This window comes from Athene noctua, chromosome 1 (genome assembly GCF_965140245.1).
Source record: "Athene noctua chromosome 1, bAthNoc1.hap1.1, whole genome shotgun sequence".
NCBI lineage: Eukaryota > Metazoa > Chordata > Aves > Strigiformes > Strigidae > Athene > Athene noctua.
The window spans coordinates 18,699,160-18,936,529 of record NC_134037.1 but is presented as its reverse complement, the minus strand read 5'-3'; the positions used below and the strand labels follow the sequence as shown (position 1 = coordinate 18,936,529).

General features: G+C 38.2%; 3 protein-coding genes across 8 annotated transcripts; 1 reads left to right on the top strand and 2 right to left on the bottom strand.

The window, feature by feature from the left end:
- Window positions 1-1,198: 1,198 nt before the first annotated feature.
- ID2 (inhibitor of DNA binding 2) lies at window positions 1,199-3,460 on the top strand. Its single transcript, XM_074922189.1, has 3 exons — window positions 1,199-1,671; window positions 1,936-2,000; window positions 2,677-3,460. Exons 1-2 carry the CDS (start codon window positions 1,324-1,326, stop codon window positions 1,990-1,992), a joined length of 405 nt encoding a protein of 134 aa, XP_074778290.1. The 5' UTR covers window positions 1,199-1,323; the 3' UTR covers window positions 1,993-2,000; window positions 2,677-3,460.
- A 22,226-nt stretch (window positions 3,461-25,686) lies between these two features.
- Window positions 25,687-106,425, bottom strand: KIDINS220 (kinase D interacting substrate 220). 4 transcript variants are annotated; one of them, XM_074895676.1, is made up of 31 exons: window positions 106,297-106,425; window positions 98,990-99,137; window positions 92,593-92,691; window positions 89,442-89,540; window positions 87,922-88,020; window positions 86,867-86,968; window positions 86,310-86,408; window positions 85,174-85,371; window positions 83,083-83,181; window positions 80,565-80,663; window positions 79,748-79,846; window positions 78,577-78,754; window positions 77,819-77,983; window positions 76,264-76,443; window positions 75,726-75,891; window positions 74,641-74,792; window positions 71,986-72,275; window positions 70,685-70,825; window positions 69,790-70,033; window positions 69,533-69,621; window positions 67,484-67,628; window positions 64,860-65,022; window positions 47,780-47,958; window positions 46,175-46,401; window positions 41,476-41,586; window positions 40,528-40,584; window positions 37,136-37,168; window positions 34,103-34,249; window positions 32,220-32,318; window positions 30,845-31,093; window positions 25,687-28,081 (listed from the first exon to the last, which is right to left on the bottom strand). In XM_074895676.1, exons 2-31 carry the CDS (start codon window positions 99,095-99,097, stop codon window positions 26,813-26,815), a joined length of 5,385 nt encoding a protein of 1,794 aa, XP_074751777.1. In that variant the 5' UTR covers window positions 99,098-99,137; window positions 106,297-106,425; the 3' UTR covers window positions 25,687-26,812. The 4 variants fall into 4 exon arrangements, with proteins under 4 accessions (XP_074751777.1, XP_074751776.1, XP_074751778.1 ...); XM_074895675.1 differs by lacking the exon at window positions 37,136-37,168; XM_074895677.1 differs by lacking the exons at window positions 37,136-37,168; window positions 40,528-40,584.
- Window positions 106,426-111,511: 5,086 nt separating this feature from the next.
- On the bottom strand, window positions 111,512-210,063 carry MBOAT2 (membrane bound glycerophospholipid O-acyltransferase 2). Of its 3 annotated transcripts, XM_074895671.1 has the most exons (13): window positions 209,772-210,063; window positions 192,091-192,236; window positions 187,490-187,567; window positions 150,893-150,988; window positions 147,149-147,204; window positions 138,198-138,252; window positions 137,200-137,383; window positions 130,947-131,139; window positions 126,761-126,864; window positions 126,362-126,426; window positions 121,610-121,742; window positions 118,981-119,132; window positions 111,512-118,420 (listed from the first exon to the last, which is right to left on the bottom strand). In XM_074895671.1, exons 1-13 carry the CDS (start codon window positions 209,841-209,843, stop codon window positions 118,198-118,200), a joined length of 1,557 nt encoding a protein of 518 aa, XP_074751772.1. In that variant the 5' UTR covers window positions 209,844-210,063; the 3' UTR covers window positions 111,512-118,197. The 3 variants fall into 3 exon arrangements, with proteins under 3 accessions (XP_074751772.1, XP_074751773.1, XP_074751775.1); XM_074895672.1 differs by lacking the exon at window positions 150,893-150,988; XM_074895674.1 differs by lacking the exon at window positions 118,981-119,132 and having other exon boundaries at window positions 118,216-118,420.
- Window positions 210,064-237,370: the final 27,307 nt, after the last annotated feature.

Below are 237,370 nucleotides of genomic sequence, written 5' to 3'. Positions count from 1 at the left end.
GGTAGAAGCTATGTCGAGGTGTTTACACAGCCGTTAGTATACGCAAAATATAGAAAAATACAATGGAGCTAAACTTGAAAAAAAAAAATCAAAGTCACTTCTCCAGCTAAACACCCCACACACACACACACACTTTTTTCTTTGGAATGTTTCTGGAAGATGTTTCATTGGCTGCAACCAAAAGCTGCAAAAAGTACAGCGTGTAGTAAGTATTTGCGTTTGTCACCAGAAACAATCTATGCATAATTAATGACAGTACCGTGTCACAAGCACTGAGAGGGTGCGGATGAGCAGCCTTTCAAGGGCAGTACATGTAAATGCACTTCCAATATGCACGTTGGCTTAATGATCACCAATTAATAGCATCATCTAAAATAGCCCTGTCCTCCTGGAGCAGGGAGCTGGCGGTGACGCCCGGCTCTTGTCAGGGCTCTGATGCCCTGTTCTCATCAGAGCAGAAAGTTGCAGTTGGTTTTATAGGTTTATTTATGGTTATTCTCGGTGCTTACACCTCCTGCTCACATCTGCAGCCCGCAGCGCTCTGCCGCTGGCCCGGCCTTTGATTTACGCCGCCGCGTTTTGGCGAGGGGCGCGCAGAGCCCCCTCGGTGTGGTACTGCACAGCGACTGCGGGGAAGGCCCGGCCTCCGCCAGCCCCTCGTGCGGCCTCAGCCGGCTGTCCCACACCCTGCGCCCCTCGCTCCGGCACCGCCAGCCCCCGGAGGCGCTGACCGCTCACTCCCGCCCCGGTCCTTCGACCCGCCGCGCTCCCGCGCCTTTACGGAGAGGGGACCGGCGGGGGGGTGGGAGGGGCGCAAGGGGACACGACGCCCGCCGCCCCGGCAGAGCGGCCGGCAGGGGCCAGCCCGGGAGCGCCGCGCTGGCGCTGGGCTCCGGGCTCTCCGCTCGGCACTGCCCGGCCCGGCGCGCCGCAGCCCCGCGCCTTTGTGGCGGGCCGGGCGCCAGCGGCCGCCGCCGGCCGCGCACTATTTACTCCCTCAGCTGTGCGGCGCGGCCACGCCCCCTCGCGCGATTGGCTCTGCGGGCGGAAGGCCCGCGCGGCCCCCGCGCTGCCCGCCCCGCCAGTGAGGGCGCCCCGGGGTGATGGACGTGCCGGCGGCCGCCAATGGCAGCGAGCGCGGGCTGGGCTCGGCGGCGGCGGTATAAGAGGAGGCCGCGCAGCCCCGCGCCTCAGTGCGAGCTCCGGCAGCGCCCAGAGGGGAGCGCAGCGCCAGCGCCCCGCAGGCTGCCCGTCCCTCCGCCCGCCCGCTCCTTCCTTCCTCCCTCCGTCCGCTGGAACCGCGCTCTCCGCCCGCCTTCCAGCATGAAAGCCTTCAGCCCGGTGCGGTCCGTCCGGAAAAGCGGCCTCTCGGAGCACAACCTGGGCATCTCCCGGAGCAAAACCCCCGTGGATGACCCCATGAGCCTGCTCTACAACATGAACGACTGCTACTCCAAGCTGAAGGAGCTGGTGCCTAGCATCCCGCAGAACAAGAAAGTGAGCAAGATGGAAATCCTGCAGCACGTTATCGACTACATCCTGGACCTGCAGATCGCCTTGGACTCGCACCCCAGCATCGTCAGCCTCCACCACCAGAGACCCGGGCAAAATCCTTCCTCCAGAACTCCTCTGACCACCCTCAACACAGACATCAGCATCCTCTCGCTACAGGTAAGTGCTTTCCCCGAGCCCCCCGGCTCTCCGCTGACCCCGAGAGGGCAGTGTCAGTCCGTGTTAGACAGGTATCTTCACGCAGGGCGCGGTGGGCGCCGAGAGGACCGCGGTAGCTGAACCGGGCCCCCCCTCTCCCTGCGGGCGGGTCTGTAGCCAGGCGTGCCACGCGTGAAGCGCTTCGTGACCCAGGACAAGTTTTCCCCTGCTTCCCTGGGGGCTGCGGCACCTCACCCTTACCCTTGTGGTGTTTTCTCCTCGCAGGCGTCCGAGTTCCCCTCAGAGCTCATGTCAAGCGACAGCAAAGCACTTTGTGGCTGAATCAAACGGTGAGTGCAGTGCCTCTTATTTCTAAACTTCAAGTAAAAAAAAGTGCCTCCCTGGGGAACAGGGGGCGTGATGGCTATTTCTAAAAATCGGTTCTAAAAGTTGATCAGGAGATGCCTTTTTATAATCAGTAAGAAATTAGATTAATAACTGACTCTTAAAGTCCAAAGTGTATTTTGCTGCTAGGGTTCATTAAGCAGCATAGGCTGCTCAGATACTACTCGCTGCTTAATGCAAATTCTCTCGCTATCTGTTCTTGGAGTCTTAACTTCCTGGGCCAAAAGTGACTGATAAAGTTGGGAATCTTGGCACAATTCCTTAAATTCTGTGATGTGGGATTGTCTGCGCTATCAGTTAAATAAGTGACTGCTTTTAATAATTGCTCTAAGAAGCAGACTGGCGCCTCTGAGCATTGCATTTACAGAGATCTAAATAGCGATTTGACTGAGAATCCTCTTTCTACCCTTTCCCTTGAGTGTATGTTATTTTAATGTTGAATTTGTGATCTTTAGAGCGAGTGTGTGAGCGTGTATGTGTTGCATCTGGACGCCAGGGTTTGCCCAATCTCTGAGTGTTTGGTTAAATGTTCAAACTGTGGCTTCCTCTCTGGCGCCAGTCTGTCCGGATCTCTGCCCTGTTAGCATTCTCCTAAATATGCCTCTTTTCAATCTCTTGCAGGTGTTCCGCTGATGATTTTTTTTTTGCACACGAAAATGTCTACAAGGATTTTTTTTTGAGGTGCTGAATTTATTTTTCAGCTGTATTTGGAGGGGGAAAATCCACATTAACTAAAAGGACCTTTTAAAATTAATAAAGAAGAAAAATCAAGATTGATCTTTATCCCCACCCCATTCTTCAACTTGGACTGAACCTAGTTATTTATGAAGAGACTCTTAAATAACCCTTTCTCTAGTCGGAAGGCTTCCTTTATATACTATTCCCAACGTGGGGAGCGAAACAAAAATCTCACAAGGAGTTGCCCATTTTAAAGCAGACTTTGCCTTTTTTTTCCAAAGGTGGAGCGTGAGTACCAGAAGGATCCAGTGTTCAGTTTTTTAGGAAAGTCTGTGGTCAGAAATTACCTTTTTGACACAAACCTAGGACTGAATGCTGTGTATATATTTATATATAAATATATATATATGAGTGAAACCTTGTGAACTCTTTAATTAGAGTTTTCTTGTATAGTGGCAGAAATTTACATTTCTGCAAAAAGTGTAATGATGTACTTAAATCATGCTAAACTTTTTATAAAAGTTTAGTTGTAAACTTAACCCTTTTTATACAAAATAAATCAAGTGTGTTTATTGAACTGATTGCTTGCTTTGTTCTTTGGGGACCAACTGTTTGCTGGCTTTGATTTGTGTTGTGGTTTTGGGTTTTTTTTAAATACTTATACATTCTGTTATGACTTTACCAAGTAAAAATTCAAATATGTAGAGAATATAAAGAATAAAATTACCTGAAGTGAATAATAATTCTTGTAACTTGGAAAATCTTATTTGAGTGTATATGCTAAACTTCGAGTGATCTGCTTGTAAACAGTGTGAAAGGAACTAGAAAAGGAATTTATTACAGAGGGGATGCTATTGACAAAGTGTTTGGAAACGTACAAAAGCAGTTAATCCTGAGACATTCCCATGGAGTATTGCCTTTTTTTCTCCCATCCCTATGGGTGATTCAGTTCTCAGTAGTAATGGCTCAGATCTGTTAATTTGTGTTTAGAATAATCACTCAGAATCAAGGGTTGTGGGTGGGTGTTAGTCCCCCAACTATTACATTTCTCCAAAAAGGCTTTGAATGTGAGAGTTGGTGATGCGTTAACATGGGATCTAGAATGATGAAGTGACTGTTGCCTTTCCACACTGGAATTTTCATGCTTCCATGCAATATTTCAATGAAATAGGGTTTCTAATCAGTTGCAGCAGCTTCTCCGTATGACTAAGATACTGAGAATTGAGCTAAATCGCTCTTGTGTTACTGATTAAACTTTGGCTGCTCCTAAAGGGACTCTTTCTCCATAAGAATTAAATTAAGTTTGAAATGGGAGTCTAAATTCCTGAAAGCCAGTAATAGTTTATTTCTTCTTTTGCCCTTAGAAGCGATGTGCTATCCCTTACTTATCCAAGGGATGCTTACTGTACCCTCTGAGTCCATTAGTTCTGGTTAGTTGTCATCAGACAGTGGATGTGGGAACTGTGCCTTAGCAGATGACATTCTAATTTCGGTCACTTATAAACTTGCCTGAAATGGGAAATGAAGTTTTGGAGTCCTACATATGAATTGAAGGGAATCACTTGCACTGGGAACGAAAGAAACTTCCCTGCTGCTTGGGGTATGTCCAGTGCCCCGGCTTTGGGCCCGTGGGAGCGCGTTTAGGGGTTCTGTGCTCTGGAGGCTCCGGAGTGAACGGCAGGAGCCTCACCTGGGGCCAGGAACACCACCAGCAACCGGGTGGTGCTCGGGGGCTGCGGCAGCTGCTTCGCCTTGCCCTTGACACCAAATCCCCTCCCGTAGGCTGGGAGAGCCGGTTCTGCTCTCAGTGCAGAAGCTGCCCTGCGCCGGCAGAAGCGCACCCTCCCCGAGGAACAGAGCCATCAGAAGGCGAGAAGCGTTAGCAGAAGCCGGGACGGGGAGGGGGGACACGCGGGACAGAGCTGATCTACCGCTTCTCACCATGCCCCCCCCAAACCTGCGGAGATTAAGGAAATCTCTCCAAACAGCACACGCTGGCTGTGCCTCCTGTGGCCAAACCTCGCTACTGTCTCAGCACCCAGAGCGCACGGTTTGTTCCAACTTCGTGCAATGTGAACGCTTAACCCTGACAGCCCAGCAGTAAAATATTTCATCACCGCAAATCATCACGCCTCAGTCCCTAGAACACCCCTTCTCGTGCATATTTTACCTAACTCTGAACAGTAGTAGATCTGGGGTTTTAATCACAGTACTGAAATCTTTGTCCTTCCAAACCAGTAATGATCGAGCATAATCGCCACCCGCTTTCTCCCACAAAACTAATTTTTCACCCTATTGCTCATTTTAGGGTGAGACCACAATAACTTTAACCCCACAGCCCAGTTTATGAAAATAAAGAGCTGCAACAGTCAGATCATTGCAATTATTTTAAAATAGACCCCTTCAGAAACTAAGGCACTTGCATTTTGATATTTTTAAGCTACAGGATGATTAACACACTTGTAGAATGAAACGAATTTCCTTATCATGCATAGCCAAAAGAGAAATTCACAATTTACAAGGCGTGGGGAGCCGAGTAGGAAAACAAACAAACATGCTTTTAAAAATGTAAATTAAGAAAGGAAAATTTTTCTCTCTCTTTCAGGATTAACTAATTCATTGTCTCAACAATGCATTCCTACGAGCAGAACTAGGGGCTTAAGATAGGTGCTCTACTTAGACTCTTTGGTCTCACTCTTTGGTCTCTTAAGATTTTGTCATTCAAAGAGAAACAGCAAGGTCAAAGCTGAGTGCCCAAAGCTTTAACATTCATTCTTGAAATTTCCTTGAAGATGTGGGATTTCTTTGTTCTAGAGCATTGTCACTGTGTCTCTAGAATACATCAGAAAAATCTGTGAAATTTTCACCACTTTCCCTGGCCCATTTACTCTGTCTCTGAACACAGTTGTTACCAACAGTCCTGTTAACTGACTGGCGGAACACAGTCGAGAGGACCCGTACTCAACTGCGTGATAGCAGAAGAGTTTTGCCAACAATCTTACTTAAACAGTGTAAAATCTTTTCGCGTAGGCCATGCATAAAAGTTGTAAATGCACCTATAGACACCTCCCCACAAGAAAAAAAAAAAAAAAAAAAAAAAAAAAGAAAGGAGCCAGCAAGGATACTCCTCTCTAGAAGAGAGGTTTCCAAACCTGGCTTTGCTTGTGTATCGCCCTTAACAACACGTGGACCAGCCCAAGCCATGAATGTGCCCTGCAGTGTCTCATCGGGCATTTCAGGCAACATCGGGTATTATAAAGCATGTAGGGGGCTGCTGGTGACAGGAGTGCAGCAGTGATGCGTGTCACACACCCGGCTGGTAGGAGCGGGTCCCCCCAGCCTGCCCGCCGGTCCGGGCGGCGCGGGGCGGCCGGCTGCCTGCTCCTCACCCTCCCCTGCGGGACGGCGCCGTGCCTGCTGCACCCCAGCACCCACGAGCCACTGGCGGGGCCGGGGCCGCTGACGCCCAGCGGAGGCCGGCGCTGTCCCGGGCGGGGCCGGCGGTGCGTGGAGGGCCACTGCCACCCGCCGGCCCGGGCGGAGATGGCAGCAGCCGCCGCTCCGCGGCCCGGCGCGCCCCGGCCGCGGGTAACGGCGCACAGCGCTGGCGCCTCCGCCCCGGCCTGCGAGCGGAGCGCCGGTCTTCCGCGGGTTGTCTAACGGCGCGTTTTGTAGCGCACCCGGGAAAGGATGCCTTAGCTAAGTCGGCTCTGCCGGTGGGAACTGCGCGCCTCAGACGTAAAGTGGTTTGCAAAAATCTGAAGAAAAAGTTTCATTACAACATAAAAATGTTGTTCCTACTGTTACGGGAAAAGCACCACCTGATTAGCACTAGTTTGTAGTTGACCCTGGAAAGTAAAACACGTTCTCTAAACGATTTTTTATGTGTTAAGGATTCTCCTACTCAACAGTTTGCAGTCTGGATCAATTCATGCAGTGTGGGACAGATAAAATAATTCGCTAATGAGAATTAGTGTATTTGTGAGTAAGCATCTTTTCCCGTTTATCACTGTCCTTGCTTACTTACACGCAACAAGAAATGATTTACCCAGCTTTTACTGGAAGTCGTAAGGAAGAGGGATAACAGAACACAATGGTCATGTGAGAAAACCTGAGTAAACTACACAAACACTGGTACTGAATTTTGATCAGAATAAGGTTTTCACAAATGTAGTCTTTAAATTGACTGTTTTGCAACAGGATCAGTATTTTCTGATTCTACAGATAAATGAAAAAGTTTGATCTTTGAAATCCAATTTGGTTTATCCACATCACCGTTTTCCTCTCTAGAAAAACCATCTAAGTTATCTTAACTCTGAAGTGCAAGAGCCAAATGCAAACACTATTTCCATAAAATAAAGCTGACATTGTACAGCAGTAATCACTGATGGTGTGAGCCACTTGCTAAAGTATATTGAAGGAGGAAACAAAAGAGGAAACAAATTAAATTACTTTTGGAATCAATCATAGTAACAGAGAAGAATTCATATTTCAGTTGGTTGCTTGCCTTGACATTAAAAATAAGGGGACACGGGGCAAAGACTGTAAATGGGACCAAACTGAGAAAAATTAGTTGCACAAAGTGCTGCAGTGGCCTCACTGCTGCTAGCCACCCTACAAGACAGCCCTTTACTTGCTATCTATCCTCACAAGGATGTGATGAATGAATGGGTAACACGATGAAGTTACAGGACCTATCCAGATTTGAAACAATTTAACTACATTACTCACCAAAAAGAGTACGTTGTTATAAATTCCAGTAAATATCCCCACAAATTACACCATGTCTGTGGTGAACAGTTTTATGAATAGATCAGGTATTTCTACTTAAAACTAAGAGCTTGAGCCAGCTCTTAAGTTTTACTACTGATGGCAGAACTTCAAAAGCTCACACAAAGCTCTTTTTTTAATTTTTTTTTTTTTTTTTTAATAAAATAACAGAACTGGACTGTAAATCTGCTGAATTTCTCTTTCATTCGCAAGAGAACAAATTATTTTGATACTTACCATCTTGCATTTGAGCAGACACCAGCGCAGCAGTACTGCCTCACTGAAGCCCACCTGGTGCAGCCCTCTCGCTGACAGCTGCGGTAGCCAGTGCCTAGGGAAGAGCGCAAGACCAGCGTTAGGTGGTACTGCCTCCATGGACTCTCAGCATCTTGTGTTCCCTGAGAACAGCCTTCCTGATATTTTTGACATGTACATTCACTTTGTTGTACTGTTTGTCAACACAGAACCTGAATATCCTACCTGAGCTATACCTGTCATCTTATTTGTTTCTCATCCTGAGGTGTAATGCTCTGAAGGGGAGAAAGGGCAGGAAGAAACAGGTGGGACAGACATAATGTAAGACTAAGTATCTCCAGCATATTAAATGGAACAAGGTGAAAGCAGCATATCTTGCCTTAAAAAAGCAATGAGGTTGAAGTTTGAGTTGTGTTGTCAGTCTTGTGCAAGTTTCTTTCACCTGGAGTAGAGAGCCCAGCCTCCTGCCTAGACCGACCATCTCACTCAAGCAGAAAGTTTCTTATGCTCCACAGAGCTGTTTTAGCTGCATCCAATACCAACACCCTAGGGAAATGCACTGTACCAGAAAACCTCTGGAAGTGTCCTTCAGCCATAGTTTCCATAAACTCATGCTCATTCACAAGCTCTGTGCAATCTTTTAGAAATTTGTGCAGTACTTGAAGAGAAGGAATGTGATCAGAGTCTATTGGATACCACTGCAGACAGCAGGAGAGCTTGTGCTCACAACAGATGCTGGTGCTGAAGTTTCTGCCATGTTCAGACCAGGAGCTTCATACCCACCTGTAACAATCTAGAAAAGACATAAACTCATACAGCATCAGAACGGCACAGAGACTTACTGCACTGGACATGGGAGAAAATTTTACTCATGGACGTTTTTATGCAGGAGGTTAACTACAAAGATGTGGAAGATGACAGAAGATACCTATCCTACATTTGTTAAGGGTAGGAGGGAGCTGCTCCCAGAGCAAGAGTATGCAAAACAAGACTAAGAATGTGAACATTTAAATACTTTTTAAATGTTCAGATTCAGTGTCAATATGAGTTAATATACAGGAATAAATTGATGGGAAGACAATTTCAGAAAAAGTGGTTAAGCTACATTTCACAACTTCTTGGAAAAGTATCTCACTTGTGCTTTTGTATTTCTGCTCATAAGTATATGAAAAACCCGTGCCACTGATAGGGGTTTGCTTTTTTTGATTAAAAGTTTGTGTAAAACACATTAAGTAAACCTACCATTAGTACTTTTCAAAAGATGTAAGAGCTAGAAAGCTAAGTTACATGCCAAATCTATAAACTCAGTCTAGCTCTTGTTACAAAGCTGTTTTACTGCACATAGATGTGCATACCTAACAGATATGAAGGTGCTACACATGTGGACACATGCTGTTTACTAATCCTTACTGATTCCCATTTTGCTCAGACTATCCCACCATTGCTTTTACCGCTCTTATAGAAAAAGCTGGAAGTGTTGGTTGGACCTCATCCTGTAAGTATTAAAACTTCACAGTACCTATAAAATTAAATTTCTAAATTCCACTGTAAATCTGCTGCTTCAGTCTTTCAAAAATTTTAAGAGTTCCTTGGAGACTGAACTTTTTGACTGAATTCGTTTGATTCGGGCACCTACCTAAGGATCATTATTCTTCCAATCTAAGTCCAATTTAGAAAAAAAGCTATGCCTAGAGGAAAAAAAAAAAAAAGTTTAGTTGTTCAGAAGTTTAGACCTTTGTAACAAATAAATACATAAAAACTGTGTGTATTATGTACATACCACATCCAATATGCAATTAGCAGTTTATTGACAGCATGACGAAAATGCTCGTAGTCTGAAAATCTGAAACAGATTGTCACTAATATTGAATGGTATGTTATAATTTGGCAGCTTTGGCGTCTCTCAGGTCAGCAATATTGTCCAAAAAGATAAAAGGAAGGTGGATGAACAGGACTTGCCAGGGGGAAGGAAGCACTTGTGGAGAGATATCCAAAGGCAGAAACATATGCCTGGACTATGACAGACCTGGAGGAAAGCAGATTTGTGAGTTATGAGCCTAAAAATAACTGAATTTTTTCAAATGGAAAAAGAAACTCAGAAGCCAGGCATAGAGTGAGAAAATTTAGAAGGTACTTTAGGATTTATTTGAGTTCTACTGGAAAATGTGAAGTGGCAACAATCTGTCACAAAACAATGGAAAGGTGATTAAAAGTGGGAGGATGAGACAAGAAGGTTACATGGGACAGAAAGAAGGAGTGATATTGTATTCCCCCACTTGAAGAAAATGTGAGGGGAAGGGAAGAAAAGCAGGTTGTATGCAAAGAATCATAGGTAATGAAAAAGTGGAAATACAATGAAGGAGAACTGTCCAAGTCAGAAAGAGGCAGAACAGAAGAAAGTATTTTTACAATATCAAAATAAGTGCAGCTGCAAATTCTACAAGAAAAATAAAAATCAGAGATACTAGAACAAAGGTATGGAAAACTTGCTTGTCCTCTAAACTAAGGAAGAATATGGACAAATTAATCCTCCAGCTTCACTGAAGAGTTCTAACAAAGAACTAAAACACCTACAGTAATTGCACAGTATTTTAGAAATATAAAATGCTAGTTCCAGTTGGCCTTGAACCTCAATCAAAATTTTTTTTCCAGTTTGTAGATTATTCACACTGCATAACCTACGGAAGATAAACTAGGATTTTAGCCCTTGATTCTTATGCCTGCCATAATTGACCAAATTTAACTTTTTTTTTTTTTTTTTCAGGAAAAATAAAATAATAACCCATAAAAGTAGTTCTTTAAAACTTTCTTTTGTAAGTTCAATTGTTAGGAAAATTATGAATTGATCATATTTGGTATCTCAATTCCTGCCAAGTGTGCTGTAACAACAAAATATTATCATAGGATGTAATTCACTTAAAACAGGGAGAGGAAAAAAACAGGTCAACCCTGAGAACTTTTTTTAGATTGCATACTCAGATTCATTGAATAGTGTTACTGATGAAATCCTATGTATTTATAATATCCATGACCTCACATATGATTTCAGGGGTTTATCAATAAATGTGTACATAAATAAGTAATCAGGAGGGGTTTCTATATTGTTTACATAAGAAATAAAAAGTTGATTTTTTTTTTCCCTTCAGATCTATATGCAGCAAAGGATAAAAAGGACTATTATTATATCAAAAGCAATAGATATGATGAGCAGAGTTCAGTAAATGACAGAGAGGAAAGGAGGGCTGACCCTAAAACCAAGAGTTCTGTGATCTAAATTTCTCTATCAATTAGAGCTGCCAATGAAAGTCATTCACTAAGAAACAGTAACAGCAGGTTCTTTTGATATACAATTTTCAGGTTTACAAAGGTGTGAGAGACCAAAATGTTAAATGATTGTCTCAGAGCTTGCTTGTGTTTGTGCTTTGAGTCACGGGGTGGTGTCAGTAACGCCTTGAACATTCATCAAGGACCAGCTGTGGCCTTTGTAATTAGTGTAAGGAATGTCGCCCAAGGAAGCGGGAGTGGATCGAAGGACGCACCCTCCCACTCCCTTGCAGTTGCATTGACAAACTCCTTAGATAAGCCTCAAAGGAGGGAAAACGTGGACTGAGTGAAACCAGGTGTTTCTCATCAAGCACAAGGACCGCTGATCACTGCCTCCATTGTGTAAGCCCGATACTTCGTGGCTCTGTTGTGTACGCCAGATGGCATGCGTGCCTTGCAAACGACTTTGCCACTTCGCCAGTGAGGAGGTGATAAGAACTGATAAGAGGTGATCATTTTTGTCCCAGAAGCCGGATGATTGCTCAAGAAGCACGAAGTCAGCAGATCTGTGGGAACTAAGGCAAAAATAAAGGTGGGCAGGGCAAGCACAACCACCGACTCAGCTGAACAATGGGTGGTGCACCCCATTCCCCCTTAATGTATGCGCAGAACCCACGCTTCACCTTTTTCTTCGTCTCTCATGGAAATGACTTCGTGGAATACCTGACTCTCTTTGTCTAGTATGTAAATCAGCTGATGAACTTAAAAGGCAGCAGAGAACTTTTCTGTATGTGCACCCACCAGCGGAGAACTGAAGACTGAGGACTAATGGGATGCTGCTGGATCCATGGTGGTGACTGTTCTTATGACTGTATTCCAGATGATTGTTTGATTTCTGTCTTTTCCTTTCATTCTGTCCTATTGCTACTACTCTTCACTTTTAATAATAAAAACCTGTTCTGGGTGTACAGCATTTGACCTCATTTGTGTCTTAATCTTGCTCTTGGGATCATATCGAATCCTCCCCTGACATTGGATTGGGGCAAAAGGAAAACCAACTCTGTAAACGCTACTTTCGGGGATATTAATTCATGCAGCAACCCAAAGGTTAGGGAAAGAGTGGATGTGAAGATAGTGTTTTTCCAGACCTGAAAAAGGATACATCTGTAGTACAATTGTGAAGTGTGACTGCAGTATGTGAAGATGAGCCTAAGGAAGCTTTCATCCTGTAAGGCTGGGTACCAACACAAGATAAGATTGTCTAGTACACTCTTCAGTGTAGAAGACAGCCATGGAAAATATACAAGGCTGCACTGACATCTAAATCTTCGCATCCTGACTGCTTTTGATGCTTCGGATAGCTGGTTCAGTCTTACTCATTGGCATGAGCTGACCTAACACTATCAAACTATGGTATTGACATACCCAAAAGCAAATGCTGGAGAGCTTCAGTGGAGGTATACTTGGAACCATTACTTCACATAATCAAACTACTGGATACCTGTCCTGACCTTTGAGACACAGTCACATTGCAATGTAGGACCTACAGGTAAATGTGTGGCAATTTGGTGTGAGTTATAGCAGAAAAAGGTCTCAAAAAAGAACACTTGCAAAGAGACCTTCAGATAAAGACACCTCTTTAAGTAACTGAGTATTTCACCAAGCAGGCATTTATAGACATTCTTCAGTTTCCTGGAGAGAAAATAAAGCTCTATAAGTATAATCAATTTTAGTACTTTAAAAAGTACTATTTACTATCTGTTAGTCTCTGAACTATTGCTGAAATGTATTTTGAAGTTTTTTGATCAATTGATGGCTTCCACACATTTCTTAAGCACTTAATTACAAGTCAGGAAAGAAAGTCCATTTCATTTGATGCCTATAAAGTTGGTGAATGATTTAAGGTACCCATGAAAACACTTAAAAGGTACAAACACTTCTTACCTTTCCCTTCAAAGTTCTGTTTTTAAGCAGCTCAAACAAGTAATTTATCAGCTGTTGAAGGTGATGAAACAGGGCTTCACTGACGTGGGGGAGAATAACGATCTCATGGTTAAGACTTTGAACTGGGAGTTATGAGACATCGTTCTTAGCCCCAGTTTCCCACAGACATTGTATGTGACCTCTGCAAGTCATTTCACTCCAAGCTTGGTAAAAATCTGTATTTTTATTTTATTTTATTTGCGTCTGTAAAAATGAGAAATTTATTCTCTCTCTTGGGAATACTTATGAACCAGCATGTCCAAAATGGTATGATGCTGGGCTACCTCTGTAATACTAAGCAATGGCAGTGACATTCTCAGGCATTAAAATTGGTCATTATGTCAAATTGTACCCACCACATGCTCCAACAATTGCCAGTCATGACTTGGGAGTTACACAGCCTAGACACCCTCTCAGAGTAGTCACTGCTCCTAGTACTATAAGAGAGAGTCTCAGCAGATATTCCATTACAATAGGCCAAAGAAAGGTCCTTATCCTGTTGGAAATGTTAATGTAGATTCAAGTCCCAGTTTTGCTTATATTACTAAGTAAAAAATAGCCAGGGAGAAAGCATAAGCACTGAGCACCCACACAACTCTGTGTGAGGAAAAAGACGTTCTTTGGGCCTGAATGTAGATCAGGTAACATGATCATATTGCAAAAGACACACATTCTCTCTCCTTTCTTATCATCCTATAATAGTATAAAGATGATTTAAATTTAGAAGACCCTTGAGGAATTGAACAACATAATATAAACAGTGAAGAGAGAATTCAAAGAAGAGCCTGAATAGATTATTGTGACAAAGGAGAAACAGGGCACTGAGGTGCAAAATTCCTTAAAAAGTTTAAAAGTAAACAGCAAACCCTTTTACTTGGATTCTTCCAAGATGCATGCATTTATATGTTAACAACATTGTAACATGGGAGCAAAAACCCGACATGAAGATAGGCTGGGTGTAAGGTCACTGTGCAAAATAGAGGAAGCACACTCATGACTGGAAGCCTGGCCATCAAGGGCATGAATAAGAAGCCATAAATCTGACACGCAAAACATACTGGTTTGCTCCTCTGAGCTGGCAACCACTGTACCCCTTAGAACTGGAATGGGACTGGGGTTTCCCCTGTTACTGATGCCACTGCCTCTTTGCCTCCAACCAGCTTTGTGCCCCCTGACACTTTCTATTTCACAGTCTAAAGTGTGACCTTTTGCATTTGAACTTCTATTTCTGATCTTCTGACGAGGAATTTTGCAACTCTTGCTCTTTCACAGGTATTTACACCCAGGCCTACTCCATCAGTGAACTTCCCAGGAAAACACACTGTTTGGCACATGCTGTTTTTCCTTTGGGAGTCCCATTGGTGGTGAATGCAGCAACAGCTGCTGCTTGAAACAAACTTCTGTGCATTTTGCTACGTAAAACCAAAAAGTGCAAACCGGAGTGGCAGATCATCTTACAATTCTTCTTGTTCACTTACATTATTCTCAAGCACTCTCAGTGAATGGAATTCCACAACTTCTCTAGGTAACACTGATATTACTTTATTAAAAAGCTTTTATTTTCAGAATATTGTTGTTTTCCACCACAAATTCAAAGCTGATTACTTTGTGCTCGACTTATAATAGCTTCTTATAATCCCTTTGTAACAATATTTTATGTATCAAGTAATTATGTCCGTTCAGCCTTCTTTCCTTTCAACTCAACAAATCCAATTCTTTCAATATTACATACCATTAGGTCATGTTTTCAAAGGTTTTTTTCTGCTCTCCTCCAGTTGCTTAATAAAGGTGCCCAGGTCTGGACACAGTACACCTTCAGCAGCAGGACATAAGTCTCCTGGATTGTATGATACTCCTGTTTACACACCCCTCAGAGATCTCTCTTTCTTCTCTCTACCTTCAACAGTATCACTTGTCTTGATAGATTCGTACTGGTTTACTAGCCACACTAAAACCCCATTGTCTTCTGCAGTATTTCAGTGGGTTATACTCCATTTTCTATGTCTGCATTTGATTTCACCTTTGTAACTACAGTACTTTATACCTGCTTTTACTAAATAACATCATGTTAATTTAGAGTCCTCTATCTATCAAGTAATTCTGTCTTTTGGGATAAGGCAGGTTCAGACAAGAGTAAACTTTGAAATTCCACCAAGAATGTTGCTAATAAAAATACTGAATACAAATGGAGCAAACAGACCCCCATGTGATCCTACTTTGACATGAGATTATTGATAACCACTCCAAGTCTACATTTTCAAGCAGTCTGATTTCACTTCATTGCATGATTTGCTCAAGCTTCGATGATGAAAGTCTTACTGAAGTAAAATATATCACATTTGCTGTACCCATCTTCTGCAGAAGTTACTGAGCCAAAGGAGGAAATTAGAGCAATTTGATAAGGGTCATGCTGAAAAATCCATATTGACTTTCATACTTGAAGTTTAAACACCTGATGAATAATAAAAGCTTGATGAATAGAGTTCTTGCAGATATCAAAGTGAAGATGACTTGTAATTCACCAAGCACTCCCTTTTTCCCTTAAATATAATTTCAGGTAGTCCTCTCCTATCTTCTAATAGTGGTATCTCCATACAGCTATCCTTTTCTCCAGGAAAACTGATGATGTTTACAGATTGTTTTGACTGGATCCTTAGCTTCAACAGGAAGCAGAGCTAGGTTATACTGACTTAGGCCAGTCATTTAAGGAAAAACAAGTATGTTTACATTACTATCTAGACAAAAAAGTGTTGGTATGCTGGACAGTTCTGAGTGTTCAGAACCTCCTGTTTCTGACATTAGAAGTTTTATTTTTTAAAATAATTATTCATTTCTTAGGATTACATAATTCCCCTGCCTAATTTAGCTTTGTAACATAATTGGAGAGAAGGTAATGCCCCTGATGCTGTCCCTGAACAAGGCAAACAGTTATGTGGAGTCAACTTATCTGGAATTATTTTCTGTTTCTGCCTGGTTTTCTTCAGAGAGATTAAACAGAAAACCTTACAATAGCTAAAAGTGAATGCATTTTGATGGTGTTTTCTTAAGAGTATTTTCAAATCCAAATAATTCTAAGATAACTGAATTGAATAAATTTCAGTGCTACGTAGCATGTTTGAAAGGTTTTAATAACTACCTTCAGTAATTTTTTTCTGAGATTGTTTTCTTTAGCAGTGATTTACTTTCTTATAAGTGATGTTCATTTACATATTTATATTGTAATTGCACATGTTCCCAGGCAGTTAAGAATTTTCAACCTTTGCATTATCTGCCTTTTTATTTTCTAATTTCAACCTTTGCATGTGTTCACATCACATCCTCAGCTCATACTTGAGATACAGGTGCTATGTCATCTCAGTCCTGGCTCCACTACAGAATTCCAGACTTCTCAGAAAGACTTGCTCTTCAGGGTAACACATGAATAACTTTTTTCTCCATTTCAGAATGTGTATTTAAATATCTCCACGCCTTACTCTCAGTGACCTGGAAAGAGTGTCCAAGTCCTCATACTAAGTAACAGATCAATCTTACAAGCTTAATGTTAAGTCCTAGATACCTGTGTGATGCCATAATTTGTTGAATGTCAGCTTGAAGTCTGTTGGCTCTGTTCAAAGCAGAGAAGAACTTTACAACTATCTACAGTGCAGACTCCCTCAAGGGTTGCCAGAGTTCTGATGAAGTGTGCCACTGAGTAGGTTCCCCCATAGATATGTCATATATCACTATGCTGTTTAGCAGCATTTTCAGATAGCTTTACTTGGCTATTAACATGATCTTGACTTGATCCTGTGAAGACAAACCCACTCCCTCTTATTCCTGCTCCTGGAAGAATGGTCTAGGTACAGGAGACTACATGAAAATTACATTCCCTAGTTAAAACAGAATCACTTGGGAAGAGGGAAAGCTATAGGACTTCACAGACACTTTATCCAAAAAAGTGGAAGCGGCAGAAAGAGTCCCAAGTGTGGATTTCACCTGCTTTCTTGAACAATGTTACAACCTGAAACGAAATGTGATTGTGAATGGCAACGACATAAATTCCACCAAGGTTCTGTCCTGCAGTCCTAGCCCTGATCATTACCTGGTTTGTTCCCATTGATCTTCCACACTGCAAACAGTTTAATTAAACCTAGACAAACCCTTGAGGATACTGAAAAAACACATGTAGCTAGTGCACCAATGTAACTTTGCCAAGTGAATGTGGAACAAAACTACGGCATGGCTGAGCTTCTTTGGCTCCAACAGAATGTCCAAAGACTGGTCCTTCAGCCAAGAGAGAAAACAGACAGAAGGTTTTGTAGATAACTCTCTCACAGAGCCCTTTATGATCTTGATAAGGATCTCTTCCATAGCACAGGAACATCAGTATTCCAACACTGACAGACATCCAGTATTCACACTGAAACAGGAAGGTTGAGTGGGCTAGGATAGGTAAAGAATTTTTCATCAGATCAGAAAGACATGTTATTTCTACAATTGTTACTGACAGAGGAAAAAAATTCTGACTGTGTGATGCAAGAAATCCCAGAATTGCGCATACTGATTTTCTGATAATAGACCTGGCAACAGATTGAATAGGGATTAAGGTTAAGGATACTTTAGAAACAGAAAACTCTGCTTCTTACCCTAATAGGGCCAACAGGGCTGTGGGAGTCTGCTATAGATCCCCCAACCAAAACAGTGAGGTGGATGAAGCCTTCTATAAGCAGTTGGGAGAAATCTCGCAGTCACTTGCCATTGTTCTTGTGGGGGATGTTAACCTCCCGAGTATCTGCTGGGATCACAGCACAGCAGAGAGGGAACAATCCAGGAGGTTCCCGGAACGTGTGGAGGATAACTTCCTCACACGGCTGGTGAGTGAGCCGACCAGGGAAGGGGCCCTCCTGGACCTGCTGCTTGTGAACAGGGAAGAGCTTGTGGGGGAGGTAAAGGCTGGAGGCTGTCTAGGGTGCAGTGATCGTGGGATGACTGAGTTTTCCATCCTTGGAGAAACAAAGAGAGGGGTTAGTAAAACTGCCACCTGAGACTTCCAGAGGGCAGACTTTGACCTGTTCAAAGGACTGATCAGCAAAATCCCTTGGGAGGCTGCCCTGAAGGAAATGGGAGTCCAGGAAGGCTGGACATGCTTCAAGAGAGAAGGCACAGGAGCAGGCTGTTCCCGTGTGCTGAAAAACAATCAGGCGGGGAAGGAGACCGGCCTGGCTAAACAGGGACCTTTGGCTGGATCTCAAGAACAAAGGGAGAATCTATTGCCTTTGGAAGAGGGACCAGGTCTCTCATGAAGACTATAAAGATGTACTGAAGTTATGCAGGGAGAACATTAGGAGAGCCAAAGCACAGCTAGAGCTCAACCTGGCTACAGCTTTAAGGATAATAAAAAGTGTTTCTATAAATTTGTTAACAGCAAAAGGAGGATTAGGGAAAATCTCTCTCCTTTACTGGATGCAGAGGGAAACATGGTAACTAAGGATGAGGAAAAGGCTGAGGTGCTCAACACCTACTTTGCCTCAGTGTTTAGCAGTGGAACTGGCTGTTCCCTGGACACCCAGCTCAGGAGCTGGGAGATGGGGAGGGGAAGCAGACTGAGGTCAGCACAGTTGAAGAGGAGGTGGTCAGAGACCTGCTGCACCACTTGGATGCACACGAGTCTGTGGGACCAGATGGGTTACACCCAAGGGTGCTGAAAGAGTTGGCAGATGTTCTCGCCAAGCTGCTGTCCATGATCTACCTGAAATCATGGCTAACTGGGGAGGGCCCATTGGACTGGAGGGTGGCAAATATGACACCCATCTACAAGAGAGGCAGAAAGGAGGATCCGGGAAACTATAGACCTGTCAGTGTGACCTCGGTGCCAGGGAAGGTCATGGAGCAGGTCATCTCGAGTGCCATTAAAAGTCATATAATGGACAACCAGGGGATCAGGCCCAGTCAGCATGGGTTCATGAAAGGCAGGTCCTGCCTGACAAACCTGATCTCCTTCTATGACAAGATGACCCAACTACTGGACGAGGGAAAAGCTGTGCATATTGTCTACCTGTATTTTTGAAAAACATTTGACACAGTTCCCCATAGGATTCTCATGGAAAAACTGGCTGCCCATGGCCTGGATGAGCGAACGGTCTGCTGGGTCAAGCACTGGCTGGTGGGACAGTCCCAGAGAGTGGGGGACAATGGAGCTAAATCCAGCTGGCAGCCAGTCACGGTGTTCCTCAGGGCTCGGTGTTGGGACCATTTCTGTTCAACATCTGTATTGATGATCTTGATAAGGACATAGAGTGTATCATCAGTACGTTCGCAGATGACACCAAGTTAAGCGGGAGTGTCGATCTGCATGAGGATAGGAAGGCTCTACAGAGAGACCTGGATAGATTGGATCGGTGGGACAACGTTAACGGGATGAGCTTCAACAAGGCCAAGTGCCAGGTCCTGCACTTGGGCCACAACAACCCCCTGCATGGCTGCAGGCTTGGGGAGGTGTGGCTGGAGAGCTGTCTGGAAGAGAAGGATCTGGGGGTTCTAATGGACAAGCAGCTGAACATGAGCCAGCAGTGTGCCCAGGTGGCCAAGAAAGCCAACGGCATCCTGGCTTGTGTCAGCAATAGTGTGACCAGCAGAAGTAGGGAGGTGACAGTCCCCCTGTACTGGGCACTGGTGAGGCCACACCTGGAGTATTGTGTCCAGTTCTGGGCACCTCAATACGAGAGAGATATCAAGGTGCTGGAGTGAGTGCAGAGGAGGGCAACAAAGCTGGTGAAGGACCTGGAGAATAAATCTTATGATTTATTAGTTTGAGAAGGAGAAGGCTAAGGGAATACCTCATCACTCTCTACAGCTACCTGAAAGGACATTGTAGAGAGGTTGATGCTGGTCTCTTCTCACCGGTAATTAGTGATAGAACAAGAGGGAATGGCTTTAAACTGCAACAGGGGAGGTTTAGACAACATTAGGAAAAAAAAATTCACAGAAAGAGTGGTCAGACAGTGGAATAGGCTGCCCAGGGAAGTGGTGGAGTCACCATTCCTGGATGTGTTTAAGGGTCGTTTAGATGAGATGTTGGGAGATATGGTGTAGGGGAGAACTTTGTGGAGTAGGGCTGATGGTTGGACTCGATGATCCCAAGGGTCTTTTCCAACCTGAATGATTCTGTAATTCTGTGATTCTGTAAAGGTGAAAAACATGTATTGAAATACATCAGGATATATATACACACACACTTAATCAGAACAGAGAAATTAGGATTCTGTTCCCAATCATGACCCAAGTTATCCACCAAGTATTTAAAGCATTCAAGAGAGGAATGGACAGATGAATATGGTGCTTATCAAAACCAAGGACACGCTCTACACTGATATAATACATCACTTTGGTGTTGTCAGTTGTCACTTGAACATGCCACCTCTGAATGAGAAAGATAAATGCCCAGCATGTATTTTAGACGGAATTTTTGAGATAGTGATGAACGGAATTTTTTGCTCTTCAGTCTGCGCATGTCTCTGAGAAGTGGTATGTTATGGTCTTGTACTGAAAATATGTAGAGACATCTTCTTCCACGAAGTGGTTGAGTTTCAGGGATATTCCCATAGTCCGGGATTTCTCAACTTCTAGAAGTATGACATGGGATTACACAGTTCAGAGCTAGACCTCCAAATAGGTGCTGATAGATATTTAAAAAAAAAAAAAAACAAAAACAAACCAACAAACCAAAACAAAACCAAAAAAGCTCTAAGGTTGTTTTTCCAGATATTACAGAAAGTCTAGAAAGGAGCTCATCATAATAGGAGGATGAGTGTCCAACTACTTTATCCAGCTTCTCACTGCCTAAAATAATCCTGAGGAGAAAAAAGCCAGGGGCTATTTAAATACAGGTGATTGATTTTTATTTTTAGTCTACTGACCCTTAAATTAAAAAAAAAAACCAAAAAAAACCTGAAGAAGCATAAAGAATTTTATAGAACCTGAGGAAACTGGTCTTACATTTATAGAAGCCAGTCATTCAGGCAAAGGAGTCCTGGTCCATCTCAGATAAGCTATCAAAGTCTTTGCTAAAAGACAATTAATCCCAACAAAAGTAATTTGTATTTTTTTCTGAAATTTCAAAGATTTTCAAGAATGAGAAAAAAAACCCAAACAGTCCCCTTCCTATACTGGAAAATAACAGAAGTGGGACTACTTTCCTGAATTTGAATTTTAAACATAAAAAATCTAGGATGAATCACCACTGTACTTTCTGTTTGGGAGTAAAGTGTGTGCACTGTAAATGCAGAAAAATTACTTCTACAGGTCCCAGTATTGCAAAGAACTTATCAGGTGCTTAAAAAAATTACTGTACCGAGAGGCCTGAAAGTTGATGTGAAGACTGTAGGATGTAAAAGAAAAATAATTATTGAACACTGTAGCCATGGACTACAAAATTAAAGAGTCCAGTCATACTAGCATATAAAAAGATCTGATAAAGCTGAGCTAGTCTGTCATCAGATGGAAGAGAGGCAGAAGGTAGCACAGATGGTGAAAACAGAGGAAATTATTCATGGTTCTTCATCGCACCTTGAAAGGAGCTACTGAAAAGACGATGTTGAAAATTAAGACTAGAAGGCGTCCAGGAACAACAAAACCCCTAAGCTCCTTTCATATTCCAAAAGTGTAAATATGTCCTTAGGTTTAACAGGCTTATGGTTTGAGGATTTGTCTTTTCTAGAAAATGAGAAAAAAAAAAAAAATCAAGATTTCTTTTTATATTTCAGAGTAAAAATACCTGAACACCAAAGGCTGGCTCTTGAGTCTTTAAAGAAATATAGAACCTCATAAACCCCAGAATACTAGATCAACACTCATGAACATGAGTCTTCAAAGTTTGTCTTTCTTCAAATTACTTCAAAGCAAGAGCTAAAATGTCCTTATATTACATTATTTGCAGTGCCACTCAGACCTGCAGCATCAAGCATAATTTACAGAGGTCCATGAGGAAAATTAACCCTTTCTGAATGCAGCTCTGAATTCTAGGATCTTAACAGACTACTTAGAAAGCAGATGAGCTGACAGCTATGCTTATCTTATGACCAAACACTGCCTCATTATTTATCAGGAATAATTGTAAGGAAATCAAGAAACAGATTTTTTCCCCCACTAAATAGTTTGAAGGTCTTTTCCATTGGTAGATATAAACTAGTGTACTTTTTTTTAGATAATGTCTATTACTGTCCACAACAAAAGTATCAGATAAAAAGCATTTTCAAACAGTTTTGTGAACTGTGGATATGTATATCCTGTGGATTTCCCAAGACATGAGGAAAAGAATGGAGAGATGCAAGGAAAAAAATGATTGTAGACACTACATAGGTTGTAAAACTTTCCTAGGGTAAAAAAACCAAAACCAAACCAAACCCCCAAAATCCCCATCCAAGCATAATAGACATCTTTAGTGAAAAAGTTATCTAGATGTTACATAGCTAAGATAATCTTAACACTGTTTGACAGGTCTCCATGTGCCAATTAGTCTTTAGAAAATTCTAGTTCTGTTAGAAACTTCGTTTGGTATTATTTATCCTTTATATTATTACAATTTCTGAGCACCCACCTTCCCTATTTTTTTTCTCCTTTTTGTTGAAATTCAGAATCCTGTGAGGACATATGTCAAACCCATGAAACTGTTCTGTATTCCCATGGAGAAAGATTCTAAGTAAAATTATCCCCACCCTGCCCTTATACTGATGAAATGGGTCTTAATAAAGATAACTCAAATCTAGAAAATATAATGCACATGGCTAACAGAAGAGAGTGCATAACGGTAGCACAGTCTTTTCATTCTCTGCTTAACTGGAATTTGAATTTTGCTGCAAGCCTCTCCCTACAGCTATTATTTGGTACAGAAAAAACCAACATCTGAACAGCAGGCTTTATCTTACACTGTATGTTGTATTTCTCTCATGTGTCTGAAAATTCACTACTAGGTGTATTAACAATTCTACTTTATCACAACAGTGGCTTTCAGTTAAGAGACTTCAAATATCCAGGTACTATTTTCTTTGGCAATTTCTTAGTAATGTATTTAGATGATAAAACTATCTAGTATTAAGGCCATAGAGTGCAACATGACGGACTATGGGTAACAGATGCTATTGGGATCCTCTGCCTGTGTGTCTTGTGGCTGTACAAAAAACTCCCCATATTCTTACTGTGAGGTCCAGAAAGCTTCCCACAAGAGCTGCAAAGGTAAAAAACAGGCTTTGAGGATTCTGTGGACAGAAGTGAACAGCTGAACTCCAGACCACAAGTGAAACCTCCCATCTGCAGCATACTGTATAAACTCATGCTACGTCTATCTCTGTAAAGTTTCCCAAAGATCATATGAAGAAAAAAGAAGAGAAAAAAACAAAAAACCACCCCTCTAGTATTTGAAAAGAAAACTTTAGAAAGCTAAGGACTGAAAACTTACTAATACCACAAATATATTCTGATGCATGGGCAAAGTCATACAGCGTGATCAGATATCCCACACTGACCAGGACAGGCACAAAAGGGAAACCTTTTTCCAGAATCTGCAATAATTTTACTAGATTATTACTTCATTGCAAGGTTTAGAAGTGGGATGTAAGAATTTCCCTCTTCCCCTTCCTCATAAACTGTAGCCCTCAAAAAAGCTGGCAAATATCCATAAGAGTCTCACATAAATCCTGGAATGTTATTTGCATCAAATTTTTCCTTTCAAAAATTATTTATTTTCACCCTACCATGCAAACATATCCAGGCATCAGAACACAAGGACAAGCCAAACTCTGCTGTTCAGATTCAGTGAGGCAAAGAAGTTATGATTTCAAGTTCCTGTAGTGTTCGGTCGTCCAAAATTAGAGTGGATACATAAACTATCATTACATGAGTTCTGAAAAGTGGTGAATACCAGAAATAAGTTTGCAGTTGTCTAATTGTTTTATATTCTTCATTCATTTCCATTCTCTGTGGAACTCTTGGGTTCCATGATTCCCACAAGTCACAGAGCTAACATTTAATATTTCAACACTAGAAATTGTTTATGGTTTCTTAACTCCAAGAATTGTGCAACAAACTAAGGAAGCTAGTAACCATAGCAACTGCAGTAGAGAAAAAACAAGTTTCAGCTATGAAACTGCAATGTATTTTTAATTCTTGCTAATGCTATTCTTTCATATTCTACATGTGAAAAAAAATTCAAACATGTACAGTAACTAACGTATCTATTTATTATGTACTAAAAGACACTTCTTACTGCTGTGCTGTACTAAGTACTCCATTTCTCTTTTCCTCTCTCCCTTTATCAGAGTACTACACTTTCTTCTGTTTGCTTATGAACACCTGTATAAAAAAATTAGAAATTCTTCAATGAAGAAGAAAAATGCATGCTGTCTACCTATTTTTATGCAAGTCGATTCTAAGTGTCACTTATATTTACTGTCCTATTAACAAACAGCTTTTGTAGCATACTGTCCTTGAATTGGCTATGAAGCACTCATATTTTGCTGATTCTAGGAACTTTGCTAGGAAGGCACTAAATAACAAGCCCATGAACACATCTGATTATATCAACTACAGAATGTATTACTATATAAAATGCAGTTAAAAGCAGTTAAAGGAAGCAGGGCTGAACCACTGTTTTCACCTATTCCATCCCAATTTTGGTATTTTATGAAGACCTGAGGGATAAAACTTTCAGGAAGAAAAAGATCTCAAAACCATATGAAAATTTAAAATGAATCCATTTGGGTTATTTGAGGACTTTAGTAGACAAAATGATTTAAAATAATTGGTATCTTTCATCAATACTGTGAATATGTCTAAATGAAGAAGGTTACACTTTTTGTCCTCTCTTACAAATAATTCTTTTAAGTATCTTTTTATAGAGCTTTTACATTCCAAAAATCTCAGAAAGATGAGTGATGTACCTTTTTACTTTTTTTTTTTTTTTTTAAAAAAAAAAACCAAACCAAGTACCTAAACCAAAAACCTGTTCCCAAAGATTCAGCAAATTATCATGAAAGCTTTCGGGGCTTATTTTGTTTTGGAAGGCTTTTTGGTTAAACTAATAATCTTTCTAATAGATACAGATATAGGCACACAAGTTTCCAGTATTTCTGTAACACTCTGATGAGTAAAATTTAATTCAATCAAATAATGCACCAACTTAACAGAAACCAAAACCATACAGACCATGTCTGTAGTCCTGTAAGTACAAGACAACAACGGAATGAAAAAAAAAAAATAAAGAGCCTAGTAAAAGCCAGTTTTTTTCTCTGTTGACTCTGTCATAGAAAAGCATCCTCTTGATTTGGGTAACAAAGGCCACAACCACATGCTCCTGCTGGAGGCATCTGGTTGGAGATGCACTAGGACAGAAACAAAGCTGTGCAGAACTACCAGCACATGTTAACTGCCACACACAGCAGGACCACTGCTTTGGACTAAGCAGGAGGTTTGGACCACATCTCTGCAGCTCACAGCGCTTCCTTTAGAAACGTCTGCTTTGGCAATTCCATTTATCAGATGTATTTTTATATATGATGCTTACTTAGTATTGCATTAATAAAAATATTGTTTTAATGCGTTCTTTTTAATGAAATCTGTGAAGTACTTTAACCAAAACAACATGGATGTAACATTTTTATCCAGTGAAGAAACAAAATACTGCAATAAATAGAAATGTGGACACAAATCCAACACACCAATTTATTTTTTATTCTCTCTGTACTACCAGAGTCTAGTTCGAACAATTAGTCCTCAAAAACATGCAGATTTCACTGGGCAGTACAAGTATTTGCTACAATAACATTCAGGTGCATTACTTAGATGACATAAAAATCTTCAAACAGTATGCTTCAGAAATAAAGAAGTTGGCATACAGTTCTGACAAGATTCCAGAAAGTATGCAATATTTTTAAAATGGCAAACACTGCTTATTCTTCTTTCCATAACCAAATGATAAACACTGTACCAAGGAAAGATCACACACAGCAACAGATACTCCGTAAATTCAGACATCACATTCATACCTTATCCTTACAATATTTTAATGTAGCTCAGGTGGTTGCATCTACTTAGACCACTGACTGTAAAATTATGTACCTATAATAAATAACGGATCCACTATATCAGTGATAAGGTATTACCTTATAAATAACTGCCAATTCCAATGACACATCAAGACAATGTCCCTTACAAACCTTATCACGACTCTACTCAAAGTTCACAAAGTCAACACCAATTACTGAACATACAGAGAATAAAAGTGTACATATAGCCAAACAGGTATCTTAACACTCAAATTTCAACATATGTAATATATGTTGCACGCATTAATCCACTAATTAACACAAAGTTTGATAAGGGTGTCACAGGCTATAATAATTAATCTTCTGGCACCTCTTAGGTCAAACGGCAAAGATGCAGAGTCTTTACCTGCAAGTACTCAGATTTAACTGGAATGTTCAGAAGGATTAAGTGATACATATCCCAACAGAAAAGTAAAATCACATCATAATTTTAATAATTAAACCATACTTACTTCTGCAACATCTGACCCTGACCAAACCTTTGCACAGTGTCTTAACAAAGAACTAGTTTTCCATGCTGACAAGTACCGCTTTTATTTGTGGGGAAGGTCTGAAGTAATCTTCTTGTCAAAATTACTTCTTCTCCCAAGTAAACGACTGAAAATAATCTAGACCTTCTATTACAATATTGAAGGTTTAAACTACAGAGCTTAATGTAACCACACACTGACAATGAATTCCAAGCAAGCTACAATTCATGAGCATATTCTGTGTTTTAACCTGGCTGCTTTTTAGAGGATACTCTCTCTTTCTTCTCCAAAACCAGCCCCTTCTGAGGCTGCAACAGTGTGGAGCTCAGATGAATCTTTTGAAAGCCTGGTATAACTTGAACGCTGGCTCCGCTTGTGAGCAACACTCTTCAGGTTCTCATTCTGAACTGCAGTTGAATTGGAACCTGAGCCAGGGTGCAGGATAATTTGAGGTGAATCTCTGATACCTTGTATTTCTTCAAAATTCTGATTAGCTCGATTGTTTGGAGCACTGTTATTATTTAAGGTTACTGTACTAGGGGTTCTATTTAAATTATAGACTTTTGGGCAAGCTGGCCAGTTCTCTTCTGGGCTACTTGCTATCAAGCTGCTTTCAGAAGGGCTTTTTTTATCTTCTGAGCAAATAGACATGCGAACCACGGCTGGATCTTGAAGGCCACTAAGGCTGTGTGGAATTCCTCTCTTTCCACTGTGACTGTCATCTTCAAGCTCAATGAGATTTGCCTTTTCCAGCTGTGAATCATCTGCTCCTTCATTATGGAGGGAATGATTTGGAGAACTTTCGTTGGATCTTACACCAGAGTCAGATGAATCTTTTTTATCCAGCAGGGCATCTGTCAAATACTCCTTTGCTTTGATAAAGGTTCTAATAGGTTCAGATCCATGTTCTGGAGATTTGGGCTGTTTGTCTATTTTGACATCTGTTTTCTTATCTTTACCTTCCTTAAGAAGTGGAGTATTATCTGATTCCTCAGTTCCGGACTCATCTTCATCACTTGGAAGCTTCTGATACCGGAGAGTAACTCCCTTAAGCTTTAAATCTGCAGCCTGGAAAATACTTGTTCTTTCCGAAGACTTCTTTCCTGGGAGAAGCTTAGAACCAGACTGATCAGATTTTTCATCTTCTTCAGTAATGGGATCCAAGGGAGATGCATCATTAGTAGAAACACCTGAAGTACTGTAATCAACATCATTCCTCTTCAGCAAGAAGGATTTTCTTCCATCGTCCTGTTTCTGTTCACCATCTTTTCCTTTTTCCTGTTCTGCACTGGAATGCAAGGAACCCCCTGATGTACTCTGCCCCATATAGAAAGCACTTGAGCTATGAGGGGAGGACCTACCACTTACTGTAGTAGAACTGGCACCTCCTTCTAACTGTGACATTTGAGCAATATACTCTCTATATGCATCTCTGTATTCTGCCTGTACTTTGTCAGTAAGCTTTGATATTTCAATACTAGAATCTTGAGAGTTAAGACTTGAAAGACTTGGAGTTCTGCGAGTTTGTGACTGGAAAAAAAAAAGAGAGAGAACAGTTAAATGATATTTATTTTGATTTTTCCTAATCTTTTTAAATGAAATAACTCTGACCATCAAGTATGGGCTTAAATGCATATTTTTGTTGAAAATAGATTATGCAAGTGACATTGTCAATGCTATAATTAAAATATGCTTACTATAATCATATATATTCACTAAACTTGCAAAGTATTCCTATTGTTGGTCCCCATAGCATAAGTTTTCTACAAAACAAGGATTTTATCCAGTGCATTTGAGTCTAACTTTTTGAATATACAGTTACAACAGATTTGTATCTCAAGACAGGCTTTTCTAAATACATTTTTATACAAAATTATCATAAACATTTTTTGACAATTTTATACAATTTTTATACAAAATTAGCACTTTATATTAAAAAGACAGCAAGAGTTCACCTAAATGCTGAACACCTCTCAAAAACATTTTTGAAAGACCCCCATCCTACATACTTCAGTGTACACCAACAAACTTCCATTGCATATAGCTGACTTCAGAAAAATCAGTTCTCAGACAAACATATTATTCTTTGCCCCTACCTCTGCTTTTAGTGTTCACACAGAGAAATCCACAGGCACAAAATATTAGGCCATCTATGAAACGCTAGAACTAAGGTTTAGCACAGAGCGAACAAGGCAAGGAATGGATGGTGGCTCAACATACGGCCACGTGTCGTGCATGTAACGGGCTGCTCACTACCACCAAGCAAATGATGTATGGTGCCCAATACACTGGAGCTGAGGCAATGACTTAAGCAGTATGTACTTGAGGAAATGTGTCCAACCTTGCAGTGCATGAGATCAGGTTTTGAATGACTGTTGAGGTATTATGTCTTATTTGGGGTAACACTGAAAATGAACCACATGTCAAAAACCTACATTTTACTAGAAAACACTATTAAATAAATGAACCTAAAAGGGCTTGTGTGATTTTAACAAACTAAATGTAAGCAGGAAAATCAATGTATGGATTCAAACACTGTGAATGAATTTAAGATTTGGAACAGAATTGCTTAATCATATAGATATACCATCTTGGTCCATCTTTCTCTTTCTCACCCTCTATCTTTTCTCACCTCCCTGCATAATTTTCCTGCTCTTACATGCATCCTTCTTATATTTATTGATTCTGTTCATCATCTTTACTTTTTTCTTGTACTGCACTGGAATGCAATGCAAACCAACATGCTGCTTTTCTTTTCAGAAGATGCTCCTAACACCCCCCAGCAAGCAACATACACAAGATCTGCAGGTTACCAATTCCATTATTCCTTCTATATTACTAGGCAACTACTACTGACATCTTTTTGTAAGATCAATAATGTTGTATATACACTAGAATATTGGGGAACAGCTAAACATGATTAATTAAAATAAAATGGTGTTTAAGCAACTTCTACCTGCCATGACACCTAAGTAATTTAATGCCCAAAACAAAACGCAAGAATCTCAGAAATATTAACACTTGATTATTTATGCATATTCACTATTTATCCACAGCAGTTATGGTTCCTCAAAAAGAGAACTATTTGATTCTATTGTGCATTTCCAGGAGTACTCCTCCTTCTTACAGAGAAGTAGCAATACTCTTTTAAATTTAGTATTGACTTTAAGAATTCCAACAGGTAAATTCTAATTTTTAAGCACAAACTTTCTCATTCTTTTGATTTAAGTTCAGATAACTATGTGGGTATCAGCAGCAATATTTATTTAAACTTGTAGAGAGTGTTTAAAAAGATCTTGTACATCTTTCTGTGCTTCTGACACCAAAACAATGTAACAAATATAAAACATGCCACTTCTGTTTTAAAAAACACACATTGATACTCCACTGCCTGAAACAGGCAGTAAGAGTAATCGGGATCCTACACACACAAAGTGTACACACCCCCCCCCCCCCCCCCACCCCGTCCCGAGATGTCTGGGATAGAAATCAATCTCTGGGATACATATTGCAAACCTCTTTTCAGTGACAATTTTGAATATTAAAAACATCACCTATAGCTAGTAATTTGGGGTGTCTTCCTATTTTCATGCACTTCCAAGATTTCCTAATTTAGGCTTCTAAAATCAGATGGAAGAGCTACTAAACATTTGGGTTTGTTCTGGGATTTTTTTTTTAAATTCTAACCACTATTTAGATATCAACTGATTTGTCAATTCTTAAAAAGGACAGAAGAAAATCACACACTTTGGGTGGTTTCATAAGATACAAAAGAAAACACCATAACTTATCACAGAAACCAAAGAGAAGGATGTTGGGTCTGGAGTCTATGAATAGATTATGCATTGTCAGGACAAGACTCTGATGTCATGGAGTACTGTAGTTGGTTTTAAAAAAAACCTAATAGATGTATCTGTAATCCTTTGAACAGCGTAACATCTGGCTAGCCACATAGCTAAAGTATTTCATACACAAAGTCTGAATACTACGATAAACAGAAAACTTGCAGGATGCCACCCTAAGCAAGATGAGAAAAGCATGATAGCTTTGATTTTTTTCTCTTGAAGAGTGATTACTCAAACAGAGGAATAGTTTTCAGATGGCAAAGACAAAGACTTTGACTCAGAGTGTGGTTAGTTTACATCTCTGCAAAACTGGTCTTTGCCAAGACTGAGAACCGAAAGTACTTGAACTGTCCCAGTACACTTATTGCTTGACCTCTCTGTATCAAAAAATGGAAAAACCCCTTTACCATACAGGTAAGCAAGCAGAATACATTTCTCTATTAAATACCTGCCAGCTTAAGTTACTATGGCGTGGAGGAGCTTCATCAAGACCAATTGTGTTGAGTTCTTCAAAGCTGAAGTTAAGTGTGTAGGGAGCTTGACCAGTAAGACCTGTAAGCTCAGTGTGAGGCAACTCAGTGCTATGCCCAGGACGACGAGTAAGTTCACTGTGAGGAATCGCAGTGGTAACATGCTCAGTTGTTCCACGAGAATCTTCCTGAACAGCCTGATTTTCTGAATTTCTCATTTCAAGTATCTTAACACACAAAAAGAGACAATACAAATGTAATTACATAAATAGAAAAAGTTCTCAAAATTGTTAAAGAACTCTCTTAAAAACAGGAACAAGGAGTTCACAACTGTAGAAGTGTGCTTGCATATGTGGCTGTGATCATGTAAAAACATGAAAAATCTGTTCACAGATCTAGTGTACAGTCTTTACTGTAAATCACATTTTAATATTTAAGATGTTTTTGTATTTACAAATTGTTCTCATTAGAGCTCAGACACTTAAATCATATGCCATAAAACACTTAAATCTTGTAAAACTAGGTAACTGATGAATTACAAATAGAAAAGCAAAACCAAACACTTCTATTTTATAGTTTAATCAACCTGAATCTAACAATAAATCTCATCTTGTAATTCTCAGTGTTTTCAAGACCGATTTAGCAGTTCAGAGACATACTGTAATTTTCAGAAAGAAAACTGGCAATATACTAAAAATACTTCAGAGAAAACACAGTTCTCTGTGATGCATAACCCTCACTGTAAACTGTCATTTACTCTGAAGTCAAGAGGAGGGAAATGGGGGAAATATCTATCTATATGCTTCAATAATAGTATTAAATGCAGTATTCTTGCATTATACAAGTATGTGTCAATCAATTATTGTACATCTATCTCACTGGCTTGATTTTTAGCTTAAGTTTCTTTAAAAAAATAGGCTTATGCAATTGTGTGCCATGCATCTCCAACAGCTTGGCTGTTCACTTCCCTGCACTAATATACTTTGAACTCCTTGACAAACTTTTAACAGAAGGACAGAGACTTCAAAGAGAATTAATTTCTGACAATTTAATTAAAATAGGCGAATTTTAAAAGGGAAAAGGCAATCCATACAGGAAAAACATCTTACAAAAAGAGGAGGCAAAACTTCAGTTCACAATCAATTAAGATGCAAATCCATAGGCAACCATTCTTCATAAAGTGCTCAAGATAAAAAGACAAAGCAACAAAATAATAAATGCATGCATGCTTTAAGACAATATTTATCATCTTGAAGATGATGATAACAAGAAAGCAAGAAGAAAGAAAAAAGATAAGGTTCATAATGAAAAAACTAATTTATGATGATCTGACTACTGATGAGAAAGCCTTACCATGCTCCTGAACAGGTGCCAGTCACCAAAATTCATATTCATTTCTTTTTTCAGTTCATCAATGTTGCACTGAGCCAAGACACGCCCATTTATATTTGCCTAAAACAATAAAACTAAATAATATAAATCACTGATACAAGACTTATGGCATGACAGTAACAGATGAAAAAAGGTAATTAAAATTGGATATATTGATGGGGACTAATGGTGAAATTCCCCAGCATCACTCCTAACTCCAAGCCTATACAATGAACACGTTTTTATAAAAGAATATTTATTTATGATTGCTGATGGACAAAAGAACCTATGTGTGATGAAAAAAATGAAAATATTAAACCCATCAAAAATGTGAATATGAAAGGTAATAGGACCGTGGTTCATAAACAGACATAAGGAAATAACACATCAGTGGTAGAAAATTTCACAGACAATAAACCACACTCAGCTGCCTAGATTTCTCAAGACTCAGAACACAGACTGCAGACAGAAAAGTATCCGAAGATAATCAGACAGTTAAGTCCCAGGCATCATCTGACCGCTGGCTTGAGGCACTTAAGATTAAGCACTACCTCCATCAAGTTCCCTCCTTACATAAATACAGGCTTACCTTCCTGCCATAATCAGAAATACCATGGGCTAGAGGACGAGAGACTTCTAATTTTCATCATCATTCAAAGATCAACACAGAAGTGCCTAAACACCATTTATATCCCAGAAAGGGCGATTCCTTGTTAGGCATGTTTATATAGTACTTTACTTCCAACAACACAGAATTCAGTATAGAACCATTTTCATTACATAACAGTGAGAAGTATTTCTCTTTATACCATGTGTCAGTCAGTGGATTGACAGAATGTAAAAGAGGAACCAGGCCTTAGGAGAGCAGCTACAAAATGGAAGATCCAAGCTGAAAGCTCTACTCAGTTTGAGGGATCTCTGTGATTTTGTTCCTCTATATCCCAGTAGATGGTCTTAATCAAACCAGAAAAAAGACCAGGCTGAGCCATTTTCAGTCTTCCTTTTCACATGATATCATTTGTAGTAAGAAATGCAAGAATATAAATAAGAAGAATCTCAGTACAGATAACTGATGAGCACATTCTTTTAGCACTCTAGAGACACTGAAGGAACTGGAATTTTTTGCAGCTACACTTAACAAGTTGCAATCTGACATCCTACTTCTTGCTTTAAGCAACACTATGATAAACCTGTCTCTTAATCCCTGAATCAACAGTCTCCCTGTATTTTTTAAGATACAGTAGGTACTGGGACAAAACGAGCTCAGCATTCACTAATGACAGCCTTCATATTTTTCCCTTCTTTCTTTATAGAAGGAGCACACAGAACAGTGAAGAAAAGTAGTAAGGACAAAGATGATTCTGTGCTAAGGTCTGAGAGGAAAGAGCAGTAACAGAAGAATGTACAGAGGCATTTTTCTGAAGCAAATAGATGTGGAATGTGATAAGACAGAAATGGAACCATCTTCAACCACCCATTTACAACAGAATAGATGTGCCAATTTCTCAGGTGGGGAGAAAAAAGGGTGTTGCTACCTGGATACAGAACACATTTGCAACCCTATTACCTACAGATGGCCATTTTTAAAACTTTTTTTTTTTCTTTTTTTCTCAAAATAACCAGTCTCATCAGCATTTATATTTCTGAGTCTGTTTTTCCTTCTTGAGAGACAGCATTTTCTCTGAAAAATAGACACTTGTATTAAAGTGTCCTTCAAACTTAGCACTCAGAGAAGTTAGGTTGTTGTTTTGACATTTCATATGCTTCAATAAACACTTTCAAAAATAGAGACAATTAAGTATTTCCTTCTTCTTGTTCATCTCCACATTTAGGTACTAAATACACTAATGAAATTCATCTGATACCTTTCTTATAGTTGCAGAGTACTGAGGTAGCATGCTCTGGTCCAGACCATCTATCTGCTTTAGCTTCTCACACACAGCTTCTACACTCATTGTGCTCAGAGACACATGTGATACTCCTGTGGTCGATCCTGAGCCTGCTCCCGCTCCCTGTAAGAAGCAAGAAAATGTGCACATAAGATTTGTTCAAATACTCAGTACACCCAGAATTTCACAATATACACTAACACAGATCAAGCTGTGCTCAACTACAGTTTAAAATTAAGAGATGAGAATAAGAATGCACAGGCATTTTAAATTACTATCAGAATATCTATATATTGGGAAATATTTATTATAGGTATGAGAAAAAACACAGCATCTTGAGTCCTGCTTATGTGAGAAAATAACTCTCTTAAATAATGTTATTTAAGAAAAGCAAAATAAAAATCAGAAATATTAAGTAAGTGTTAATCTATTTCAAATGCACCTTTACTCAGAGCTTCCCCCTGATTTTATCAGTTAGCTTGGTTTGGGGTTTGGTTGTTTTTTTTAATAATGCAAACACAACTTAGATTTTCCTGTCTCAAAAACTCCTGGTTTAGTATCAGACCTAAAACATAACTCCTCAATTACTTGGAATCACTGGATAATTTTAGAAACATCTGTCCATTTTTCAGAGGTTCCTTCAGCTCCATTTACACAAGATCAGCAAGGGGCCATCTATCACAGTACAGAAACACAGAGCAGCACTGGCACTGCCATTCAAGATACTATGAGGATGCTTCATATATCTCAAACTTTGGCAAGATTTAGGTAGAAAGTGTTCACAACTCAGATCTGTAACATGGAAGGTGTCCTGTTAACGTTGCCAGTTTCTGGGAATTTCAAAGAAAGCGTGGAAACACAAAATAAATGCACCTGCAGGTAGTCAGTATACTAAGACAGTATGTTCTCAGAAAAACCTACATTCTCCCTGGATGGGGACCTGTGCATTAAGTAGGAGCAAAAAGCAAAGCTCTGAACAGTTATGTTAGTGATTCCAAATTTCTGAAAGTAAAATCAGATCTAGTTCTATCAGCTATGAAATATCTGCACACCCTCCTGCTGGGTGAATGTGAAGTTCTGGGTTCAGCACTCTAGACCATGCACCAAATGAAGCTCATTTTGGGAGAATGCAAAAGAGCTTCTAAAGCTTCAGAGCTCATCATCACATGTGTAAACCCTGGTATATAAAAGTGCATTTTGACTGTCCAGAGTTCAGTTAATCAAGTTTGACTATATTCCTCAAATCACCAATGAAGACTGTTTTTATAGTTATAGTATTTTTTCAGGTTTAATTACTTCAAAGTTATTTACCTTTCAGAATTAATATAAATTAATAGATCCAAATATATAACTTGTGAAAATCAAGGATTATCACATAGAATGGCATTAACCATATCTGAATTATCTAAACCAGGATATTTAAGAATTTATTCAACTATTAGTTCCAAGGCAGCAAGCCAAAACCCCATTATCTACTACCATTTAACCCGAGAGTTATTTCTAACTTACTGTTACCGGAGATATCCTCATCTAGGGAGATAAGCATGCTCCTCACCTAAACTACTGAGTTTCAAAGTTTAGATGCTATTACATGTAATTCCCCTGAAATTCTCTGCCAGATGTACTTGAAATGGACTTAAAACTGGCAAACTATCAACTTCACTCAAGAACACTACAGGAGGTTGCAGGGAATCTAAGCCTAGCAGTTCGCACACTTGCCTGAAAACAGAGCTGGGGCACTAATCTTTGTTCCTCTGACAATTTATATTTTTTTAATGTGATGTCAACTGGACGCTAAACAAACAAAAGATATACCCTATTTTCTGGGTAGGTAGCCTACCAAAATTATTGCATGAAAATTAAGCATTATAATTCTACTACAGTCTAGGCACCTAACTTAGGGGCTTGGTATTCCGTCTGAGGACAAGACAGTTAGTTACTTTTTCAGATTCTGCAATGTCTCCCTAATTAGGTGCCTACAATATGTAATTAGTTATCATATTATGCATCTAAAGGAGGAAATTTAGGTCTTAATCTTGTCTGATTTTTAGCACAGATAAAAATCTTTATCATGTTAAGGATATAAACCAACCATCAAACGGCTGAAGATAACAGGAAGAAACAGGAATAAACTATTTATCATATACTACTTTTATATATATATCTCTATTTTTCCTCTTTAAAAAATTCACTTTGAGTTTTTCTTCAGAATACCAGTTTTGTTTATTATTTCCCCATGAACACACTATGTACTATTAGTAAGAGTTCGATAATACATCAATAAAGAAAAGGTATTAAGTTAATTCAATTCTTAATTATTTTTTGAAAGGAAGCTTATGAAATAAAATAAAAGAAACTGTTACAGCCAAAATTACATTGTGGAACTACTAAAATAAATGATCCCTAAGCAATGTGTGTAAGCAACCGCCTTTGTTCTCTGAATCTATTAAATACATTGTCTATCATACATCTACAAGTAAATGAAGAAAAGTTTTAAACATTTCTAATTTAACAGTTCTCCTTCAGATCAAAATATTTTTTTAACAATCAAGAACAAGTCATTCCTTCTGCATGCATTAAGAGTTAGTTTAGAAACTCTTCTTTCTGTGTATAAAAAAATATGGGAAAGCGCTAAAATATTTAGACTATTTTTGTTAAAGCGTGAACTGTTTGAAATAGATGCACATTAATCCAAATCGTTCTTTATAAAAAGCACTCTCCAAAGAATAAGTAATGTAATAGCTTTAGGGATACTGTCACCATGTAAGTGAATTAAAACTGTACTTAAACTGACACATTTTTCAGCCTTAGTGGTTTTGTTAGAGATGCTTAGAGAACATTAGTCTGAAAAGTATTTGCCATGCAAAAGCTAAAAGCAGCTTGTCAAAACAAACCTCAAGGCTAGTAATGAGCATTAGTTTACAGACAGCCCAGCATGAAGCGCCAGTATGATAGCTTCTGAAATGGCTCTGAAATAAGTGAATGATAATTCACAGAAAGTGGCTGTACCTGTCTGTTTTTGTTTAACCCAGACTTACACTGCTTCGAGAAAAGGACAAAACAGAATGAAAAGAAACAACAGCTTAAAGTGACATCGGAAAGGCTGAATATACAGATGACATGCTTTGAAGTAAATAGAGGAAATCAGTGTTAGGACAGAAATAGGGTATTTCCATAATGTGATGAAACTTTTAAGACAGACCTTCAGAATACACATATAGTATATGCTATACAAATACGATTTTCTTATGAGCAGACTACTCTGCTTTGCACTTGTAAAAAAGCAACACTTTCTGTATTTTGTTTGCATAAAACTTTTACGTTATGTTTCTGATGGAAAATCCTGCTTTTAAACAAATAGCTTCCTGCCATTTCAAGATCACATTATACCACCAATATAGCACTTTGAAAACTTCTAAGCACAAATCCTGCCCCTCCAAAAAAGAAAACCACCACCACCACCCACAGAACTGAAAAGGTAGTTCTTTTAAGAACAAATATGCAAAGCATGAAAATGCTACATAAAAGCACGTGAAAAATCCATATAAGAAAATTTTCATTCATGCTCAAACTTTTGAAAAGCACTTCTAGTTTCTCAGAGTACTGTATGTTTATCTATACGACATGCTCTGGGCCATGTCAGTTCTCATTTAAAGCACACATACTACATCTTAAGGTATAATATATTCAATGCAATGTAAAAAATGTATTTAAACAAAGTAATTATATTGGAACAAGCTGCATCCTAACAAGTCATAATTAACAATGCAAACTTAAAGCACACAATTAAGTTTATGACAGATAACCACTGCTAATGCTAGTTTGATTTCTAACATAATATGGGATAGATACTATGAACAGATATTGGTAACACTACAATCCAATGATAAACTCTTCAGAAGAGCACCTGAAGTTTTTGCAGTTCCTGTCAGAAATAACCACTTGTATAGTAAAGCCAGCAGAAATGCATGTTTGCCTCCACCACAGATGTGCAAAGGCTGACATCTCAAGTCAAGTCTATCTTCATTAGTGATTTAAGCCAATACCCTAAAATTTGCATGCACTTTCATACGGATACAGGCACATAAATGGTATTGCTAAGCTTCCTGGTTTGACACCTATGTTTTGAACCATTTGGTAAAGAACAATAAACTACAGTCTGAGAAAGGCAAGCTTTATGATCAGCAAGAGAATCCAAATACACAAGGTGTCAGAGTCAAATTCTTGATACAGGATGACTGCTCTCAAAATAGTTCTAAGCTTAGTCCACTAAGCTAACCTAGACTTACACCAATTTTACAAGACTAATGATCAGGATCTGAAATTTCAGAACTCGGTCAACTCCAATGTCAGACTGACAACAGCAGGGCACATAACATCCTCAACACAGCTCTGTCAACTCATGTGATGAGTAGCAGTGATGATCTGTGTAAAAAATACTGATAGTCCTAACAAAACTGTTTTTTTCTGCCCTGTAAGACTTAAACATTCAAAATAATGATTATTCTCTATTTTACACAGAATTAAAATCGCAACATTTCTGGCTGCTTGACAGTTTTGCATGAAATACAATTTTGATTCTACACACTCCTCTTTTTTTCCATCACCAATTACACCTCTCAGCATTCAGAAACTACTTTGTATAGTTTTTCAGTTTATTTCATCACTTTGCATGCACCAATCCATTTAGTAAGTAAAAGCTGTATCATTTATATAGTAGCAATGACCCATCAATTAAGAGCTACCTAAACAGCTGGATGAAATTATTGTACACATCACCTATGGGTAACTGCAGTACCTAAAACAAGTATAATGCTTCCTTTCACAGAAATTTCAATGAAGTCTACAAAATAAGTGGTTTTAGAATAGATAAAACCCCAGTGAGGCATCTTGTCAGGCACACAAAATACCATACCCTGACTAACAACACTCTTGTCAACTACCCAAGAGACTTTGAAAAATTCAAAATTTTAGATTTACACTGCAGGTTAAATATTGTTAAGTCTTAGAAAAGTATACGATCTGATGTGCTGTACTACACAGATTCACAGTAGTATAAATTAAACTCAAAAACAGATCTAATAAAATCCTCCATTATAATTTCAAATAAAATTCCTTTTTAATGTTCTAGCTCCTGTATTGTCATACCTATAGCCAAGACTACATAACTTCCATGTCTCAAAAATTTCTGTTTGTAACTGCAGCCCATGTGTGCTTAAGATACACACTCAGAGCAGCAAGCGGAAGAGCAACCAGGTTCAGGTCTGCTGCTGGAGCTCATTGTCCGGAGACTAAATCCCACTTTTGCAGGCCTGTGGCCCTTCTCACACTCAGATACACATATACTTCAGTCATCACCCTACTACTTTCTCGAAAGCCCTTACTTTCTCTCCTTGCACTGACAAGCTGTAAAGGAGTGGGAAGAAAGTGGAATACTGAGATAGGGGATCAAATACAGGGAAGGCATCAGCATCTCCAAAAATACACTACAAGGAAAACTTACTTCAAAGTCATCCCTTCACACAAGGCAGCCAATGACCTGGGAGAGAACTTTAGGGTACATTTTCCATTGTATCACCTATACACGGGTTCTCAGTGAAGGTTACGTGCAGTTAAATACAGTTCTGGAATTTGTGTGTTTTTTTTTTTTTTTCATTGCACAACAATGGAAAGACATTTTTGTAATTATTTACTAGAAGAAAAAAAAACTCAGATCAAACTATAACTGTTGCCAACATCAATCAGCAGCAAGTATTAAGAGAATGATGACAACCATATTAACCTCTCTGTTTCGGTAATAAATTATGATTTTCCATAGATTCCAAAAATTAGAGTTAAAACAGACACCCATAAAGATTACATTATATCTTTGTGTGAATATTCAGAATAAAACAAAAACAAGCCAGGACAAAGGCAGATGTTAGCGTTCTGACTCAAGAATAAGCTGATGACTGGCATTTTTTTTTTCTTAATTTATATTGAAAGTTGCTTTATCCTGTATTAACTGCAATAGCTTTATGTCACCAACTAAAAGTAGGGATCAGATGAGAGAGTTGACTAAAGCAGAAAACACAGTTACTTCATCCTAAAATCTAAGCACTGAATGACCAGCTGTCATTCTCCACTCTGTTTAGCTACCACAACACTCTCTTTACTGAAAACTCGCCACACCTACTGAGAAAGGTAAGGGAAAACTAAAGGGAAAAATACAATCCATCTTATAAGTGAAATATTAGCTCTTAAATTCATTCACGAACTACATTAGTTTTCAACTACTCTATTTGCCCACCAAAGCCACTGATGCAGTGTTAGTGAACTGCAGTTATGATTAATGCAGACTCATTACTGCTGAAAAAGCAAAGAGATGCTAAAATTTCCACACCACATGACTACTCATTTACCATTGAGGGGTCTGTGGGTGAAGGAAGCCCCTCATCAGCATCCTCCTTGATAACATCCTAACAACAACAAAATATTATGGTTTGCGTAAAACAATCAAGGGCTCAACAAAAAATATGAAGTAAACAGTGAATGAGAATGATCTCATAATAATACATAATTCAACAGAAACATTATTTTCTTTAAGTGAATAAAGATTTTACCCCCTTTTAATAGCTTTGCTCATTGTATCAATAACCTAGAATTAAAGCAATTGACAAGTGAGGCTTTTACTTTATCTTTCCTTAGTTCTTAATTCCATTTGAACAGCCATCTGTCAGTAAATACTGTTAAATAGGAATTTTATTATTTTATAGGAAGCTTGAAAACTCTGCTCATTTTTCCTTTCCAATGGGTAAAGTTGAATTATACGTACTTGCAAAACCAAGCTATAACTGATGCATATTTAAAATGTATTTTGTTTTACTTAACTATTTAAAACATTCCTTTTAACTTTTTACTTTGGCTTTCCAGTTTCTAGCATTCCTTGCAACATTAGAGGATGTCATTCTATCTTCTCCAGATATGTCACAGAATTTGTATTATTAAAAAAATGGAACATAACAAACAGTTATGTTCCATTAAAAAAATTTCTTACAATATTACACTATACCAATTTCTTGATTACAGTACATTTGGCATTTTCATTAAAATATTTTTCTGCCGGTATCACAGGTCATACTCCCTAATCTTGATACTTTAATGTTAGAATTGGTTTTCCTCTGTAAGGAATTTCTAAAGATAAAAACAAAATACATTTTACATTACATGTTAATAACACCATTGCTTATAATATTTATAATATAGAGCTTGTACTTGTCTAAGTGAATCATCATTAATAACCTTCATTTTCATTACTCACTATATTTATTGTCAAGGTTAGTATTTGAATTATCCTTCAAAATACTTACTAGGCCATTGTTCTGATCTCTGGACAAACTCGTTTTTAGTGGTGGACGTGAGATGAGATGAGAACTGCCAGGGTAATACCTTGGCATGTAAAGATATGGGGCAAAGAATGGCTATGGGAAAAAAAAAATGTAACAAAAAAGGGACAAACAATTACACAAATCAAAATGTAATAAGAAAACAAAAATTATTTCAACAAAACACATCCTCCAGTTGAGTTTAATAAAGTGAAAATAGCAATTACTAATAGCTTGCTTTACTTTTTGCATTGAACAGAATTAAATCAAAAGCTCTGGAGTTCTTCAAAATCCCTCAGCAACTGACCCCCTTCTACTCTCCTCGGAGTCAATGGATGCTCTGGTATGGTTTTCTGGAAGAACAGAGTTAGAGTGGTTTTGATAGCTACACTCTAACATCTGTTTTGAATATGGCAAAAGGGTAATCCAGATAATTTCACTCTCTCTGGCCTGCTAAAGTCAAAATCAGATGCTCAGTAAAACGTATGATTCATAATACCCAAGACAATCGTATAAAAAAAAAAAGCGTGATACAAAATAGCATCACTAGAACTTCCCATATTTGTGGTAACCCATCTGAAGGCTTCCACAAATACTAGATGTTACAAATCTTTAAATAGATTTTTATAGCAGACAGTATTTCAGCTTTGTTTTGCTGGAAATACGGTCATGCATGTTGTTCAATACAAATACCATTTTAAAGGACACTAATTATTGTAAGGCAAACATCAAAAAAGATTTTAAAAACAGAAATACATTTTTTCCACAAATATAAGTTAATTCTAATAATGATTTTTATAACTAGGTACATTTTTATCCCTTTTTACTAAAAAAGGTCAAGAGCAAACACTATCCAAGTTTCCAAAAGTCTTATCAGCACATCAGTGTAAAGGGTCTAAATGAGAACTCAGGCTTTTAACAAAGTCACTTCTACAAGATACAGAGATCTCAAAATCACACATACACTTCTATTTGAACAGATGACTGCACATGCTCCAATCTTTCAAGTGCTAAAATAAAATGTATAAACATGTTCCCTAAAATTCACATGCTACCCACTGGCACGCAAATAAATGTGTATGTGTGTGTGTGGATGAGCTTGCATTTGAGTCATGAATCTTACAAGTGGTAATGTACTTAAGAAGTATGAACTGCTTTTCCAATGTTGTGAAGTTTTATTCTGACATATCTGTGAATTTGAGTTGGGTTTTGAAACAAAGATTTTCATTTCCTTATCAATTGTCTTTTAAGGCAATGTACTGGAAAGCAATAGAGTCTTCAGACTTCAGGAAAAGCAGAATTATAGTGCTCATTGCTTTCAACTAACTAACCAGTTCTTAAAAAAACGAAACTGCAAATCTCCCAACAGTTGCTGTATTCTAGATTTCTGATGTTTCTATACATAGCATTTTCAAAACTGTATTATCCAGCTATTTAACAAAACAGAACATATTATTTGGTTTGTGTTTCTGCACATGACAAGATTCTGATTAGTCTACTGCACCAAATTCAGCACAGAGTAAATAATTTATGACTCAAGGGCCAATCTATGAGGGAGGAGTAGAATTTGTTGAAATACTACAGTTTGGATTTGTCAATAGTACTAAAAATCCTCTGCATTTAGAAGCAGCTGTAAACAAACTGAGAAATTCAAGTTTAATTCCTATGTACATCAATTACTTAGATGACATATGCTACAGTTTTGAGTCATTTATGGAAAATACAAGTAGTTCCACATTCTTAGCTGCTAGAGATAGCCTCTGCGCACTCTTTTACACACCATAAAAATTTCACATGCTCTTCCAATGTATGAAGTTACAGGATATGCTTTGTAACAGTCTAAATGGGGAAGTTTGGTTTGCTTTGTTTTAAATACGTAGGAGAACCAATACCTAGCCTTTGCCTTACATTTGTCAGTTAGTATAGGATGATTCAGAAAATTCACTGATTTAAAATTATTTCACACTGTCATAAAACACAGATTCTATAGTATTTTCTGAAAATTAAGCTCTCTTCAAAAAAAGTTCATGATATTTCTAGAATAACTAGATGCCTCAGTTTTCCACTAACAGCTTAAACCACGTGGAAAACCCCCAAGCACATGGAATGTTTAATGATCATATAGCATTCAAGTGCCTAGCTCTCACCACAAAGACTATCCTCTGAAACACATAGTGAGCACCTGTTTGTTTCTTGGTTGCGAGTCATCAAACTACAAAGCAATGAAAAAAATTTGTCCAATAAGGCAATTATCCCATAAATCTTTCATAATTCCTCATTACGCCTTGAGCCCACTTCAGCTACTCCACTGCTTCCCAACTGTGGGATTAATTCTCCATTATAGGCTTGAATGCCACAGACTCAATCTTCATTTGAAGTATGTAATACAGATATTGTGAAAACATGAGATCAATATAAATACATGTTGGGCATAAACAAGTATAGAACTGTTCTCTAAGCCTCCAGATATAAAGTGTAAATGTGGTGTTCACTATTTTTTCCAAGATATCAAAGAATTTGCTCCTTTTTTTTTTTCCAAAAAAAAAGCCTTCACATAATGTAATTTCTAGTTCTCACCCAGGAAATCCTAATTAGACTTGCCTACTGCTCTAACCTTCCCCATGAGAAACATGATCTCCACAATGATCCATGATAGCAGCAATTTTGAGAAGCTGAACTTGAATCCAACTTGAAGCCAGGTCATTACAGTGGTAAAATGTACAAGTCCATCACAGTCCTATAGTGAGAATCAAAGCACCAAGTTGCAGAGCTGCTAAATAAGACTATAATCTTTCTTTTGCAGCTATACAGAGGGATAATAGAGTTTTAAATCTAAAATAAATAGATTATGTCACTGGAGTTCAAGGTCCATAACACAGGAGGACGTAAAGAACAAAGCAGAAACATACATAATAAAAAAAAATTGTATCTCCTAAAAATAAACAGATAGAGCTTTTTCTCTAATAGCTCAAAGAGGCTTTCTTCTTAAGCACAAATGAATGCTTAAAGACAACAGGACAGGAACTATTTATTGGTCAGAATAAGGCATCTATTCCCAGAACTCAGGACGTTTTTCCGTGAAATTCAGGCATTTCCACAGAAGCGTTTGAATCCACTGTGTTCTGTCATACAGGTATCCAAGACCTCTCTCAGAAACTTCTACTGGGGAGAGCCTATTCTTCAGCTGCTGTTCCTCTTTTAAACACCATTCTTAAAAAATCTAAGTAAGTGAAACATCATTGAAAATGTTGAAGGAAACAGCCTTTCAGTCTAAATGTTCTACTATTATAAGATTCTCATCATTTATCTCAGTATGTGGTGTTCGTGACAGCACCTTTATGACTCCAAAGGAACAAATGTAGCTTTCTGTCAATATCTGAAAGTGTGAAACACTAAAACCAATTATACCTTAGAAGGGCAATATAAAATTCCAGAGAGAAGTCTTCATCAGGCAAAAAAGTAAGCATGCCTGTAAGTCTGTGTATGTACTTAATACAAATGAACAAATAACCTGATTGTAAGAACAGCTTATGGCTCACCAATAATTACTTTTGTAATGCGTATTAGAGACAAAAAGCCATACAAATGTCAACTGTATATCACCCCATACTTTAAACCTTGTCATGTACAGTAACACAGACACAAAAACAGGGTTTCCAATTAAACACCTCCTTTAACAAAGCTGAGCTGGTGTCAGCACAAAGATTCATGTTGACAAGTGTTTATCCGTGTTGGACTACTTCAAAGTATATGTCATTTTAATTTATTTTCAACAAAACAGTATATTGTCACTGTACTGAGGATATACAAGAATAATTTTAGAACAGATAACTTTAAAAGTTCTGTGCTACATGTACCCTTTTCTGCCTTGGTTAACAAACATGATTTAGGAATAACTCAACTTTCTTTCCAGCTTATTAGCTTAAACATTAACCTATGGTCAAAATCTACTTAAAGTTGAAGCCACTTCCACTACACAGAAGTAAGCTATGACTTCTATCAGCTTTCTACTTTTTTATACAAAATACTACTGCAGAAAAAAAAAAAAAAGGTAAAAAAATGAAGTTTAGGAATACTGAATACATCCCCTAAAACCAGAAAGTTTAGACTTGATCCAACTATAGTATTTCGTTCAATTTTCAAGTGAGCCATACCCAGGACTTTGTTTTCTGAGGCCCACATATAGCTCAAAAAAATTTTATGTTTTATGCAAATCATGTTAATTCCTTCAAAACAGTGCAACACCAGTTCAGGGAAAACATCCCAGAATAACTTCTAAAAGAGACAAAAGGGAAGACAGACATACATTCTCCCCACTTGAGTTTCTGTATGTTTTAACTAAATCCACCAAGAAAAAGCTGGGATCCCTTCCAATGTCTGTGAGCCTGTATGAACGACTGAGCACAGTTTACCTCACAAAAATAAAAAACAAAATCCCTGCAATATCCTACAACTGAGCAGTGTCTCAAAATTATTTGACCTTTTTTCCTCTTGTGTAATTTGTTTTTTTGATGTAATTTACCACATTTCTCCCCCAGACTACAGTGACTGAACATTATTGTGAAATCTACCAACTTTTGGACTTCTTTCCATTTCTAAATAAAACTAGGGTTTTTTGTATTTCATAGATGACATCTGCAATATTGACAGATTAAAGACTGTTAATTGGTTCTCGATTATTTACCCGATTGTAAAATGGATGCTGAGGTCCTGTCATACCACTATAGTAACTGCTATGAGGCTGCGGTGATAAAACTCCACTATTGAAAGGTCCATTGAAAGAGGTTGTAGAAGAGCAAGCCGATGAAGGCTGACTGAACAGAGACGTTCCTCTAGCAGGTGCCTCATGTAAAGGCAATGTGGGATAAGGAAGTCCTCCAATATTCATTTGATCTCTTGCTGCACGGACATCTGAAAAATAAAAAGGTAAGAAAGAATGAGATTTAGCTTGAAATATTTGAAAAAGTTTTGATTTGACAATTCATTATAGTATATTTTGGTGTATTATGTTCTCCAATCAGAACTCATCAAGTAGAACATCAAATGTCACTCTCAGCTTCATTCAGCTGATTTCTTTTAAGGAACACCTATACACAGGAGTCTTTAGGAGAGTCAGTACAAGTTATTGCATAAATTTATGTAGCATATTAAATGCCTCTAAACTTTATCTCAGAGAGAACCAAGTTACAAATCCCAACAATTCCCAAATGGGAAGAAATGCAGGAATACATCACACCAAGTATGTCTCTGATCGTAAATATGTCTGATATGATAGACCCATACTGTTCCTGAAGAGATTAATGAGACAGAGCTTGTGAACAAAGTTAGGCCATCTTACTGCAGCTATCTAGTGCAGAGAAGGAAGTTGGAAAAAAGTATGAATGAAAAGGATTCCAGCTGAGGACTGAAGAAAAGCATCACAACAGAAAAAACAGGCAGGCAGAACTATTAATGCCTGAATTAAGTTCCCACCTAGAATACCGTCATAACAAAGACTCATAAGGATGCTATTTTAAATTTAAAGTTCTGCTTTTTTTTTTTTCCAAATCTTTAGCATCTCTTATCATGATGGAAATTTCATCCTAACACAATGGAAATGTTAGGATGCCTTAGCCTTACTCCAGAGCCAACAGCAAACACTGAGACTGGACAAGAAGTGCCATACCACGTGTCGCAACAATCCACAGCCAACAGTGAGCAGTCAGATCACACATTGCTGAGCAGAGTGTTTTTGCAGAACAGAACATACCTGAACCTATCTGCATTTTGAGAATAAAAGCAAGATAACTGCTTAACCACCACTGTACAACACTTGCCCTAGGACGAATTCAAACATCACTAAAAGCCAACTAAAAAGTAATTCACTGGTACCAACCACACAGGTATCTAGCGGTGTGTACATCAAATGCAGACATTCCACTTTGTTTCACTGACTTCAGTTCTACAGGATCTTACTCACGTTATTCAAAAGTGTTAACAAAGAACTAGAATTCAACTTGCATCTCTACTACTAAAATATCATGGAGTGTATTGGTTTCCTCCATTCACTAAAGCAGTCTTCAGATCAAGAACAGTGCATTCCCCCCTCCAAAAGAAAAGCCATGGTCTAGTATGATCTGGCCTTTACAGCAAAGCTACTAAGATAAACTGAAGTCAAATCAGACAATCTGAAGGTCTGATTTGATGAAAAAAAAAATCACAGTTCTGCATAACATGCAAAGTGACTCCACCTAAAATGAAAAAAAAAGAATACAATTGTAATTTTCCATTTATTTGAAAGTATACTCACCTGCAATGATTTCTCGTAGCTTGGGATCTAAGTTTACTGTACATGGCAAAAAGGTTCTTACATCACGTGCAACAAGAACAGGTGTTCGTGAAGATAAAAATACTTCAAAGTTCCGTATGTCTCCATCAATTTCAAGTAGAGGTTCAACATCTTTAGTTGTAGGAATATTCTTTGAAATTCTGGGGGGGGGATAATTAGATAAACCATAAACCATGTTTATTACAGTATGACTTCTACTTGCATAGTGATATTCTAGGAAGAAATACTAGTACACTTGCATCGATCCTCCCTGTTCTCCAGAAAATGAAGAGAGCCCATAAGAGCCGCACTGTCTGCAGAAAGAATGAGTTAACTTTTGCTAATATGCAAAAAATCTCAAACTGCTAAGTAACCTCATCTAGTTGTACATTTCAGAGCAATCTCAAAGAAGACATATAGAAGACTAAAATCAGATCAGGAATTTATAGATCAGTATCATCAAAACCAAAATAAGGGAAGTTAGCATTTGTCAACTTTAACCTCAAACATCCACTGAAATGATGATATCCCAATCAGAAATTCCATGGTTAAAAACCTCATTTTTAAACGAACATTTCTTGTTAAAGGAACACTGGGGCATTTTAGACATTGATCAAAACCCAATGTACGTGACTTCATGGTAAAAAGTAGAAGAACAACTGCCTGCTTTCAAGTAATTCACCTTCCAAAACAAGAAGCCACAAACAGAAGTGAATAAGAAAACAATGAGACATGATCAGTATAAGGGATTGTTGATGCATTGTGACTATTGTCAAGCAGTAGTTAGGTTTTTTTGTAAGCACTAGTATAAAGGACAATTTTAGGAACGAACAAGGAGAAGGATTAAATTGTAGCCTTGTGGAGGTTTATGAAAAGCTCCTACCAAATGCAAGCAAGCGATGGAGGCTGACATGATGCATCAGATGGACCTATCTTATTTGACATCTCATCTCATAGTATCATGACTGATATCTCATTTGATACCAAATGAGAAAGTATAATTTAAACCAAAGATTACTAAAATTAAAAAATGTTCCTCACACCCAGTAAAATAAAAATGGGAACAGTAAAAGAATGCACTGAGAATGGTTGATATGGTTATAGTAATCACTATAAAGTGACTGTGACAGCACTCTGTATGGATACAAGTGAAGTAACCATGCAGTATTTAAAGTAAAAATATAAAAAAGTTATGGAAAAAAATACATATGAAAATAAAAATCTTTATGTAAATATAAAATGAATGATGCACCTCACTAGCTAATGGCTTTTCCCAAAGGCAATTGTGATCGCAGTTCCACAAAAAGGGATGACTGAGCACAGACACATTGACTGCTCTGTAAGCTTCTGTAACTTGCTAAAAAGCAAAAGTTAGCATAGCTCAAAGAAAGAGTAAGAGTTTCCTCTGATTACTGGACAATTAAAGCAGCTAAAGCAACTGCCAGTACAGTCATGGGGGAAAGGAGTGCACTGATGCATGGGTGGAAAGGGAGGAAGGAGCCCTCATGTACACTCAGTAATCTATTGAAGCGCAACCAATAATCTCTTACATTAAATAAATACACACTCGTGCCTATGAAAAGAACAAAAAAAAAAATCTGTAATTGAATTGTATTTTTAATACAACGAATAAACTAAATCTATCATTAGCCAAATGATCTTACCTTATTTCACAATTTGTTAGCTTTTTTAAAGCAATGATCTTTTATCATTATTTTTAGATCCTCCATAAAAAGTAGAGTTTTATGTACCATGGGATTATTCCAGAGACAACAGTGGCAGAATTTACACAGAATATTTAGCATTTAATATTAAGATAAATAAAAGAATTGAGAATCAATGCTAGATACTTGAAGTGCAACTCTGACATCAAAAATCTGTATTCATCATCTTTCAGTCTCATCTTTTTGAACAGTCTTGCCCTATACTAAAAGTAGAATTAACAAATTCCTATAAATTTTACCAGAAAACATCTGAATGGACCATGTACCTAACAGATGGAGGATACTGCTATACCATGCTGTCATAAGCAAGTATCTACAAATAACTTTATTCACAGTGGGCTCTTACTTCTACAGCATAGGAAAATGTATCAAATATAAAGCATAACAGCAAGTGTAGGTTATTGTAACAAAGGTTCTGATCTTGTAAATCATTATGAGCAGTCATCCAGACAGCAGTGGGATTATCCATTTTAGGGAAATTCAGTGTATGTAAGGCTTCAAAGGCTCCAGCCTTAAGAGAATAAAAGATGGTGTTTCTGTAGACAAACTTCACACCCTGTAGTTTACAGCTTCAAAGAATGGATAGGTTCTCCAACAGTGTTTAAAGAAATCTAATAGGAGCTAAAAGTGGTCCTTCACCTCAGGAGTCAATGGGTCAGAGAAAAAAACCCAAAACATTAGCAGTATTAAAGTAAAACTTGTATACTCAACAGAATCTGAGAAGTATTTTACATTAATATTTAGCTACTACCTTAGGTTCTTCTATTTTGCCTTATATAAAACTATGACTAAACTGACTGTAAATGTATATGTTTTTATTCAAACACCAGAAATGCAAAAAACCCCAAAAGCACTAATACACAGTTTTTTATATATATATATATTTACTGTAGTATTCTAGACAAGAGTTCAACACTGCCCAAATGAAAATTAAGTCACTTTTTTAAGTCAGGGAGTGAAGAGTTAAAGGGTGGCCTACTTCAACACTTAAATCTACAAAATAAAAAGCCAAGAGAATGTGACATAGATTTAAATAAAACACACAGCTGATGAATCACATGAAAGAAATTAGCTGAATTTTAATGCCAGCTCTACTTAAGTCTGAATGCGAACAGTGTTCTGAATACGATGAACAAAGCTACTGTTCAGAAGCCAATAGCCCACTGCTGGTGTGCAGATTGAAGTCTCTATTCTAACCTCCTGAGCTCAATGTCTTAAACTACGCCTCTGAAAGAAATATTTATGTAAATGATAATCTTTTGGCAAGGAGCCATAAAAATCGCATGTGCCTGTACTTCCCAGATAAAAAATAAAAGGTTAGCATGTAAAGCACTTTAGGAGTTACTTTTCTAAAATACAAGCACACAGATCTAAAAATAAAGCACTGTGAACACCTTATTCTCCTTTTGGAGGTAGATTTTCCTGAGGCAGAATAATTCTTCTTTAAATCAAAAACATCAAAAACTGTCAGAGTGTCTGTTTCCATGAGAAACTACTTGAATTTAAAAGGAATGAGCCCAAAACAGAACATTACATTGACAGAAGACAACCTTAAAAATTCATTCCACTATTCTGCACGTGTCCTTTCCATGCACAGCTAAAATTAAAAACTGCTTTCAGTGTGGATTAGGTTATATTCCAACAATGATGGATTATTTTTGGAATTTTTCTGAAATAAAAATAATTTACTACAAGTACATATAGGTACGTCATTTAATCTTCCATTCAAGAGACTAAATTTTCTCCAAATTTTTTCTAGTTTATGTTCACCTTGCACTTCCACAATTGACTTGGAAAACCACCATGGTCCAACAGTGGGTCCAGCACTGAATGTAGCCAGCACAGCTTAGATGCCAGGCTGTTGGGCTATACATGACACAGCCTATTCACCACCTGCTGCAGGAGATGGTCACCACCACAAAATGTGATCCTTCATCACCCAACCAGGTGGTAGTAAACTGGCAACAGCATCAACTACCTTCATCCACAATGAAGGCTGTGCTGTGCCCACATTCCCTGTTTGGTTGGTTACATCAGGTCCTGGAGTATGCCAACAGGCTCTATCGCCCCTTTCTCCAGCCTCCGGCCAGCGGTTTCACCGCCTGTGCTCAAGGCCAGCTCTGACGCAGTTCACCTGAGTAACCTGGATCAGATTGCTGTGATAAGAGCTCCAAGAAGCTTCATTAGAGGTTTCTCTTACTTGATTCAAAAACTGCCTTCAAGCTCAGGCCTTTCCCCTTGGTCCTTGCCTGAGCTGCATCTATATACCTTACTGGTCATGACCTTGACTCACTGGCTTGACCTAAAATGTGCCTTGTGGCTACAGACCACTGGGCCGTTTGCTGTCCCTAGTTACTGTCACTGAACCTGCTCTGATCTCCTGCTTGGCTACTGTGATACTGCACTCCTTGCACATGAGGACAACACCCTCCCTGTCTTGCTGTTCTCCCCAGGTCCCAGCTTGCCCTCTCTCATGGAGCGGCCTGCCCTGTTGCTGCTGGACTGGTGGAAAGTTAATCCTCTGCAAGTCCTCAAACCCAGAAGGGCCATTTTCCCCTGCTCTTTCCAAACCTCTCTCCATGAAGGTGAAAACAAAGAAGTTCTACAAGTTACTCTTTGCACACCTTTCCCCCCCCCCCCCCCCCCCCCATGAGTTTTACAGAAGCAAGTAACTACGTGGACAAGAGTCATTTAACTTTTGCACTCCATAAAAAGCAACAGACCTAGTTAATTGTTATTAAATAATAACTAGAGCAACAGAAGGCATGAGCATGAAGGCATGTCATGTTTTATCTTTCACATGCCTTTTAAATTTTCTTTTCAATACAGTTTAAGCAACAAGTGTTGCTTAAAACAATGAAAAAACTTATTAAAAGTGACACAAATATTTTTTTCTAAAGGTTTGATACTGAGAGACAGAAAACTAGAAAAACAGGGCTGCTTTGGAATGCAATACGAAATTCTGATGCTTAACAGTCTGCTGATTAGACACCTGATCACTAATCCCTAATAATCAAATACTAATAATATAATGGTTTGCTCTGAAGTTATTTAACCTACTCTTTGCATGTGTGGTCAGTATAGTGACAGTGTATCTTTACGCCTAAGGGTGCTTTTTTTCTGGATTAAAAATTCTCACACATATCTTGAACACATTGTTTCAAACTGAAATTTGAAACAAGTTATTTGAACACTGAAAACCAGCATTTGCTCACATACACGCTTGTATAAAGGCAGAGATAAAAAGTCATCGCACACTCAATACTAAAGCATAAAGGAATCAATGTTTTATCAATAAAGACCAAAAAAAGAGAAAGGTATAGTTTGATATATCTATCTAGACAAAAATTATATACCCCTTACTGCATATTGAGCAGCACAGAGACTTCACTGAACAGATGCAATAGCTATTTAAAAGCTCCTATTACTGTAGGTATTCAGGAAAGCTTGCTTTGCAAAACTGATTCTAACTATCCAATTCAAGTAACAGTAGATAAAGCACCTCTTCTGAGTGATGCTGCCTTTGATCATTTCAGAAAGAAAAACTATTTTGATCCTTAAGATTGATATTTAGTAAGCTAATCTCCCACACCCAGTATCACGCACTGTCACTGAGCCATATTCAATAGGTCTAATTTTAATACAACTTTCCAGAATACACCCTAGACCAGCATTCTTTATAATTAAAAAAAAAAAGTTAATACAGTTACAAATGCCTGGATTCATCCACAGCTTTGCAGTGCTATTTGAATTACAGATGGCAAAGAAATTTTTAAAAATCGGTATATTTATTACACAGATGGAAAAGCAGCAAAACAGTAGAGCAGAAGAACCTAAGACTGCTCAAAACTACTCTGTAAACAAAGAAGTAATTATGTCTCACTAGCTGACAAGTCCAACAAGATCACTCACACAAATGAAATACAAGAATACTGTATTAATTTGGTTTTGGTATTTTGATTATTGAATTTCAGTTACAAAGCTGCTTTATGGTTTTACGCAGGGATTCTTTTATCCAATATCTCCACCTGTAGGACCTCAGAAATTCAGCAAGTATTTGCAGGTCCTCTAACATTAGAAGCAACCATGGTTCATCCTAGTCTCCAGTACAAGATTCTTTTCTGGGGCTATGTTATGGCACACAGGCCCAGGCAAAAGGACACTCCTACTTCAAAAGTCCATGGCAAAAATTTCCCTCATAGAAGCATGAGTTCCATTTCTCAGAGTAAGTCAAAGACTAATCCATCTGTTGCAAATACTACCCAGAAACAGAAGGCAAAACTGCAATTGCTATACCACATTAATAGGTTAATAACCAAAATTCAAGTCAACCAGGACCAAAGACAGACTAGTTGCTTTATACAACATTCAGATTACCTGATCTTACCCTTTTGAAGAAGCTTCTTATAAAGGAGTTGATCTAATGAGGCAAATTTATAGCATGGGCATATGAGCAATCTGTTGCAAGGAATACTAGAGCATCAGTTTCCAAAGAATTTGATATTCCATGCTACTGCTCAGTAGTAGGCTTTTACAGCAACATGAGACACAAGCCTTTTCTGAATATGAAGTATTTTATCTCCTGCTTTTTCCTGAGAGACAGATTACATCACATTTATTGTGGGGTAAGAGCCAGGACACGGGCCACTAGCAGTATACAGCCAAGAGATGCATTTCCAGCTTACCATCTACCTCACAATATTTTCCCATGTTCTCAGGTTTTGAATAAGCACTCTATTTTTGACATTCAGCAGACACAAAAAGCCATAATCTCTAATTTTATTTCCAAATTTTATTAATTCCCCACAAAGTACAGAAGCGTTATGAATTGACTTACACAGGCTGAAAATAACTTTTCTTTCCTGAAATTGTTTGTAGTGTTGTTAAAACTGAGGTTTCTATGTTCTACCCCAAACTACTATCAATTGGTGCTCGGAGAGATCTGAAATATGCTCAGGAGCATTTTTGAGAGATGTCATTAATGCACATTAACTATACTGTAAGCATAACTAAAGGTAAGGTAACTAAAATAAGCTAAAAACACTCCTCTGACTTGTTTTGATTAGTGTTTGCTTCAATCCTTTTTCTCTCCCTGTTACCTTTTCATCTGAACTTCATTCTTACTTGTCTTGTCCTCTGGTACTCTCTTTACTTGTCTTTTATGCCTTGCCTCACATAGGTCTATTTAGTAGATAGTTTGGGCAATAAACACCTACTACTCAACCGGTATGTTGCCTTTTAACTATGAGACCACATTATTAGACAGTAAGAAACATAGTAACGTTGTGTCCTGCGTTTTAAGTAGGAGGCAATAAAAGGAAACTGAAAAACCAAAAGCGTGTTAAATGTTTAGAAGTAATACCTCACTGTGAGGCCTGCGAGAATATTAAATTGTCTACTTAAAGGAAGTGATTTATTTAAACCTGGCCTGGGCAAAAGATGATTCCGGAGAACATTATAACCAGAATGATGAATGTGGCACCTTCCATAGCTTTTTCATTTTCAATTTCTATAATCACTAAAAAGCTACACTTCTTAAATTAATACATCAATAGATTTTATAAAACTCACAAATCCCTTAAAAGTTAATTTTACCCTTTCTATTAAAAAGTATTCAAACAGTGTCAAAATTGGAATTAACATAATAACCTTCCAGAAAAGTTACATTTCAAATGTTCTTGCTCAATTTTAACATTGCTAGAGATTTGCTGAAAACATGCAACATACATTTAAAAAAGAATAATTTAATAGATACTTGTCTAAAGCACTGTAATGAAAAAGTAGACAGATAATGCTTATCTTCAGTTTTTATTTTACTTCTTTTCTTCTTACTTATGTATATTAACAAAAAACCCTCAAATGATTTAGACAAAAGCTTTTAGCTCAACACATAATTGCAACAAAATTACAATAATTGTACCAATTAAAATAATCCTGAATGAACAGTTTGTCATCTTAATGTTCCAATGGTTTATAGAAGGATCTACTTAATTAGCTGAAATTGCTTTCCAATGTTAGTATCAAATGTCATTTGTTAAAAGTTGAACGATTTCGAAAATAATTTAACAAAGTAATTTTACAAAACACCAAGAACCAACATTTTCTTTTCAGCTGAATAAAGCAAGCAGATGTGTCATCAAATTGCTATAAAAATAAATGAGCCTTTATATGGGGAAAAATAAATTTTACTACTAGTGCTACAGAATACTATTTTCTGATTTTTTTTTTATGAAATCAATTTCTTTAATAATTTAATATCATTTATAACTTGGTGGTATTTTTAGTATGCTGTAAATTCACGTTCATAAATTGAAGTGGTAAATAATGAAGTAGAAATATTCAATTGTACGTGAAACAGAAAAATGTTTTAATCTGCCTAAGTGATTTCCTAATTTGATTCACATGGGCATATCACACAAAAGATCGGAATTTATCAGTAAAACACAGCACCAATTAAACTACGCTATAGAACTCCAAACCAAAGTAATCAACTACTGTTCCACTTCCAACTAAGTTAGTTTTTACCAGTTTTAATCCGAAAAAAAAAAAAACCAAACCCAAAAAAACCCTAAACAAGAGAAACACAGGATGAGTTGTCTAGTAACCTAAAATGAAGTATTTCTCTGGTTAACATTACCAGAGATAACTATTTCTTTGGTTGCTTACAAAAAGAGTTAACATCAGTAGAAAGACTGGGAAAAAAGCAAGCAAAATCATGTACCAGTGCTGGAACAACTGGAACGATAACATCTAGAACTGAAGAAATGAAGAGCCACAGACACTTTCCATTACTGATAAATCAGATAGAGCAGAAGTCTTCCACAAACTGTTCCTCAGAATGGTGTAAGAGTTGCAAAAGCATTAAAAAAAGTAATAAGCTATGGCTGTCTCAGATCCTTTAGTCACACACGCACACAAAAGTATCCTGAATAAAAGAAAGCTATTATGTTATTCTTCTAAATTTGGTGTGTTCTGCTTTGACTCATCATTTTGCCATCCAATTTGACATCCATCATAGGTAGGCATGCACACATACGTGCACAAATACTTTACTGCAGAGGTTAAATTAAACCCAAGTGATATGTTAATTTTTAAATAATGGTTACTTACAACTCTAAGGAAAGCACAACCATTTTCTCATCCTGAAAGATATATATCTTTTTTTCAAAATCAGTATTTAAGATTCCTGATTTCCACAGTTTCCTTCAGCTTCCCAAAAAGCATGTTTTCAAGGAGATCAAGTAAGGGTGGAGATCCTAATGTGAACAGATGGCTCATGAGAGTTTCTTCTATCCAGAGCCAAGCTTTCATGTTCTAATATTTTGAGTGAATATATAAGAACAGCCACCCCACAGAAACTCAGAGACCAGCAACTATTTGCTGATACCCTCATAAAAAAATTGATAAGCCCTGTCTTAATACCCCAGTTTGAGCAAAGCCTGGGCAAAGAACGACAGGTAGGACTTTCACTCATGACATCAAGCACGACAAACAGAATAACATCAAAATCAGCCAAGTAGGATACGTTTGAATAGAAAGTTGTGTGAATACCTGAATTTTGTATCATTAAACAAATTGTAAATTCAGTTCTGGGGGGCGCACTCTCATCTCCCCAGTGAGTATCTTTAAGCACAGAGACAGTGAGTCATGGTCTCTCTTACGACTATCTCCCCAAATACACCAGCCTTACAATTCTCAAAGTTTCACCAGGTAATGGCTAGAATTATATTCAGAAAAAATATGAAATCTAGATACTAACCCCATGAGAAAGAGGACAGTACTTACCATGGATATATCAAATTCCTGGGTGAATGCTATACCCCAATAGTATCCAGATGTGACCATGAAGAAATCAACTTTGTACTGACTCTTTTTCCAAGGGGTCCTCCATAACAGGTAGGTCATTAAATTGTCCTGGTAGCCTGCAGTGTGTTCCCTGCCATTTTCATTTCAAAGGCCAACTGGAACTTTACTACAGTTACCGTGTCTGCCTGGACAACTCATGCTCAACGGGACTAGAAGGTACCTGCAACTTATGACAGAGCCTGCCCCAGCACTTGGTATAACAGATTTAAACACATCTATCTTCCAATTAAAGTAGGCTTTGCTGCTATGTTTTGTGCAAAACCTCATCTGCTGCAAACATGCTCAAATCACATTTATTTGTTCAGGCTTTGTAAGGGCTTCAACTACTGACTCTTAAGGACACTGAACAGGCTCTAGATGCAAGGTAAGCATCTTGAGACTCAACTTAGGCCTCGCATTAGCAATCCCGGGCATTCCCACCAGTCGAACTGTAGATGTTGCAGGAATTTCGGGGGTAAAAATTCAGACATCCATAGTTTTTCAAGTGTTTATAAGTTTAGTCAGTCATTTTCTGAATTGCATTCTTGAACTCAAGAAGCCTATACACACATGCCTGAAGTTTCACTTTCAACTCTATAAACCTTAACACATGGAACAGACTTTAGCAGTGAAGACAGTCCAGCTACTAACAGCTTTAGGAAGTGTTCTGGTTCAGCTAGGATAGGGTTAGGTTTCCCCAGCAGAGAGAGAGGGGGAAGGGATCTCCAGCTGGGTTATTCATACCATGCTGACATCAGGTCCAGAGGCAGAACCTTTTTTACTTGCTCTTTGGCGGGCTCGGTGGAGGGAACCTGTTTCCGTGACCATTTAGTGGTATTTCTCTGTATATCGTTTATCTTGTTCACTATTATTGTTGCTTATTGTTGTTATCATTGCTACTGTTGTTGTTCAGATTGTTTATCACTCTGTTGTATTAAATTTCTTCTTATTTCAGCCCGGGTTTGTGCCTAACTTCCAGCCCGACCGGCTGTGGGTGGGGGAGGGGCAACGGACACGTGCTCTCCGGTCCCAGCAGAGGTTAAACCATTACAGGAAGTGACAGGCTGGTAAATCTGCCATATCTACAAGAGAACTGGTTAGCTCATAGATGCAGAAACTCTCCCTAACACCTACAGATTTCAGAAGGACAAAGGCCCGCAGGCAAGAGGGTCACAAAATTACTTTAGTGACTCTAGGAACATCTCCCAACAGACAAAGTGCTGAAGACTTTGGTTTCTGCTGTGATCAGAAGGATATAAACAGATAAAATGTGTTCAGCAGACTATCTCATTTAGTGAGTAAACCTAATGAGGAAAGGGACTGAGAAGACATTCCCTCCCACACAATCAGCTTTAATAGCACGATTTTTAATCAACAAGGTGACAATATCAAATCACTGCAATCTACAGCCTTAAGCAGTAGAAAATATCAAGAACAAAGTAAGATGACTAAAACTCTGAGTCTCAAACTGAAATGAAAAACTAAGGCCTTGGGGGAAAAGAAACAAATTACTCAAATGTCTTACACTGAGGAAGACTTGAGAATCCAAAAAAAGAGACGAGAAAGTATTCACGCAAAACTGGAACTCCTCACTGCATGGAAAATTGGACAGTGATGATATTCACAGCAAAATCTGAAGTGAGATTAGGGCTCTCCCCATCCTCTTTAATATCTTCTCTACTTTGGTACAACTCCTTTGAAATGTGATGACTAGAATCTCAAAGTGTTTAGAATTTAGATACATTATAGATTTGTGTAACACAAGACCTTCCCCTTCTTTCCACTGCTTTGATAATAACTCCTAAAGACAGTTTCATTTCCTGACTGTTGCTGAACACTGAACGTATTTTTTCAGAGAAATCAGCAATGATTTGTGAATTTCTTTCCTCAATGCAGATCTACAGCACATTTACTACGCTAGCAGGATTACAGATGAGATCATTCTCCCTGATATGTTATGACACCTATATCCACCATGACTTTGATCTGCAATTTATTCATAGCTACTTCCACAACCCTCTGTGAAACAGCTGTCCTGGTTATACCCTCACATTACATCATCTCCCTCTGCCAGACCATTTACAGGTATGTCAACGAGCACAAGTACTGTCTCTGGAAACTTTTCCTGAAAGTTTTTCATGAGACTATTATTCCTATCTTTCACTTTCTTCTTTTGTTTTCCTGAGGCAATCTTGCCTGTTATTTACATTTCAATACATTTACATGTTCTTAGATCAAGATCTTGATTAAAATTTCTTAAATTTCAAAATATTACATTACCTTCTTCACATGTTCATTAACTGTTGAGAATTCAGTTTCTTGAAACATATTTGCTCTCTATAAAAGTCATGGTAGCTTTTTGCAGTATACCATTTATTTAGATCTGGCACTGACATTTATTCTGGTGCCATAGATGTTTCATTTATTTTTCACAAGAGAGCACTTCCCATGGCTGGCTAATTTACAAATCTGAGAACTATCAGTTGCAAACATTCAACAGAGACTTGCTTTAATCTGACAACTTAATTCTCTTATAACTTCATTTACACAAAGCCCATGTATTTTATTCCACTTCAGGGTTTTAAAAACTTGTTTTTTGCAACTTCTGCAAACCATTTTGGCATCACACAAAACTGACATTAGGAAGACTCTTTACAGCAACATGGAGAACACATACAAAAAACGTGGAGGAGTATTAACAGTATGTCACAATTATAAATAAAATTGAAAAAATAATTAAAGTAGACCAGGATGGAGAGGTCAGTAATGACAATAGTGGGCTTGACCACAGAACAACCTAAACAGAAAAGATAAAGGAGAACACAACAGACAAGAAATCAGAATTAGAAGCTGAACCTTCAAGGAGAGATGAAAATTCTGAAGATGAGAAATGACTTGAAAAGGCAGCACAAACCCAAAGGAGTAAATACCAGTAGCTAATAAGTATACCAACTGAAAGCTAACCCAAACAAAGATCCAGACCAGCAAAGAGAAAGGCTGGAAGTGAGCGAATAGAAGTGAGATGATAGAGCAAATCAGTTTAAGGATGTAAAAAGAGTAAAGACATTTTTCTCCAGAATCTGAAAGGAAAGCCAACAATGTAGACTCAGCATTTTTCTATTTTCAAAGTCTGACACAATTACAAAGCATGGACTTGTTCCTCTCTACAAAAGAATTACATAGTGTCTCTATCTGTTACTAAGAGAGAAGTCTAAATAAAGATTGTACACAGAGGTGTCTAATTTTGGTGGTCTTTTGGGTTTTTTTTAAGACCCTGGGAAAACATTGCCAGTGTAATATTCAATAGGTTTTCCCATCTCTGCATAGTATGATACAGTAAGTCACGACTCCTGACAGAACTGTTTCATAATCATCAATACTGTCTTCATATCCATCATACTATCTGTAGGAAAGTACTTTCCCAAACAATCTTACTTTCCCAACAATCCTTCACAGTAAGAATGTATTAGTTAGCTTTTTTTAAAAAGTAACAAATTGAAGCACAGAGATACAGGCACATTTATTTAGTAATCAAGTTGAGATATCCAGGGTTTTTTCAGAGTACTCCACCTACTGAAAGCAGAGCTCCCACTACCTTCAGATACAGCTCTGAACAGAGAGCTTACTAGTATCAGCCTACAGAACCATAAACTGGATACCTCCTCCCAAAGGAGACAAAATTAGTGTCCAAGCAAAACATATGATAGTCCCGTGTCACACAAACTCTGACAAATAGTTCTAGAGCAGCTTTCAGCTGTCTTAATTCAATCTTACTACTGCATTCTTTTCAAGTACAACAGACAGCACCGAGCAGTGACAGAGAGTGGCCCTCCCCTTTACTACATAGCCTGTCTATACAGTTTGCAAAATAAATTCTGGACATTACAAGACAGGAATCTTACGGAGGGAAAATAGCATATGACCATATAAATTACATATCTTAATGCATGCATAGAAGGGAATTAACTGCAGACTATTTTGATTCTTTCATTTCTTAATGCCTGACTACTTGTTTCTTTCCATTTTACTATACTTTTTGTATGTTGTGAAAGTATTGCTTATTGTTTGAAATACTGAAAAACAAAGCATCTAGCGAAAACGATCACTAACGTTAAACATGAGTACAGAATATGTTAAGACAAACAAGCGATCAGAGGCTGTGGGAGCCAAGGCTGGCCAGGCAGCCATCCTGCGAGTGCCATCTGCCGGCACAGCGCCGCCCCACACGCCGGCACCGCGGCTCGCTCCTGCGCCAAACCCCGCTCCCCGCAGCATCAGCGGTACTGATAGTCAGAGCTGCTTATAATGTGCCTCCAAAGATACAGCACTAAAACAACACACGTTTTATTACCACTTACCACACTCAGCACGCACACAAACTGACTAGGGTAACTCTTGAAGGTGCCTGTAACAGAACGATCCATTGCATTCACCCTCTACCCCACATAGGCAGCAGCTAAGAGGAAGGCAATGGAGGGTTCTCACTGGTGATTCACAAGCTTTTTAACACGGTATTTTAAAAGTTGGGAAAGTAACTATAGTATCAAAGCGTTCTGCTTATAAGGAGAATGTGATCGAACTCCTACACTTAACACAGAAACCACAAGATATCCTTCATCCAAGGGAGATGTCCAAGCAGATCCCTCTCCCCACTCACTTAAGAGTTCAGAAATGCAGCAAAAAAACCCAAGAAGAATTTGCACTGTCACAGTAAAAATAGATTGACACAAACTATTCAATACGAGGAAAATTATATTCTTGCTCCCTTTCTAAAGTACCGAAATAATAATAAAAAAAAAAATCTTTGCAGAATAAAAGGCAGGGAAGACAAACTCAGTACAGCAACAGAGGCTATAAAAGTACCAAAATCTGGTATCTATTAATGGGATTCCACATGGGAAAGATGCTTTATAGACTAGAAAACTTTAGAAAACAGAAACTGCAGTTTTAGATGAGGAACTAAAGTAAATACTCTACTTTGAACTGATACAGAAACAGATATTCAAGCCAAATAACTTCAAACAGTTGTAGATAAAAAGAGTAACAATACCACAGAAGAGATTATTTTGGATAAAACAGAATTTTTAGAGCATGAGATAATCCCAGAAAAGAGTTCACAGAGCTTTTCATATTCAGCATACGGTAAAGATGATCACCCAAATCACAAGAGAGATGAGATCTCAGCTTTGTCACTACATCAGTAGAGTTACATATTTAGTTCCTTACAAAGGTTCAGCAGAAGTGACTGAGAAAGACAAGCATCTGAGCATGTGGCAATTTTATTATTATGAACCTTTTTTTTTAAACAATTAAGTAGTCAAAGAAACTCAGCCTTGTAGCTTTATCATTTTCATATCAAATAATCCTGTTCGTATTTTTTTGCTAAAGAGAGAATCCTGAGTGTTGTTTCTCATTTCCTTTTCCTTGTTTTCCTCGTATTGCAGGTAGAATACAAACAGCTCTACTTTAAAGATCATCACCTTTCCTTGTCCAATATATGGTATAGGGTTCCTCACTGTTTCTTCACCTTACAGATCCATTTTAAACCCTGTATTTATACATTTATAACTGTCAGTTATGAATTAGCACTCAAGTGGCTGTATTACTCCCAAACACAACTTGCATAGCAAGAGGCAAAACAGCATCGCAGGACTTGTGAATCTTCTCCACACCTGAACTAACAAACCCGGACACACTCCAGTTGGCACTGAATTATCAACAGCTCAAGGGTCTGTACTAGCAAATAATTCAGAACCCGTCAGTCATTCACATTCAGCTGTGACTGTCCCTTCCTTCTCCTCATGTTGATTTATTACAGATTTAACGTTGGTTTATACTGGAATTACTAGTACCCATTTGTGAGAACAATTCAGGTCCCTAATACCTCTGGTTTATCAGAAAACATAAACATTGTTATGTCTTGAAGATAGCTTTGGACTTAGATCACTCCGAAGTGATTTGTTACTATTGATGCTAATAATCCGAAGATTGTAATGAGTTTGTTGTATAAATGCTGAAAATATTAAATTATTAAACATGACATACAGCAAATCTAAGTAAAGATAAGTTAGAAATATCTACAGCAGGAGTACTGGAACACATGATAGGAGAGGGAATCTCTGATGATTCTGAATTATTTTACTTACCTGATCAAATAAATATGTGACAATAGCCGTGTGAACTCACAATGGAGAGGCGAGTTCCCATTACTTTATCTATGATTTCACAGATATCTTACACTCACAGAGGACATGCAAAACTTGGAAACTGGATCCACTCTCTAGAGAAAAGTGTTTTCTAATCACGCATTTATTTACCTTTGAAGTTTGATACTTCAGCAACAACCATTTAACTTGAAGTCACTCCAGTCTACTATTTGCCCTCTTTGTGGATCTTCAATCCTCAGCCTCATCATGCCCAGTGCACCCTTGTCCCTCTACTTTCTGAGTTCTCCGTGTTCAGACATTAACCCCTCGACTTTCCCTTCCTAATATGATCCACTCTTGTAGTCTTTCCCAATCAATTCTATTTCTATTCTCAACACTTCAACCACTTCTAGTCTATCCCAGACCCTCATCCAGTTCTTCTCCCACTCCTTGACTCTTAGTGCAGGGCACCTTCCCAAAATTTTCTGTCCAAGTTCATTCTCCTCTCTATTCTTTCCTTGGACCCTGCAAAGTCTCTAGTTTTTCTGGAAATTTGTTCAATCAATCCCAGTCTTCCCTCTTTACTTCAGCTGTTCTTTTCACCTGATCTCGTTTGTTCCCACACAAGTCAAACCCTTCTTTCCTCTCACTGACTTTCATTCTCAGATTCTGCTTTTTTCCTATAGGCCCAACTCCCAGTGACATTCCTTCTGTTCCACTCCTCCCACTGTCATCAGGTCACTTGTCACAATCCACAAGTCCTTTCTTACAAACAGCCAGGTTCTGGAGAGGCATGTTCACTGACAACACAGGGACCATTTATTCTCAGTTGCAATGCCTAGACAGCTCTGTTGGACAGCAGCTTGTACCAGCAATGGAGAAAGTCATGCTTCACTTTCGTATTCCTTAACTGCAGCACAAGGCACTGTCATAGCCTCAAGCACACTTGCTAAGCACCAAACCTTCAGAGATCTTTACCAATAAAGGCAGTTCTTGCAGATCTTAGTTCAGATTTCTAACTAAGGAAAAAAACACAAACAACTTCTAGCTTGGCCAAGGTAGAGATGAAAATTATATCAAGAGACAGAAGCACAGCTAGCTATCAGGGAAAGAATTCCAGTATAATTCTCTTTGTTTTTAAGACATAGCATGCATTCATACATGGTACATTAAATAGCAACAAAAGTAATTTGAAAGTTTCCAAAAGTTAACAAAAGAAAGTGAGATTGTGAGAATTTTAGATTACAACTTGGTAGCTCTTTGAAAGTCATGTTATTCTAATAATCATTAATAATGACCACTTCTGTAATCATTGAAAGTGCATACCATTACCAGAATAACACTTACCTCTCATAGATGGTTTTTAAAGTCAGCTGATCTGGAACACCTTCAGTCTCTTCAAGATGCAGTATGAGCCACGATGTTCTATATGGCCACTGCTCTGTGAGATTGATCCAACTGGCCAGTCTATCCCAATTGAATGTGATCTGATTAGCTCTCAATAAACGACCTAATATAACAGTGAAGGAGGGAACAAACACAGGGGATTTTTTTGTCTTTTGAAAGATATCTTTTTTTTTTTTTTCCCTCAAAGTAACAGCTATGTAAGTCTAACTTGATCTGTGAACTTTTTTCCTTAAGAATTAAATGTTATTGCAGAAAGACATAGGTCGTATTTCTAAAAATGACGAAGGTCATTTAGCATAACCTTTTATTGCTAGTATTATTGGTAGGACTGTACTGCAGTCTTCCTAGCAATCAAATTTTATTAGGCTTACTGAAATCAGAAGTTTTAGAGATTGTATTTTCATTAACATAACTCAGAGTTTGTGATAATTTGATTAATGTTGAAATAACTAAAACACAAGAGCAGAACTCTTTTCCTTCAAAACACAGTGATATTCACTTCGTTCTCCATTTGTACAGTGCAGTACTGCCTGCCATTTACTGAGATCCTTTATCACAAAACCAGGAATTTGGATTAAAACAGTTAAAGTGGCATAGAAAACAAGTAACCTGTTTTATTCAGGAAAGAGTTATACAGCACAGGAGCTGCAGAGAATAGGACTAATGTCATCTTCCAAGACCCTCCTCCAAGTGTAATGTAGGGAGCTGTAACTAGGATCAATTTGTTGTTAGGGAAGAGCTCAAAGGTGCACTGCTTCTTAAAGGCACCACTGATATCTAATGGGTCAATGGGGAAGCTACAATTGTATGCAAGACTAGATATAAAAAAACAGAAACAAAAGAAAACAAAAGCAGAAACATCTGTATAGTAAATGCAACATTTTTCAACTAGCTATATTTCAAATTTTAAAAGCATTATTCGTCCTTTCCTAAACTCAGCCATAAGCAGAGGAACAACTGTTTACTGTCCCTTCAATCATTACGCTACTCATTATTTTATGAGCCAATAACCTTGTTTACCATTGGCAAAAAGTTCTCCTGAATTAACCTTCCTGTTTGCGTTCTATCTTATCTAATGAACCTAACAATATGCTAAATATGTGTGCTAAAGAGTATTAAATATTCTTAAGTATTAAAGACAATGCATTTGACATATCTGTGAATCCCATACATTTTCCAGTTATTCCTAGAAACTGTTAATATTGTTTCACAGAATCACAGAATAGTTGAGGTTAGGAGGGCCCTCAGGAGTTCATCTGGTCCAACATCCCTAGCTCAAGCAGGACCACCCAGAGCCAGCTGGCCAGGACAGTGTCCAGATGGCTTCTGAATATCTCTAAGGATGGAGACTTCATAACCTCCCTGGACAATATGCTTCAGTGCTTAGTCACCCTCACAGTAAAAAACGTGTTTCACTAGCACCTGGTAAAAAATGGCAGTTTTCTAAAAGGGTCCACATGCTAATCATAAACATTCAGAATACAAAGCCTGGAACAGAGAAAACATGAAAATTGATCCTTTTGTAAAAGCTGGTATTGGCTTTCACGTCAACACAAAAACAGGTTAAGGATACTGAAATTAAGCTCAAACTCTTGCCAAGATATTTTTTTCTGGTTAAAGACCAAGCCAGTTCTGAGTAAAAGTCCAAGTTGCCCAGAAGCCACATACTGTATGATAGCAAATGCTTATGTAAAAGCTTCAGAACCTGGGGAAAAAATAATATTCTCTTTTGCTGTTCCAGCCCCTGGTTATTTGTGATTCATTTCTATTAGCACTTGATGAATTTTACTTTTCAGGTATTTATTTCTGAATCCACATAAACTTCCCGCATCCATATCATACTGTTGCAGAGTTAGGCACTTAACTACATACAGTGTGAAAAGTCACTCAATTTGTTTGTTCTGAACCAGTTAGCTGTAAGGCTATTCAGTACCTTTTAGTGTCTGTAACAGAAAAGACAGTAAATAATAATTTTCCATTCACTTACTCCATGAAACATGATTTTATTAGACTTCCATAAGTCTTTTTCCAGTTGTTTCCAATTTTTAGACCTCAAAGATACCAATGGCTTGATTGCATTTTTTTGAAGGAACACAGGTCATAAAAATGCTTTCATCAGCCCCAGACAACCATTTAGGGAAGAAGGACTCCAAATACCCATAGCAAAAATGTAAAGGATACACACCTAGTTTAGCCTTGCAGTCTACCTTTTAAGATACCAGCACTACAAGCTTTGTTCACATTAGAGTATTATGAAATTGAAAAATGTATTTTATTATCCTACTTCAAATTAAAAAATATAAAACTTCCTAAAAATGTAGACTACAATCATTTGCTTCCCAACAGAAGTAATGAAACAACAATCTCAATTTTATTTTTTTTAATCCTACATAGAATACTCTATAATCTTTGCTTGTACCCTAGAAGAGTTTGCTTCAGAAGGATTTTCAAAATCAACACATGGACTGATTTGTAAATTTAGTTTACACACTAAAAAGTCTGAGTGTAACTACAAGCAACCAAAACACAACACTGTTTACCGTACACAAACACGCCACACCTACCCGTCACTGAAACAATATTTAGCAATCTTCTCATGGTCTGAGGACTGATATCACTGAACCAATCCTCTGTAACCAACAGCTTGGTCAAATCAAAAGACATCTGGCGGGTAATGGTACGTTGCATCTGGCGTCTTCGGTAAGTATCCTGACAATGAAACAAAAAAGCAAGGAATACTGATCAGTGTCAAAACCTTTTATGTATTTTAAATACTTCAGTTTTACTCAATTATAAAGTTAGAACCTTTGTGTATCATGTATCTGTGAGGTTGTGTGTTGGGTTTGTGTGTGTTGGGGTTTTTGGGAGTGGAGGAGGGGGCTACAGAGGTTGCCCCTTGTGAGAAGCTTCTCAAAGCTCCCCCAGTGCCAAGTCAGAGCTGCCTCTGGCCAAGGCCGAGCCAATTAGTGATGGTGGTTGCACCTCTGTGATGACATATTTAAGAAGGAGAACCTGGGAGGGGAAGTTGGAGTTGTGACGGAGACACCTGTGCAAGCACCGAGGTCAGTGAAAGAAAACGGGGCGGGGGGGAAGAAGGTGTGTTGGAGTGGAGACTCCCAGACTCCCCTGCAGCCTGTAGTGAGAGGGCAGACTGTCCCCCCCGCAGCCCATGGAGGTCACCAGCAGAGCAGACACCCACCTGCAGCCTGTGGAGGACCCCACGCTGGAGCAGGTGGTTGCGCCTGAAGAAGGACGGGACTCTGAGGGAAGCCTCTGCTGGTGCAGTTTATCTCTGGGAGGACTGTGACCTGTGGCAGGGACCCACACTGGAGCAGTTCATGAAGAGCTGCACCCCTTGGGAAGGACTCATATTGAGGAAAGTTTGTGGAAGACTTTCTCACATGAGAGGGACCCCACGCTGGAGCAGGGGAAGAGTGTGAGGAGTCCTCCCCCTGAGGAGGAAGGAGCGGCAGACAAAGGGTGATGAACTGACCACAACCCTCATCCCCTGCCCCACTGCGCCACTGGCAGGGAGGAGGGAGAGAAATCCAGAACAAAGCTGAGCCCAGGAAGAAGGGAGGGGTGGGGGGAAGGTGTTTTTAACATGTGTTTGTATTTCTCACTGTCCTACTCTGATTAGAAAATTAAGTGGTGGTGCTGGTGTTTAAATTAAATTGATGTTCTTTTTCTTCCCCTAACGAGTCTTGGTTTTGCCTGTGATCGTAACTGGTGAGCCATCCCTTCCTGTCCTTGTCTTTTGGCTTATTTTCTTCTCCTCATACCTGAAGGGGAAGGAGTAAGCAAGTGGCTGTGTGGTGCTTAGTTGCCCCCTTGGCTCAAACCACAACAGATTGACATGAAATAATTTTCCAGAATTTAATTTTGATTTAGCTGTATAACAGTTGAACATTATTTACATATAAGCCAAGAACTCGTAAATTACACATTCCACTTCCATGCTAATTCTGAGAGAGCAAAATAGAGTGACACAGTGAGATATTTTGTGAACATCAGGTTCCTCTGCTACAAAACTTCCCAAGTCTCTACCTATGGAAGCTCAGATACCTCAGAATCCTTAGACTGCGTTGATTTTCACTACTTCCTAGATACCTTTTATCCAACCACTTTCTAATTTCACATAAAGATGGGAAAACACAACAGAAAGCAAAAAAGAAAGTGTGGTAAAGATGCGGCAGTAAAAGTCTGGTACTGTAATATTCTAAATTCCTTGATTTGCTCAATTACTGTCCCTTGTTGCAACATCCTGTGATCAAGTGATAATGGGCTTATACACAAAAATCCAAAATATACATACATAGATCATAACTACTATGAGTATGCTCTATCATCTCAGCATTCACAGAGAGCTGAATTTAAGTATTTGTGGAAAAGAACACTTTGGTGAACAAGCAAACCTTTCCTTGTTTGATAGTGTATCAGTCCACTGATTTAAGAATGTACCTTTCCTACATAGATCATTTATATTAATTTCAAGAGTGCCTTGATAAGTCTTCCAAGTTGACATAATTAAAAATGTGAAAGAAAGAAGAAAAGAATAGAAAAGAAGAAAAGTATTACTAATATCTCCCTTTAGTCTCAAAAATCTTTCTCACCCGCCTGTTGAGAGCAGTTTTGCTACCAAGCTTGGTAACATCTCCAAGACTGTTCTGAGAAACTCTCCTGTCAACCTCTTCATGCAATCCTGTGGAAAGGAAAACGAAAGGCAGGCATTTTCTTCATTCATATACACCTGACTGATCTATAAAGTAACGTTAATGATCTGTCAATTATTTAAATAGTTTGTTCCAAACCCCAGATTTTTGGAACACTGTTTTTGTAACTTTCATATTATCCTCCAGCATAACCTTACCTGCATTATCTGTATAGGGAATATCCCCGTTAGTTGTTGAAGCTACCATCAGTTTTTTGGCATTACTAAGCCCTCGGCTATTCAGAAAAACAGGCAAATGGACTATATTTCGCATGTAATCATGGCCATTTATGTTTGAATCACGCAGAACACTGTTGAGATTCTGGTTAATAGCCTTTATAATAATGTGTGGGTCACTTGCAAAAATAGCAATAAACGGGCCTTTTGAAAACAAGACTCTCACCTGCAAAAAAAACGGACAGTACAGCTTGTCAATAATAGGACGTAGTAACTGTGGACCTTTTGAACGTCTGACTAAACATTTTATATTCATTCTATTCAAGTTACAAAGTTGAGAGGACAAGAGATGTATAGAGATGTCAGTTTCTTCAATACAAGATATCTAATATTAGGAACTTATCCACAATTAGAAATAAGCATACTTGACAAATCAGCAGTAGTAGTTACAGTGGAAGTCATCACCAAGAAGGTATCATGCAGTAACATCCTACCTCATCCCCCCCCAATTATTTAGATGAGAAATACTTAAATGCTAAAGTACTTCAAGAGTAAGTAGGAAAACTCTTCAAACATTTTAAGTTTGTTTCAACAGGATATTAATTTTCAATAATTTACATCTGATTATTTCAAAAATTTTCAGAAGTATTAACATGCACAGTCCTACTGGATTTAATTTTCAACTTAAAAAAAACATCGCTCTTAGTGTTACAGTTATGCCAATGTACACAAATGTTAAAAGATTACAACACAGACTCTGTACAGATGCCTTCTTTCTAGAGAAAATACAGGATAACTGTATGGATCTGAACTCATCTATATGGAAGAAATCATACAGATGATCCAGAGATCATCTTTATAAAATGATCCAACTCACAGTATCAAGCATCTGTAAAACTTTGTCCTGTTCACAAGCATCCAATCCATCAATAATTACAACAAGTCTTGTCTGATTCTGAGTGAAGCTGTCAATGGTTTTTGCCATTTTGGCCATCAGTTCCACTTCACATTTCAAAACCTATAAAAATGAAAAGCAAAGAAGGAAAAGACATCTCTCTAATACTTAAAACTCACAAAAATGTATATAATTCCTTCTGCAGATTGCTGCTTGTCCCAAAAATACTTCAGTAACAAAAACAAATGCTTACAAATACCCAAAGTCCTAAATTGTCACCGCCAAAATTTTAATTTCCTATTTCCACAAAAATGTATAGCAGAATTGCAAATTCCACTTTAATGTAACAGAGTATCCTTTTTCAAATTCCATCACAATGTTAATTAAAAAGAAAGTAATATTTGTGCACTGTAAATCAGTATTTCAAGAGTAACAAAAGAGTTATTTGTCATTTCAGCTAATACTCAAAAATTTATTTGCATAAAATGTATACTAAAATTTTCTATCTGCCTTCCAGCCAAGCAAATTATGTTATTACTCTAATGCTCAGCCATTCCTACTCAGGACATGCAATCCGAAAATTTTTTAAGTTATTCAACGTCAAGTTACACATTTAACAACTTAATATAGAAATAAAGGTGAAATTCACCTGCCCTAATTTCAGCAGCACAGGCAGATATTAAAACCTGATCTATTCACCACTAGATTCATCTTGAATGCACATTTAAGATGACCTAAGTCATAACTCTCCAGAAATACCCACTTCTCTCCTTTGATTGCAAAGGGTGAACCTAACTCCTAATGGCTGAAGTCATGCCAGATAAATACCACTCAAAAAACAATTGTCAAGAAATACAGTAGCAAGACAGAGATAAGGTCTTCTGTGCTATAAAAATATTGTTATATAATGTATTAGCTGTAATCTATGAAGGTAGCCATCATACTGCTGAAGTTTATTTGCAAATAGGAGTGTAAAGAATATTTGATAAGAGCCCGATGGGTATGTTTTTTTATCAGATACAACCCAGCAAAACAACAGTATTTTCTATCATTTCTCATGAAATATGTGGACTGTTTTGGAACGTTCTTTCAGTGCTATCAATCCTTTCTTAGTAAAGAGGTCTTGCAGACAGTCAAAGTTACACTTAGTTCTTCAACTTCAGAATATTTTAAAATTTATTAATTCTTACCCCGATGAAATAAATGGTGCCCCATGTTAAGAAGGCTACAGGTTTGGGGTTTTTTTTCACTTTTTTTAATGGCCAATTCATATAAATGCTTACCTTCATGAACCCCTCACTTTTCAACTTGTGAAGCTTGGAGGCAGCATTGTGAAGACGTTTTCTCTGAGAATTCAAAACTGAATCCATCACTTGCCACCACGTGCGACAATTCAAGAAAAAGGCCAAGCCAACAACACAGGTAACCGATATCAGAATAACATTCACTGTCATGTTGGCTGGTTCTACATTAAAAATCGCCAGCAGTGCAATTGCAGAAACAACGCAAGACAGTATGAAAAGGAAAATCACAAAGGATGGGAGACAGCAAGTTTTCTTCCATTTCTTTTTACCTAGGAAACAAGTATCTGCTGTTAAAATTAATGTAAAATGTAATCACAGGCGAGTACAAAATCTGTTAACTTGATACTTCTCATAAAACACTAACTTGAACAAACGGTTACTGCAATGTTACCATCCAGTCACAAACGTGAAAAAAAAATCATTAGGATCTTCCAAAATTCTTGGAAATTATGAAGAGGAGATACTCCTTTAACATGCAGTTTATTTCCACTGTTTTCAGAAATCCACACTGGATGGAAATTATTAAATAGATATCACATCAGTGGTACCACCTCTTTTGTGGTACCTCTCAGTGAAGTATACTTATGCAAGTAAATCCTAGGAAAACAGTATGGTAACTACTTGGTTTTACACAGAAATCTAACAGTAATGATGCCATTGGAGAACTAAATCAAAACGGCATGCTACAACCTGAGACTATCCTTTCTTGCATGCTAAAACATAATCAAGGGAGGACTGTAGCCTGTAAGGTTTGGACAGATCACAAAGGCCTCAGAGAGATTATAGACCTGTGACTTCAAACAGGCTGATAAGGAAGAGACAAAGAAATACTGCAGTTGGAAGTTAGCACAGCTAAAGGACTGATCAAAGAAATATATGATAGTTTTTTCCCAAAGCAGCAGCCTCCGCCTTTAGGATTTGTACATATCTAGTGGTGTACACATCTAGAAGATTCACATCTTCCATACACATTTGTTGATAACAAAGAACAGAACACAGCAATAATCTGATGCAAAATGATGACAGCTAAAAATCAGTATTTGAAGCAAAACGGAAAAATCAGATTTTAAATATGCAACATTGAACGAATATCCAAGGTTTATACATGGCCCGTGTATGATATTCTAGATTCAGGTATGAGCTGAAAAGGTCTCTCACGTTACTGACATACGTGACAGATAGGAGTATGATGCAGAACAAGCAACAGAAATGCATGGCAGGAGTGAGGGGCAAGAAGAGAAGAATGACAGCTCAGTTATAACTACACTCAGTTCTAGACATTTTGAAGTAGGGATGCAAGCCTCCTCTTGCTAGAAAGAGACAGAACTGGATTAAAGAGACACTTCGGACTCATCATCAATGAAATTACAAAGAGGCTTGTCTGAGTTTAAAGATATAACAAAAATTAAAGATGCAGGAGACTAAGAAGAAACCTATATGGAATTTCTATGAATGTCTAGAGACAAGAAACCTATGACTCTTGACCTACAAACACCTGGAGACAAGGAGAAGATGTGCAAGATCACCAAATAGATAAAATTTTTTGAAAATATCAATTAGATAGTTACAAAGAGCACATGAAGGCAAAGCCAAGGAATACAAGAGAAATGTAAGATTACATATGAAAAGGAAAAGATGATTACTACAAATAATCCCAAGAAGCCAGCACTACACTGTCATTCTCAAGTCAGTTTGGGGAGAAATTACAACATCATAAAAGCTGTTTCACTGAGTCAAGGAGAACTACAGAACATCTAATATGGAAATAAGGGTGAAAAACACCACCTCACTTTCGTAAAGAACATTCAGTGAATTTGAGAAAGAGCAATGAAGAGTGAGTTGTGTTCAGAACATAGCATGTTTTTTTTCCACCCTCTGCAAGACAGGAGAGTCTGAACATTTCATTTTGTGAGAGGAGACACCATCTAACAGATTCCTCAATTTGTGGTCAAGGTCAAAATGAAATGAGAAGTAACTGATTGTAACTGAACTCAAAGCAGAAGTCCTCTATGAATTGAAAGTTACCCTCAAGAATTGCATTTCTTCACAATATCATACTCTGTTCTGCGTATATTTTTCAGAAATCTACAGATGGGACAGAAGAAAAAAGTTTGTTCCATTTGAATCAAGCAGGAATATTTCATCACATCTTCCCAGTACTGATCACAGCAATTTACAGCTTCGGACCAATATGTTCTATACATTTATTATTTCCAAGAATAAGTGATGGTCACTCATGAAAGCTCTGAATAAAAATCTAATAAACCAAACAGAAGCTTCTCTTAGCAATACTCAAAAGTATACTTTTCCCTTTACCTGACTGAGACACAATGACTTAATTGCTATGGAAAAATACAATGCTGCATCTAAAAGTATTTAATATAAATATACATTTCTACTGACACTTCTGAGAAGTATACTTCACAGAAGATATTCCTTTATGATATTAATAAAATCAAGATAAGAAAACAGGGCGTTTTTCTCTCCAAAACAATATCAAGGGTTTCCCCTTCTGTATGAATTTCTGCATGGCTGTAATAGTTTCTATAAAGAGCTTATGATGTGAAAAACAGAACCCCTGATAACAGTGCATTGAAATAAAATAATCTGAAATGTCATTCAGGTAATAAAAACCTTGTGTATCTTCTGTCTTGAAAACTCGAAATAGCCTTGTTGCTAAGAAACCAAATTCCCTTTCACATGCATCAGAGAGGGTAGCAATCATCTCAGCCAATGAAGTTTCTCCACCTACACTGGACAGTCTATTGTAGTCCGTAAACAAAAATCTGAAAGAAAAAAACCCATATATTTTATATACTTTAGAAAGCTTTAAATATTTTTTGGCAATCAAAAAAAAATCTTCCTGCATCTCTACAGCTGAAACTTTCTTCAACTGGCATAAAATGGTATATATTTAAAGACTTCATTTTTTTTAAAGTCTACATAGAATTTAAGTATTTATTTCTTCTCCTGTTATCAACCTATTCTTTGCCCTGCTTCTTATTTTAAAACTTGATTTCTTAAAAAGGTAAAAATGATCACATCACTAACAGCACCTCAGCTGGTGTGAGGTGTAAAAACATAAAAATATCTTTATGATGTCAAAACAATACTGACAAGTATTTTTAAAATTGCATTCTGAGCTATTTTCAAATATTTATGAAGGATTAAAAAAATACAGAAGAACAAGATCACACAAAAGCACTATGAGACTAAAAATACAAGTCTCTAAACAACAGGAGTAAACAAAACTATAAACTACATGTCATAAATTTTCTTGCTTTCAGGTAAATTAGAAGCTTTGAGCAGTCTAGATGCCCTACTTAAAGTGGGGGCAGAAAGATAAGACAACCAAAAAGACGACATTTACGAAAGTAGTCAGTGAAACAAGCACTAAACATTATACCCAGTAAGCTATACCAGAAAAGTAAAGTCTTATTTTGTCTGTTACAAATTTCTATTAGTATGATATTCAAAACCCCTAATACTAAAAAGCAGTACTTTTCATGAACTTTGGCACAGAATTTTTCTTGAAAAACACTACTATTTTCTTCACACTAAAAAAATTTAACTACAATAACCTTCTGGGGCTACTGTTTTTCAAACAGGAATCTCAACAGCTTTTCACAGGAAGATAAACATGCACAGTAATACACACAGTTTGAAAACTATGAGAGCGAACCTGAATTATTCATTCAAGAATAAATGACATAACTAACCTGACAGGTAAAGCTTTAGTGGTTTGCTCTGGTAATTCTGGTGGATTCACAAACATGAGTTTAAGAAGCAACTCCAAGTATCCAATATGTCTTGCCAACCTTGCACTTAAGACCCAGGCCCAGTTCCAGCTCTCACCCTCTCTTCGGCCACCAAAGTAAATTACAGCTAAAAATTTAAAAATGAAAATAGATGTTATGGCTATATTTCAGTCAATGCTCACAACTGAAAGAACCATGAAGTCTGAACAGATAAGGCCCGGAGTTCCATAAAGGGAGCTGAATGAGAATTTTTAACAGTTATGGCTAAAAATGAGAACGGTAAGAGTAACATAATGAAGTTAATATACAAAATTATTCTTTGTTTTCAAGAATGCCGTCACAAATTACATGCAAACCACAAGAAAAGAAAGGGTCCAAAGGGATCCTATTTTCTACAATAACATTTAGTATTTGTAATGAATCACAAAGCATGTCTCTAAAACAACATTGAATTCCAAAAATAAAAACCTTCACAAACTTCATATAAAATAAGACTTACTAAAGAAAATGTAGAGAACTGCTAATAAGCTGAGTGACACTGCTATTCCAAGCTTTGCATCCACTGTGAAAGCAAGCAATAAACCCAAACCTCCACACAGCAGAAGTGTGAGGAATACAATAAGCCAGGAGAACTGAAACAGAGGCTCAATCTGCTGTCCTGCAAAAGTCTTCATTTCATCTAAAAAAAAAAAAAAAAAAAAAAAAAATCAGAAAAAGACCAGTTAACATGTTAGATTATCCTAGAACAGAAATCAAAAAATGTATTATAATGAACTTCATCTTTGAAAATAAGTTTTTTCACTAGACTGAAATGACACTTGAATTCTTCTTCAAACATTAAGGCAAAACCCTAAGTTTTCACCCATGCAATGAATGAAACTATTTAGATACATAGCAATTGCACTGTTTGCTGCAGATTTTCTACTTTTAAAGGCATATTAAAAGCCATTACATTCCCTATCCTCCTTCAGAAGTTTAGAACATTTTATGACACCAAGAAAAATAAAACTGTCATGTATGTCAAAAAAATCCCAGCACCCAAAACCTCCATCATTGAAATATGGACCATGTTCCTCAAACAGTCAGACATAACAGTACAATATAAAGGCTTCAGTATTTATTTGTTTGTTCCATCTTATTTACTAAAACAGGAAATCCCAAAGAAACTTACTTAGGATCTATTGAATAAGAAACATTAAATACACACATCCAGAAAAAGATGAATGAAGAACAGGAAGAAAATACTGAAAAAGCATTTTAAAACCATGAGTTATTCAACAATAAATATCACAGTTAAAAATGCACACCACTTTTTGTTTATGACATGAGGTGTGACTTGAGCAAAATGAATGCAGAGATCCCATTTTAACTAATACAGCTTTTAAAAACATAGAAATCACAGAAAGTAAGAAACACCAAGATGGGTAAAAGTCTTTTGTATTACACTGAAACCTCCTAGAAAAACATTCCTTTGTTAGAAAGTTGTAACTGTAAATAAGATGCTATTTCCACTGTGGAAAATACTGACTCTTTATATACTTTGTTTGCTTTCCTATGTCATTTCAGAAAGTTAAAAAGCTCCAAGTAAATAAGGGGAAAGGGGAAGAAAACTAGGCACAGAGAGAATGCAGTACAGAAAAAAGTATTAATAGCCTCAAATTTGTTTTTAAACTTAAAAAAAAATAATTAAGATGACACATGGGAGGCACAATTATACTGCAGCAAAAGAGAGCTGAACCTGATCTGACACAAACCCACGCCCAGCAAGGTGTATTTCAGCTGTCCTATTGTCAGCAGGACCTAAAGGGTGGATTCACTGCTGCAGGAAACCCACAGGACAGCAGACAGCACACTTAAAGATTGTCTTGATATTGTGGAAATGAACAAAACAACCTACAGATAACTGACCATGATAACGTTTAAATCCTTTCATTACAGAAACAGAGATAGGATACACTACATGGACCAACAGATGTTGCAAAAAGTAGTAATTCCCACATGATGCTTTCCATTGGTGGATTTGAACCTACAGAAAAGGCTAAATCAAACGTTACCTTCCAGTTTCTTGAGCAAGAAAGATTTTCCACTTCCCCACTGTGCATATAAGCCTACACAGATAGGTGGCTGCATGGTTGGTTCACTCAGAATATCAGCCAAAGCACTGCTGTACAGGTCATAACCCAGCATGTCACCATCAGATTCCGTGGGAGACAAATGTCCTGTAATATGAATACCATGTTACCGGACTTTGCTTTAAGAAATCTTTTCAATATGACAATTTGCATAAAATCATGACAGGTTCACCTATATTTGTATACATATTCCTCCCATATAATAGCTGTTATTACTGGTACATTTCTGTTCAAAGGTAAATTATCCACATATATGTTAGGTAATTATTAAAATTATTAGAGGTTACCACAAAAGACTCAAAACCCCAAATCAGAGCAAGTCAGAGAAAATAATTCCTACATAAGCAAGATCTAAGTAAGAATAAATGGTCAACGGAAGTTGCATAGTATCCAGTGTCAAAGTGTAAAGGTAAAAGGTATGTTTGACCTTTACTAGTATTTCAGAATGACAAATTTTTTGCCAACTTATATATTTTTTAAAGCTTTTCCATTAGTCGCAACATTAAAAAAAATGAACAGTTACCAATTTTCACTGCAGAATTGAATAAATTGTATTCTCAATATACAATTGATGATAAAACAATATAGAAGATTGTTCAATTAAACATTAATCTCAAAAAAAGCTCAGTTTTCATCAGTCTAAGATTAGATCTGAGGAAAATATAATTACTTATACTTACTGGCTCCAAATATCTGTGTTAAAATACTCTTCTGGTGGCTACAGTCAATATTGTAAGGTGTTTCTCCTGTTTTGTTTGGTCTATAAAGCAATCTACCATCTTTTGGATTTCTTAAGAGTAACTCGGCAAGTTTACGGCTTCTTCCACGGATGGCAATATGAAGAGGAGTATCTCCTTTCTGCAATTAAGTGAAAAAATTAGTAATATCTAACATGAATTCTGAAGATTATTAGTAGACTATATGTTCCACATTGTTTCAGATGCACTATTTACTAGAAATACATCTTAAGGTATTCTCAGCAGCATTAACATCTTACAGCAAGTGTTTTTTCCCAAAGTAAAGCATTACAACAGTTTCACAAAAGACACGTGAAAAGGCAGGTCTTACAATGCTAAATCTGAGGCACTATCTTCTTTCTTAAACGTTCAGTTTAAGGTTCATGAAAACTGCAGTCTCTATTTAGAAACAAGCATCTACGAGCAAATTCAGGGACTTGTTTGGAACAAGAGACACTCCTTGATAGAATTATTTCAATATCTGCTCATACTTCTCCAAAAAGCTTTCCAGTAAGTTTCCTTATTATGTCAATTTAACATTATTACTTATTTCCACTAAATATGATACTAAAAGGTTTAAAAAAGTATCAAATAAATATTCCTGTATTTAAAGGGTTTACTATCAAAATTATGCATAATGCATAAAAGGGTTTACTATCAAAATTATGCATAATGCATAAAAGAACAGCAACAAACCATTGTGTTCGTCCTTGGCATTACTTATGTGTAATGGCTACTAATTGAAAACAAACATCAGTGACAAATAACAACCATTCTCTAAACTCTTTTTTAAAGTGTATTAAGAAACAGTATTCTTATCTGTGAAATTCTTACTTCTGACATGGAATTTTTTATTTTCGTTATTACTGAAAGCACTCTAATACAAACAAAAAAATGAAATATTAATGGTGGGAATAAACTTACATTTAAATATTCTGATCTACTTAATTATTAAGCATATGGAAAATTAAGCAGTGAAGTATTCTGGTTTATTTAATTATTTAGCATATGGAAAGCTCTCTCCCTGTCTTAGCCCTGGCAGGTCACTGCAAAATTCTGCTGCAAAACTAAAAATGATTAAATATACTAAAGAAAACAAACAAATACTCTTTACCTTGTCTACAGCAGAGACTTTAGCTCCTTTGTCCAGAAGCAGCTCTACTATTTCAATATTTCTCATCTTGGTTGCCTTGATAAGCGGTGTTTCTCCATCCTAACAGGGAAAAGTAGGCATAATAAAAAAATCTTCCAAAAAAACCCAATCAAAAACTAGAGATAGTATAACAAATTAAATCCAAAACTTACAAAAGAATTTTCATTTCTGTGCAATTAATATTTCAGTGCATAGGTTCTCTAACAAGTATCACCAACCCTTTATCCTAGATAGATTAGTATTGCAGAACAAAATACAAGTGCAAAATACATTTCTGTTAAGAGCGTGAGAGAAAGAAAAGGCTCAGATATAATACAAAGTATTTGAAGAGACACAGGAATGAGGTAATTCACTGCTTTTCAAGCTTAGCAGTATCAGAAGCCTCTTCCCTCACTTCCCAGCATGTGCTCTCTACTCCTTATCGCTGATCGAGTCAACGTTGCTGAGGTGAAGCATCCACACACTCCCCACTAAATTTCAGTAGTCCCACAAAGGGGACATTATAATTTCTGAAAATAAATTCTGTATTTCAGAAAAAAAAAAAAAAAAAAAAAAAGAAGTTTGAGTTGGGGTTTAGTGGGTTTTTTTGGTAGTGTTTGTTGTTTTGTTGTGCTGGGGGTTTTGTTGTGTTTGTTGTTAGATTTTGGGGCGGGGCGTTTTGTTTCTACGGTATGTAAGTTAGCCACACTTCAGAAAAACTGCATTTCTGATCTTAATGTCACACACAGATGTTAAACAAGGCAAATTACGTCCTCAACTAAAATTCTAATATAGTTACCTTTGTACACGTTTCAGTATCAGGGTTGCATTGCAAGATATCCCTCACCATTGTAGCATTTCCTTTCTCAACTGCCCAATATAAAGCAGTTTTATTATCCTGAAAAAAAAAAAAAGTATTAAATGTTAACAGTACTTTCATTCAGTTGGATTAATTTTTAAAACTGTATATAAAATACAACCGCAATATTGAAAAGAACACATAACTCAGCAAATTTTAGCACCATTCAGGGCAAAGGGAAATGCTCCCAAATGCACAGCAATAGAACTTGGGAGGGGTGGAAATCTGGCCATATAATACAAATCTATTTTTAAAACCTGTGCAAAATATATTAATAGCTGTAACAATCCAAGCAGATTCAACCCGTCTTGAAATAGTTTCTAAAACTATATACGGGTATTTAGTTGGAACTCAAATACATATTTTTTCTAATGAAATAAAACAACTATTGCCTTTTTAACCCCTATTATGCAATAGTCATGTTTCTCTGACGCCTTAAATAAAAAATTGTCTCCTATTAGGAGGTACTAAACACCTCCAGGCCTTTAAAAAGAGTTCGATTTTCTTCTCAACTTTACAGCATAGCCTAATAAAAATGTACTAGGGACCTGGTTGGCTGCTCTAAAAACAGGACATGCAAGCTGGAAAGCTGTAAAAGTAGATGGACATGAAAGTCAACACAAAGTACCAGAATGAAGACCAGCCATACATTCTGTCACTGAACCGGGGGGAATGGCTGATAGCTGAAGATCTGCTTGTGTCACCTTTCATTTTTTCCACAATGTGTCTATCCCAGGAAGTCTCTATGCCTGCAATCTTTTTGTAACCTTCTGACTGTACCACGACTTTGTTTGATGTGCACTTGTGTAGAGACATTAAAGAAAAGCCTCTGAACACACACTTGTTTCTGAGCAGGAATGTCAAAGTCCTCCTTGCAACCTTCTCCCTTGCTTCTTTCATTTGCAGTTCTTTCTCTCCCACTTGTGGGCTTCACAGCAAACTCAGTTTTAAGCCTTTCTTGACAGTTTAACAAGCCTGGTCACTAAGATTTCTTTCCTCTGGTTACCTGGGCTTCATGTCCTCCGTCCTTCAGTCAAGTGGCTTTCAACAAGAGCCTGAGGAAGCTGACTCCTTGCTAGCAACATCAGCTGCACAGGCAAGCACTGGTCTACCAGATGATCCCAGCTGGGCCCTTCCCCCTTACCAGAAGGGCTTAGGAAAACACCAGTCAGAGCCCTGTAGTCATGTTTCATCTGCTCAAGGTCTCCCCTGACTAGTGTCCTTACAAGCAGCAAGGAACATAGTTGCTGGAAGGCTGGACAAGGCTCTGCAGTCTTTCTGGAACATCACAGATCTGGGCAGACTGCAAATCTCCATAGAACACGTCTGTCTGGCAGACAGGTACTGCAGTGCTGAACAGCAGGGGACTTGCTAAACACTAGCCCTCATCACCAATTTTGATACTGCTGGTCCTAATCCGAAGATCTGAATCACACAGCCAGAATCTTCCTCCGATGGTCTTCGTCTTGCTGTGTCAACGAGGCCACAAATGTATTCTCTAGATTAATCACTGCAAATGGCTAAACAGACACCTTCACACTGCCAGAAGTCACAAGTTTCCCCACTCCCAAGGAGGTTAGGTTCTCCTGCTGTTTCTGTATTGCCTTGGTCATACCAAGACGTTGAAAAGCTCCAGACTTTGAGACTCATGTCAGCAAGAAGCTGGCATGTTAGAGAAAGAGATCCAACCACTACTTCTTCTCCAAACTAAAAGTTTCTTGGCTTCTCAAAGAGGCTCTGCATCAATAGCAGGCACTGAATCTTTGCAGCTCTCAGTGACTAGTTAAGTTTTGTGTTCAAACTTGGCAGAATATATGTGCCTGTGAGCAGAGCAATTTGAACAGCTTCAAGCAAAAGAAAGTAAATTGAATGTAACAAAACCAAGTACCATGTTAAGCAAGAGTGCTTTTGGTAGAAGAATAAAACCAATACCTTAATCAAAGGAAAAAAAAAAAAAGAAGGGGTAGGTAGAAAACATGGAAATCTCTGACAACACTGCTTAATGTGAGAAAGGAAGTTAGTGAAGGAGACAAGAACCAACCAAAAGCATAGTGACAGAACTGCACTGACAACAGATGATCTAAGGTGTATTGGATTTTAATATATTGATATTAAATTTAAAATATTATTAAAATAAAAATATTAAGGGTTTTAAGTATTTCATTAATCTGTTCAGTAGTGCAGATGAAATAAGTTCAATTTACATATTTTGCTTTTCGATCATCATACAAATTTAACTGAAACAATGCCACTTAAGTCATTACAAATACATATGTCTTGTATTTTAAAAATTGCACAGCAATATGATGTATTTTTAGTGTTTGATGGGAATCTTGAGTTTCCTACAGAGTAAACTGAGAAAGTTTTTAAAGCCCTGTTTTTAGAAAGTGTAATTCTTTGGTATTCAATTTCACATCCTATTTAAGAATTACTCTAACATTTACACTGTTGTACTTACCTGACCTCTGATATCTATATCAGCATATTTATGGAGCAGGGCCCTCACAATTTCAACATGACCTCCTCTAACAGCCCCAATCAGCACTGTATCTCCACTCTAAAAAAAATATGAAAGAATACTGAAGATTAATTAGTATTATCTAGCAAAAAGAAATTCAGCACAGAATAAATTTAGCCTCAAAATATACATTATGCCTATTTACATCAAGAAATATGCACTCAGTTTAAAGATATAAAAAGTAGTTCTATCTCTGCAAAAAACAGATATAAAGAAAAAAACTGCAGGCCCCATTTTTTATTTTTTGCAAAGAGATGAAATATTATTTATGACAAAACAAACACCCCCAAAATAGATCCAGCTTAAACCACTATCCTAAAAAATAACAGCACAAGTTAATAATGAATATGAAAAAAATCCAGCTGTTCTCTATGTTCATAGGAAGACCAATCACTCACAGTAATAACCTCTTTACAATCAGACAAGTAATTACTCACAGTAATAACCTCTTTACAATCAGACAAGAATGTTGGCTGTCTCCTTTAGATGTTTCACAGCTGACAAAAGTTCTTCAAGAATTTTAACCCTTTTTTTGTGCAGATTTGACTGCTATCCTGTTTACATACACTATGCTGTTATAAAGAAAAGAAGCAAAAGGCTGATTCTATAGCAAATTGATCAAAAGAAAAAATATTTTGCTGGGTAAATGGACTTGTATATACACAAAACAAAGTTACAATTCTAAGGGATTTATTTGGTTTTTTATATAGGTGCCTTGGACTGTCTGCAGTGTCCTCTTGATAGCCAGGTTTTGGCTGAGTGTCAGAGACAGGCCTGGGGCTATAGGTGGTTAGATACCTAAACTTAGGTGCCTCTGTCAAGATCAGTGTTTTAGTTCAGAACAGTAACACAGTTTTCAGGCTGAATTCCCAATCCTTAATTTGAATTGCTTGGGGCTGCAGAGAAGACAGGAAAACCTCCTAACATTTGCCTCATAATTTTAAAAGGATTTTTGGATGCACTTTCCTATATTTCAAGTGTCAGCTTAGTGCATTTCTTAGATGATTAAGTACTGAGCTGAAGTGTCACATGAGACAACAAACTATCTCAGGCACATACCAAAGCAAAACTTTAAATATTTAAGAAAATACTTTGCAATCTCCCTTCCTACTTCTTCTCTCACAAAATCCTACAACTGTCTGCATTCCTGTGCTTTTAGCAAGGACAAATTACAGCTTTCAGTATCACTGACTGTATTCCAAAAATACATCAAACAACAAGCAGTCAGTTTCAAATGCTAGAGCAGGTTTTGATAAGGAAAATTTCTTGGTTTGCAGCCAGGTATGCAATGACTGTGCCTGATAAGGGCTCTACCTACTACTGAGCTTTCTAATGGAATTCCACACCTGTGATTTAGCTATACTTTTATTATTAATACTTTTAGGTACACTTATTTTTTTTTTTTAATGATGAAACAGGAAAAATTAAAAAAAAAAAATCACACTCTGGGCACTGCCCATACTGCATGGCTTCTACTGAACAATGCAATTACTGCTCAAGTATACAGTGCACCTTTCAACAGTGACATTTATATGTCTAACCCACAGCTGATGTCTTCCTCTAATATATGCAAGTTTCCTAGTAAAAAGCTTCACTCTAAAAGATAAAGGTAGACACTGAATGAACTACATTCTTTTTTATCATCTCCATTGTTACACAATTTTAACAGAATTACCGTGTGTATTAATACAAAAAAAACCCATCACAAACCTGCAAGTTAGTTCAGTATTAGCCTTATGTTACAGATACGACAAATATACAACCATAAATCATTTCCATGCCCTATGAAAACTCAGAATTCAAGAACCTCAAAGAAAAAGAGTAGTTTCTGTAGTTTACCCTTTACCTTCACACAGCAACATTTGCCACAACATACTTTTAACAGCAATACATAAAAATACCCCTAGGTGGCAGAAAAATCAGAAAGCTAGAAAAATGATGTACCCACAAATTTGTGTACACTGGTATTTAAATATATATTATTACTATTTCACATATACAAACCCACAATTATTATGAAAATTTACTCACTCTATCAGGAATGTTCACATAAGTTCCAGCATCAAGAAGATCCTGCACAATTTCAGTATGTCCCTCCTTTGATGCAATCATCAAAGCTGTGTTTCCATCTTTATCTGTTAAGTTTACATTTGGGTTCCTTTTCAGTATTTCTTTTACTGAGTCGGTATATCCACCCTTCACTGCTACAATAAGTGCAGTCATAGAATTCTATAAACAAAACCAACAGATTTTATTGTACAGTGGATATAGAAATCATCATTATATCAGCAGTTTAAATAAGAAAAGAACACCCACTGGCATTACTTTCTTAACTATCCAAATTTTACTTCAGTTTTATGTTTTAAAGTGCACTTGCTATGCTATTTTTAAAAAAGAAATAAACTAAGTACTATAGTAGAGAACACTTCAGATGCAAACAGTAAAGCTCAGACCAGTTTATTCTGACTCCTGAATGTCACATGCATGGTAAAATAAATTTCTTGCCATATGGGAACATAGTACTATCAGAGCACCCAGGCCTGCCAATACCACTTACAAAGAGGGTTTTTGACGAACTTTAGAAATAATCATATGAATACCAAAAGTTGTCCTAATTTTCCACTTAACTTTTACTGTGTTTTTTTTAAATTTTGACAAGCATTTTAAGTGTCTTATACAACAAAAAATTAAAATCTGTTTTGTTTAAAAACAATATGCAGCTGAAAACTTCTAAAAAATGTCCAACTTCTGAAAAGACACAACAGTCATTATTATTTTCAAAAGATGCTTTGTGTTTGATTTACTTTTCAAATAGCACTGCAGAAGAAGTTGTTTGACATATGAGGGTACAGAATGAATTTTAAGTGTTAAATAGTGTTGTCCTTCAGAGGACAATAACCTGTATGAATTTACGTTCATTAAAATTTACACTTTACATAACGTGTCAACTGTCAATACAACTTCCTAGTTACATAGTATTTTTATTAAAAGGCACAAAGAACTTTAAATAATTCTCACATGTAATTTGCAAATATCTGGAATATACTCCAACATCAACATTACATCTGTTTCATGTATTCCTTGGTATTTGTATTAAAAAAAATAAAACAGGACATGCAAATGCAGGTACCCACACCCTGTCACCAGAGAAATGAGTAGTTACTTACAGCTCCTTCTTGATCAACATCAGCTCCCATCTGCAGCAAGTATTTCACACACTCCAAATGACCTTTTCTCGCTGCCCAAACCAGTGGGGTGGTTCCATACTGAAAAAATATTTATTACATTTTATCACATTTCTCTCTGTATTTAGTATCCTCTACAATCAAGTATTCATCCTATTATTGTGTTAGCTTTTACAAAGATATAATTTGGTCTGGTGAATTAACACAAGCGTTTGAAAAGCCACTTTAACTTCTTCATTGTAGATGACAGCCGTAAGAATTATTTTTCTATGCAATCTGGGATAGCAAGGTTTCCAATATCTTAGAAATACACTCCACTGAAATGTATGTTCACAACCATTTTCAGCATACTAGAGAAAAACCTCCTGCAAATATGAAGACTTACCCTAGCACACTAATTCTAATCTCATGGGCAAAATATAACAGTGGGTGTTTTTCCAACCAAAAACTTATAGATTTTTATTTTTTAAATAAAACTTACTTTTACAAGAAATTTATCAAGCATTAAAGTAATTAAATATTACATAAATATAACTTACCTTGTCAGAGCAGTTCACTTTAGCTCCATGCTGCAGTAAGAGATGTACTATATCTGAGTGGCCCCGTCCTGCTGCCCAAATAATTGGATAAACACTGTATTGCTTAAAATTAAAAAAAGAACAAAAAAACACCATATGAAATAAAACCATAGTCTTAATTATTTTTCATTAACAGTATTGACCACAACACTCCAAGAGACTATAAACCCACAGAAGGAATATACAGAAACAAACCTACCTACATATCACTAACTGTTGCCTAGTACATTGTCTAGATGATTTCTAGGAATATGTCTATTGTTTTGCATCAATTTTGTTTTTAACTCCTTAACCAAGATTTAAAAATTCACATTCTCATCTTAATATAAACATCTGTAATGTAAGAGAGAAGCAACAGACAGCTATGCAATATCCTGAAGTGCTCAGGACTGTGGATCACTGATACCATGCACACAGAAGCTGCAGATGCAAACCAGATGAAACCGACAATCAGAAAGGTAAGTCACTACTGTTCTTCCTTGATTGTTCACTGTTGCCTCAAACACCAGAGAGCTGACAGTATAAACAAATTGCGCATTCAAGTTTCAACATGCCTACTCTTTTATAGAACACGCTTATAAAATTAAATCTCAAAATCTTAGTTTTTTAATTCTCTTACACATGTATGGTACATATTTATATGATCTAGCGCATTTGGTAGCTATTATGAAACAAAACAAATTATTGTTTCTAAATTGCACATTAGTTACTCCATTAACTTCTACAGATGCAGAAAAATGACAATTGTTACACAAGTAGCATTAGATACACTACTTTTCAATTATCTCTTCTCTTGCTAATTTGAATCTTATTCAGAGCTATACACTCTAACACAAAAATTTAAAATTAATCAAAAAACAGCAGTTGTCATATAGATTATTAAAGCATTCCCTTTATATATAAAGTATAGTGAATAATGTTACATTGCAAAAAAATGCAAAATTTTAAATCAAGATGAGTGTACAATTCAGGGATTTAAACATTTGGGAGGAGGGGGCTTTAAGACTAAAACGTACCATTCCTGTGATGTTTGGATTTGCTCCTTTCTCAAGCAGTAGTTTAGCTACTTCTGTTCGGCCTTTATATGATGCCCACATCAGAGCAGTCCATCCTCCCTGGCAAGCAGAATTCAAAGAACTGTAAAAACTGAAAAATACTCTTTAGAAACCTAATTAGTGATTTTATTTCATTTTGTATTTGTCCTAAGTCTGTTTTGCAAATGCAAAACATAGTAAGGATTGACTACAAAACCTCATAATCCTACTTATACAGAATAAGCACATGTATGAAAGTACTGATTTCCTCCTGTATGCAAAACTTGGGAGAATATAGTCCTCAATGTTCCTGAATTTGCTGTAAACACTCAACTCAGACTTCAAGTACATACAAATCTGATCACTGAATAAACAAACAAAAAAGAAAGCACTATCTTAAAACAAAAGTCTAGAATCCAAATAAATTATCGTGAAGGGTTTATCTGGCCTTCATAAAGTAACATGTGTCCTCTCAAGGGAGTAATATGAGCAAAAAATTTCAAACTACACTGGTGTGTTCATTTAAATTTGTAAACTAGAAGACAATGAGGTTTCACTACCTAAGGCATCTGACAGGTCAGGTAACCAAAATTAACTTAAAAATAACAGTATGCATCTCATAACTGTAGGGACCATTTTTATTTGATTCTTTATAATATACTTTTGGAGAGGTAAAAGATTCCTCTCAGACTGACACACCTAGAAATCAACCACTGGCCACATGGATGTACTTTACACTTACGAAAGGACACAGAAAGATGCCTCAGCCTTCAGACAGAGTGGAACTTCAATTAAAGGAAGCACTTAAACTCTCCCCTAGTGTTTTTCCATACACTAAATTAAGCAGAACAAACTTAAGTCCTTGCAGGTACCCAACTCCCTCTTCAGTCAATGGAGACAAGTCTATAGGTCTTCAGAGGCATCTGACCTTCTAATCATGGAAGCAGCTTCTGCAATTCGTTAGGTGGACTGGACTACAGTGCCCATCTTGCCATACCAAAAAATTGGTAAGATGAATATAAACAAATTACGGGATATCAAGAACAAGGACTGCTATATGAATAATCATGGCTGTCCAGAGAAAAAGTAAAATGGACAGGTATCTTATGGAAAAATAATATTTACTTTACCAGAATATTTTAAAAGAAGCCACCAACACCAAAAAATCCCCAACAAACCAACCCTCTCCCCCAAAAAAAACCCACCCACACAAAACACACCCCAAAATCAAACTATTCTTCAGTTTAGCTTTTTTCCAAAGCAAATTAAGAGGAAAAAAAGCGCAGCCCTATAAAACAAGTTGCATTTATTAACACTAAAGCTACTATTTCACAGCTGTAAAAACAGTATTTAAACATATGTTCTTTTCCATTTTAACAACACTTATAATTTAAGAATAAACAATCTTTTGAGTCATTTTACAGAACTGAAAATCTTCAGCTTCAGAGTTGCTGCTCTTCTTACTAGAAACTACTTTATTTTTACACTAGGAAAACACATACCAAATCTCGATGCTCCAAACTGACATTATAATTGAGTAGCTCTTCTACAATAGCTGCATGTCCTTCTTTGGCTGCTGAAATAAGAGCTGTCCAGTTATCCTAAAAAAAAATAATTTTAAAGTCATATTCAATATTTCAATACAATTACCTTGTTTTTCTAGTGTTTCACCAACAGGAAATCCACAACCTCTTAAAAAAAAAATCTGTCCTTAAAAAAAAAAGTAATAAACTCATACACTACCTGACAGTTATACACATGAAAATACAGACCAACAACTACTCCAAATCTCCCTTCCAATTATCTCCTCTCCTACCCAATATCCATCACTCTCCACTTCTCAGTTCACTGCAGGCCAACTTCTTAAGCATTTTATTGAGGAAGCAACACCTACAAATGATTAGAGGATGAGGGTCAAGGCACTGAGAACTGCTAAGTTGGAACAAGACTGCAACCAAGACCACAGAAAATGGTGGTGGTCCATCTCCACATACAGTGGGTGACAGCACCCAAGGGGCTAATATGCAGCGGAATTTGGACCACAGCTTCTTAGATTTATGATCATTTCAGGAGATACATTTCCTCTTGCATTATGCTTATCTTCCATCCACTGCTCAAACCACATCAAGGTGTGGACTACTGTTTTATGTGCTATACACATATAAATATAGCATGGTAACCTTCCTGTAAGTACATGAACTTTTAACATCTACAGCAAATGTAATTAAATGTCTCCAAAAATACACTTTTTTTAAAAAAAAAAAAAAAAAAAAAAAAGACAGGTTTTGTAACAGACCTTTCCTGGATATGTACACTGCTACAATTAAACTAAGTGCAGACAAAAAAAAAACCTCACAAGCAACGTCCTTTTCATCTTTATCAGAACGTCACAGTATAACAGAACAGTTTGGGTTGGAAGGGACCTTAAAGATTATCTAGTTCCAGCTTCTGTGATATGAGCAGGGACACGTTCTACTAGACCAGGCTGCTCAAAGCCCCGTCCAACCTGGCCTTGAACACTGCCAGGGAGGGGGCAGCCACAGCTTCTCTGGGCAACCTGTTCCATAGCCTTATCACCCTCATGGTAAAGAATTTCCTCCTTATAGCTAATCAAAATCTGCCCTCTTTCAGTTTAAAGCCATTACCTCTCATCCTATCATTACACTCCCCATCTTTCCTGTAGCCCCCTTTAAGTACTGGAAGGCCATTACAAGGTCTTCCTGGAGTCTTCTCCCAGGCTGAACAACCCCAACTCTCTCAGCCTGTCCTCATCAGGGGGTATTCCAGCCCCCTGATCATCTTTGTGGCCTCCTCTGGACCAGCTTGAGCAGATACATGTCCTGCTTATGTTGGGGGCCCCAGAGTTGGACACAGTTCTGCAGGTGGTGTCTCACAAGAGCAGAGTAGAGGGGGACAATCCCCTCCCTTGACCTGTTGGTGACACTTTTCTTGATGCATCCCAGGATATAGCTGGCTTTCTGGGCTGTGAACACATATTGCTGGCTCATATTCAGTTTTCCACCCACTAAATCCTTCTCTGCAAGGCTACTCTCAATCCATCACCCAGCCTGTATTTGTGCTTGGGATTGCCCTGACCCATGGGCAGGACCTTGCACTTGGCCTTGTTGAACTTCATGAGGTTTGCACAGCCCCACCTCTCCAGCCTGTCCAGGTCCCTCTGGATGGCACATCCCTGCCCTCCAGTGTGTCGACCGCACCACACAGATTGGCGTCCTTGACAAACTTGCTAAAGGTGCACTCAATCCCACTGTCCATGTCACCAAAGAAGATATTAATCAGCACCAGACCCAACACCAACCCCTGAGGAAGGCCACTCATCACTGCTTTCCACTTGGACATTGAGCTGTTGACCACAACTCTTTCAGTGCAGCCATCCAGCCAATTCCTTATCCACTGAGTGGTCCATCCATCAAGTCTATATCTCTCCAATTTAGAGACAAGGATGTCATGTGGGACAGTGTCAAATGGCTTTGCCCAAGTCCAGGTAGATGGCATCAATTGCTCTTCCCTTATCCACAAATGCTGTAACCCACCCCATTGTAGATGGCCACCAAATTTGTCAGGCACAATTTTCCCTCAGTGAAGCCATGCTGGCTGTCACCAATCGCCTCCTTATTTTCCATGTGCCCTAGCATCATTTCCAGGAGGATCCACTTCATGATCTTACTGGGCACAGAGGTGACAGTGACTCTGACACTGACCCGAAGAGTCTCTTTCCTTCCATTCCAACACTCCAGCCACAGGAGTCATCCCACCACGTCTCCATGATGCCAATAAGATCGTAGCCCTGCAGGCATGTGCATGTCTCTAACTCCTCTTGTTTATTCCCCATGCTACGTGTGTTTGCATAGAGGCATTTAAGTTGGGCCCCTCATGAAGCCGACTGACTGGCTGGAATTCCTTTGTGCTGCTCTTCAGGTGCTCTCCTGCTGATCTGTGACACCTCAGTAGGCTCTGGGCATCTATTGCTGGCACTGGCATCAAGCTGGTAGGAGTAAGATGGATTCAGGTTCCTCTCCTGCTGCCAATATACAGAACTTTCAAAGCTTTTTAACACCACCTCTGTCCTATTCACCCTTTCTGGGCATCTTTCACCTAGAGTCAACCTCTTCTGCAAAAGCAGGAAGACAATTCATAAAACGAAGCCCTTCTCTGCCACTGTTCTGGCTTTCACCTGAAATAATCCTTTAACCTAAACTCTCCCTTACTTTTTATTGAAAAACACCAAAACCAAGATCCCAACATACTACACATCACTGAGATGAGCAAAATCACTTGGACCTCATTTCTGATGCTGTATTTCCCTATTACACCTATCTTTTTATGTCAACTACTGCCAATCTTATTATTATAGCTTCCTAGTACTAATTTCCCAGAAGAAACAGCAGCAGCACTCAACAGAGACCCTCAGAAATTTAAAACATGTTAAATATCCCTATTTTTTAATGAGGCATTGAATCAAAGGAATACCTAGCCAAGCAGTTTTGGATAAAATTTCTCATATGTCATAATCTTCCACCTTTTTATCTCCCCTCCCCTCAACACTGACCTAAATTCCTTTTGCATGCCTCCCTCTTGAAATTTCTTCTTTCTCTACTGCTAGGTACCATCACACAAAGCACTAATACTTACTGCATCTTCCAAGTTGCAATTAGCTCCCTTCTTGAGAAGCTCCTGGACAATTTCTAAATTGCCTTGCTCAGCAGCCAACATGAGTGGAGTCTGGCCATTCTGAAATCAAAATTACAGGAAAAGTGATGCATTGGAAAGTGATGCAAATGACGCACGTATATCAATAATTAAAGGCCAAAAACTACAGAGGAACCTTAAAGTAATTTCCAGTTTTTAACTGCCAGTGAGCAGCAGTGACTAGTTTTCAAACCATGCAGCAAACCTTCAATAAAAATGGAGAACATGATATTAAACCCTGTCCCAGAAGAGATAGAAAACCCAAACAAACAAAAAAAAGAAAACCCAAACAAAAAAAATCAGACATTAAAAATGGCTAAAAAAAAGAGTTATATGGTTACATTTCTTTCTAAATAATTTGCCCACTGAAGACATCTCTAATACAGCCTGTTAAATCTTTACATCTTGAAATAACTCAGTCACATTGTTTAGAAATTAACAAATAAATACATCTAGCCTAGGAACTACAATGGTCATGAAAATACGCACACTGATTCAGAGTAGCAGTAAGATTTCTTGCTGAAGTCTTGGAAAAAAATAGTCAAGTTATATGCCACACTTTCATTTGACAGCATACCAAATACAGACATCACTCCTGTCCTGTACAACACTGTTTCTTAACAGCCTTGTCTCAGGGAAGTTGAAAAATAGAAAAGTTCATTTATTTGCCTTCAAAGATGCTTTAAATGTCAGTTACAATCTGTCACCCTTCTATCAGCCTACTTCTGCGTCAGCAAACTTCTGAGATACAATGGCTCTGCATGATGAAAATAAAACTTAATGAATTTGACAGTAAATTTGTTAATTTCAACAAGCTTAATAAATGAAGATAATTCTTCCTGACCTCTCTTCTGTCTTGTCCCTGTACCTTATAGAAAATTCAGAATTATCTAGTCTCTAAATAATGCAAAAGCTACTTTAGGAGTTATATACCCACAACTTCCCTGAAAAGAATAAAAATCTATGCAGAATCAGAACACAGTCAGATCACTAATCTTCATTAGTAAAGCAGTTAACACTAAGAATAATAAAGATATTTGATGCCTTCTTTTTGCTCTTTATGTATTAAAACAAACAAACAAACAAAAAAAAAAACCACCCCCAGAGATGCACCAATTCTTTCAAAAAAGCTTCCTGGTCCACCAACTATTTCTTAACTAGCATTCACAGAATCTTCCTCCTGACATTATGGCTATCCAACAGTACTACCTGTTACACGCTATAACATAGTATCTAACAGTGCAATTCTTTACAGGAGAAATCATGCTCTGGTATAGTTATAACAACACAAACTTAGACATTGTATATATTCAAAATAATACTTTTGCTTTTAGGTCCTAAAGTATATTTTGTATCAACAAGCAGTAGTATTTAGGTCTGGTCATAAAAAGAATGCTCAAAAAAAAAAAATCAAGAGGAAAGAAAATAGTACTTTCTAGAAGAGAACAGCTCTTTTTGGAGGAGAAAACAGTCATAACTTTTGCTCTTTAAGATGAGTTCTTTATATGCAAGTTAATATTTTGGGAATAGACATGCTAAGTGATTTGAGAAGTCATGACCTAGCAAGGATTCAGACACTCCCACAACATCCACACAAACTAATGAAGTTTGTGAACTAATGAACAGACTTCATAAATGGACAGGGAGGTGAACTGAAACTGGCTGAACTGCTGGGCTCAGAGTGTTGTGATCGGCAGCACAACTTCCAGCTGGAGGCCAGTCCTGAGTGCAGTACCACAGGGGTCAAACTAGGGTCCTGTTTAACCCCTTCATTAAGGACCTGGGCAACAGGACAGAGTGCACCCTCAGCACCTTCACAGATGATACAAAACTGGGTGGACTGGCTGATGCACCATATGCTTGTGCTGCCACCCAGAGGGACGTTGACAGGCTGGAGAAATGGGCAGACAGGAACCTCACTGTACTAAGTATCGGTGTCCTGGTTTTGGTATCGGGGGAGCTGCACAGGGTCTCCATGAAGGGAGGCTGGGACTGCCCTGTGCCAGATTCCAACTGGCTCCAACCAACCCACCTCAGGACACAGGGCTAGTCAGTCTCCAGAGGTGCCTCCCAAGCAGTGCTTTAGCAATACATACAAAAATCCCTATCTTAGCATGAGCATTCTTCTTACCTCCCTTCTTAACGATTACTATTGTTATCACTGTGATTGTCTTCCACAAGCAGGTAACACAAAAGGATAACACAAACTGAACAAAAATATCTCCAGGCAAGAGGAGGCTGTGGATGGGAAAATGATCCCCTCCTGTAAGAAGTGTCATACAGTTGTAGATTGGCTCTAGTATTCTTAGACAGATGTAAAACTTTTTTATAGAGGTACTGAAAACATCCTTCCCTTTTTGCTAGGAGATTCTCAAATATAGGTTCAATGTTTTAGCAAATCATTAACATTTCACCAACACAGAAACAAAAGATAATTACTACACCTGTGACATCCAGATTAATTCTCAAAAGTTGCCCAAAAGTCTAGACACTCCACTACAACTAAATGCTCCTATTTCTCGCTAGCATATCAAGTACTGTATATCTGTACATCACAGCTAAGTCTAAGCACTGGAATATCCGAATTATAAAGGGGCACATCTGCATCTTTTTAGGGAAATCATTCAGTGGCGTTACCTTACAGATTAGCGTTCTCTCGCAGTCCGTGAGAGAACAGAAGATTCAAAATTGAAGATGCAGAAGGTACTTGAGTATCAAGAGCAGAAGAGCAGAAAGAAAAGCATGTCAAAGGAAGCTGAGGCTGTTAGGATCAAAGTGCATCACACAAGGCAAGCATCTATCATTAGCTGTTAAGTAATCAGTGTGTATGATATGAGAGAGAAGAATGCACACAGGGTAAAGGACATGCAGAGAAAAGGCAGTGAGACTGAGACTTACTCCACTTAACTGAAACTGCCTGTGTTAATCCAACAAAACCATCCATACAAAATGACTGGAACACCCCAGTTTGCTGGGAACTGATCACATTTGAGATATAAAGGGTTGGTAACAATGGGGGTGATCCTACCAATGGACAAGACACTGCAGCCTGGGAGGTCCTAGCACTAATAACCTTGGTTTGCCAGCAATCTTTTTAGGCCTACTTCACTGACAGTCTTGGTTTGGTATTTTGTTTTTTTACCCAAAAAGAAAAGATGTCTTGGCAGATACAAAACCAGAGACAGAATTTCACTCAATGCCAGTGAATTCCAATTAAGACTCCCACTTTAACAAAACTATCACTGAACAGCCCTCCCCATGAGTTCAAAACTGATACAAACCCTGTATGTCTCCAGAAATTACCCTCCCCAATGCAATGTATCAGAAGACTGAAAAAAATCAGGTGTCGAAAATGACCTGCAAAAAAGGCAGTTACTGAAACTCGGGAATGCACTTAGTCCCATCAAGAAGAAAGAAAAATTTAGAAAAGAAGGTGAAGACAGTGACACTACTGATAAAGTCAACACAGACTGCCTGTCTGATTTCAGCCATGTTGTTGAGAGGAATTACCAGCAGAGGGAACAGACTATTCACCTTCTCAGTTACACAGCATGCCAGATGGTGAGGTTCATGTGTATGCTCTGAAACTTAAAAATTCTCCCATCTCAAATACCTCAGCATACATGCATACACAGTACAAAATGAATGTGCCAACAACAAAAGAAAACTGTCTTAAATTGAAAACAGATCTAATAACTACAGTAAGGCTAAATTCTGTACACTGTTTTCACATTTGCATGATGCTTTCTGGTTTTGAGTAACATACATCATTCAACTTCTTTCCAAAAATATTCTTTCCATCTTATGCAGGTTAAAAAAAAAAAAAAAAGCAACAAGACATACATTTCCAAGACTGACTTTAAAGAAAAAAAAAAAAAAGAAAAAAAGAGATATGAATTGGAAAGCTAATTTTTGATACACTACAAGGTGAGTAAAAAAACTGCATGGACTGTCAGACTCAATGGGTAACTATCAACTGTTCACAATAACGGGTGCCCAGTTGGGAGGGTCTGATTTGGGGCTAACATTGTAGCATCTCCACCAACACCCAGAACCATGAAAGAGAAAGAGCTCTCAGAAAGTTTACGGACTGCCCCAAGCAATGATGAGCAGCTGATATGCTGAGGGCTGGGATGCCTTTTAAAGGAAATTCAACAGGCTGGAGAAATGGGCTGACATCCCCTGTAGTTCAACGAAGGCAAAGGCAGAAACTGGAACAGGTCGACCTCATGCAACGGTAATGGCTAGGGACTGCCCCCCGGGAGAGCCGTGCTGCAGAAACAGGCGTGTGGCCCCGACAGACAAGAGGGCCATGAGTCAGCAGTGCGCCCCTGCAGCGACAAAGACAAATCAAATCCTGGGCTGCATTAACAATGTCCTGGTTCAGCTAGGATAGGGTTAGGTTTCCCCAGCAGAGAGAGAGGGGGAAGGGATCTCCAGCCGGGTTATTCATACCATGCTGGCATCAGGTCCAGGGTCGGGACCTTTTTACTTTCTCTTTGGCTTTTTTGGTGGCGGTACACACACGTCGGCTTTGTTCCGTGACCATTTAGCGGTATTTCTCTGTATATCTTTTGTCTTGTTCACTGTTATTGCTGTTTATTGTTGTTATCATTGCTACTGTTGTTGTTCAGATTGTTCATCACACTGTTGTATTAAATATCTCCTTATTTTACCCCGGGGTTTGTGCCTAACTTCCAGCCCGACCGGCTGAGGGTGGGGGAAGGGCAACAGCACCGTGCTCTCTGGTCCCGGCAGGGCCTAAACCAACACAAACAAGAGCATAGCTAGCCCTCTAGTCAACACTGGTAAGGTTGAATCCAGAACACAATGCCCCATTTTGGGCTCCCAATAGAGAGAATCCCAACAACAGAGAGATCAACAAACTGGAGAGTCCAGCAATGGGGTCACTCAGATGGTTATGAGACTGGAGCACAAAACATGCAAGCAGAAACAGAGCTGGATTTGTTCAGTCTGGGAAACAGAAGAATAAGGGGAACTATTATCAGTCTTACACTACCTGGATGGAAGAGGAGTCTTAGAAGAAAAAGGCAGATTCTTCTCAGACACACACAACAAGAAGACAAGCAGCAACAGACACAAGATGCAGCAAAGGATATTCCAATAAAACATAAGAAAAATGTTTTTAAACAGAGAATTGTTAAGCACTGGAGCATTGCTCAGAGAAGATGCAGGTTCTCCATCCTTTAGAGGACTTACAAATTTTACTTGTTACGTCCCTGAGCAACCTGATGTAACAATGAAGTTAAGTCCTTCAATTAGGAGGCTGAATCCAGAGATTTCCAGAGGTCCCTTCTATCCTGATTTTTTCTATTAATCCAATGAATTAATATACTACATAAGTCAACAAGGTTCCAGTTCCACAACACTATTTAGGAAATCAGAACTAAAATAAAAATTGATGATACAAGCTGTACCTCAAGATGAAAGAAAAGTCCAGATGCTTAAAAAACAGGAAATCTACTACAGAAGATGAAATAAACTAGTCAAATAGTCTAAAACTTATTCACAAAATACACATAAAACTTAACAGTGCATCAAGATAATTTGAATTTGAAGCATCATGCAAAACTATGTAAACAGTCACTCGCAACAGACACTTGCATGAGCCAAACCTCCCAAGAAACTCTCAGGAATCTTTAGTGCAATATGATGAAACCACAGCACATTCACTTAAAATTGCTGGTGGTGATATGTTCAAATCAGACTAAATCAGATGACAAAGCAGAAGCTAACAATTATTGCACTATTGCAGGATTCCAAATCCACATTTAAACTCCCTTCTGTGTATCAAGACTTGCTGTATAATCCTGGTAAAGTCATTTAATACTCCTGGTTACATCTAGACTTACTTTTTGAATACCTATCTTTTCATCCAGATGAGCATCCACTCAGAGTAAACTGCTCCTATTTGGATCGTATAACAAAGTTTCTCTTGCCTGGGAACCACGATATGGGGGGAAGAATTGTCATCATCCCAGTTTTCGCCCAAAATGGACAGGGAAAGAATGCACGTGCAGCTGGATCTGTGAACTATGAAACAATTCCCAGCTGCACACATACAGGTATAATGTCCATTCACAAAGTAAGGATGGAACTGCAGTTTCCAGCTCAGAATACTACTCAGAAAAATACAATGAAATATGCTGAGGTGCTGACAGAGACAGAATACTGTATTTGCAGTCTGCACAGAGGTAAACAATCACTTGAACATAAAACTGAAATTTGCCTATTAAATAACCAGTGTGATGTCACTAATTATTCCTTCTGTAACTAATAAACTGCAATATGAAACCGACCTTTCAAAAAATCATCTTACCTCATTTCTCTCATCTACATCCCTGCATTTCTCAAGAAGTGCTTTCAGAGCAGGAACGTTTCCTTCTTCTACATAGGTCAACAGACTCTGACTCATCAGACTTGCCATCTTCGTACAGTATTTAAAATTCTTCTATAACAAAGCTTATCTGTATTTCAGGAAAGGAAAAAAAAAAGCAATGCATAAGTAAAGGCTGTAAGAGTTAACTCTGACATCAGAAAGCATGAATTGCACATGCCAGTGAGTTACTGATTGGGTACAAATACCTGCCATTCTCCCCAACAAGACACTGTGGAGACATGCACGGAAATGCAGTACATTTCAATGAAGAGTCAACTGTTTAATCCTTCTAGCTCTTAAGAGAATTACATAAGTTATTCCAATTTTTAGGCACTGTCTAAATATGTATTTTGAATGGAATGCGTAGTAGTCTTTCATTTGCATGAATTTTTCTGCATATATAACATTATAGGAACACCTATATTACATTACGTACTTTATATACACCAGCTATTTACAATATAACCCTTACCCTTTATATACATAAGCAGAACATTGAGACTACTCAGCATTATGAAATACAGTGATAATATCTAAGTTGCAGCCATAAGGAACTCTGAAAAACACTATTTATTAAATCAGTTATCACCAACTTTATCCAGACATGCCTGCATGTGATGGCATGTTGTTAACTTGCTAGTCAGACCTAACATAGCTTCTGTTGACTGATTATATGTTTTTAACCTCTAATATGTAAGACAGGAAAGGTTCTTCTTGGTTAAGGCAGACAATTAAGAACCATTTAAGAGTTCCTAAAAAAGTGTGGGTCAATAAGTTCAGAGAACAAGCAGTATTACTGCACCAAATTTATACGCATACAGCTCCAGAAACCAAATTATTCATTGCACCTAAATCGAGTTTCACTAGATGCAGAACAAGTCATGGGGCTAAGCACAAGACTCCCCCTACCACCCTTCTCACCAGTGGATGACATGGTATGACATGACTCTGGCTTTTTCTTGCGTGATTGCTGTATAACAGTGGAGGAAAAACTCCAGTTTAGCATTAGCTAAACCCTACCAGTTAGGCTATTCTCTACCAAGCAGAAGTCAAAGACCGGCAGCTTTCCCATGCAAATGTTCTAACTTTTATTCTCACATAAAAGCAGTCAGTGAATTTTTCTTCACTCCTGACTGAAGTGGAACATTAGCCAAAAAGACACCAGAGGAAGCCAACAGGAACTTCACTACACTTAGCAAGAGAAGTTAGTTTAGATTTAGAGATTTAAATCAAACAACCTAGTTCTGCTTTAAATTGCTTACGTAGACTGTAACACTACACACCATCCTTTTTGCTTTAGCAAGTAAGCATATACAGACAAACACGCTGCTGTCAGGATATGTCAGACACAACCTGAGCTCACCTACAGCATCAGAGCCATCAGATGACCCACAAATACAAATGCCTTCTTCATAAAAATGTCAGCAAAGAAGCCAACATGCTCAGTTTGGTTAAGATGACAGCAGCTCTGGGTACATGCAGAAGAACTTTAGGCACACACGAATGTCTAGTGACAAAAAAAAAAAACATAAACCACGTACATGTTAGACATGCACGCAGAGGAACATGAGAGGGCGAAGAGAGGAAAATGAAGGACTGTGACTCCCACTCCTAAATTTGGGCTTAAAATCCAGGTTGGGTTGCAGTTTAAAGGACAAATTCCAAAGAACTCTCTATATTCCAAATTTCCACACACCATGGAAAAATATACAAATCAAATCACATCATTCAAACATTATTTAAAACCCAAATCTAAAATCCATTTAAAAAAATCTAGATCTGGCATACAAAGCCCAGTGACAGTTTTACTAGGCACTGCACAACTAGCCAGTCTCTCCCACAAGAAAGTTATAAATAAACTAAGAAAACAAAAGGTCTGTCACATTTACCGTACAGTGACAGTACCATCATGCAAGGGGGTGTGAGCAGTACAACAGCAGTGTCATGTAATTGTCTTTTTTCAGTAGGAGGAAGAGCTAATGGAGAGGTTGCAAACTTAAAAAAACCTAAACCACACCAAAAATGAAAGACGAAAAGAAACAGTGATTGCAGTGACCCAGTGCCCACACACAGGGTCCAACTGTCATTTCAGACACAAAAACACCATAAAAGTCAGCATCTTGCCTGGCATCTAGCTCCCAGTTCAGAACAGTCCGCCTCCCTTACAGCCTGCGCCAGTATCTTACAGTCCTAAGTAGATAGATGTCTGGGATATTCTCGGGCACCTAAAATTACTTTAGATATTCACATTCAGGCACCTGAATTCCTCCCATCATTTTTTACATATTTTAACACAAGTCAGGAAATGTCACTCTGTTAGCTCCACTGCTACTGCTGATGTTTTCAGATTTCCCTGTGCAGTGTCCCAGCTTCTCTCCTGTAGCTGTACCTTAAACCCCTGTGCTATTTTCCATACCAAATACCAAACTGAAAACTGTATTAAAAAATCATCAGCAAAACATGACTACAAGGTCTCACCAAGTGAATTATGCTTGGTAGTTGCTATCAAAATTTCACCAATTAACTCTTAGTATGAAAAAGGAAAAAAGTATTCAGCATTGCTTCCCCCTCAAAGTAAGGTTCTTCCCTTGATGTTCCCTACTGTCATATTTCAAAAAGGCAAAGGCAGCCCTGCTGCACTGCAGATCAGTATCCTGCTTCAGAAATCATTACCTGAACTCCCAGTTATTGAGAGAGTGCAGCTTCTGCCCTAATGTAGAGCTGAATCTTTAGAGGCAACCTAAACTTCTGACTAACAGCAAAATACCTGATATGAAAGAACACATCTAGAGCTGCATTTACAAACCCCATGTTTAATACTACTTTTCTAAAATGATAAAAGCTTTGTAGGGGTGAAACATCTCCAAGTATATTAATATTCTTTGCCACCCAGACTTCACAGTCACATAGTATCCCCTTCTTAAAATGAATAATGGTCTATTTTATAAAAACAAAACCAACAAAATCAAATACTCTAAGTATGAATTTTGTATCCTCATGCTTTCATTTGTCACTTTTCAGGCAAGCTTCTTAGAGCATCCAAAAGATTGTGATCAGTGGAGGGCTTTAGGAAAGCACTGTTTAAGTAGCCAGTAGGAGAAATTGCTATTTAAAATGCAACCGGAATTCACCAGGTTAATCTAAGATTAGTATTCTTCTCATCCTTCAATAAATGGAGCAAAATAAAGCACAAAAAAAAAAACCAAACCCCAACACCCTACCAACAAAATGTAAAGAAAGTTGGTGTTAAGATTTTTTTGTTTTACTTTTTTCCCCCACGAAGAACAATAACCATGCCTGAAATTAGACTGAAGTTCATTTATTATATTTTCACTCATGACAGCAACTTGGTATAAACTGAGCACAGTCACAGTGCATTTTTTTATTAAATAAGATCTGTTATTAGGTTATGAAAATTAAGCACTGTACTCAAATCCAGTGTGGGTACTGGACACTAAGGTGTGATTTCTTCCAGTGCTTAAGATTTCTTTTAAATTGTCATAAACCAAAACTCTGGGGTATAGCCTCTAGCTAGATAAGTAACTATTATGGCTCCTCGAATGGAAAAAAATCCTGAAATATATGCTCATACACTTTTCAAAACAAACAACCCTAGAATAAAGAAACCCTCAATAGTTAATCCTTTACCAAAATAAAAGATAGTAACTTAATTCCTGCCAAATTTCACATATCTAGTGAAAACCAGTACCATTCAAGAGCATCCAATACATACACGGTCCTTAATTGCTCAAATAACAGTATTTACTTTGTGTTCTGACACAGCAGAACCCTTTTCACAACCTATAACAAAACGAGGAACCCATTTGGAAGTTGATGCCCTTTCCAATAAGGATTAATGCTGTTATTTTTTCTCCCACCAAAGCAAGCCAATTCCCAGGCCACGAACCATCTCTTCATTCACAGTCCAAGCTTGGAAATCTCACAATGCCCTTGGGCAACAAATCCTGGTATTTTATAAGACTAACAACACACCAAGAACTATGAAAAGATATATTAAGAGCACAAATGCTTAAGTGAAGGTAAATGTTTGCACAAGGATTGACCTGTTTTTGTAAGGCGCTCACATCCTAGCTGAAGCAGATTTTATTGCTGTTTTGGAAAGACAGCAAAAATTTGCTGATTTACAAAAATTTACTTTCAACTGCACCAATGCTGTCTGTAGAGAACCTGATAACTTAAGTCTGCAGATATTTAATGTACTCTCAGAATCTTGAACAGTTTCTAACTGCATTGAAAATATTATTACACACTAAATTTTCCAAACATCACCATCTTTTTCGTAGTTCTCCCCCATATTTTTTTAATTGTGTGAGCTGTGATCATTTACAAATAAATATCAAAATTGGTCAAATACTAGTGTAATCGAGAAGAATTTATTCTCTTGGTTTGTTTTCAATAGGTAAAAATCCTAGTGACTTACATAAAATTCATACTTTCCATCATGTGATGAAAAAAAATTGTCGCCTTCTTTTTAACATGTTTCCTTCTATTTCCAGACACAAAAGCTACCTTCCCAATATGCAATACTGTGACAGATCTTTCAGTTAACTGTAAAAAGAAATAATTACAGTGCTGTTGAAATCTGGGCATGTATAAGTCAGAGAAACATGCAGTATTGTGCCCTTAAGAACTGGAAATCAGATACTTTCAAATTAGAATTTAAAGAAACATGGAAGACAGAGGAACTGTACATATTACAAAAGACTAACATAAGTCTGTTTCATATTCTCACACATTTTTATACTTTATGATGGTAGGAGAAATGAAAAACAAGTTGGAACATCACTTTTACTCACAGAATCTTGCTAATACAAGCATAAGCCATCCTTTATGACACCTCACTGTAATTACTTGCTAAATGGACATACTTCACAAACATTAAGAGATCACAAGTCAGGCATCACATTAAGCAGTAAATATTTTTAACTATTCTTTCTATAAGGACTGAATCAGCCAGGGTTCTGTTTAAAAATTTTCAAAACAGTTGAAGTAAGTCTCTAAAATGCTAATTTCTGGTATTCACAGGCAGAAGGAAATAACAAATCTAAGTTTTCATAAGAAATCTACACCCACACCTCTTCTCCAACGCCTGAAGTTCCAGTATGACTAATGACTTTATGCTGATTTTCAGCTTTTCCCTATTTATGTGGGAACATTTATTCTACTTCTTAGTCACACTCCTGTTATCCATGTGAGAAACATTTTAATAGATTACCTTATTTTTTGTTACTTTAGATCAAAGAACTAATAGTATAACTAGAAAATATTGAAAGACACAAAAAGATAACTAAAGCTAGACATACAGACATTCTTATTTTGAAACCTGTAACAAATAGAACTAAACCGAGTTTGCACAAAAGGAGGTCCCTATGTTTGTAACCATTATTACAGTACACTGTAAGAAATAGAGAAAACTGGAGATACACAAATCATTCTTTTCCATGTTAGGCACACAAGGCAACAGTCATTTCCAAATACTATTAGTGAGAAGATTTTTTTTTTTTAATAAAGCAATGGAGACAAGCGATTACATCCAAAATACCAGGAAGCTGCAAACACATATTTAAACAAAAAGTCACCATTCACAAAACCAAAAAGAAAGGTTTTGTGAAGTATCTGGTAATGGGTTTTAAACCTTACCAGACAAACCAGTCTACCTGAAGTATGGTCAATGGACAATAAAGTAGTGCTATACACATCTAGACTCCAAGGGACAAGTCAACTCCTGTACAAAATACTCAGTCCTACAAAATACCATTTCAGGTTTCAAATACTGCAAATAAAAGAAAGTAAAGAAAAACAGGTGTCAACATTAAGTAGGTTTTTTAAAAAATATTAACCAACATAAATCAATTCTGTCAAAACCTGTACAAAGCACACACGAGTTCAGCAAGAAAGTCTACAATATTATCTTACACCGTCTCACAAAAGCAATGCATTTCTCTTTATTATAAGATTTCTCTGTATCATAAGGTTTGTTAGTCACAGCCACAATAAACCTTGACAATATCTAACAATTGGTGTTCTTTTACTTAAGGAAAAAGTCAGTTGCGATGAAGATTTTTTCGTTAAAAAGATTTTTTAATTAATACAACCACATTTCAGAAGCTGAGGTAACAGACGATTTCAAGCAGATTTGAATTTCTTGATAACCAGGTTACTTTAAATAACCACCACTGCAGAACAAAGAACAAACGTCTATTCAATGGACAAATACATGGGCTTTCTTATGCATTCTAATCTGATAAAAAAGCTCCTTTTAATCTTTCAATTTCTTTACTATTTGACAAGGGGAGGATGTAAAATAATTACTCTCATGGTTCCAACGCTTTTCCAGCAAAAAACATATTATCGTATTACTACGGCATCGATCTTTCATCAAGAATTACAGATGGGAAAGCGCTTATAATGTAAGAAATAGCAAAGCCTTGTCCTTCAGGGATTTTGCTATTCGAACTCAACTTCTTCGGTAGTGCCCAGTGACAGGACCAGAGAAAACGGGCACAAAGTGCAACACGGGAGGTGCCGTCGGAAGAGCAGGAAAGGCTCCGTTAAGCGTGAGGGGGACTCGGCTCTGGCACAGGCTGCCCAGGGAGGTTGGGTTGTAGAATCTCGATCCTCGGAGATAAACAAAACCCACCTGGACACGGTCCTGGGCAGCCCACTCTTGGTGCCTCTGCCTGAGCAGGGGGTCGGGCCAGATGACCCGCGGAGGTCCCTCCCAACCTCAACAATTCTGTGACTCTTTACCTTGGAAATTAATGCCAAACTTTCCTGACAGGTCGAGCTCGTATCTATCTTTCCCAATTAACAAAAGGAGAAAAAAAAAAAAAACAAAAAACAAGAAAACCGGTACAAGAGGCGCTCTCACCCCCGGGGGCGGAGCCGGCAGCGATACTCGGCCGTGCTGCCGCCCCCCACGGGCCCTTTTATCCCCGGTGAGATGTCCCCGTCGCACACAGAAGAGGACCCTGCCCGCCGGTGGCGCACAGCGCTGCCGGAGCCCCAGGGGCCGGCCAGGGCGCACCGCCAGCGTTACCCTCCCCGCCCCCAGCGCGGCCCCTGCGGCCGCGCCGCTGCGAAGGGGCGGCGGGCGCGGCGGCGAGGAGGGGCCGCGCGGCGCCCTTTGTTTGTCAGCCGGGAGCTCCCCCACCGCCGCGCTCTTCCCCCGTCCTGCTGCGCCGGGCCCGCGCTGTCCCGCTCCCCGCCTTCCTCTCGCCACTCACCCCACAGCCGGCGGGACTCGGCCCCTGCGGGCGGCTCCCCAGGCCCAGCCCGAGACTGACAAGGCGGCAGCGGCCCCGGGCGCTCCTCACCTCCCCCCGGCAGCGGCGGCCATCTTACCTCCCTCTGCCCTCCCCCCGCGCCGGGACCGTCACCTGACCGGGGGCGGCGCCGCACAACGCCACGAGCGAGGGCGGCAGCGGCGGGGACGCGCTCGGCGCCGCGCACCGGGGAGAGCCCGGGGAGGGGACGCAGCGACCCGGGGAGGGGACGCAGCGACCCGGGCCCGCGCGCTGCAGAGGTGGCGGGAGTCTCGCGTGGGGCCGCCCGCAGGGCTGGCGCGCTAGGAGCCGTGTCTAAGCCGCTAATAACGGGGACCAAAAACCCCAGCCCGGAGCACGGAGGCAGTGAGTCACCGCGCTCCGCCGCCTCCGCACCGCCGCCGCGGTAAGGGCGGGAGGTGGCGCTGACTTGCCGGGGCTCAGGCGGAGCCCGGCCCTGCGCCCCTCCGGCTGGGCGGTCCCGGGAGGGAACCTGGAGCCCAGCTGCCGCCTGAGCCTTCACCCCCGGCTGCTCTCTGGAAGAGGAGCCGGGGGGGAAATTCTTGTTAACAATTGCCGTCTGGTAAATAAGCCAACGAAAGCGTGGTTTGCATACTGCAGGTGAGGACTGCTGTTAATAAACATGGAAAAAAAAAATACACCTTTCTTACCACACCACAAGCCTCTCTCAGACCTCCCCCACGGTGCCTGAGCGGCTTCGCGGCTACTTCGAAAATTCACCTCCTGGCCCATGCCGGGGTGTGGCCTTCAGACGCCATTTCCAGCACGCGTTACAAGTCTTAAGTCTGTACTTTCTGTGATTATAAAATGCATCCAGTGACTGTAAAGGGTCACTTGCATCTTCAGCACAGTCCAAACCCATGCTAACAGATGCATCTTTAGTTAATTCATCTGAAAAACTGGATGAGAGATTAACGACTACAGAAATAACATCTCCCTACGAGATCACGCAGCCTAGCGTAAACCCGGGATGGCAACAAAACAGCAAGGGAAAGGAGTACAACCCCCACGCTCACACTTATTTCTAAGGTTACTGATTCGCAAGGGTCAAAGCACTGATTTAAAATCTTTACAACACTGAGATCTTCCATGTCTCTAAAGAGCCATCACTGTTAATTTCTTAAAGAAACATCTAACAGTGCTCCCTGTATGTCCCCAATACTTTTAACCAGAAAGTGCGCTGCAAGTGGTTTTGCTCACTTCTTTGAACATTTCTCCTATTACCTTAATAAATTCTTCATACCCACATAAAATAACTTCCTTACATGCACAAAAGTTGTCAATACAAGGCAAAAGAGCAAAGTATGAAAATCAAAAGCTCAATCCACTTAGATCTTGCACTAAAACAGTGATTGAGCTGAATAGCTGGTAAAAATTAAGGATATAAAGCACATTCTTCTCATTTACACGGTGGAGGATGAATAAATCTCTGCAGTTACTACTGGGCTGAAAAGTGCTCACTCAGTGCTACCTGCACGTATGCATAAAGGCCACTCACTACTCAAGGATGGGCAGGCTTGATATTTCAAGCATCCATATAACCTTATGTAAGAGAAACTACACTGACAATGGATTTTCAAAATTTTCAAAATGTTTTTTCAGAGTTTATACTAAAATATATATTAATTTCTCACTTCATGATCTCATCACACAACTCCTTGTTCCAGTATTCCAGCATTTCCATCCATCAAGTGTTAGCTGTGTTCTTACCCTTCAGCTACAAATTTGTCAGGCAGAGACGGTAGCTCCTTCCCTCCTGTGTACAAAGGAACTGCACGCACACTGGGCATGTGGAAGCAGGGAAAGCACCATTTTCTGTATGGTGGTTCTTCACTTTCTTCTCCTTTTGCTATGGATCAGTCCAACTCCTGACATCCTTGTACTCTTCTACCTGTAACCTACACTCAACAACACTTCCCCACCAGTGATTAATTCACATAGACAATAAAACACTGTCGCACTGAAGGGTCAAAACTGGAATCTAGCAGAGTTAAGATTTCACACAAAGCAGTCCACTTCTCATCAAATACTTTTTTTTCTGTTGGTAAAACACATAAGTAATCTCTTAACAGTTGTCCCCAAAAACTTTTGTCATATTATTAATATAAAGTGACACTTAACTCCAACTAGAAATTTTCCAGAGTGTGTATAGAAATACTTGATTTTTATGATGCTTTTTTACAAGGTAGCAAACTTATAAACTGCTGCAGGAGAGCATATAATCTGACAAAAGACTTCTTATAAGCACTTTTATTTTCTCTTTCTAGATTTTCCATCTGCTACAGAATTTCACGGAATGGTTTTGGTTGGAAGGGACCTCTGGAGGTCCCCTCTTCGCAGCAAGTGCATGTTGCTGGCTCATGTTCAACTTGGTGACCACCAGGAGCCCCACATCCTCCTCCACGAAACTGCTTTCCAGATGGGTGGCTACCAGCACATACTGGTGCATGGGATTACCTCTTCCCAGTTGCAGGACTTTGCACTTGTTGAACTTCATGAAGTTCCTGTCAGCCTATTTCTCCAGCCCGTTGAGGGAACACTCATGACTCTTATGTAACAGCCACTCCTCCCAGTTTGGTGTCACTGGCAAACTCAATGAGGCTACTCTCTGGCCCATTATCCAGATCACTAAGATGCTAAAGATGATCAGACCTGGTATCAACCTGAGGTACGCTGCTAGTTACTGGCCTCCAACTCAACTTTGTGCCACTGATCACCACATTCTGATCCTGGCTATTCAGCCTGTTTCAATCCACCTCACTGTCTGCTCATCCAGCCCATACTTCAACAGGTTCTCTATTAGGAGCTTATAGGTGGCAGTGTCAAAAAACCTTACTGAAGTCTGGGCAGCAATATTCACTGCCCTCCCCTCATCTACGAGAACAGTTGCTTCATCACAGTTTATCAGGTCGTGTGACTTCCCCTTGGTCAATCCATGCTCAGTATTTCCAACCTTCTTGTCCTTCAAGTGCCTTGATTTGTTTCCAGGATTAGTTGATATTCAAGACTCCAAAATCATAGATAAAATTTAGCAAGACTCAACCCCCACCCCCCAAAAAAACCCTAACTATTAAGTGCATTTTTCAAGTAATTATTAACCTTTTTGTTTAGCCTCCTTCATAATAGATATATAATTTTTAATATTTTAATTTTTAAAACTACTGAAGAGTTTAACTGTCACAGTAACCCAGCTCGTCTCAGGGTACAAAATTGCCCCATTATTTCAGACTTCAACACCTACCCAATACAAATTAAAAATGATTGCTATGCTTTAATTATTAATAAGCTTATTATTCTGATTATAATTACTATAATACTTAAAAGGCTTTTCTTTCCTTCCTCCAATTTCCTCAACTTAAATTGATCAAAATCATGACCACATAACATGAATATTTCTGCTATCTGACAAAAGCATCATTATGAGAAGAGGATGTTACAGGGTAGAGTACATGAGCAGCCATGTTGCTCATTGTGTAACAACCCAAAAGGTGAAGCAGGTAACGGAGGGAAAACCAGGAAGATTTAATACAAAGACCAGTATATTTCAAACAAAAGGGAAAGCTGGCATGGAATTCTCCCCCATGAAATAAATTATCAATCAAGTAATTTATAGGTATCCCATCAGGAAATCACAGGGAAAACATTGCTTTAAGTGTGTGCAATACAGGAGTGTTTTGTTTTTTATCTCATGCTTGATTTGTATTCAAATATTTTTCTTATGACAGCAGAATAACTAGAAGTGTGGAGAGTCCTTTTACTGTCATAGTTTATTTAGTTTGGAGAGATAATGAGTTACACAGAGAAAAATCTTTTGCTACTACATATGACCATCCTAGGAAGCTCTGTAGGATGTACTGGCAAACCTTGATGAGGGTACAGGTCTCTAGCAAGCAGGCTGAAAACATTTTCCCCTAGAACTACTTCTGTATTCTATACTGAAACATCCTGCATGTTCTCAGGAAGTTACTCAGATGGAATTAAGTTAATTATAGGCACAGGAAAATATCTGCTGGCTCTGGGTTGTTCTTAATAAGAACTCTTTCTGTTCAGTACCTTAAAAGAGCAGAGTTAAAATTTTCCATAATCACATTCACCAACAAGTCTTAGCATCTTGAAGTAGTAGCAGAAAACTGTGCTTTCTCTTAATCTGTTCAAATGAGTTTTTCACTATAATGCAGTAATAAACGTTTTTAGTTCATGAAGATACTTTTCACACACCTGAGCCACTCCATTCTGAATGCATATCTGAGAGGGAAATTTTCTCTGCAGTCTCTAACTTGTGGTTGAAACAACAAAAATCACCAGAGATTCTAAAACTGCATCTGTGAATGTTGCAGTGAAGTGGCAAGTATTTTTTATTTCCCACAGTTCAGCTAACAAAGGGAATTCTAAACACACATGGCTTAAAAAAACCCGTTAACTACAGTAGGTCCTTTCAGGAGACCAACACGCACATTTCAGTATTCCTCTAGGGTGGGACCACTTACAGAAACAGGTATTCGTAAAGATGTCTTCACAAAGTCACAGTTGCTTTACAAGGTTTGTACTGAAGTAGAATTAATACCAGATCAAGAGAAGAGAGAAAATGATTCACTATGAAACAGGAAGTGATGGAAACAGCCCTTGTTTAGTAATGATATATAATATCCCTTCTTTTCTATAACAATCTAAACACACATGGTAAAGAACCTGGAGGTCAAGGAGTCTCAGCCTGCTTTAACATACTGTCACCAGCTAACAGAAACTGTCATACTGGAGTCCAAATAGTCAGGTTTCAAAAAGAAAAAAAAAAAAGCACAAATATGGTACACATTTAGTCCTGCTTCTTTGGAATCACCAATTAAAGCAGCAGCTTGTTCAAAACATCGATTTTAATTTGTTATGGGTTTTCCATTTCTCCAGCTAAAAATACCCAACTTGTCATATTCAGAAGTAGTGCACATGAGGTAGCAAGATGCTTTGAGATGGAAGGCTTAAAATTGTACAAGTACCAAGAGGCTAGACTTAAAATTCTATTTACCAGTTCTACTGGAAAATAATTACATACATACATTTATATATAAGCTCTAGAAAACAAGTTAAATAAGAGCAATTTTGAAGCAGAACACTCCAAATAATAGTGTAAATGCATGCACTGTAATGTTTAGTAATCTAAAAGGAGAAACCGCACGAAAATAATTTTGTTCTTCAGCACACGTTAAAAACACCAAAAAAAAAAAAATCAGAAAAACTAGTTCACTTTTTTTAAACTACAGTTTAATCAGATTTAAAGACACAAATTAGAAAAAAACATTTATAGGCAAGTTAAAAACACCTTTAAAACATAACAGCATGCTGCTTCTGCAGCACTGCTGAGACAAATTAGAAATAAGTAATTATTAAAATATCACAATCACAGTGTAACTAACAGTGGTATTTTAATTTTACCATACACCAACACTTAGTTTATGGATCTGTTGAAAAATAACACTTTTTAAAAAATATATATTTTGGAATAATAAAAATGAAATTCACCGACAATGCATTATAATCTGAACCAGGAAAGGCAAATTTAGGAATACTGTAGCTATCCACTTTTAGGGGTGTTTTCTCACCATAACATATGGGTAGTTGGAGGCATAACTACTTCTGCATTGAGGTAAAACTATTCCCTTGAATGTGTAACCAAGGCAGGAAAGAACAAAGTTCCATATTTTAAATTCTTAAATTGAATAACTTATTACAACATCTTTGAATAATGCTATATTTACCCATCTTACATTATTTTTCATTCAATACATTTTGAATGTTCTCTTCTAAGTGATCTAGAACACATCTGAGGTCTGGGATTTAAGAGTAACTACCTAATTACTATTGTATTGTTTTGACACCTTTGTCACAGTAAGACACATCAGAATATTCTTCATAGAAATAGTCAACGTCACTGGACAAAAGAAGTTACAAAGAAAAGATGTAAAGAGAACTGATAAACACATAGAAAGGCAAAATATGCATAGGCAAATACTCCTTAATTTATTGTGACAAAAGATTGTTGCACCTTTAATATGTAGTGTTGCACTATTCTGCTTATCGGTCTCTAGGCACCCTGTTTCTCTGGTTTTTGTTGCAGATTACATCGTCACAGTTTGGAAGCCTAATCCAACTAGAGCAGGGACCACAGCTATCTGTTCATATGACATAGTGTAGCGAAACAAAAATGAAAATCCAGCTTGGGGTATTTCTCCCTCAGAGAACAAAAGGAAGGAAGAAGAGGAAGAAGATTGTGCAGAGGTCCCTTTTACCAAGAGGTTCGTTTGGAATAAGGTGCTGGACTGAGTCATTATTAATGTAAAAAGTTTCCTCTGAAAGTGGCCCTAACTCAGATTGCAGTCATACATCTGAAGTCAAATGCTGTATTCATAGCCTGCAGCAGAATATCCTGTAAGGGCTGGTTTTGCAACAGAGTGAAAGAAGCCCTTCACTTTCCACATAAAGTGTGACCAACAGATTCTATTTTCTCTTTAGGAAGCAGAAAGCTTAGTACTCTGAGAACACAGCCCAACAGCCTTCACAGCAGATGTGGTGTTCAACTGGAGGGCTCAACACTAGTCTCACGTAAATATTGATATGGCCTATTTTAAGTATATTTATGCACACTATATGTAACTACAGCCTGTCAATTCATAAATTTTACACAATGGATATGCACATGAATTGAGAAAATCTAAAAATGTCTAAAACCAAAACCAGGCCTAGGTCACTGGACACACAGGTAATGCACAGAAGATCAAGTGGCAGAATTTGCTTTTGCACATTTGTATAGCAAAATTATGTTCTAAATATTTAATGGGATGAAAATTAATACAGTTGATAGTTAGGTTTTGTAAAAAACATAAAAAGCTCATCTCAAACCAAGTTTTTAAGAATTTTTTTTTTCCATTTAGTTCTGACCATAATAAGCAACTGTTACAATAATTGCAGCTGTAACCTTGCAGGGTGACTTTGTGGATGCCTAGACTTTATGGTGTTTGTAAGACGTCTAGGTCAAGACAGCAAACACATAAAAAAATCCAGGTAGATGTAGCATAGAGCCACTGCATCCTGGGTCACAAGCTCTTCTGTCAAGCTTTGCAGGTAGAGTTAGCTCCCCCCAGGAACTCTGTGGCAAACGCTCCTGGCCACTGATGGGACATGTTCTTACCAGACTTATTCACAGCCAGCTTTTCCACCATGACTATGAAGAAGACTGACAGCGCAAACTAGCTTAGCTCCAGACAGATCTGGTAATATAATGAGAGCAGGCTCAATTCACTAGAGTATCTGCTTCGATACTTATTCAGCATAGCATTTAAATACTTAAGTACTTATAACCAATTGATTTTTTAAACAGGAAATTAAAAAATACTCCCAAATGCTGTTCAGAGTATTACTAGACCTAAATTAATACATAAAGGCTAATCATGTAGTGAAATGCTATGATGAATCAGCATAGAACCAATGTATAATTTTTTTTATACATAGAGTCTGCATCATATTAAAATATTTGAATTTATTTCCATTTGTTTTTCTAACACTGATCACTTTTCAACATAAATGGCAATATTTCCAAATTTTCATTGAAAGCGAAAAATTCTCAAACCTTATTTTGGAATTCGATGAGAATTACAAAGTGAAAGACTTAAGGTTAAGGGAAGCAAAAGCCTAAATTACTGTAACTTGTGCTTTTAAATTTTCTTTATCATTCAGGGCCAACTTACAAAGTTGAGCATGTGAAAGTTTACATGTAAGCAAGTGACACATTTGCAGGCAAATGTGAGGACATATTTCACCATGTATTTAAACAAATCATCAACAATTTGCTTGCAAAGTTTCTGAGAAAAAAAATCCAGACTGTTAAAATTACTTTTGATATGAATTTGACAGGAGGTGAGGCTCTCATAAAGGTCTCCTTTGTATCAGAGAACTTTTTACCACTAACCAAATCAATGCCATCAAGAGAGGCACAACTACCTAGTATACATCCTATCATAAAAGCATAGCATTTATATTCATGTTACTTATTCCCACAAGGGAAATAGAACAAGTTATTTAAGTGTAAAATTTTTCTAATAAATAATATACTATACTGGGAAAACTCACACCACAAGTCAGTGTACAGCAGGGAATACACAAAGACCTCTTTGTAAAGTCTTCTCACTAAAGTATCATTTGTTATCAAGAGCACACTGAAATGCATACCAATATTTTTACATGGTAATATATTTTTAAATATGTCACCTATTACTGAAATCTTGTCTACATGTCAACTTAAGGAATGGCCATGGAAAAATTAGTTTCCTGAATAAGAAGGGCATATCTGTAACTGTAAAGCTAACAAAGCCTTCCCGATTACAACAGTAGTAGGCACCACTGAAAGTATTTAAATATATAATATATATCTCTTTCATTAATACAGAATCATAAAGGTTAAAAAAGGTTAAGCAAGCAAATAGTTACTGTCAGGGTGACTACATTTACTAACATTAACTCATTAAGTGCTTGAATGAATTGTTCACAACAGGCAAGTATCTGCAAAGCACCATAAAATTATGAATGATATGTTGTATTTACTTTTTTTAGTGTGCTGACCTGCAATACAGAAAACACATAACTAATGTATATCCAAAAAGTTAAAAAGTGAAAGAATACTTAAAAGTATGTTTCCTTCATTCCCGAAGTTTTCTAGGAAATTTACTTTCTACTGTTTTTCTCAGCAAGGACAATAGTAAATCACTGCCATCCTTTCAAATTCAGTATTATAAAGTGATGGGATGTAAAACCTAAAAATTATCTAAAGCATCAGGGCTGGCCACTCTTGACTTTCTGACCGAATGGATAAAAAGAATGCAGTGTGATAGCAAGGCAGAAAACTAGTAAAGCAGAGGGAAAACAACAATGACAAAACCCCAGTTTGACTAAAATCAGTGTACTGCCATTAAAACAAAAAAACTTCTTTCCACAGTCCTCAAGAGAATTCATTTACATGAAGAGCAGATTTTGGTTCAAAGTACTTTTATATTCAGCAATGACATGTAAAGGGTAAATTCTAGGACACTACACTTAAAAATAAATTCTGTGCAGAACTAGTAAGTTGTCATATTTTTCTTGTGTTGCAATTATTTAAGGGTTTCAAACCATGAAGAAAAAAGTCATTACATTGCACACAGACACCAGTCACATCCAATGGCTCATACCTTGCCACTTGTGCTCAAGTAAAGCACGTACATATTTTCTTTAGCTGTTTTAACTTCCCCATATACAAAAGGTCTGCACAAAACTGTACCTGTGAATTCACTCACACTGCAGTACCAGTCTTCACTATCCTAAACCTGCTTATTTTCTGGGAGTGTTTACACCTGTTTTTGTATTTTATGATGAAGAACTAGTAAGCTTGCATTGCACATATGGGCACACATGCCAAAACAAGAAAACAAGAGTACCAGAACATTAATGGAGAAGATGGCACGTTACATGTTGTACTGGCATCCAAAAGTGCTGGTTTGGGCAGATTCATAGACTGCACCAACAAGATTAATTTAAGTTCAACGCAACAAATGCTGAAAGAATCAACCCTAATTCTACTCACCCACCCAGAAATGTGCAATGTTAATTTGTTATTTTATGTAAATGTCCCTTCAAGAACAGAAGGTAGAAAAACATCTTTCCTGATTGTGTTATCTAATAAGGGTAATCAAACAAAGAAACCAGTGTGCCCTTACTTATAAACAACAGAAAGAACCATAATGCCATTTCTAACAGGCATATGACAACCACGACCCCATGTAAGGGGAGGTCTACTTAGGTAACCAGAGTAAGGATTTAGAAGACAGATTATTTTATTTTAAAGATAATACAGCTGTCACCGAAACAAACATCCTTGCTCTTCTGAACAGTCATAGAATCACAGAATCATCTAGGTTGGAAATGACCCTGGAGATCATCTAGTCCAACCGTTCTCCTAGCACAGTTCCCACCTACAGCATATCCTTAAGCTCCAAATGAGAGTCATCCACTCATTTCATATTCAGTTCCCCCTTTCTAACTGCGTAGTGCTAACCTACATATATGGAAGAGGTATGTTATCCTCCTGGAGTTTTAGGCAAGGAGCCAAAGGCCAGACACAGAACTACCATAGCAAGGAAACAATTCTGACCTGACCTGGGATCTGGTCCTTTAGAGAGTAAGCCAGAAGTGCTGTGACTATTTTTGCATGGTAGTATGCCCAAAGCTGAGTGCCATCTGGTACTAAGAATATTCACCCGACTAGTGTTAGATATTCGATGAAAAATTTAAGGTTCAAAATATTATGACAATATTTTTCTCATTCATTTGTAGGTTAATAATCAACAAGCTGCATTATTTTTCTCTGGTAGTATTTTGTGTCAGTTTTAAAGCTAAAAAAACCCCATGTGGATAAACAGTTTGTGTTTACTTAAAAAAATTAGATGAAAATACATAATATAAGCAATTAAAATGTAGCCCTTTAACACCAGTACTCTAGCAGGGACCATCATCACAATAAATGGTCTGGAATACATATAACCACTGCATTATTCCCCGACACACTTCCATAATTCAGTAAACCAGATATTCTGAAGGATTTATTTCTTTCATTATGTTACCCACAAATATGATGTGAACTTTGCATCTAAAATTCTAATTTGAAGACAAAGCTTTTCCTCAAATTCATATGCTTCTTTGGATAAAGGGCCATCAATTATCAAGCATACAGAAATTGGTTATGATAGTAATTTCATGATTGACTACCTATGCACTAGAGCTCAAGGTAATTTTGCTTTTGTATACTGAAAGCATCATCAACTAACTACTGTATGCCTGGAAATTCAAAACATCTTTAAGTATTAAAAATCTTTTTTTGTAAAACAGTTGTATTCTAGAACAAGTATTTCTGATATTTAAGGGTAAAAAACGCACTTTCATTAAAATCCTGGTGCTTGCACGTTGTTTTCTGTGTCCTATGGCTGCCTTTCCTTCTCTAGCTGCAAAGCCCACTTGGCAGTGTTTTATTGGTTTTAGGTACTTAAAAGTAAAAGAAACCTAGATTAGAGCTATCAAGCCCTGGAAAAGGCAAACCTTCAGTTGTTTTATTTTTTTTTTTTGTTTTAATCCATTCACAAGGGCTATGTGTAATTATACTCTTTATCAAAGAAACCTAACTCTAAATTTGGCATCAGTAATGTTTACAGTTCTGTAATGTACTGTAATATTTTGAGATACTTTAAGAAAACCCTCCAAATACTGAGATGCTTATTGCAATTCCCTTTTAAAGATTCAAAAGCCTTCTAATGACTTTGCATTTCCTATTTTTATCTTCTTTATAGCATATAGTATTACATATTTGAAATATGCTTTCCATGTAAAATCAAACTTGAAAATACCCACTTAGAAACAATATTTCAGTAAATAGAGGGTTTAAGGCAAGTCATTCATTTGGAAAAATTAATTTCCATTTGTTAATCCTAGATTGACACAATTTTTATATTCCACCCCATCAGTGCCTTGGGATACACAACGTACATTCAGCAAAGGGCACACATATGACCCTATGGACATACGTTGCAAGTCCTGAGTGCCCATTGAAATAATGGTAATATCTTCATATATAAGGCGTGACCCACAGGGACATGGCATGGGAGGGGTTAATTTGTTCTGTTTCCAGTCTTGCTATTGTATGTGATTTTCCTAGGTAATGCATTCTTTTCTTACTAAACATCTTTGCAAACAAATACAAACCCCTTTAAAAGGTGCTAAAAATGGGTTTCTGAAAACATACAAAATATATTCATCATAGTATTTCCTCAATCACTGTTTCAATGCTTGATATCTGCAGGTTATTTCTTGTTTCTGACTGAAACTATTATTTGTTGTGGAATAACTGTTCTTTTGCAAAAGATTTTCTTCTTCTAGTTTTTTGGACCACACGGGCTGGACACTTTCATGCTTTTTACTTCCTTTTTGAGTTCTTTTCAGTGGAAATATCAACAACACCAGGATGCTGGCAATATGAAGACAGAAATAGCAGGAGCTAGAAAACAAACAAACAAAATAATTCAGTAAAACTCAGACCACTCTTTTCAGGATGCTTAAGGAATAGACTGTCAAAACCTACTTGCATACAGTACTTTGCACATAAGATAGGAAGACATTAGCACTTCTTTTAAGAAAAGTAGTAAGGGGGAATCAGAAATGAAGTCTTCCCTCACAGCACCTAGCGCTGTAAGATGTAAAATGTGAAAAGAAGTCAGCTTTCAACTTCTTTTCATGAGTTACTTCTGGGAAGTCATTACCTGTCTTGCTATAAAATAGTTCCAAGTGCATATAGTAATCTCAAAGGTCTTGGTTTTGGTTGGGTTTTTTTTTCCTCTGCTCCAGGAAAAGTAAGTTTATTATGACAGGAAACCAAGATCTCTTTATGGTTTCTCATAGACAACACAAATTATGTTCAAGCACTAGAACAGAAATACAGTTTGCTCAGCTAACAAATCAATCTTATAATTATCACTAAAATAGCTTCAGAAATTTTATACCACAGAAAAAACTTCTATTCCAAGTTAAAGAAAAAGGAAACAGGTAGAACCTGCTTACCTGTAAAAGGTGAAAGAGGGTTTTACAGAGAGCAGTACAAATGGCACAACTGTGTAACTTATTGCTAGTTGAGTTGCCATCCATGTTATTATATCATAACATAGTTTAACAGCAGGAGATTCAACAAAATAGTGTCTGATGTTGTTTCTTATCTGAAAAAGCAGATAAAATTAAGTTTAGGAATAAACTCGAGAGCTATCTTACTGTACAGAATTTGTTGCACAAAATTCATAGGATGAATTTAATGCTGTGGTTTGGTCAAGTATCTTTGAACTATTCAAAATACCCATGAACTTCAAGAGGAGTCAGTTCAAATTCCCTGCCTTTTAGGATAATGCATTTCATCCAGCACAGCATTTAAGCATTTATGAGTTTAAGCAAATGAATCCCCCCTAAATCCAATGCAACTTTGGCCTGCTTGTCTGAATTAGACAGACATTGTATTCCATCAGGCCATTCTGTATAGAGTGGTGTAGTAAATGAAAGCCAGTATGCTTCTGCTGAAAGCTTCTATATGGCAAACTATTTTCATATACTTACTAATAAGATCTATTTTAGGACAAGTAGGGTATAAATCAGAATATACAAAATATCCATTCTAATGACATATTTCGGGAGTCAACAACTAATATGAAGTGGGACTACTACAAAATGACTCAATTTTCTATGCTGAGTCTTCTTTTGTTTGTAAAATTCTTTTCAAATGATGGAATACCAAAGGTATTTTTAAAAAAAATTCCAAAATCCACACAGGTTTGGGTTCAGTTTTATTTGTCTATAATTAAAAAGACATCAGTAGACCTTCACCTCTCCTTCGACTGAACTGTCATCCTTGCTCACACTTACTTGCTGACAAGCCAAGATGGATTCAGTTCAGCCCTTGTGTAGCTTGGATCACAGTTGCCACCTTCCAGTTATCTGCACTGAGTCTCTGAAAAGCTGCACACCAAAGTACACAGTTTCGCTTCTTCAACCTTCAGTTTCTTTAGAACTCCTGGTTCTAAAGAACATATCCAAGGCTAGCTCCTGCTGATTTCATTTTTACAATGAAAACCTTTTTTGCCCTTCTTGTCCTTCTTACCCAAATTCCCCTGTAGATATCACATTCCCACTCAGCCTTTGTTTAGTTTAACTAAGTAATACAAGTAATGCTAGCCACATACCCTTCCTCCTGCCATCTCCCCCAGTTTTCTCCTAGGGTCACATACAATGACTTGTTCATCAGTTCTGTAAAACTTGGATCAAGTTTTACAGAATTTCTTGTAGAGAAATCTAGTATTTTAGGACTTGAATTACAACTTCTAAGTTAAATCTAGAATTGCCCCTAGTAAATACCTGATTATGACATGTGTAATGATTAAAGGAAGTAAAATGAGTTGAATACATACTTAGGCATGACAAGAGAAAAAAGTGTGGATCAGAGATGCCAAACTTGGCCATTAAAGGCTAGTAGAGTTAAATAATAAACATGCTGAAGTACCTCTAACATATCTTACCAGTTATTAGGTATCTGTTAATATGGAAACTCAAAATATTTTTATTTAATAGCCTATTAATGGATATGTATAAAATACAGCACATCTTACTAGCTAAGCTCAGGACAAAGTGCAGTGAGCGCTCCTATTTACTGGACTCACCTTACTGACAGAGCACAACCTTTACCTGGGAACTGTCCCTGAACCTTGGCTTCTGCACCAGCCCCCTGCTGATAAATGTCAAAAGTTCACTGAGATAGAGTCTGGAAAGGAGAAGGGAGCTACACCTATTGTAAACAAAGGAGTCAATTCTGACAAAGACTATACCTGCATCTGTGTGAAGAAAGAGGAGGAGCATCTGTTTTATTACTGTTAATCTAAATCTGAAGTACCACATTCCCTAGCTATTATCGCAACAAAGAACAGTCTGCTTCATTTCTCATTCTCCTGGATCTTTCAACAGAAAAGTGGTCTGTTATGCTGCTCAGAGCTGACATCAAATTTCTTTGTTCCTCTTCCCCATTGAGTAATGGATAAACCTGCCTCTGTTCTTAAGCAGCTTTTCAGGCAGAACTGTTAGAGATTTCTTGGCAGATTTGCTGGTTCCATATGGTTCTGAATAGCAGCTGAAAAAGGTTTTAAATGTGACTGCACTGCTGGCTGGCCAATTTTGAATAGTAACTGCGCTAGAGAATCTGCTGGTTGAAGAGGAACATTCTTTAGTTACCATCTTTACAATAGTACTGGACAGAAATTAGGGAGGGGGTGGACTATGAATATATAGCATTGACCTCAAAATTTGAAGCTACTCATCATCAGTGATTTTTTCATCATCAGAAAGGTTTTTCAAAATTATCTTTAATAACATCATTCTGTTCAGCATGGCATAGTAATACACGATCAGTTAATAGAGAGGAACATCTTCCACAAAAGGTATACTACAAAGACATTACAGACTGTGTACAGTCTTGATTGTTTCCACCACTCAGCCCCTCCTGTATTTAAACATTCCTACCATTCTCATAACTAAATAAGTAAACACCACTATCAGACAGACTGTCTATCAACTGCAAAGTGCATCTTTGGACTACAGTACATGATCAGTTTTGGTTTTAAAAACTTATTGTTATTTAAGATACTTTGTTGGTACTTACAGCTCGTGCTGCTAGTGTCATTAGTACTCCTGTTAAAAATGTTAAATAATATCCTGGGTAAACCCCATGCCAGATGGCAGAAAGGATGAAGGTTTGGATCGTTGGGCTGAAGGTGGCTCGCTCATAGCACACTCTAGTAAGTCAAAGAGAATTCAAGATAAATAACATGAGACAAACCACCAATCTTCCCAATTATCATTTATGCATTTATACTTCTATCAGTTTCATCTCCAACACATAATTTGCAATACAACTGCAGTTTACTATTACTTAATAACGTTGCTACTACATTACAACTTATAGAAAATACTTAAACCTATTCACAGCTCCTGATTTAACCCCCTCAGTGCTAACCTATGCTCAGTGTCATCACATTCAGTATTTATAATGAAGTGATACACAAGCATCCAAAGACAGGTTTTGGTGTTAATAAGGGATCTTGAGCCATCCAAGAATGCGTCTGAAAAGCTACACTGGAAGGCACAGACTACCCTGCAAAGTCTTGTGATGAATCATATATGCATTTTTCATAAAATGAAAGCAGCTTACAGGAGAAGGGAAAAGTAACAACTACCTTCAGTTTTGAGTAACAGACTACAGTTGAAAATGTGTCTCTGTAGGGCAATTAGGCGAGCATGATGATGAAATTATAATTAATGACTCTAGAGATGTGAGAATATCAAATAAGGAGAATACTGAACTCTGCTATTTAAAAGTTGAGACTGAATTATTAGGCAAGGTCCTACAGTAAGAAATTCTTAAAGGAAGAAGGGAAAAAGGAATCCAAGAAAGATTTTCTAGAAGACAACATTAAATGACACAGTGACAAACCATGATGATGTGGAAGAATGATAGGAAACATGGTAAGGTCCTGATATGGCTTCATCAAGAGTTCTTTAATGTCTTTAATGATCTGAAAACCAAAAAGCAATAGGAAATATGGAAACAGATCACACTAACATGAAGCAAAAATAAACATCACAAGCATGCATGAACAGAAATCTAAGGCTAACATACAAAAATGAGCTTCAACTAAAGTAGAAGGCCATAGACACCAATATATAAACACACAGCAAGTAACAGAGAAAGAGAAGAGAATGCATGTTTATTGTTCAAATAAGACAACAAGCTAGTGATAGAGGGCCAAAACATTCACTACTAATGTATTTACTTTGCTGCAGCTTCCACATATACAAAAGGTTGCCAAGACCAAATGATACAGTCAGTGTTAAAGAGCAGAAGGTAAAAAGACAGGATCTGAATAGGGAAGGATCAAAAGTGTATTTTGCTAATTTAGTTTACTTATGAGGTCTTCAGTGCAGGGTACCCTTGCCAAAGGGCTTTGTTAACAAAAGCTATTAAGATGGGAACATGGGGTTAAGCAGGGTTCAGTTGCACACATGCATAATACACAAAACTATCTGAGGACATTTGCCCAAAATAGACCACTTGAAAGAGGAAAGCAACATTGGCCAGTCTAAAGAGTAACCAGGGAATTTCAAAGAGACTTTTGAGACAAAGAATCTGACAGCCTAGAAAGTACAAGAACATCAGGAAAAATTGTAACATGTCAGGGTGACATCTTGGAGCAAAATACCAATAATCAAAACATGGTTTGACACTGCCAGAAGTCACCCCACCAGCATCACGACCCGCTGTCTTGGCCAAGACCTCCCTGGTAGACACTGTGTAGCCTGCATGCAGCTAGGGGACTCTCAGCGCAGTACACAATACACAGGCAGCAGTCTCTCATCCCTGTCAGCTGCTGAATGTGAACTCACGGCATGATGATCTAACTGGCATGTGAATTAGCAGGTTCACACAGAGCTGGAGCACCCACACCTCCCACTGGCAGCGTGTACAAGCAGGGGGCCCACGCTTGCAGAAGGAGGTGTGTGTTTGTGTCCCACGTCCTTGGGAGTGGAGGCGCAGTTTGCATATAACTGTGTGCGTACATGTGCTCTTTTTAAACTCCTTGGGATTAGTCACAGAAGAGTGTTTAGAAGTGTTTATTAAACTAGAACACAAAACACACACAAAATGTTATCTGTTCTAGTGCTGGTATTAATTCTGAGTGTATTTTTTCACTGACTGGTGAGTAATTATGTTTCATTAATAAATTGATAAATGTCTTCAATCTTTATTTTCCCCTGCAAAGCAGTCCGGAGCTAAAACTAACTAAATCAACAACCACATTTCAGCTATATCAATGTAAGTCAGATCAGATATATACTAGATAAAAATCATCAGTCATTAATTTCAAAAAGTAGAAAGTAAGCTTAAACTCCTCCATGGATTTGTGAATAATGAATTGTGTTGAAATGCTTCACTTGACATTCCTAAAAGCAAATCAAGAAAATAATGGTCATTGGAACAAGCTGAGAAAACTTGGACCACCTCTATTTGAACAGATTATCTTATGCACAATTTGCTCTAGAACTGGGAAGATTCATCAGTTCAGCAAGGTACTGCCTTTGGTCTGATTCTCTACTTTCATTACTAGCCTGGGTGGTAGACTGAGAAGCATTTTTCCACCCTGTCTTCCCTTCCTTTTTTGGATGGAAGGTGGGATGGATGAGATTGGCATTGTTTTCTTAGTAGACAGAATGCTAGAATCCACAATGATCTTGAGAGACTTGAATAGTGTTCTGAAATCAACAAGATGAAGTCCAAAGTATAGAACATTTATCAAATATGCGGAAGATAGAAAACAGTACCCATTCCTGTAACATTACTGCAAAAGCGTGTCTGAGTATGAATATGAATCAACAGTATGAAACAGCGAGTATCAGCTGAGCATGAATCAACAGTAGATTGCTACTGCAAAAAAGATGGATGTAATACTGTGATGTATTAGAATATGTTATAAGAAAATAAAGGTAATTAATCCACTCAAATAATTTAAATCTGCCTGTAACAAGCCAGGGAAAGATCTTGGAGGTCTTAGAAGTACTACATCCACTGTAAGAAGACAGGAAGTTTGGAAAAATGCCAGAAGAGATCAAGAAGAACCACAGAGACTTTGCAAACATGTCCAAAGACAAATGGAATTAGATGTTTTCTTTGGAAAAAAGAATGAACAGGCTGAAGGGGAACATAACAGCTTCCCCAGCCAGGAAACATTATCATGATATTTACTGTTGATATATACTACTATGTAAATATCTATTTTAACTTGCATGCTTGAAACAATAATACTTTTAAACTGCTGTATTTTGTGATCTACATTAAATGTTTATTTAAACTTCTTTATGATCTGCAGGTCCACTAACTGTGTTTTTACACACAATCAAGATTTAAAATCATACAATTCTGATGAGATATATGAGCTTGTCCTCCATTCAAACTGCTGTACCATTGCAACTAACGAAATGATTGGTCATATAATATATATTCTATACCACTATTTATGGTCCTCATGTATAATCATTAAAACAATATTTTACCTGCAAAAAACTTAAAGAAAATATCCACCCTTCTCTATTTCACTGTGGCAGAATCAATACGGATTTAGACTATCCTCAAAGTGGCTCTACAATTGTTCTTAAAAATATTTTTTAAGGAGGTGCTTTAATTTTTCTTCACATCTTTTAAGGTCACTCTGAGTAATTGATTTTCATTTTTTTCTTTCAATCCTTAACGGGAATGTTATTAAGGAGTACTCCACTAAAAGGAGTTTTTATGTAGAATAATTTCATTTAGGTGATTTGAAAGTTTGTTGGAATACAACCTTTTCCTATTAAGTTTTAATACAGATCAACTTCTGTTCTCTAAATTAAAATGCATTTTAAAATCACTATTTGCTTTATTAAATGATATATTTCAACATCTGCAAGCATGCAATTCTTCCTTGCTGACTGCCCTAGCAATAGATTCTATTGCCTATTGAGCCAACTAGAATAATCACATAAAATTAAATTTCTGTTTTTAATTGGGTCATTAAAAAATTTAGTAAACAAATTAAGGAAGAAAGAGAATACACTATAAAGAAATTTGATAGAAGAAACATCCTGTTGCCAGCCATCCTAGAATAAGATATAAAAACCTCTGAGTGACCCTAAGATAGGAGTCTCACTTAAACTTGCACCTATTGATAAAAGATCAACTAAACAAAGACCAGGAGAAGGGAAACAACACCTGCACACTACACAAGAACACTTTTAAAATTTTTAGCTACCACAAAAAAGTGGTAAAAGCAGAATGATGGGCACTATATCTTTCCCAGACAAGGAAAAAAGTGCATCTGTAGGATATTAATTTGCAGGTTTTGTTGACATTACATTGTAGGGTTTCTTTTTTGCCATGCACTCATTATGGAAGGAGAGCAGAAAGTTCTCTCACAGAACGTATGGAAGTTCCTGTATCAGTGTGGCTAAAAATAACGCAAAGCTTCCACAGGCTAAGAGTCACATTTTGCCAGCTGCTCTCAGCAATATGCACTGCTTTGAATGCTAAGAGAAAGAAGAAACAAGGAAGGAAAAAAGAAAAAAAAGATGCCTCACCTCCACAGATTAGTAGTTTTCCCTACAATCAATGAAGAAAAACAGTTTCTATCATAACCTGGTAGTTTACATTAAGAGAGAGGTCCTAAATTCAGAGACTGTAATTCAAGTATTACAGGAAGAATGTCCTGTGAAGTTGCTAAAGAACTGATGGTTTTAAGGGTTTAGCTTTAAATGTTAAATTACCTTCAAATAAATATTTATCTAAGAAACTTCAGTGAAGAAAAGCTTTCCTTTAAGAAATAAATACCTTTTAAGCCAAAGAGCTGTTTGGATATTCCAGTTATCAAGAAACATCTTGAAGCTTGTGGAAAACTGTAAAGTAAAACCAAACTAATTATTTCCATAATTGTAAAGTGTTACAAAATACTTCAAAATTTTGACATATAAATTATATAAAAACCCTAGACTTTGTGATGAATTGAATAAGGTATTTACTCAACTACTTGTAACCACAAAATATTTTGCAAGTCAACTGACAAGTAGAACATATTCAAAACAGACTATTTTCCTAAGGGTGTGAACACATCATTTCTGACTTTGAACATATTCACTATCTCAAGGAACAAAATGAGTAGGAAAAGTTACTGAAATTACAAGCAACTACCTACATGAGCGCATATTTTATTTGAAAGAGACAGAAACAAACCTCTATTTGCTGGATTCTCAGATTTGATATTAGATCCCAATGTGTAACTCCATTTTTATCATATCCTCTAAAACCAAACCCTGCTGCATTATTAATTGCATCTGCTGCAATGAGACAAAAAGAAACCAATTAATTATAAACTGCCTGTATTACAAATTGTGTACTGCACAATATGTAGTTTGTTCAAAATATTTATCACATCTTCAAGACTACATATTTATTTTTTTGCAAATACCAAGGATCACTATGTTACACTTGAACAAACAGAAAATAATCCAGGCAACACACCAGCTTTCAATTCAAAAACTTGTACAAACGCAAAAGAATGTAAGGTAGCACTATCTGCTTCACAGTACAGATGTCCCCTCTATCTCATACCACCTACTTAGATTTGCTTTGGCAATTTAACAGAAAAACAAACTCAATGAGATGCATCAAAACTACAAAACAGTGGCTGGTTGTAATAATTTGAGATAGCAGCTCAACACTCAGATGCGTGTCTTTATTCTTTAAGCATCACCGTTGCTGCATAATGAAGACCAAAGATAAAATTGCACGATTCACTGCAAGCAGGTGCACATTCACAGCACCATACACAGAGCAGTGCAAATCTAGCAGAAGTAAACAGTAATTTACTAAGCAAAGCAGAGTTTGTCAGACTTCTAATGGCACAAGGCTGCTATTAACAACACTTCTGAATGCAAAGTGTTTACAGCGCATGTCCAAGGTCAAATAGTTCAAAGCAAACAATATTTTTCCCTAGGAGAAAAAGCTGCTACCATCATCTGGAATATGCAGGAAAATACAAGGGATGTCAGTTTGAATACTGCTTGTCGCTTTCAGTCATCACCTTCACCTCAGCTTTCTTAGCTCAGGCACAAAAATTTCCTCAGCTGTACTTCTCAAGTGAAGACAGCCACGTACAAGGAAATTCCCCACCCCACCCCCCCCCCCCCCAATATTGCCTCTGTTGAGGCAAGAGCTTAGTAGCATGCACCGAAACATGGACACACACCTATGAGGCATGAACCCAACCAGGTATCCACCAACATGGATAAATAAATGGCCATGGGAAGAAGAATGCCAGCTCCTCTCCCAGTTCAGAGGAGTCCTGAGGAGTTGGAAGCGAGGCAGGCAAAAGGGTCTGCAGATGCAATACAGATCTAGTCCTCTAGTTACAGGGCATGAGCCCTCTCTGTTAGCTCAGAATTAATCTAAAGCACTGTAAATAATCTAAAGCACTGTAAACACACTGTCACCTTTTAAATTACAACTAGCAAGGCAAGACAAATTGCTCAGTTTGTATTATCATATTAAAAAGAAATTATACAGTAGTGACATGTAAGTGAAATTTGTATCTTTTGCATTTTCCTTTCTTCTCTTCTCAAAACCTTTGCAAGGCATTAATCCAGCTTATTTGGGAAGTAAAGGAAACAACTGACTCACAGAATCGTCTAGGCTGGAAAAGACCTTGATGATCATCTAGTCCAACCGTTCACCTAGCACTGACAATTCCCAGCTACACCATATCCCTAAGCATTAGGTTGACCCAACTCTTAAACCCCTCCAGGGATGGGGACTCCACCACCTCCCTGGGCAGCCCATTCCAACACCCAACAACCTGTTTCTGTAAAGAAATGCTTCCTAATATCCAGTCTAAACCTTCCCTGGTGCAACTTGAGGCCATTCCCTCTTCTCCTATCGCTTATTACTTGGTTAAAGAGACTCATCCCCAGCTCTCTGCAACCTCCTTTCAGGGAGCTGTAGAGGGCAATGAGGTCTCCCCTCAGCCTCCTCTTCTCCAGACTAAACACCCCCAGTTCCCTCAGCCGCTCCTCGTACGACCTGTGCTCCAGACCCTGCACCAGCTCCGTTGCCCTTCTCTGGACACGCTCGAGTCATTCAATGTCCTTTTTGGAGTGAGGGGCCCAAAACTGAACACAGGAATCGAGGGGCGGCCTCACCAGTGCCGAGTACAGGGGTCAGATCCCTTCCCTGTCCCTGCTGGCCACGCTAGTGCTGACACAAGCCAGGATGCCATTGGCCTTCTTGGCCACCTGGGCACACTGCTGGCTCCTGTTCAGGCGGCTGTCAATCAGCCCCCCCAGGTCCCTCTCTGACTGGCAGCTCTCCAGCCACTCCTCCCCAAGCCTGTAGCGCTGCTGGGGGTTGTTGTGGCCCAAGGGCAGCCCCCGGCATTTGGCCTCATTGAAACTCCTCCAGTTGGCCTCAGCCCATGGCTCCAGCCTGTCCAGGTCTCTCTGCAGAGCCTCCCTGCCCTCGAGCAGATCAACACTCCCACCCAACTTGGTGTCATCTGCAAACTGACTGAGGGTGCACTCGATCCCCTCGTCTAGATCATCAATAAAGATGTTAAACAGGAGTGGCCCCAAAACCGAGCCCTGGGGGACACCACTCATGACCACCCGCCAACTGGATTTAACTCCGTTCACCACAACTCTCTGGGCCCGGCCATCCAGCCAGTCGTTTACCCATCGACTCAAAGAGTTGCTTTCCTGAAGTTCAGTTTCTCCAGTTGTCTACCTGTCTGGAAGAGGGCCTTGTGAAATTTAATTTAATATAGGGCCATTCATAATATTTTTATTTCCTCATCAAAAACAATTAAAAAATAATCTTTGAAAGCAACAAAATTCGCTGCTATATATCTGATATCACTGATGTTGACTTCAAACATTAGACAACAGTTTTATGCTCAATTAGAAACAGCTGAAGATTTGAACTCCTTAATATCTTTTTAGCCAGAATACAAAGACTATGGCCAGAGTAAATGCACATTAATAAATAAAATTAACTATCATTTTAGTAAGCATTCATTTTAAGTAATTCATTCTAGTAACAGATTTTTTTTTTCTTAAGTGCAAGAAATAGCAGTGTACAACTCAAAAGTATAACATCCAGTAAAACTGTTAAGGTCCCCTCACATTCTACTCATACCACTAGTTTGGTAGATGAGGCAAAGTGGAAGGAAGAAAGTAACGAACTAAAAGTAGAGAGTTGATACAGTTTGTTTACTTCAGTATTTTATTAAAGAAATGCTAGCTCTACACTGCTAGCAAGCACATGAGGAAAAATCCATCTGAAGTATTATAGGGAAAAAAACCAACAAAGTTTATTCATTTTTCAGATGACTCCTACTCTTTATAGACAATGATACTGGTGCATAAGAGCATAATATTCAAAATTATTTCATTCCACAAGCATCCCCAGAATTACTATATCCAGACAAGCTGAAAGCACTTCATTCATTGACCAGGAATGAAGCCAGCAGCTGTAAATGAGTCATGCTGCTCTGCTACACCAAAGCTTTCTTTACTGCATTGTTTCCCACAGATTCTCTCTCAAAAGAATTATGAAACAAATATGTAAAACTGGAAAGGAGGAGGAAGCTGATGAAATCTGTTTTGTGAGCCACTTCCAAGATGTCAGCTTACATAAATACAGCATTTTGCTATTGTATGTATCATTTTTTTTCAAGTAATGTGAAGTGAAAAGCAAAACATTCTTTAAACTATATCATCTATTCAGTGTCTTAAATCAGTGACTATCCTGTTGGTCATTAGAACTTTTAGAAAACAAAGACTAAAACTGAAGCATCACCCATCATATCCTAAAAATTCTACTGTGAATGCCATCTACTATTAACTACACTATGAGATACCTGATTTTCAATATATTTTTTCCTTCATACTTGAATAACATCAAGCAAATTACTGATAACTAACCACAGAAGAGGCTTAGAATAACTTTTCAGATATGCCAAAATCAAGGTATCAAAAAATAAAATAAAATAAAAAAAAAAAAAATCAAGGATTGTACATCAGATTAGATTTACTGAAACTTTTAAAAACCAAAAATATTATTGCCCATTAAAACACTATCACTCTCCAAAAAAACCTTATGTTTCACTCAGAAATGTTCAAGAGACCGTGATCTTATTTGCAACACTGTCACAACACTGTGCTTATACTTATGGTAAGTTTTGTTTCTCAAAAAGAGAGATGCCATTCAATATACTTTGATGTTATCTCTTAATGCTTAAATGTAATAATGTTTTTCTAAGGCCTCAAGAGGGCACTGTCACTTTTTAATACATGCTTAGTGTGCAGCATCTCAAATGGAACTCAGTACATACACTTTATTTTATTTTTTGAATATATATACTTACCTAAAGTCCATGCAAAATAATACTTGGGTCTGGCAGCCATAAGGGACACGTATAGGTAGAAAAACCTTACAGGCCATGATGCTGTAGCTCTGAAGCTATCATCAATGTTGTATTCCACAGGCAAAGTTTTTGTAATAGTCATGTGGAAGAGTAAGGACAGTCCACAGATTAAGAGTTTCTGTGCCACGGCTATCTGAAAAGTTTAAGATGAGAGACCTTGTAAGCTTCATTTTTTTGTTTATCTTCTGGAAACAAAGGCAAATTATAATCTTCCTTCCCTAAACAGATGTATTTATATGTCAATTTTTCAGTAATATATACTACCAACTTTAAATTAGTTGGTAACATTTTATAGAGGCTCAAGGAATAGTGTTATCTTGATTAAGTTGTGAGCACTGCTTCTGGCAAACAGCAAATACAATCCAACTACAGTGAGCCTCTAAAAACCCTCTCAATAAGGGGAACACCTTTTGCAACTCCAGATTTTTTCTTATTTCATCATCAAATTGCTGAAACAAGTAAATTGTTAAGACATCATAACACAAAGCATATAACCTAGGAGAAGATGAGTACGATTACTGCAGAGATTCCAAGAATAATGGTAAAGCTTCAGTTCATTTTCAGTTACCTTTGGTGTAATGCAGGTGTTCAGTTTATGCCCAACTCATTATATCAATCATCTCTGTTAGATTATTGTAGTATCTAAATTCTAAACCAACTGAGATAATTAATGAATTTTCAGCCCAACCCTCCCTCAGTTCTATATAGACCTATTTTCCCAACTAGAGTGACCAAGCTGTAAGGGATCAAAGATATGCTCACAGGCATATAAAAATACGTTGTTCGGGTAGGATGTGGACTCAGATTTTCTCAAAAGTCAGTTTTGCTATAACCACTACACTAAAGAGTATGTATTTTTAGGAAAACATTTCTAAGGATCTATTATAAAACACAGAGCAATAATGCATGACATTGACTGCTTCAAGTTGCTAGTCTGATCCACAACCCAAAGGCAGATACCACGGTCTGTGCAAGTTCCTAAAGTAACACAGTAACCAAGCACCTACAACAGAGAAGTTCAAGAGCTAGTTCATTTAAATGTGATTTACAGATTTTGATTGTAAGTAATCTCAATATTTGAACTTAAACATTACAGTTCTAATTTTCATTAGTTCCCAACACTAAACTTGGCAAGAAAACAGTCCGTCTAGCTATTTTTATTTGAAGCATCAGAAGAAAGAGATAATTAGAATCCTTTTTCTATCCATTCTTCCAGTATACCTCCCCAAAATTTAAAGATAATGTCCTGCTTCAGTTAGGGTGCAGCTTCACATATCTAGTTCCAAAATAATGAGTAATTCTATTCTATGATACAGAATGGAGCATTAAGTGCCCAACTGAAAACACAGATTTCTGCAAGACATACAGAATCAAAGATTCACAGAGTCACACAGATGTAAGAGGTGGTACAACCTGATAAAAAATTAGACCTGGAAAAGCTGTAAAACTGTGAGGGTAACTTTAGATATTGCATATATTTCATGTGGCTGATCTCTGAAGATATTTCAGATGGGATCAGAAAACCCTGCTAATTAAACAAACCATCTGGATATTTTAGGAGGCAATTACCTATTAACAGCTAAAGCTAGTGTTTAATTATTTGTTTCTACTTGCTTTCTGTGGAAATTAATTTTAATATTTTACTTTATTATAAGAGTTCAAAGTAAGGGCCATTAACTTTCTAAAAGTGTTCCTTTGGGGTTTTTTAGCAACTATTAATCTCTCTCTCTCTCTTTGGCACTGCAGAAGAAAAGTTCAGTTGGCTTAACTTCTTCAGGAATTTAAATGAAATGTATGTTCATAAAAATCAGTTATTATTAACACTAATGAATCTTTAATTTTGGTATGCAGTATCCGATATGGGCAAAAGTTAGATATCTGTCAATACCAAAAGGCATCACCCCAAAGTTCTGAAAACAGCTGCAAGGATTTAACTTAAAAGTGTAAACATAATTAAAAGTAATGTTCAATTTAGCATGAGAAACAGTATTTATAGGCTGGTAACATTAACATGCAACGTAAAATATAAACACAAACTTATAAAATAGGTGTTTTCCATCTTAATCTCTCTACAAAGTCTCAAAATATGTTATGGCAACTTATAAGTAATGTTATCTCTGTTTAAAGGCCCGCTTTTTGCCACTGTTTACCAGTTTTTCTATTGGTAAATAGAAATCATTAAACCACCTATTCAACCTGAAATATGCTTAATACTTCTTTGAAGGTTTTTAACTAAATTCTGGAGGTGAAAGCCCTTCTAAAAAAAAAAAAATGGTGCAGTTTTCAATCTGCAGATGTATAAAAAAATACCATAAGAAAAAGGTGTTTTAATTTATTTATTAAGCATTTAAATGATGTCTACAATTTTTTTATCAGCAATGTTTAGGTGCAGGGCAAGCATAACTACATCCAGAAACAGCATGACTCTTATAAATCTCAGAACCCCAATCAATCACACTGATACCATTTACAGGGAACACTATCATGGATATTAGCGTTCCTAGCAAACACTGATGGAGATAATCTCCTGCCTCTACAAAGACTGGGAGCTGCAGTTTCACGGCTGGTGTAAGCAGAATTTCTGAAGGACAATCCAAACAGAAGCTGCAATGCAAAGGAAGAGTCCTGCCCTGTCTCCTCAGGGAGACCTCCTCCTCCTCCTCCTTTGGCTACAAACTTTTGCTCTTTTTCCTTCTAGCAAGTCAGATTGGAGAAACAAATCCAGTGAAAATCTAGACTTTTGGCGTTTCGGTGGTGTTTGTTGCTTTTGTTTGTGAGTTGGGTTTTTTGGGGGGAGGGGGGGCGCATGGGGAAGGTGCAGTTTGGTTTGTTTTTTCAACAATTTTAGGCTGGATCAGATGTTCTAAATCAGACCACAATGCAGTGAAATGCATGTTAACGCTGCTAGGATAAGCAAAGGACCCAGGACCTACCATATTCAACTTTAGTTGGCCTAAATACATTATTAAACTACAGTCTGAGGCTTACTTACAGCACTTAAGTTTTGAACACATTTACACAGAAATAAAAGTCCTCATCTGACACCAAAATAATCTATAGTTCAATTATCTACAGAAATGCATTTGGAAAAACATTATTTCGTTTCCTATTGCTTAATTAACTAGGTTATTGATATAAGCTGCTTTGCCAAGGCATGGGTGGGTAATCACTGGATTGCACATTCACAGGAGGGCTGGGCAGTTTTACACAGATGAGGTAACTAAATTTAGGTCCCAAGTTCAATTTCATTCACTCTTTAACGTTTTCAACATATCAAAGTAACTGTTAAGGAATTAAAAGACCATAAACTGCAGGATAACTTTGACCTCATGCAAAACAGAATACACAATTTATTTTACAACCAAAATCAAGAAAGGCCTGGCTCATTTAGTTTTGATGAATAAAAACTGGTCATACCTGTATAAAAATATCAAATAGGTCAACACTGGGAAGGGAAAAAGATATTTAAGCTAAAAGACGGTGCCAAAACAAAGCCAAACTTGCATAAATTAGATGGGGATATAATTAGGTTGAAAGCTAGACACCTAATCAGAGAAAGAAGTTCAAGAAAAGCTTTCTAACTGAAGCAATAAAGTTAAAACACTCAGTGAGCTCAGGAATTAGCATAAGCATGTCTAACATGCAAAAATATGTCAAAAAGTAGAAAAGGATCTTAAAAATTTTTATTTGAATAAGCTTGTTCTTGGTTAATAAAGAATCAATGAGGAGCTCAATATTATATTGAAACATATTAAAGCATGTTATTTGGGGAGGTTAGCACCTCAGGTAAAAATTATAGGTAATTAAGCAAGAACTTTGTAACCTGTAGAAGTCTGCATAATAAGCAAGAAAGCAGGTATCTGCTGACAGGAATCTTGTATTTTAAGGGTAGCCATAATAAAAAGAAACTTACAAAGACAGATATTAATGTCTGAGAGCTGACACCACTTTGAGCACCAACAATTGATAGCTTGCAAAAAGGCACAATAGGAGGGATATAAGAAATAAGTTTTAATATGTTGACTTTTAACATGCAATGAACATAGCGAAAATACTAAACCAAGTTAACATCATGCAGTCAACACAGTATAGAGGAGGAGGCTGGCATGAACTCCTTTTGTTATGTAGTTATATTTAACAAGAAATGCAACTTACTGTATCTCAGCTGAAGAATTTTTTTTTTTCATTTGCTACATTAACATTTGCTGATCCCCATTACATTTCTTTTTTTGTTGAGTTACCTAACAATTTATTCTTCTTGAAATAATAACATAAGAATCAATGAACAAATTTAGAGTATTAATAGAAGTTAATGGTATTTAAACATTCATCTAGAACAAGACTAATATTTTAACTGATGCAGCAAATGCAGTAAAATGATATCATCCATATTTTTCCAAAAGCAAACAATACTCACTGGTGTGATAAAATGCAGCCAGATTTCTCTAACACCAGTTAGGAGATGAAATAATCGACAGCATAGACAGCTTGTCTTTATTTTTATGTCAAAAGCTAATGCAGCATAAATTGCAAAAAGTTTCAAGCATCTTAAGAGCAATTCATTTTAAGGAAAACTGCTTACCTGAAAGAAGAATCCATCATAGGTTTACATTTATTTCTATCAATTTTGTTCAGATTACTAGCAACATTGTGGTAAAAAGCTATGAAGGCCTACCAGGCAGGCAGTAGATGCATGTCCAGAAGTACTGAAACTAGCAGATTTGGTTAACTCCTTTTATTTGCAATAATTTTACTACATAATATTTTTCTGCAAAATAGGATTTTAGTACATAATATGTGATGCCTTTACTGAGCTAAAACAATGTTTAAAAACAAAACAAGTGTCTGCAACTTTGCCAACACAACTGCAGACTACAGACTATGAGGTGCCAATCCATGCAAAGGATTCTCCAGTGTTTTTTGCCTTTCCCAACTATTTGCTCCACAGCACACTTCTATGAGTTTAGATGCTTTTTCAATGTGTGGAACAGTTTAAAATGTTACCATCCTCCAGCCGCTAGTTTACATTCCTGTGGTGCAAGTTACTACACACACACAAGATAGGTAGAATGGAACATTTGAAGAGTCCTTATCCACAACGAAAGGGTGGAAGTGATTGGAGATGACACAACAGATGGGAAGCACTCCCTGTTAGCCCAGCTGTGGGGATGGTAACCTACAGGTAGTAGGACAAGACAAGCAGCTGCAGGTGGGAATATGCCTTTGTACGCTCCAGCAACAGTTGGTGGTCCTCAAGATAAGGAGAAGAGAGGTAACTGACACTAGAATTAGCAAAGGCCATTTATCTGAAATGTTCCAGACAACTCCATGATAATTCTGCTTTTTATGTGTGGAAGTAATTATCTTCAGCACACACAAATTTAAAAGTCTGATACACTCCTATTTAAGAGAATCTAAAAAGAGTGAAAAGATTATATTCAGTACCCTGAATATTGAACTAATTGGATTAAATTTAAGCAGTAACAAGCTTCAGGGGCTTTTGATTTTAGTTCAGGCCATAGAGTATCTCCTGTAAGGTATGATCAACTGGACTTTCTTCTGTATGTATTTGGTCTCTTTTCCAATAATAGAACAAAGAAAAAACACGTATGTTGTATGGATTACTAGCCATAGCATTATGGCTAGTACATCTTTTACTAAACCTTCAGATCAAAATACCTCGCTACATGAATGAAAGCAAATAAAATGAAAGTATTTCTATGAAGTGTTTTTCAACTTTTTCCATACGAATGCTTCCTACTTGCTGTAAAAAGACATTAAAATACAGCAGAATTTGAGAACGTTCATGAAACCTTGCTGGAACTTGTAAGTCTCATCAGCTTTCAAATAACAAAATGTGCACTTCGTCCTTACCAGAATGTTTTTAAGCACAGCATATGCTTTGAAGGAAACATGCATGAACCGTTTTAATTTGAAGACAGCTTTTTACCATGTAAACTTGTTAGGAAGCTCCAATTTATTCTGCTTTTATCCACAAGATCCAGACTGAAAACCATGGAGAAAACCTGCCTTAAAAAAAATAAGTGTTTAACTTTTTGAACAGGGAACTACACTATTGATGAATTAACTCCAGATACAGCTCAGAAGTTATGCCTGTAAATGAACAGTGCAAACCAAGCCTTTCATGCAATGATTACATAAGCAGCAGCACTGCAAGAGTCATACATCTTACATTTGGAGAAGGATCCGTTTGTTCGTATTTTGTATCTTCCTTCCCATTTGCTTCAGACTGTTGCAGTTGGTATGATCTGCCTTCAATGAAAGTAATATAGTCTTTGTAAGAGCATAACGGGCCTGCCAGGATACCCATGAAATTACAGTTGTAACTTAAATACTCCAGTAGACTTGGCATGCGTCTGTAATTCAAAGACAAGCAACTCGTGAGATGGAATGTGTAGGTCTACAGAACTTCCACAGAAGGAAAAGTCATACTCCATGTTATTGCTTACTCTAACTGCAGTAAAAACCATGTGTAGAAAATCAGTTTGTGTATCTCTTGTAATCACAGCTTAAAATATTCTACACATAGTAGTTCTTTCCAATCAGTACTGGGGATTTTCAGACAGATCTCCTGAACTCTGGTGACTCTCTCTTTGCCCAGTTAGAGGTGTCTACTGAAGCTGAGCCTGGGAAAGGAGAAGGAAGGGTGTTTCTCTAAGTGCTTGTTCAACTGTTTGTTTTCTTTTTTTCCCCTCAATAACTGAATCAGTAAACAAAGGCTTGTGTTAACCGGCAATAATTCAGTTAAGGAAAATGCCTCAAGTCAAGACTGTTTTGCCCCGAACAACACTATTTCAAGTCTCCTGAATAAAGAAAGAAGAGGTAAATACTGAAAAACAGAGTTAGACAAGCATGTTCCTTCACCAGCTACTTAATATGTGTACTAAATGTTAACTATTCTCCTCTGTAATATGGCATTAATTTGCATAAACTGCACAGAACTTAGAATGTTTTCCTTAAATAAGTATAAAACCTATTTCTAGTGTTATTTTTCAGGAGAATAGATATATGAATTAAGCACAAATATAAAAAGCATGGCTCAGTTTTACGTGGGTTTGTAAACTCTTTCTTGAATGTGCACTGTAGCATTTCCATAGAGAATTAATTAAGCACACAAAACGCCAGCTTCTCCCCACCCCCGAAACTAGACCGAGATGTCTGAAAGCCTACCTTACAGCCAAGCACCTCTGTGATGGAGTTAAATCTTCATTTTTTCGAAACATTCCTAGGGAAGAGGACAGGAAAAAGGAAAAAAAAAAAGGAAAAGCTAAACCCACACACATTAATTAGCAGTTTCTTTACTCAGTAGAGCAAGCATCATGCTTCAATGTAATTTAAGTCCTCAAGTAATTTCAGAGGTATCATGTCACATAACATTTTTGCTGGAGTTGGATCAAAACAATTCTTACTGTTGATGACATTACAAACTTTTGTACCCTCAGTTATATCCAACAGTGCCTAAACGTGAAATCATGGATTTCAGGAAAGCATTAAGGCAGCTTGCAGTAAGTGTTGACAAATACAACTCTCCTACATAGGTTAACTTTTCAAAGTCTTCAGGTTTTAAAACCCTTTATTCTCAGCCCTGGAAACTGGATAAGCCCCAAACCCCTTTCAACATTGCAGTAACCCAGGGACATTAATCACTGCACTTTTAATGTGTAGTATGAACACAGTCCAAGACAGATTTAAGCAATTCAAAATTTAAGGGAGACCTCAAGAGCACCTTCATGCTGCAAGTAAAGATTAAAAAAGTCCAGTGAAGTAAGCACAACAGTAAAGGGTGCTCAAGTCTTTTCCATGAGCACTAAAGAGAAGCCCTAACCCCTGCGAGCAGAAGGGGGCAGGCCAAGTCTAATGTTCAGCAACAAGACTGAACTTACCTGCTTGCCATACACAGTATTTTCTGAAATGGGCTACCCCTGAAAAATAGGCTTCAAAATCTGTACCCCCATAAAAGAGAAAACACTTTAATTATTACAAAATACACTAATTCAGGGGCACAGAAGAAGCAGAGCTCCTTCCTTCAGACAGCCCTGGTTTATACTGCTTGCCAAAATGATTGTTTGAGCTCCTTCTGCAGCCTCTCCACTGGTTCAGACATTAGCACATGTATCCATTCCCTGATATTCACATCTGCAAGTTTTCTTTGCCATTGCAAGCAGTGGAAAAATTTATTTTTATGAGTAGAGCTTCTTAAAGGAAATTAAGTTTATGGAATTCCACTTCTATTATCTTCCTCCCTAGCAGGGCCTAAACCCAACAGCTAATTTTAATCATGCCTGATAAAAGAGTAGAGGTAATATAGATATGAAATCCCAATGTACTTCATGAAAATGGGTGATTCTATAGAAGATACTCCTCCACTCACAGAAAGGTTGCCTTCAACACCACCCATTGATGCCAGCAAATCCAGAGGGGAGCCCTTATATTTGATCCAAGCACAAAGAAAGTTTTAACTGGAGCCAGGTTTTTGGGTTTTTTTTAGATATCAAAATCAGTCAGGCTTAAAGACAAAAAAAAACCTGGGAGGTAAGGGTGAAGTCAAACCTCATTTAATTCTATGACTCATGGAAATGTTTGTTATCTAACGAGAAGATAACTCTGTTGTCTTCATGTGACTCCAAGGAACTGTGACCTATACAGACTTATGACTTTAATATTGCACGTTCAAGTCTTCAACAAAGCTGAGAATACAGAAGGGTTAGAACTTGCCACTTCCCTTCTTCCAATATAACCTGGAAAAATACCTTCCTCAATCCTGATCCTTCACAGTAGAAAGTCACCCATATTCATACCCACTCAAGGCAAGAAACTGAAGGACAAAACATCACCCCTAACTTCATGCAGGCACTTTCTTTTCCCCAGATTTCACATCTCCTCCTTGATGCTACAGCAAAAATTTCTATGCTGATAACTGTACTGAATAAAAAAAGATGGGAGCATTTTGAAAAGTCCTTTAACTGTTAAGGCCATAAGATTACAGTTCTCAGGTAGTGAATCTATTTAACACAAACTTAAACAAAAATTTAACAGAAAGACTCCTACAGATAGATGTAGATCACACAACATGACTCGTTGTGTCTCTCACAGTGTACACAATGCAAACTGACTGGAGCAGGAGCCTCCTTCACTGTTAAATTCCATACGACTATTTTAAGTTAGAAAAAGGAAGCAGTCACCTAATGTGTCTAAATGAACTTGCATAAAGACAGATTAACCACTATATAAAGGTAAATAGTCAAATGAAAGATTTCACATCATTTTGAATTTTTGAGGAAAAAACCTCAAACGTGAAATAGAAGAATCTAGCAAATGAAATATGACCTATACTTTTGGAGGGATGAGGAAGAAAGAACTGGCATATTTGAAATGGGTTTAAGGTTACATACATACATAAGAAGTTACTCAAGGCCTAAAAATCTGGTGAGCAATATACTTGCTGTCTCAGAGATACAGCATAGAAGTAAGCATCCATCAATTCTTCCTTTCCCTATCTCACTAAGATTTCCTTCTTACGCAGCAGCTGCTTTGAGGTCAGTTCAGTGGCATTCCCTGTATATATATATATTTTTTTAAAAAAATGTTTTCTCAGTGCATAGCACACAAGAACAAGGAAACCATTGATCTCTGCCTCTGCATACTCCCGAAAGCTTTCAGGAAGCCACTGTTAACATTTTTTAATTCATAGAAAATACATATGGAAAAGGTACTCTTACACTGATGCTTATCTAATATCAGATGAATTAATATATATATATATATTTTCAATATTTCCCAGGCAGTGTATCTGCCCATGGGAACAGATGCCTCATAAATCAGTTTTCCCCTACCAACACATTGGAGATGAAGAAACCCCCACTTGAGCAGCATGCTGCTGCTAGGGAACTCGTGCAATTTTGCAACCTTTCTCTGGGGATTATGAGGACTGTTTTCTCCTATCCTAAAGCAGGAGACTACTGCAATGGCTGCAGCTCTTAGTTGCTACCAAATCACACAGTTGGGATTAGAGAAAATAGGTTTTATTGAACATCTGTTAGAAAGGTGAAATAATTTGGTCACTCAGCAACTGTAACTCAGTTTTCTCACCTGTAAAGTAGGAAATACTCCTACATTCCTTCCTTGGTAAAATTATGTTGTAAATCATCAGTAACAAAATTTATCCCCATTTGTCTAGATCATGAGGAAGTTGAATCTTTTCATTCCTCCTTAGGAGACCGCATCCTAATGGTAACGAAATCAACATCTTTAGGTATGCACCAATATCCTGCCGTATAGGCTTTATTAAGGCATATTATGACTACTACCATGCTCTCACTACCATAATGCAATGTTTACAATAATATCATAGTACCACCCCAACTTAGAGGTTAATCTGCTTGAATATATCCACTTTTGTATTCACATGAAATCTGACTAATCAGTAACTCATTAATAATGCTTAGACATAAGATATTACATTAATAATACTTAAACACGGGGATCATATTGCAGGCTCTGTTGTAATTACAGTAAATCTTCATCTGAGGTTCTGAAGTGGATCACCAGCTGAGCCCAAATGCATGCAATTATTAAAATATTTTAAGACCTGAAGAAGACTGACAGACAATAACAGTTTTGGTTGTCACTAGCACACTGGCAGCAACAAAAGCAAACAGACATGGATGCCAGCTGAGTAAAATTACAAAAAAAATTACAAAAAGCAAGGAAAATCAGAAGTCTTGATATCCAGAGCTCTGCGCAAGCAAACATAGGGCCAGAACAATATGCGGAAGACTTAGGAGGGGAGACATACAATATAATTCCTTTAAACACAAATGACATGTACTGTAATCAAAGTGATTTAGTAACTGATACTGAAACAATAATGACCATGCTCTCACTAACACAAGAGGGAGCACTTAAAAATAATAAATGTAGATCAAGAGACAGTTGGAGACAGGGCATTAAGAGAAACTGCCAGACATAAGAAGAAAGCATGAAGTTCCCAAAAAACCCCACCCACACACCACCACCCCATAGTAGTTTCACTGATTAACAAATTTGAAAACAACATTCTCAGTTAAAGAGCTGCAACTTTTTTTTGTTGTCACACTAGCATTTAGGAAGTGGAACTGGGTCATCATGACCTATCAAAAATCCTTAAGTGCACATTTCTTTTTCAAGAGTTGTTCGATTTTCTCTTGCTTATACTTTCACAACAGCAACCATCCAAATACACTTTTAAAGAGACATAATAATAATAATAAACCTATCTGAAATCATAAAAGCACATTGATAGTTAGGAGACCTTTATTTTCATAAACTCAACATTCTTAACAGACTGCCTCTCACTAGAACAAAAAAACCCACTTAATCACAGAAGTTGGCCAAAACACAGTATGTTCCCTTTTACCACGGGGTGACTTGTGACAACAGGCAATTCAGCCTGGCAATCCTGTTCTGGTTTTCTAGGTATTCATTTAAAATAAAATTTGAAATATCACATCTAATGTACAGAAATATATAAGCTGTTCAATGCTTCAGTACATCCACATTTCCACCCTTTAAGCCAAGGCAGACAAATACTAAAGTTGTCTGCAAGCTTTTAGAAAGATGCAGCATCCTTCTGCTGAATATGGGAATTATTGGCCTTTGAGAAAAGTAAAAGTCATTCTTCAGTATTACACTGTTTGAGAATAGCTAACAAAACCATTACTACTAATATAATAGCAGGTACTGCAGTTTGGATGAGACTGCTCATTAGCTGTAAAACAAGTTCACTTTCTAATTTAAAAGGTAAAAAAAAGCATTGTCTGAAAAATCTCCCAAGTGTATGCTGTAGTACCACAACCTGATGAGACAGGTGGCAATATAAAAATAAGACCATGGCAACTAATACAGCATTTGTGCATAAGTTTCTCCAACATCACCTTTGTTTCTTCTTCCTCATCTTCTTCCCATTCTCCATGTGTTTCATCTATCCACTGAAATACCATTCCTCTGAGGGGCCATACTGGATGGAGACTATACTTTCATTATTTTGCAGGGGGAAATAAGATTTAATAAACTATTTGGAAATCTTACAACTTTTGTAATAGTACAACAGCAATATGAGAAAAAACAGCATTAAAAAAATCCAGCCATTGTCCTAATAGCCTGCTGTTGGAGCAAAGTAAATGAGACCTTAAATACTGGTGTAAGACTAGCTTTTAACTGTTTTGCCAATACATCATTCATACTAAAAGGCAGAGGTAAAAGAAAAAAATAATCCTTTGAGTTGCATATTCACTGTGCTCTTTATCTTCTTTTAGTTCTCACAGTAAATGCAGTACCTTACCAAATCAGCATCAAGGTCTACTCTATTGATTTTAAAATGGAAAGCACCAGGTACATTGGAGGAAATAATAATTAGGGAAAAAAGCAGGTAGCATTCCAGGAAAAACACATTTAAAAATTAGTAACTACAGAGCTGAAACCCAAGGCATAAGGGATGGGAGAAGGGTACACACAGGAACAAAGAGCTTATCTTTCTGTGGTCAGAAAGCATGTGAGATAAACCTCTGAGAACCAAGCAGCAGCTATCAGAACAGAAGAGTTTTATGGATACAGGTTTCTTACCTGTATCTAGCCACACGTTTTTATGGACAAGTGCAACATAGTAACATGGAAGAAATAATTTGGAAGAATTAGATTTCATGTTTAGTAGAAGGGCATTACATTTTAAAAAATTACTTCTTTTTCTTTAAAGTTTTATGTATTATTTAGTTTAGCTGAGAAAAGAAATAAGAACAAGGTTGGAAGAATCTGTGATAATTTTTCTTCCTTTTAAATATCAAGTATCAAGTTTAACATTCCCTAGTTTTGCTGGCTGAATCTATTGGAGATTTAAAAATAAATACATTGTGAGCTCCAGCACTTCAATGGGTTATGAATATAAACATTTGAAGAGTCTCTTTGTTTAAGAATCATTAAGCACCAGAATTAAAAACAGGCTGCTGAAGCGCATACAGATTAGTGAGGTTAGATTTGGGTATGATTTTTTTTACTGGAAAGGTCCCTGATCTCATACAGAGCTGCGGTAAAATGAGTGAGGCTCTGTGGGCATGACTGGGTTATAAGCAAAAAAGGGAAAACGCCATAAGAACTCATTGCAAGATACAGAATTAAGCAGCGACACCATCTCTCTTCCTCTCCCTTGCTTAACTTTTAGTTCTTTATAACTGCAAAACCTTCTCTACTTGCCATCATTTCTTAGCTAGAAATTTCTTGTCCAAGTACAATCCTCCGTTTTATAGCCCTTCTAAACTGCACCTTTAGACAAGGCCCCTGCTTCTAGAACAATTGCAATGCACCTTTCCTTCTCCAAAATACACTACTTTTAATTTTGGTGAAAAAAAGATGCTCCAGAATATAAGAACTGAAGTACAAAAAAAATCCCTTTTCTCCCTTAAAAGGTCATTAGCCTAAAGCATTGCATAAATAAATCTACATCTTGCCGTAAAGAATGAATATGGACACAAGCTGTCTCCAAATCATGTAAAAACATTTTTGCCTTTAGAATATACATGTGCAATGCCAAAGATAATCAGCAAGAAATACAAAGCAGATATTAACATACTGACTACTAATTTTTGGCAGTGCTTATCTGAGTAATAAGAAACTGTTAAGAAGGCAAGAACTATCAAGGGCTTAAATTCAAAATATCAGACTACACCAAAGGCATACTCCAGATTCACTCAGGTGTAAATTTATGATCCATGCAACATTCTGAAAAGTCAGTATTATACAGCAAGCTTAAATTAATCCTATGCAACTTGCATAGAAATTTCCTGCTTAAAAAAAGCCCACAGTAAGCGCACACAGTTATAACAGTTGTAAGGGTAGCTGCTATTTATTATATGGGATTCCATACTAGTGTTTAACTTGGAATCAAGCATATCCACTTAGCTAGACAAACTCTTTAATATGCAGCATGAGTGAGCAGCCTCCATGATTACATTCAGTTCTCACAGGACCTTCAAATGGAACACTGAAACCAGCTGAATACAATGAACAGGCTGCCAGGAAAAGATCAAGTCTGGAAGACTTGCCATTACCACAAACACAACCTAACTACAGCTAGTCTTGAAGCTTACTAAGATCTTCCAACACACCAACATCTTTCTTTCAGCTGTTTATTTTCATTACCTCTCCTTGGATGTACTGGTAGAAAACAAGGGGGCAAAACTAAAGTAATTGGTGATTAATATAGCCAAGCTGATGTGACTGGAGACTCAGGGTGCCATTAATCACTTAACAGAATGTTTTTCAACATTATCTCCTCCCCCATCAGTATATCTCAAAAGTATTCTCCAATGGAAGCATGGACCTTTATACAGTGTACAAAAGCCCATTGACAGCAGGTTTGTTTTCATCAGTTTCTTGTGATGAACCCCTTATGGTTAAATATCATTGCTTTAACACAATCTCACTTTCCCCTGTACATCTTTTCTTAGCATCTCCTGATGCCAGGCTAGCAGTTACATTGGTCACATCAACTTTTTAAAGTCATGTTCACACTGTGTTCCCAGCAACAGTGATCATTCAGCTCTCAGGTCAAGGACTCTGCTAAACCTGCAAGTGCAACCAGGGAGAAATATATTATCAGCTATTCCTCATAGACCGACAAAGACTCTAGAGGATCCCCTGATACAAAGTCAACAAGGAACAAAATTTCAAGAGTGATACTCAGAATACAATGATACCTACAAAAATTCAAAGAGAAAATAAATTGGGCTTATGAGGAAAATAGAAATCAGATTTTAAGTAGGAAAAAAACCCACTAGTTTAGTTTGTGATGAAAGTTAAGAGTAGAGGTGGCTAAATGAAATGTTTCAAGATTACTAGGAACACTCACATGCTTGTCCCTTTGCCACAACTCCACTATTTGTGCATGATGTTAGTAAATCAAGAATAAACCTTTCCTCTAGCAAAATAACACTAAGAGGAAGCATTTATCTTTGATAATAGAATTATTACTTCCTTATAATAAGCTGTTTCCTCTAATTTGTGTACTCTGATTACAGCTTGCAAGAATAATACTTCTAAATATATTTGCTCTGGAAGTTAGACATCAACTTCTCTGACCAACTAGATATGCCCAGCATTATTTATTTTAATTCATACAAGAATTCTTACTTTTCCTGACTTCACATTCATTAATGTTGTTGCCTACAGGCTTCACTAGACAGTGTAATTTAACAACAGGAAAAAAAACCTCAAACAGCAACACACTAAAGCTAGGATGCATGAGACAAAAACATATTAAAACTCCATACATAATGTTACTAAAGAAATTTTAGGAAAACAGGTGGCTTGATGCAGATGTCTGAGGCTACACTCCCAAATCTTCAAGTGACAGCTGTAGCTCCAAGCTATTCAAGCTAATTGGCTAGGTTTATTGGATGATATTTTCAAACTTCAAGATGAAAATTACTCCTTTAAATTCAAAGGCCACTAAAAATCTAGATACCCTACCCACAAATGCCAGCATTAGGATTAATTTTTGTTACAACTAGGGCCCACTTATCTGATGGATAAACCTGACAGGAGAAAAGACAGAAACATAATTAGGTAATCTCCCTGTTCACACAGGTATGTTAGCAGTGAGTGGAATTATGACAATAAACAAAATCAAACATATACACAGTTTTTAACAAAAATCACTATACATGGCACAAATTAGGGGGAGATTAACAGCATTTTAAAATAAGAGGTGCTCAGCAACTGAAATGACATGTACTTTTTCTACCAGTCTGTCAGCAACAGTGATCTCTGATTTTGGAAATTTAGTTAACTCTCAGGATCAATAACCCAGCTCAAAAAAATATCAGTGGCCTTTGGTCACCGGCTCCAGAAGTGTCATTAGTCTTCTGATAAGTAGTATCTTCTGCACAATGTAAGCATTTTCAGAGCTTTTGTAGTGTCTGAGCAATGTTTCTTGGTACTTCCATCAGTAAGCATCAAAAGCATCAACTAAGACACAAAAATATATTTTGTTCTAAAACACAAACTGGACTAAAGTAACTCATTGACTCATGACTCACTTTTGTTAAATTTATTTTGTATGGAAAATTAAACACAGTTTAAAGAAATCTTACCGTCATGAATCTCAAATGCCAAACTAGTGATCTTCTGAGTAATTATCATCATTGGACTGTTACAGAAAAGGAAGAAAGAATAATTTAGAAAAATGTTCAGGGTGTTCTTTCACATGTAAGTATCAGGGAAAGTTTATACTAATAGTCCAGGTTAATTACTCTCAACTGGAAGATTTTCAATGCAAGGACAAAGTGATTAGCTTTTGGAGCTTAAACCATTACAGAGCAATGAAAAGAATTTAATCCTTAGATACAGTATTTGATAACCATGCCTCTAATTGCTGCATTAGGTTCCACAAACACAGCCAAAGTGTTTCACATTCAGTTTCTACTAACATAGTTTACATTTTTACAGTGGGAAGAGTAAAGAAAAAGGGGTAGCAAGACCGATTATATACACTGTAAATTACTGTAAGTGAAGGACAATAAAAATATACCGAAGTTGAAGAGTACTATAAATTTAGATATGCAGACCATTCCACTGCTTCTACTAAAACCTGCTCCTATACTGAATTTTTCCATGTAGAATTATTATTTGCTTCAAGTAAACATATCTGGCAAAACAAAAAAACAGCGTAATTATACAGGCTCCAACAGAGTTTAGTTTGTTTTGTATTTGGTACACCTGAGCAGATCTTAAACTGTTCAAGAGATATTCTTCCCTGGCTAAGCAAGCCAGCTTTATACTGAGAAATTATGCCATCTTTGTAGTATCCAAGAATTTCTGACTGATGTAAATCCCAGCATTGTTAACCCGCTAACTGGGGGGAGGGAGGGGATGGGGGAAAGCATAATGTAAGCTACCAGAATTTAGAAATTTAACTTTGAAATACAATCTCAAAAATACATTAGAGACTGTATTTACTTACTAGTATCTGAGCTAGAGACAAAAAAACCCACAACAAAATAATCATACTGTAGGATAGGCACATAGTTTTGTTCAAGTCTTTTGACTGCACTTGGCCTTTTTAACATATTGAAGTTGGCACAGAAAAACAAATCCAAGAGCTGTCAAGTCCTCCCTCTGACAGGGCTATGATAACGTTTTGCCAAATGGCTCCAACTGACAATTTTTTTTTTTTTTCATATGGTTATTTCAAAGCACACAATATTTCTAGTCCTCAAAATACCATCAGGGAAAAAGTTTCTTCTACTATATTATCAGTGCCCCAAAATCCTGATAGCAAGACTAGAGTGACAGGCAAGGGTCAGCAAGCAAGAAAACTAAACAAGAACAGACAGTCTGGGAAACCCCTTATACCTCTTTCTAGCAATTAAGCTGTAGACCTGCCTGGTGCTGGCAGAAATCCCCAAGTGATTCTGAACATAATGGGTTTTCCTTCTGTAAGTGGACATGTGACAGCATGGATCCTGCCTGGTGGAAGGATGGAGCCCAGGAGGAGCTCGGTCAGAGCTGACATGAATTCTACCTAATATATCTGTCATTGTTATCATAGCAGACCCCAGTATTTTTTTCCTTCTCAAGTAGCTATTCCAGTACCTTCAGAGATTTCGCTGAGTAGTAACAATCTAGACACTAAAAGAGGAAGAATCCTTCCTGGAACAGTGAGGCTGTGAACCAGGATTTTAATGGTCCCTTTTAGGTGCTGGCAGAAAGGCAAAGGAGATAGTGGCAGCTGGGATCTGTTAGTACTGAAGCCAGGACCACACAGCTCTGCACAAGCAATTGCACCTCCAGCATGAGGTTTCCTCAGCTTTCTCCCCTGTCAGTGCATTGATACCTTCCTTCTACCCTTACGCAGATTCTCTGGGCTGGGACACCCCACAGATGGGCATGGTATGTGAGGATAAATATCTAGGTAAACAGACATTCAAAGCTCTTTTGAGGTTAATCACTATACGAATCCATGCCAACATCTTTGGAAGAACTTGCTGGTGCTGGGGTTCAACAGCTGGTTAGGTAACTTTTATTATTTTCTTGACCTTACTCTCTTCCACTGGAACTAGAGAAATCTGACAGATGATAGCCCCCTTAGATTCATTTTTCTTTCTCCTCCTTACTTGGAAGTAACCTCTGTCTCAGGCCGCAAGGAGCAGATGCAGTATATACCAGAGATTTAACGTGATGAGCATACATCAAGCTCCCAAACTGGTGCATGAAAGGATGGTTTAAAACAGGCAGCTCAAACAATCAGAAAGTTGGATCTGTGCTTCAGAACAGAACAGCTCTATCCAGAGGACAGATCTCATAAATCTTCAGATGTGTTTAGACCTGGGAGAAATCTCTAGGCTAACACCAAATGAGAGCCACCAAGACAGCTGCAATCTGAAAGCAGTGCAGTCACATTTGAGCAATGGTGTGCTCAAACTCTACTAATGGTTTTGAGAGCAGCAACAACGAAGTGCAATCATACTGTTTCCAGAGTCAGCTTAGAGCTTTGATCACTGCCAAGGTGGTGAACTGAAAGGGGCAGCATTTGGATTACAGTTCCACTTGTAATGGTGAAATTTAATTCATCAGTAAATCTCATTTTAAAGTGTCTTTAGGCATATGTCTATATTGCAAGCTCCCATTATAGCTCCTGGAGGTCTAATTCAATACTCAGGGGCATCTGGCAAGTGACTCAGTTCACACAAAGGTATATACTGAGTAGTGGGTCAACCAAAATGCCCCCCCAGGCTCTACTGTCTACATTGGTCAGATATCCACTGACTATAATTGGAACTTGATATCTGGCTTGAAGGCAGACACTTGGATGTAGGTATAAATGTAGAAAGATGTTTCAGAAGGTAAGACCCAGCTAAAAATTACAGATAAGATGAACTTGACCATAAAAGCTTTTGGCTTCTGCCTACAAGTTAAGTTTCTGGACTATGTGCCTCTTACTAATGAAAACTGAAAAACACTGAAAAACTACTACACAACACAGGTAGTACTAAACTACAAAGACCACTGTTATTCATAATATTACTGAGAAATATTTAATGCATTTTTTTAAGCAGACTAACACACACTTCCCATCTTTTTTCCAAAATACATACTCTCCTTTAAATCAAACAAAAGCACCATCACATCAGGAAACTGATTTATAGGAAATGTTGTGGTTCACTTCTCTGTGTCTGCAGTACAAAGAAGAATCTTCAATATGGTTTATTCTTACTTTGCCTATTTAATTCCATTTTGCTCCTATACAGCTCAAGAAATACAGGTTTAAAGTTCATTAGACAAAATGAGAACACATATAGAGTAAACTTTCTATTTTCAAGGACTATGTGACTACTCCACCATACAGGTGCCTCTCCCTTTAGCTTTCTCCTGGAACATCTAACATAAAAGCAAATAAGAAAGAAGCTAAAAGCTAAATTCCACAAAACATTCGGATTTTCCTCAAAGTGGTATCAGACTGTGCCAGGCATGCAAATACCTCAGATACAATTCAAGTTTCATCATATTGTCACGAGTGGTAACAGATATTTTAGGGGAAAAAGCAAAACCCACCCCACAGCCATCAAATGCTTTGTGCCCTTCAGACAGAACAAGAGGCAGCAGATAACACATTCATGGTTTTAACAGACACAACTGTTCCCAAAATTCTCAGTTTGCATGATTAAAACATAGGTACTTATATATCTGTATGTGTGCCAATACACATGCACATGCCCAGCTTTCTCCCAAAGTTTAAAAGGGTGACACACTTAACTTGGAAAAAAAACCAAAACAAAACAGTAACAGATGAAGTACCACTTAGGAAGACAAAATGGAAAGATTATTTTTCTCCTTACCCAGAAAAATCAGCAGAATACTGTCCATAATCAAAGATATAGACTCTAGTAATTTGGCACACAGTGAGGTATCCCAAAGCAAAAACAAAACAATACCTGGGAGGAGAAAAAAAAAACAACAAACAACCTCTTTTCAATTAAAAGCCATAAACATTTCACCATTGAATAAACTACCTTTTAAGTAGAGTTTAGTCTCCAGTTATTTCTAGTGTAAGTACACCTTGATTCTAACTGGGGTTTTTTGGTAATACTTATTCTATGCAAGCACATTAAGACTTTTTTTTAAAATAAGTGTGCAGTACTAACTTAAAATTCTGTTGTCATTAGCCAAAATATTCATTCAGACAAAGCAAGCATAGGATTTATCATTTCAAGTGCCACTGTAAAACTGGAAAGTCCTATAAAGAGAATCTGAATGAGTCTGTTAAGTTTGGGGTTTTTTAGTTCAAATTTTTGTCTATGAGTATAGAAATCTGGCAAATTAGACGAACGTTGTTTCCATTGAATGTATTTCTATACATTCAAAATTCAGCACGACAAATCCTACTGCTGCTGTTTTCAAACTAGAAAAGGCAATTAATTTTCAAATACACATATTAAAACATATCTGAGTGAAAAAGGAACAGGATGCCTTTATGCCTCCTGTTAAAGCTGATCCTCAGCAAACATAAGAAAAACATAGGCAAGAACCACCTTATACAAGTATTATAAATGTAATATTACATATCATTTGTTCAGGTCAGGGTTGGGATTTTCCCCCCATCCCCCTTATAAGAGGTACAACACTACACTAGTGAGAACTGATTTGCTATACACCTCAAAATCTGCCCGATACTCTTTGCAGTCACTGACTATGGTGAATGCCAGCAGAGCCTTTAGGACCTTACATATGAACTTCACTTGAACTTTTTCACATAATTTAGGAAGCATTCATGGTAATGAAATCAAGCACTTGTTTCATGTTTACAAGACTAATGTACCACCCCTAGAGCAGAGCATATTATACAATTGAAGTCCTGTTAGAATCAAAATATTCATACCCCAAATGAAAAATCATGACTAGGACTAGATTTAGGTGGAATAATAAGGGATAATACAGGAAGACACTGAAACATGCTTTTCCTTTCTTCTCCAAATAAGTATCTTTGGGAAAAAAAAAAAGTGTTAACATAATAAATTCTAAAATTTTAGAAATTATTCTTCAATCTGAAAGGTACCACACAGAACACTTGCAGTTTAACCTTTAATTAAGAATTGTGCTAAATATGAACCATTTAATATTTTAAAACATCCAACTTTCAAATTACAGATTACCTTACACATCAGTAGCTAGATTAAACCACACTTGTTAGTTGAAAAAAATGTTTAGAGTGCCTGTGCTAGCATTAATTTATTTTCTGTTTTCATGAATATTAATAACCCAGTAACACTATTATATTGGGTGGTTAATTGGTACAAAAGTGTTTATAATAAGAATCTCCAAAATTATACAATAATTAGCTCATAATGATACCAATTTACTTCAGCAAGGAAACCAGTTTAACACAATAAGCAGTATGTAGTGGACTGCAGGTATCGGGAATATGATTTAATGTAGAATTTTTAAAGAAGTTTGGAATTAAAATTTTCCTGAGATATTTTCAGAAAAAACTACAACCATGCTGCATGCCACCACCATCACTCTCCCCCCCAGTCACCCAGGCTTCACACAAATGAGGGGTATGGGGGTTTGGCTTGACCACACAGAAATCAGTCCCAGTGTTTCCATTCACTAAAAAATTCAGTATGATTTTCAGCTTCATCAGCCTCTTCATTTACATAGTGAACAATCCCAGATTAAAAGTAACTTGTTATGTGTAGATACCTACATACCCACCCAAAGATACCATACTAAGAAGCCAAGAAAAAATAAAATACTGCAGTTTCCTTTAAGCAAATCTCGTTTTATCCGCAGTGGCAAGATCATGTATTTATTAACAGGCTATGCACAGTACATTACAACAAATGTAGAATAAGCACAAAAGTAATGCTAACTTCAGTTTTCATATCTTAAAATGCCATCCCTAGCAGCAATACATACTTTGTTAGGACAAGAAACACACTTAATACATTAGTGGATTAGGTACAAACCCTCGGTGGAAGAAAATAGATACCAGTTTCTACCTCATACAGTTGATGTCATAAAACATTTACACTGTTTTTAAACAAGACATTATGACTTCCTTTTGCAAGCAGAAAAGCTATGCTGGTAAGTACAACCGAAGAAAAACTAATAAATATTCTAAAATAAAAGCACTGAGAAGTCAGGAAACTTTAGGTTCTTTTCTATATAGTCATTATGACACAGTTCTGCAGCATTATGTGAACATACATTGCAAATTCCTGCCCCACTGAAGAAACAGGTCATTATTCTTGATATCTTCTAAAGGCTTTGCATTCAAGTTAAAGACACATCTAGTGATATTACATATTGCACGCCTTCCACATGTTGCACTCGAGAAGTTTGGGATTTCCCCATGAGCACCTCCTCAGTTATTTGCCATGCATCCAAGAGTTTCATAAAAATTGCATTCTTCTTTGAAAGGAATTTTAGTGAAACCCAGTGTTACCCCAGTTCTACCTATATGAGGAAACTGAGAAATAAAGAGGTTATGTGGGTCCGAATACCAAACTGAGGAGATGCAAGGTCAATTCTTTGGCGAATTTACCTTTTTTAAAAGTTGACAGAAAGGACATCACCAGTACATTTCAGTCATACATACAAAGCACTCCCTACTTCTACAAATCTAACCACAGGTGTTCCATGAAAGGTGAAAGATTATATCTATAGCTAATGCAAGTAGTTTAAACTGCATTGCAGCGTTCTGCACTTCAGACCACAGACTGGGGTAGCAACGCTATCCAATTATGGAACGGTGAAAAACACAGGCCAGTTGAAAGGCGGCTACTTCACTTGCGGGTTCCTGTGGCTTAAATGTCTTCCAACTTCTACAGCAAGTTAACTTTCTGCAATGAAATGACTGGCGTGGTAGATGAGGGGAGAGCAGTGGATATTGTATACCTGGACTTCAGAAAAGCTTTTGATGCTTGACATCCTCATAGACAAGCTGATGATGTATGGGCTCAATGAGCAGCCAGTCAAATGGATTGAAAACAAGCTGAATGGCCGGGCCCAGAAGGTGATGGTCAGTGGCACAAAGCTGAGTTGAAGACCAGTAACTAGCTGTACTCCAGGGGTCAATATTGAGTCTGATCCTCTTTAACATCTTTGTTAATGATCTGGATGACGACACAGAGTGCAACCTCATCAAGTCTGCTGATGACACCAAACTAGGAAGAGCGGCCAGTACACAAGAAGGTCTTGCTACTATCCAGAAGGACCTCAACAGGCTGGACAAATGGACTGATAGGAACCTCATGACAGTCAACAAGGGGAAGTGCAAAGTCCTGCACCTGGAGAAGAACCACCCCAGGCACCAATATAAGCTGGTAGGTACCCAGATGGAAAGCAGCTTGGCAGAAAAAGACTTGGGGTCCTTTTGGGATCTGTGGACACCAAGTTGAACATGAGCCAGCAACATGCCTTTGCAGTAGAGAAAGCAAGGGGAAGGGACAAAGCTTTCCCAACATCTTTAAAGGAGAAAACATCATTTGCAATGACACTGTAACAGGAATCCAGTTAGCACCTTGCCTTGAGGAAAGACAGAAACATCTATCAGATCTCACATCTCCTGTCCTTCCCAATACTATTTTCCAAAACAAAACCTAACTACTGTGAAAAATCCAGTTAGAATGAACAGCAACAAAATGAGAGCATCCTTTCTTGCTTTTGTCTTCATACAGCATTTCTCTGGTTTTGGTATTTGCTGACCAAAATGTCAGCCACCCGGATACATCCAGATGTCCTTCAAAATAGGTGCATCATGAGCAACATGGTATTTCTCTCAACATTTGGTTAGTATCCTCACTGATTTTATAGTGCAAAAGTGGAAGAAAAAAAAAAAAAAACAACACCACCACAACCCAACAACAAACCACCTTAAACTTCTTGCTGAGATTCCAGATTCCGTTTTACAATATAAACCAAAAAGCTGTCTTCCCACAGAGAAGGGAAACTTGATGTTATGCATTTACAAAACACAGCCATGAATTTTAAGTATCTTCCAACTACCTCAGCCACCAGCTCCAAGTTACACACAGCCTGGGAGACTTCAGATTTTTAACTGGTGAAGAAAACAGAGGACCTTGCAACCCATTCAGTGCTTTTCACCTTCCATGTGCATCTCTGCAATGATGCCACATCACATCCATCACAAAATTCAAAACAGATCTGAAAAGGCTTTGGAAACTTTTTAAAGTATTCTTACTGCATGTTTCCTATCCTCTTCAAAGTCTCAGTCACCAAAAATACCCTTTAGATCAGAAAACTGAGTAAGGTTTTGCAAAGTTCAGCCACATGAAGTTTTATCCAACTAAAACGAAATTAATTACAGGCTATACATGAACAGAACGGTTTTACCAAGGCTAAATTTTTACCTCCAATAGGAAAGCAATTGGTCTTAAAAGTCAATGTTATTCTATACCTGCAACTCAGTGAATAATGTTCTTGTGAGCAGAATGACAATAATTCACACTGGACGTGAACAACCAGAAGCAATTTACAATATTTTTATTATTACAAATAACTTTAAGAAAAACCAACCTGTAATTAATATCGTACTGTAAGAAAAAGACAAAGATATTCACTTAGAATATGTTTAAGACTAATTCACAGGATCTCTATCAAAATGACCTTACTTTATCTATCAACAGATGCAAAGTCAGACTTGTCTGGGAGACACTGAAGTAATGAAGTAGCAGAAAGCAGAACAGATTGTCTTTCTAACTTCTAATTTAAAGTTTTAAAAAAATATTTTAAGCAAACAATACTGGGTAACCTATTATACAGGAGAATTTTTCTTGTGGAAGTCAAAGAGCTTTTAATTCTAACACATTATACACAAAATATAGTATTATATAGAAAATATTAAGCAGCCTCTCAACATGGTATTCTACAGAAGGTGCTCATCAAGAGAACTTCTGTTTAATACCATTTTTAAAAAATGCAGAAGAAGCTCTTATTAGCATAAATACATTGCCCTATATAATTACTTCTTGTCCGGTCATTTTTTTGTCAAGTAACATTAAACAACATAAGTGTTCAGGGTTTTTTACCTGCATATATATAAAGCCAAAAAGCTTCCTTATATCTGTACATATACATACACACACAGTTCAGTTCTTTCACATTACATGAACTTTGTTTTAGTTTCCAAACATCTTGATAGAATTTGATATACATTTTTTGTTACACTTTCTCCTGCTAAACTGGAGAAGCTGCATTAAATAGACTTCTGAAGCACCATTTCTGCTGATGCAGCAAACCTCATCAAATCTCATCTGTGTACTACCCCTCTTTTTTATTGTCCTCACAAGTTTAGCAGAGCCAACAGAACATTCAGACCAGGGCTACTCATCTACTTCAGTGCAAAGTGGTCTGATTTTGTAAACAGCTGTTGTGTTGTGTTTTTTTTTTTTTTTTTCCTGCAGGCAAAGCCTTTTTATCCAGTGTTGCCTTATAAATTAATTCCACATGATACACCTACTATCCTGCCCACTACATCGTCTGTAATGAGAAGGACATAAAGGGCCCACAGGAATTGCAGTACTAGGCTAGAAGTTTCCATCTAGCCCAGGATCCAGGATTCTGTCCTCCCCAAAGAAGCAGCTAAAACAGATCCCCAAGGAAAGCAGATGAATGGAACAAGCACAAAAACAACTTCCCAATGCTCTCCCAGACTTAGAGACCTCAATTCAACCATGATCTCTGTGCATTTAATAACCCTCAGCATACTAATCTATGAACTTTTTGTTCCAAAGCACACCATTATCTTGGCCACCCTCTGTGGCTCCAAAAACACTTGAGAAAGATCTGTTAATTTCTACATTGTCAGCATAACTATCTACAAATTTGTTAGCACAGAATGGGCCAGCAGAACCTGGTTATATAAAGCTTCCATAGCTTTATATTCTGTGGTTTAACGGTAGAATCCCCAGGTTTTACCTGTGTGTCTCAAATTTTGGGTTACTGGCTAAGGAAGAGCAAGAACTTCTATAGGTTAAATCTGGAGCTTTGTACCAGCTGACAGGCAAGCCAGGCTGCACACCGGCCCAGGCTAACCGTAACATACATTAGCTGATTTTATTTGCATAACCAGGGGTGGGAGTGGCATCTTTGTTTGATTTTACACTTTTGGGGACTCAGCATCTTAGTCATAAAATATCTGGCCAGGTATCTAACCATAACTATCTCTGTTTGCACAAAACAGAGCAAAAATAGAACTGTGACCTTGACAAAGGCACGCTTTGGGAGATGTCATAACAGCTTCTGTTACTTTAGGCTCTTCCCATGCAGTGGAAGGACAACAGCACAGTATGCTATTTTGCTGGAAGAAAGTTAAACCAACCAATCAACACAGGGCACAGCAGCTAGTTGGCACATATGACAGATTTAGCCTTGACATAAAGGTTTAATGTCCAGCCAAGATCCACGCCTTCCATTACGTTAGGAAACAATATTTTTTTTTAAAAAAAAAGTGTAATTATTCAGTTTCAAAATGCAGACCTGTCTACTACATAACATTACACTGCTTTGATTTTTAGAAAAGGTGACAGAATAGCCCAAGTTTCCCCATGCCCTATGCTAAAAGCTGCTGCCTGGGTTTCTTTGCTTTTGCTACTGCTTGTGCCAACATAAAAAACATGAAAAAATAAATTCTCGTCTATAGGGTCAGAACAGGATTCTTATTAAAATGCAGCTATATCAATTGTCTTAATTCCAATGCACATAATTGGTTTTCATTGTTCACATGGAGAAATTCAACTCTATGCAGTTAGAACAGACAATATTTACTTGCAAAACTTCAAGGGGAAAAATATACATCAAGCACAAAGGTCCAAAGTGGCAAAAGCTAAACATCTATCTAATTCTGTAGTACAAGCCAATAAAAATACTGATTAAAATTAGCTCAGTTTTGACTGTTTAAGAGTCACAGGGTGAGCTAGCCTGCCCCAACTGGCTGTTGTTACACCAAGAAGAGATTCCTATATACAATTCCTGCTCAAACTATGGACATACTATTCACATACATCATTAGTATTACTTAGAACATGGATCAGTTTTATGACATAATTTGTAACACAGAGTGTGTGGCCTTAAAGTCCCAATCCTCTCTGTATTTCAAGAAACTACTCTCTAAAATGTAAGCAATATTAATCCTTTCAAGCCAGATTGAAGCCTTCTGATCCACATGCTAGCCCGTCCCTTCTGATTACTTCAGAGATCCAAAAATGCATTGAAAAAGAAAAAAACACCACCAACAAAAAAAATACAAAACCAGACTGCCTATGAGCCCATTTCCAGAGAAGGAAGAGTTCATACCATCATGCTTTGTAATGGCCAATCCAGCCATCTCATCCTTCCTCAACCCTCAGCTAATTTTTGGGTCTGATAACCATTTTAAAGAAAACTTGACAAGTGCACAGAGTTCTCCAATATTTAGATACAACAATTGTCCTACACAACATATGGCACAATAGCTGCATGCAGCCTCCAATCCTACTTATTTGGCCTGCCAATTGCTACAGCACAGCTGGTCAGCATGTCCTGGTCACATGGCAAGCCCGCACCTCTGGATTGCTAGTATCTACATTGGGCTTTGCTCAGCCTGTAGAGGAAAAAGCTATCCAGGACCACTGGTTTCCTGCATACAAGAAACACAGCGCCATGGGACATGAGGCTTCATTAGTTCAACTGCATCCAGAACCATTTGCAATGGCTTTGCTAGTTTTGTTTACCACGGATTCACTGTAGATATTATCACTTGCCTAATGTATTTTGATGTTTTGCTACACAATGGCAACATAATGGCTTGGTAAAGTAAATCTCAAATCTAGCTAAATCAAATGATCATTCCATTTATAGCTACAGGCCATATTCCCAAAACAACATTAATATATATGACAAATACAAAACCAATGTTCTTGTCAAAAACATATACTAAAACCTCGGTACTTTCCACATGCCTCCTAAGTTTATATTCTCTCATTTTCCAATGTCTCACTCCACTCCCTCCAAATCTGGAACATCTCAAGAATGAGATGATCAGGTCCAAGCTCTCGTACAAGGGAGAAACATCATCTGCAACTAAAAGTGGGAGGCAGGGTGCTTTCACTTCTTCCCTGGGATGGAAGGAACATGTTGTGCACTTTATACTTCCTGTAAGTCTCCAAAGAAACATAGAACCAGGAAGGGTGGGAAAAGAAAATTTGATTTTTATCCCTTATCAGACTCAAAGCTGAGAGCTAAGGTTCATTGTGTCCAAAATCTTGATGTTAAACTGAGATGAAACATGAGAGGTCATCTAAGTTCTCTCTCACTTGAAAAACCATAGTGTGTCATATCAAGCACCCCTATTTCTGCAATCACTTGAAACTAACAGTAAACAATGCAGATAAGAGCACCAGATCTGACCTTTATATTTTAGAAACTTGACAACAGTACATAGCACTTAAACACACGCACAAAGAAGAAAGCCTAATAGCTTCATAATAAAAAATACTTAAAATGCAGAACTCTCTGATGCTGGAATCTGCTTTAAAAAACTCAGATGAAGGAAGGAGATTCTTGACACATCCTCTGACAAAGATGAGTTCTCGTAACTCTGAAATAAAATAGCTGCCAAGTTCGACAAACACATCTATGCCAGCACTGTGAATTTTGATCTGTTCACCCATTTTTCTATATAATATTTGCCTAGCGATATGATGCTTCAGCATCACAGCAAGTGATTTTATCCTTCCTCTTTCTCCCATGTGATACACAATTAACCTTCTTTCAAACATCAGAACCATGCCCAGTATCTTTACTTCTGCAAGCCAGCAGAAACCCATAGAGCACTTAGTCAGAACACGGTCTCCTTTTAGGAGCTAGGCAGCAACACAACTTCTATAGAATATTTTTAAGGAAATAAAGATGTTATTACAGAACACTGGCAATAATAGGACTATTGAAACTACTATTTTGAAGTATAGCCCTACTAGTCATAATGGTTTAGCAACTGTAAACTAAAACAGCTAAATACAAAATATTTTGCAAGACTAAATAATTTTCTTTCAGTGGACCATAAAGCTTCATACAAGAATTCACAGCCAGTAAAACAGAACAAATTCTCCACTGGCAAAACCATGGTGAGGTCAATCATTAAACCCACTACTGTCGTAAACTGGGTACTTGGCAAGTATCATCTTGGATAAAGATAAGAGTGAGCTGTTATTTTCATTCACCCACTCATCACCCTGCTCTAGCCACACACCCCCCTCATACCCCATGCACATGCCCATGTGCCCCAGCTGTTGCTCCTTCCTGGCTGCAGAGCAGAACAGATTCTTGGCTGTCTCAGCCCCCCAAGCTCTGCTGCAACCCCACATCCTTGCCTGGAGACACAACACCTGAGACAGAGAAACAGCACAACTGTAAGACAGCCAGGAGAGAGAACGAGAGCTCAGTCATGAGGGGATGCCAGCTGGAATTTGTGTTCAGCCAGCCAGGAGACATTTCTTGCATGTGTTAAGGATGACAGCAGCTGGGAAACATACGGGATGTGATTTGCTGAGAAGGTGGTTGTGCAGCCAGATTCACTACACTGGGCAGCTAGCAGATTAATAAACAACCCAAAGCCCTGCAAGGTGGAGTATGCAAAGTAAAAGGCAATTGGAATCAAATTTAGTTACAGGAACAGAATATTTGAACGATTTCAATACCAAAGGAAAGCCAGGAGTTTGTGTTAACAACCTAACACAGCTGCATTTCCTTTTAACCCATTTCTTAAAACAAAATGCCCTTTTTTACAGAGTTACTTATCAGAGGGGATGATGGTACTCTATTTCCCACCCTATTTCTTGCTTCACCTTCAGAAATAAATCAAACAGCTCTTTGATTTCAACTGGCCACAGGCTGACTTGCAAGTCAGACAGCTAGCCTGACCTGCCCCAAAGCTGCAGCCCTACCCCTTCCCAAGCTATTTACATCATCTTACAATCAGAGATGCATCTCCAGCAGCACAACATCAGGAATAAAAGCTTTTCTGAAAAATCTGATTTACTTAAAAATAAAGATTAAATGAAATCCCTGCTTTTCTCCAACACTTAACATTGCTTTAATCTGGAAAGACCTTTCCCTTCAGATGACTTAACTTGTGTCAAATCCCCCCCTACCCCGCCAGCTTCTACATCTTTTAGATAGAAGGATGTATCTTCTACATCCTTTAATCAATGCATGACAATGTATATATCATTCACATGATGCATTAACTTCACCACTGTCACAGTATTTGTCATATGCTCCTGCAGAATCACTTGCAGAGATCGAAGTCAGCTGTCTCCTGCTCCCAGTCTGGAGAAAAACTGCCAGTAGTTCCATTTTCTTTGGTCCACAGTGAAGCCTGACACAGGTTACTCCTGCATACAGGATGGAACTTCTGTTTTCATGTAGATTTCTTTTCTGCCACATGACAGAAACACTAGTGACTATTTCCAGGGGTGAATTTAAAATACGCCACAAAAAGAATGATATGCAATAGAAATGGTATGGAAGAAACCAATCCCTAGCAAAAGTGAACTCTATGCATGATGGTGATTTGTGGCATATAGCAGGCCAACTGCACACTCATAAGCAAACACTTCAGACCAATTGCTGGGAAGAACCAGTACCTGTAGACTGTTGCACTGAAGTACACAAGGAACCCATTATGCAAAAAGCCCTGCATTTATTTTTGGAACATTTTTTCCTTCTTCTAGTTAACAATGGGAAATTGAAAAAAGAAAATTAACTACTCAGTGACAGTCCAAGTCATGGCACAATCACTCATGGAAATGTCATATGTTAACCCCTGTCAAACAACAATTATTCAGAGCTACATTTATGATCTCTAAGTTAGGAAGTAACTGTATTCTCAAAGTATATATTTATACATTACACATTTGCCACTGAACTGCTTGTACTCTTTGTAACCTCCCTGCTCTTCAAAGATGTACAAACCCACTTGTATTTATGATCTTCTAATGCCCTTCAGTTTTCCCTTGAAATGCCTAGAGCAATTAAATTATCCCACAATTAACTAAACAAATCAAATTAAAAAATGAAAGTCAGCATTGCTCAGTTTATTCCAGGCAAAAGAATCACATGACCTGTCCCTAACAACATTTTGTATAAAGTCAACTAGCAGAAACTTCTGGGTAGATTTAATCACAATACATGCTAGTGGATTTCTGTATAAATGCAGTTTTTATTTCAGTGCTAAGGATAAGGACTGTCAGGTTGTTCGTCAATTATCCTTTGAGATATGAAGTCAAAAGCATGAATTATTCACCTATATGTATGTACAGCCATTTGCCATTTGTCTTTTACTCCTCATCAAGGTGTTCCGTTACCTTCCTGAATTATTCCCTCTCATATTTCCTAAAACTTGCTACCTACCTCAACTTTTAATCGATTGAATTAATATAATTGAGAAAAGTCACTTAAAATTCTCTCAAGGAAATACATAATAATCAATCTTACATCAACAATTTCTTTCTTCCAACATTCAAACACTTTTCATACTCGCTGACTATCTGGAAATTTCCTCATACTACTGGTTTATTCTGTTTCGTACAAGTAGAAATATGATCAAACACAATGAGCCATTCTTGATGTGAGCAAGACCAGTTATTTTCTCATCACAAACAGGGTTGTCCAAGCAAATGAACTTCTTGTTCCCAAATCTTTTGTAACACTGACTTATCAATGAACAAAATCTTTTGCTGCTAGCAGGACTGCCTGGAGGCTGCAAGCCGTGTACAAGGAAGGTATCTGCAATCATTCTGCCAGCTCAAAGCTTCCTTCATGAAAATTTTCATTACTTAAATTCCTTTATCTACAGGTAACACAAAAAGTCACAAGAGAATTCTAGAGAGACATTTATGAATTTTAAACCTGAACTACAAAAGAGACAGAGTTTGTCTTGATTTATATTTTTCATGACTGAAATTAGTCTGAATTAGGCAATATGTTTAAATATATTTTCAATCATAATTCTAGACATTATGCAGTGAAAAACTCTATTTAGACTATTAAAAGCCAAATATTATCACTTAGAAGTTTGTTAAACTTAGAGCAACAGTCAAAAGAGTAATTTACATGAAACAGTTTATAGTTGTTTGTTCACAGCAAGAAATGCATGTTACCTACATACAGCAGATCACTGTTATTACAGTGGTAAAGATCCCACTGCACATTAGATAGTTCACCATAATGCTGCTCAACAGTCAGCACAAACAGGCAGAATGACCAAGGAAGAGAACTGAACTCTAGTAGCCTTGGAGAACCATCACAGACTCATCATAATGTTACAAACAGGTAACTTAAACCAAGATCCACAAATGCAAGTGTTCCTATTTATATAGTTGTTCTTTAGGCATTCAAATTCCCATTGTATAAATCCACAGAACCTTGATATTTAGGAGCTAAATTTACAGAGCTATTTCAATCCCTCTCACTATCCCATCTATAAAACATGAATAGAAGGAACCTAGTTCACAAGAGCATTCTGTAAGTGTGTTAAAGATTACCATAAAACACTTCAGTGAATCGTAACTATTCTAGGAACATCTAAAACTTGTCTACTCTCCAAAACAAGTTTTGTTAGAAAGCATCCAACGTAGGTATAAATTGTGTTCAAGTTAATCACTAATTTTCAAATAGAAAAGAACTTTTAATTTAATTCTAATCGTGTTAAACTCCACACTGTAATCCTTCAAGCCTAAAAATAGCGTGATTGCCAGTCAGCCAGAAATTTAGCATGCATCCAGAAGCTCCTACGCTGCACTTGCCAGGAATGTCAAGACTTTGAAAAATCACATATATTATAACAGTCAAGACAAACTAATCTGTAACACAAGCACACAGTGCACACCCTCTGATTATTCATTACTGTGATGCCTGGCAGTGTCACTGCAGTTAAGCTTCCTTCTGTGTTTTCATTATAAACCAAATGTGAAGAAAAATTTTTGCTAAATGTGCATGCCCTATCTACAAGCCTTAAAAAAAAAAAAAGCAAAAAAAAAAACCAAAAACAAAACCAAAAAACAGTTTAATGTGTTTGGAGTTTATGATACTTATCAATGCCTCAAGAACGTGAGGCTAAGTGGACTGTGTATCTTTTAAGTGAACAGAATTTCATACTATTTTGGCCACTGAAATCCATAGGTATCTATATAATCACAGATCTGAGTTAATGAGAACTCCCCCCATGAGGGCTTTGAACCAGCTGTACTCTATTCATGTGAAACAAAAAACATGGTGCTTGTATTCCTGTTTTCTGCATTAGTTATTTGATTAGCAGTTACACTTTAAAAATGCAAATACCTCTCATTGCTTGATCTTAAGACCAGGAGGTATGCCCCCCAGCCAGGTCTAAGTTTTAGTTACCATTCAATACTCATGAGTCCTAGCTCTGCAACCATTTATAATGTTCTTGCTCTAGTAATCACTCTCCTCCCACCTTCAGTTGTTGCAATAGTTGAGAAAGCATTCTGTAAAGACAGTATTAGTCTAAAAACATATTCTGTTTATGCCATTTTGTCATTTAGAAGAGAAAATTTAAATGGCATTAGTTTGTAAAAATGTCAAGATGTAATGCTTTTCAAACTTCTGCTAGGTGTTAGGGACAAATACTGTTTGCTGTAACACCATTTCACGTAGTATTATGCCAGCACACACATTCATACTAGAAGTAGGCAAGAGGAAGAAAAAAGTTGGTGGCAGTCTTGTGAGAACATAGAATTAAAAACAAGCAAACAGATTGTAAGATTCATATTTTGCTTTGATGAGTTCAGCTGAGTGCCAGAACCTTGTCATACTTCATCTCTGAAGATGGAAAGATAACAAGAAAAGTGTAGAGAGGAAAAAGGATGGGGAAAATAATCAACAGAAGTCATTATGAGAAAAAGCCTTCTATTTCAAGCAGCATCAACTGTAAGTGACACCTGCATGAGGGAGCTTTAGTCTTGTCATAATTCACAGTGAGTTAGTTACTTAATAGCTAAAGACAACAGTCTTAAACTTTTCAGTTGCTGGTTTACTGAAGTATTTTCAGTCTATATGAATTAGGCTCTAACCTTGCCCATATGAAGGCCCCATATGAAGGCCCCATATGAAGGCCCCATATGAAGGCCCCATATGAAGGCCCCGATCCATGAGGATCAGGTATTTCTTTTGTAACTGAAAGCAGCAGGTAGGTTTGTCTTCAGCTATTAGTAAATTGAAATCAGTGACATCACAAAAAAAAAAAATCAACAGCTTTCCCTTCAAATTATTTGTACCTTTGCCAGTACTTTTAGATCATGAACTTACTGGCACACCTCTAGCCTAAACTAATTTTTGCCACTAGATACAGACATGCTACACTTCTGCAATGACTCAATTTATTTCTCAAATTACTTCAGCTGTGAAGCAAGTACAAACATATGTGTCTTATGAAGTTTATGACTGCAGGAATAAAGGGACAAAGTCTCTAATCCAAAGGTTATTCATCACTGCCCAAATCATACCAGACCACTGTAAAAACCGGAAGACCAGATTTGCAAGGAAGAGAGGGAAAACTCAGACTATCAGAAATGTTGTTAAGAAGCCCACAGCTTTGTAATTTTTTGTTAGCGTAAGGTATATTTTATGAAGTGCTAATAAAATACATCAACTGTGGTCAATTTTAGTTCAGTGTGGACAATGAAGCATAGGTAGGTTTTTGTTCTCAAGGTCCACTTTGATCTTTTACAGATCTACTCCTAGCTGAGTATAAGCCTGAAGAACAGCCTTGGATAGCGATGGTTATCCTGACCCAAGAGGATAAAGTAACCCCATCTGACCCCATCACTGATCCTGCTTTGAGCAGGGGGCTGAATGAGAAACCTCTTGAGGTCCCTTCCACCTGAAACCTCCCATTATATGAATTTACTCCGTTTAACTGTTACTTTTCTAAAATAAAATGTGGTAAAGAAAATAAGAAACTTTTTTTCTCCTAAAATTTGCCGTCAAATAACACCATACCTGTATTCCTAGCATAAAATAGTAGTGTGTAATAGCTTTTTGTGCACAAACGAGTTAATTTTCCCCAAATAATCAAAATCCTTCCCAGCACTTGAGAGGAGTGTTGCACAAGAAGAGTACCACAAAAAGCAGGGTGAAGCAGACCTTACTGAAAGAAGTTACACTGCAGTGGTCAAGACTGGAGCACAACTCAGATATTGCCACCTGGGATAAATGCAACAATACTTTTGCACATAGTTTAATCTCTACAGTATCTATATGTCACCTTATAGTAAAATATAAAATATTGCTGCATTTATGAAATTGTACTAAAAAGCACCAAGCTTTAAAATCCCAATATTTTAACCTAAAGTAGAAACATGTACCTTCCATGCCAATTCCTAAAACGTGAATTTCAACAGAAGATTCTATTGCACTGTAAGCATCACAGTTAAATCTCAGATTTCTTTTGCTGCTCTAGCTACCAAACTATTTACTCACAAATAAATATTTTTTTAAGTTGCAGAAGCCTGTAACTATGAGAGCAAATGTGTCATCTCAACTTTTAGTATAGGTGGCAGAGTTTGTACAAAAATGCTTATTTTTATCAAACATGCCAAATATTTGTAAAGATACTCTGAAAGAAATTGGGGAAATGATAGGGGACCAAATGAGAGGCAAAGAGTCAAAAAGATGATTTATTTTAACAACCATATGCTTCACCAGTCACTTGTATTTGCTGTGGGAAAACATCATTAAAAATTTCTCCACATGTGCATGCCCCAAACCACTTAGTCAAAGAACAAGAGGAGTTATGCAAAGCACCCAGAGTTAGCCACAGATTTAAAAATCACATGTCTGGATCCACCCCACCCCCCTTATAGAAAGCTTTACAGAAGTCTTATAAAGGCTTTTTCCACGGGGGGGGGGGGGGGGGGGGGGGGGGGAAGGGCATGGGCATGACACACAAAACAAAATCAACACACACGGATCGCTAGAACAAGAACTAGAAGCTTAAATTTAAAACAGAAAAATCTGACAGCAAGTAGGGCAGACAGAACAAAAAAGCACATCCCTCACTCTGTTCATTGTGTCCTTGGCAGACAGGCCCATGCTTCCAGCCAGTTCTACTATTTTCTGAACAGTGGCAGATTCTGCTCAGTTACCCCACTCGCTTATAAGCTCTCCTGTCTCCTCTGAGGCCTGGCTGCCTGCTCCTGGCTCCTCACCGAAGCCTCACAGCCCCTAGGGTAAACCATGGGCATCACCAGCTCCCTCTGTGACACTCCTTTTGCCCTATTTCAGCAATTGCTCGGTCCCTTAATCCCTAAACAAGCTCTCTCAGGAAGAAGCAATTTCCTCCTCCATACAAGAGATCCACCTATCCTTGTCTTAAAAGGAAGAAACTAGTCAAAAAGCTTTTTGTTCACTGCAATTTATTTTGGTGGTACTTAGGCATTTTTTATTTTATAAAAAGGATCAAACCCATACCTCACTTAACTCAGTATCCTTGTCAGAATCAGATAAATCAGAAGCAGTTGCAAGAACCACACAGAACAGTAACTCAGACTAGAAAACACCTGGTTAGAAGACAAACATTACTTTCATAGGAAAAGTATGGGGGGTTCATTAGGACACCTATTAAAAAGGCAAAAATCACTCAGGTATAACAAGAAATAATGTCAGGAATATGGCTCAAAAATGCCCAGATTAGAGTCAATAAAAGTGATTATGGGAATCAGCTTTTAATGGAAAGCAATTTTCTGACTCTCAGAATCTTCCAGAAGAGTATCCAGTCTTGATTTTAAACTACATTTAATTAATAAACAAGTTATTGGTTTAACCGCAGGAAATACGATGTCTGAGCTAGGTAAGTTAAACTTTAAAATCTTCCTTTAAAACTTTACATCATGAAGGCTCTATCTTAATTCCTTATAGCTGGAAACCATTTTAGATTTTGATGCCTAGCATTTATAAAGCCTCCAGGACCTTTTCTCTCTAGCAAGGATATTGAAGCTCTACTTGGTATTTTCCTATAGCTTTTTGATCCATCTTTCCTTCTAACAGTTACAATACATTCAAAAACATGCAAATCCAGTAGCCTATAAATCATAAAGGCATTGTTGCCCATTTCAGAAAAATTCAAAGATAAGGTTCAGAGACAACATGGAGGGATAAGAGTTGACAAAACAAAATATAATTAAAATCTAAAAGATTAGTTAAATGTAGTTTAGTCATATTTAATGAAGCTTAATTAGTCATATTTAATAATTACCCACTGAGAGAAATTTAGCATGGGTAAGATTTCCTCAAAACTGGAAAAAAGGGGATAAGGTTCTTTAGAACCTTATCTTTAAAAGTAGAAATGGGAACTTGGAAAAACAGTCACCTATAAACTTGATATCAAATACTATGAAGGGGTTTGTTGTCAGTTTGTGTGTTGGTTTTTTTTCTTATAACCTAGTATATATTTATAAACACCTAGAAGGTAAAAAGTGCAACAGAACCGAGTCAAAGACTTGTCCAGAACAACTATCAGAATAGCCTTTACCTAATGGCTTGGTTAGATGACTGCAACTAACAGACATGGTCTGCCATATGAGCTGCACCATGCACACCCAAAGGCTAAGGACTGCTGTGATCAAACCTACCCTACTAGCACACAGAGCCAGTGTGAGGTACAAATGTGCATACAGCCAGTTATTCTGTCTTAATCCTAATGTTCAAATTGCTGGAAACTACCCGCCAATATTCAAATTGTACAAAAAAAAAGTCTTGAAGAAACACCATCAAATCATAACCATGTATCAGATATAGTTGTACTAACTCAAAATATATCAAAGCAACAGGAAGCATTTAGTATTTTGCTAACATTAAGTATACTAATTTAATCTGCAGGTGGACGTTAAATTATAAAAACTGCAAATGCTTAGTCGATCAGAAAACCAAGTTACATTGAAAAAATATGAAGAAAGGCATAAAAGCATCAGATGGAATTAGATTGTTTATAAAGCACAGTTTTGGCTGTAAATAATCAACTATACAAATCTGTAACAAAAACCAACTATGAGCATTAGAGCAGAAAAGGATCTGTGAAAAGTCATAGTATTGCAAAACAGACAGAATAAACTTTTTACTCTGCTTAGCATTACAAACACCTCAACCCGTTTTGAAAAGCACATCTCCAAATAGAACACAGGACATAGAACAACTGAAAGAAGTCCAAAAGCGGCTACACAGAAATGGAAAGAGGCCTTGAAAACACAACCTGAGGAGAGATTTAAATAGACTGGTTCAGGCTTTACTGGACTGAAAGGAGACAATATAAATAGAAGACTGCTGCAAATGGCAAGGGAATACACTACCCTACACAGATGAAGGGGCTCAAACTACAGAAGATCTAGGCTAAATTTAGACTAATTCTAGGAGAACCTAACCACAAGCTTAGTTAAGCATCTATACAGATTGCCTAACAAGATTGGAAACTTTGTGGTTTTTAAAAAAATTATTATTCTTAAAAGATCTCAAACTGCCTTTGATTAAAGGTCCAGATAAACTCTTAAAATACCTTCCAGCATCCTTTTCCAGAATTCTATTACCAGGCTTTGTTTCCCAAATAAATATTTTTAGAAATGAGAGAAAAGGAATCTGCCTAAAAAAATTGTCCAGTATGTAGATGAAAAGACATCTGTATTTAAAGTATTTATAATTTAGAGTCTGTTAACAGCTCAGATGCAATAGAGAGGCAAGCCAGCTGTGGAAGCAGTCAAGATGCTGATGATCTGGCAAGACAAACTCAAGAATAGGAATGAAACAGACACACCCACAGGAGTTGTTTTTGTGTCTTTAGTATTCTAGTACTACTGAGATTTCTTTTAAATATTTCCAACTTTATCAAACCAAGGTTATGCTGCAGATATTTCACATTTTGCATTATACAGTCACATACCTGTTCTTGAACACATTTTCCATATGCTAAACATTGTTTAAGGAGTTCAGCAATGCTGCCAGGGCAGGCAGTCTACACCTCTTGTATCTCCTGATCAATGCAAACAAATATTTTTGAGTGAGAATCAGGTTATAGCACCAGTAATTTCAGGAACATTTGTTTGGTAAGAGGGAGGTAACCCACAACCTTTTTCCTATGTTCTAATTTGCAGATTGTTCAAATACTTTGTGTATTAAATATCTTTGCAATAAGAACACATCATGAAATGCAAAAATAAAATGCAAGCAATGTAGAAAATTGAACTAAAGTTCTCACACTTTTTTCCTTCTACATCCCTTTCTCATGAACTTTACATGCTTTTCTCTTGGAGAAGCCAAATGGAACATTTCTTATTAATACCTTTGAGAAAGCAGAGACTGTATGAAAGAAGACAGTCTTGAAGATTCAGAAATCCAAATTCTATGCTTGGAATACTGGATTCCTTAATTTCCACAAAAAAGGGAGAAAATACTAAGCAAGATACAAATCTAGTAACAGAACTATGGCATTTGAGTCAGCACTGTCCTAAGTGAGGATATAAAGTTGGTGGCCAAAGCAACATTGACAGCAGTCCTCAGCGAGGCAAGTTATTCCTTAAACTTTTATATATATATATATATATATATAAAAGCATATTTACCTCAGGAACAGATGTAAACAAGTTGTGGATTAAAAACCTGAATGTTACATTCCATTAAAAGCTTTGCTCCTCTTCCTTGAGCAGTGATCTTGGACTCTGCAGCAGAACTGCACCCACACATTGATTCTCACAAGACATGCTCTGATCAGCACAATAAGAAAGAAGCAGGCTTAAAGAAGTATGAAGAAAAATGAAAGCTTCTTCCTTCAAAAAGGTACTTCCAGGACTGCTAATCTGTTGTCATAAGTCTTAAAGTTCTCTCTTTTTTAGCAACTGGGAGAAAACAGTGTAGGAAGAAATAGAGTACTGTTCTGGTCTATTCCTTCTTATTCCTGCTGGTCTATCTTCATAGTCTATCTAGTCTATCAAAGAGTATAAAAACCAAAACCAAGGCAATGCACATAAGTAGAGAAGCTTTCTTGTCTTTTAAGAAAAAAAAAAATAAAATAAAAAAACACTAAATTGAAAGTACTTGTAATACTTTTCAGCTCAGAAAACGCCTTCAATTTCCAATTATTATTTTAATAGAGACAAATCATCAAGAATCAATCTCTTTCCAGAAGTCTAAACTCATCTAAAAGGAAGGTTTATACTTGCTTTGTTTAAATGCTGACCTCCACACTAGTAGTTGGTCAGTAGACTTTCTGCACCCTGTATTTTAGACAGCTTTGTGTGTCCCAGTGGAATACCTGGGAATAGGACAACCAGATGTCTGAAATCACTCCTAGGTCATCAAGGAAGTCCAGAAATGCTCTCTTACTTTCTAGAAATATTTCCTATGGATTTGGAGCTCTGTTTATACAACCTCTGGAAATCACATTTCATTGTAGTCATCTAGTTCAAATAGCAGGGAGAAGTTTCAGGAATGATATAATATCTTTCATTACTGCAGCCAAATAATCTCCAAAATAGCCGATGACATTTAAAGGGTAGAGCTGCTAGTCTCCTTTTAGAAATTAAGTCAACCCCTCCCCAAGGTTTAGCTGGAAAGCATGATGCAAAGATTATTTTTTTAAAAAAAACACAAACTATATTTGTAGAAAAAAGTAACAGCTACCAAAGTCCATATGTAAACTAATTAAGGCAGCAGACCTCCCAACTCACCTTTCACATTGTACTTCCCTTCTCTTAGCTTTTGCTATGCTGAACTACATCAGACTATAGAATGACAGCAAACAGACAAGGATGTGTGGGGTTTTATTTCTGTTTGGTTTATTTTTGTTTGGTTTTAGGGTGGGATTTTTTTTGTTGGAATTTTTTTGGTTTGTTTTTTTGGGGGGTTGGGGTTCTTCTGTTTGCCTGGGGTTTTTTAACAATGAAGAGACACTGACAAGGAAGATTATCTCAAATTATTTTTTTTAAAAGAACCTTAAAGGAAATGAGATGTTAGTACACGCTCTGATAGTATCGTGTATTTGGGATAGTAGTTGATGCCTTCGAAAATAATCTGGAAGTAGTTGGCTCTCTAATACTGTCCGACAGTTACTACCACAAAAGCCTGGAAAAGACATGCACCAACTTTCCTGGCTGGAGCCAAAAGGGCCTTCCTCTGCCCAAAATTAGGTCAGAAGTTGACCTGCAGAAAATGTTTATAACAGACATGGATACAGGAAAACTCAAGAACCCTACCTAAGAGGTAAGTATCATCAGTTCAAATTCAAGAAAAGCATGGAGAGGATGGAAAGGCATGGGTGTTCAACAGACAAAAGGTCAAGGCACCACACAGTGTTCTACGGAAAGACAGGAGAGGCAGGCTGTAGGTGGAAGGAAAACAGCTAGGAGTTGCATAGGTTCACAGGAATGCAACCATTATCAGATTCTCAGAACAGAAATGGAAGGTCCAGCTATGGAAGAGGAATGCATGCACAAGAGGATGGCTAAGATCAGCCTGAAAGACAAAGCAAGTCTGCAAGAGGTGAAGTTTTGAAAGCATTACAAACTTAGAACAGTCAGTACTCCTTTCTCTACTCAGCATCCGATTTTCATGACATGTAAAGGAAATTATCTTGAACAAAGATACATTTATGCCCATATTGATTGAACCAATAGGCCAATTTCAAATGCACAAGCAAAGCATTAACTTCCTTTCACTAACTAAAAAAAAAAAAGGAAACTAAGCATAAAACTCCTCACGCTCTTTCTTTCTTAAAAATAGAAGGGAACCAGAAAAGGATTGAGTTGTGGAGGAACAATTTGACTCCATTAATACTAAAATGGGACCCAATCTTTGGAAATCTGCAAGCATCTTAAGGTATCGCTTTAGAATTAGAAGTTAAAAAGCAAAATTAGTCATGCAATAAAATAAACCAGTATGGCCGCAGATACAGACAAATAAATGTTGTGGCTAGAAAGATTTGTACAAAAGCAAGTTGGGTTTGTTTTGAAGCTGATAGACTTCAATATCTTAATATGTTTTCTTAAGGGTAAACACTCAGGTGTTTGTTTTCTAAAAGAAAAGTTCCTTCTATGTAGGTAACAGCCCACTTCAGACATGAGCCAGCAGTGTGCACTTACCACAGAGAAGGCACTTGGCATCCCAGGCTGCATTAGGCAAAGTACTGCCAGCAGGTTGAAGGAGGTGATCTGTCCTCTCTACTCAGCACTAGTAAGGTCACACCTGGAGTGTTGGGTGCAGTGGCGGGTTTTCTTGTACAAGGGAGACATAGACATACTGGAGTAAGTTCAACAAATGGCCACTAAGATAAAGGACTGAAGCACCCCTCTAATAAGGAAAGGCTGAGAGAGCTGGGACTGTTCAGCCTGTAGAAGACAAGGCCCAGGAGGATCTCATCGATGTATGTAACTACATGAAGGAAGGGTGCAATGAGAACAGAGCCAGGATCTTTTCAGTGGTGCCCAGTGACAGGATCAAAGGAAATGGGCACAAACAGGATGTGCTGTCCAAACAGCAGAAAACACTTTTTTTACTGTGAGGGTGGCAAAACACTAGCACAGGTTCCCCAGGGATGTTGTGGAGTCTACCTCCTTAGAGATATTCAAAAGCCATCTGGACACGGTCCTGGAAAACTGGCTCTAGGTAGCCTGGCTTGAGTAGGAGCGTGACCTTCAGAGGTTCCTTCCAACCTCAATCATTCTCTGATTCTGGAAAGACTTTTCAGCCTATTACAATTAATAAAACAAATAATTTCAGGCAAGCATCAGAAAACTAGGACTTACTCCTGTATGAGTTAATCCTGGAACCCCAATCCCAAAATTTTGCCATTAGAAAATAAAATGCTGGCAAAACACCCAAAGCAACTAGTTGCTGCAGGGAAAGGTCCACTGCTGAGCCTTTTAATCAGAACTTTGTCTTATGTTGAGGCTACCAGCCGTTTTTCTCCCTCTGCCTCAGATCTCTTGGCATCTAAAGCATCCAGCATCCATCTGGCAGGAGTCCCATTCTGGAATTCCAGGCTCCCTCTAAGATGAGTTACTCTGAACTTCTCTGGCAAAACTAATCAATACTTCCATTTGCAAAAGGTTCCCTTTGACAGAGAATCCTTAACTGACCACACTGATAGTCCAAGGATTGTCTGCTGAAGTTACCCAATGACAAAGCCTGATTACTCAAAGATAAGAGACCAACAGGTCAGGACAACAATAAATACACAAAGTCCATAATTCTAGTACTAATTATTCTGTTTGGATTCATTTGGTCTCCTCTTCCCCATCATATCTTCACTCAACTGCCAAATGAACCACAGTTGCAAGAGTTACCTGTTAATCACTACCTACTACAATTCTTCAGCATATCTGCACACAGGGAGAGGAACACTGCAAGAATTCACTGCCAAGGAGAGGAAAGGAAAGTGACCTACCCAGGTTGGCCAGGTATCTGCTCAGTGACTTGATCAAATGCCATTTCAAACATATGTCATCACTATTCATGTGCTGTGATATGGAAACTGAGGCAGTGTATCCAGAACAAACCAGACAGTCTGCCACAATGTTCCTGTGTGTTTGCAAGTAGTGAAGGAGAAAAAGAACAATTAAGGCACAATCTATGCTGATTGCTCACATATCTTCACTCTTACTATGAGAAAATGAGGAAAGAAAATAAAATGTGATTATGAAACACTGGAGAAATACATTATGGATAATCAGATAATGATTTAATTTCACAATGAACACAAGTATGCAGCAGGTCATTACCATTCTGATAAAAGATACTTTAAACAACTGGCTCTCAGTGCTGATCTAAGAATAAGTTTCCAAGAAATACCTTGAATAATAGATGTTGACACCTAATTAACACCTTTAGTAGAAGATTCAAATGAATTAAGAATCATTTTATTTCTTCCTTGATTGTGCTCAAGAAGGTGGTGTTTGTGAGCAACAGATGTAATAGCCAACACTGGCATTACTTCTACCATTGCCCATCTTACCAATTTTGGAAAGCATCACTTGCCTCATAACCCAATGCATTATTGACTGCTAAAATACATGGAGTTTACTAATTCCAGCAAAAGGATCTCTTCTACCTTAAGAAATGGACTGCATCTAGAGTTCTCATCTGGAATAGATTTCAGTTGGAAGGGACCTACAATGATCATCTAGTTCAACTGCCTGACGGATTCAGGGCTGATCAAAAGTTAATTACATGCTTTAAGGGCATTGTCCAAATGCCTCAAACACTGACTTGTGTGCTTGGGACATGAACCACCTCTCTAGGAAGCCTGTTCCAGTGTCTGACAATCTCAGTAAAGAAATGTTTCCTAATATCAAGCCTAAATCTCCCCTGGTGCACCTTTGAACCATTCTCGTGTGTCCTATCACTAGAAGAGCTCAGCACCTCCCTCTCTGCTACCCCTCCTCAGGAAGCTGTAGAGAGCAGAGGTTGTCCCTCAGCCTCCTTTTCTCCAAACTAGACAAACCCAAAGTCCTAAGCTGTTCCTCATAGGACATTCCTTCCAGCCCTTCAGAAATTCTGATTTCTTTGTGTGTTTTAGATGATTGATGTTGTACTTTGAATCTCAGTCCTCATTTATAAGCGAAGAGCATTGAGAAGCAGAAATAATTTCATAGTCGTGAGGCACTTGCACTTCTACACTGCAACGGGAATACCTTTGCACAATCTTTGAAAAATGCACTGCATAGTTATATGAATAGCAAAGCATAGCTGGCACAACAAACTAAACTCAATCTGCTTCTAGGTGCCTTAGGCTCCTTTATTTAGACCCTTCTACTGTTTATACAGATTGTGTCACATACACTAATTGCTCACACATGAAGTGTGGAAAAGTGCCAGAGAAACTAACCAGCTTCCAAAGCCACATGTCAAACCAACATCGGAATAAAGCTTTATTTCAACCCGCTTTTCAGAAGCCACCTATGAACCAAGTTCTGCTTTCACACCCTTTTGAAAGGTTTAGAAAGCTTTAGCTATTTCAGTTTGGAGATATCCCTGCCTGGATACGGATGTTGTTACCTCAGACATTTATATAAAACACAGCCAGATCTGCTATTCTGCTCTCCAGCAGCTAAGAACTATGAAGAAGCCACTGGCTTCTGACTGCAGCTCTGATAGCAGCTCGGTAGCAAGGCCCTCCCGTTCTTCTGGAAAACTCCCTCAGGCCCGGTAATGTAACATACCACAACATGTTCACATAGACTGATTCTAATTTTGTTACTGTATAAAGTGGTAAGAAGTTACTGTGGGGACAATGCTTAAGAAATTGCAATCACACTGCTTACATGAATTTCTCAAGCAGATCTTCCAGTGAAACTACTGCAGTCAAGACAACTGAAATACAATGCCCTCAGGACCACAGTTTTACATGAATGTCTTCTGCCTGCAGAAAAATGTGCCTATGGCATTTACTGGTCAGCTTTCCAGAGCACCAGTGCACCAGGGTCACAGAGAATGAAAGCCAGAGGAGCCTGGACTTGGAGAAAAAAGTGCATATTGCTGATCAGTGAGACCTACCTTCATCCTGCATAAAAACCAGAAAACGGCTCTGGTAGGTTTTTCTTCTGTTTTATTATAATACATTTCCCAGGTTTCAGGGGGCATCTATATAATCTTATGTAGGGAAATGGCAGAATCTTCCTACTTCTCACCAGATGCATATCACCTCATTCATACCTTGCAAGATGTCCTTAAAGCATTCAACAGATTGTGAGCTGCATTGAAAATGAAAAGCTTTCTACAAAAGCAACAAGACCAATCACAAAAAATTAGCACTCAGTATCAAAGGCAGAAGACAGTGATTAGACACATGGATGATGCCACACAATACATTAGATGTGGTATCACAAATGGATACCACGTGGAGGGAAGGAGAAGAGGAACACCTGGTGACCCAAAAAGCCTCAGACTTACTATGTAGTTCTCAAAATATGGGACTTAAAACATTAGACACTCCTAGAAAGGGCAGAACACCAAGAAAAAGAAAGCTAGTTACGTGACTGTTGGTTAAAATTATGCATTACTTGTATGCATTGTGCATTTCCATGTGATATGATCTATTAATAAAACAGATTATTCACTCTAAGTAATCATACACTGAAATACCCAGAGCCTCCTTTTGCAAGCCTACTGACTTCACAGTTCCTGTTGTGCCTGTGATTAGTAATGACTGTGCAAACTGTTTAGCATTTGGCTATACTAAGTACTTTTCATTTCATCACCAGTATGTAAAATTAACACCATGCTACATTGTCCAAGGTACTTGCATCTTCTTGCTAGGTATAGACACAAAGCAAACCGGCTTCAGTACCATATAGCTAAAATTTCCCAGGAAACAGAACACCAAAAAAGCTCCACCATCACTTAAATCAGATTTGAGATGGGAATTAGGGTAATTTACAGCATCTTTTTTTATTTACCCACTTCTTTCAACATAATCAAGTGCAAATTTTAAACAGCAAATGTTGACATTTACTGTTATAAGACAATAAGCTTCCCAGCTAAAATGCCAATCAATATACAAGGCAATAGGACTTCTTGCATATAACCTTCTTAAAACTTCCAAGCATACTGAAGAGAGTATAAATAAATCCTTTACATGTCTTATGGCATAGAAGAATGGATGTCTTGCTTCAATACTGGAAACACATTTGTCTTCAAATGCAATTGAAAAGTAAATTGAAAGTAAAACCAAACTTGATATATCAAATACTTCCTCTGATATTTCTTTCTTACTCAGCCTGGTTTCCACCTGGTTCTACTTAGACACAAGAGTTATGTACCATTCCTTGGCAGAGTCTCTGTATTGTGTGTTTTGCCTCTACTGGCCCTTTTCATTATTGATACTATCTTTTATAAGGATAGGAAGACAAACTCTACTACTTGTTGCCTAATGTGGTCTCCTCCTACCAAAATAATTGTCTTAATTGTAGTTATTTTATTTCACTTTCAAATTTAAATGAATCTGAAAGATTTAAGAAAATTGCACAGATTTAACATTGTTATTTAACAATAATGTGCAATTACTGGGCAGGAGGAAATTAAAGAATAAAAAAAGTTTTGTAGCAAGTCCAGATAAGAAAACTAAGCCGCATGAAGTCATCTCAAATAAATTTTAAGCTGTAAGACACTGAAGCAAGACACCAAAAGGAAATGGCTAGCATGCTTATGACAACTGGAGCCACACAGGATCATGTTCATATTAAGGAAGACTTGGGTTTCACAGAGCAACCTGCTCTAGTAGATCCTGATTAGAAAAGGGGGGTTGGATTCTAAAACATTTCCCTCCTCAGCTATTCTATGATTCTGTGGTCTCATCTTTGACTTCCAGTAAAGGCATTAGACCTGCAAAACCAATCAGCTTGAAAAGCTATATGAAACTTATTTACATGTTTAACTGAGACACTGGTTTTTAAAATGAAGTTTGTATTTTTGAAATATCAGTCCTTTTCATTTACATCCACTTTCCCTTAAAAGAAACAAACCAGAGATTTTTTTGTTTTGTTGTGCATCCGTAACAAAAAGGGTCATGATCTTTTAATTTCTTCAAACACCTTTTAGCTCCAACCCAGACACTCTGTATAACACCACTTGCAGTTCTGCAGGCAAAACAGACTTGCATAATTGACAGCCAACAGTTCCATAAAGGGCAATGAAATGACTGTGTGCTGAACTTGTCATAATTATTCAAGTGAAATTTGTCTCAAATACAAGATATTTCACTGAAGAATAAAAAAATACGCAGAAGCATGCACTTAGAGAAGAAAGTTGCCTATGATACACAGAATCCTAGCATCTAAGTATCTCTATCAAACATCATTGGTTCAATTCAGTCAATGCCATGCAACCAGAATTTTTAATCAATTCTTATTAGCAGCAGTCTTTGCCAGGAGCTGAAGAACACAGCTTTCACTGAACTCTTCTAGGTACAATTTATTCTGCCACTTCATTTTGTAGGAAGCCTGATTTATTTGACATCAATAGTTTGTTGAGGTAATAAACCATGCAGCAATGATACCATGACTCAGAGCTCATTTGCTAGCAGTCAAGTTGCTTGGCAGAATGACAGTCAGAGTAATGTGCCTTGAATAAGTATCTATATAGATGCTACAGCTTTTTAGAGATTACCAAACAAATACAGAGCCCAGAAAACATGACTTGACTCTATCAATTTTCTTTTACTTGATTGACTGTGCCCAACTTCACTTTGAGCACAAAGATTTAAAAACACTGAGATCTATGCAAGCAAGCCAAAAAGCAGTAACTATTCAGTCCCAACAGATTTCTAACACACCCAGCCATTTTACACTACTGCTTCCTTCCAAGAAAACGTTGTCCTCTATATGCTTATAGAAGCCAAGTACACAGTGTGTAAAAACTACTTATCATTTTAAAGTTTAGGAAAGTAAGAGAACCCCTTTTTCAGGTAAAAATCAATACCTAATAATGTATAGCTAGTTTATAAACAGGAGTCCAGAAATTTTTTCACCCGAGTTCTCAAATGTGATGAGGTTTTATATACCAAAAACATTATTAAAATGCCTTTTCTTCTGAGAACTCTAGTCTTTGAACATCACCAACCAAGTAAAAAATAAAATTAAAAAATTAAAAAGAGGGTATTTAAAACAAGCTCATTAGTCTTTTCTCCCTGGAAATATGAAGTATACAATCAGAGTTTTTTCTAGTTGCATTAAGGCAGCATATGCCCCTTTTGTACCAAATAACTGAAGTGGCTACAACACTTCAAAAATGCCTTATTTTGCATTGTTGTTTATGGTCTTTGTCAACCTCTCTACTTAAGTGTCAGCCTTCACAAAGCTGCAGACACTACATGATTCCTGTCTTTCCTTCCTTCTCCCTATATATACACACGGGGACACACACAGACCAAAAGATAAACGTATTTAATCTTTATTTAAACATAAGACAAAAGTGACAAGCACTAAAGATAAGAAAACTCTAGTTCAATTTGCAGTCTGTTTCTGTAATTAGAAAACTCATGATCAATAAAGGCCTTTCCATTCAAAACATTCCAATTTTAAGAAGAATAATATATCAAGTTATTTTTCAACTTATACCTTTATTGCTTTAAGCAATGCATTGAGTTCTATCCAAGCACAGCCAGGAGAGTTATAGGAAATTATCGAAGTGGATGAACTTGTAATAACTAGTTAAAACAAATACTTTCAAAAGAATTTAACAAAGATTACTAGGAAATTCCTTCACAGCTCTTTATTTCAACAAGTGCTCACTTCTGAAGTCACTGAAGACAGCCATTCATTTACATGGCTCTATCTGTAATGGTCAAGTCTTCAGCATACAGAGAATTACTTCCTGGTGCTCCTTGGTGTTTCCATTCATACTCTTCAGAATACATAAGTCTGATCTCTAGGTAAGCATCAGAAAAATTCAATATACAACAAATTATGAAGATTAATAAATCTATAAAGCACACTCAAGAAAAAGCCCAAAACTTCTAACACTATTAATCTCAGTTTCCAAGCTCCAAAAAGGAAACAGGGATATTGGGGGGTTTGTTGTTTCTGGTTTTTAAATTTGGTAGGTCAGTTTTTAACTGTAAGTGGTTTTGATGAGCAATTTGATGTAGAAGTGATGCAAAGATCATGTGGGAGGAAGTTACTACACTTCAAAGAACTATAGGATATGCCCCATGTAAGTCCTATCCTCACATTACCAAGGTAGCAGGATACAAGAATCTGAGTTGTGCAGAGCTCTCATCTGCACAGTTAACTCCAGTTAAGACATTCACAAGTAGATCATCTGATTTAACCATGTAAAGAAGAAACCTGGCAGTTAACGACAACATTAACAGCCATGAGAAATTTTAATGAAAATATGAGGCCTATTTCAGATCACAAGCTTAAGTTATCTGTGATAGTTCTGTTTTAACTCTGGTTTACTTTTTCAATATGTGTACAAGATAAGCTTCATCTTGAAGAAAAAAAATTAGCATTCACCTCTGCAAACGAACAAGAAGTCTTTGCCATTACGCAAGCAAAACCTCAAAGATTTTATCTAAGTGGGAATACCATCTAGCAGCAGACTGTATGCTTTCTTATTAAAAAAATAAATGTACTAATCAATTCAACAAGGTAATTGAAGCATCCTTCTGCATAAAGCCATAACAGTATTTCTGACAGCAGAAAAGAGTTTCCATCTACAGGAAAACAGCAATTGTGCTTCCGATACCATTGACTCAACCTTTTGTAATTCTTGGTCTGCTAAAATAGAAGTTCTCTTCATCTTTATCTTCAATATAAATACTGTCTTGTAGTTCCTTGATAAGAACCCAATAAGGTTTCAGTTCCCCAAATCATTGCTATGGCTCTTCACATGAAATGTGGTATTTCTAAATGATTCCTTAAACCTGGCTACTGGAACAGGACAAAACTCAGCAATCTCACCTTGACTTTTGGAGATAAAAAAACTCCGATGATCTTCTTTTCATATATTGAAGATTTGCATTAGCTGCTTTAGCTACAACACTGCTCATGCTGAGACAGATGCATATAAAACTATCTACCCTTTCTCATGGGGAACTCAGCACATGCAATTTCTTTTCTTTGGGAAAAGACATACCACTTAAATAGAAAACTGATTCTTTTTAGTTGATAACTATTGAAATATGCTCCTAAATACAGCTATTCATTAGCCTTGCTGTTTATTTCTAAATGGGGAGGATAAGATTTCTATACATACTGTAGAAATGATACTGTTAAATATCTATTTGATTCTCATCTACAAAAAAAATACCTCTCAAATGCTTTTTAATCAAATACAAGCTTTCTAATTATAGATGTAAGGTTTTTTCATTTAGCATAGATCTGATAAAACAACCACAATTGCTTGCAGTGAGAGAACAGTACTCATTTTTTTCAGTCTTTGTGTTATTTAATGCTACAGAGCCAGATCGCATCTTTCTCCATCTTGCATTTATCCTTGGCTGAATAAGAACATACATAATATTTTTCAGCTCTCAATTAGTTTCTTAACTTCAAATAAGTTTCTTATGTGCACTAACTGTAGAAGCAGAAATACAGAAAAATTGTGTTTGCATATGCAGAACAGTTCACGGCTACTAATACTTCAAAATCTGAATCCAGGTATTGTCAGTGCTATGCCCTCTGTCCTTTGGCAGCTACCTATGTACCAGACATTTTTACTCAAGCTAAATAAGTAAATTACAAATTTGTAACTGAGAAATTAGGTATCTTACAGTTGTCTGGATGCCCTTGTGCCTTCACTAAACTGTAATTACATTGGCAGGCTTCCAATCCTAGACTTGGTAAAAATGATTATTAGAAATTGATAGCATTTCTTAGTCAAACACTTAACAATTGTTATATATTGTTATTTCAGTCTGCTGATTTGGTAACTAATTTTAGCTGTTGCTTCAGCTCCTTTTTTGCAGATAAAAAAAAAATCTTTACCCCCATCACATATGTTCTTCATAGACTAAGACACCTGTGATCAAATCAACAGCAGACAGCAACAAAAAACCCACGAAAACAAACCAAAAAAACCCCTTACATTTACCTTGATTCAGGACCTTTGGAGAAGACAAAAGTTCAAAAAGCAGCCTCACTCCCATTTTCAAAAATAATTTCAGTTTACAAATGCTCTCACTTCTAAAGATACAAAGATGCTTATGAAAACCTTGCCAATGCGCTCACTCATCCGGTGAGGTAATTTGCTCAATTCATTTAGTATTTCACCAAAACCACAATTTTTTAAAAATATCTAACAATTTTCACAGCAATTTAAGTTGTAAGCTAACTAGCACACAAGCCTATCTATCAACAAGTCATGTCATTCAGCATTATTAAACACCTGACTGACAAATTAAGTGCCTCAATTAACATTCTGAGTGAATTAGTTCACTCAGATGAACCAGGATTTATTTCTCTCTTAATCTGGCATTTCTAAGATCAAGTCTTCTCTATCCCTTCCTACTTTGCCACATCTCCCACTGTTCGTCAAAACCACAAGGAGTGAAGGATAAAGGGGAGCAAGGCGTTGCTCTGTTCTGGCTATGGCTAGGAGGGGAAAGGAAACTTAATGAGGACTAACATTCCCAAATTCTAAGAGAAGGGATGACTAGGTAGCACCTCCACAGGGGCCAAACCAGTTACAATCAAAGTTTGTTTACACAAATTCAAGTATCTCTTTACATTGCTATGTTCAAACATCTCACATACATTAGTACAGGTACAGTACAAAGAATTGTATGCGCACAGTAAAATAGAACCACAGAATGGTTGAGGCTGGGAGGGACCTCAGGAGGTTACCTGGTCCATCCCCCCTGCTCAAGCTGAGCCACCCAGAGACAGCTGGCCAGAACCATGTCCTGATGGCTTCTGAGTATCTCTGAGGGAGACTCTACAAACTTTCTCATAGTAAAAAAGTGTTTCTGGCACTTTCTGTGTTTCAGTTTGTACCCATTGCCTCTGGTCCTGTTGCTGGGCACCACTGAAAAAAGCCTGGTGCCCTCTCCCCATATATCTATAAACATTGATGAGATCCCCCCCGAGCCTGCTCTTCTCCTGGCTGAACACTCCCAGCTGTCTCAGCCTGTTCTCACAAGGAGAGATGTTCCAGTCCCTTCATCATCTCTGTGGCCCTTGCGGCACAGACACATTAGCTCATTATGTATTTCCTGCTATCAGTTATCTCAAGTCTCTGTGTCCTTCATTAATTTACTTTTCACAACTTACGCTAGAAAACAGTTATATGATTTTTTTTTTTTCTAAAGCCAGAAATAACCAGTCCTATATATAAGCAGAATAGGCAGTCTTAGAAGTTCAACTCCAGACTTCTGGAACAAGTATCATCCTGCAACTATAAGCACAACACAGTTCTCAGACATGAATAGCATGTCTATCACTTGATTTTACATTAGCATATTTAAGAAATTTAAGTGAACAGATTAACAAGAAAGATTTTAAATAAACAGATTTATTTTCCACACTGACACAGCTGGGACCTCTGTATTTTGTCAGTGAAGTCACCGAGAAAACTACTGACTTCAGTGAAGCACCTGTGAGATCCTATAATTAACTTCGCTTTCCCCACTGCCTAAGGGACATTGTTTAACAACCATAAATGAACAATCAAGTCAAAAGAGAAAGGGTTACCTAGAAACCTTAAAAACCTTATCATCAAATCACCTGTGCAAGCACTGCTATACATAGCTCTTAGTTAACAGTAGCCAAATGCTTGAAGGAAAAAGCTTGTAGCATTTGGGATTTTGTCTTTTAAGACAAGTAGCAATTCCACAACCATAAAAGAAAGAAAAAAAAAAATTAGCACATCAACTACCAAATGCAAATTCACTGGAATTGAGAACTTGTTTAAACACATTTTTCAGTTTCACAATTAACTAAGCCATGAAAGAACCAAATAAATATTAAGATAGCCTAGTCACTAATTAAAAGAGCTAATGTTATCACTCCATCTTTCATTTAAAGTACCATTCCTTAAGCAAGACTCAAGGATAAAAAAAATTGATCGATTTTCGTTAAATCCCAATCTCAGGTAACTCATTTTCTCCCAATTAACTTCATTCTAAAAGTTGCTAAAATATAAAAGGTAAGGTTTCCTTCCTGTCAGTTGTTCCCCCACCCCTCTCATCCCCAGGGGTTTTACCCCCTCCCCCCCCCCCCCCCCCCCCTTGCTGTTGGAGTAAGGCTTTCATCTTTTAACATAGCACTTATTGTCAAGACCAACATAGAAGGAATAGCTGCACAAGGTTCAGTTCGCTCAGGAAAACCATGAAGGTAGGAACCTGTAGAGCAGAGACTTTTAGGATCCAGTGGAACTACATTAAGAAAACAACCAGAGGTTTAGAAGAGCATCAGTACCAGACTTTCAAGTCTGTTTTGGAGAATGTAGAACTTCTCCTTGCTTCAAGTCGTAAAGAAAGCCAGTATACCCAGCACACAGCAGCTGAACTGATAAGCAATCTAAGAATTTCAGTTGTCTCATTTGGTTAAACAATTTTTAGTGAGGCTAGAGAGACTGGTGGACTATATTAGGGGTGGGGGAAGCAAGAAAAGGGATAATGTTTTCCCAATCCATACACGCATGAAATCTGCAGGACAGCAAGCAGGGCAGGGAAAAGAAGGAGGAAACATACTTCAGTGAATGAACTTAGATAACACACAAAAATATTTGTACAATACACAAGTGCTTTTCCAATACAAAAGTCATTTGAATCTGTATTTACATTATGTATAGGTATTTGATGTTCTATAGTCTCTAAATTTAGGAAGTTTATGAACAATGTGGGCAACCTGACTAGGACTGCCAGCCAGTGGGTCTCTCTATAACATAGAAAGTAAATCCCAAAACTTGGGCTAAGCAGGTATATATAAGTACTCTGACTAGTTGTATATATAGACATACCATGGTAAACCAGTGACAGGGCCCTTCTCCAATCCTGGGGCCAGGTGGTACCAGTTACATCCTGTTATACAGCACTTAATCTTACATCTCCCCTGGGCTCCACAAGACACATTTGCAGCCTGAAGACAAACATTTAGGTGGGGAGAGGAGTCATTCACATTAGTTTCTGTTCAGACTGCTAAACAGAAAGCTGTAAGGGGCACTTTCATAGCAGAAAATTCAGAGTACGTGGTGCATTCCCTCAGTAAAAGGTACAGGCATATAGGGACAGCAGGAGGCATCATCTCATCTGGGATACTGTGGCAATCGAGGGAGCAAACCTTGTACAATCTTGCCTGTATCTCTACTAGAACTGGCTCCTGGAGCTTCCCATACAGCATCCAAACATTGTCCACAACTTGAAGTAACAAATTACCTCATTTGTTAAATTTTCTCCTCCACTGAAAGAGCAGCTTTCTAGTTTTATCCAACAGCATGCTAATTCATACCAGACAGAGCAACATCAATACAGTAGTTAAATCTAGGTTTTGCTCTTAGTTATTGTGGAGTTGGGAGAGTAACAAGGAACATGAGTACACAGTTGTGTATAGCACAGCAACCATTTCAAACACAGCAAACAGCAGATCAGGCCATGCAGTTAAACCAGCTGGTATGAACTGGGAGGATCAGGAACCAGTGAGTTCCCTTGCTCCAATGCAGGAATGTCAAAAACGCACACACCTACCTGCCTCCCACTATTAGGGAAGTAAACCACTGCTAGATTTCCTTTTACCACAAACCTATGTAATTTGTTACGTTAAAGACCAAAGGCATTCCTGTCTGGTACCTTCCTCTGCAGCATTTAACCACAACAATAATTTATTTTAAAATATTAAGCTACATAAGTTATAACTTACATTGTTATATATCTAAAGAGAAATTGCTAGGAACAAGTTGCTTCAAGACAACTTCAAACCAAATAAACCATTAGAATATAAACCAGCCATCCAACCAGATGAAGTTCTCTCACATCTGCAGTAGTTTGAATACATCAGGCTTCGTAGAAAATCCTGAAAATAACAGTCTAATATGGGGTATTTCAAAAGACAATAAAATTATATTCAGCAACAGACTATAAAAAAGCAGTGTTCTAACAGACAGGATCATGAACTAAGGATGTCCTGGCTTCGCCCTTTCTGTGTAAAGTAATTTTCCTTTTTAGTTCTTTCACCAGCATCTTTCCTGACAGCCTCACATACTTCAGGAACCTATTCAAGCAAGGATTTGCTATTCCTCTAAACATTTATGCAGGAATTAACACAGTGGGAACCTAATTTGGTTCTGATCTCCAGACTAGGAGAATAGTAAAACATACGCATACAGCAATAAAATAAATGTCTTTCCTGCTAAAAGAGAAACAAGTGCCATTCTATATGGATTCAGATACTGCTAATACAATCACATGTTCAAGCAAACCTAAAATAATGCCCTACATATGTAATTTTGCGATAGTATTTTTAACCAAGACATCATCCACCCTGTGTTCTTATAAGAAAAAAAAAAAAAAAAAAAAAAGGAGGCAATTACAAACACTTAGTACCTAAAAAAACCACTCACACAAATTCTGTTCCCTTCAGACATCTTCCTTCTACAAGTGCTGGCTGTTATCAAATTACATTGGTATAGTTAATTCATTTGTGAGACACCTAGAATTATTTATTATTAAGTAATGACAAAAAATCAGAATGCTGAGAACACAAAAGAAGTCTCAGTGGGATATTACCAATTCTAACAAGCTTTAGATATTCCAAAAAGCTGGCAAAAATATCCAAATAAACTATTTTCTCTCCTGGAAATAAAACCATGGTTAGCAGAATTCAAATACTGAACTATTATGATACAACCAGAAGTATGCCATGTGTGCACAGTTACAAAAAAACCTACAGAGCAGAACTCTTGTAAAAGCAAAAAAATATTTTAGAATGGAAACTTACTTGTGCATATTTTCCACTCCTATTATGATCATGATATAGTAGGAAATTCCACTTTGTATAACAAAATGTAAGGCATACCTAGGAAAAAAAATCATTTTATTTAGAGCACGCATTTTTTATTTAAGCACACATTTAACATGGAATTAAAGAGTTTCAAATTTTAACTCTATTACTGCTTCCAAAAAAACCTTTTGTTCTATTTAGGTTTTCTGCAGCCCTCCCTTCTGTTGCAAGCTTCCCCCTTCAGCATAGCACAGACAGCAGTAATGATCAAAACCCACAGAATTAGCTAGAAGTCTCCAGCTCATAAACAAGAATATAGTAAATGCTGATAATCCTTCAAAAATTAAAAAAATACGCCTCATAATACTTCCACTTAGTATTATTTTGTGTGTAAATAACACTAACATTTTGTGGTTCAATTTTAATACTCATCTTTTTACCCATTTGCAACAACAGGTATCTCAGTTAAGGCCAACAATATCTTATTACCCATAATATCAGTATACGGGAAGATTTCCCAGTCAATAGAAATGGTAACTCTGTCCAGCCAGTCTCTTTGCCCTGTGTCATCAATAATTGATGAAGGGATGGTGGTCATGACAGTCTCAAAACCACAAAAAACCTCCACACCAACAACCCACAGATTTATTTCACAAAGGTGATCTAACCTCTTCTCCTTATTTGTTTTCCACAGCTTACCACCATAGCTATCCATGTCACAGTTGTTTTGGTTATTTTTTTTGTTGTTGTTGTGGTTTTTTGGTTTTTTTTAAAGGAATTATACTTCAGTAAGCTAGAACACTGGTGGTAAACCACTGCCAGTGACTGGGGAAAAGCATCTGATCTGCAGTAAGTTGATTCCCTTTCACTCTGGTACTTTAAGTGCTTCAGTAGCATACTCACATGTGCTCAGGTGACACACTGCTCTAGTTTTGGAACTTTTCCCATTAAAAACAGCCTAAAAAGCAGCCACTGTTTTCTTTCAGCTCATCACCAGCAACTTCCTAATTTCACTCCTCATCTATTCACAAGGAAATGTCTTCAAAGATTTTCAACAAGAAATCCAGTTCTATCCAGCTAAAATCCTACAAAGTCTACACATGATGAACTGAGGGAAAGCAATTTCACTTGGATATTAACTGACCTTGAAAAGCTTGACTTTTTATGGAAGATCCAATCTGCACACACTCCCATGCTTCACTACTAGCTAGTCTCATCTAAGATATGACTACCTAAAATTCAAATGCACATTTAAAATAAGCAATTGCCAATTAAAAAAAAAAAACAAAAAAACACACAACTTTTTGTATCAGCCACATATTAGCAACACTATGTAGCAAAGACAGCATTAGTGAAATGACAAAAATTACAGAGGTTTGTTTCTTAAATGGAGAAAGGGACATAATATATCAAAGCCTGAAAAAATGAGGGTTGACATGGAGTAACGTATCAAGATTACAGTCTCTGAAAACATTTCTCTTTCAGAGTTGTTAACAGTATCAATATGATTGATCTCTGATTCAAAAATTAAAAGGGATGCATTCAAATACAACATGAAGTAGTAAATTTTAGCTATATACAAAGGGTATTCTAGGCCTTTTATGCTAGTTGGTGTTATCCCCAAGGGCATTATCCCTTCTCTTCCTATTCCACATCACTATCACAAGCACTGCAAAGGTGACTGAAAACTAACACACCTGAAATTGAAGAGGACAACATAATGACTAATAAATATTCTTAAAGAGGGTGTAGATTCCAAAGTACTTCCCACATTTAGGTTTTCATGAGTTTATATGAAAATCTACATTTACTATAAATATTCTATAAGAAAACAGGAACAGTTTCCTTCTTGTACACACACATTGTAACACAATTGAAGAGCTGTTGAAGGTATACCATAAGATGTCACATGTATGTATACTGAATTCCTTGGAGAGGGATGAGGGGAACCCAACAACCCAAAACCCTCAAAAAACATGTTTGCACAATACATACTTAAACAATAGGAAAAAGAGTTGGGACAAGTAACAAATGTTAAAAGTACACATTCTTTAAAAAGGTGATACATCTCAAATTATGTTCTCTTTGCCATTTTTAAAAAGCTTTTAGCTCCATAATTGTAAAGAAAAAAAAATATTTTACTAAAACTGAAATTCATTGCTAAAATAATTGCTTTAAGTATGATCCAAAGCAAATTAAAATAATCTGGATTTCTGCTGTGGCATAAAATGTATCAGGTTATCTTCTCCAGGGCATATTGCCAAAGAGAGGCTTCCACAAATCTTTATTTACATCTGTTGGGTGTGGAGGTTGGTTTTCTTTTTAAAGTCTCCAATCCCCAAGTTTCAGATATGAATATATTGTTAACCCTTTCTAATTACAAGCTATAATTAATTATTTCTGTTTCCAAACCACTGGATACAGAATGTGTTTCTAAAGCCTACACAGCTCTCACAAAAACTACACACAACATAACCTATCTCTCATATCATCCTCCTCATCTGGTGCTAAGACTGGAAGTCTCTGACATCAGATCATTCTCTCAAAGCAGAATACCATGGCCTAAAGTTTAAGAAATGGAGTTATAGAATTATATATACACACAAGTAAACTGCACATGTAAATGCAAAGAGTAAAACTTACTGATTTTCTTTTCCCAAATTTAGGAAAATTAATACATACCAAGAAATATTAAGAAGCCTCTGCAACATGCTAATGTAGAGGCCAAATCTCTGGTTTGGAAGTCCAGAATTTATTTATACCCACTCTATGTGTGCACAGACACATGTGTGCACACAATCTGTGCATCATCCCACCTGCACTACAGCTTGATTAATTCCCCCTAGTTGAGCAATACTCTACAGTAGTCAGTATAAATAAGTTGTCTTTAACATCTTTATTGATGATCTTGATAAGGATGTGGAGTGTGTCATCAGTAAATTTGCAGATGACACCAAGTTAAGCAGGAGTGTCGATCTGCATGAGGATAGGGAGGCTCTGCAGAGAGACCTGGATAGATTGGATTGGTGGGACAACGTTAACGGGATGAACTTCAACAAGTCCAAGTGCCAGGTCCTGCACTTGGGCCACAACAACCCCCTGCACGGCTACAGGCTTGGGGAGGTGTGGCTGGAGAGCTGTCTGGAAGAGAAGGATCCGGGGGTTCTAATGGACAAGCAGCTGAACATGAGCCAGCAGTGTGCCCAGGTGGCCAAGAAAGCCAACGGCATCCTGGCTTGTGTCAGCAATAGTGTGACCAGCAGAAGTAGGGAGGTGACAGTCCCCCTGTACTGGGCACTGGTGAGGCCACACCTGGAATATTGTGTCCAGTTCTGGGCACCTCAATACGAGAGAGATATCGAGGTGCTGGAGCGAGTGCAGAGGAGGGCAATGAAGCTGGTGAAGGGTCTGGAGAATAAATCCTGTGAGGAGCGATTGAAGGAGCTGGGACTGTTTAGTTTGAAGACCACCGAGGAGAGACCTCATCACTCTATAGCTACCTGAAAGGACACTGTAGAGAGGTTGGTGCTGGTCTCTTCTCACAGGTAATTAGTGATAGAACACAAGGAAATGGCTTTAAAGTGCAAGAGGGGAGGTTTAGACTGGACATTGGGAAAAAAAATTTTCACAGGAAGACTGGTCAGACAGTGGAATAGGCTGCCCAGGGAGGTGGTGGAGTCCCCATCCCTGGATGTGTTCAAGGGTCGTTTAGATGAGATGTTGGGTGATATAGTGCAGGGGAGAACTTTGTAGAGTAGGGCTGATGGTTGGACTCGATGATCCCAAGGGTCTTTTCCAACCTGAATGATTCTGTGATTCTGTATACTTAAAGGTGAGCAAGCGCTTTGTTTACCATGCAGTAAAATGAAACTGGCACCTAATTTTAAGCCATCTTGGGAAGATAAGAGCCATTTAGTAAGCTAATTTTGAAGGAAAAAAAATTTTCACCAAACTAAATGCATACCCTTTACTAGTCCTACTGACACTCTGGCTTGTAACACTGTGAAAAGATCAAGATATTAAAACAGCAGTCACAGAAAATTGGTGTTTAAAGAAACAACGAAAAAACAAACCACCACATCCTCCCTGGAAAACATAAAAGACACATCCCCCTCAAAAAACCTCTCAAAGGCCAGCTTCTTTCCAGATGTTTTATACTATTAGGAGCATAATCAGTACTGCAGTTCCAGCCACTCTTCCTACAAAAAGTCAGATTATATTCAATATTCAAAAAGACACAGCAAGTTCTCTCAGGCAGTGAATATCTATGATAAATTTTCTTAGTCATCACACCTGTGCTGTGCCTCAATACTTCTCAAGCAAGTTTACAGAAAAATTGGTACAAGTTAAATAAACTGCACCTGCTCCATCCTTCCAAAACCACAGGCAGACAGTATGTTAGTTATCAGTTTGCAAATGGTAGATCTTGCAAAATTTGTGCACCGCATCAGAAAATTTAAGCTCATTTTTGTACATATGCAGCAGCTAAAACCCACAGAATTAGGTAATAAGGTTCTTCAAAACAAAACTTTCCTTCCCTGCAAACAAGAAATGAAAAATCTACAAGTTTCTTAAAAGTGATTTTAAGTGCAACTTACCATCCAAAACAAAAAAGTGCAAGATAAAGGCCCAAGAGGGTTGCAACAACATGTCTTATAAATGGGCTAGTTTTGCTTGAATGAAGGTATGTTCGAAACCAAATAGCCGCAAGCAAGGCAAACAGTTGGCACACTACAAAGTTGACCTGCATAAAAAAAGAAAAGAAAAAAGTTCTCACACACTTATGTATTAAAAATACACAGAAATATCCACACACTAGTAACAATTTGTAGAACATTTGGCTCTACCATGGCTCTTTACCACAGCATGTCAGACTCAAAGGGCTTCTCCTGAGAACCCCTCCCCTCCTAAAGCACAAAACAGTGCTCCCCTGAGCAGCCAAGAAGAAAATATACATCAAGCCTGTGAGGCAATCTGTGCACAAATTAAGGGGAAAAAAAAAAAAGTACATATTTTCCTGCAAATTTTCTGTATACCAAACCACTCTACCAACCACTGAATCATTTCTACTCTCTCAGTAATGTGAAGATCTGGATTGGGTTTTTATCTGTTTTTTAAGTGAGCATGACTTGGAAATAAATATCAGCTACACAAATCACTGGCAGATCACTTCAGTGGCCTTTGGAGAAACAGGGCTCAACAAAGGGCAATTCAGTGGTACATAATCAAATAAACAGTTTGGCTGCACACTGGATTTTCTTCTTGTACATTCAAGTAGGATAGTTTCAGAAATTCCTCCTCCCTTCAGGCTGTTTATTCTGGAAGATAGAAAATCTCTTGTATATTAAATAGTTAAAGACATTAGAGCACCGAAAACAAAAGTGGAATAAAAAAAGAAAACCAGTGAGTAAAAGAATCATTCTGACTGTGGCCTTAAAAAAAAAAATTAACAGCAAGGGCATGATAAAGAAATAATTTCCTCAAATACATCAACCACTACCAAAACTGGCTTAAGCCACAAAAAGCCAGATGAATCCTTTTTTTTAAAAAAAAGAACATTTCCCACTCCATGGATTTTCTTTCATAGAAAAGCAACTAACAGTTTTCTGTGTCTAATAGCAGCATCCCAAGACATCACAAATAACTTGGGGACCGCTGCTTCAGGTCATAATCATGTCAACACAAGAAATTTGCACACATTGTATTCTCCACTAGTCCTTAGCACAACAGCATTTTTGCTTGTTTGATGCCATTTAGCTGAAATACATACTTAATACCACAGGGTACAATGACAATACTATTCTTACTTTCATGACAGCAGGCCTAATATTGATGTTTGCAGCAACAGGGTGCACACCTCTAGTACTACTCAGCTAGTCCATTCCATCATTTTTCAGCCAAGCTTCAGGTGGTAACAGGTAAGGGTGAGAGTATGCAAACATGGTTATATTTAATGTAGAAACTAAGTAACACCAGCTACCTACAAAAGTCTCATCCTTGTAACGATTGCAAAGATTCCCCATTTGCAAATCCAAGGATAAGTCCTCTTTTTCCGAATCACTTAAAAATTTCTGTAATACCAAGTTACACAAGCATTAAGAGCCAGTAGGGAAAAGAGTCTCACAAGGCAGGACTGCTCTTTTTAAGAAGAGCAATTCCCTGAACTAAACAGTCATGTACACTTTGCCATCCATTCTCTTACTCCCACATTTTCATTATGCTTTTAACAGTATTTGAAAAATCCTAAATAAATGAGGAGATATTCTTTCAGGGCATAACTTGACCTGTTTTCTCTCCTTTATAAGTAATGATGCAAATGAAACAGAGCGAGATTTATAACTCGCGATGAGTCTGTGGATTTAATGGAAAAGCTTCATACAAAACAGTCAAGTTTAATGAACCACTGAAAAGGAAACAAACTGATAATGTTTTTTAAAAAAAGAGGGCAAGAAAGAAAAATTAAAGCCAAAGTAATTAACTGTTCATTCAGTATTGACATTTGGTTTGGATATTTATTACAGAAATTATGCTATGTATACCACAGAGCATGTTTCTGACCCAAGGAACTCACACCCTAGACAGACTGGAAGGTGGAGGGAGACAGGAGAAAATTAGGACAGGTACACAGTGAAGCTGAGGTGAAGAGACAGAGGGACAAAATGGACATAAATACCTGTCTGTAAGTGGACAAGTTAACGCTGCTGGTTTTACTGAATGACCAGACCTAACTGCTTTGGCTGCATTACAGATCATTTACCAATTGATGTCTCATGATGCTGCTCTTTTTCAGATCACCTCTCAGAGCAAGCTAGCAAGACTCAGGAAAGAAGAAAAGTCACCACCTGCCTCCTACTATTACCACGGCAAAGGGTAGAAGTGCTTGGCATCTCTGACCTGGATCATCATCTCTATAGGAGCAGACACAAGCAAAACAACAAACCTTGAATTTCACAATTCAGGATGAGCCTGCAGGTTTAGGAATGCAGACAATCCTCATACAAAACATGCATAAAGAATCCAAGAACGGTTCCCCCTCTTCACTCCCTACCTGCTGACTCCTTTCCTGGGCACTTGCTCTTGCTTTAGCTATTTACGCAAATGACTAAACCCATATCTTAAAAACAGTATCCCATTAACTAAAACAAAAAACAAACCAAACAAAAACAAAAGCCACAAATAAAAAGAAAAAAACCCCAAACCACCAAACACAAAACCAACCACAAGTCCCCCAAAAAACCTAGAACTTCCCCAATAAGAATAGTTTGAGAACAGCAATAACATGCAGGATATCATTCCTTTAGAACAATCCCACAAGCAAAACGTCCAGGGATGTTAATTCATGACATTGGTGTTTTGCACACACAACTAAATGACTCAAGCAACACAACTTTCTTTTGAAAGCCTTCCTCACAAGTGACTCCAAAACTACCAGTGGGTATTTTTACACTGTTCTGAACAGTTTTTTAAAAAAAAAAAAAGAAAATCAAAATGGATACATAAAAGATATCACCACAATGTTCACACACACCACCCTGTGTTCCTTCTCTACTCTTACCAATCCAATCCTTACACTTGCCTCACAGTGCACAGAAATGCAATTACCAGCACCAACTGTTTTGCAGACTTGTATCACATCAAATCCTCCTAAAGTTTTAAATACATATTCGTAAAAATCAAGCAACAGCAGTTAAAATTTGAAGGCCACTTCAGTTTAGCCTTTATACATACCTACTTCTGATAATATTCTTTCTGTTCCTTTATTCCATTTTCCTCAGCAGGATTTCTGATTATGGCAGCAAATGGACAGTTGCCCAGTTCTTGCCCTCATCCTACAACCCATTAAATACTTTCCATCTGCATTCTACACTGAATACAAAAACCTTACATTTCCCCATAGACATGTTTATGCAGATCTGTCTGTAACGTGGGGAAGACTACATAGAGTAAATGTAAACTCTGCAAGATCAGTATTTCTATTGCTGTTCTAATGGTGGGTGACTGGCACACAATGGTGAAAACCCGGAGGGTAAAATAAATGCCAACCAACTTTAGTTTCCCAATATCAGACACTCAGTGCCTAGTTTTTCAGTCCTTACTTCTAACAGAACTTTAGCTGAAGCTGTGGTTTGAAAATAAAACTTCAGCTTCTATTTTGAATATCCAGCATGACTATAAATCAGGCCCAAAGTATCTCAACATGCAAAGCAAAATTGAAAGTCATCACTACAACATGTTTTCCTTATATTCTTTCTCTAGGTCCCTAAAACTCTGGTTTGCTAGTGATTTGTATTCTGAATAAGGGAAGGAACTCATATGGAAGAGTTTGCGACCACTACTGGACTGTGTTACAGTCACCTAAGTAATCTTCATCTGACACTTTTTCTGACTTTGGATCATCTGCTATCACACTTGGTAAATATTTTGAATATCCGATTTCTTACATTTTAAAAAGAAATGGAAAACTAGCATTTCTACCAGAAAGTCAAAGCTTACCTGTTTGAGATTACCTGTAGATTTCAGTCCAAAGCACAAATTTCTACCACTTCCGCTATCAGAAATGCGTACTCACTGTCACACAGAGATACAGACAATACTACAGGGGGCAGAAAGAGAAACAGACTCCATGGGCTCCCAAATTCCATCCCATGCACTTCCAATTCCAGCAGCAAGACAACACATGCATCTACACAGCATTTTAGTTCAGATCAGGAGAGGGCTTCTGAAGCAAGCCTCTCAGTTGTATAGAAGAAAAGAGGTGGACAGGCTAGAGAAGGTCCAGAGGAGGCCCACAAAGATTATCAAAGGATTGGGAAGCCTGCCATATGAGGAAAGACTGAGAGAATTGGGTTTGTTCAGCCTTGAGAAAAAAAGGCTTAGGGGAGGCCTTATCACCATGTTCCAGTATTTTAAAGGGTGGCTACAAAGACTGTGAAGACTGTCTTTTTACAAGGAGTCACATGGAAAAGACAAGGGGTAATAGGTACAAGTTACTCCTGGGGACATTCCAACAGGTCACAGAAGGAAGATGTTTTCCAATGAGAACAATCAGCCATTGGAATAATCTCCCCAGGAAAATGGTGGATTCCCCAACACTGGACACTTTTAAGATTCAGCTGGACAGAGTGCTGGGACATCTTATCTAGACTGAGCTTTTGCCAAGAAAGGTTGAACCAGATAATCCTTGATGTCCCTTCCAACTTGATATTCTGATTCAGTTGTCCTCACTTCAGATGCTTTGGCATGCCTTGTACAGTGGTGTCTGAATACACAAACCTGACTTCTTTTAAGGTGAACTGAACTAAAAGATCTGCTCCAAAGGTAAGGGGACACTTAGCCCATTGACTGACCTAAGCGAAACCAGTATTTCCCAAGATTATGACAACATCAGTATCAGATCCTCAATGCCAACCACTTCGTTCCACAGAAAAAAAAAAAATCTTCCTCTACTGCACTACTTGGAAGTAAACAAAGACAAAATTTAACACGCATCCTTTTCCTAATCTCATCTCCCATCTTTACCCACATTAACCAGTGTGGAGCTGACATACAGCTCCACCATATCCACACACTGAGATACATGAAAAACTGAAGATACAGAACTTGCCTTGAAATAGAGCACAAAAATTATCTGGCTTCCTAGAAGACAAACAGAACAGCCATTCAGATAGCAAGCAAGCAGGAACAAGAACAGAGCTGGACAACACCACCTTGAAAGCTTCCACAAAAACAAGCGGCTTAACCAAGCAGTTATGTTGGCAGATGTTATATACAGTAATTTCAACGTCTGGAAGTGGTATACTTGTGTACCTTTTGAAAACTTAGGTTGAGATCTTTTAACACTGTATGGGCAAAATACAACTTTTAAACACCTCATGACTTGGTCAGATGTGAGCAGAACACCCACAAAGAGTAAAAATGACACATTCCTGAAAGCTACATAATTCATTCCTCAAACCAAATTGTAACATGCCTCCCCGAAGTCATAAAACCTGTTCTAATAAGCAGCTCCAGTTTTATAGAAGAAATAAAAAAAACAATCCACTTAAAGCTGAGACTTCCTAGGGGAAGAAAATTCAGATGCAGATGCACGGACCAGCAAGTTTTACCCAGAACGGTTACAATTTAGCACATGTATAAGAAAACAAACACAAAATTTTTTACCTCCTCAGGTACAGATCAGATCAACAGCTCACCTTATGACCATAACACCTCAAACTCCCATATAGAGAGCAATGTGTAATGGAAAGTTAAGTGAACATAAGAATAAAAAAACCTTACAATGACAATACAAATTATCAGCACTGGTTATTCAGCAATGATTAATGTAGCTGTGTGTTAAATAACACTTAGACATACTAAGCTATTACAAAACCTGCTGTAAGTACTCTAGCAATTTAAACATTAAATCCACTGTTTTGGTGCAAGACAGGTCATACAGTCAGTGGAGTTTACAGGCACACTCTGTGCCAAGCATAACTGTAAAACATGAGCACAAATCCACAGTTTTAATGGATTTGCATTTTATGTAGCTACTCCAAACTTTATATCATTAACTGCATTAAGCTATCTACATACCAAATTTTCCATTTGCATGACCTGTGCAAAAGTCAATAGAAATTTTATAAAAAGCTTTTAAAGGCATTTATTCTAGTCTTTTAAAAATGTAGATGTAATTTATGCCATGCATTTGTAAAAACTAAGTTATTTCTTAGGAAAAAAGGGATCAGTTCTTCACATAAAGTGAAATAAAAGGAGAAAAAGGTCACTGCTACAAGGATTTTCATCATCAAGAGGAAGTTTTGGCAAAGCATTTGATTTGAATGGCTAGAAATCCCCAACCTTCCAACATAGGCAGCATCTTTAATAAACCATCAAAGAATTTTTTTAAGTCCATGTTAAAAAGAAATATAGAAGAAAAGCTTATTTCTCCTATGAAACTGATTTTTAATATGTGCAATTTTTATCCACTAATTCAGATCTTTGGCTAAGCTTCCCCTTCATATCAGCTATACTTTAGTATCAAAAGCCAGTCATTGCAGCCAAGCCCTCCAGAGTCCTGCTACTTCACAGCAGAGAAGGTATTTGCCTCATTCAGAAGAGCAGCCAAAGCAGCAAGGGAATATAGATAATTCCTAACTGGATGGCACAAATTAATCATACAGGCCCACACAGCCTACAATCCACTGAAAAGTAGCAATATGATTGTATAAAGTTTTGCTCAGTAGCTCTAGCAAGGCACTGAGAGGCACTCAAAAGAACAACATGGACTACAAAAGTACCTCATGAGAGAAACAGTAGTCTAGCAGGTAGAGCACCAAATAAGATTCAGGAATATTGCATTTTACTCTCTCTTCTGCTAGAGACCCCAGAAACTCTTTGGAAGTTACCTTGTCTTTGTGCTTCTTTATTTTCTCATTTTTAACAAATGTTCTCCAGTCAGAAGGAAAAAACATATTCAAACCTGTAAACTGCAAGGAATGCCTGCGGCCTCAATAACACACTGGAATAATTAAAGCTGATGTGGGGGTTTTGTCTGGTTGATTTGCTTGGTTTTGTGGGGTTTTTTTTGAAGCTGTTCTTGAAAAAAAAAAAAAAGTGGCAGTTTAGTTCTTATTGCTGATGAAATAGGCCTTGGAAAAAGATTACACGAATATAAGCAGAAGCACTGAAGACAACCTGATCACGCACAGAGCCTAAATCAACAGCTGTAAGACGCAAGATGCTTCATAGGTAACAGTCAAGAACCCATAGAGACAACAATTCTGCAGCCAGAGATTTAGGGGTTTTTCCTCCCCATTTTACCCGACAGTGGTATGTTTCTTCCATGGAATTCAGTTGTTCTGAGCTGCAAGACACCAGCATTACTTCTCTCCCGATCTATAGCCATTTTTGGTCCCCCACCCCACCACAGAAACAAAGTTATTGTACACACTTCCTGCTTTGTCTGACAGGGCTAGTGAGTGACTCCCACATTTAGCCCTACTTTTCAACAACTATAGTTATAAGAAAGAAAAGACATTTAAAAAAACCCAAAACATTTTAGAATATGAACCACAAAAACACTTTGTAAAGAACTCTTGCAAGAGCTAGGAGATCAAGACAGAAGAGCACACATTTTCTTTAATGAAAAGCTGAGGCTTTGATTTTATTTTCTAAATCTATAGGGCTATTTTAGCAGTAACCTTTTAAACACAGACCCCTCCAATCATCATATCTGTTGACACATACTTGTCAAAAATTTCCAAACCTTATCACAATTAATGAAGCCTTGGGTTGTGCTTCTTTCTCAAACATCAGTATTTTCTTGTTCTTGATGCCAGTTAGGTCAAAACTATTTCCTTTTTCCAGCAAAACAATCAGTTGAGGAATTAAAAACATCTACAGATGTTCACAAAAAGCTGCTTTTAACACAGGAGAGCTGATGCTTCTCCACAGCAACCAGACAGCAGTACAGATGGATCATCTCTGTCCAATTTCTAATCTTCATCCAGTATAAAAGAAAAGGAACAAACAGCTTGTACAATTATGCAATAACTGCCTACTGCCAAACCACTAAGAACCAAAGAGTAAGAATAACTATTATTTGAAACTAGAGATCAATTTTTCAACTATTTCCTGAAAATTGCTTTACTGATATTAAGGAAAAAAAATAATCCACAGTAAAGCTAAAAAAAGGCAACTCCATAATGAATCAAAATAAAAGTGTTTGGTAATCTTCTTCAATTTATTGGGAAGTGTCAGAAAGAGCAGTCTGTAGACACTGGCAGAGGTATCTGATAAAGCTGAAGGATACCAGAGAGTAATTCAGAGAACATTTCTTCTCTAACTGATAGGAAGAAATAGGTATTCCTCTTCCAACACAAAGATCATAAATCTTGTGGCAATGTTTTCAAATGCATTTTTGACCCAAACAATAACCAGCGTCTTACATGATGAAAATGTAATCAATTAACACTCTCACCCTGAAGTCTCAAGCTCACTTCATGAGTGAAATATGAAGAAAAGAATAAGCAGCACTGGTTGTGAAGGCAGCGTGTTCTTTACAGCAAAGGCTGTGTTACTGCACGTTTATGCAGTACCCAGTGAGAAGGGACACTGGTTTACAGAAGAGAGTTGCAAGCACAGCCCCTCTAATAGCAGCCACTTCCTTGAAGCACATACTCTAACCATTTGTTTTTGTCAACTTTAACAACACTGGCAAAAGCTTTTTAATGTTGCACGAATATACTTCATCTTCATATAAATTCATTGGTAGTTGTAAAGACCTATTAATCTGAATGCTTTCTTTTCGAGCTGATTTCAGTACAACACATCAAAGGCAGTCATGACATACGTTAATCATAGTATTTCTATTTCTAGTATTAACTCCCAATTTCTAGTTTGTAATCCTTAAGTATGCTGGACAGAGTGAAGAACATCATGAAGAACATGTAGTAATCTGGTTTGTGCAATAAATGAGCATCAAATCCAAAAAGATTTTTCAAACAGGGCTTACTAAATCATTACCCAGAATTACTCAGAGAAAAACTGTATGACTAAAGATGTAAAATGAAACAGCGTTGTACACATTTTATAGTGAAAATAACCAAAACTAATTCATTAAGGATAAGAAGATGTCAGCTGAAGGGCATTCTCTCTGATGGGCTCTTAAGGATTCAGCATTATAGATACCAAGCTGTCACATATAACAGCTATTTATTCACCAGAATAGCCAAAATCTAAGAAGCGGGTTTGGTTCAAAGGTGAAGCTGGACTAAGAATGCTGGTTTGGGGTTTCTCCTTGTGTGTTTTCTTTTGTTTTCTTCTATCTTCAGAAACAATAAGGACATTTGCTTCTGTTGAGCAAAAACTGGTTTGTCCAGTTAAGGGTGACAGAACTCAGACTACCACGGAAAAAGTGTTTACAACAACAAAATAAAACAGTCAGGCATTATGTTGGCAAAACACAGTTCCAAACAAAGACCAACTCAGCTACTGCATTTTCAGAAGTGTGTCTTTTTAATCACACACTCTCCGTGCACACACATATAGCAATTAACCTCAAAATCTCTATTCTTTGTCACCAGTATCAGCAGTACACAGGATATTCAAATGTTTATTTGAACTGCTCAAAGAACCACTACAGTGCCGGTAATTTTGTTAAAACTTTAAAAGTTACTTGCTTTCCTGACCATTTAAAAATAAACCAAAATAACTAACATCTATGGAGGTATCCTTCTCAAATGCAACCAGAAACATGACACTTCTCCATTGAGATCTACCTCAGTATTATTGTATCCTGCTGGTATGTGAGAAACTGAAATCGATCATCAAATAAGCAACAAAACATACAAAGTAACACTCTTCAGCCATATAGACTGCAGAAATCTAGTAACAGCAGTAGTCATTTTGGTTTACTCGACAATTAAGTGCTCCCCATCTTTAAAATCGTCAGCTTCTCAGTCTTCTCCATGGGAAAGAAAAAAAAAAAAGAAATACGACTTTACCACACTCTCCCCTGAATGAACTACTGTTCAACTCCGACAGCTTCTATTCCTCCATGTCTATTATCCTCCTGCTCTTCCCAATTCAGGAATCATCTCCATGAAATCAGCCACCTACAAAGACTCTGAACACCACAATGACAGTCCTGTAAACATCTGCAATACACAGCAACCTGCAGAAGTAACAGGCACTACTTCAAGCTGTTACAGCATTTCAAATTAATTCCATCTCTTTTTATAATATTTTAGTAACACTTATAACTATGCTTCCATGTTAAAATATTTTATATAACTTCTTATATTCAATCCCATTCTGATAACAATTTCTTAATATATTCTAAGGCTAGACTGTCTACAGATCCGGTAGCCATCACTGGGCTTCTAATAAATTCCTGCAGATTCACGGTGGCCTCAACTTCTTTCTAGCTTTTCCACCATGAAGAATAAAACCTCATTCATTACAGCCTGGACTGTCAGTCCACTTTGAGTGACATGCTTAGTCTTCACTGAATTACCTTTATATATATATATATATATATATATATATGAATGATTGACAGAAAGCAGTACAATCTAGGGTATTACTCAGCCAGTCAGAAAGCAGCAGGTCAGAAAGATTAAGAATGCTCTATACAGGTAGAATTACCAGTATTGAATACACCACTGTAGTTATACAACCAGTCCGCTCACAAGCTGTGTTTCAGAATAAGAGTACTTCCTTCTTCTTAGGCCACTTTAACTACAAGTAAAAGGAAACACCAAAATCCCAGCAACAGCAAATTATACCATTACAGCCAAACCAAAATAGCTTCTTCACCTTTGGATAAATTATTCCAGAATAAAAGGCAGAGCTACGGATGTTTTCCTTTGCAAAAGATGGCTTAGTGGCTGAAAACATCACTTAAAACAGTCAGGCACAACCAGCATTTATCTAAATTTGCAGACAAATTGAAATTGCCAAACAGCTCAGTTCACTTGAAACAGTGCTAAAAGACTAATAATGATAACTAATGTTGAATTTAAAGTACTTTCCAAAGGAAAGAAGAAAAATTAAATATCCATACTGAAGAACTGTATTAACATTCTTTATAAAATAAATACTGTAAGCAAACAAGTTTTCACCTGGATATATGTATTTTTTCACACCCTCCAGGAAAAAAATAAAATCTCAGTCTAGACTCCCTCATTCAAAGGCTTGGAAAACAAGAAAAAAAACAACCACCTGGGTAACTGTTAGTCAGGCAAAGTGCATGTTAGTCAGAATAATAAATGTGAAGAAGACATGCCGTAATCAAGGCTGCAAAGGATATATCACAGCACTTCATTAGGTCAACACAGGAGCAGGTAAACAGGAGTTAAAGTCAACAAATATCAGGGCTAATGAATGATAAAGATGACACATTTATTTCGGTTTTATCAGCTTTCAGAACTCTTGTTTTAAGTCAGCACTGTACCCAAGAAAAAGCCCACAAAGGGAAAATATCTACATAGCTGTGGTACAATAGATTTACAGCAGTAACACTTCAAAAACAAACAGAAAGCAACACAGTGGTAACCATGTACTCAGTAAGTGACTCTTGTCATCTTCCTTATGCCTTACTGTTTTTTCATTATTAGCCAGTTCTCCAGTCAGTCCAGTATTTCTTTTCAACATCCCAGAACTGCAGTATTTCTGCAGCAATTTCTGAATCACACTTTGAATTAGAAAGGGCTTGTACTGTGGTGAACGTAGATCAGTAAGTGTTCACACACCCACTATATTAATTGCCTAAGGATGGGAAAAACAATTTGACAAAACAAAACAGGTGACTATAGTCTGTTCACATAAAGACTATTTTAGATGTTTACTGTGGAAACCTTGGGTCGTAATTACATTTGCGTTTTTCCACTGCTTCACAAAAACCTGGAGAAAACATAACCAATATGAAAGTGTGCAAGACTATCAGAATGAAAATTCACCGCTGCCATCCTAAATTTTAAAGAATAAAAGTAACTATACTTTACATCCTCACAACAATATTCATGAACTTGAATTAAATAGAGGCATTTCTTTCTTGCACTGAATCTTTCTACCACTTAATAAATGTCTTATCCTTTTCAACATGGTAACCACGTTGGCCTTCTTTTCTTGTCCATGTCTATTTATTACAGCTTCCACTCCTTCCTTCAAGGCAGTCATTTTCTCTTGTCAATTTTTTCTTTTATCCCAACAGTTTCATCCTTCTATACATATTTTTCATTCCAGAATATTTTCAATGAACAATACATAAAGAGTTAAGTCAACATCTAAACACTGTACTAAAATCTGGGAAAGGTGTCACTGCAGGAAGACTAGGACCCTTCTGATTACATATTCTCTCCCTTCTACTAGTTCAAAGAGAAGTTAAGAAACCATTAAAAAAACCTTTGCTTAGTGAATCCAAACAATTCAAAACATCCAGTCATTGAGAACAGCACATACAAAATGAAGAATGGGACTTCTTTTCCAGCTTCTTCTCACCCACTACAGTCTCCATCTCCATGCTTTGCTATTCACCCTTCGTTCTTCTGACTGCTGCTAGCAACAGATAAGGAAAGCACAAGGCAAAGTAGGGGCACAATTTTCTTGCCCTACCACTCCCTTATCTTCAGTGTTTGGATTTTACACACCCGTGAATGCTACTTTTACTCCTGTTATGCCAAAGTTCCCTGGGTCACATCAGAAAAGTCAGTAACATGCTGCTCTTTCACAGCTGCACACAAGGGTCTAAGAATCAAGGGTGAAAGATAATAAAACTTGTGACACTCTTCACTATTCTCTTTTATAGCTTCATAATGCTTAAGACAAATATTAAGCCATCTGAATTCTGGAGAGCTATACAAGCCAAAATTTTATATTTCCCCTCCACGTTTAGACAAAAAGGTTTTTATCAGACTAAGACATTTCAGTCCTCAGGAGGCTATGTTAGGTTGCCTTGGCAGAAAACAAGGGAAGCTAAGACATTACTAGTGCTCAAAACCTTGTGAAATAAGAGATCTAACCAGGAGACACATTCAGATATTCCCTGCAGGCAAATCAGGCACATACAGCTTCTCAGGAAAGTGATTCCCTACACCACTTCCAAGCCCGGCCTTTTACCTAAACTCCAGCTGTGGCTCATCTCCAAAGCACCAAAACAAAGTAAAAAAATTTGCAGATACCCCTTGACAATCACGTGCATGGTAGAAATAAACACTTCATATATATATATATATATATATACACACATACACACGAGGAAAAAAAAAAATCTTTCCCACTCTCCTTAAAGGCAACAAGGTGAAACACAAAGGCTCAACATCTATCAATGGCAATTGCTTTTATGTGGAATTGGGTGCATTAAGGACATGTTGAAAGCAACTTGGATAACGGTCTACACAAGGATGTGTACACAGAAAATTATGCAAAGGTATAGATGCAGCAGAATGGCCTGTGATCGCTAAATTAAGGATATTCATATAGTTTATACAGTTCACGTTTAGGAGGATTTGGATTTTTATGCCTATTCTTATTAAAAAAGGTCAGTTTGGATTTTTTGAAGGTCAATGGCACTGATGTAGAAAATTCTATTCTACACAAATGCGCAAATTTATTCAAATAAAAGCTAAAATTAGACTGCAAAAAAACCCAAAAAAGTGTGGAAAAAGCAAGGATTTTTTTTACTTTTGTTGAGAAAACACTGTTTATCTTTACATCCTGGATTTTAAGTGAAGTGCATAATCATAAGCATGACATTCTATTCAGTCCACACATCTTCACACAGCTATACTGTTAGCAGCTGGAGCTATACTCTCATCTGGAAGATAATCACAGAAGTTAGCTTAGTTCCTCCAGTTGTTCAGACTGTACTTCAGGATCTCAAGATCAATCTCTTAACCCATGCAAAAAGTTGACAGTCACATATTGTCATAGTCAATCTCCTATCTACTCTGCTCAGCTATTCCTCTGCTACAGTTATCTGTTCCTACGACAAACAAATGGCAGTAATAACCCATATAAATTTTGCCCATTTTCAGATTAAAAATTTGCTCCCTCTGGTGGGAGCAGTGAAAGCAAAGATTATTCTCTTAATTCACTTGACTGTATAGACCTAAAGCCAAGAAGAAAGCTTTGCTCTCCCAGAGTCATACTTGTCTCAAAGCAAATCTAAATATCTCCACTTTAATGACAGGTAATCTGACATGTCATCAAGAGAAGCCATTTGTCAACAATCAGCAAGATAGCTCCAGAACCAAGGTCCAATGCGCTATTTGTCAGGCTTCACCACAGAGAAAGATGAACTCAGCAGAGACAAATATGACATGAGTACAATCAAGAGAAACAGAAGGCTAGGTGAGAGATCTAACTATAATAAAATAATTCAAGTTGCAGACTCAATGCCTTAGGTAACACATGATTTTCTAGCAGCCAAGTTTTTATGATAATCCTTCCCATACTTTTCTTTAGTTACATCCTTCCCACCCCAACAGATACTTTTACTCCCTCTCTCCCCTAACAAGGCAGAAGGAATACTGCAGTACATGAACACTCATTCGCTCATTAACTTTAAGGACCCAAAGTGACAGTTGTCAATAGGATGCTTCCTTTGCTGAGTAGCAAACTCAGGTTCTCCAAGAATAGAAAAGATACAGTTCTTATGAGGATTTTCACCCCCCAAGAAGTGATTTTTTTTCGCCTATAACAAAATACAAAAGAAAGGTGTGCAAGTCTGCCTTCTCAAACCTACAGAGATAATCATAGGTTCTTGTTCAGACCAGGCATCTTCTCTTGCACCAAACAACTGAAAATAGCAATAGAAAAATTGGAACAAGAAGCCTATCAAAGCCACATTAACTTTTCCAAATAGCCATTTCCATTAACGGTGCGAAACAAAATAAGAGCAAAAGGAAGGGTCAACACGGTGACAAATTATCACATAATACCTTGGGGGATACACACAGAAGTGGAAAACATGTTCTTCTCCATTCCTATAGCTAACTAGTACTCTAGCGCCAAGAAGAAAGGTCTAGGAAACTGTTAAAGCAACAAAGCTTTTCTCTTGTAACACAGTTGGGCACATAGAGGAGACCGTCTTACAAGTGTGTCAAATGGCTCTGGTGGAGCTGTCATCCTCCACCTTTTACACTGACCTCCAACTAGCACATAACCAACACCATTCTCAAATCTGTGTTTCTGGTTCTGCCAAGCATTAAGTCAATCTCTCACACTCAGTCCACACACAGATGTGGATCTGACGCATTAGTTCAATCTTTGCAATAGCAGCTTCACCTTTAACTGAAATTTCTGCTTCATTCACTGCCAAATAGGCAAAGTTCTTTGGTCCATTTGTTTGAACACCCAGACAGTAGAGTAACATTGACACATGCTCCCTGGATTTGTCCTCCTCCAGAAGCTTTTACCTTCACTGAAACTTTGTAGCAGGATAATTAGACAGTAATGGCTTAAAGGTAAATCACAATCACAACATTTTGGATGTGAAGGTTAGTATCTACTTGTCAAAACTGAAACACTGAAGTGGAGAAACAAAACCCATTCATTTCCATCAGATTTGAATGTTGGTATTATTCTGCAGTGCCAGAATAGTATCAATTCCATTGCCATTCCAAGTACCTGCTGTATTGGTATGACTGTAGCCACTGTACAGATTGGGATCAAGTAGTAGAAACAACCTACTAATCGGAAAACCTTTATTCTTTTAGTTTTTTTTCAAAGTGCTGCTACATTTTCATACCAAGTATGCAAATAGTATCACCAAATGTCATGCATAATCTTTGAGCACACGCACCAGAGTATCAGCACTTTTTCTTCTCTGTCTCATTCTTTTACTACCTTTGATTACACTGAATACATTTCACATTCTTTCTGTATTACAAACAATATCAAGATAGACTCAAACTGAGATGTTACAAAAATCTAACTTTGCCTTTTTTTTTAGATCAGTTATAGATGCATCCTCCTCAGTGCACCATAATTTTGTAACTCTTCAATTCACACTCCTGTCAATCAGCGCTCTTCATACACAACTGGACCTATATTATGTACAGTCCATTGATGTCTAAAAACAAAGTATGTATGATTTTTAGCTGCTTATGACAAATCTTTTAAACGATGTGTTTAGTCACCCTCCATTGTGATTATCCCCAAAAGCTTCAACAGAGCTCAAACAGTATTTTGTAAAAACATCTTGACTTCGCAGGAGCACCTGTTGAAAAACACTCAATACAGGGAAGTTTTCCAGGCTTTGATAGAAGCAACTTTATTATCATCAGAATGCCACATCCACAGCATTTTAAAAAAATTTGTGGAACCTGCACTACATCATGAAACAATTAAATTTATGACTACTGTTATTATTAATTATATGATGCCAGCATGATGCCATAAAAAGAGGGTCATCTCTTACTTGTTTTACAGTACCCCAAAGAAGCTACACAATTTACGGAAATAAATACACAGCACCTGCCAAGAGCAGCTCACAGCCTGCACGTACAAGGCACCGAGCCATGTGTTGCCCTTAATCCCGGATGCAGGTATCATTCACAGCAAGTTGTGAGCATTATCTATTCCATCACAGCAAGCTCAATTTCAACTTGCCCACTAGAAAACTGTCAGTTTTCTAGAAGATACTTTTTTATGTGTGTTCTTAACCTAAGGTTCCATTCAAACAAATGGTTGGGATTTGGGGAAGAAAAAAGAAAGAGCCTGTAGTCACTTCCAAAACTCTTCCACTAGACGTGCTCCTTCTTCTGTGTTTCATTTCCAGTTACTTTTCTCACTTATTAGGTGTCTTTTGTAAAGCCAAACCATCAAAATCTCCTCTACATAAGCACACGCTGTTTTCCTTGACATGCTTCACTCATTCATACGTTAAGGTAGATTTATTTTTTTTTAAATAATTCCTCACATGAGATTTCCTGGTGTAAAAAAATTTACAAAAGTCACTTACGTATTCATACGCACATAAATATTCTGTAGATTTAGGCGGTCTAGACCGCTTCCCCCATAAGCAAACATTCTTGTACAACTTCAGTCATTAAACTCCGCAAACCTCAGTTTCCCAACCTGATTTTGTAATCTTCTGATGTTTTGTGCAGAAGACAGGATTAACAACCTTCAGGAATTTTTATACCGCCCAGACAAAAGATACCACAGAAACGCTCTGCCCACAGAGCGCACAGGGATCCCCGGCAGCCCCGGGCGCAGCGCGCATTATCCCTGAACGCCGCATTTAAAAACCACCGGCAGGCGCACCCAGGCGCGGCAGCCGCCGCTGCTGCCCGACTTGCGCGCCGCTGCGCGGGTACCGGCCCCGTTCCCGGCGGCGGAGGGCCCAAGGCGATGCCCCCGGCCCGCCCGGCGGCGGGCGCGGCCCCGCGGCCTGACCCCGGCACGCCCGAGGGCGCGCACCGGCGGCGCGAGCCGAGCGGGGCCGTGCGCGGGATGCGGCCGCGCTGCGGGACCGGCCGGCGGCGGGCGCGCACCTGCACGCGGAGCGCGGCCACAGCTCCCCGCCCCGGCGCCCCCCCGCGGGCCGCGCCCGCGCCCCCCCCCCCATCCGCCCTCACCCGTGGCGGCGTGAGGGGAGCCGCCGCCCCGCCGGGCGCTGCCCACCCCCCCCCGGCCCCCCGCCCGGCGGAGGCGGGAGGATGGAGGGGCCGCGGGGGGATGGGGCGGGGCGGGACTGCGCGGAGCGGGGGGCACTCGCCCGGCGCGGCGCCGCCCCTCCCCGGTGAGCCCTCGGGAGGCAGCGGCGGGGCAGGCGCCTCCCCATCCTCACCTGGTCGACGGGCAGCCGCACGGCGTTGCTGAGCGGCTGCAGCAGCGTGGAGCCCGTGGTGCTGGTGGCCATGGCGAGGGCGCCTCCTCCTGCGCCGGGAGAGCGGGCGACGAGGCCGGGGAACCGCTCCCCTCCCGGGCTCCCGCGGCGGCGGCAACAACGGCGGCGGCAGCGCGAAGAGCCCCAGCCCCGCACGGCGCCGTGACAACAAGGGGCCGGCGCGGCCCCGCCGCTGACTGACAGCGCCAGCGGCCAACCCGCGCGCGGCGCCGCCGCGGAGCGACAGGCGGGCTCGCCCAATCCCCGCCCCTCGGCGAGGTGGGCGGGACGAGGCGGCTCCCCTCCGGCGGCCGCGGGCAGGCTCGGGGGGTGGGAGGGGGAAGATGGTGCCCGGGAGGGCGGCGGTCGGCGAGGTGAATCGCGGGGCGGGGGGCGGCCCAGCGGCGGGGCGAGGAGAAGGCGGTCCCGCGGCGGCCGCTCCGCGCTGAGGGCGGGATGAAGCTGCGCGCAGCGCGCAGGTACCGCGCAAGGCCCGGCGAGGCCTCGCCCTGCACCAGAAGGGGCTGCGCGGAGCAGGGGCCCGGCCGCGCCGCGCCCCTCCCCTCCGCGGCGTGCGGAGCTCCGACCTCGCCGAAGGCGCGGGGGAGGCACGGATGGGGACACCTGAGGGGAGAGGGCACCGTCCTGCGCGGGGTCGGGGAGCGGGGACAGCCGGGCCCCCAGGGAGCGGGGGGTGGCGGGGCAGGCGGCGGTCGGCCCGGGTGGCAGCTGCGGAGGTGTCCCACTGTCGCTGCGGGTAGCGCAAACCCCTGCGGGCGCAGGCGGGTGTTGAGGTAACGGAGAGATCAGCCCCCGCTGCGCTCCTGACCATCTCCCCTTCGGCCGGAGGACGCGGGGGCAGCTCGGCGCTCGGTAGCCGCGTACGCAGCGGCGGAGGAGCGGTGGACACGCACAGGGTGCGAGGGGGGCCTGGCACCCTGAAGGAGTCGCAAAAAATGGGTAAAAACCCCTGATCCTACAGCCACTCGTTGACTTAAGGAAGTCTGTCTGTCATGGCTATAAGCCGTAGGTTTTGGTTTATTAAGGACCTGTTTCTTAAATACAGAAACCTGAAAGGGTACAAGCGTGATCACTTTTTCAGTAGGTTCAGCCTAGGAGTGCAGTTTCCTTAAAGCAAGAAATGATGTGGTTATGCCAACAGGAATGAATTGCTACACAGCTCAACTCTTCCACCTGTCCAGTCAACACTACCCAGCGTGAAAGAGTGAAGTCTTGAGTGAAGGCTCCACGTTGGAAAGTGCAGCAAACTCTTGCCGGAAGATCTTGTGCAGCAGGCTACATATTAAACGTTCTGTTTTAGTGCCCTGTCTGCGTCTTAGGTCTGAGTTTTCTGTAGAGTTTTTTCTTCAGAAATAACTGTAACCTTAATGGTTCTAAATGCTGTGGTGAAGGAGGCTCCAAAGGAGTATACTGCTCTTATCCATAAAACTCTTGAGAGCCCTGGGTTTCTTGAGAGAAAACTGCAGGTTATTCCTTGCACTCTGTAAGTTTTATTTTTTATAATTGCTGTATTATTAATATCTCTAAACCATGCTGTGATCAGTAATTTACCCTCAATACAAAAATTTTACCATTTTTAAGTATGTGAGAGATTAAATGCCTTGTCCAGTATCATGCTAACAGTCTGAACCTTGTCTGGAGTACTGGCAAGGCATAGTGATTTACATAGGCATTTAAGTTCATGGTTAATGCTAATTGGTAGTAGCAGGAAAATGGAGGTAAGTGTAATTATCTGAAAACATCCGTTGTTTTTCTTACTGAATTGCAGACCACACTCTGTACTTACGTTTTAGCTTGTGGTAAGATTTTTTGTCTGCCTTTAAAGAGGCTGGTTAATAGGTACAAATAAGTGGTTTTAATTAGATTTCTTCACTGCATGACAGGCAATTACAATTGTGGTAGCATCTGCAGCTTCAGAAGTAATAGCATGATGTTTCTGTAGTAAAGCAAAAAGAGCTGCTTTCAGAAAGGTGGGGAAAAGAAACCTTTTCCCAATGAATTCTGAATCAGTCCCTTAAACCTAAACCTACAACTTATACATATGTGTGAATAGCTTCATAGGAGTGCAGTGCCACTAGGCTCAGTACAGCCCCTGCATTATACTATCCATATGCCTATATGGATATAAAGACTAAGCTCATCTTACCTGACTTAGTAAGGAGACATATACCTATGCACAAATATTTGGAAATCTTAACCTAAACATTCTCAAATGAAGCCACAAAGGAGCTGCTTGAGAAAAGGCTGATAGTTAATTCTGAATCATAGTCTAGTCACAAGAAGTGATTCTGGTGCATCTATATAAATCCATGGAGGTGGCGTTACTGAGACTTTCATGAAATATTCGCAGCACATAACTGACCTAATGAACGAACTTCTTACTTTCAATAAACAAAATGCCTGAGAACAAGCTCATGGTATCACAGCATAAATGTCAGTTGGTTTTAAAACACAGACCTTAATTTTCTGGTAATTATTATTTTTTTCAGTGTGCTTGCAATGCTCAGAAAGTACAAAAATACGCTTCCTTGCATGACTCCTAGGATCCTAGGAGTTCCTACTTAAAAGATACATTTATCTATACTGTAAATCACAGTATCATAAATAGTTTACATCTATGGCATTAAGTTACGTAATTACATCTTTCACAGAATTCTACTGGAGAAGTGTGGTGTTTTGGGAAGACGTTCTTATTTAGGAAGGTATGTGCTGGGGAAGTCGATGTCAAAGAAATACATCTTGAAAATAGTCACAAAATAATAGTTCCTTTGTAGTGATTGGTTACATGAAAGGACAAAAGGGATCCTGCCCCACAGAGCATAGAATCTATGTTCAGAATGAAAAGTGAAGCATACAAATGTTGGTTGGGAAGGAAGTAACAGGAGAAGAAACAATTTCTGCCAGCGAAAAAGTAGCTTGTCATTGGTGTCTGCTGTAAAATGTATGGTAAAGGATTTCACGGGCACTGCAGTAAAACTAGGCCTTTTTTTCTTTCTTTTTTTTCTTTTTTTTTTTTTTTTTTTTGAAAGAAGATTTCATTACATATGTTTTCAGAGAACTTCCTGCCTGTGTGAGAATACTATGTTGTGTGTGGGAAGATGAAGCACTGGCTGGTGACAGGTAGGGTTCCACATTGCATTGACACAGTAACAGTACAATTAGTCCTGAAACTTAAACAATGCTGTGAAATAGAAGGCTGGTGATCGATACAAAGAAGCCAATGTATCCAGAGTAGTGAATCTATAAAGTTTCATGTAAGTGGGACAGTTTTCAATAAACATTACTTACTTTCCTACTATTTTAAATATTTGCATGTAAGTGAACAAAAAGTGGTACTTCCACAGGGAAATTTTTTCCACCAAAGGCTGTCAGTCAAAATGCTGGAGGATGTGTTGATTTAAATAATCCCTGGAGAGTGGCTTGGCATACCACGAACTTCTTCTGATGTTCTGCGATTAAGTCTTTATGGTCCCATAAGTGCTCATATAAAAACAATCACAAAAGCATCTCTTACCCCTACAGAGATTACTTAATCTGTCAGAATGATGTGACAAACACTAGAAGTTTCCTGTAAGATCTGTTTATTTGAATGACAATTTAAGATATTCAGGTGTTTACAATACCAGTCTTCCCATATGACATTATACAATAAAGAAGAAAAAAAGAAGATCTGTGTTTACAAGATGCACCATTGTGTACAGTTCTTGTTCCTGTATTTGTTTGATAAGGTCGTTCTGGGAACACATTCACAGTCAGAAAATAGGAACAATTACTGAAACTCCTTTTAGCAAAATAGATGAAAAGGAAAATGGGTTTCAGTATTAGCTGTAGAGAAGCAATCACTTTTCCACAGTAAAGTCTTATTTTAGCCTTACCTATCTGGCTTTCCTTAGCCTAAAATATTTGAGACTTCATTCCAAAGAGAAGAATATTTTTGCAAAAGCTGCTGCCAGTCAAACTGAATTACTGTTCATAAAAAAACTACTATTGAAATTTTGGGATTTGTTTGTATCTTTGTCTCACTCTTCCTCCAAAGCAGTCTTTTGCCATCCCTTCAAATATTCTTTACGGCACAATAAGCCTCACATGTATCAGATGTTTTCTGAAAATAACCCTTAATTAGCCAATTCTAATAGTCCTTTAGTGCCCAGTGTGATTCCTGTTAATATTAGTAGGAATTCTTCATGATGATACTGTTGATTGCCAGCTCAAGTAACATTTGTTTGGCACTCTGCTAATTGGAAAATTATAAATACCTTTCTCCAGTTTACAAAATAGCAAAAATCTCACTTTGGCTCTTTTAGCAGAACAGTTTGCCTTAGATTTTTGACTTGTTCTTTTGTTTTGGTCTCAGAGCTGCTCTGAGAGAGAGCAAGCTTCTCTTGTTTTAGGGGAGCAATTGTTTTCTATCTTAAAACTGGTTTGGCCTAACTTTCTTTAGGTGCTTAACTTTTGTAAATTCTGTAATGAGGAAGTGCATCAGTGTCTCAAAAACAGAGTCAGCTGAGCTCTGTTTAGTTCAGACCATTTTGTTTTTCAATTACAACACAAAGTCTGTTAACAAAATCAGGCAGAGCTTCTAAAGAAGGATGAGTGAAATCTCACTTTACTGTTCAGCTGTAAATATCAACTCTCAGGTACAGATCTTAGAAATGATAATTTCCTTGCTAAAGAAACTTCCTGCTTTCATGACAAGGACAAACCAACTGACTTCAACAAGAAGTTACTCTGATATATGAGTGAGTTGCCTTTTCAAAGAAAATTCTATTCTTAACTTGGGGAAACAGTACAAACTGACAGTGTACAGCATTTCAAAGTGTAATAACCAGTGCCACATGCATTTGGGGTACTGTTGTCACTCTGATAATTGAAAAGTTTGGTGAATAGAATCCTTTTTTTTTTTTTTTTTTTTTTTTTTTCAGAACTGAAATAAAAGCAGTGAACTTCCGTCTAAGTTATGAGTTTAAGAACAGTTGTTTTGAGCTTAATTAGGTATTTACCAGACTATGGGAAATAGGGGGAATGGGAGAGGCTGGTGATAACCTTGCAAGGAACCTAGTACGGTAGTAAAGAACTGACAAGTCTACCTTTTTTAATGATTTATAAAAAAAGTACATTCATATTAAATGCATATGAATAAATGTACAGTGAATACATCTTTTCGTTTACTTCCCTGTCATAATGTAACAACAGTGTATGGAAATAACTGCTGTTAACAAGTGCTCAGGTTTCTGGGCTGTCTTTGTACTGTGCCTCCTTGGCTGAAAGGGGAGACCTGACTTTCCTCCATATCTGATGTTACAGGTTCTCAAACTGATCCTTGCCACTGAGAGAGCTCAGTTTCCAAGGTTCCTCCCACTTGCCCTAGGTGAGTGCAACAAGATAGGACTAAGACTCTTCTTTATTTGGATTAATTGTTTCTGAAATAATAATATGCCTTATTCATCCCAAAGTTGCTAAAGAGTTGCTTTTAATGCCAAGGTAAGCTTCCAGAGTAAAGTGAGTTTATTCTAAGAGCAAAAGTTGAAATGTAGGAGGGGGTGCAAAGTAAATAACAAAACTTAAATTTAAAATTAAGCTCACCAAGCAAGTTTTCCTTTCAGATGCTTCAGGTTCACAGTTAATTTAAGGGAGAGAAAAGGAGGACTATGTAATTTTCTTTCCCCCAAGACTGCCTCGCCCTAAATAGCTTTCTCAGTCCATATGGTCATTGCTACTTAGTTAGGGATGGTTCTTCCTGTTCTTATGAATTATCACGTTCAATCGTGATTGTATTTCTGTTCAGTAAAAAGTAGGAATTTTTCCTTGAGGGGTGTCTGGGGTTAGTCCTTGTGCATTCATTTCAGCTTGAATTATCCTCCAATTTTTGGAACATTTTGCAAGTTTTTGTCATAAGACGTTTTCAGTATCTATGCTTCTTATTAGCTTTATTGTTTGAATTTCATTTTAAATGCTTTATGAAAATTGCACATACCAACACTAGAAAGGATAGGGTTGGTCATATGATGCTTCATTCCTACCCCTCTCATCATTCCCACTATCTCCTAATCCACACACAATTTTGAGACTCCTGGTCTTAAAATTCCTCCCTTGCTACTTCCAACTCCAACAGTGTTAGCACAGCTTGAGGGACCTCCTCTTTGCCAGCCAGCAAGTCGTGCTGGACTGTTTAGTGGCCAAAACTTGTGGAGTGTGTTGGAATCCAGGCGAGTGTCAGGTAATGAATGGGATGTTGGACCTGTCAGCCACAGCCTGGAACAGCCCAGTGCAAATGAACTTGTCACTGGGTCAGAGCCTGCATGTTTCTGCAGTTGTTGCAAGACCACCTGCTTCCCCAATGCCTTTCTCTTGCTTTGTACAAGCAGGAAACTGTTGCCAATTGTTCTAGTGGGTAAGCCTCTGCTTTTCAGAGCAGCAGGACAGGGGAAGTTATGCTCAACTCAGGGATCTAGAGACCCAAGAGGAAATGGACCTAGAGCCTCACACCAGTCAGCCACTGAGTATAAAAATACTTCATTGATACTTAATTTTGTTAGTTGCGTCTTAGCTTGATGTCCCATCTGCTGTGTCCCTCTGCAAGCATGTGAGCATTGTCCAGGCACAGATTTGTGAGAAAATAGTCATAATAATGTAGTCCTCCCAACAACACTCCCAAAACTTTAGTGAGTAGCATTCTCTGAATAGTTGCCAAAGATGCACATTAATATTCATGTTTCTGAGAGTTACTTCAAGTCATATACAAGCTTAGATATATGTTCCATTTATATAAGCAGCATTATTTGCACAAGTAAAGCCATGAGCTTGTTCAACCGTTCAGTCAAAGCAGTAGTCTCTTATTAATTGCACTATGTGAACCTGAAATGCTCTAGGATAAAAATTTATTTTTCAGAAAACCTATCTAGGAAACTGAAGAAGCATTTTAGTAAACTGAGTGTACTAATCGAGATGTATAAATTCAAATTTTTTCCTTGTCCATTTAGTTAAATGATGATCCAATTAAATGTATTTATCCTGCCGTAGTTTATACAGTGCTTCAGTCTTTTGACCCCCTAAACTGTATGTAAGAGCAGAGTTAGGCTATTGTATCCTCCATGATTTTTGAAATCGATATTTATGATGATAGTAACTTCAACATGTTTCTAAACTGTACTTAAATTGGGGGAGATACTTAGGGCCGTAAAAGATTAAACAAACCGAATGAATAGGCAATATTCCATGTCTTGCTTTAAGTCAATAGCACCTTCATCACTTCTATGCAGATTAGGATATATGTCTGCATATAACAAAAGCTGTTCATAACATCAACTTGCTGTACCGTGTCATGGAGATCAGAACAGTACATTCCATAATGTTTTGTCCACGTATCTTTGTTGTAGAGAGCAAATCTGTCTGACTTTGCTGCTTGTTTTGTTTCATCCTGCTCCTAGTTTTGACATTTTTATTGACAAATTATGATTACATTTACTTTTAATAAAGAACTGTGAGTACTAAAGATTTCATAGGATCACTGGCTTTATCTCCTTTTGTTTAAATGTGAAGTACAATTATTACAAAATTGAGAGAACAATGAAAAGCTTAACTGTTCCTGGTTTTCTTCTAAAAGTACCACATTAAAGTGAAATTCCATGAAAGAACATAGAACAGACAACAGATTTAAAAGTATGTAGCTATTCTGTGGAAATCACTACCAGAAAATAAAAGCTATTTCAAAGGTATCTTTAAAAATTCCAGCAATGGTAGATATAGTTTAAAATTACAAGTGATATAAATCTTTAAGCTGTGGACTTTTAGTTAAGCAGCTAAGGAACTGTTACCTGTTCTGTGGAAGAAATTTATGTGTTGGTTATTATGTAATTGACTTCTCAGAGTTTTTGTACCTTTTTGAATGATACTAGAGAGAGAGAGAGAGAGAGGATGCTAGACCACTGATCTGATTCCCTAGCACATTAAAGTTGTTCCATCTCTTTCAAACTATACCCATTTCTATTAGAGAGTTATTGTGTCACAGTGAAGAAATACGGACTCGGGGATCCTGCAGTGTATAACATTGCAGGGGACCCTTGAAGCTGAATGGAGCCCTGTTCCTGCAATGCTCCAGTCGCGCTAATATGAACCGTGTGATTGATGTCCTCGGGGCTGCACTCCCTGCTGCTTTAAACAGGAAGCTCTTCCAGTATCGCTTCAGTTCAGCGAACAAGGCCACTTCCTTAACAATACAATAACAGGAATTTGATCAGAAACTTCAAAATTTGGTTCTTGAAGACATGAAGGTGATTGCTTTAATTCTTGCATTATCTCCAGTATTTAGGTATGAAAGTTATGGGGTTTGTTTGAAAAAAAAAAAAAATAAAATGTTTTCCTCATATTCTTTTCACAAGGAGGATTCTGGCTTTTTTATGATTGTTAAAATATTGTTCCAGTTTTATAAGAGATTTGTCATTCTTCTTTCTTTCCTTAGACTAGATTTATGTTGCAAATATCACAATGATTCTGCAGAAAAATCCCCTCAGCTACTTCTGACAGTTTTTCATCTCTTAATGTCCATATGTGGTTCACCACCGAGAACAATAGTTTTAGACAGATATTTTTCAGGTGCAGATTGCTCAAGTGGCAACCCTCAGTCACTGCTTGTATTCATTTGCTACTTCTAATATAGATAAAATAAATATTACAGCTAAATAAAACTGAAATATTTATACTGCAGAACTAAACTACTTGCCTTGGTTTCTACTGCAAAGATTTGCTTTCAAGGATCCCCAGCTATGGAGATCTGTGGAAAAGTCAGGAGCTCTGAAGACTTAAACCCAGTAGAGGAGGATGGAGTTAGGAGACATTTAAACAAATAGAGCATACACAAGTCCATAGGATTTGGTGGGATTGATCCATGCCTGCAGGGCTCTTCTCAATTCTGTCTGGAAGGTCATGGCTATTGGGGGAGGTTCCTGGGGACTATAAGAAAGCAAATACCCTGCCTGTCTTCCAGAGGGGCAAGAAAAAGAATTCAGGGAACGACAAGCCTGTCAGCCTCACCTCAATCTCTGGGAGAGTAATAGAGCAAATCTTCGTGGAAGCTATTTTTAAATACATCATGGGCAAGATGATTAGAAGTTGTCAGCATGGAAGTAAGTGGGGAAAATCATGCCTGACCAATCTGGTGGCTTTCTGTGATGAACCAACTGAGGGAAAATGGATGAGGGGAGAGTGGTGCATATTGTTTATTTTTACTTTAGCAAGGCTTTGACACTGTCTCCCATAACATCCACTAGTCAAACTGATGAAGTACAGACTGGGTAATAGTGAGGTGGACTGAAAACTCGCTGAACTGTCGGGCTCGAAGTCCAGCTGGAGGCTGGTCACAGTGCAGTACCACAGGGGTTGATACTGGGGCCAGTACTGTTTAACCTCTTCATTAAGAACCTGGATGATGAGGACAGAGTGAACCATCAGCGTGTTTACAGACAACACAAAGCTGGGAGAAGAGGTGGACAGACTGGATGGATGTGCTGCCATTCAGAGGGACCCCAACAGGCTGGAGAAACGGTCCAACTCCTGTTCAAGAACATCATAAAGTTCAGCAACAGAAAATGCCAAGTCCTACAGTGGGTGAGGATTAACCCTGTGCACTAGTACACACTGAAGCCTGGAAAGCAGATTTGAAGAAAAGGACTCAGGGCTTCTGGCAGCCAAAAAGTTGACCATGAGCCAGCAATGTGTGCTTATAGGAAAGAAAGCCAGTAACATCCTGGGCATTGCCAACAGGTCAAGGGAAGTGATTCTTGCTCTCTAGTGAGGCACTGGTGAGACCACACCTCAAGAGCTGTGTACAGTTCTGGGCTCCCCAGCGCAAGAGATACAGGCATATAGTGGAGAAAGTTCAGTGAAGGGTCACAAAGGTAATTAAGAGAATGAACCATGTGTCATACAAGGAGAGGCTGAGAGAGCCGGAATTGTTTAGCCTGGAGGAAAGAAGGCTTGCAATATCTTATCAACGTGTGTAAATACCAAAAGGGAGATAGTAAAAGATGACAGAACCATTGTCTTTTCAGTGCTGCCCAGAAAGGAGAAGTGGCAATGGGCACAAGTTGAAAGGAAATTCCACTTAAATGTAAGAAAAAACTTATTTCCAGTGAGGGTGGTCAAAAACAGAAACAGGTTTCCCAGAGGGGTTGTGGAGTCTTCAGCCTTGGAGATCCTCGAAACTCAACTGGATAAGGTCCTGAGCAACCTGCTATATTTGACCTATCTTTGAGCAGGGTGGGGCGTGAACTAGACAATCTGACGAGGTCCCTTCATGCCTCAACTGTTACTATTCTGTGATCCTCTGTGATCCTATCGAATTAGGGTAGCCAGAAGCCTTCGAGATAAATTCCATCGTTTACAAATGGAGCATGAGAACATGAGGAACCAGGCAAAATTTTGAGGTACATTGTGGTCCAGGAATTGAAGGCTCCAGGGAGACCTTATAGCAGCCTTCCAGTACCTAAAGAGGGCCAACAAGAAAGCTGGAGAGGGACATTTTACAAGGGCATGTAGTGATAGGAAAAGGGGTAATGGGTTTAAAATGAAAGAGGGTAGATTTAGATTAGATGTTAGGAAGAAGTTCTTCCCTATGGAACAGGTTGCCCAGAGAAGTTATGAATGCCTCTTCCTTGGAAGTGTTCCAGGCCAGGTTGGACGGGGCTTTGAGCAACCTGATCTAGTGGAAGGTGTCCCTGACCATGGGGCACCCATAAGGTGCCTTCCAACCCAAACCATTCTGTGATTCTAAGAATATGGGATTTGTGCATATCAGGAGTGAGATACATATAAACAGACAAATGCTTGTGGAAAAGACTTCAACACTTCTTTTTGTCACTCTATGCTAAGTTGCTAATAGGCATCCTCCAGATTGGAATTTTCAGTTGTAGAGAGACTTTTGGATGAAAAAGTAATTTTAAGTCCTTTTCAATTTCTGATGAAATCTGTTAATTCAAGGAATTTGCTGGAAAACCCTATGATTCAACCATGCACAGACTTGTATTTTTAATGTGTGTTTGAAGAACTCAAACTGCCAAGTCCAAGAAATTTCAAGTTGTGGCTTTTATGTATATGTGCAGTAATGCCACTAAATAAAGGGGAAATAGCGTAAACCTACTTCTCTCCACCCTTTTACTGAATCTTTAGTAGCTCATGCACACTTTCTGGTTTTTGAAATTGTATGGGCTGATGTCATGTTTTGGATAGTGCTAGGCATAGTACTTGGTATATCACTTCTTCTCCCACAGTTTATTACTAGATGTGATTACATCTACTCTGGATTAAGTTCTCTCCCGTTTTTTTTTGTTTGGTTTGTTGTTTTTTTTTTGGGGGGGGGGGGTTGGTGTCCTTTATTTCCCCTCCCAACTTCTTGTGGCATGACATGGCACGTACCTGGAGACACACCACGCTTAAGCTTCAGGTTCTCCCTTGGATGAGAGATTCTACAGCTGTTCTTCAGCAATTCAGACAATTTTCTTAGATCTGCATCATCAGGTATGAGGGCCTTAGCAGAGATTCAACAGCTTCCCTTTCCCTTCATGATAGGTTCCAATATTCTCTTTTTGGCCAATGTGCAAGTAGTCTGTCCAGAACAACTGCAAAGGCTTTCCCTTTCTCTTCAGTAACAGACAGGTGCTTTAGTGTTTGGGAAAGAAGAGAAAGGCTGGACTGGTATTTCTTGGCCATCTGCTTCCTTGATGACCTCTTTCTCTAAACTGTGTTAAGGAAGAGGACTAGCAGGGTCTCCAGCATGATGGTTCTACATAAACATAAAGGCATGGTTTCATCTCAAAAATTTTGTAGTAAAAAGAGAGAAATGCCATGAAAATCAGGTAAATCATTGAGGCTTGACACAGGTATGTAAGTTTAACAGGGATCAAGCTGCATTGTGTAAGATAGAAAATATTCATCAATTCAATCTTTGCACTACGTAATTATTTCTCTCATGTATATGATTCCCCCACAGATCCTAAAAAACCTGCCAAAATTCCAGATATTAAATTTCGCAGCACTACAGAATAGAAGCATATGTATGAGTTTTATGCCTGACATGAAAAATTTTATGCCTCTTGAGACATGTGCTTGTGTTGGAAGGGGTTGCAAGGTCTGTGCTGCTTAATTGCATCATTCTCCCACTCACTCATGTGTATACTTGGGTTTGCCCTGCAAGTTGGGAAGGGCAAAAGTGCAAAGCTTTTTTTTTTAATCCCACACTACTTTCTGAAATTTAGGCAAGGTCATAATACCCATGTGCATGCTGTGCTGCTTGGAACTTTTGGCTGTATTACCCTGGGAGGAGCATTGATTGTTTCCTACAAGACCCAATAAAACAGTCTTATTCCTTTGGGAAAGTGATTTGTGTTTCTTTATTAGCCCCAAGCTAGAGGCTATTTTAATCCTCCAAGGTCTTCACTTTACTGATCTAGACTCAGACTTTCATGCTTACTGCTGTGGAGGAAAAAAAAAAAAAAAAAAAGTAAAAAAGTATAGATCTTCTTTATGCCTGCAAGTCATGTTTTCTTTTTGGGGAAGAACACACAGACATATTGTACAAAAGCATTACAGCACTAAGGAGGAGGTAGAGCAGGAAGGAAGGAAGCAGTACAGATGTACAGATGTGCAAGGTCTAATACATAACTACATAGCGGGCTTTTCAGAGCAGGACAACTATCGTTGCCTACGTTGTTCATGCCTCTCCCAGCAGACAGAACAATATTAATGATCCCAGAACCTCTGCCTGAGGAACCTGCCTCTAATCTCTAGTGTCTCAGTCAAGAAATGGTAGAGATTGGCTACCCTGGACTGGTGTTGGCAAGTCAACTATTAGACTTGATAGATAAACCAAGTTATCAGGAACATGCCTGAAATATCAGCTAGTTTTTAGAATGTTCTAGTTGGAGGATACAAAGGCCCATTTGATTGTGCTGTTTGAAAGAGCCAAGTTAACCTCAAAATGTAGTATTCTTTTGTCCTGCAGTATTAGGAGGCTGTTGGGGAACATGCATAAACACCCATTTGGATGATGGCTCCACATCAACAAGTTCTGAAACAAGTGAGCACTCACATCCTTGTACAGCTGAAGCCTACTGCCACAGGTAGAGCTCTCTGTCACAGTTTAGGGGGAACTGAGCCTGTCATCTTCTGACATGGCCTGAAAGCAACCTCACACAATATGGGACATGCAGAACATTTTGTTCTTAGTTGCTCAAAGATAGCAGAGTTCCACAGTCATAAAGCACTCACGTAAGCTATGTTGACCTAGTCCAAGAGAGGCTAGTGGAATTAATGTTGAACATGTTTACTTCACTGCTCTTTACAGGTACTTTAATAAGTAATTGCCTGCAACCATGTACAGCGTTAAGTTGCAAAATACCTTGCAACACGTTGTCCTCATTTCTTGCAGGCCATGTGGTCTGTATTTGCTTAAGCTTCTAGTGTCTGTGGCGGTTCTTCTGCCTGAGGTGTTTTGTCACAGATTAATTTTTGGACTTCATTAGGCAAGCATTTAATTACTGTGGGGAACAATATGACATATTTAAACAGGGAACCATACTAAATCACTAAATCCACAAAGCATACAAGAAAATATTTAAGGAGCCCCATCAGATTGCTAAGGAAAAGAAAATGTACTTTTTAACTGTGGGAATGTATGCAAACAAGCCAAAATTCAGCTTCTCAAATGCTAGGATGGGCATGAGTTGTGATTTCTTCTGCATTTGAGGGTTTTCTTTTTTATTTGGCCTGTACTAAAGAGACCACCTGACCACTATGTGAGGTCACACAAGCATCTCATAAAATGCTCGTCTTTGCCTTTTTCATTCTCCGAGAAGCAACAGAACAAAGATTCAGGGGAATTTGGGACGCCTGTCTCTGAACCTGGAGGAGAACTTGTGAGACAAGGATCATGTCTCCTTGTGTCTGTAGGAGCTGTTTCTCAGAGCCCTGGAAAAAGTGCCAGTGCTGGGACCTGCACATACTCTTGTTCCTGCAGGAGTGTTTATGGACCTTCATCATGGAACAAATGTTCAAAGTGTTTCTGGTCTACCTCCACCAAAGGATTTCTCTTTCAAGAATCCTGCCAGGGTTTGCCATTCCCACGTGCCTACAATAACCTTTGAGATTTTTTGCCTTTTGAGTATAGAGGTTCATTTTCTCCTGACCTCACACTGTGGTGACCATGTGCTTATATTCCTCTGTTTTTACAGTGTCTACAGTGGGAAAAAAACAGTCCCTTCAGTATTCTTTTTCAGATAGCAAGACATGGATTATCCATGTGAGAATTAATAATTTCTACATTACAGAATCACAGTTTGAAGATTCAATTTTATTTTGTGTCATTTCACCTTTGAACTCAGCTGTCCTTGGAGGTTTCTAGTAAAATGTATCAAGGTGATACCAGACCATATTGTGAGAAGGTGTGGGTTTTTTGTTGCTTTGAATCACTTTTACAAGCCTACTGACTTCCAATGGAAAGTGATATTTGCCTCTCAGAATTAATGTGGCTAAACAGATAATTAAAGCCTCAGTCGTGGGCCTGTTTGACTTTCTCAGAGTCTGGTGATATAAATCACCACCCACTGGTGATATAAATACGTTAGAGATCCCTGAATGGGGAAGAGAGGAAGTCTCCAAGGCCAGCATGGCCTCAGCATTCTCTTCAGGCCACGCAAAGTTTTATAATAGCCTTATGAACACATAATGTGTAAGTAAAATGAGAAATACTCTGAATGGCAGAAGCCTGAACACAGATTTCACTATTAATTGACCAAATCCATTGCCTAAAATGCTTTCTTCCTTAAGTATTGTCAATTATTACTTTATATCTGGATCTGGAAGAGTGCTGATCTGAAGTAACTACTTTTCGAATGACCCCTGCCAACCAGCCTTCCCACAAGGACAACTATCTGCCACAGCAGAGGGAGAAGTCAGTGGTATGCAGTTTGGCACCAGGATCCCCCACGATACAGCTCTACAACTGAGAATCCTCAAAGGAACCCTTGCCAAAAAGCATTGGCTGCTGCACTGCCTGGGATGGCTTCCACCTAAAACAGTCCAGCAGTACAGGCCTCTGGTGACTTTTAACATTAACAAATGTCACCCACTAAAGCAGCCTCACAATTGAAAAGCTAAATCACAATTTAACTTTGCTAATACTTTTCCTTAGACTAATTCACAAACATTATGCTTATGCAGATGATGATGATGATGATGATGATGATGATGATTATCATTAGCAAAGTAGGTTGCAGCATTTCCCACACACCATAAACTGTCTTCACTTAAGGGACAACCCTCTATGAAAACAGGTATCATTAGTATAAATTAGCCCAGAATAAAGAAGTTTAAGGAGTTTTGCAGCATTGGTGCTGTTACATGACTTTGGGTTGGGTCACTGAGACAGCGTTGGAGAAGCTGCCCTGTCATTCTCATGGGTTCTCAAATGGCAGATCCATCAAAGATGTCTCACTGTGAAGAAATTGTTCAACAAGTATCCAAGGCAGTTTCTTTTCAAGGAAAAATATTGGGTTAGATTATTTCCTTTTCAGATCACTATATCACACCTGACTGGAGGTAGCAGTCAAACCAAGTAATGCAGCACAAGCCATCAGCTGCTTCTGAAATCTGTTTTCCATGTGAGTTGACCGTACTTGTCTGCAAGTGCTGCAATCATGACAAAACCAGCCTTTTTTGCTATTGGAATATTTGTGCACATAATTGCTTATTTTAAAATATTTTAACCTTTGTGTGGCAATTGATGAGATGTGTTTTATTACAGAATTAAAAAAACCCCAACAAACTATGGCAATTCAAAGTGATACATTTGCTCAGTTTATGTATATAAAAACACCTCGTGTTGGCAGTCCTCCATGCAAGCAGCAGGCATAAATCCATTACTTGGTTTCTTCTGTAGGTCAAACTCAGTCAATCTGTGAGGAGGAGAGGATCCTTTCTAATATCAAGGCTCCCAGAAATCTCCTCTTTGTTGTACAGAATTTTTCTTCAAACAGTAACAAAATTGGCACTTGCTGTTTTGGAGGTCTCATTCAAAGCACAGAAGGGTTTCTCCTGGTGCACCAGGTCCCCCAGTAATTCTTCTAGCATCTGGGGAACTGTTTGTTAAGGAGGTTGCTCCAGATCATGTGTTGGGACACCTGGCCATGTTTGTGCTGTGGTAACACTTCATGGCATGCCCTTCTATTCTCCTCTCTTTTTTTTTTCCCCTGAAAAAGTGACTTGTGAAAAAAAATAGGATTGCAGAAAGTTCCATGCTGCAGGCAATATAATCACTTTACTGGGCTCTACATAGCACAGACTTGAAGGCAGGGCATGTTCAGGCACTGTTTGGACCCGTTGCCTTTCAGGAAGTTAACGTCATGTGTCTGGTGCTCTCCTCAGATTGCTATGTGCAACCTCCCTCAAAAAGATATTGCTGCAATGTGCTTAATATATCAGCTGAAGTCATGAGGCCTGTCATGTCCCTGCTGGGCTCAGACCAAGATTTGACTGCAGTCTTCCTACCGATCGGCTCTATGTCAGGAACGTGTATGACTTGGGCTGGCAGCCTGGGGCAGCCCACAGTAATGAGAGGCTGAAGGCCAAACAGAGTTACACAATATTGCCTTAGTAAAGCAGTAGAATGGGAAAGTTTGTCCAAAAGGCAGAGGAGCAGGAGATTTGGGGATGGCAAGTGAAGGATGGACTGGTTTAAATCCCAGCAGCCTGTGGGTCTGCTGCAGCCATGGTGCAAATGAGCAGGATAAAGTTGGGAGAGCAGCTGAAGCAGGTGTAGGAATGAAATCTGAGCTCCTCGAGTCAGGCTGCCCTTATGCCACAGAGCAAATATAGGATCATGGAGGGCTGCTTCTCAGGCGGGCTGGACAGAGGTGTGAGCAGGAGCTCGCACCCAAGCCCAGCTGGACGCGCAGTTACTGTTGTGTGCTTGAGGAGGCCCAGCCACGGCAGCGCTTTGTGGAGCTGCTGGAGCACTGCCAGGCAGATCTGTGACTGTGCAACCCTGCGACACAGCATCGCCATGGCCAGCAACAGGCCATCAGCAGACCGTCCTGACTCTGCAGGGCCTCAGGCTCTACCTGAACTTTTCTTGACCTGCCTGAACCTTTGTTATACTTGGGTTAGCCATGGGAGCAGTTTCTGTCATTGACCAGGTGTCAGTATCTAATGTGTTTTACTTTAGTCTATCTTTGTGTGGTAAGCCAATAGTTTTATATAAACAGTAACAAGCAGTTGTTCTGGGTAGAAAGAAATGTTTACAACTCTGACACCATGACATCCTGTAGAGCAGTAACAGGGCTGGTACAGTGGTGGGGGCGTTCAGAAGTGGGTACACAGGATGCGGCGTAGAGGAGTGCAGGGTGGGGTGGGTGGTAAGAGATGGGGCACAGTCCGGCACATAACAGCCATAAACAGCTCTGTAAAGGCCAGTTAAAAGAACCTGCAGACCTGGAGCTGGACAAAGCTGGTTTTAGGAGTAGCAAAGAAAACTAAGACATAGTATCTTATATATGTAAATACATAAACTAAGACATAGTATCTAATATATGTAAATATATAGTAATTTGGATGTTAAGTGGACCTACAGACCAATTAAGAAAGACAAGGGTGTAAATGTGCATTAGCAAACATACATATATGACCCTAAGTAGAAAGAAGATTGCTATTACTTTAACTTTTTCCATACATAAATACCCTGCCTGCATTATTATTTTTTTTGTTTTTCTGTAATAATTAGGTCTAGACTAATGCTGATCCCCGAAATAAACTGTGAAAATTTGCATTATGCTAACAATAAGTTCTTGCCTTTACTTATACAGATAAGGAATGCTTCTTTTTTGCCCATAAGCAAGATTTTAACCATAACAAAACTGAACACACATTTTCTTTATTTGTATAGCTCTTGCAGTGTCCCAGAAGAGAGGGAGAGGCACTATCCTGAGTGGGCTGTTTGTGGAGCAGCCTGGGTACCTTCCCAAGGTATGGCTGAGAGGGCAACTAGCAAATGCATGGCAGGGGGCAACCAAGTACCTACATCTTGCTTGATTTATCCAGCACATGTTTTCACTCTCTGACTATGCCCTTGTTTCCCACGGATTTTAAGCTTGATATTTCTTAATTTAACATATGATTTAATTATGTAGTTTTGACACTGTCCCACATGTCATCCTTGTCTCTATATTGGAGAGATGTGGATTTGATGGATGGACCACTCAGTGGATAAGGAATTGGCTGGATGGCTGCACTGAAAGAGTTGTGGTCAACAGCTCAATGTCCAAGTGGAGACCAGTGACGAGTGCCATTCCTCAGGGGTTGGTGTTGGGTCTGGCGCTGTTTAACATCTTTTTTGGAGACATGGACAGTGGGATTGAGTGCACCCTCAGCAAGTTTGTCAAGGACACCAAGCTGTGTGCTATGGTGCGGTCGACACACTGGAGGGCAGGGATGTGCCATCCAGAGGGACCTGGACAGGCTGGAGAGGTGGGGCTGTGCAAACCTCATGAAGTTCAACAAGGCCAAGTGCAAGGTCCTGCCCATGGGTCAGGGCAATCCCAAGCACAAATACAGGCTGGACAATGAGTAGACTGAGAGCAGCTCTGAGGAGAAGAACTTGGGGGTACTGGTTGACAAGAAGCTCAACATGAGGCAGCAGTGTGTGCTCACAGCCCAGAAAGCCAACCATATCCTGGGCTGCAATCCAAAGAAGTGTGACCAGCAGGTCAAAGGAGGTGATTCTGCCCCTCTACTCCACTCTGGTGGGATCCCACCTGGAGTACTGCTTTCAGCTCTGGGGTCTGCAGTACACGACAGACATGGACCTGCTTGAGTGAGTCCAGAGGAGGCCACGGAGATGATCAGGGGGCTGGAGCACATTTCTTATGTGAAGACAGGCTGAGAGAGTTGGGGTTGTTCAGCCTGGAGAAGAGAAGGCTCTGGGGACAACTCATAGTAGCCTTCCAGTACTTAAAGGGGGCTACAGGAAGGATGGGGAGGGACTCTATCAGGGAGTGTAGGGATATAGGACAAGGGGCAAGAGTTTTAAACTGAAAGAGGATGGATTTAGGTTAGATATAAGGAAGAAGTTCTTCATTGTGAGGGTGGTGAGACACTGGAACAGTGCCTCTCCCACCCAGAGAAGCTGTGGCTGCCCCCTCCCTGGCAGTGTTCAAGGCCAGGTTGGACGGGGCTTTGAGCAACCTGATCTAGTGGAAGGTGTCCCTGCCCATGGCAGGGGGGTTGGACTGGATGATCTTTAAAAGGTCCCTTGCAACCCAAACCATTCTGGGATTCTATGATTTAACACTACCATGAAAGCAGTATCCTCAGTATTATTTTTTCTCTTCTTTTCAGTGTTCTGAAGTAAACATTTAGATTGAACACAAGATTACTCAGGAGTTCAGATCTAAATGCTAATTTATGTTTAAAGATAAATATTAATTACTACTAATTGCATGTGCAATGTTCTTCTTGCCCAGCAAGTACATAGCACTTTACAAATATCGATGGAGCCAGTCTTGTAGTGCCAAGACAATGTAAGTAAGCATAAATTTGGGCACTCAGCATGAAACAAATCTGGTAATACAGGTATATAATGAAAACATGTAATGGTTTATGATGATTTCCTGAGCTCATTGACTCACTGTGTAACCAAAACCTGGTTAAGAAACTGGGGAGTGGCTGTGTAGGACAAGGGGCAAGGATTGTATAGCCTGGGAGGGTTTGCTAGGGTGGGACACTGTGAACACAAGGCAGAAAGCTTGAACTGATATATATATTTATTTACTCACTTTATTTCTCTTTTATGGTTGTCAGATTCCAGAAAGTAATGAGTTACTTTGGATGTGTCATTGAGCAGGTTGGGCTCAACATCTGTTCATATTAGAACTGCGTCTGCCTTGAGATGGGAAATTTGAAGAAGAAGGCATAAGAGCAACGCTGGAGCAGCAAGTATCACCTCAGCAAAGCCTGTCTCTGGCTTTATTTGACAACCACCTCACATATTTCCGTTTATAAATGAATCAAATTGATTTATAAGCACCGTTAACATTGTTTGCACTTATAAATCCCATTGGAAAGTTTTTTTCAGAAATTCACTAGTTTGTTCTAATGTCAGTAAAAATCAACTTGGGTACCTTGATACCTACTGTGTGCTTTAATTTGAAAAGCACATTTCCTTTCATGTGCTTCTTTAACTCAAAATTTCCTTTAAAGTCCCATTCCCACTGATGGTCCTGCAGTGGGAGCTGCCCTTACAGAGCACCTGGCATTGTTGCTGTTTCCATTATTTTAAGTCACCCGTGTGTTGTTTTCTTCACTCATTGCCAGTGCACTAAAGTAATCAGTGTAATTTGCTCTAAGTGCAACAATTTTACTACAGTGAATTACATCTGCTATCACTTTGCTATGTGTGTTTAAGATATTTTCCTTACTTATTCCATTCATGCATTCATTCATGCATTATTTTGAATTAGCCACTCAGCATGGTGGATTGCATCGACAGCCCAGAATTCAGTGTTCACTTGTCCTGCCCTGCATTACAGGATTTTTTGTTTTTCTATTGTCACTGTTCATGGATTCTTAGCAGAGGGAATGGAGATCAGATTAACAAAGATTTATGCTTCCTTTGCTTCCATTAAATAAATGCTGTACATTTTGAGTCATTTCAGCCATTCAATCCGTTTAAGTCATTTTCACACCACCATCAGACAGCTAGGGGAATCTACCACTGAGCTCTGCTGTTCTTAAGAAGAAAATGTTGCATTTGCATTGGGAATATTTTATTAATTTTGCTTTCTAAGAACAGTTAAAAATCAAATATAGACTGTGATTGAGCCAAGAGTTTTCAGTGCTACCTGACAAATTATAACCTGTCAGCAGCCAGTGACCGATTCCATCTCACTAAGCAGGTAAATCCTTAACTTAACAGACTCCAATGCATGTCTCATGTATTTCAGATGTTTTTTAACATCTTCCATTATTAACATCTTCCAGTATAACTCCAGCACTAGAATGATTTATTCTAGTACTTTTAAGCAAGAGTGCATGTTGTATGGTAGACAGTTTTTGCCATGCAGCTAGGTGGTCCCTTCTTAGGCTGTTGATATAGTTATGAAAAATTGTTCACATAAAATGCACTGCAGATCAGTAATTAATCTAGTAAGAAATTTCTTTTAGCTGCAGTCATTAAACTTTGTTATGGAAAAATAAGAAAAGTTGCTAGAAAGAGTTGGCCAAAATATTCAAGAATTTGTACTTGAAAAATACTGAAAATAAAGAATTGTAAGTCAATGTGATTTTATAAAGATTTTCTTCCTGAGTGCAATTAAAGATTAACTATTTCAAGTGAAAGAGATGTGTTAAGCAAATAATACAGTTTGTTTATAAGGTTGTTACAGCAGTGGAAAATGCTCTGACCTATGCAACATTTCTCCTGAGAATGGGAGTTTGGCCACTTTATTTTCAGCCCACCACTGCAGGGCACTTCAGTAATCTGTGGTGTGGAGTATTGGTCAAAATCTCCAAAGCTCTTTGCTATAGAGTAAAAGTTAATGCCTCCAAGTTCTTATGTTTGTATTCTTTCACTGACTGCTGTTTTCCAGCACGTTCTCTCCTAACTGGCCAGCTGCTGAATCTCATCTTCGAACATACTAAGGATGAAGCTGTACACATCTTTTTCTTGAGCTTATTAGAAAACAAGGTTACGTTTGTGGAGTAAGTCCAACATAATAGCTTTAATAAGCATATGAAGTTGGCAGCTTGTAGCATTCATGTTGTGTCAGAAGTTGTTCTGTAGATAAATTTGTTTTAAACTCACATACTGCTGGGGTATCATTGTCTTTTGTGGTCAGATATCTACTGAGAAGCTCTGTTGAGATAGACATTGAATGATGTTGCAGCTCCAGTTGACAAATACTCACTGATCGCTTGGACGGGTTTTAGCACAGACAGCAAGCTTTCCAGAAGCTGACAGTGTGCTCCTTTCATGTCTGGTTTGGGGCCTTCTGCGTTCCCAATGACATTTGTGTGAGCCATCCCACTTCCAATGTCCATCCAGTGTCTTACAAAACATTGCTCATCCTTGCTTTGCAGTGCTGCCTTGGACTGTGACATGTCAGCAGCCTTGTCACTGACACTTTTCGCTGAACTCTGGTTCAAGGAGCACCACAGGGCATGTGAAAGCCTCAGCTGAAAAAACTCATATCGGCAACTATTTTCTCCCATTGTCAGTAGAGCTTTGCACCATCATGACAATTGAAACTCTGAGGCTTCATTTTGAGGTTCTCAAGAAATTCTGACTTTCCAAAGCGACATGTACTTTTGGCCAGTTTTACCACTGTTCTGACATTTGCTGGAAGTGCTTCAACATGAGCAGTTGTACTGACATTTGACCCAGAAAACTGAGGTATTTGTGGCTGGTAAATTAGTGCTGCATCACATTTCCCCACCTTAATAAAATACCCACAGGCATCTAGCAGGTATTTTTCTTGGTCAGCATAATAAGTTTCCCTTTGTGTCAGGTAAAAAGACAAATAAACCATGGATTGAACAAGGAAGCCTCCACCTGTGACTTAAGACTAATGCTACTGACTGATCCTGTGTTTGAATGTCACTTCTCTGTATTTCTCATGAGCTTGGTTGTCATGAAAATTAGGTTGTTCAGCAGAACTAGTGTGAACCTCCATCATAATTTCAAAACATACTACCATTTTCATAAGATAACCAATTTCAGTAAAAACCAACAGCTGTATAATTTTAAGTCCTAGCATGGAACACAGGTACTAGGAAATGACTACTGGTTTTGTACAAAGTACATTTTTGTTTTCAAACTTGTTTGACTTAGTAGCTTTTAAAGTTATTAACTTTTGTTAACATGATCAGTTATGGATTAAGAGCCCTCATTTTGTCCCCTGGACACAAACATATTTGCCCCTGCAGCTTCTACAAAGAATAGAAGAAAGTAATGAAGGAGTTGGTTCTGAAAAGAGTATAGGTAGAGCATCTTTATCTCATTGTTTATCTCATCAGTCCTTAATGCTAGCCACGCTGTAGTGGTCAGTGGGTGAAGGCAATGAATGAGGCAAGCAGGAAGCTTGGATGATAAAAGCCATTTTCCCAGAAATAAGCAGAGAAATGCAGTGACAGACCAACCCTGTTGGAAAGGCATAATGACAGCATGATCCAAGTGCTCACACCCATCTGTTGCTGTTGACCGCTTCTGTTAGCACTTAAGCTCAGTCATGGTAAATCAACTGCCAGGGCAGTATGGTAGGGGTTTGCAGCACAGTTTCCCTGTCACTGAACTGGGAAAGCCAGGGCAGGGAGCTCATGATTGGCTGTGTTAGAAGACAAACCCAATACTCAGATGGGAATGATATATAAAGAGCCCTGGTAACAAGTTGCATGGAAACATGGGACCATTTGCTGAAATGAGCAAGGAAGGAAATATCTGCTCCTTAGGCTCTTGGGAATGTTAGTGGAATATTCTCTTATTTTGTGGGAGATTTTGCTTCCATAGTTTGTGACAGTGGTTAGCCCATGAGAAAGGATTTAGCCATAACCTAAGGGACTGTTGAATGTCTGTGGCATGTTCTTTTGAAAAGCTGAAAAAGAAATGATGTTTTTGTTACGGCAAGACTAAATTGGCCTTTCCCTTTGCGTCATTATGTGCTCCAGAGAGAAATGCCTGCTATTGTGCAACACTGGGGAGAGCAAAGAATTACTTCTGGGAGGGGGATAAAAGTCGGGTACGGTCGGAATGACTCAAAAGGGTGTAGGTGAAGTGTATGAAGCAGTCAAGGAAACAAATCCTCCCATTTGCTGCTAAAAGAAAACCATAGTTAAGGACTATGCTGTAAGCAAGGAAACATGTTTGTATCTGGTTTTATTAGGGATAATTGTATGGACTCCATATTCTGATATGCATAGGTTAAACTGTATTTGAGCAACATTTTCTAGAAAAATAGTAGCAACAATTTTAAATAATACAATGAATCTTTCATAGAAATAAAGTTATTGAAGATAAAAGACTAATAATCACGAGGAATGGGTCAAAATAAGGTTGTCCTGATCCGTTGATCCTGTAATTAGGCAGAAAGAAATTGTAGTTCCATTAACGATTCAGGTTTTATGCTTTGTGAGGGTATAAGTTGGAAGGACAACACCAGTTTGTTTGGCAGCCTGCTTCCTCCTCTGTTAAGGCTGTTCAGAGACCTGAGCACCACCTCTCTATTTCAGGTACCGTGGCTAAGATGAATTCTGCCTTCACAAGCCTCTCTAGCTTTCAGAAATTTGTCGGGATCCTTGTGGAAGTAAAGTTGTTTCCCTCATGATTGTAAGTGCTGTGGAAAATCAGAAACCGAGGTTTCAGAAGATAAATAGCCAGGAATATATGTATTCTTGAAGACCTCAGTGGTCCAATTAAACCTTTTCCTTTATGAAGAGTCAGCTCATGAAAAAATGAGTGTACTAATAAAACTGTGACTCATCATGCCTTTCTTATTGATTCTTGTTATCTTTCTCTATCTGAGGCAACAATAAACATGATTTATATGCACTGTGTTTAATTTCCCATGGTGTTCTAACCTCACATTGGTGTGGGGGAAAAGTCAATGGAGATGGATGGTGAGCAGAATGCAAACTGGGAGGCAGCAACAAATGTGTCCAGAAACTGGGGGAAGGAGGGTGTGTGTCGTATTGCGGAGATAAATAACACTTTTACATCTCTAAAGATGAGGCCATTTAGAGCGTATTAAAAGAAAGGGAATTATGTGACTGGTAAGGCAGGAAGATGGTCCTGTCTGTACCCACAAAAAATGCCCATTTAAATCCCCTTGTGCAGATGAATCATAATATGGTGCTTGCGAGCATTGCTTCCCTCCACAGCACTGCTGAGCAGGAAAAAGTTTCTGTGAGATGTCTTCTGTGAAGCCCAGATGATCTAACTTATATTGGTCCCACCTGCTACCACAGTTCTCTTCACTGAATCACATGGACAATGTGACACACATGGCATCACAGGAACTTCCAGTGTCTTCATGTGCATTTCCTATGTCACACAAGTGTTTCATGGATAGCTGCCTGGAAATAGGCCATAGGCTCCCCTGGTGACATCTTTCACAAAAAATTAATTCAATCTTCTAAAGTATAGGCAAACTAGAGGGAAATTACTACAGTCTATTTTCTGGTTCCTTCTTTTTGCATACATTGTTGGAGTTTTTTGTTTTGAAACAATATAGAAATAGGCTGTGCCAGCCCCCCTTTCATTTACTGGCTGTGATAATATCTGTACACCTGATAATAGTCTGTACAACTGTGTTCCAGTTAGTGTTGAAAGGGTGCTATTTACCTAAATGCGATTTATCTTTGCAGAAGGGACAGTTAAGCCTACAGCATCTGACGGAGCCGTGACCCTCGTGCCTCCACATGGACCTCTGTGTGGAGGTACATGATACAAAAGAGGCACCACTGGCTGCCTGTGAGAATTTGAATGAAGATGAATGGGGAATCAGTGCTGAGGACGACTACCAGAAAAGTGCTTAAGAATGAAAGTGCAAATACATATTGACTTCCGTTCCTCATAAGATTACTTACCATGGCTCAAGAAGCCAAGAGAATTGATTTGAAAACATGTCTGTCATGAACACAGAAAACTTAGAGGCAAAGTAACTGGGCTTCTAGAAATGTTGTATACCTCTGCAGAGGAAGAAAAATGCCTTTCCAAGGACCAGCTATTTGTAGGGTCGTTGTAGCCACTGGAGAGGAACATCTCAGGAAGCTCAGCTTTGTCTCCAGTTGTTGTTTTTGGAATAAGAAAAAGGTCACATTCTGAGGCAACAATAGTTTAAGCCTTTGCGAGCAGCTCCTTCTTTGTGGCTCATTTTGTGGTCTCACCAGTAAATTATATTACTTTTTCTTCCAGGGAAAGGCAGCCCTACAGTTAGAGAAAAGCTTTTTGGGTTCTGTTCCTCAGCTCTGCTATCCCTCCCTTCTTCAGTGAACACAGAGATCCTTAACCTACTTTTAGGTTATTATGAGGCTCAGAGCTTGTGCCTGCTCCCTTTGAGGACAACTGGAAGGCTGCCATTGACTTCAAAAAGAGCATGGGCAGGCTTCTCGTTAGTTAACATTTGTAAAGTGCTTGGAGGTACTTAGGCAACAGATGTTATATAAATGCGATTAATACTGTAATTTTGCTACCAACACTGCAATGCTATACTGCAACTTGGTCATCAGGCATCTTAATTCACACTTAAGCACTGTGTTTTTGCAAGATGAGGGTTTAGTTAAATGCAGATAAATAATCTTTGCAAATTCAATGCAACTATTAATCTACATAAAGTAAGCTTCTACTTTAGTCTAAATAAGGAAAACTCTTGTTTGTGTATTTCTGTTTGTGTGAAAACTCTTTTAGAAGTATATATTAACACAAGCTTTTTATTTCTGGTACAATTATAAAACATAGCTGTTTAGATGTCATATGCTTGAATCATCACAGATGTATAATAACAATATAATAATAGATACAGAAGGCAAATGCTATTTAATGCTGATCATTCAACCATTAATGTTGGTTTTTTTCCTGTTAATTGTCAAAACTTAGCTTTATCTTCCAGTGATACAAAGAAGTCCACTAACGCTGATGGATTATATAGGTTATGTTAATATTTTGGTGCAGTTTTTTACTTGAACATTCCATGAGAGCAGTTATTTCTTCATCATTTTACAGAATTTACTTTGATGTTTCAAATTCTGTGGGCATTTCTTAGTGATTTCAAACAGGAACTCTCAAATTAACTTTGATCGGTATTGTTGGGCTCTATCAGCTTGGGGCCACTACAGCCAGAGATTTGAAAGAGAAGTTAGATTCTTGGAAAGAGAGTCAGATGAATGCAAGTCCTTGAAATCACCTATAGATATATAATGGCAGCCAGTGCAGGTAGTGAAAGGTGGATGCAATGTTGCTCACCTGAGAAGGATCGCTGGTAGGAGGAGGCAGATTTGATATGAGCCACAGCTCATTGCACCAGCAGTGGCAATGGGCTACACACTGAAATCCAGTGGCTGGAAGGGAGTACCAAGCACAAATCCCTGTTCCATGTAGACAAGTCACTTACATGACATAGGCTTTATGTTGTGTGAGCAGAGTCATCATCTGTTATGAAAGCTATAAGATGCATTAACTGATTGATTTAATTATGTTCTGTGAACCATTGACTTGTTTCCAAAAATTCAATCCACAAGGTAAAACCTGGCATCAAAAATCTTTTGACAGGTTTTCAAATAAGTTGTAAATTCCCCTTTTGTATCACACCCCAGCAATTCTCCATCAACATTCTTTATTTCTGTTGCTCAGAGCCTAAAATGAATATTTTATAGTAGCTCCTTTGTGTAGTGTAAGCCCTTTGTTGTCATGCACTGCAAGGACTAATCAATTTGGTTATCATTAATAAAACCAACGTGATGTAGCTATCATTTCAGATACTAGCTTACCTGGTTGAGATCATAACCAA

What these genes read in the sequence shown, in the direction of transcription:
- ID2 (XM_074922189.1), top strand. Translation starts at nt 1,324, where the DNA reads ATGAAAGCCTTCAGCCCGGTGCGGTCCGTCCGGAAAAGCGGCCTCTCG. An exon ending in TCAGCATCCTCTCGCTACAG is followed by an intron (nt 1,672 to 1,935) that starts GTAAGTGCTTTC and finishes TTCTCCTCGCAG; the next exon opens with GCGTCCGAGTTCCCCTCAGA.
- KIDINS220 (XM_074895676.1), bottom strand. Translation starts at nt 99,097, where the DNA reads ATGGCAAGTCTGATGAGTCAGAGTCTGTTGACCTATGTAGAAGAAGGA. An exon ending in TCCCTATACAGATAATGCAG is followed by an intron (nt 69,622 to 69,789) that starts GTAAGGTTATGC and finishes TCCTTTCCACAG; the next exon opens with GATTGCATGAAGAGGTTGAC. An exon ending in AGCATCCATTTTACAATCGG is followed by an intron (nt 41,587 to 46,174) that starts GTAAATAATCGA and finishes TTTTTCCCATAG; the next exon opens with CCATTCTTTGCCCCATATCT.
- MBOAT2 (XM_074895671.1), bottom strand. Translation starts at nt 209,843, where the DNA reads ATGGCCACCAGCACCACGGGCTCCACGCTGCTGCAGCCGCTCAGCAAC. An exon ending in GCACTTTTTTGTTTTGGATG is followed by an intron (nt 187,568 to 192,090) that starts GTAAGTTGCACT and finishes TTTTTTTCCTAG; the next exon opens with GTATGCCTTACATTTTGTTA. An exon ending in TGAGAATCCAGCAAATAGAG is followed by an intron (nt 126,427 to 126,760) that starts GTTTGTTTCTGT and finishes TTTACTTTACAG; the next exon opens with TTTTCCACAAGCTTCAAGAT.